At 34.6% G+C, this 288,358-nt stretch overlaps 2 protein-coding genes across 2 annotated transcripts; one reads left to right on the plus strand and one right to left on the minus strand.

The window, feature by feature from the left end:
• Nucleotides 1-14,426: 14,426 nt before the first annotated feature.
• On the minus strand, nt 14,427-14,771 carry LOC143396802 (small integral membrane protein 15-like). The gene has a single exon (XM_076852770.1). It carries the CDS (start codon nt 14,649-14,651, stop codon nt 14,427-14,429), a length of 225 nt encoding a protein of 74 aa, XP_076708885.1. The 5' UTR covers nt 14,652-14,771.
• A 1,698-nt stretch (nt 14,772-16,469) lies between these two features.
• Nucleotides 16,470-144,913, plus strand: Lrrk2 (leucine rich repeat kinase 2). The gene is made up of 51 exons (XM_076854312.1): nt 16,470-16,742; nt 17,011-17,096; nt 21,668-21,777; nt 24,211-24,299; nt 27,484-27,618; nt 29,810-29,944; nt 32,418-32,549; nt 39,121-39,240; nt 39,796-39,932; nt 40,032-40,111; nt 41,423-41,529; nt 45,634-45,763; nt 47,969-48,093; nt 51,135-51,241; nt 59,969-60,113; nt 60,247-60,386; nt 61,945-62,073; nt 62,147-62,317; nt 65,909-66,167; nt 69,603-69,791; nt 72,714-72,835; nt 75,099-75,168; nt 75,635-75,852; nt 78,156-78,406; nt 78,690-78,838; nt 82,740-82,833; nt 85,107-85,293; nt 86,420-86,601; nt 88,720-88,949; nt 89,333-89,460; nt 90,835-91,053; nt 94,525-94,726; nt 95,754-95,842; nt 100,636-100,823; nt 101,622-101,776; nt 102,794-102,940; nt 103,373-103,564; nt 104,162-104,308; nt 110,170-110,270; nt 116,692-116,882; nt 121,780-121,940; nt 128,636-128,806; nt 130,278-130,378; nt 131,995-132,189; nt 133,123-133,316; nt 134,541-134,613; nt 135,520-135,704; nt 139,470-139,622; nt 140,551-140,763; nt 142,407-142,474; nt 143,021-144,913. Exons 1-51 carry the CDS (start codon nt 16,592-16,594, stop codon nt 143,140-143,142), a joined length of 7,575 nt encoding a protein of 2,524 aa, XP_076710427.1. The 5' UTR covers nt 16,470-16,591; the 3' UTR covers nt 143,143-144,913.
• Nucleotides 144,914-288,358: the final 143,445 nt, after the last annotated feature.

The following is a 288,358-nucleotide window of genomic DNA, read 5'->3' on the forward strand; positions in this document are numbered from 1 at the left end:
TAATATTACAGATGCCACAGTAGACTCTGGATATTTATCTTGAAACATCAATTACTGGCATGATGCTACTTAGTGCTATTTTAACTTCCTCTTCCCTCTAAGAGGGGCTGGAAAGTGACTGGGACACTTCAAGATTATAGAGTAGAGACCTTGCTGCTAAGAAATTCTTAAAACCTCGCCAAACAAAAAAGAATCTCACCCCACACAAGATCTATTCCCACCTGAGCCTAAACGTAGCTTAGATCTCTTAAGAGAGCAAATGCAGCAGATAAAAGACCACATCAATAAAGAAATAGAATTAGTAAAAAGAAACCAATCAGAACTGGAAATGGAAGACACAATGAACCAAATTGAAAATTCACTTGAAGCCTCATGAACAAATTAGAGTGCAGAGGAAAGAAAACTTCTGCTCTTGAAGACAGAACCTCAGTCCTTGAAGACAGGATACATGAACTTAGGTATATGGAATACATTAAAAGGCAAAAATAATAGAATATGATCATAATACACAAGAAATCTGGGACAACATCAAGAGACCAAGCCTAAGAATCACTGGGATAGAAGAGAACATGGAGATACAAACTAAAGGCATTAAGAAAAATTTTAATGATATTGTCACAGAAAAAAATGTCCATCACAGAAATGAGATAAACATACACATACACGGAGGCATATAGAACTGCAAATAAACCTGACCAAAAGAGAAGTTCTCCAAGACACACCACAATCCAAATGCCTAACATGGAAAATAAGGAAAAAATATTAAAATCTACAAGAGAGAAATATTAGGTCACATTTACAGGCAAACAATAAGGCTCACTTCTGGCTTCTCAACACAGACACTAAAAATCAAAGAGGCCCTGGAATAAGATATTCCAAGTTCTAAAAATAAAACAAAACAAAAACAAACAAACAAAACCCTCCCAACCATACCTAGCAAAAACCTTTTACATATTTGATGGGGAAATAAAAACTTTCCATGACAAAGATAAACTAGAAGAATAGAGGACAACCAAGCCAGGACTACAAAGACTCCTCAAAGATAAATTGCACACAGAGAAACTCAGAAAGAAAATGCAAAACTCTCAAATAAGTGAAGATAAATAGAAGACTAATCAGCTAAATGAGAACCAAGACAGAATTAAACATAACAAAAACTCCAAATGGCAGCAAAACACAAATACATATCTATAATAATACTGAATAAAAACGGACTCAATTCTCCAATTAAAAGACATAGACTAGAATAATGGATCAAAAAACAAGATCCAACTATGTGCTAAGCTCACAGGCAAAGACACTCACAGGCAGAAGGTAAAAGAATAAAAAAAATTATTTTATACAAACGAAGTTCAAAAGCAAGTTGAAGTAGCTGTCCTCTTATCTGAAAAAGCTGATTTCAATAAGAAATTAATTATAAGAAACAAATAAGGCCATTATACCCAGGTAAAGGGAACAATCTATCAAGAAGATATAATAATAGTGAATATATATACCCCAAATGTAAATTCACCAGTTACATTAAAAAAATACCCTTGACAATAAATCCCAGATAGATACCAATACATTAATACTGGGTGATTTCAAGATACCCTTACTACTAAGACATATCATCAAAGCATACAATTAAAAAATATATATCCAAACTAAATAATACTATAAATAAAATTGACCCAATAGACATTCACAGAATATTTCATCCCCAAACTGCTGAATTTACTTTCTTCTCAGCAGCTCATAGAACATTTTCCAAAATAGACCACATATTAGGTTACAATACCAATCTTAGCAAATAGATAAAAATGATATAATACCATACATTCTACTGGGCTATAATGGAATGAAACTAGAACAGCAGGAAAAATAATAGAAACCCCATTAACACATGAAAATTAAACAATGCACTTTTAAATTAAGAACAGATTAAAGAAGAACTGAGAGAAGAAATCAAGAAATTCACAGAAGCAAATGAAAGCAAAGATGTAACATATCAAAATCTTTGAGAGAGTATGAAAACTCATTGCTTTGAGTGAGTACATTAAAAAAATGGTGAGATTCCAAATAAATAAGCTTTTGATCCACCTCAAATTTTTAGAAAAAAAAGAACAAAATGACTCCAACATCAGTAGAAGACAAACAATAATAAAAATCAGAGTTAAATTAATAAAATTGAGAATAAGTAAAGAATGATATACAGGATTAATACAACAAAGAGTTGGTTCTTCAAAAAGGCAAAAAAGCTGGATAAATCTTTAGCCAAACTAACCAAAAGAAAGAATAGAAAGCACAAATCAACAAGATTAGAGATGAAAAAGGAGATATTAACACTGATACTTCTGAAATCTAGAGAATCATCAGAAACTATTAGGAAAATTAATACTCAAATAAACTGCAAAATCTAGAAGACACTGATGGATTTCTTGACACATATGATTTGCCCAAACTGGAACAGGAAAACAGAAAGACTCAACAGACCAATACCAAGTGGTGTAATTGAAACAGCAATTAAAATCTACTAACAAAGAAAAGCCCAGGACCAGGTACTGGCAAGGATGTAGAGAAAAAGTACACCCTTACGCTACTGATGGGACTGTAGGCTAGTACAGCCACTCTGGAAAACAGTGGGGAGATTCCTCAAAAAACTAGTAATGGAACCACCATATGACTCAGCTCTCCCACCCCCTTCATGTTTATCCAAAAGATCTAAATTTAGCATACTACAGCAATACAGCTACTACAATGCTTATAGCAACACAAATCACAATAGTCAAATTATGGAATCAACCCAGATACCTGTCATAAATGAATGGGCTTAAAAAATGTACACAATGGTATTTTACTCTGTCATAAAAAAGAATAAAATTATGGCATTTTCCAGTAAATGGATGAAAATGGAGAAAACCATGCCAAACAAAATAAGCCAGACTCAAAAAAATCTAGGATCAAATGTTTTCTCTCATATGTGGAAGCCAAAGCAAAAGAAGCGAAAGTTAGCAGTGGGGGAGGGGATTGGCTGTCATAAAGACATAAGGAAGATCAGTGGAGTAGAAGAGTGAGAAGGAGGGAGGAAGAAAGGGAAAGGGAAAGAAATATGGAATAAATCTTACAGAATAATCACATATATGTATAAATAATATATATATGCATATATATATATATAAATTACCTTTGGTATATATACAATATTTTAAAATATTTATTTATATAAATATATATAACATTATTTATTTATATATGTATATATATGAAAGGGAATTTCACTCTTACATATATGTAGAAGAAAGGAAATTCAATAGAATAGAGGAGGGAGACTAGTAGAAAGGAGGAGGGAAGAAAAAGTGGGGATGTGGTTTGAAATGAAATTCCTTGTATGTATGATTTTGTCAAAATGAACCCAATTACTATGCATAATTATGATGCTCAAAAAAGAAAGAAACAAAAGCTAAAATACAAAACCTACACACTATCTCAGGCCTACTCATGATCAGGATTGTCAGTGTAACCATCTTCCACCTGTACATCCTGTTCCACTGGAAGGTCTTCCAGGGCCATAACACACTTGAAGCTGAAGTCTCCTATAACAGTGACGTTTGGGGAATATCTCCTGAAGGCCCTGCTTGAGACTGTTTTGCAGTAAACCCTAAAAATAAAGTAAATAGAAGGGTACACTCTAACATAATAATAAGAAGTATTATAAATACATAAAAGAGTATCATAATTAGTTATTACTATCAAGTATTATGTAGTGCACATAATTGTATGTGTTATGCTTTTATACAACTGGCAGCACAGTAGGCTCATTTACCAATATCACTAAAATATATGAAAAATGTGTTAGTTTGTTATTGTTATTTTCTCTGGAATGGGGATTGAACTAAGGGCTCTCAACCACTAAGCTACACCATCAGCCCTTGTTATTTTTTATTTTGAGACAGAGTCTCACTAAATTCCTCAAGCCAGCCTTGAATTTGTGACCCTCCTGCCTCTGCCTCCAGAATCACTGGGATTATAGGTGTTCATTGACATGCCCAGTTGAAAACGTATTAGGAATTTTCATGCTCCATTATAATCTTATGGGACCACCTATTGTATATGTGTTCTGACACTGACCAAAATATTATTATGCAGTGCAAGCCTATATTTCTTTAAATTGTCTTGCATAAATTAGGGTTCATATGTGCTCAATAAATTTTGTTTCCCTTCAATTCCAATTGCTTATCCCCCTTGTATCTCCCACATAAACATCTAATCCTTGCTGTGTGATCTCAGGCTTTTAACAAATTTTTTACCTCCCTTTGGGATTGTTTCTGGATAGAATTTGTGTGTGTGTGTGTGTGTGTGTGTGTGTGTAGAATGCATAACAATAATGAAAAAAAATGGTTAGCTTTCATACTCAGCAAAATTTCTGTTGCTTCTCTCATCTTTATTTCTCTTATTTTTGCCAGAGCTTTACTACAGATATATAGTGAAGTATTTTTGTATTGTAATGATCCTCTCTGACTTGCTTTTTTTAGTATTTTTTTTAGCCTTGCATCTAGAGACCTTACTACACTATTTTAAAAGGTGCTTTACTATTTCAATGTACTCTAGATGTTTCTATTAATTCATTATTTATTTTTTAACCGAGATTTGTATTTCCCTTACAACATTTGTACTGACCTATTGAGTAAATATATATCCTTTGTTATTCTTTTATGTTTATCTTCTTCTCAGAAAAATAAAGACCATAATTCTGTGATGCATTATCCAGCTGTAAGATATTTTTACTTCTTTTTTTTTTAAAGCAACATGATTTCACTTAAAAAAAAGTTTCTTTACCATTATAATATTATTTCATATGGAAAAAGTGCAATTTTTTTAACCAATTTTTTTAACCTGTCAGTTGTTCAACAGTTGGATTGAGTCACAGAAAAAATTGTCAGCGAGAAACTGGCATAGCGGAGTATCTTTTCTAGTCTGTTCCATTCTGTCGCCTCTTTAATCTCTGCATGTTGGCAGTTGTCATCAGTATCTGCAAGGACAGAGGCTGGTCCTATTTGTTTTTCACTGTCTTCCTTCTAGGTGATGGGCAGTCAGTAAATATTTACTCAGTGAGAAATGAAGAAAAGAATTGGTACATTGAGAAGGTGATTCTTGACTTGCCAATACATCAGGAGTTTTATCCTATTTTATTTTTCCAAAATTCACCTTCTCTTGTCCATTTCTTTTGGAATTGACCAAACAGGTTGCCTTTATATTGTTGTGATGTTTCCAATTCTTTTTTTACTCTAGTTTGGCTCTGATTTTGAGTGTCCCATAACTAATGATGTACTGATTTACAATAAGAAACACAACTGCTACTTAGATTAGAATATACATACCATTCTGTATGGTTCACTTCTCTCCTGTAATAATAACAAATACAATTATCTCCTGGTCTATGTAGAGAATTGGTTATAGGACCCCCTGTGGATACCAAAATCTGTGGATGCCTAAGATTCTTCAACACAATGGAGAGGTATTTGCATATAACCTCTGCACATCCTCCTGTACACTTGAAATCATCTTTACATTACGGATAATACCTAATACAATATAAATACAACAAAATAGTTATCATACTATATTGTTTAGGGAACGACAAGAAAACTAAGTCTGTATGGCATATTCAACACAAATACATTTTTTTCTGAATATTTCTGATCCACGGTTGTTATAGTCCATGGATGCACATGAGTATGAAGAGCTGGCTATGTAATAATAAGAATTAAAATTTATTATAAAAATTACAATAAAGTCAACCTGTAGGTGCTAGCTGCTTGGTGAGCATGCAATCAGGAAAATAATTAGTCAAATGATTAGAAATCACAAGCTACCTATCATTTTCTTGCATTCATAACAAATTCAAAGTTTTCTTTTCCCTAATTGTCAACTCCAAAAACACTTCCTTTCCTTCGCTCTCACTTGGATGTGCTGCAGACACATAGCATCCACAATTACAAAACTGGAATTCTTCCTTGTCTCCCTTTGCTTCCCCCAGCCTTTCTCCACCTCTGGTGGTCCTTGGCTTGGTGAATGGTGCCACCATCACTTGGTTATAAGTTTTCAGCCCTCTTTTGTACCCTCTCCTCAAGTCAGTATCTAAGTTCAATCTGTTTGGGACCCTTCAACTATTTTCCAACCATATCACCATGGTGGCATTCAGACTCTAGCATCTCTCTCCTGGATTCCTTTAATAGCCATCAGACACACCTTAATTTCATCTAATTTTGTCCTTTCAGTCTCTTCCCGTACCTTACATGAATTACCCTTGTCACAGGGACAGGGATCAAATCTTCTCACATCACTACTTTAGGCAACTTTGCAGTTATCAATCTGTTGTTCTTCAAGAAAACCCCACATGACGCCTAATGTGACTTAGAATGTCCTTCCTAATGTGCCACAGCTCACCTTCCTGACTTTATCTCCTGTCCCTTTTCCAATTATGCTGGACTTCAGCTAACAGATCTACATTTCTGATCAGAGAATGTTATGCCAGCGCAAAATAGCTGTTGGCAGTCACCCTTCAGCTGTCATCCCTTTTCAGAATTGCCTGTATTCGATGACATTCATGTGGAGTTATAAAGAACTGGTCCAAGGCTCACTCAACTTAGGACAGCTCCAAAACGCCATCTCAGCTTCCTGGCAGGGGTTGACAGAGGCTCCCTTGAGACTGTATTACAGGCAGCTTTTCTCTCTGCTCAACCTTGTTTCATTTTCTTTTCTTCCATACTACCTGATAAAGAACACATAACTAAACAACCCAAAATATATGTGCCTAAAAAACCTCCTGCATGCTAATCTCTGTCTTAAAATCTGTTTCCTGGAGAATCCAACTTGAAATAACTTTCTGGTTTGCACTTCTGGTTCTAGCCATACTAAATATTGAGTTTCCATCCTTCTCTCTTTCATCTTCAGACCTGTGCTAGGAATATAGGAACATTTTATTTTCCTATTTAAAAAGATCCCCCTCTCATGAATTCTTTTTTTTTTTTTTAAAGAGAGAGAGAGAATTTTTTAATATTTATTTTTTAGTTTTCAGCGGACACAACATCTTTGTTTGTATGTGGTGCTGAGGATCAAACCCTGGCCGCATGCACGCCAGGCGAGCGCGCTACCACTTGAGCCACATCCCCAGCCCTTTCATGCATTCTTACAGTAACCTGTACTTATTCCATTGCAACACTCATTACTCTGCCCTTTAACATTCGTAGATTGTAAACTCTGTTAACTTTTGTATCTCCAAGGCCTTACACATAACAGAGTTTTAATAAATAATTGCAACATTTATTCATTCATTCATTCATTTTGGTAATAGGATAGTTTTGCTGGATTATTCAAAATCCAGTGGCCAAGACATGCTCTGATTTTTTTTCCTACCAAAATTCACATTAATGAATGAATTACTAGATGAGCATTTCTTAAGTTTGCCTATTGCTGTCTTTTCCATTTCATGGTTCAAAACCCTTCAGATAAATACATTTGTTCTTTCAGATTTATCAATGCATTTAATCATTAAGCATAGTGTTGTCAGGCTTGGTACAGTTGTCTCTCTTCTAAGTGATTTCAATGTATTTTTTTTTTTTTGGTCTTATCTGCTTTTTAAATTTATTTTGTTCTTCAAATTTCTCAAGTTCCTATGGAGATCTGGAGCTGCCCTCTGTAATTCCCATAGTCTCACTGCCAATAATAACATGCCTAGGATGGCGGGGACCATATCAACAATTTCTTTCTGTTTTTTTTTCCTGTGGGTTTAATGTTTCTTTTTCTGTTATGAAGTAAAGTAAATACATTTTCCCCACTGTCCGTAGCAACTTATGTTGCTTTTTAGTAGAATCATTGCTCATTCTCAGGGGGGAAAACAATAAACACTGGGGGAAAAGGTGATGATACATTTGGAAGTAATAATAAGAAGATTCAGAAAGATTCTTCTCAAAGTTACTCAACATGTGAGAAACAACACCTCTTCAATATACAAAAACTACCTGAATCCTCTTGTAAAACATCATCCACCCCATTCACAGCTCACTGAGTGTGCTACAGTTGGACTTCAGAATTCACCACTGTGCAGAATTGTTCTCAGGGAGGTCATCTCTGTTACCCAATCTCAAAAGCACTTTACAGTCCTTCCTGCTCTTGAAGTTTCCAGTAAACACTTCCCTTTCAAGTACTTGCCTTCATTCTCTCCTTTTTCTCTTCCCACCCCTTTTCTAGACCTCCAAAGCCTCCTTTCCCTCTTTTGCCACTTCATTCTTGGGTCCCCTTTGTTCCTTCCTTCACATATTTTCTAATATTAAAGTTTATATAATCTTCTTTACATTATTATTATTATTTTTTCTGGGGATGGGGGTCCAACTCAGGGACATGTTAGACAAGTACTCTACCACTGAAATATATACTCAGGCCTTCCCTTTTTCTTTTTTTTTTACTATACAATGTTTCTTATAATGTTACTTTTTTTCCTATAAAGGAATATAATAAAAATTTCATCATTTTATTAATCTTATGTTTTACTGGTAAAGATTAAAAATCATGACTAATAATTTTATTTTATTTAATTCAAGAAATATCACTTGATCACCTATAATATGTCCAGCAACACCAAAGCAAAAGCTTATTTTGGGCAAAATGGGGATGTACTTCAGCACCGTCTGATACTTTATGTCAGCATTGTTCCTGATATTCTTAATCTTTATATCCACTTTAGAATTTTTAAACTAGAACATAATATTGACACATAATTATGGGAGCCTTCTTTTCCAAGGAAACCAAGCATGAAGACTGCAGATACTCTGCTGTTCTAATCTCAGAGTGACTCATATTTGACTTTAATGAGAGATTATTTCAGTTGATATGGGGAGAATATCATACCTCAAGTACAGTTATCATTTTCATCTCTGGTTCAGAAACTAGAAAAAAGTTGCTTTCACCATATATCAGGTGCAGGGTTTGTGATTAGATAGCTTCACTCTGGTTTAATGAAACTCACCTAACAAAGACAAAATAATGGAGAAATACTGGAAGTCTGAGAATCTGCTTTCATCTAGTCCTTTTCTTCCTCTTGATGATGACTTTGGGGAGATCATTTTATTCCTCTAATCTTCCATTTTCATTTATTCAATCATCCATCCATGTTAAGTGTTTTTGAAATGGCTACTCTGTGCCAAGGTCTGTTTTGGACAGTGAGTTTAGGATGAAACCCAAGATGTCTGCATGGAATTTTCAATCATCAGTGAATTTTTGAGATTCGGGCCCTAATACCTGGGTCATTGTTAGGGGAAGATGTAGACTTCGAACTATAGCCTATGTCCAGTGAGTCCATTGGTATTCAGTTGGAATTTTTTTGTTTTTTTTATGCTATAATAACACTTTTTTGATGTTTTTAGTGTATATTAATGTTAATACCATATTTTCAAAATACATTTTCTAATATTAAAGTTTATATAATTTTCTTTACATTGTTTTTTTTCTGGTGATGGGAATCCAACTCAGGGACATGTTAGACAGGTGCTCTACCACTGAACTATATGCTCAGCCCTAGCCTTTTTCTTTTTTTACTCTAATATTATACTATGCTCTATGAAAAACTTAACACAGGAAAGTATAAATACCATGAAAATTACTTCTAATTCTATCACTGAACAAGTACTTCTTACATTGGATGTCTTATATAATTTTAGTAGTTTTTTGTGTGTACATTTTTTATTGTTTTGGATCAAAATTCTGGAAACTTATGACCTGCTTTTTTATAAATTATGAATAATTTATCATTTCCTCATAACAAAATTCCACATCAGTTGAAAAGACTTCTTTGCTAATTTGGTAAGCACTTTTCAAGAGCTAATTATTGTTTTATTTGTTATTTTAAGCACTAATGAAGTTGAACACACATTTGATAATTTATAATATGAACTAAGTTAGAAAAATAATATGGATAATAATATAATGAATAACCAAAAACAAACTTTAGGGGAAATGTTACAAAAACAATTGAAGCTTCCAATATGTTCTTCCTAGATCCATTTCTACTTTCCTGTCACCAGAGATAACTACTAGCTAGGATTTGGTAGATATTATTCCCATGTATAATTTTTATATTTTACTGCATACATATGTTTTCCTAAAGTGTATACCTTGACTATCTTATAGTATTAGAGTATTAATGTTATGCTATATGTATCTTACTATAAATTTTTAAAAGCCCATTTTTTTGTTGTTGTTATTTAGTTATGTTGGCACATAGAGCTCCAGTTCAATAACTTTCACAGATAATATAAGTCCTTTTTATGACTATATGCAACTTCAGTATTGGAGGACAATTAAATGGTTTGCATTTTCATTGTGAGAAAAAAATGCTGCACTGAATGTTCTTTTCTTACAAATATTTTATGCAGATTTTGAGAGTTTCTCTAAGAATATCCTTAGAGTGAAAGTATCAAATCATGGAATAGCTATATCTCCAACCTTACTAGATATTGCCAAAATGATTTTTCTGACTCACACTCCCATTGGTGCTGTAAAAGTAGGAGTATAGTTACTTTACATCCCAGCCAATAATTGATATCATCAAACTTTAACTGTGAGGTTGATTTGAAGGGTGTAGAATAATATCTCATTTTGCTTTAATTTATATTTCCTGGATTACAAGAGAAGTAGAGCATCCTTTGACAGGTTTCTTAGACAATTGATATTTCCTCTTCTGTAAATTACCTTTTATTTCTTTTGCTCATATGAAAACTTATGCTCTTTTCCTTTATGATTTGTGATAGTTCTTTTTATATATTCTCATATTAATTTTTCATTTCTTATGTGTATTGCAAAAATGTCTTCCAGTATGTGTTCATCTTTTAACCTTGTTGATGGACTCTTTGGTTTACTTAGTTGCAACTTTTAATGTCTCTGAATTTAAGCTTCTTTTTTATGAACTATAATTTTTGTCTTGTGTTTCCCTACATTGAGGTCAGAAAGAAAGAGAGTTTCATTTTTCATAAAGAAATGTTCAATCTATGTGGAACTTATTTTTGAATATGACATAACATAGAATATGAGTTGATGCTTTTTCCACAATCAGTGGTCTCAGATTCATTTATTCAGTTGTTCTTTTTCTTCTCATTGATGCAAAGTGCAACACTTCTGTATGTTTAAGGGTGTGTTTACAGATCTCAATATTCTTTCATTAGTCATTTTGAGTAGCTGTGTCAATGATGTACTGATTAATTTCTATAGTTTCACAATAAGACAATGCTTCATATTTTGTGCAAGTTGTGTCCTGTATAAGGGCACCAGGATGAATGGATGGGTGGAGTCTGAAAGTCAAAGCCTAATTGGTGTACCCTGGCATGGGGCTGTGTATGCCTGGAAGGAAGGTCACTTTTTTGTTTGTTTGTTTGTTTGTTTGTTTTATTCCAAGTCCCCCCGCTTTTTGTTGTAATTGCAAACACAAACACACTCAATTATACTTTGTAACTGTCTCACTGTTGCTTATGAGCATAATTTCTAGGTAAAGATGAACATATTTATCTTTTATTTACTGTTTACTCAGTGAATTTCCTGTTCAAAACCCTAGTTTATTTTTTCTTAGCATTTCTGAGGAGTGATTTGTAAGAACTGTTAAATAAAGGCAATTGGCTGGCAGGGCAAAGTGGTGCATGCCTGTAATACCAGCTGCTTGGGAGGCTGGGACAGTAGGATCAGGGGTTCAAAGGGGTTCAAAGCCAGCCTCAGCAAGATGAAGTGCTAAGCAACTCAGTAAGACCAAAATACAAAATGAGGCTGGACATGTGGCTCAGTGGTTGAGTGCCCCTGAGTTCAATATCTGGTACCCTAAATAAATAAATAAATAAATACTAATTGTTATATGTACTCTGATTACCCTTGTCCCCTTTTTGTCATTTTATCTATCTATCTATTTATTTATTATTTTTTGACTGCAAAAAAACTGAGGGAGCCACTGTGGTTTCTTTCCTTATTCTTGTTTTCTCATACCAAGATTAAATAACTAGTAATCTATATTTTCTCCTTAAGTTTATTTTAATCTAATTTTTTAATCTTCTGCAGTTTGATTTGGTGTTTTATGTAATTAGTAATATCAGTTTTATTTTTTTCTTTCCAGGAACTTAGCCAAATGTTTCATTACTATTTTATTCTCCACTGAACACTGCCTTAATCTTGAATTCCTACCTGTAGCTTTCATTGTCATTCTTAACCACCTGAAGAGTTGATAAGCCTTGGGATTTTAATCAATTAATTAAACATTTTTAAAGCTCAGAGGATTACTTTGCCCTACCACTGCAGGAGTTCATGGAAGGATGTTCCCAGCAGTGAAATCATATCCCTGCATTGCCTACTCACAGTCTGGCCAAGGTAGAATAGACAATACATAGGCAATAGAGGGATGAACGGATTGAAGAAAATAGGAGGCACCTTTTTACTTAGGGTTATTTTATTTTGGAAGAGTTAGGTTTCAATTTCTCACAAAGTAGTAACCCAGTATACTGGGAAGGGAGAAACTAAAGTATAATAGGAAGGAAGGCATAAAAGGTAGAAATTCTAGGAATGTTTGAAATATAGATTTAGTAGTCAGTAGTTGAAACAAGTTCAGAAACCACTTAGAAAATGATATATAAGTCTGATAAAGGTAATAAAGTTGAGTTTTTTTCTTTTCATTATGGAAAATTATATATAAACAGTATAATAGACTACATGAACTCATTGCTTGCTTAACTTAAACAACTATCAACTCAAAAATTATTACTTTGTTATGCTTCTACCCATTTTGTCACTTTTCCCACCACTAGATTACTTAAAAGCAAAAATTGTTTTTTCTTGTAAAAGTATCAAATTTATTTCATTATGTGGCTTCATTTTAAAATGAGAGCTGTTGGACAATTACTTAATATTCATTCTCAGAAGTGCAGAAACATTAGTAAGCTATTAAATACAATGAATAAAATTACTGGACCATGCATTTAGAAAAGCCATGTTTAATAGTCAAAGTTCCAGTTATACTACTTAACTGAAAGATCCTTTAGCTCTGTACTTTCAATTATACCATTCTCATTTTGAATACAATTTTATTCTATTTGTACAATTATTACTATACCTGACAAAATCTTCCCAAATTTTAAGACTTTCTTACCATTGAGGAAGTTATGGCTTAGCTGTTAACTCTATTAAAAAAATATGAAATTTCAATTTTTACCTCAAACTTTTTGGATCAAAAAGTACAGGACATCACTACCTATGAGTTAAAGAATAGAATAAAACCAAAAGTGCCATCTATATAACCAACAAATTACCTGATAAAACTTTTTAACTGTTTCACTGTTTTATATAACACAAAAATAAAATGATTCCAAGATACTACAGTATTTGGCCTTTTTACTACAAGCTTTAAATCATAGTGTCATTCTTCTCAACAACACATCTCTTAAGAAAATGGCAATGTTCATAAGTACAAAGACTGTTATAACCAGAAGACAGTATTCTACATAATCAAGATAATTCTTTATAAAATTCAGTTTTAAAAATGAGAATGTCTTGATAATTGCCAACTGGCAATTATCTTAAAGGCTAAAATCAGAAAAAAAAATGAAGAAAACAGACTTGTATACTCATTAATACTATTTTACTTTGAGAAATCCAAAAATGAGTACATTCCAAGGAATAAGCAATAATGATAAAAGATGTGATTAATATACTGTATCTCCTTTAAGAACAAACTTTTCACCTCAGAAAGGATAAATGTCTTATATTCTTAACATGCTTTGTTCAGAACAGGATCCCATTTTAAGCCATTATTTGAATAAAGTTCACAATCTAAACTCATTTCTCCATAATCATTTCAGTACAAAAGCTGCAAAATGACAAATGACTTAATCACCTATGAAGAATTTATATTGCAAGTTGGGTATCCTGTATCTGAAATGTCTGGGACCAGAAGTGTTTGATTTTTTTTTTCAGATTTTGCATATACACAATGAGATGTGTTGAGGACAGAACCTTAGTCTAAACACAAATTTATTTGTTTCGTATAGCCTGAAAGTAATTTTATGTGGTATTTTTATATATTTTTAGTATACTTGTGTTTTGACTGCAATTTTCCACTTGTGGCATCATGTTTGTGCACAAAAAATTTTGGATTTTGGAGCATTCTTAGTTTGAGATTTTCTGATTAGGGATGCTCAACCTGTATGTATGCTTATTTATAACTGCCAGTAGATACCTACAAACTTCAGTACCCAAGCCTAAAACTACAGTATGGAGGTCAAAACATGATTCTTCTACATGATCAGATTTCATTTACTAAATAATACTATCATGAAATCCAAAGAAACCTTAGTGAGTCCTTCCAAAGCTGCATAATTTTCCAAATGATTTTTCTCTGGTTGCAGAGCCTATTCATTCCTTCAGTTCTTTTTGAGTCGTTTAGCTTTTGCAATATTCTCTTGACGTTTTTGTTTCTTCTTTTGTTCCTTCTCCCTGGCTTCAATCATCTTGGCCAATTTCCAGGACAGTACAGCACTTACTAGGAACAGTGGAGTAAGGGCCAAAATAACTGTTGTAAGGAACCCATATGGGTCTTTTGCAGCCCATTCCACAATATACTCAGCCCAAGCCTTTATGTCAAACATCTTTGTAGCAGTCTTAGGAAAACTGGGGGGTCAGCTTATGCTTGAGTAGTGATCTCTAATTTTGTCCAGGGATTATCAGTGAGCCAAGCACAATTTCAGATGACCCTTGGTGGTTTTGCCTTCTTTGGTTTCACAGTATACTTCTGAGAGCGTTAAATTCTTACGCTGCGGCCACCTCTGCCGGACACCGGGACACCATTGCAGAAGCCACCATCAGCCGCTCTGCATCGCCCCAAAAGCACGGACTCCCTTAAAAGCAAATTTTAACTATTCTGTCATTTCAAATGTAGGTATATAAATGTTACTGTAAAAGGTAAAAACTCTTTGCAACAAGCATTTTTCATATCTAGGTTGAGTTTGATTTTGCTACCTGAGTTTGAATTTGATACCTGAATTTGTAATATATAGCTCATTCTGGTTAAACTGGTGGAGTGTGAAGAAACTTCAGCCTGGGGTAAAGTGATCTCTCTGGTTAGACCCTGGCTCTCAAAATCCCACCTGTGTGACTCTAGAAAAGTTATTTACATATCAACTGCAGCTCTGTTTCCTCCTTAATAAAAGAAAGATATTTAGGAAAGATTTATTAATTTCAGCATTGTCATGAGCATGAGGTGAGATTAACAGATATGGGAGGGGAATCAAAAATTTGGAAGTGCTTACTTCCAGTCTAATCCTCTTCTTTTTAAATGACCTTGAGGATAGATAAACTGAAGGAAATAGATATCTTTGCTTAAGCTTTGTTTGCAGTGTTCTTTCTGATTGTTTCCTGAAAAATACATCACTGTGAGCCTGTGAGTGTGTGTGTGTGTGTGTGTGTGTGTGTGTGTGTGTCCCCTCTGGCACACCAGACAAACCATCCACCATTGAGCTATGTACCCCAGGCCCCGCTTTGACTTTAGAGATCTTGACATTCTTACTCATAAGCAGTTCTCATTACCAGATCAGTATTGCTTTTTCCACCCTCTCTTTCTCTTGATTCTAATGGCGCTGAGAACAGACCACTTTTTGGTGTGCTCCAACTCTAAGCATCCTGCCTAGTGCAAACGCAAACTTTCAAAGGTCAATCGAGTGACATTTTGGCAACCACAGCTTTCGAAAACAAAAACGAATTTTACTTCTTCCCTACAAAAGCCACAACAATCACAGAGAAGAATGTAACTGGGCAAATTTCGATTGCTAAACTCTCCATCCTTTGGGGGAAATTACTCATCTCCCTATAGCGGCAGAGAATGTTTTCCTAAAAGGGGCCCACTGGGTGGTGTCCTCTTTTCCCAACGCCCTGATTTCTATTCTTAGATCTGGAGATAGGCGACTTTTTTTTTTTTTCCTTTTCCTAGTTCCTAGCCCTTAGGAAGGGCTGCAGAGGCCGGGCTGGCGGGTCGCTGCGGGTGGGCTCAGGGCAGGCTGTGCGCCTCCTTCCCGCGGTGCCGGGCTCTAGGCCTGGGACTTGGCGGAGTCCGCTTAGTCAGTTTCTTCCAGCGCTACTCCGGGCGGCGCCGCCGCAGCGAGTGGGATCCGGTCTGAAGAGGCGGCGCGCGCCCGGGTCGGTCTCGGCGGGCGTGGGGCGAGGGCGGAGGGTGGGACACGGTCACGGTCACCGTCCGTCCGCCCCCCTGGCCCGCACTCTGTCCGCGCCTAAGGTCGCCGCCACGGTTCTGCGCTGCGCGTCGCCGCGGCCAAGCCTCGGGCAGGCCACTCAGCCCGTTTTGGGGCCTGGGTGGGGGAGGAGGAAGCCCGGGAGGAGGGCTTAGGGAGAGGGAGGGCAGCGCAGGGCGGGGAGCCGCCGCCTTCCTCATAAACAGGCAGGTCGGGTGCCGATGGGGCCCGCGGGTAGCGCTGGCCGCCGGCCGTGAGCGGCTCTCGCCCGAGAGCAGTGGCCCCTACCCGCAGCAGTGGGCATTCGCGCTGGGAGGGGTGGCGGGTGTGCAGCAGGAGCCACCATGGCTAGTTGCAGCTGTCAGAGCTGCGAGGAGGACGAGGAAACTCTGAAGAAGTTGATAGTCAGGCTGAATAATGTTCAAGAAGGCAAACAGATAGAAACGCTGGTCCAAATCCTGGAAGACATGCTGGTGTTCACCTACTCGGACCATGGTAATCATTTGCAAGGCAACTGCTCTTTTATTCTCCCCTCCTCCTCACTTTTGCAAACTTTCTCCCCTGCCCTTTGGAGCTTGCCCAAACCTGAACTCTTCAGAATCCCCCAAACTCCCTGCCTCTTTCCTTAAGGCAGAAAGGACCTGGGAAATCCAGGAAGATCTTGAGCTCATCTGTTTTGCTTTTTTTTTCCCCTTGTAAAAATTTAAAGGGATGGTGTGGATCCTGACTTTGCCTCCTCCCCCACAACCCCTTTCTTTTCCAGCCTCCAAGTTGTTTGAAGGCAAAAATTTCCACGTGCCTCTGTTGATCGTCCTGGACTCCTATATGAGAGTTGCCAGCGTGCAGCAGGTAAAAGGAATTTTCACTTTGCTCATCCCGCTTCTGTTGGGAAGACACGTTTTTCTGTCAATGTTATACATCCGGAGCTCTTTGGCGTGATAAACCGCTGATGGTGATTTTAGGATGGAAACATGGTCAAATCATTAGCCGATTTAACAACAGGTTCCCTGTCTTTCAGAGGTGACTTTGTAAAAACCAACTGACAGAATATGGATGGTAGTGGGAGGAGAATAAAACTAGGTTGAGTATTAGTTCTTTTATTGGCAAGATGAGTTCCTTAGTGTTTGGATCAAAGTATTCTAAGAATCTTCCCAATGTGCAGCACGTCCTAGATATGGCACCACTGTGCATAGTTTGGGAAAGAGAAATAATTAACAGTAATACCGTACAATTAAGTAACTGGCAAACACTCATAAATTTCAGCTCGTTTTGTTTTTTAACTTAAAGACAGATTTCTAGCCTTTGTTGTCGTATACCTTATAGTGTATAAAAAATGATGTTTTATGGTTCTATTTGTTTAAATACATGCTTTGCAAATGCTGTTATGTAAAATGAATGCAAAAGCACAACCTTTAGAATCTGTAGTATAGGACATCCAGAAATATGCTAAATACCTTGAATACATTTAAAAACCAGCCCTAAAATGATAATTAAGAATGATTTAGAGTTAAGACAAAAATACCCAAGGTGATAACTTCCTCTAGAGCATTTTGAGATTTGGGGAACTGAAATCAGTTTTGTCATCTGCATACTAAGTCATGCAGGACAAGAGAAGTGGCCTTTAAACTTTATGGAGGTGCAGTTAGAAAAACCAATTTTTTTTTTTTAACTATTCATTTGATAGGCTAAACCAATGTAAGAATTCTATCAATCTCTATATTGATGTTTGTCTCTATATTTTTATGTTCTTTACCTAGCCATATTTAGTCTGGGTGAATGACGTATCTAGCTTCTTTTTATATAAAGACATTTATATATGAAATAAATATTTTCATTTTTCTTCAATAAAATATTACCCATCTATTGATTTTTTCAAACAAAACCCATAAAAGTTGGAGACATGATGTGATATTGTTCTTTTTAGCACTTTAAGTCTGAATTTTATTCATGGAATGTGAGTCACTTCTTAGGCACTGGCCTATTGTGCTTGCTGGTCTCCACCCACATCATCCTTCTTACTAGTCTCTGCTTTGTGTTCAAAATGTCTGATTCGGGCTGACTCCATTCCCAGGCTCTGTGCTTGGTAGACTCACCCTTGCTTGGTACCACACCAACGCCTGGGTAGGCTTTGTTCTGTAGTGTCCAGAGGAGACAGTGACAGATTTGAGAACCCAAGGGAACCTGAAACATACTCACTACCTAATTCTATTTTCTTTTTTTGTCAGGGGGATGCTGGCTATTAACCCCAGGGCCTCCCAAATGCTAAGTGTACCTTCTACCATCAGCAACATCCCCAGCCTCCCCTAATTCCTAATTTTAGAAAGTGTCCATGTCTAGGCACACTTGTCTGGAGTAGTTATGAACATTACTTAAAATCCTTGCCTAGAAAGGAACAGAGGCCATGTAGATTGGAAAATAAGCAACAGTTTTTTGATTTGATAATTTAATGGGATAGAATAATGAATGAATTTCAGTGTCATACATATATACATCTGCAAAGAGCATTGTGTATATGATGACATCATTTGATTTTCACTGCCCTCTCAGACATCTTACTGGGTATTTTACACTTGTGGAGGCTCAGTAAGAGCAGGTAACCTTCGAAGATCAGGGAGCTTGTGACAGAATCAGGATTCAAATCTTTTCACTCCTTCAAAATCCACATCAAACAGTCCACTAGCCACTGAATTCATAATCCTTTTGTGTAAACATGTAAAAAAGACAATGTTTAGTACAATGTGGTCTCACTATCTACAATGTCATCAATTATCATTTAATTATTGCTGGTCTTCTTAAAGGTATACACTGGGGTCTCTGCTGATATTGTAATACTCTCCTTGAAAGTAGTTTGTTTCTTCTAAATTTCCTCACCATATTGGGGTAATTAGTGTAGGGATCCTTTACTGCTTTATATTTCAAAATAGCTGGAAAGGCCAAATTAAAAACTCTTAATAAAATAGAAGGAGTTAAATAAATTACTCTTTGGAAAAGTTTGTTTCCAGAAGTCATTAACTATGATATTCCAGACTCTGAATTTTTATTCCCAAGGTCTTATTATATTTTATTAATGATTCTTAGTAAATGACAATCTTTAGAAAATTGGTGGTTAGACCAGCTGCCATGTACTTTTTACTACCTGCTATTCATTTTCTCTCTGCTTCTCAGTTTTACTTCCCTTTATCTACAAAGTTTCACCCTTTGAAGAAGGAGAGCAAAATAAATGAAAGTGACTAAAATTTTCTTTAACCCCTCAACTCTTTCCCGCTATGCAGAATTAGATGCTTGAGTTTATAGAATGATTATAATAAAGCAAAGCTACTAATTTAATTATATTGTAAATGGTGCAGGATGGAAATCTTCTCTCTTTGAAAGAAAAGCTCTTAATTGACTAGATTAATGAATCAGTTGTTATCTCTGCTTTGCTGCTGGAGGTTCTGTTTAATCAAAGAAGCTCTACTTAGTGATTGCAAGTTCAGTTGCCTGACTCTTCCTGCAGTTGATGCTGCAGCTTTACCAATCCAAACAAAACAGGTTTTCTCCTTGAGTCAGCCATGCAGGTACAGACATGAGTTTAGCATCCCTATGTGATTTTTTTCCCCCATTAGAAGCTCTTCAGAATGTTATTTAATTTTTTTTTTTTTTTTTTTTGAGGAGAGGAGTCTCGATGTATTTTACGAAAGCTCAAAATAACCAGTTTCTATGACAGCTAGATTATCAATGTCTGTTTAGCTTAGGTGGAGGAGGATGTCCTATTTAAACATAGGTAAAAATAGCTGTTAGAAATCATTACCTTTTAAAGCAATTTGAAATTATATAAAAGGATGTAGTGGCAAAGTAAAGCAGTTTGTGGCTTAATCTGAAAAAATATTGTGAAGAGATTTTATAAATAAGATTATAGAGATAATCTTGTAAAGAGATAGACAGAATTTTTTATCTCTGTGTTTACTCCTATAAGCAAGTAAGAAACTTGTGCTGCTATTCCTACACATTTCTCACTTTGTCATTCAATTCTTTGGATCATTCAACTCCAGTTGTACATCCAGTCTTATCCAGTGACACTGTCCTCCCCCTGAGCAGTCTTCTTACCACTTAGCTACCTGCCCTCATGTCTCATCAGTTTTAGAAGTGTCTTTTAAAATCTGGATTAAGTTCTGCATCCTCCATGTTATGTCTTTCTTTGAACAATCCTAGCTCATAGAAGGTACTTTTAGTACTCATTTTATTGGTCTTTATAATCCATCATACTTAGGTACTTTTTTGTTAGTCTTAGATGCAACATTTAGATACATTTTGTTTCTTTTTTGACCACATGAAGTACAGTTTTCTAATACAATGGAAAGAATTGAAGATAGTTTAATTTACATAGTAATATACAGAAGGAAGTATGGGTTAAATTTTTTTTGAGGGGGTACTGGGGATCAAACCAAAGGGTGATTAACCATTCAGCCATATCCCAGCCATTTTAAATATTTTATTTAGAGATAGAACCTTACTGAGTTGCTTAGGGCCTTGCTAAATTGCTGAGACTGGCTTTGAACTTGTGATCCAACTTCCTCAGCTTCCTGAGCCCCTGGGATTACAGGTGAGCACCACTTGCCCGGCTAAATTTAATCTCTTGTTTGGAATCAATATTTCATTTTTTCCTCCCAGAGATAAAGAGCACTTTATTCAAATTGTCATGTGTAAGTGAACTGGGTGTAAACATATTTACAATGTATCAATGAGTTCCAGCATCACTGGAAAGGTGAAAGAGCTTTGGACATTTGTGATGTCCAGACCACATCAATTCATAGTTAGACTTTGTAGAGAATTTTAAAGTGGACCTTGAGCAATTCTGCCTCCTTCTTGTATTACAGTCACTTATTTTTTTTTTTTCTCCTGTACCAAATGTAGATTCAGTCATAAGCTAAGCCATTTCTCTTGCCTCTGTTAATCTAGCCCCATTAGTTGAGGAACTGTCATTTCTGATAACTTATACTTTGCTACTAAACTCTCAAACTACCCCTAATTCTCCATTCCAACTCACATTGTTTTTCCATATAATTAAAATCCTAAATACCTGGAAGAGATTCTGTCAGGGAGCTATATGTTAGGAACATACTAGAAGGTGAGTATAGCCATTCTTGCACTTAATTTTGTTATGCCCTCTTAAGTTCTTCTTTGCAGGTTATTTTAGTTTATTTTGTTATAATATACTGATTTTTATACCCTTCTTGTATGACTTTTTGAATAATATGTATTCTAATATGTATTCTAAATATATAACTTGCATTTATTTCTAGAAAGTGTTTCAAGGTATTGCTTTAAAATAATTATTTAAAAATGATAGAATCACCTATCCCACTGAGAATGAAGTTCATGTTTGAAAATGTTATATTAGCATCTTTTAAAAATGTGAATATTTGTTTTCTTGCTTTCAGGTGGGTTGGTCACTTCTATGCAAATTAATAGAGGTCTGTCCAGGAACAATGCAGAGCTTAATGGGACCCCACGATATTGGAAATGACTGGGAAGTCCTTGGTGTTCACCAGTGAGTATGACAGATGCATCTATACCTATGACAGTCTTTCTCTTAAAATACTGTTTGGGATCCAAGGCCATTCTTGTGAAATTCTTCAAAATATAGGCACTTTTCCTTGAATCAATGATTTGCCTTTATAGACAGCTTTAATCTGAAATCATATTGGTGGTATAATAATAATAATAGTCACCTTAATAAGGTGACTATTATTTTAACAATATAATCTACAATTATATAATGTTATATATATTAAGTTGTAGATTTTTGATGGGTAATTAATAATTCAAACCAAAAAAGAGTCTTTTACTTTTTAATAGTGGAACTAACAGGACTACCAGTTCTTAAAAAAAAAAAAAAAAATAGGGGAACTGAAAAGTTAGTTCTATAAGTAGTAATTTGAGTTTATGCTTTACTTTCTTTAAATAGTATAGGTTTATTCATATGTACATGAGTTTTAGTGAGTTTAAATATGGTTTTCAAAAGAAAAAAAAATTACCTTTAGTACATGTACAGTCAGGTCTTGATAACTATTTTACCAACTACCTTTCTGCAGTTTTCAGCATAATCACTTATTAGATGAGACTGCTTTCTTAAGCCACGATTAGTTAAGAAAGAATTTTCTGAGGAAAAATTCATTTCCAGGAAAATTCTTTTTTAAAAACTTAGTTTCTCAACATTTAAAAAGTATCTTCTGCCATTTACTTTAAGTTTTCTTTATACTTAATTTCACTTATCTTTACTGCAGAGAAGGCAATTGTGGCTATATTTTGCTTCCAAAGGTGTATTGCTTGAGAAAAATATAACTTAGGAAAAACTAAATTTTATACTTTGTATTGTTTATTAGCATCAACAATAGATCAACAATATATTTAGACCAATTAGAGCTATGTGTTTGTTCATAGGTGAGCATATCTTATATCCAAGTACTAAGATATGAGTATAGCCAGTCTTGCATTTAATAATTTTGTTATGCTCACTAAAACCACATGTAAGTACTTAGTGCTTATATATTTTTTCTATTTTTGATAATTATTTGTTGCTGATATTTAGTTTCTGCCATATCAAGGGTATGTTTTGGATAAAGCATGTTTACAATTAATCCATGCTCTCATCTTCAAACTCATCTCTGAAATTCTGAATCAGTTATATGGCATTTAATAAGGAGTAATCCAAAATTACTATAATTAGTAATTGTAACTTTAAGGAAAGATTCCCAAAGGTTGAGAGTGTTGGAAACTGATCTATTTATATTTTAGTATAGAACAACTGTTAAGTTATACTACTTATTTACTCACTAACTTACTTGTTCATTTGTTCATTTACCTTTATTAAGTTCCCACTCTAAGCCAGAAGTAAGCCAGAACAAGATAGATACAGTGTTCTTTACAGTGGAGCCTATTAGATGATTCCCATCAAAAACTTACTGTAAAACATATTTCTTTATATTCAGAGATCTTTTCTCACAAAAGATCTACAAATACTAAAGAAAAATGTTTTCTCTAGTGTTGAATTCAATAATAATAGGAGTGGAACAGGGAAAGGTTGGGTGGGAGGAGATAGGAGGAGAGTTGACTGAAAATTGAAGAATCTCTAAGCTCTTCGCCTTGCTGATTGGAAATCATGTGACAAGTCCTCTTGAATGTTGTTAGAGCTCTGAATATCACAAGCTGGGTTTCCTCCTGACAAAAGCCAAATAACACCAGGCAGGAATAGACTAAAGATTTTATTTTGGAATTAATAATGCAGGGATTAAAATCTCATGAATTAGAACTAATTAAATGCTGTTGAGAGACTGAGTTCACTTTCCAATGTAACATATTATTTCTCTTTCAAACACAGTAGCAATAATTTAAGTATTTAAATGAATTCTTTATATACATACTAGCATCTCTTAGATCTTTCTGTGTTAATGTATCAGTATGCAAAATGTAATTGATAGGTTTTCATCACATATAAAAATGGTCTTGACTGATGTATGCAGCTCTTCATGATAGTTTGGATATGGAGTTGGCTGAAAATAGTTTACTGAATTTGAAGTTTTAAAGGAAGGAAAATGAGCAGTAGTTATAACTTTTCTGAGGAGTGAGGAGACTCATAATAGTTCCTTGTTATGTTCTTTGTTTTTGTTTTTCTCCCAACTTTGTTGAGATATAGTGGAGAGTTAAAAATTGTATGTATTTAAGGTATACAACTTGATGAATTAATATACGAATGTACTGTGAAATATACACCACAATGAAGTAAATAACATTCCTGTTAATTTGTATAAGCTTGGTTCAGGTTTATAGGAGGAAAAAACAAAACAAAACAAAATACATGAGCTTCACTATAGGAATTAAATACAATGAAACTAGCAAAAATATGCAAATAAAAAATAATACTTACATAAGCAAACCTCAGAGTTTAACTTTTAATTATTATCTGATTTGTTTTTAACTCCAGACTGATTCTTAAAATGCTAACCGTTCATAATGCCAGTGTAAACCTGTCAACAATTGGACTGAAAGTCTTAGATCTCCTCCTAACTTCAGGTAACAGGCTTACATGTTTTATGTATAAAAATATTTGAAGCCATTTATTAAATGTATTTAAGTCATTTTAAGATCATAATATTATATAACCTAAATATCAGTATTTCTATATTTCTTTTGTTTCTATCATCTCATCTCTTTTCTTTATGTTTTTCTTAAAAATTTCATGCAGTACCTTGATTTTAAGCAATTCTTGATATATCACTCCCAAATCTCTATTCCAAGCGCCAATTTACTGTGCAAATCTGGTCTCACATTTCACGTTCTCACTGGCTTGGTGACCATTCATTCCCTGTTCATTTTTATATCTTTCTTCATACATATCTTTTGTTATTTTTCTTGTGGTACTAGGGATTGAACCCAGAACCTCAAGCAAGCACTATAATCTGAGCTATATCCTCAGTTTTTTTATTGTGTGATTTTGGGACACAATCTCCCCAGGTTGCCCAGGCTGGCCTCAAACTTGAGATCCTTCTGCTCAGTCTCCCTAGTAGCTAGGATTAAGGTGTGCATTACCACACTCAGCTCCATATTTATCTTTCATATGTTTTCTGTAATATATGTTCTATAGTATACTATAATAGCAATATTTTAAAAGTATATAGCATTTCTTCTTAAGTGCATGCTAGATGCCAGGCTCCACATGTAAAGTGCTTCACACACTTTTAAAAACAGCTTTGGAGGTTGGTATTTTATCTCCGTTTTCTAGGTGAGAAACTCTGAAGCTTTGAGATAAGAGATTGCTTCAGCCACTAAATGGTAGAGCTAGGGATTGAAGTTATACATGATCAGTTTTTTTTTTTTTTTTGGCCTGGGAAAACTTCTGTATGGAAGATAATGAACTTGAACAAAGACTTTTGATATGGTGCAATTCTTGTGGTCACTGCTGTGAGAGACACTGGAGGTTATGTAAAGTTCTGAGAAGAAAGGCCACTCGCAGGGACCTAATCTTTAAGCATTGCTTAAGGTAGCACAGGGTGTTTTAGGTCAGGAGAACCATTCTTGCAGAGTTGCAGAGGCCTGGGAGGGCAGCATGAGATCCTGGACATGTAGGTGGGGACCTATAATGTTCACATCAGCCCTTCTCTCAAGAAAGAGAGTGAAGACAAAGGTTCTGAAGGAGAAGAGATAGGAAAAGTTTGAAGATCCTGATCATTTCACCATAGCCTTTTATTAGAATATTTAATGGCATGAGCTGGGTGTGGTGACACATGCCTGTAATCCTGGCAGCTCAGAGGCCGAGACTGGAGGATCCCAAGTTCAAAGCCAGCCTCAGCAACAGTGAAGTGCCAAGCAACTCAGTGAGATCCTGTCTGTAAATAAAAAATACAAAATAGGACTGGGGATGTGGCTAAGTGGTTGAGTCCCTGAGTTCAATCTCCTGTACCAAAAACAACAACAACAACAACAAAAAAGTTAATGGCATGGTATAAACTAACTAGTTTTAACCATGAATTTTTTTAAACCCTTGTCCTTGAGAACTTCACTTATTTATTTGGTTCATTCTGCATTTGGTAATGGACAGGAAAATGAGGGTTGATGAATCAAAAAAAAAAAAAATTCCAACTCTGGAATATATAGAAGTTGGCAACATGCAGGCAGCTAGAAAATATGAAATATGTTTGGAAAAGATTAATTTAATTTCTCCCACATAGCAGTCAGAATTTTGAGCTACTAGGAAATTTTATATGGGTTTTAAAGTTCATTTCAGGTACTTACTTGAGGCTGATTTGTAAGTCATTTTTACTTTCTAGCCATTAATTAATCGATTTAATAGTTATTGGGTACTTACTATTCTTCTGGGTGCTAGATAATTCTAAGACAGATGAGGCAAAATTCCTACAATTTAGATGTTCATAATTCATCACTGCTGTCTAATATAATGTTCTCCATTGACGGAATGTCTGAATGCTCCAATACCGTAGCTGGTGGTTATATCTGGCTGGTGAACATTTGAAATAGCAGAAACTGAATCCTAATCATATTTAACAAAATTCATTTAAATTTGAATTTAAATAGACGTTTGTGATAGTGGCTATATAATTGGACATCGCAGGCATATAGATTAAAGAATTTATGTAATTCTTTAATTTATATAATTACAAATTTTTAAATTTATATAAGCATAGTAATAATTAAAATTTAGTTGAGGAAAGTACTACAAAAAGAAATATGAAGAAAACCACTGAGTAGCTAAATTTGCTTGTAGGACAGAAGGGCATGGACATGACCTGCCTAAATTTTTATCCATCTCTCTGCCTCTTATTAGTTGTTGGACCTTGAGTAGAGTTCTTGGGTTGCATGTGCCTCAGTTTTCTGATCTTTAAAATGGGCATTGGACCTACCTGATGGGATTGTAGTGGTGATTGAGCATGTATAAGGAAGTGCTTCAACCAGTGACTGACACATTTATGCTGTAAAAATGTTTACTACTGCCACTCCTATTCCAGTACCATTATTTTTACTGCCCTATAGGTGTTATTTGTGTTATTTCTTAAATTATGGCAATAATAGTTTTGGTATAGAAAAGAAGAAGAGTATTTCATGCAACTGAGCAAGTTCAAAGGAATATTAAAAAGAAGCTTAGTATTAAGCAAGCTATTCAACATATTTGGAGTTGAGACAAGGTATGGAAGGACATGGGGCTTATGAGATCCATGTAGTAGTTTTGGGAAGGATCTTTTTTGTCATAATAGGGAGTAAGAGAAAGCCTTAGCAAATGTCAACAAAGGATTTACAGAATCACATTGGATTTAGAAATATAATGCAGGGAATAAACTAATTGGGTAGAGGTTTGGGCCATGCAGAGCAATTAAGCAAATGTTTTTGCATTTTAGGTGAGATACGATGAGGTACATGATAGAAATGATGGGGTCTTGTTCAAAAAGAGTTTATTTAGGAGATCATACTTGAAGGGCTTAATAATGATTTAATTAGTTGGTTAGAGAGAGAATAAAGGAAGATGTAGAATGGAACATGACTGGATGTTTTCTTTTGTGAAAACTACTCTATGATAATATCACTTATGAAGAAAGGGTACAGAAGTAGTCTAGGTTTGGGGTGCCCATGACAGTTCAGAGAGTTAAATGGTCTATGAAAAATATACCATTCATATTCCTTATGTAAAAATTAGCACAACTGCTGAAGCAGCTCTTCACTTGGAATAATTTCCTTCTCTTCATAGGTAAAATCACTTTGATGATATTGGAAGAAGAGAGTGATATTTTCTTGTTAATTTTTGATGCCATGCGTACATTTTCAGCCAATGATGAAGTCCAGAAACTTGGATGCAAAGCTTTACATGTGCTGTTTGAAAGAGGTATTTACAAATTTCAAAAATCTTTATTTTGAAATATATATAAGAAAAAAAGTCTCATTATGGGAAAAGTATGATATAATTATGATAAGAAAAAGTTATCTAAATCATACTATTTATTAATAAATGAGTTGTCTGTCAAGGGTGAATAATAGGGTTAATCAGAAATACTGCTTGTTTCTGTGATGTGAATGTCATTCCTGGACCATAAACTATACAGTATTAGTACACTTTCATTCCATTGTATAGCAAGGCAGAATGTTCACTTTAAAAACCAGATTGTATGGGTGCTAATAAAGAAAAATATAAAACCATGAATCAAGCATAGGTTAACTTGGGTTTATGATGAGTCATCACCCAAGTTCTTAAAAATTGATAAAGACTCTGGATAATAAACCAGGGTTCATAAATTGTCCCTTAGGACATAGAGTGATGTGTATTTTATAGCATGGAACTGAGCTGATAACAGATTATCATGCAATTTCAGAGTTGGTTGGAACCTTTGTTTAGTCCTTCCTCTGTGTTGATGAAGAAATGGGTCAGAGAAATGAGCAACTTGCCGGAGGACACATAGCTAGTTGCAGCACGGTTCAGTTATTACTGTCTTGTGAGAGTCCCTTTTACATCATTATTGGAACCAGCTCCAGAAATGGGATAAAGTTTCTGATATCATTTAATTTCCTGTCTTATTCCAGATGTTACTTAAACAGCTTGTACATAATTATAATTCATTAGAGACAAAAAAGGGATAAGAAAATTGATAAAGGGAAAGTTATAGAAAAATAAGTTTGTTATTTTTCTCGTAGAAGACCTGGGAGTAACCCCCATCCCCACGGGTGTCCCTGGATGAGATGATAAAGTATACACATTTTGCAAGGAACACAAAGTGTATTTCATTGACTTTGTCAAGAGTCAGAACAGTCTGAACGTGGGACCCAGCTTTTCAGTGAGCATGCTTGGTAGAGAAGATAGTTTATTGTGAACACAGAATGAAAGAACTCTGTCTTCCAAGCAATCTGCTATACATGTTATATCTCGCAACTATGCTTCTGATAGGAACTGGGAGGATAAAGTTTCAGGTTCTGTCATCCTACAGGGCCTATAATCTTCAGTGTTGCAGTATAGGAACACATTCTTATTCTCAGAAGAAGGGCTGTCATCACTCTCACAAGTGTTAGGGGCCCTACCATGACACTTGGAGATGGACCAGGGAATGTTGAAAAGAAAAAAATCTCAATAGAAAGATCAGCAGTGTCCCGAGTATTATGATTGTAAATGTAATGAAGAAAAAGTTCAGAATTTTCCAGGAGTATCAAGTTTCCTAAGACTCAATTAATTTAGCTAATAAAGTTAATTTTTTTGAAAAGTTAGTTAATAAGTTTAATTTCCAAAGTTTGGGGAAAAAATGCTATGGAAATTCCTCAATGAAATGAAAAAAATTCCATGCTACCTTTCATTTATTAAATGAATCTAACCAATTTCACATTACATTATAGGGTCACACAGAATAAAACTGAAAAAGAATGAATGTTCATCACAAAGAGCAGTACATTTTATAACACTTTTGTTGGTGTACATCTCAAGCTCAATAAACCAGATTTTTATACATGGTTTTGAGGTTCTGAGCTAATAGCATGACTCCAAATGGAACTCAGTGACTTGATCTAAAGACTTAAATTATGAGAATTAATGATGATAATTTTTGATTTCTGAAGGAAAACCATTAAGGGAGAATATTTTGAGGTTTAATTTCTTGTCATTTGCTAAAGTTCATGCCTTTTGAACTGATACATTTAGACGAGCTGCCCTTCTATAGACTACTATTAACCCCTCAATTTTAAGTGGCATAAAATGTTCATTTCTAGTTGGCATCTTTATTGATACTGGCTGGTTTTCTCTATAGACTCTTCCAGATGAATTGTAAATGATTTTGATTTTTTGAAAACTGTTTGATGAATATCACCTTTGCAATTAAAAATTTGATATAACTAATACAGGTCAAAATAAAATTATTTTTATGAAAATAATTCTCTTGTTATAAAATTCTTAGGGAGGCATCTTGCAGAAACACATTTTTACTTAAGTATATTGTATTTGCCATGCCTCATTCAACTATTATGAATATATTGTTGAATAACTAAACTTTTATATCATTTTAAATTTTATTTAATATTTTTTGTCCTTCATGTTTTAGTGTCTGAGGAACAACTCATTGAATTTGTTGAGAATAAGGATTATATAATATTGTTGAGTGCATTAAAGAATTTTAAAGGTGAAGAGGAAATTGTGCTTCATGTACTACATTGTTTACATTCCTTAGCAATTCCTTGTAAGTAGCCTATATACGTGATTTCTTTTTTGCCTGTGAAAATTACATTATCTCTCCATTCTGAATGTGTTTTGAAAATATTTTTGTTATTTAGTGTTTTGGGTCCTAAACTCATTTATTTATTTATTTGGTTAAGTTTTATTTATTGAGACGATTGCAGCTGGCTCTGGGCTTGGTCTTGGGGAAACAGTAGTGGAAAATATGAACATATTCTTTGCTTTTTCAGAGTTCAGGGTACAGTGAGGGATGCAGGTAAGTACCTAGGTGATTGCAGCATTACGAGGGAAGTAGTGGCAGAATTACCTAGGGTTATGAGAGTAAATACAGAATGAGTCAAGATCTCTTCGAAGAGTCTTGAATGAAAAGAGTTTTGTTTATAGGGAGGAGTGAGGTGAAGTGAGAATGCAGGCCAAGCGTCCAGGCAGTGGGCATTGTGAGTGTAAAGATTCTGGAGCAAGAGTAAGCACAGAGCTTTCAAAAAAATAAAAGTGGCTCACTAAACCATGGATTTTTGAGTGCTTGCACACATGCATGCGTGTTTCCAGTGATGTGTCCGAGTTTTGCTAATGGTGGCAGGAGAAGGGCGTGGTAAATGGATGAGGCTGCAGACCTTGAGAAGGGTTATGTAGGACTGAAAAGCTACATGAAGGAGTTTGAACTTTATTATAGTTCTTGGTTAGCATTTTAGTGTGCTTTGAAATTTAGCCATTTCTTTCACGCACAAAAAATCACAAATCCAAAGAAATTCATTTGTTGTGTATGTAACCAATGAATACTAATGAGCTAAAATATGCTTCAGATTCTGCTTTGTTTTGCAAGTGCACAATAACATGATAACATATAATTATATTTCATGTACTATCTGTGTGGGTTTACAAGGATGTACATATGCATTTATCTAGTAATATTTTTATTCTCCCACATGTAAAGTTTTGAGAATTAAATGAGGTAAATAAGATAAAGAATGCAGAATAGTTCGTGGTTTGTAATATTTGTCGTAAAAACATCGACAGCATTATTACACAATATTTATATTATATGAATGATGTCACATATTATAGATAACATTCCTATATGGTTTTAGATATGGAAATCAGTTTGGTCATCTGAAGATGTGAAATGTCAGTGTAGCAGGGTCAACACCCAGTGTCCTTGTGAATGCATGCCATTTCTTTGTGGTGTTTATAAAATCACACTGATTTTCTCATTCACAGGATATTAAACACTTGAAAGAGAATAACGCTGAATAATAATAACAGAGAATGGCCATACTTTCACATTTGTCCCAGTCATCACTGCCAACAAACTGAATATATTCATCATTGCACTTTTCCTGAGCTATATTTATTCACTTATTTATTTATTTTGTGCTGGTTGCTTTTGGAATTCATTGTTCTCCACCCACATATGACATAACTCTAGTTAAAATATGTTGATTCATGATGTAAAGGTCAAAGAAAGATCAGATAAAAATGAAGATATCAAGAGTTTTAAATACTTGTTCTGAACTAAAAACTTCTGCCTTTTGATCATAGAGAAAATCACATCTGCTTGTTCTACATCAAAGTAATTAATTGTTTTAAGAGGCTGTTTTCTTTCCTTTTTAAATGTATTTTAAAAATATTTGTTGTTTTTAAATGTCATTTAAACATTGAAATATATTATTTTAGAAACCAGTTTTAGCTATGTTGACAAAAAAAAGAAAGTTTTGTTTACAGATTCTTTTTTTTCCTCAGTGAACAGTCAACATTTCTAAGATAGAAATGTTTTCTCTGCATAAGTTTCATAATTCACTCTCTTTACTGATTAATAGTCTTTCCAGGTGGCTTTTTTCTTTACTTTCTGTTTCTCTTAGGTTTGTCCCTTTATCATGGTTTGTCCCTTTATCATACAGTTAAAAGTCTTACTGCTCTTCTCCCCTTCCCCCACTGCCACCTCCACTGCCTCCCCAGTCTATCTAGGACTTTCAGGAAAGTGAGTTGTTCTGCCTTCTGCACTGGCCATTCTGGAATGGGGGAAATAGATCACCTTTGCTTTTAGCTGTTCTACTATGGGACTTAATCTTGATTTTCCTTGTATGACGTTGAGGAAAAGAAACAAAGCAAAAACCATATGACAATGTCCTCATTAGGAAATAAGCCTTCAAATTAATTTGTTTAAAAATGTGGCCATTTTTAGGCTTACAGAAAAACATGACCATCCCCTTCCCCCTCCCCTCCCCTGGCCTTAAAATTTTAAGCCAAGAAATAAGACTAAAGCAATTTTCCCTTAATGCCAAAGATGAGTCCGTCTTCCCATGAATATTAACAGTCAACTGCATAGTATTTTTTATAGCTGTTGGATAGGACATGATATTTAAATTTGGAAATGTAGTAATTCTGCTGCCATATATTTATAGTCTAAAATGTGTTTTATGCATATCTGAAAGGAGAAAATGTTCCTCTATTTGTAATTATGGTTTATTTAAATTTAGGCAACAATGTAGAAGTCCTCATGAGTGGCAATGTCAGGTGCTACAATATTGTGGTGGAAGCCATGAAAGCATTCCCTGTCCATGAAAAAATTCAAGAAGTGAGTTGCTGTTTGCTGTATAGGCTTACATTAGGTGAGTTATGACTCTTAATTTATTCTCACAATCCTTATGTTGTAAGTACATATAGCATGTGTGTATCCTATGTTGATGAATGAGAAGTATATTAATAGCATTGGATGGACATGTTGTAAAGTAGCAAATTGTTATTTTATGAATTGCTAATGCCATGCTTAGAAGGAATTTTAAAAGAAGTGGCAAAATGTGTGAAATTTAAGAGTATTATTGTTTTTTGAAGAAGTGATACTATAGGAGTGTTTTTTGTTAGTACTATATTTAAAATACATTAATGCGACAATTGATATCTACTTATGTAGAAAATATGAAGCATAAAGCAAAGAACTCACCAGCTGCCTTGAGTATTAGCACATTTACCAGGACTGGAAAAATTTCCCTCCTATCTTTGCTTTCTCTGTAAAGGTTAACACTCTCCAGGATTTTGTATTTATCAATTTTTTTTTTTTTGCTTTCTAAATATAGTTTTATTGCATTTGCATGTTTTCCTAAGCCAAATTGTTAATGTATTTGGTTTTTTTTTTCACCCATCATCCAAATGGAATCATACTGTATGCTGCCTTTTACAATTTTTAAAAATTTATACTATGTAAGAATCATAAATATTTTCATGTAGTTGTATGTAGTATTATTCTATTATGTATTCATACCATAATTTATTTTTCCATTTTTTTCATCTATGGATGTCTGGATTTTTTTGTTTTATGAAAATACAGGGCAAATATTTTTTCAAATATTTCTTTGCTGTAGATGCTTCTTCCTACTTTGTGAAATATGAAATCTATTTTTTATTCTTTGTGTGTGTGTGTGTGTGTGTGTGTGTGCGCGCGTGCGCGCATGCACGCTAGAGATTGAACCCAGGGGTGCTTAACCACTGAACCACATTCCTAGCCCTTTTTGATTTTGAGACAGGGTCTTCTTAAGTTGCTGAAGCTAGCTTTGAACTTGCAATCCTGCCTTAGCCTCCTGAGCTGCTGGTATAACAGGTGTGCACCATCACACCTGACTTTTTTATTGATTTTTCATAAGACATTTTAAAAAAATTAATTCACAGATTCTGGATTATGTTTTGATTGTTGATTATATGTATTGGAAGTATTTTCTCTTAATTTGTGGTTTATCTTTTCACCATCTCTATGGTGGTTTTATAGGATAGTTAAATTTAATAATTAGTTGCTTTGTGACTTATCCTCTTTTGTGTATCTTCTTGAAAAAAGAGGATAAGTCACAAAGCAACTTTTCCTCAAGCTAATCAATATATTCAATATTTTCCCTAAACTTTTCTCATTAAAATGTTGAAGGATATAATTGTTTTCTTGCAAAAATTCAATTCCCCTTTTTTCTTGTTTTAATATGGAGAGCTGGTCACCATCTCAGCACAGTGTAGCATAGGGCTCACCTATTTCCCAGTGGTGTGGCACACAGATGGTATATATGTGTTTCTGTTCCTGCTGTAATGTTGCTCTGGCTAAGTAGATCTGTCTGGATCGATATTACATGGCTTAAATTACTGTAGCTCTATAAGACCTGAACTCTGAAAGGGTCACATCACCACACATTCTTTTGGATGCACATATTGACATTTTCTCTCTGTACAAATTTTAGAATTAATTTATCCAGTTCAAAATTCTAAGGGGATTTTGACTGGAATTGCACCAAAAGCATGGATCAATTTAAGAATAACTGACATCCTTACATTGTAATTTCTTCCAGGCTTGTCTTTGTTAGTTATATTTAGGTACCTTACTTTTTGCTATTTTTATAAGTGGTTTCTCTTTTAAAATTATCTTTTTGAATTGTATTTGCTTGAAGAAAGGGAAGTGATTCTTTGTATATTGATCCTACCTACCTTTCTAACTCTTTTATTGATTCTGATAACTTGTTTGCAAATGTTCTTAGGTTGTCTATATAGCAGTTTTATAATTTGTGAATAATAATGGTCTGAGTTCTTTCTTCCCACTCATTATGTATGTCTTTATTTTCATTTCCTGTCTTCTTTCAATACTCAAACCACTTGTATGGTATTAACTGGAGGCAGTGATGGTAGGTATCCTCATCTTGCTTTTGATTTTAAGGAGAAAGTTTCTAATATTCTGTCATCCAGAATAATGTGTTACAAAGTTTACTTTTTTTACTTTTTGGGGGAGGTACTGGGGAGTGAACTCAGGGGCACTTGACCACTGAGCCACATCCCCAGTCCAACTTTGTATTTTTCTTTAGAGACAGGGTCTCACTAAGTTGCTTAGCACTTTATTTTTGCTGAAGCTGGTTTAGAACTTGTGATCCTCCTGCCTCAGCTTCCAGAGCCACTGGGATCACAGGCATGTGCCACTGTGCTAGGCTACTTTTAAAAAAAATTTAAAACCTTAATTTGTTTTATGACAGATAGATTTAATCAAGTTAAGAAATTTTCTTCTAGGGCTTGGGTGTAGCTCAGTATGAAGCACCTGTTTAGCATGCAAGAGGCCCTGATGTCAATCTCCACCACCAAAAAGAAGAAGAAAACAAAACAAAACAAAACAAGACAAAACTAACAAAAACAAATTAAAAAAAAAAAAAAAAAAAAAGAAAAGAAAGCATGCTATGATCTGGTTAAGAGCCAGGCTTAATACAGGAGGTTCTGGCTGTGCTGTCTTACCTTGGACCAAGTTTGAGGCTTGTCCATCCATTGCAGTGCCAGAATCCATATTTCCCATAGGGCTTCTAGCTCTTGCATTTGCTTGCTGCTCATGGTTCTTGTTTCAACTCCTTTTTGAACTCCTCCCCTCTACCTGTCCACCGTCCTCCACCCCAACACACACATACCTTGGAGATTTCCTTGGTATTTTTGTGAGTAGAATTTTGCATTAAAAAGTGGGTGGTTGGTAAATAATAAGGTAGAATTATCAACTGCTGGAAATTGGTTCTGATGACCTTTTCTCAAAATGATTTTTGTGCAAAATCAGGATTATTATTATAGGCATTTAGCTTTTAATCACTAAAACTTTGGGAAAGAGTCATAATTTATTTGAAAAAACTAATCTTCATTATTTCATTATAGCAACTTAAATTTTCACTTCTGGACCTATGATTATATCCTTTGTATAATTTAGAAATTGATTTTGACATTGGGTATACATCTAGATAGACTGAGAGAAAGGGAATGTTTAAAGATTGAATTCTGTTTCATATGCAACCCTTTAGTTTGGTATTTCAATGATAAATAAGCATTTATTTAATGCTATTTTATAAAAAACTATAAGATACAATGAAGATGTCTTAATATTTATCCATTTCTTTCAGAGCTTCCAAAGTAGTTTCATACATATAATGTTGTTTTTTTTTTTTTTTTTTTAATTCAAGAAACAATCCTAGGAAATGGGATGCTAGGATGCTCCACATTTATACATGAGCACCTGTGGTTCAGCATGTCTTTGAGTCTAATCTGAGATCATGTAGCCAGTAAAGAGTGAAATCAGGCTGAAATTTTTGCATGCCTTCTGCGGTTACTAATGACTGGGAGAGTAGGAGAATGGAAGAAATGAGGAATTGTGGTTCCAGCAACCATCTTTTCTGCAGGGCTATTCTAGCTTATGCCTTTGCTTGCCGCAGATGGCACTAAGTTAGATGACAAAGAGAAGTTCTGGTGTGCTACTGTACAGTGGGTTGATTGCAGATAATGATAATGTCCTGTGTACTTCAAAAAGTTAGAGGAAATGGGTTCAGATATTTTCACCATAAGGAAATGATACATGTTTGAGGAGATATATAGGTTGACTCTGATTTATTAAATATTATCCAATGCATACATATTTTAAAATATCACATGGTACCCCATAGGTATTATAATCTCCATTGTCTTAGTTAAGCATAGATAGAGTTTAAATTAAAAAATTCAAAACAACAACAAAACATTTCTTTTAAAATGTAGCAGCCATTCACTAGCTTATCTCTCTATCAGGGGAGACATATTATATTTTTATATATTTTCATGAAGGAACACAGTTGTACAAACTGGCTGATATCTGTGAGCATTTTCACCTAACTCAAAAGTTTATTTCTTAAAACTAGCTGTTACAGCAGTACACTAAAGTTCAATTCTATTTTATGTTTTATAACTTTCCACAGTCAAGTTTCAACCTGCAAATGTTACATTAAAAGTGTGAGTTCATTTTTATCTCTTGAAATGAGCAAGAGGAAGAAGCAGTTTTGTTTTCAAGCTTAGGGAAATGGTACTTGACTCCTAAAAAGGTGTATGATGGCCAGAGAATGGTTTGGGGGTGGATAGGTGGGAGGGAATTCTTATATACTGTTGGCAGGATAGTACAATTGCTATAAAAACCAATATGAAGGGTCCTCAAGAAACTAAAAATACAGCTACTATATGACTCAGCTATAGTACTCTCTGATATTTATCCATAAGAATTAATGTCAGCATACTGTAGAGATAGATTCATACCCATGTTTATCACAGCTTAATTCACAATAAACAATTTATGGAATCATCCTAAGTGTCAGTTGCCTAGATGAATGGATAAATAAAATGTAGACCATGTAATCATGGAGTTTTACTTGATTATGAAGAACAAAGTTACATCATTTGCAGGAAAGTAGGTGAAACTAGGGACCATAATTTTGAGTGAAATAAGCCAGACTTAGAAAAGCATTATGTTTCCCCTTATATGTGGAAGCTAGAGGGAAAAAAAGGAACACCATGAAAATAGAAGGGTAGAGAGAAGGGGTGGGGCAGAGGGGATCGAGGGGGAAGGGCAGGGGTAGTATTAGTAGGGAGTGAAATTGATCAAATTGTGTTTTTATATATATGTTAATATGCCAGGATGAATCCCACCATTTTGTATAACTGAAATGCATCAACAAAAATATTAAAATTCTTGGTTATTTATTATATTATTGGAATTATTGGTAATAATTCCAATAATATAATAAATAACATAATATAATAATTGGTAATTATTATATTATTGGAATTAAATAAGCTGAAGAGTGTTTCATGTCATATTTAATTTTTATATTATTCTATAGTTTGTTTTGAAAAAATAAAAAGCCATCAAATTGATCTTGAGGGTGATTTTGGGGGGTGGGTGGGTGGGTGGTTACTGGAGATTGAATTCAGGGGCACTTGACAAGTAAGCCACATCCCCAGCTTTATTTCTTTGTATTTTATTCAGAGACAGGATCTTATTGAGTTGCTTAGTGCCTCGATTTTTGCTGAGGCTGGCTTTGAACTCATAATCTTCCTGCCTCAGTCTCCCGAGCTGCTGGATTATAGGCATGTGCCATTGCGCCTGTCAGATAAGGGTGTTTTTTGACTTTCATTAAGAGATTATTTGTTTCATTTAGTAACTAGAGGCCTTATTATTCCTGATATTGTTTCAAAAGAAGCTGAATAAAACTTTTTCTTCATGATTAAAATAAAAATCCAAAGTCTACATATATTTAGCATTTTTTTTTTCCAAATTATTTCATCTAATTATGGGTTTGATGTATTTAAGGGCCTTATGCAGTTTTCCATGCTTTTCCATTTACGTTGTCTGAACATCAGTAAGGCCCATCTTACTGGTATTTGCCCAGAGCTACACAGTTGGCCCATGGTCAAGTATCTGCTGGCAGTGACATGGCCATAATAACAGGGCAAAACAGCTGATGGAAACAACCCAAGTTTAGACAAGCTGGTAAAAGTAGAAGAGAATCTTTCTGAAATGACTCCCCAAGGCTCAGGATCACTGAGGACTGGGGTATGTGTGCTTAGTGAATGAATGTGGACAAGGGACTTACACAGGAAGGTCTTGATGGAGGAGCTATTCCCGGGTTGAACTACCTTCTGATTCTGTGGCCATTGATTGACATTTAGTTTAGATTTTGGGCTTTTTCCTCATACAGAATCTTTTCCATTTTGCATTGTGTCTCAGGGATCATTGAATTGTACTTACAGATAAATAGGACTCCTGGTTGTTAGTGACAAGAGAAACAAAAAGAGTCACATGTTTTTGGAATACAACATAAATTCTATCATCATAAGAATTTATATTTTTGGATGTTTTGTTAAATTTCTTAGAATGGGTGAGTAAGAGGTGATGAAATAATTTATGTTTTGTTTTCAAAGATGATCATAGATGAGATCAAGTAGTGGTAAGTGTGCCAATGTTTTTTCTGAGCAGTATCCCTTCAGGTGAGGGTATTTTATAAGATAATTTAATGAAGAGGGAGAGTTTCTTTTATTTTTTTTTTTCTTCTTCTCTCTTTTAGAAGACAGGAAAATTGTACAATGAATATTGTAGTGCAGTATATAATGGACATCTTGTTTTTATGTGCTGATGATAGGATGAGTCCAAGAACGCAAATATATCATTAACCAAACTTTTGTATCATTATTTTTTGCTCAGTTACTTCCATTATCCAAGATAATTAAATGACCACATACAACAGCCCTTTTCTCAATCATATTAAGCTTCTTAATGGCATTAATACATTCATCACTACTTAAACTTATTGATTGGAATTCTGTTATATTGTGTAAGGCAATTTAAGTTCCATGGATGAGAATTTAGCTAATGTGTCATTTAACTTGTAGGTAATTTTTTTAATATCCTGGTATTAAACGAGGTGCATGAGTTTGTGGTGAAAGCTGTGCAGCAGTATCCAAAGAACGCAGCGTTACAGATCTCAGCACTCAGCTGCTTAGCACTTCTCAGTAAGTAATTTTATCAAAAGGAAATTTTATTTTTTCCCTTTTCCTCTTCAGTGCTGGGGATCAAATCCAGGGCCTTGTGCACACTAGGCAAGTGCTCTACCACTGAGCTGCCACCCCAGCCCCCAAAAGGAAATTCTCATGGGTGCATCTGAGGTTGACTGTTGACATTATAATGTTGATCACAATGGTCAGAGGACCACACGCAGAGGAGAAAGCATTAAATGCTTTTCTGTGCTAATCAACTAGGTGTCTTAATTTATACGGGGTTTTGTTTGATTATGTGGCTAATCTTAAATAATCCTCCTCTACTTTATTTCTACTCTATTGGATTTTATGGTAACCACTTCCTCATGTTTTCTTCTATGTATGTGGGATGGTAGTGTTCTGAGGTGTGCAATACCTTAAAAAGTGCTTTATTTTTAACAAAGGCTGCCACTGAAGAACACCTCTCTCTGTTGTCAGCATTTCAAAATATGGACTTCAACTTGGTTATTTATACTGTCATTGAATTTTATTCACATGAAATACATATATTATTTTTTAAATTTTTTCAAGCTGAGACCATTTTCTTAAATCAAGACTTAGAAGAAAGGAATCCGGTCAATGATGAAGAGGAGGGAGAAGATAAATGGTTCTGGCTGGAAGCCTGTTACCGAGCCTTAACGTGGCATAGGAAGAACAAACATGTGCAGGTTGGGTTCTCACAAATATCACACTTATACAAAATTGTGTTTTTTGATAATTTATATTTTGATGAGTTTCTTTCTTTTTTTTTCCTTCCCCTAATCCAGGAGGCCGCATGCTGGGCACTAAATAATCTCCTTATGTACCAAAACAGTTTACATGAGAAGATTGGAGATGAAGATGGCCAGTCAGTAGTTCTGCATATACCAAAGAAAATTTCAGTTATATTTTTTTAATCAATCCTTATAAGATACCTTAACCATAACTCTCAATAGTAGGAATATTTTTAATGTGGGCATGTGTGTCTTAAGTATCGCTGCATATTAGGGGTGGGTATCTAGTATTTTGATCTCATGGCCTTCCATAGTCAGAAAAGATGGTGCATGTAAGAGTTATTACTGAGGGATTTGGAATCCAGAGTTGTTCCGTCATTTGTGAATCATGGACTAAGGATCCTTCAGTTTTCTGGTTAATCACGTAAAAATGCCACATTAATTCATCTCAGAAGACAAAAGTCGCAGAGCCATCTGTGGCTCTGTGGCGACTAGTCAGCCGGTTGTCAGCATCAGGATTAGATTTGGTCAGAGATCTTCTCATGCTCATTTCCCATGGCCCCGCTGATCGGCTTCTCTTTCCATGGCAACATGAAGCTGGCCCTTCTTGAGGGCTCAAGGGAAGGCTGTGCTAACCTCACCAGCCTTTGCGCACTATGGCTGCTGCTTATGCTCTGCTCTTTGCTCTGGGTTTCCTTTGGGTTTAAAAGAGCAAAAACTTTGGAAACTGCAATAGTAATATCTTGCATCTCAAATCCTGACAACCTCTTTGTATAAAAATCCACTGCCAATAAGAAGGGAACTCATGATAATGACACAGATGCTATTTAATCAAACATTTCCTTTCTGAAAAGAAATGGGAATTCTCAAACTAGCATGCAAATAATCCCATGTTGAACAGTCATGGTTAAGGCAGAATTCAAATTGCAGTTTGTAAATTTTAGTTCCTAACACACTTATTTTTCAATATTCATAGGAGGACTTTAAAATAAGTATGTTATTAAGAGAAATATATTTATGTTCCACACCTCTAAAATCTGCTCTGCTTCTTTACAATTTTTAAGTTTTCCTTTCTCGTTGGCAAATCTGTCTTTTCCCCACTTTAACTTTTTCCTCCTATCACCTCTGTATGTATCTGCTGAGACTTTTTCTCCCTATTGCTTATCAGCTTTTGTTTTTATTTTATTTTTTATTTGTTCTCTGCTATCAGCTTTTGAAGAAACACAAATTTAATTTATTAGTATTCAATGGGCTATTTATAATTCATTTTTGTAAGTGGAGGAGGCATAAGAAAGCTATTTAACTATAATTCCCTCTTGTAAGTGGAGGTAATGTAAAATATTATTTTATGCCCTTATTTGTAGATAGCGTTATTGGATGATATTGAAAATTTGAGCTCATTATTGAAAAGGTTACCAATGATGTTGTGGTTGAATTTTTGAAAGGTTCCCAGCTCATAGGGAAGTGATGCTGTCCATGCTCATGCATTCTTCATCAAAAGAAGTTTTCCAGGCATCTGCAAATGCATTGTCGACTCTCTTAGAACAAAATGGTAAGGTGTACCATGTTGTATAATAGATGAAAATACATTTTGTGGTATATTTTATTATAAAAGCTGTATATTGTAAAAATTCAAATTTGTTAATACATATATAGCTAATATTTGGACATACTGATATGTGGGTAAAAGATAAAGAATAAAATAAACATTTTAATGAAATTTTTCTGGACCTCTATGTACTGACACATGATATACACAATATATTTCAAACTTTTTGCAGCAATTGAATCATGTTATACTCTTTTATATCCACATTTTGTACTTTTCTTTTTCATGTGGATAAATGTATATTCTCATTATCATTTTTAATAGCTGTATAGTTTTCCAACTTATGCCTATAGTCTATTTAAGAACCTATCTCTTATTAATGGACTTTATAGTTTTGAATGAGAATGTTTGGAATCTACTAAAAACACCAAAATATTGCTTTTTCCTCCCATTTTTCTTTGTATAATGGTCCATTTATTTTCTTTTTAAAATAACTTTATTTTGTTTGTTTATTTTTGTGTGGTGCTGAGGATCGAACCCAGGGCCCCGCATGTGCGAGGCAAGTGCTCTACCACTGAGCCACAACCTCAGCCTGGTCCATTTTTTTTCTAAGAATTAAGTGTATAGAAATGCGACTGGGTGGAGAGATATTTACCATTTTAAAATCTGGTAAAGTTGTCCAGTATGAAATGCTTATGCTGCAGTTTGTCTTGAAAATTGTCCTTTACGTGTAATTCTTGTAAGTGTTATAGCTTTCCATGATTAAGGAGAGAAAAATGGCTCCAGTACCCCAGGAAAGACTCTTTAGGTTTAAGATAATGGCTTAGGCTGTTCAGATTCCTGCCCTCATAAACAGGAAATACTGCCAGAAAACCTCAGGAGAAAACTCATCATAAAGGCATTGGGACTTGGCAGCAATTGCAAGATATTTTTAGAGGAAGGAAAAAAAAAAAAAGAAACAAAACACTGAAAGATTAATCTGAGTCACAGAGCAGCGTAAGCAGCAGCTTTTAGTAGAGGGCCTGGGTAGAATGAAGGAAATCAAGAAACCACCTCGTGCGTGTTTCTTTATACTGTTAGTTAGGTCAAACCAAGAAGAAAATCATCTCTTCTTCCTTTTCCTCCTTTCTCACCCCATCTCTCTGATGGTGCTTTAATGAAAGGCTTGCAGTGGCAAGGGCTCTGAGAGAGGGACAGGCTTGCTGGTGGCGTGATGAATCAGTAGGAGTGTCCGAGAGGAAATTGCACCTTCTTTTGTGCAGTTAGAGAGGCCTGGGTAGGGATTTCACTCTGGAAAATGAGGAGTGGACTGGGCTGTTTCTGTGTGCTTCTCCTTAGAGAGGGGACAGGTTTTATAGATGTCAACACTGCCCTATGAGTGCTGTAATTCTTAACCACTTGGAAATCTCTTTTATGATGTAAACAAAGCAGCCATGATTTTGTGAGATTTGGACTCTTTCTGAATAGGAGGTCTGAGGATTAGTGAGTTTCAGCCAACCTTGGTGTATTGGTTCTGAATCAGTTCTCTGCTCTTTCTGGTGCCTTCCTTCTTTGTATTTGACCATGCGCCAGGTAAAAGCTGTCCTCATCTACTTTTGCACTGTCGTTGGTGTTCTGCTTTTATGAAAGAACTCAGCAGCTCGTTCACCAACTTCCTCAGGCAACTTCTCATGGAAAGACTCGTGGGAATATTGGAAGTGTAGGACTGGATACAGTTTCTTAGAAAAATGCCTGAATTGGCAATCAGAAGAACTGGCCATTTCAAGGCGAAGGCTCCAACATCTTGTGTGATATTTTCCATATCTGATTCATTGTTACTCTTTATTGTACTCCTTCCATGTGCTAGACAGTCCTCCAGGGAGTTGAAACGTGCCATTCCATAGAAATCCTAGTGGAGTAGAAGCTCTATAGGGAAGATATATAATAAGACTAGGTAAAATACATGATATGAGGCAGCTAAGAAAAATATGTAGCAAGAAAGATTTGATATGTTAGGAGTCAGAAGAGATGGAATTGTGCTTGGGTAGCCAGTGAAGTAGGGGATTGTTGAATCCAGCCTTGCAGGAAGCTGCTTATTGTTTTATTTTGTTTTTCCTTTTGAAGCAGATAATTTCCTGCTTAAATAGAACGGATGAGTTCAAATAGTATTCTGTAGGTGCCTGGTAAATGCCCTATAAACTCTCAAGTGACTTTTTGATGAAGTTTCTTCTCTTGGGTCTTGTGTCTGCAACTTCTGGGGCACGCATTGGGTACTGTCTAGGACAGTTGGTGTGGTCCATGGAGTGAGTGGCAGCATTGCAGGAACTTGTTTAACAATGTGAGTTCGAAGGCCCCCTACAGATCTACTGAGGCATAAACAGCCTCTACTGAGTCGGTAAACAGCCACTTGTGTTTCAAGCAGCCCTCCAGGGGATTCTGATGCATACTAAGGTTTATAAACCACTGGTCCAGAATAGCTTTTATCTTTTACAATATCTCCTTGGTTAGAAACTAGCCACTTTGGGAGGGTTTACAGCAATTTTTGATGTGATCAAGCAAAGTAATCCAGTCCTTACCATATTTTAATGTGTGATTTTTCTGAATGTTTTCGGAAGGTCTGAGTTTTAAGGTTTTGTCAGTATTTCCTAATGTGTGTATCATTTCAATTTCTATTCTGTTTTGTCCTATCTTTGTTTTGGTGTGTGTGGGTGGGTATCAGGGATTAAACTCAGGGGCACTTGACTACTGAGCCACACCCCCAGCCCTATTTTTATTTCCTTTAGAGACAGGGTCTCACTGAGTTGCTTAGCACCTTGCTTTTGCTGAGGATGGCTTTGAACTTGCAATCCTCCTGCCTTCGTTTCCTAGGTCACTGGAATTACAAGCATGCGCAATTGCCTTGGATGAGATTGATAACACTTTTATAAACAAAACTCAAAGCTTTCTAAGTTTCCCTTTTTTTTTTTTTGCCACTTCTAAAGTGTTAAATTACAGTGTATGATGTTGGAATTTATATTTATACGGAGGCTTCAAGATAATTCATACTTACATGAAAACTTCAAGGCAATGGATTTGTATTTAGTGAATGAAGTTTATTTCAAAGAAGAAAATTATTGGATAATATATTATGTAATATTAGGTATTACTACTGGAATATATTCATTTTCTACTGATTGTACATGTACAATCAATTGTTACGCAGATCTATATATTTCTGAAGTTTTGGTACTGCTTTCTGAAAATAAATGTAATTATTTATGCTTCATGTTGGTGTTTTCTATCCCTTTGCATGTGATGCATGCATAGAAATGACATAGAAATGGACAAAGTAGGTCAAGGAAAGTACATAGACATGACATAGAAATGACATAGAAATGGACAAAGTAGCTCAAGGAAACCTAGGCTGATTCTAGGCCCTGGCTCCCCGTCCCTCCTCCCACCAAGAGCTGAGGGGATGGTTATATCTCCCCACACCAGTGACCTATTCCCGGCTTACTATGTCTAGCATACCTGGTGAGTCTTAGTTCTGTGGAAGTATGATTATTTTCTAAAGTTGTTTTAAGTATTAGAATGAAATTTGATTCTCTTATTTTGGAGAGTGTTATTTAAGCATTTTTCTGCAAGATGTTACTTTCACATGGACTGGGAAGTGGTGATTACATTGGAATAGGTATACTCTGTGAGTAACAATTTTTAAATCAAAACTTTAACAAAACTGGGCATGGTTGCATGTGTCTATAATCTCAGTGACTCAGTAAGCTTAGGTAGGAGAATCTCAAGTTCAAGTCTAGCCTTAGCAACTTACCTGTCTCAGATTAAAAGTGCTGGGAATATAGCTCGTGGTTGAGCACCCTGGGTTCAATCTCTAGTACAAAACAAAATAACAAACACAAAAGAAAAAAACCCACCTTAACAAATAATTAATAAATGTGTTATAAAGTAGAATGAATGGTATATATTTTAAAGAAATAGACATCAATTATCTTTACATTTTGAATGAAATATCAGTTATATATGCTCTTGTATTTGCTTTTCTAGGAATCTGGACAATTTTAATATTACACACCTTATTATAAATTTATGAATATGTGCTTTCATTTCTATGAGTAACCTTCAAATATCTTGCAGTTAATTTTAGAAAAATCCTGTTGTCAAAAGGAATATACCTGAATGTTTTGGAGTTAATGCAGAAGCATACACATTCTCCAGAAGTGGCTGAAAGTGGCTGTAAAATGCTAAATCATCTTTTTGAAGGAAGGTAATATAGATTTGTGAACTTGTGAAGTACATATAGTATTGAACTAGGCAGAATATTATTATTTCAAGCATCTCCCTAAGAATGAAAAGAATAACATAAGACACTGAGGATAAACCTTTTTCTATATCACATAGCTAATATTAGATACTTCTTTGAATATTGAAAGAAATGGCAGAGATTGTTGAGATGTGCTTTGTTTTTGTGCTTCATACTTGGTATTGACTATGCTTTGAAAAATGGTAACTTTTCAGCACAATTTAAAACAGTTGTTCAAATTATTGCATAATTGTAAAAGATGCAAAAGGAAAAAATCAGTATGCAGCTTCTAATTTATTGCATTTTCATCCTTCATTTGAATGAAATTTTATCTGCCTGCTTTCATTCTGTAGCTGTGAAGCTTGTAATCACATCTAGATCAAGTCCAGTAATGTTAAAACTATGTCTGGTTAGTGGTACAGCAGAGAGATTTTTTTTTTTTTTTTTTAATCTGGGATGACTGATGTGGGGGAAGAACTTCTGTCTTTAAAGGAAAATAAAAATGTTTTAAAGCACTAAATCTGAATTACATGCAGAGATTCCCACTGCAGAAGATGCTCAGTGTTTTTTTTTTTTAATATATTTTATTAAGCTAAAAAGTATAAGATAATTTTGCCATTTTCTGAGTAAATTTCAAATGAAAAAAAGTTCTGTATAGGAAACTGTTATATGTAAAAGAAATAAATGACACAGATATTTCAGTAAAAACTGATTTGCTTGTCTTTGCCTCTAATTTGAGCCAACTATTTGATTGCTAAACTCAGGTACCTTATCTATAAAAAGGGATCATAATAACAACCTTGTAAGTTGCTTACAATGTAAGGATTAGATAAATTGATTTTTATAAAAAGATTAAAATAATACTTTATGCATTTCAGACACTCAGTAAATCATAACTATTATGAATGCTATAATTAGTGTGAATAAATGAAGTGCATATAGCATGATAAACTATCTGTAAGAGCATACATATAAGACTTACAAGAATTGGAATTATCTTTTTTTAACACAAGTCCAGCTTCTATACTCAATTGTGCATATTTCCATTACTATAATGTTGTTTTTAAACACTTAAATTAAAATCTTTTTGCAAATGTTGATTTTTATGGCATTAGAAGTGAGTTAATGTTCCTAAATGGGGCAAAAACCTTTATAAAATAGGCACCCCCGTGGTTTAGGATTATATGGATCCTGAGCAAGCCAAATCATGTTTCTGTTTTTTTTTTTTTTTCATATGGAAAATGCATAGAGTTCCAGTCAGTCCTGGAGATTTGAAGTTAACTATGATAATATGCTGCCTCCCCAAACACTGTTTAATTGGGGAGATTGATATGCAAGGAGAGGATTACATTTTAGTGTGACACTACTGCAAAGACAGAGGAATAGAAGACAGGTGTGTAAGAGCGAAGGAACTCAGCTAGCATTACCAAAGAAGGGAAGGCTCCAAGGAAGGGATGCTTTCTAAGTGAGACTTTAAGATGAAAGAGAGGAAATATATGTCAGTGACAGTGGAATCATGCCAAGTAAGGACATGGTTTGATACTCATGAGTTTCAGTTAACCTGGAACATGCAAAGCAGAGTGCCTTATGAAAGTTCAAAGTACCTACTGAGATCTAGTCAAGTGACATTTGCTCATTGGTAAAGAAGAAATAGTGTAAATACTTTAAAGAAACCAAGACATTAATATAAACTAAAATTAATTATGAACACCAGCTAAAAATTCCAATGTTGTTAAATATGGAAGAAGCAACTTGTTATGATGGAAAAGTCTCTTAGGAACAGACAAGACTGGGTACTGGCTAGACTCTGTTACTTTCTAGTTTAATCTCTAGCCACCTAAATTCTTTATCTGGAAGAGAGGGGTAATAACACTTCCATTTTAGGGTTATTGATAGTGACCCAGATGTAGATCAGAAGAAAGGTGTGAATTTTATGAAACTAAATAAAAAATTCATGGATTACTGTGAATCCTACTTCTTAAGGACAGTATTTAATTGAACACTGTTCAGTTGAATTATGTATGCTCACATCACTGAATTCAAGTAATCTTTAGATAGTCTTTCCTGGTAAAATATATTGATTCTGTTTTCCTGCCTTTGTTTCAATTTGGTGTTTGTATATTGAATCAGATTGTATTTCTAGTAAACATGTCAATTTTATTTCTCCAGTAACACTTCGCTGGATACAATGGCAGCAGTGGTCCCCAAAATAATAGCAGTTATGAAAAGTCATGAGACATCATTATCAGTGCAGCTGGAGGCACTTCGAGCTATTTTACATTTTATAGTGCCAGGTAAGTTACAGAAGTGATTGTGCGAAGAGACAGCAGTTTCAATAGAGTCTTAACTTTTCACGAAACCTCAACCTTCTAGGCAAAAGTTAAAGGATGATTTTCTGCCAGCCAAAGATAAAAATAGAGATAATAATAATGTAGAAGAAGAGCCAAGTAGGATAATTTATAAGAAAACCTTTTTTTTAAAAAAATTTATTGTTATTGGTGTTTCTTTCTTCCTTTTTTTGGTAATGTTGTGGATTGATCCCAGGGCCTCTCACATGCTTGACAGTTGCTCTACTACTGAGCTGTGGTCTCAGAAAAACGTGGAGCTTTCTGTCTCTAAGAGGGGTAGTTATCTCTGATATTTCTTTTCTATTTCTCTTGCCATCATCCTAGTTCAAGTTTGAGCCTCGTTTTTAAACTTGCCTTAACTAATAGTAACTAACTTTCATAGTCTTCTCTTACTTTATTTCAGTCCTTCTTTTCCTCTGTGTTGAATTAATTTTTCTGCAATATACCCATGTCACTTTTACTCATTAACTCTAGTGGCTTCTACCCTCTGTCCCCTTTACCTCCTACTTATATCTATTGTTATTTGTCCTGCAAAGCCCAGTTGAAGACACCTGCTCCTGCATTCTTTCAGCACATGTTTATTAAGTGCCTTTTATATTCTGAACACTCTGATGATGTTGTTGTGGTTCAAAAGATGAATGAAAGAAAAGCGTGCTGTGGTATTATAGGAGATCAGAAATAGATAGAGCTTGTAAATAATCACAAGACAGTGTGAGATCTATCATAGATAAATAGGTGAAAGATTAAAAGACTATTGATGGAGGTATATATAATGTATTCAAAAAAGTAGGTTAGAGATTTTGATACTTGAAATTGAAGGGTGATTTTGATAGTTGAAATTGAGCGCTGGCCTGTTAGAAAGGATTAGATGACTTTTCAAGCAGAAGAAAGTTCACATGGTTTGGGATGAGTGAGGAGAATGAATAGAGGAGTGCTTAGGTATCCGTGTGGACAAACAGAAGGAGGCCTGAAATGAGGGATGTTGAATGCATTGCTGAGAAATTTATGCACCTTTATGAAAGTTCAAATTTATGAAAGGTGCTTAAAAATTGCAGTGTACATTATTATTACTGTGTGTATATACGTGACTGCATGACCAATGTGATTCTTCAACCCGTACGCTCAGAAAAATGAGAAATTATATCCCATCTGATTCAAATGTATGATATGTCAAGGTCATTGTACTGTCATGTGTAACTAATTAAAACAAATAAAAAATTTTAAAAAAATTGCAGTGTAGTGTCCACATTCGCTCTTTTCAGCAATAGCACTATGATGTAAAGGATGATTGGCAGGGAGAGAGACTAAGTGGGGGATTTGGGCTGGAGGTTGTTGCTAGTTAAGGGGGCAGTGGAAAGACAGGATGGGTTTAAGAGATGATTAGGTGTTTTATTTGACGTTGTGACATATTATTTTGACAAACATAATTTTACTTATATACTATTATGAGGTTTTTTTTTTGAAATTTGTTTATGGATTAGAATAAAACAACCACTACCCGCTTTTTGTTATCATTAAATGTGTCAACTTCATTCCTTTGAGGCTGTGGGTTGGAATTGTGAAGATAAACAAAAGACATGCAGAATCAAGTCTGTTAGTTAATGAAATAATGGTCTTTTAATTAGTCAAATAACAAGTTTTGAATACAATATTTTTTCTTCCATTGATTGCAAATTCATTGAAGCAGCATTGTTAGTCAATAATCATTGGGATGATTCAGGGTAGTCTTGAAAATAATTACTTTAGGGATCTAATTTATGTATGAAATGTATATTAATAGATACATTTTATAAATGTACCAGTATGTAAGTATTTGCCCTTTAGGTAGAGGCTGAAGCATCTGCTCTGCTCTGTGTTGCTGTATTACACCACCATACCATGCTGTAGCATAGCACAACTTAACATGCACTGTATCAGTCTACATACACAGGAGTGACTATGGTATCTGTACTCTGGTAGTGCTGAGATTGAATATAACATTGATTTCAATAGGTTAAGTTGATGTCCTTATAAGGTATCTAGGATATTTATTGATGAAATAGACCATATCCAGATTTCTTTAAAAACAAAGTTGTGTATTACGTTTACATGGTCTCAGTCACTGAAAATGACACATAGGGAATTCAATGTCAGACCCTGTTGTAAAAAATTTTAAAGAAAGAATCAAAGTTCCAGGAGGGTGGGAACCCAGCCTGCCTTCTTTATTGTGGTATTCTCAGCATATAGCAAAATCCCAGGCATATCCTTGGCATTCAAATATCTAGTAGGCAAAAGAAAAGCTATATGCAGTCATTTATAAAATTATAAATTAATTTATAATTAATTTACTCAACAAATTATAGAATTGAACACTTATGATTTAATTCTTTATTAATAATTATATTCAGATTTGGGAAAATATTCTTTTGTCACAATTTTACTATTATAGTATGCAATTGATTTATTTTTTGGCTATTTTCAACCGTTTTGGAATAGTTCAGCTACAAAGTAGCTTAATAAAAAGTACGTTTTCTTTAAATAACTTTCTTTATGCAGTCTTTAGAAGAATTCAAATTAATCCTAAAACTTAAATTATTTTTTCATAATTATTCAGCTGTTTTTATTGTATGCTGCATTTCATATCTGACTTTTTAATATTATGTTCCAATAACATTAAGATGTTCTCAAGTTCTCCACTATTGCATAAAAACCTTCCAAAATCTTAAACCACAGCCTACTCCTGCAAAAAAGAGATTGTTTACTACAGAATATTTTTCCACCATGAGTAACTACTTGTTATTTTAATTTCAATAAATGTCCATACTCATTGTATTTGTTTTGCATACAATGATGAACTATTTTTAGAGATTCCTTAAGGTGTTAGTGCTTTGATAAGGAAATACTTAGTAGAAAAATGTATAGCATACATAATGTTGAGTAAACTATGAAAATTTTTAGTAAGTGGTGATTTGTTCAGTGTGTGTGTATTTATTTGTTCTTGCATTTAGGCATGCCAGAAGAATCCAGTGATGAATCTCAGCATAAGCTAAATATGGTTAAAAAACAGTGTTTCAAGAATGATATTCACAAACTGGTCCTAGCAGCTTTGAACAGGGTATGTTGAATATAAGTTTTTCTGTCTTTATACTGTTAACTAGAATGCTAAATTTTGGGATCTAGAGGACTGTGTTAGTTTAAGTTTTCCACCCTCTGTTTATTATGATAGTAGCAAGTCATGTGGTTAGTACATAAGGTGACAATATAGATATTTGGGGTGGGCTGGACTATAGTTTAGTGATAGAGTGTTTGCCCCTCACATGTGAGGCACTGGGTTTGATCCTCAGTACTACTTAAAAATAAATAAATAAAGATGTTGTGTTCATCTACAACAACAACAACAAAAAAAATTAAAAAAAAGATGTGAAGAGCAATGAGATGAATACTAAGCTCAGTCCAGCTAAGGTAAGTGTATTGTCAACTATGGACTTGAAAAACTTCTTTTGATTGCTAGTAACAATTTGCTCTATCAGAAAGACAAACAAAGACTTAGATGTGCAGATAAATTTCGTCTGTGATGCTGAGAATCATGGCTGCTGTTTTTGTTATTTTCTCTCTGGCTGTTCACTTTTCTTTTCTGGTCTTATGGTAAATGGTTCAGCCTACAAAGGTATTCGGGCAAAACATTAAAATATTCTTTGATACCAGACTTCATTGTTCTCTTCAGAGGAGATAACCTCTGAAGTGGTTTGGTGTGCTTTATTTCTTCCTATTTTTAGGTATTTTCATATCTATGTTCATTTATGCTATACATAATAGTTCAAAGATCAACAAATAATACTAAGTATAAAAAGGAGAGGAATTACATTCAGATTGTGCAATGGAAAAAAGTACTGATGGAATTGAGGTAATTTGGAAGTTTACTATACAATAAATTGGTTCTTCATAAAGATATGAGAAACAATTTAAACAATGATTAGGGTTAATGTTCTTATGAAAGGAAGATAGTACTCAGAATAATTCATAGAAATGATTCCTTGTAGTTTGCTATACTTAGATAAATGTTGTGAATTAATTGAGTAACTTCCAGAGATATTGCCTTTAAAAATTCAATTTAAACTGAACTTTATATTGTAATTGTCTGTGATATGTGAGTTGTTTGTACTCAAAACCTTAATGAAATTCTTAAATATAGAAAGAATATATGGTATAATGGGTTAAGTTTAATTCATAAATTTTTATTGAAAAATAAGTATTTTCCATATTTAGAGGAAGGAACTGGTTTAGGCATTGGGAAGACAAAAGTGATTTTGCATTGGGTCATTCTGTGGTGGATCTCATAATCCGGCTGAGGGAATAACAATCATACTTAAAACCACTTGTTCTATATTAGCATTTACAAACAGTACTAGTTTTGTGAACCTATTCTATGAACATGGAGGCGGAAGTGGTTTTATTCATGGTTAGTGTTGGTAGAAGCAGAGACATTAGAAAAGCTTTACAGATAGCTCTGGTTCCAGATAGCCAGCCTTTTCTAATAGAGGGAGTCAGGAGTCAAGAAAGCCTGCAAGTACTATGATGTGGAGAAAGTCGCTCAGCTTCGAGCCTTACGTTCTTTTACTAAATCACAGGAGAAGTGATTGAGAACTGCTTTTCCCCCCAATGCCAACCCCTGAGTAATAGTACTCAGCATCTCATTCAGTTATGACTTTTACTTTAGGGTGGACAGTTATGGTCATGGGGAAATAAAAGTGATGATACTTTATTTCAAAAATCTTTCCAATGTTATTCCCCTGATCCTTCACCAGGATTGAGAAAAGAGAATATAAAAGATGATAGCAAGTCACTTCTGTAGCTCTGAAATTCTGTGATTGTATGTCTCATTCTGAGTAAAAGTTACAAAGCATCTGAAGTTTTAGGTACAATTATTGCAGACATAATGAAATGAACTATCAGTGCTAAATCTAAATCCAGAGAGCAGAATTCTAAATAAGGTAAAAATTGAGATTCAACTGTCATTTACAAAGCAGAAACTAAGAAAAGTATTTATTCAAGTGAATCAGTGATTAGATATATAAATATATCAATAAAACTCTAGTTGAAGTTAAATCTTTTTTTGGAACATTGACCTTGCATTTATGCCTAAGCCTTTTTGGCTTTTTACACATGAAAACTTTCAGCACCTACTCCATAGAGATCTATTTGTCCTGTGTTATTTCTGGAGGACAAAAAGACTCAACATTTTGGCCACATCTTTGTTTTGTATGCAGTGACACTCCAGTTCTCTTTGTCATGGAACCAGTAAAGTAAAACGAATCTGTTGACGAAATGTCACCATTTGAAAGAGCTTGTATGCTTTACAAAAATCTTGAAGCAAAATATTCCCAGATTAAATATCAAAGACATTTGTTTCAGTTGTAAATAATAGTTAGTCAAAGAAAGAGTACATCTGCAAAATCAATCACACAACAATAAGAGGAAATTACATATAAGCAAAGTTGCAAAAAGGTTTCCAGCTCTACTCTACAGAGACTATGAAATTCAACTCAGAGGTGCAGAGGAAGAGCTGGACACACAGAAAGATGTACCTTCTTTTTGGTAAGACTTTCAAAAATGAAAATTTATATTTATGAACCCTTAATAAAACAATATTAGCATTTTTGGAACTAAGCAAACAGTATACAATTTTTATGAAACAATCAATTCGCAAGAATAATCAGGAGAATTTTGAAAATCTGGTATATTTCACATGGCTAAACTCAACAAATTATCAAATTTTTATAAAACTTTAGTGAATGAAGTGTGACATTGGCACTGGAAGGAGCAGGGCAGTGGCCCATAATGATGTTTCAAGAAATAGATAAAATGAAAGTGTGCACTTGGTATGTGATAGTCCCCAAGTACTGGAGAAAAAATAGTTCACTCAGTAATTTTTGTTAACATCTAACTCTACAGTGACTTGAGGAAAACAAAAGAAGCTGAATATTTACCTTATCCTTTTCCCAAAACACATTATAGGTGAATGGAATGAACAAGTAAAGAATGAATTGGCATATGAAAAGTTCTCGACTATAATCTTTATTAATGTAAATTTTAATTAAAAAGTCCTCCTTGAGAAAAATCTGGTCATCTCCGTCAAAATTAAGATGACTCTGTTTTCTGATCAGCAATTTCACTCTAAGAATTTGTGATGTAGATATACTTGAACATGTACACAAAAGATTTTTTTAGAGCAGGTCATTGTAGTATTATAAGAATAATGTGGCAACAAAGCTAAATGTTTACTTGATAACCATTAGTGCTGCTTGGAGGAAGGTTAGTACTATCTTCTGGTGATTCTAGAATAATATTTTGTAGGATAGTATTTTGGAGCATGTGACTCGTTTTGGAGCAGAAGCTATAATTAGAGGTTATGTAATGTAATTAAATGTTTGTCATTTCTGGACCAAACATTTAATAAGTGGTGAGACATCTTCCAGAACATTCTCAGGCACTGTGACCTGCAGTATTTTGGGACAGTGTTTGCTCTGTCAGCAGAGGCTCCTGAGTGACTGTAACAGGCAGAGACAAAAGTTGAACTGATTATTTTTTCAGCCCCTGAAATTTTGTGATTTTTACTACAGTTTAATTTAATCTGTCCTGATTACACAGTGGCCAGCAACAGACTAAACAAATCAGTTATACTCCTACCAAACTATATGATTCTATGTAGAGATCAAAAAGCAGTGAAGTGAGATTTCTAATGTGCTTCTATGGAAAGAAATCTCAAATTTTCCATGAATCTGATTATATCCCAGGCTATTGTTTTTTTTCTTCATGTATTTTAACACACTATATGCAATTTTTAATGAAATTACAAATGTGTTTCTACTTCTTTATGTCTTTTCCCTCCAATCCATCACCTTGTTATTACAGATTATAGTGTTTGCATTTATGGCTTCAGCTTTACAAAATTTTATATAGTTAAGGTGTGGACTCTGGAGACAGGATATCTGGACTTGGATCTGTCTGGGTCTGTCACCTATATACTGGACGGTTACTTATGTCTCAGATTCATTATATATGAAACAGAGATAATAAATATTTTCACTTAGGGTTATTTTGATGATTTTATGAGGTGTTTCATGTAAAACTATCAGTACAATTCCTAGCACATAGCATGAATTAAATAAATGTAACTTAATGCTATTACTATTAGATTGAAAGGTATTTTTTTTGACATCTAACCAAAAAACTTTCTTTCCTACTGACTTTTGTGAAGTAAATTAATTCTTCACTGTAAGCTCTACAATATTTACAGTCAGCTTTATATCTGTTCTTCCTAAAATTGCTGTCTTCTTAATCCTTCAAAATGGGGATTAAATCTTTACAAGTTGTTTCATTACAAGTTTTTTTTCCATTCATAGCTTTGTTGTCAGAATTTGTTTAAAAGTTGCATTCCTTGAATACTTTAATGTGTAGAATATTTGGTTTTATGTTTGAACTCTTGAGAAAACATTTTGATTGGTTATAAAATATTGGGGCTTTATTTTCTTTTGCTGTGTACTAGTATTGATTATTTAAGTGGAGAAGGTGAAACAGGCTTCATATTTTCCTTACTTTTAAGTGACTTGATAGTTTTGCCTGACTATTGGAAAGATTCTTTATCTCAAATTCCAGTCACTTTATTAAGGTATATCTCAATTTTAATCTTGGAATATGATGCCCTCATTCTAACGATAGCCATACATCAAATCTGGAAAGTTTTCTTGAACTGCATGTTTATACTACATATTTTATAATATAAATGTAGATAGATGGACCTCTTTATTATATATATAATAGATATAAATACCTATTTTATATATATATATATATATATATATATATATATATATATATATATACACATTTTTATGGCTTTCTGTGGACATCAGTCATATGAGGTTAGCCTCTTTTACCTTAATCTTGTAATATTTTAGAGACTAACATAGGGATCACAAATCAGCAGCATTTCGTCTATTCAATGTATACATTTTTGTTTTGTTTATTTCTATTAAGAGTAAAAGTGGAATCTATAAAGGAAAAAGGAGAACAGAGAAACAATATCAACACAAATGATCAAGGAATAGTCATTTTTCCTTTCGTTAGTTATCTGCTTAGCTGGTGGTGAGGACAGAGGCCAGTCTGGACATTTTTTCCCTTTGAACTACTTACCTGGCTGTTTCAAGTAGCTATTTCTATTGTTTATGGATTTCTTGAAAAGTTTTTGAAATGTGAATCATGAGTGATAGGCTGTTTCCAAGCAGTGTCTGTAGACATTCTTCCATCATTCATTCCTCCAAAAGTTTCACTTGAAAAACACTTGCTAAATAGAAACTGATAAGTTAACTTTAATTCTTACATAAATAGCAATGCAGTAAACTGCTTTTTTAAAGATAGAACATTAGATAGGTGAAGGAAAGTCCATTTTAGGCTTGCAAATTGCATATATGTGTGTATACACACGCACACATACATACATACACACACATACATAATATGTATATATACACAGAGATTTTTAAGAAGTTCATTAGGTTATTAGAAATCAAATATGTCTATTTTTAGTTATCAGCTAGTTTGAACATGGTCACATGTGATCATGTGACACTCTGAATTCTTTTTTTGCATAGACAAGTTACAGATTCCCTGTTACAAATCATTGATCAGCTCTTGAACTGAATCTGAAAAGGCTAGAGCCTAAGGGAGCTCACCATTGCAAAGAGCAATACTTAAGCAGAAGTGGGTTAGAAGTGAAGATATTAAAGACACAGATGGATGCTTTATAAACATCAGTTTGACATAATTTTAGCACAAAAAAATAAGCCTGTAATGTCTTTTGAGTTTAAAAGAAGAACGATGGGATTCAGTACAAAATGAGAATACAGGACCTCTTATTTGAAAATTGTTGAAGATTTCAAGGCAGTGACAGAAGAGTATTAAACCAAGGGTGGAAACCTTCCAAGCATGGAAACCTTCCAAGCGTGGAGCCATTGATGACCACACAGGTGCACACCCATGAAGCTGGCCTCGCCTGTCAAGCAAGAATGATGGTACCATTAATCAAACAGAAAGTTCAGAATGACAACCTGCCTCTTTTTTTCTAGAAGATGCTAAACTTTGACTTTGAACCTGTGAATTTTAAGATGCCAGTGTCAAGCCAAGAGAAGTGTGGGCTTAGGGCTTAAGAGAGTTTAGATTTGTGCCTTGAGTTATCTGCTCAAAAGTCTGTGCAATTGAATTCTTTTTATTAATATGTATAGATAATTATAGTGTATCTACATTATGAGATTTTTGTGAGAGTTAAATGATTTATTGTATGTGAAGTGCTTTGCAAAGGGTCTGGCTCCTGGCAAGTGCTCCCTGGGTTTTGGCAGTATGAGTGTGCTTGCTGCTGTGATGGGGATGGCTGCTGCTGTGGATTTCATGTATAAAATTCCACTCCTGAATAGAAGAGCTTTTAAGAAAAGAACTTAGCATAAAGATTGGAGTTTAAAGAAGACACTGTAAAGGAGATAGACAAATGAATGGTTTTAAAGTTTGAGGATAACCAGGGAAGAGTACTGTGTCATGGAAATCAAGGGATGAGAAAGCTGTAATTAAGTTGTTAGTGGACTTTTTTTCCTTGAATGGTTTTAATTCAGGGTGGTTAGGACAAGGTTGATTATATGGAATTAAGGAGCAGGAGAAATGTGAAGGTAATCGGTATAGACTTTTCTATTAATAAGTTCAAAAATGAAGAAAAAGTGGTAGCCTGATGAAAGGGAAGATTAACTAAGGGAGACTGCCCCTCCCATAATTTTTAAATCTGTCATTTAGAGGAGAGTGCTTTGTCCAAGGCTTGACCTGTGGTCATTACTCAATGTCTATTGCATGGACAGAGTTTTCTCATTTTATCCTCGTAATAGCACTGTGTTATTGGGATTGTTTTAGAGACCAGCACACTGAGACATACACCAAACCATGTTTCCAACTTCACATTTATGACTTTGAATTTCCTTATATTTCTTAAGTAACCCCTTACCACTTCTGAATAAAGGTTATTTCATTTTTTAAAAATTTATATTTTTATTTTTTGAGATACTAGGATTGAACCCAGGGGTGTCTTATCACTAACCTATATCCCCAAGTCCTTTTCTTTATTTTTTTTGTTTGGAAGGGGGTCCCACTAAGTTGTTCAATGTGTTCTGGAACTTGCAATTCTTTTGCCTCAGCCTCCTGAGTAGCTGGGATGATAGGCATGTGTCACTGTATCTAGTTTGCTCTCTCTTTTTCTCTTTCTGTCTCTCTCTCTCTCTTTCCTGATGGTCCACAGATTCACAGAATTTAAACCCAAATCTATCTCCAAAGCTGATGTACTTTTACTACTCAGCAAAAGATAGTAGGATGGTAATAGTGGCAGGAACAAATTGCTAAGAGGCAGGGGTAAGAGTGTCCTATTAAAATGGTACAGGAGATGAGATCTAATCTGGGCAGTTAGGGGTGGAGAACAAGGACTCAGGATGAGATATTGATGCTTCTTCCCATCCCCCCCCCCTTTTTTTTTTTTAAAAAAAAAGGATGCTGAATAAAAATACTTGAGGGACATTGAAGGACCAGACCGGGTAGAAAACTGGGTAGAAATCTGCTCCTTGAGAGTACTAAGAGAGAAAAGTGAGAGGACAGAAGATTTTGGTTAGAGAGGCTACACAGAGCTGGAGGTCTGACTTGAAGCTATTTCAACTCTCCCCTGGACCTGTGGTAGAGGCAATCTGATCTTAGAGATAGAGATGTCATAACACTGGTATGCACACAACATTATCTACTTGAAAGCTAAAATCTGAGAAGGATAACCTTGTAAGTTTTGAAAGAAGAACTATAAGGTGGGCATTGACATTATGGTAGAAGCTTGGAGAGCAGTGTTTCTGTGGGGGAAAAGTAGAGATGACTAGTGCAAGGCTTAGATATATGTCACAGACATCAAAAGAAGGGAGACATGACTGGTTGTCAACCAATGTGTTCGCTGTTTCTTCTCAATGATGATAGCCCAGAAAAAAAATGGCGCTATTAGACCAGGCATAAATGATGTCAGATCACCTGGAGCAAATCCAGATTACAGAGGCTGGAAGATGTTATGATTGAGATCCATGAGCTGTTAAGGGAGACACATTTGTGTCCGACACTAGCTATGTGACTTGAGTGCCTGTTCCCAAAGTTTTAAAGTTTGATGAGCCTATTGCATGAGGCACTTGAAGAGAATAAATGGAAATAAAGTGTGTAAAGCTCTTGGAGTGGAGTAAATGTTCAGTTAGTGTTTTCTATGGTGAGATAGCAGCAGGGCATTTTACAGTGTAAGTGCATGAGCTTTGGGATCAAACATCCTTGGTTTGCTTTCGTTTTTTGCAATTTGCAGTCTGTGTGACTAAACCTCTAGCCCTCAGTTTTCTGTCTCATAGTAGGAATAATCATGCAACATTGATTTTTGTATAGGATGAAAGATTGGAGTCAAGTTTCAATCTTCTGGATATAGACCAAATTTTCCCAGCACCATTTATTGGTGAGACCATCCTTTCTCCAAAATATGTTTAGTAATGATATCATATGAATTTCATGAGATTACTATGAAAAGAAAGCACAAACCATGTCACTGACTAAGCACTTGATCGATGATGTTACAATGCCAGCTCTTAATGCAAAAAATAATGAATAATATAGAGGGCAGAATTAAAGATACTAATTTGTATTTGGATGACTTAACTTACATTTTATTAATCTTTAATTGTTTTTAACGGAGATAAGTACTGAGATCTCATTTTTAACATTCTTAAACACCTTTTGATTTCAGTTCATTGGAAATCCTGGAATTCAGAAATGTGGCTTAAAAGTAATTTCTTCTTTAGTACATTTCCCTGATGCATTGGGGATATTATCCTTGGAAGGTGCTATTGATTCAGTACTCCACACGCTGCAGATGTATCCAGATGACCAAGGTTGGTACATTTGAACACAGGATTTTGAATTGATTTTTATAGGCCATTAGCTCTTGGGTTGAATATCTGTAGTTTTTTCTTCAGTTTTGAGTTTTAAAACAACTAATTTCGTTGTGTTTTTCTCTTATTCTAGAAATTCAGTGTCTGGGTTTAAGTCTTATAGGATGCTTGATTACAAAGAAGAGTTTAAGTGTAGGAACTGGGCATCTGCTGGCAAAAATTCTGGTTTCCAGTTTACAACGATTTAAAGATGTTGCTGAAGTACAGATTAAAGTATGTGCATTATCTGGAAGGAAATTTGGGAACTTGTGAAAATTTTACTTTCAGGGCATTTAATGCAATTCCCACTTGCATTAATGGGGTATTCTAGTTAATTAAAAACCATTTATCATTTTGTAGTATTTTAATTATGGAAGGCGAAGAGAATTGGATTGACTCTCTAAAGATCTAGTGTTTCATTATTAAATCTCTGAAATTACTGTTTGTGTGCCATTTGTCTTTCCCATGAAAATGTGCTAAAGAAATTACAGTTAGCTGATTTTTTTTTCTGTTTAGATTTTAGATAAGCACAAGTTATCATTGTTATAGTTTGTCACTCTCTGTGTTGTGTGGTGGACTCCTCATTTCTAGTAATTTTACTTGCTGATTTTTTCCCTGAAGCAAAATAATATTTTAAAATATTTCTAATTAAGCAAAATTTAAAGCATGATATATAATAACTGTCTTCGTAAAGAATTCAAGATGCTCTATGATTAGTTCAGGAGAGGTTAAGAAATAAATCACTAGCTGGATATGATGGTGTGTATCTGTAGTCCCTTTTATTCAAGAGGCTAAGACAGGAGGATCCAGGAGTTCAGAGCCAGCCTGGACAGCATAGCAAGACCTCTCCTATTGGGAGTTTTAAAAAGTAAAGAAAGAAATTCTTTAAGTTATTTTGTAATCTTAGTAAAACAAATGGTTTCTTTAAGAGTTTCTGCCTTGGTTATAGTATTGTAATAAGTGTGTGTGTGTGTGTGTGTGTGTGTGTGTGTGTGTGTATTTTTTTGGGGCAGGGGGAGTTGGGAGTGTAGTTCCATGATAGAATGCTTGCCTAGCATGTGCAAGACCTGAGTTTAAGCTCTAGCACCAATAAATAAATAAATAAATAGATAGATAGATAAATAAGCAAGCAAGCAAGCAAGCAAAGGGAAGGCCAATGGTATAGGTCAGTGGTAGAGCACTTGCCTAGCATGTCCAAAGTCCTGGGTTCACTCCCGTTAACAAAATAAACAGTAAAATAAAATATATACTTCAGAATGCCTTCTCAAATACACTCAACATTAATGTAATCTAGCAGTGAACATTTATCTCTAAGATAAAAAAAAATTAAGGAACAGCACAAATTGGGAAAATTCTCGGGTCCTTAGAGAAGCTAATCTCCAATCCTCTAATAAAAACAAAAATTATTGTATTTTCCTATTTGGAGCTGTAACCCTGCTGAATCATCTGTTCAGATGAATCACCAAGGTTCATGTCTGGATTTTGATCTGGAAGGTATCATTTCAGACAGGGATCTTAACAGCCAAAGTGTATGGAGAATAAGCCTTTTTTCCTGCTTTGCTTGAGGATGGTTGGTTGGCTACCATTTATTCTCTGTGTTCCTGCTGTATTTCTCAGCAGCAAGAGAGCAAGGAGTACAGGATTGTTTTTTAACAAGGAATAGGACCCAGCAAATGTATCCACTTAGTTAAGCAAACATATTAGTTATTAAGTATCATATACAAGCTCTCTGTTTTATTTATTTATTTTGGCCCATAATTGCTTATGTTATTATTTTTGGTCATACCTTCAGGGATTTCAGACGATCTTGGCGATATTTGAATTGTCAGTATCCTTTCCCAAGCTGCTGGTGCATCATTCATTTGATTCAGTAATATTCCATCAGATGTCTTCCAATATCATGGAACAAAAGGATCCACAGGTACCACGTTTTTCACCTGTAACCTAGTGTTACATACGGAGCTGGCTCTAATCCTCATTTTCATTCTTTTTAGTTTCTAAACCTCTGTTGTAAATGCTTTGCAAAATTAGCTATGGATGATGAGTTAAAAAGTGTGATGCTGGAGAGAGCATGTGATCAGAATAATAGCATCATGGTTGAATGCCTGCTGCTGCTGGAAGCTGATGCTAATCAAGCAAAGGAAGCAACTTCCTTAATTTGTCAGGTAAATATTCAAGGCCTCACTTTTGTCTTTTCTGTATTATTTGGCCCTGTCATTGGATAGCTCTCTCTGTGTCTCTTTTTTAACCTGCTATTCTTTTTTCCTTTGTTTTACAATAAACTGATTTATTGAGATATAGTTCATGTATCATACGGTTGTATTTAAAGTATACAGTCTGAGTTGGAGAGGTGGAACTTATCTGTAGTTCCACTACATGGGAGACCAAGGCAGAAGGATATCTGACCCAGTAGTTTGAGGCTATGCTGGTCAACATAGCAAGACTCTCTCTCATTCTCTTTTTCTCTGTCTCTCTGTCTCTGTCTCTCTCTCTCTCTCTCTCTCTCTCTCTCTCTTTCTCTCTCTCTCTCTCTCTCTCACACACACACACACACACACACACACACAGTGCACAATCCAGTGGTTTTTAATCTGATCACAGAGTTGTGTAACCATTACAACAATCAATTTTAGAGCAGTTTTATTACCCAAAAATGAACTTCACCACCATTAGTAGTAATTTCTCATTTCTCTGCCTCTACACCTACCCGCTACTTCCTATCCCTAGTCCAAGGCAATCACTTAACTAACTTCTGTATGTATTTGCCTATTATGGACTTTTAAGATAATATTTGTTCTACATAATTGTAATTATATATACTTGACCAACAACTCCTCCATCTCTATTAACCACCCAGAGCTCTGGTAACTACCATTGTGCACTCAACTACTAAGAGATCAACCTTTTAAGGTTCTGCATATGAATGAGAACATGTTTTGTCTTTCTGTGCCTGGCTTATTTCACTTAACTTTCTTTTTAAATTTTATTTAACTTAACATAATATTCTTCAGGCTCATTCATGTTGTCTCAAATGACAGGGTTTCAGTGTTTTTTTATGGTTGAATACTATTCTATTGTATTTATATTATATACATATGCTACATTTTTTTTTTATCCTTTCATAAGTACCTAGACTCATTGACATCTTGGCTGTGCTGAATAGTGATACAATAAATGTGGTAATGGAAATGTCTTTTCCATTGTGCCCATATACTGTATTTTCTTCATCCATTCGTCTGTTGATAGGCACCCAGATTGTTTCCATATCTGTAAATACTGGTGCAATAAACAGAAATGCAAATGTCTTTTCAACATACTGATTTCAACATACTGATTTGATGTATATCCAATACTGGGATGACTGGATCACATAGGAGTTCCATTTTCAGTTTTCTGAGGAGCCTATACACTGTTTTCTATAATGGCTGTCCTAATTTGTATTTGTACCACCAGTTTTCATAGGTTATTTTTCTTCACATCTTTAACAAGCCAGTGCTTGTTATCTTGTCTTTTTGGTAGTAGGCATTTTTACTGGAGTAAAATGATATCTCACTGTGGTTTGATTTGCATTTCCCTGATTCTTAGTAATGCTGAGAACTTTTTCATCCATTCATTGGCCACTTGTTCATCTTCAATAGTGTTCAGTACATTCTATTATTGTTCACTGTAGAATTTACTAGTGTATTGTACAGCTGCTTGTGATTTGCTGTAGAGGTTTAGAGTCCCAGAACTTCAGAGATAATAATGTCCTATTAGTGTTGTCTAGTCAGTTCTTCATTTTACCTGTCTATCGACCTTAGCCTATGGATGAACAACTTCAAATGTGTCCCTTACTATGCGTTTCCATACAACTTGTTCTCTAGACATTTTTCACACAACATACAATTCTCTTGTTACAATCAATTTTCAACCATTACCTCTTTGTTTTCCCTTTCTCCGCCTAGAGTGTTTTCCTCTGAGAACTTCACCATGTGTCCATGCAGCCTGTGCACTGCATACCCCTGGAAGTGTCATTCACATACCTCCCTTGCTGTCGGCCACCCTTGAAGTGTGTAATGCTGTGTTTTTTCATTCCTTCTCCCTGTCCCTTACTAAACCATGCAAACACATATCTGATTGTTCTCTTCCTTCAAGTTCTAATCCAAATTTTCTTTATAAAATAAACCCTTCCCCTCATCACCAAATCCTCAAGCACAATTAATATTTACTTCTTTTGTAAGTCTGTCATAATCTACGTACACCTCCTGTACATTTTGTGGGTTATATGGAAATAGAAGCATATTGTTCATCTTTGTTTCATTCTTTACGTATGTATGTACTCAACAAAGGTTTATAAACATGCATTACTAGTATTTCAGATTTTTCTTAGCTGTATAAATTTTAGAGTTCATAATAACATTCCAAAAAATAGCATTTAGATAGTACTAGATCTATTTCTAGAAATTTAATAATATTTCTAACAAAGCAATTATGTTGTGATTTAATACACATTATTAAATAATCAGCAGGATACTATGTTTTCTGGTAACTTATTTTATAAGACTTACTTTATTTAATTTTACACTTGCCTATGGATTCAAATCAATTTGTCAACTGTAAGATTAAGTTCGTGCTAATTAGTAATCATCACAAAAAGAAACAGAACTTGTAACTCATTTTCATGCGCCATTATGTTTATGCATTAAAACTAAATAAATAATCAGATTATTTAAACAGTCCAATTTCTTTTAAGCAAGCAACATTGAAAATAGTTGTTCTCTGTTATTAAATTAATTAAATTATTCCCTTCAATATTTCAATATGCTTTTATTGAGCATCTTTTGTACACAGATCATTGCACTGATGTTACTTAGAGATACCAAAGAACTGAAAAAAACCCAGAAGTTGCCTTTCTAATTTCTCATTAGGGAAACAACATAATGAAAAATTACCCAAGTGAGATTTTACTACATTCCCTACAAGAAATTCTCTCTACTCTTCTCTCAATGTATCCAAAATTTTCTATACAAAAATAACCCTTTATTTTATTCCTCTGCTCATATTCTTTTAGACTTTGTGCACTTGTTTATATTTTCCCTTTTGAAAGCAAAATCAGGTCTGTAAGACTGGGTTATAGCTCAGCAGTAGAGTGCTTGCCTGGCGTTTGTGAGGCTCTGAGTGTGATGATTCTCAGAACCAGTGGGGAGATCTTTACCTCCATGGATTACAATGTGTTGCATTTAAAATGTATTAAAGAATTTATCTTAGTTGTCAGTTTATTTGTATCTAGCAAATATCAATTATTGATTATGTATAATAGACAGATTTATTGAGTTTACCTTATTTTGTGCTGGTGCAGAATAAGGAACCAAGAGTAGTTTTCATTTACCAAGAGTTTGCATGATTAAAGACTATTCAGAGCAAAGATAGAATTAATCATATTAGGCTTTCTGAGGATTTGGTAATTTCATGTACTGGTACAGAAGAACATGGGGGATTAATAATGGGCATGAAAATACATGGATGGAGACCTGGAACCGTGCTAACCAAGTCGTGGTGGGGAGAGCAAGTAGAATGATGTCTCCTTCACTGTCCCTAACCCCAATGTGGCATTTTATTTGACTGATGTTACTCTGATACTTGGAGCATTAATCTTATTTCCCCATCTATTTCAGGAATAAGTTTTTCCTATTTTATTTTGTTTTGATTTAAGACTAATCTCCCCAAATGGAAGAAGTACAGGTTTTTCCTACCTTACTATTTTTTTCCTTTAATAGGTATGTGAGAAAGAGAGCAGTCCCAAATTGGTGGAACTGTTACTGAACAGTGGAGCCCGAGAACAAGATGTGCGGAAAGCGCTGACAATAAGTATTGGGAAAGGTGACAGCCAGATCATCAGCTTGCTCCTCAGGAGGCTCGCTCTGGATCTGGCCAACAACAGCATTTGCCTTGGAGGTTTCTGCATAGGGAAAATTGAGCCTTCTTGGCTTGGTCCTTTATTTCCAGATAAGACATCTAATTTAAGGAAACAAACAAGTAAGTATTTATATTATTTTGTGTAATTCTTATTTTTAGTAGTTTGTTTTTTCCCACTCAGTACTGAGGATTCAACTTCGGGCCTCACACATGCTAGGCAAAGTGCTCTACCACTGAACTATATGTCCCTTGCCCCTATATTTAAGTTATTAATGAGACACTAAATTTGTATTTTATTTTATTTTTTGTTGGTTCTTTTTAGTTATACATGACAGTAGAATCCATTTTGATATAATTATACAATAGGATTGTACAAAGTTCTAATCCAAATTCTTTCCTAAATAGATTTGATGCAGTTCTACAATAGGATTATAATGTATCCTATTCTAATTTGGACCCCATTCTTGCAGGTATACATGATGGTGAGATCACTGTGGTGTATTCATACATGTATATAGAAAAATTATGTCAGATTCATTCCACTGTCTTTCCTGTTTCATTCCACCCTCCTTTCCCTTCATTCCCCTTCATCTAATCTAGGGAATTGTATTAAAATAAGGAAAAACAGTGAGAGTTTTCTAAGGGGTTGCTTTTTAAAAAAAATATTTTCTCTCTCTCTTTTTTTGAATAAAAGTAATAAATGCACAGTTAAAAATACAAAAATACAGAAAAATTGTAAGGAAGAAAATAAAATGGGGACATTTCCCTGTACTTTTTATATACTTATGTATACGTATGCATTTAAATGTATATGCAAAAAAACATGCATGTATACTTTGTATTTTTCAAGTTAATATATGCTTTATATTTCAGGTAAATATATTTTTTTATTTACCTTTTCAAGTTGCTATCTATTTTATATATATTTTAATTGTTCTCTTTTGAGGACATTTGGCAATATACGTTGCTATTTTTAGTGTACACACACATTGTAAATTTTTAAAAAATTTATATATATATATATATATATATATATATATATATATATATAAAATGTGTATTTTTGACCGCTTTTCTCCCACTGATCACACTTCCACCCTTCCACCTGTTCAGCTCTCTCATTTATTCACATTAAGCATTTTTTTTACCTCTTTTGCTCCTAGGGTCCCCTGTGTTAACTTCCTCCCATGCCCACCTCCTCCCCATGGCTGTCATACTCCATGTCTCCACCTTAGGGACTAACTTGCTAATAACACACATGTACTTTATGTTTTTATTTGCATATTTAATGCAAATGCACTTATTTGACTGCCAATACCACAGTCCTGCCTAGTCTGATTCTTGACTTTTTCCCTCACTTTCATGGCATGGCTAAGGGTTGAGAGGAAAGTAGCCATCCGTGCATACTAGTACCTGTACATACCAAGGTCTCTAATCCTTCCAGTGAGCCCAGAAGTTCCAGTTGGGCTGAAACACCCTTGTTTTCTTACATGTTTCATATACTCCTTCCAGGTTTTTTCCAATGTTATTCTTTCTGCTTCCCTCTCTTAACCTCTTTCTTCATTTTTCCTGCTTCAATAACTTTGTCACTTTTTACCAAGATACTTCAACCCTCTGAAGTCTTGGGGAAGCTCTTCCTGCATGTTCCCATGGCACCCTAATTCTCACCTATACCAGTACTTATCACATTGTATAATCATAGTTTTTCTTTTTTACAATGTATATTATAAACATCACAAAATGAATGTCAAATTTGTCTGCTATTGTAACCTCAGCATGTACTTTGCACATAATAAATATTCATTTAATATTTATAATATTGGCAAAAGTAAAGAGTTGTTAATACATGGTGTTGTAAACCATCAGTGGAAACAAGCATTTACACACTCTTGGCCAAGAATTTTAATTGTTCTCTTTTGAGGACATTTGGCAATATACATTGCTATTTTTAGTGTACACACACATTGTAAATTTTTTAAAAATTATATATAAAATTACATATATATGTAGTGACATGTTTTCTTGACCCAGGAATATACCATTAGGAATCCATAGCGCAGAGATTCTCAGTGTGTACAAGTGAGCCCCTAAAAGGATGCACATTAGAACATTGTTTATAATAGCAGACCAAAATCTATTAGGTGAAAAAATCCTAAGCAGAACCAGAAGGAACCATTCAAATAAATAAAGTAAATCATGGTAGATTCATGAAGTAGAATGTTTTGCAATCACTGGAAAAAATATATGGCACATCTAAATATCTGACAGGAAATGCATTATTAGGTGAGAAAAAAGGGGTACAGAACAGCATTTTTAACATACTAGTATTGCTGAAAACTCAATTGAGGTATGAGAGTCACCAATAGGCAAACATGGGGACACTGTGTCAAGAAGAAAATTTTATGAATGCATCCCTAGCTGCTTCTGGGGACTTTTTAAATTAATGAAATATAATGAGGTTCCATATTTCGTCACTTGGGTCTCATGAACAACTTGCTTATATTCTGATGGAGGGGAATTGCAGTCCTGGATAGAGAGTTACCCTTCACTGTATTCTGTTTGTTCTCATGAAATTCTTACCATTGACAGTTATTATGTAATTAGAAAAATATAAACATGTCATTTGATTGATTGGAGGGCATAGCCACAATTTCACTGGCAGCTGGTCTAAATAAGGAACATTTGGATTCATAGTTTTAAAGCATTTTCAGATACTACTTGATTGAGTCACATGTCATACATATAATGTGAGCTATGAGAGAGTAATATTTGAAGAAATCTTCTAAGCTATGTGTAGAGCAATAAGGGCTTTGCAAACTTAATTTTTCATAATAGAGCATAATTGAAAATGTAATGAAATTTCAAGAAGAAATTCCATCAAATTTTCTGATAGAATGAATCACTCAACAAAATTTATATGAACAGCTCTATTATTGATCCAGTATCTTCTATATTCTAGACTTTGTGCTAAGCATTCATATGCATCATTTCAATTAATCTTTTCTATAACCCTGTCCTGAATATGTTGTCATCTTCGCTTTTCAGGTGAGGAGATGTATGCTCAGAGAGCTTACATAACTTGCAAATGGCATTCCTAAAATTTGAACACAGGTTTATGTGGCTTCAAAGTCAAGGCCCTTTCCTGGATCAAGTTAGTTTAATACAGATTCAGTTTTGTTATATATACCAAAGCTTTGGGTAAATGATTTTTTTAAAAAATTAATTTGCCATCTGGTAATCATTCAATTTTACTATGTATTTTAAAGTGACTTTGGAAGGAAGAATAGGAGATTCTCCAGATTCAAGGCCAGCCTCAGCCTGAGCAACTTAGCAGGATCCTAAGCAACTTAGTAATACCTTGTCTCAAAATAAAAAATTTAAAAGCACTGGGGATGTATCTCAGCCGTAAAGTGCCTCTAGGTTTGATCCCAATCCCACCATCCCCCCAAAAGGATGAAAATATAACCAACTTTGGTAAGATATGTTTGTTTGGTAAGATGTATGTACATGTTTATTATTGATTTCTAAGGTACTGGTATATTTCTTTATTTTTAGATATAGGATCTATACTAGCAAGAATGGTGCTCAGATATCAGATGAAAAGTGCTGTGGAAGAAGGAGCAGCCTCAGGCAGTGTTGGAAATTTTTCTGAAGATGTACTTGATAAATTTGATGAATGGACCTTTATTCCGGATTCTTCTATGGACAGTGTATTTGGTCAAAGTGATGATCTGGATAGTGAAGGTATTTCTTAAATATCACAGTTCCCTTTATGGTTTACCCATACACAGTACATTGAACAATGAGTACTGAGAGAGAGACTTAAACCTGATTAAATTTATCTGGAAAAACTGGAGTAAAAATGTGTTCATTAGCAGGAACAGTTTCACCTCCTAATTTAAGTAAAAGCAATGGCTCAGGAAGTTGTGTCTCTTTTTGCACTTCCATCAGCCAGTGGCAACTCACATTGACTTAGGCTGGAACTACATTCTATGTTCTCTCTTTAAATGAGTGCTTTTTAATTTTTTAAAATGAGATCTTTTTGTAGTTTCTTAACTTTGTTAAAGGTAGTGATACCAACCTTCCATGGATATACATAGGAATTCAAAAGTTATGTTAAGTATCTAGATCATGCTTGGAAAATAGGAAGCACTGAGTTTAAAAAATACTTTTAACTTTTACAATAATTAAAAACAATATTAATATTTTAATAATTTATTTGTCATAACTTTTAAAAAGATGACATAGCAAATATGTAGTGATAGTAATTATGGCTGACATTTAATAAAATACAATTTAGCAAAAATGGGGCAAGTTTTTTTTAAGTTAACATTGTATGACTGAAAACTTTGGGTGATAAAAAAGTTATTTGGGGGAAACAGAAAACAAATTTTTTTCCAAAATACCATGTTTCAAGTCCAAGTATTTTTTTGGTTAATCAGTTTTCCTGGAATATTATTTATATAAATTAAAATGCATTCTTATAAGTGTATATTTCATGGGCTTTGGAAACTTATACATCCATGTAATCATTACTATTATCAAGTTATGCAGCATTTCTGCCTTCCAAAGGAAATCCTTCCTATGTCTTCATGGAAAATACCCTTCTACCTTGACTCTTGGCAAGCACTTATCTCCTTTCTGTTATTATAGGTTACATTAATGTTTTTTCCAGTTTCATATAAAAGAATCATACAGCATGTACTCTTCTGTGTCTGACTCTTTTCCAGAGTTCATATCATGTTATACCCTCACCGACAATACATGAAAATTCTAGTTGTTCCACTGTCTGGTTAATGCTTAATATTGTCAGCTAATTTAATTTTAGCCATTCTAGAGGAGGTAAATCATTTGGTTTCATTTTCATTGCCTCAAAGATCAATGATATTCAGGATATTTTCATGTTCTTATTGGCTACTTATATATTTTTTTTGGTAAAAAATCCCTAAAATTTTTTCTCTTTCTTGGGTTGTTGTCTTACTATATTTTTAGAGTTATTTTGTGTTCTGGGTAGAAGTCACAGCAGGTGTATGTATTGCAAATATTTTCTCCATGTCATATCTTTTCTCTTATTTTATTAATGGTATTTTTCAAAGAGAAGAGATTTTAATTTTGCAAGGTATATGTTTCAAGTTTTTTTAATGGTTTGAATTTTTTCTCTCTCTTTTAAGACATATTTTTCTAGCCTGAATTTTTGAGAAATTTTTTCTCTATTTCTTTTTAGAAGTGATAGCATCCTAGTTCTTTAAATGTGTAGGTCTACAAACCATTATAAATTGATTTTTATTTGTGATTAACACATAACAATGACATTAGTTATCAAGAGAATGTCAATTGAATGGTTTACATTTTTTTTTTCTGTGTAGATATCTATGTGTTCCAACATCACTTTTTGAAAGTACTGTAATTCCTCATTGAATTAATGGTAACCTTGTTCAACTTAATTGATCATATAAGTAAGGTTCTATTTAAGAATAATTTATTCCATGTGATTGGCCTATATTTTTTATCTTTTTGCCAATACCTCATTGTCTTGATTATTTTTTTTAATAGAAGTTCTTAAAATCAGGTAGTATAAGTTTGCTTATTCTTTTTTCAAAATTGTTCATGCTGTTTTATCTTTTTTGCTTTTCAACATATAACTTGAATCAATTAATTTTATGCTGAGGTTTTTATTGGGATTAATGTATATAAAATTTTAATACAGAATTAATTCATAAATGATGTGTACTTATAAAATGTCATAAAATATAGAATTAAAATACAATAATTATTTATGTAGATGAAATCTATAAATACATTTAGAAGAATTGATATCTTAATATGAATCTTTTCATTTATACATGTAGTATGTATTTCTATTAATTATCTTAAAATTTCTCTTAGCAATGTTTTGTATTGCACACTTTCTGAGACGATGATTTCTATATCTCTATTGTTTTGAAAATTCATAATTTAAAAAGTATTTCTTATCTCTTATTTTATAAAATAATTATTGTAAATAGGTTGGGGATGTAGTTCAGTGGTAGAGTCCTTACCTGGCATACGTAAAGTCCTAAGCCCAACAACCAATTCTGAAACAAAAAAATTAATTAAAAGGTAAATGCCAGCTAAACTCATTGTTTATTTTAATATCATTCCACAAGAGAAACAATGAAATATGAGATTCAGGTAGCGTTATAAACAGGACTAATGAATGTTAAATAATTGAAAGTGTGATTTCAGTATTTAAAGCCAGTTTTTTAAAATTCATAAGAAAAATTCAGAGAATTGGAAAAGAATAACATTGGTAAGATTTGTGTAGAAACTTTCTCTGCTTTCTATCCACACATGTATTTGGCATAGTATGGGTACCCATAGATTTCCATGTCTTATTCCTTCTGGGCTTTGAGCTTCTCTGAGGCAGGAATTAATTTTTTCCCACTTATCATTATCCAGCACTTGCTCAATGTCTAGTCTGTGACAGTCATTCAATAGATATTCATTGATGAAGAAAAATGTGGTTGAATTTTTAAAATGAAAAGCCAACATAGTTTATCATTTTCAGTTTAAAGATATTGCAAAGGGAATTGATTCTGAGATTTCCATTAATGAAAATACATTTACTCTTATGATTGAGTTAGCTTTTCTTACTCACTTTCGTATTATTTTATCATTTCGCATTAGGAAGTGAAGGTTCATTTCTTGTGAAAAAGAAATCAAATTCGATTAGTGTAGGAGAATTCTACCGTGATCCTGTCCCGTTGCAGCGTTGCTCACCAAATTTGCAAAGACATTCTAATTCATTGGTAAGTTAAATTGAGATTATGTTGTGTTTGGCTAGTGACAGTCTCTTGATAACTAAAGTTTGTGACAAAGTTAGAAGTGATTAGTGTAGAATTCCCTGATGTGTGAAAAATATATATATATGATAAAATATATTAGACATAAATTATTTTCAATTTACATTTGTAGATTTTTCTCAAATACTTATTTTTTAGTTGTAGGTGGACACAATGTCTTTATTTCATTTATATATGGTGCTTAGGTTTGAATCCAGTGCCTCCTATGTGCTAGGCGAGCACTCTACCACTGAGCCACAACCCCAACCTCACATTTGTAGATTTTTTAAGTGTATAAACTTTGAATATATTTAGTTGTATATGTAATTTTGTAGTATAGTTAAATATGGTTTTACCCTTCCTTTTTTTTTTTTTTTTTGCCATGCTGGGAATTGAACCTAAGGGCCTCACTTCTGGCGGGTGTTCTGCCACTGAGGTATATTTTTTTTATAGAGCTCAGGTTCTTTTTCTAAAGACTACCAGGTCTTTGCCTAATGGTGTGGTTTGGTCCCATGACAACTTTAACTAGAAATCTTATAGTGATTTCTAAGGTATCAGAGAGGAGCCTGAAGAACAATGAGCAAAATAGAGTAGCATGATTATGATGTTCATCAACATATGATTTGTGTGTGTGTGTGTGTGTGTGTGTGTGTATTGAGAATCATTTAAGTTTTTAGAAACCATTATTCCTTATCTATTTAGCAACTATGGAAGGTCTATGGCGTATTTACCTGGGAAGTTTCACAATTCTAGTTGGGAAAGTTGGGAGTCACTGTATTTTCAGTTTCACTTTGAAAGATTTATGCTAACCTAAGCTCTAATCTTGATTGTAATTAGTATTAAAATATGGGAGTCTTTTTAATGTTCATTCTGGATCTTAAGATAAGCAAAATGAATGCTTTTAACTGTACAGGTTCAATTAGGCCACAGTGTTTATACACCCCAGTTCTAATTTGTATAAATAGCTTAGTTAGAACAAGCAGTTTGGTTGGTGAAAGAAATTCTATGTATATAGTTTTCTGACTCAATCTTTCTGCCTTTAAGTTTCCTTATAGTTAAAGCACAGGAGAAAGAGTAGATGCTTTCTAAGGTAATTTTGACACTAAAATGCTTTCTTTTATCTTCATGATGGGGCTCTTAGTTTTTAGTTATACCTATATTTTCCCCATGATTATAAATGCCATTTATTCCATTAAAATTTCACAGTTGTTTCCATATAAAAAGATTCTCTTCTAAAAAAAATCTGTTATCCAAATTTCTTTTTAAAAGTGTCACAACACTCACCCAGGCATGATGGTACATGTCTGTAATATCAGCTACTTGGGATGCTGAAGCAGGAGGATCACAAGTTTGAGGATATCCACAACACCTAAGTGAGACCCTGTCTCAAAATAAGATTTTAAAAAAGAACTGGGAGTAGAGCTCAGTGGCAGAGCACCCCTGGATTCAATCCCCAGTACTAAAAATCAGTCTGCCAATCAATCAGTCAATATGGCAATACTCAATATTAGCAAAGATACAGAGATGGAGATTTCCCCACACTGCTTATAGACATATAAATTTGTGATATGCCTAGAAAGTTTTTTGACAATATGTGAAAATGTCTTTAAGCCTTTTTTAAAAAACTGTATTAATAATATTAATTTATTTTTCAGAGTGGCACTTCTTTGCACATCCTTTTGAGGATTTGCAAGGCTTTACTTCTGTTTTTTTTTTTTTTGTCTTACTATAGGTTATATATAAAAGATTATTGCAGACAGATGTGTGCTTGTACACATCTGTAATCCCAGAAACTCAAGAGGCTAAGGCAGGAGGATCACAATTTGAAGGCCAGCCTAGACAACATACCTAGACCCTCAGCAACTTAGCCAAGCTCTGTCTTAAAATAACATTTAAAAATTAAATGCTGGCAGTGTAGCTCAATGGTAAAGCACCTCAATCTCCAATACCAAGAGATTGGGGTGGGCATTATTGAATCCACTTTCTTCTGTTTTTGTCATTTGCTTTTTTATTTTATTGTATTTTTAAATAGACACATAGATTTTTATGTTAAGTTTCTTACTTTGTAATTTACCCCATTGTTTTTGTTCTCAGAAAGCTATTTCTTATCTGGATACAAGATAATATATTTACCTCTTCTTCAGATAAATATATTATTAAATATTAAATATGTGGCTATTAAAAAAATCTGATTGCAATTTTATTATAAACATCATTATTTGTTTATTAGGGGCCTATTTTTGATCATGAAGACTTACTGAGGCGAAAAAGAAAAATATTTTCTTCAGATGATTCACTCAGTAAGTATTTGGAAGTAATCAAAAGTAAGTAGATATTTTGAGCAAAATACAGTGCTTTGTTAAATTTTCTCTGATTACTTAAAATTTATTGGTGCCAAGTTCATCTCACATAAATTTTATATATGTGAGTCACTTAATGATTCCACAGGCTATAGAAAAATGAAATAGTTATAAAATTTAAAAATTACCTTTTATGAATATTATTGAATATTTACCTTTTTATGAGTTTTCTGAAATCTAAATAATACCACTGCAAAGGCCACTCTTCATTTCCTTCTCCAGTTTTTGTTTGTTTTTTAATTTACTGTCTGTCTTTGTCACTGGGATACAATCTCTGTAGGTTGATTTTCTATTGAATCTCCAGTGCCTTGAAGACAGCCTTACACTAATAGGTTCTCAGTAAACTTTTACCACGTGAATTAAAATCGTTTGCTTACAATCCATTGTTTGTTTGTTTTTGACAAAGGGTCATCAAAACTTCAGTCCCATATGAGGCATTCAGACAGCATTTCTTCCCTGGCTTCTGAGAGAGAATATATTACATCATTAGACCTTTCAGCAAATGAACTCAGAGATATTGATGCCCTGAGCCAGAAATGCTGTATAAGTGGCCATTTGGAGCATCTTGAAAAGCTGGAGCTTCACCAGAATGCACTCACGAGCTTCCCACAGCAGCTATGTGAAGTAAATTTAATTCATTCTTATAACTCACAGGACACAGCAAGTGATATTGCATTGATTTTTAACTCTCGTGGTTAAATCTTTCTCAAGCAGGCTCTCTGTTTTGTTATTGGACAATAATTCCCCAATTCTTCTAGTTTCCATGGAGTTGTCTTAGTCTGTGTGGTGTTAAGGGACATCTTGGAGGGCAGGCAGTGGAAATACAGACCTGGCTGAAAAGAAGCTCCAGGTTCTGTTCTGATAATGCAGTGTCCACATTATAGTATCAAGCTTGTATGTGGATTATGCCTTCAGTTATTTAATTCTAAGAAGACAACTTATTCTTTTTAAAATGCATTGGGTAGACTAGAATTAAACCAGGTTTTGTAGCATTGATTTGGACTTAGCTACCAGCTGTGTGATAATAAGTTGTCACTCATCCTGCACTAAACCATCATCTCCTCGTCAGTAAAATATAGGGATTCAACTAAATGATTATGATGGCAATTTTTTTAGTTTTAATATTATATGTAACTTAAAATTGATCTTTTTACATAAAGTTCCTATTTTGTATGAGTTATAGTATGACATAGTTGATTGATAAGGTAGTCTTCTGCATATTGACTTTGCTTAATACTTTTATATACTCTGGATCGGAATAGTTTTTAAAGCCAAAGGACATTCCATGGTTAATTAAAATGATCTTAAAATAGACTGAATTCTTGAAATGAATTGCAAAATGTGATAAAGAATTATACCTATTTTCTTAAAACCAGTTTTGATGAAAATTCATTTCCTATTTTTCTATTCAATTGAACTTCATAATTTTGAGAGATTTTAAAAGCAAACTTACGTGTGTATTTAAGTGTATTTAAATGGTCTTTCTCTTACAGTCTGGAGATCTATAGGAAGAGATAAAAGAATGAAAGGGGACCTTTCTGCCCCCATCCCTGTATTGAAATGTATTTTCTTTTTCTTCTCTCTTTGGCTGGGGCTGAACTCTTCAAGTCACCCTGGTTTCACTTTAAATGTCACCTCTTCGTCCTGTGCTTCTCTTTTCTGTGCCCTTTCTCAAGACTCTGTGGGTTGCTCACCTGGTTTACACTGACGCCTACTCCATGCATTCCTTCAATTCTCATTCACTCATACATTTTGATTTAATGTATTTTGCCCTCACTGAACTATGAACTGCTGGAGACAGGGATTGTTTCAGCTTTGTGGCTGTCTATCCCCAAAGCCTCCCAAAGTCTGATACGCGAGAGGCTCAATAGATATGCACTGAATTAGTTTATGGAGGAATTAATGGCTGTCATCGGGTAAGCCTTCAATAATATTTGTTACATGAGCAAGTAAAAGAAGAGGAGAATTGGGCCTAGGTAAAGAGAATTTGAAGAGAGCATGAGAAAATAGACATATTAAGGCATTCAATGCCTAGACCAGTTCAGAACCTCTCTCAAATAACACCAGTGGGAGGCACTTTTTGTGACTGCCTGCAAGGTCTCAGTTGTATCTTTTTACAAGAAAATTTTCCAATTTAAACTTGGGAGTAAGTAATTAAAAATTCTTTTCTTCTGAATAAATAAAGGCAGGAATCTTAAAGGAGCTGGGGTGAAGCCATTAATAAGTCGCTGTAATCACATCAAACTCTAGAATTTCTTGTGAGGAAAAACAAATTGATATACAAAGAGGAACACAGAGATGTGATTTGTTCTAGGTATTTCAGCCCTTTGATGGAAAACTAAACCTAAAATTTTTTTTAAATTGACATAGTATGTAAATACAGGCTTACTATTATCGTTGAAAAACTAGAAATTGCTTAGAAATAGAAACTGGAGATCTGAAACAAAGTTCAGTAAATAAGAGGAAGTTCTAAAATGAAATGTGTATTCATATGTAACTATTATTATTTGTTTTAAAATGTGTAACATTTTCTAAAAGGTAGTATTTTAAAAAATGTTTTCGTAGGATCATGTTGTTTATTCATTAAATCATGAATTCAAATATTTGTGGAGGCCTACTTTGCTTCCCTCTTGCTCTTTGCAGAAATAATTTACAAAAAAAAGTTGAATTATAGTCTCAATTCTGTTATTATGAACCTGCTTTTGACAGATTAGCTATAGTATTTTTCCTGATCTTACTCTTACTATAATGGAGATGGTTGGACCAGTAGTATTTTTACTGAAATTCTGCTGTAACTTGTGTTTTTAATTAAAAAAAAAAAATTCTCTGATGGTTCTAGTTACCAGAGATATGAAAGCAGAAATAGTAGCCAAACTTAAGTTTCTCAGATGATTCATTTTAGAATTTTAAAAATATTGTCTTTTCAGACTCTGAAGTGTTTGACACATTTGGATTTGCACAGTAATAAATTTACAACATTTCCCTCTTACTTGTTGAAAATGAATTGTATGGTCAACCTTGATGTCTCTCGTAATGACATCGGACCCCTGGTAGTTTTGGATCCTGCAGTGAAGTGCCCGTCGCTAAAGCAGTTTAACCTGTCATATAACCAGCTTTCTGCTGTTCCTGAGAACCTCTCAAATGTGGTGGAGAAACTTGAACAGCTCGTTTTAGAAGGGTAAGAAGACGATTCATTAAAGATAGCAGGGCTGCATTACCTGGAACTTTCTAGGATTTGTAAAATATGCTTACATTTCCATTGCAATGAGTTTTAAACAAAAATATAGTAAAAGACTGAGGCAATCATTGTTACAGTTTTTATTGGTTGACTTGTTTTCACAACCTATTTTAAAATGAATATATATGCTTTAATGCTATTGTTTGAAGGAAAATTGTTTTTTTTCCCATGCTAGCTTATGAGTTTATGAAATTTAATCCTCATTTTTGTCTTTTATAACTAGAAATAAAATATCAGGGATATGTTCCCCTATGAGCCTGAAGGAACTAAAGACTTTAAACCTTAGTAAAAACCAAATTTCGTCTCTACCAGAGAACTTTCTTGAGGCTTCTCCGAAAGTGGAGAGTTTCAGTGCCAGAATGAACTCTCTTGGTAAGTGTTCAGTGTGGGCCTCCTCCTTACCAGAACTTTGAAGGATGTGTCATGTATGGATATTTTAGGTGGGAATTTAAGGGTGCTGTTTCATAAATAAAGTTAGCAAATTGATAATAAAAAATAAAGAGATATCCAGCCATGAAAAGACATAGAGGGAATTTAAATATATATTTAAGTGAAAGAAGCCAATCTGAAAAGGCCACATACTGTTTGATGCCATTTATCAGATGATCTGGAAAAGGCAAAACTATGGGGACAGGAAAAAGGAACAGTGGTTACCAGTGATTTGGAAGGAGGGAGGAATCACTAGGTGCCACACAGATGATTTTCAGGGCAGCGAAGCTACCCTATGTGATGATATAATGGTGGGCACAAGTTATGTACTTTGTCAAAATCCATAAAATCCACAATATGAGGGGTGAATCCTAAAGTAGACCACAAACATTGGGTGGTCATGATGTCATAAAAATGCCAAACTAATGCAAGTTGTTAATGCCAGGGGGAAAGCATGTGGGGAGGTGGAGGTGGTGTTGAGGGGAGAAGGTGTATATGAAAACTGTGTTTTCCATTAAATTTTCTGTAAACCTAAAGCTTCTCTAAAAAAGTTCTGTAAAAATATCTCTAATTAAACGATAATTAGCATGTCACTGTTGTCATAAGCAAAAAAGATAGTTACTTGGCTTAAAATAGTAATTACACTGTGGTTCCTTTTGGTCTAAACAAAAATGCACCTGTCCGTCTGAATTGGATGAAGCATCCTCATGGGGTATTGAGTTTTCTACTGAAATTTCTTCAGCAAGTTTGGGGGATTATAAGTGCAATTCTATTACTGCTGCTGTTTTAAGAAATAAAACTTAATGGTTTTCAAATTAGTAAAGTTAATGCATGTCCAGTTCAGTTCTTGCTTTTTGTAGGACACTACTCCAATATTCAATATGATCATTATCTCGATTGAAAGTTGGGGAAGATCCTAACTTAGAGTGTCAGTTAATACAGGGTGTTATGTTCATTTGGATTCTAGCTGAATGTTCTAATATTATGGGACAAAATACATTTATGGCAATACATAAGTATTCCCCATTTTTTATTTTAATGAGGATGACATGATTTTGTCACTCTTGTGATTATTAAACAGCCAACTCAGTAAGAGAAATTCTTAACACTGTTTAATAGCAGAATAGAGTTTGAGTACCTGTTTCAAAATGTTCTCATTTGTCAGAACTTTCAGAAGTTAGTGATTATAAAAGTCATTTTAATTTGCATAATATTTTCCTCCTTTTTCAAAATGTCCCTCTTATTCTCACACTATTCTGAGTATTGACCATATTCTTATCATGAATCTGAAACTGGGTCACAGTTTCAGAGATTCCAGTTCATAATCAATTGGCTCTTTTTCTTTGGGCCTATAGTAGTGCAGCATAGAAAGGTGGGTGCATGTAGAGGTGGTAGAGGTGGCTGCCTGTCTCATGGTGGTGGAAAGTGAATAGAGAGCAAAAGGGCCTAGGTAGGGTTCCTATATGCCCTTCAGAGGCAAGCCCCACTTACTAGAGGTTCCACCAACTCCCAATAGTGCCACGGGCTGAGGACCAAGCCTTCAACAAATGTCTTTGGGGGACATTGGAAATCCAGGATATAACAGAACTATACAACCTTAATGGTTTGCAAAGTGGTCTTATGTTTAGAAAATGACCAAAGGAGGGCATCTGAGTGAGGCCACTAACCTTTAAAAATAATCCCATGTGAAACGAATTTTCAGTTCTTTGATGTGGAGTATTTTCCACATACATAGCATCTGAACCACACGACTTTTAATTCTTAGTAGAGAGTCATTTCTATTTATTCATTTTGTCACAACTACATTTTGTAAACAGGTGAGGTACAATTTGTATTGCTTTGCTCCTCAGGAAAACAGCTTCTGAAAATGTCTTAGAACATTTTGACCTTTAAAGATTTTTTAGATAAAATATAACCCATAGTTTACCCTTGAAAATGCTAAGAAATAATTTCTCAAGCCATTTTCATAGAACCATAAATTTGTAGAACTAAAACATCTGGAATTAAGATTCTAGATGTTATGAGTTCCTCTGGTCTGACTGCACTGTTTCACAGATGAGAGAACAGGCTGTCTGATTTGCTCAGTTTTCCAAATTGTGTTCCACATGCCTTTATTCCTGGAGGTAACTTATGTTGTATTTCCCTCTTGAAAAATTATCAAATATGCTGTAATAGTGAGAATTCTGAGATACTCTATTTTACATAATGTTTCCCAAATCTCATAAGATCATGTGATGAAATAATACTTTTATTAAGTAACCTTCTTAATTTTTCCATAAAGCACTTTTTTACTAGGTTATTATAGATATGCATAATATCATAGTTCATAATATCATAGTCCCTTTCCTCTACTGATCTTTCTCATATTTATTTATAGTTTTTTTAAAATTATGGATATACATAACTGTGAAATTACTGTGGTATATTTATATATGTACATAGGATAATTGGTCATTTTTTTTCAGCAATTCCTCCCCTTTCCCATTTCTCCTCCCTCCCCCTCAAGCCCCTTCCCCTACGTCACTGATCTCTTGACTATTTTCAAGGTACCCCCCCTTTTTTTTCCTCCTATTTTTGTCTAGCTTCTGAATATGACAGAAAACATTCAAAAACATTCACAGTGACTTATTTTACTTAGCATGATGTTCTCAATTTCCATCTATTTACCAGCAAATGACATGATTTCATTCTTCTCTCCGGCTGAGTAAAACTCCATTTTACATATATATATATATATATATATATATATATATATATATATATACACACACATATATATGTATATATATAAATAATATATAATATATAATATTTATATATTCTGGATATTAATGTCCTACCTGAGGAGCAGTGGCAAAGATCACATTTTCTTGTTCCATTCATCTGTTGATGAGCACCTAGGTTGATTCCATAGGTCTGCTATGGTGAATTGTGCTGCTATAAACATTGATGTGGCTGCATCCCTATAGATGTTGGTTTTAGATCTTTTGTGGGATAGCTGGGTTGGTCATATGGAGGTTCCATTTCTAGTTTTTGAAGCATATCTATACTACTTTCCAGAATGGGTCTAATTTACAGTCCCACCCCACAAAGTATGAATATACCTATCCCCCCACATCCTTGCCACCATTTATTATTATTTGTATTTTTGATAATTATCATTCTGAGTGAGATGAGATCTCAACGGAAAGATGTTGAATATTTTTTCATATATGGGCCATTTGTATTTCTTATTTTGATAAGTGTCTCTTTAGTTCTTTTGGCCATTTATTGTGTTATTTTTTTGTTTTAAGTTTTTTGAAATCTCTATATTCTGGATATTAATGTCCTACCTGAGGAGCAGTGGAAAAGATCTCCCATTCTGCAGACCCTCTCTTCACACTCTTGTTTCCTTTACTGTGCATAAGCCTTTAAATTTGATGCTGTCCCAGTTATTAATTCTTGGTTTCATGTGCTTTAGGACGCATAGGAACTCTTTTTCAGATGGTACCATGAATAATTTCTATTTTTATACTATACTGTGTATTAGCAAAGTGTTCAAATGTGTTTTGTTTTGGTTACTTAAGAGTAATTTAATTTTTGCCTTACAATTGTGGGATCCATGAGTTTATATTTATACAGTCATTTAAAAGCTTATAGACTAAAAATTCTGATCAGTATGTATTGTTTTATTGTTTGGCATAAATGTTAAAGATATTACCTTACTTTTAAAGTAAATGTTTTAGTACTGATGGTGTAAAATGGAAATTAAATCATGATGTCATTGGTAGATGTTCTTATTGAATTTAATAGAAATATGGTTAATGATTAAAATGTTCATTATCTCATTTTTATTTTATTTTAGCTGCTATGCCTTTCTTGCCTTCTTCTATAACAAGCCTAAAATTATCTCAAAACAAATTTACATGTATTCCAGATGCAATTTTAAATCTACCACAGTAAGTTTATTATTTTAATTTTAAAACCACACGAGATAGAACAGAACCTTTAGAAACATGGTTTTGATTTTGGCATATGAATTTAATTCATTTCTAAACTACTTGGTTTAAGGTTTTTGTATGTGTAAATGTTTTACTTTCACTAGACAAAATATCCAAGTCTTTAAACTTTTATATTAATTTATTGGGTTATTTTCTTGAAACAATTTAAGATTGTTTAATTAGTTGCTACATTATTGTATTCAAATGAAATTTCAAAATTTCAGTTGCTTTCAGAGGTTGATATGTTGCCAAAATACTACTAACTTTGAAGTCGTACCTAAACTATGTTTGAATGACATTTTTGACGTTTGGATAATTTTTTTATATTTATGTGGGGGGGATTTGGTTAATTTCATTGGAAATGAAAACTTTCTGTTAACTATAGATTCAGGCACTGATTACATCTCAAATGTGTTGTCATTTTAAATATTATTGTGTCACACATTATAAACCAAATATGTAAATATGTACATATATACATATGTGGACAAATCATGCTTCTTATAATCTAGTCATAGAAGGTGTCAGGTGAACATAAAATACTTAAATTTAGCTTAGAATATGCCAGGCACTATCCTAACTGTTCTACAGTGGGCCATGTGTTTAATCTTCCTAATAATCCCGTAAGATCACTATTGTTATTATCTCCACTTTTTAAACTCAGTAGACAGATAAGGTACTTCCCCAGAGTCATAGTTCTTAAACAGTGATTGTATCAGCGTTAGCCTATCGACTACCATGGGAGCACCTATTGAATAGAGGTGGTCCTGTGTAATTAAACACAGTATACTCCTAAAAATATGTGTAAAAGCCACATATTTATGATATTTGGCTAAGAGATAACATGCCATAAAGAAAGTTTCCTCCCAGGGAACCAAAGATGTTATCCAGTCCCTATTACAATTATTCCTTAGGTACCATCCTCAGACTTAGGTTTTCATCAAATGGATGTATTTCTTGGGTTTTGCAAATGCACATGCATTTGGCCAGTTCAAGTCCTAGCTGAGGCTACTGAGGCAGTGCTTCAGGAAAACCTAGTGATTCTCAGCTTTGTCTCAATTGCATTGCTTGTCTCACAGGAAAGTTTCATCTCTAATATAGTCAAATTCCTTTTCTTGTTTTCCATGCATTTTAAAAAGATGACGAGGACAAAATATAGTAACATTTTGACATAAGAGCACTATGCAGACCTGAACTTTAGTCTATCAGGATGATTTACTATGTGAGCTTAGAATTAATTCTTTAATTTTCAAATACGCTGAGGAAAAGTGGTCAGTATGTAGTTGTAAAAGTCCAGGTCATCTTTAGTATAGTCAAATATACCACAGCCCTTGACTTTCTATTTTTCCTACATTCACACGCTCATGTGTGATGTGTTTTTTGCTATTTCCTGGTGTAACACTCCAGCATGAAAACAATCAGTTTGCATGGGGGGGCCTATTACATGCCACGTCCCCGCTCAGCGCTGTGATAATTACCACACTGACATAAGCAGGTAAGAAGCTACACCCATATTCAATGATAATTGACTCTAGTACTCAACCTAGGAAGAATCTCCTCGATAATGAGTGAAAATCATCCCATATAAATGAAAAATAGGGGCTACACATTTGCAAACCTTGAATAAAAGGCAGAAAATTTAATGGCCATTTTTAAGTGTTAAACATGGTATCTCATGTACCCCATTTGTAAAACATGGGGACTTTTCCTCATTCCGAGATTACTGACATTTTTATGTACCTGAAGTTGGAAAATTTGACTTCATTTTTTTTTCTTTCTTTAAAAAAAATCTTTAACTATCCCCAAGCCTCCACACCTTATGGTGTGCCATGTGATGTTTCAATAGGTATAGACATCATTTAATGTTCAATCAGGGTAAATATATCTATCTCCTCAAATGATTATTTATTTATGGTGAAAGCATACAAACTCCTTTCTTGCAGATTTTTTATTTTTCAAAAAATACACTATTGTTATCTATAGTCATCCTGCTGTGCAAGAGAATCAATTTTTAATGGTCCTTACATCAGTTTCCTTCCCAGTGAATCATACCTTTTTTTCCAACCCATGTATGCCTATATGAGTACACAAATTTATATGCATATTTATGTGTAAATAATGTTATTTTTAAACTTACTCCTTATATTCAGTTTGATGAAAATTACTTGTAATGTTATTCCATGTATTTTGGAAACCTCATTTGATTTTCATCTGAAATTGTATTGTTTTAGCTTGCGGTCCTTAGATATGAGCAGCAATGATATTGAATGTCTGCCAGGTCCTGCACACTGGAAATCTTTGAACTTAAGGGAACTTTTATTTAGCTATAATCAGATCAGCATCTTGGACTTGAGTGAGAAAGCATACACCTGGTCTAGAGTAGAGAAACTACATCTTTCTCATAATAAATTGAAAGAGGTAAGAAACTTTATTTAATATTATTGACAATTTTAAAGTATGTTTTGTAATTTGCATTATTGCAAATTATTGTTTTAAAATCTGTTATTTGATATATTTTTTATTACTTTAGATGTAAGATGTAATCATACCCTGTGGTAAATAAATGTAATAATATGCCTTAATTTTTTTAAAAATAATTTTTGTGCTATATTTTAAAGAGTTACACAAATATGCTCTATTATTTATGAATGCATGTAATGATACAAGTGTCTTTGTGTCACTACATTTTTACTATGAACCGACTCTCAGTTACTGTACATTTTTCCAGGTGCAACTTAGCTATATATAGCCTGTGTTTTTACAGATTTTCTTTCCGCTCTTCGGAAATTTCTGCTTTCCTCCACTGTGCTACCTTTCAACAAAATAGATTAGCCTCCTTTGCTTTGATCTGTTTCCTTTGTTGTAAATCTGAAGATGATTATACACATGTCTCAGAAAATATTTTTTCTTGTCAAGTTCAAATCTACTGCCTATAAAAACAAACAGCAACAAAAAAGAGTCTTATACTAAAGGTTCAGAATAACTGAATACTTTTATTTTTAATACCTGATTTTTTTGCCAACCAGTGAATGTTTTCTGCCATAAATGTAATATAGACTGCTTAAAAATTTGGAATAGGAAAACAAAAAACCCTACTCCAATTAGGTTGCTATCTAAAGTATAAACATTTGGTTGTATCTTAACAATAATACATTCCATGTACGTTTGTAATGAATTTTTCTTCAACGTTTCCTAAAGAACGTAGGCAGCCTGGAAGCCACAGATAGTGGATTTGGATAACTATAAAAAAATTCTTTACTTCCACTGTTGTGAGGAGATGATCTCCCAAGGGAGATTGGGTTTTGAAAGTTAGAAGTAAGTTGCATAGATTGGGGCTGAGTTCTTTACACGGATGTTTTGTTTTTATAACCTGGATACGGGACACTTAAGACAAGCCTTTGGAGCGTTTTCAAGCTCTGTTGAAAGGTTGTGCAAGTCGCTGATGGAATCTTGGGATTTTTCTTGTTTCCTGTCATCTTGTTTCCTGCCAGTGTACTTCTCTTCCTTCCCACCAACAGGTTTTGCCCTTTTTTATTTCATTAAGATTCCTCCTGAGATTGGCTGTCTTGAAAATCTGACATCTCTTGATGTTAGTTACAACTTGGAACTGAGATCTTTTCCCAATGAGATGGGGAAATTAAGCAAAATATGGGATCTTCCTTTGGATGAATTGCGTCTTAATTTTGATTTTAAACACATAGGATGTAAAGCCAAAGACATCATAAGGTCAGATAATTCTATATTTTTTAAAAAATCAATTCTGTCTCAGATGTCCTCAGTCTGTGATTTTGATGGATATATGTTACAATTTAGGAAAAATGAATAGTACTATTTGACATTAATATTCTATGTGCCATTTGCCTTTAATTTAATGGGTAGGTTGTTATGGTGCTACTGCCAAGATTTTCATTCCTTGTAGCCAAGCTAATGTTGAAGGAGTGGCTTCTCCTTACCATTCTGATCAGTAGAAATAGATTCTAGCAGAAAATATATACTACTATGTATTTGGTTTCTTGTTACCAATTATATAATCTAAAGAAATACAGCAGAGAATAATAACTGCTCACACTGCATTTCATATAAAAAATAGTTAACATGTCTATTATAATCGATGGCATTTTAGTTACTGACATGATAGATTATTAATTTTTATTTTCCTATGAGAATGAATAACCTACTCATCTTGATTGTTTTTGAAGCTTCCTGAACTTCGCAAATATTACTGTCTTTAAACTTAAAATATCTTCAATAATAGATTTGATTCTACCTGTTGTTCTCTTTTAGCCTGTTAGTCTTATTACTGTATCCTCATAAAATATTTTATTCCCTTTCCTACAAAATGACTCCAGTTATCTTGCAAGCCTCAGCTCAATGAACATCTCTCAGTATATCCTTACCTTGACTGTAGTACCCATCAAGGCAGGGATCAAGGACATGTACACTCTCTATTTGATTCCTGGCACCCAACACAGCGCCTGGTTTACAGGAAGATTTAAGTGTTTTACACTTAAGCAATACTCTACTGCTTCAATTCTATTAAATGTATATTTAATTTTTTTGCCTGTTTCTATGAGGAAGGGTTCAATTTTCTGTACTTCTGAGCTTGATTTAATTGTAAAGAAAAGTATTTGTCACCTTCTGTGCCTAACACAACCACCCTTCATCCTGCATAATTACCTGTTTCTCTTCCTGAAATTGGAAATGGCACTTACATAATAGTTGGTTTCATTCTTACTAAACATTTAGAAGAATTAGTTTCCAATGTATTATGCCATATTTTATCAAGCTACCATATAATGAAATATTTAAAAATGCATTTAACGATTTTAGAAAAGACAAAATACCCGGAATAGCTTATAAATTGTAAGCATCATTTGCTTTTTTGACTTTTTTTTTCAAAGAGTGGCAAATTCTTAATTAATAAATCAATTAAAATAATGTTGCCTTTTGATCATATCATCAGGAATCCTGGTCACATTAGTTATTGGTATGTATCAGTCAGTATTCTCTAAAATTTGCTTATTATTTAATTTTAAACTGTAGCAACATTTCAGCATAGTTTCAAATATGTCTTTCTCTATCCATTATATTTTTGATAACATTTTAAATCTATTATTTTAAAGGTGGTTTTGTTTGGCTTACATGTAGCACTTCTAATTTGTTTCAGTTATGTTTACATTGATTATTAGTAATAGCAATATATTAATATATGCTGTTAGTGTCAAAGTTTATATATACATTTATATTGTAACCAATAGGAGCTCCTTATTTGTATACATTATACATATGCATCATTGTATATAAAAATATATATAGATCATATATACTATATATAATATATGTATACTCCCAAACCAATATAACCTCATTATCAAACTTTAGTATGCAATACAGTATGCAATACACTCTACCTTTGTTCTGAATCATATGGGCATTACAAAATTTTTACATTTTACATATTTAGGATTGTAGTTGCACTATTTAAATTCAGATTGTACACATATACACAGATATCCCCACAATGACACATATATATGTATGTGTGTGTATATGGATATACACTGCATTTTAATTAGTATTACAAATGTGTTGGCGTTTTATTATTTCTGGTGATAGTGTAACATGCTGTTATATTTGGTAATGCTACAAACTTTATCAACTACTCTGAAATAACTAACAAAAATATGTATTAATAATGCACAGCAAGGTATTTACATTGTTAGTAATATGAACTATGCAGGGTTTTGCATACTGATATTCCAAAATATTCAATGTCTGAGAATCCTCCTAAATCCCAAATATATTATTAAGCAGTTTATTATTTTATTTTTCTTCAAATACCAGGTTTCTTCAACAGCGGTTAAAAAAGGCTGTGCCCTATAACAGAATGAAACTTATGATTGTGGGAAATACTGGGAGTGGTAAAACCACCTTATTGCAACAACTGATGAAAATCAAGAAATCAGATCTTGGAATGCAGGGGCCCACAGTTGGCATAGATGTCAAAGACTGGCCTATCCTAATAAGAGGCAAAAAGAAGAAAGACCTCATTCTAAACGTTTGGGATTTTGCAGGTATTTCTTTCTCTAGGTATTCATTTGTTTGCTTTTATCATTTATTCACAGCAGAAATTTAAAAACTTGACTTTTCTGTTCAAGTACAGCAAAGAGCTAGTAGTTATGGAATTATTTCAAAGTCATTTCAATCAATAGGGGCTGCTCAAGCTAACTACTTGATTGGCAGTGGATACGTACACTAAATGTTGTTTATCTCTGGTAAAATCCACTGTAGCCCTCCAAACATAACCTGTTGTTTTTCTCTTTTAAGATCAATAGTATTATCCTCCCACCATTTTTATAAAAAAAAAAAAATCTTGCCTATTACCTGGAAGACTGAAAAAAAACCCCAAAAAACCCAAACCTAACCAAAACCAAACCCCTCTCTAATCTTCATTTAGGTCGTGAGGAATTCTACAGTACTCATCCCCATTTCATGACCCAACGGGCATTGTATCTCGCTGTCTATGACCTTAGCAAAGGGCAGGCCGAAGTGGATGCCATGAAGCCCTGGCTCTTCAACATAAAGGTAATATGTTTAATCCCAGTTTTCGGGTCTTTGTATAATATAATTTATTTTAGGCAAACAATCTCTTCAAATAGGCAGGGTTTTTTTTTTTTTTTTTTTTTTTTGGGGGGGGGTGTTGTTTTTTGTTTTTGTTTTTTAGGTCAGAAGCATTAAATTTAGAGTTGGGAAATTTTTAGAGTGTGAAGTCATGAGGAGACAACAAAGAGCTCCATTTGATGAATGTTATCAGCTCCTGAGTCCTTTTATGCTGTTAAACTTGAAAATAAATATATTCACTGTTTTCCATCATAGTATTTTTAAATGGAAAGAGTACATGCTCATTGAGGGATGCTCCGTGGGCTCCCCTGTGAGCCTGAAGTCCTTTGGAACCCTCTGTCCGAAAATTTGGGAATGGACCTGGACTGCATTTGCAGTTGTTTTATAATCTGGATGATTTTTTGAAACTTCTCTTTTCTTGACTTTGTTCTCATCTACACATACAGTGATATGGGAGATATTATAGTGACAGTTATACCTGCTTAGTGACTTTTTTCTTTCATGGTAGACTACAGATTGAATGACTTTCAAGTGGATCCAGGAGATAAAATTGGCAAATATGGAAAAGAAAATATAAACCATGTTATATTACTTTGATGTAGTATGAGGATTTATTGAATGCTTTTATTTAGAAGCACATTTAGCAAATAACTCATTTTAAGCATGAAATAAAAAGGAAAGAAAAATAACACTACTACTTTAACGTAGGCCACTTGAAAAATGGTAAGAATTGTATTAAAAATGGACATAAAATGATTTATAAGCTTTTCTTAAAGATACATTTTTTTTTCTTTGAAGTTTAAGGAAATAGCTAGGTCCATTTTTTGTTGCTTTAACAGATGAACTGAGTCTGGGAAATTTATAAAGAACAGTGATTTATTTCTTACAGTTGTGGATGCTGACAAGTCCAAGATGGAGGGGTTGTTATCTTACGAGGGCTTCTTGCTGTGTCATTCCATAGCAGAAGGCAGACAGACAACAGGGTATACATGCAGGGAAGAAGGCAAGAGGAGAGAACCATATTCATCCTTCATTAGGAGCCCACTTCTGCAATGACAACTGATAAGAAAGAGCCCTCAGGTCCTAATCCCTACATAAGGGTCATCTCTCAACATTTTTGCCTTGGGAATTAAATTTCCAATATATGTACTTTGGGGGATACATTCAAACCATAACAAGAAGAAAAACAGTTATTATTTTCTTCTTCTAATGTTTTTTAGGTTTTCATTTTCATTCAACTGGATTTCATACAAAACAAATTTCAGCAGAAATATAAGGATATATCATTTGAAAGCAAACATTAGATTGTTTTTTTTCTTTCTTTTTTTTTCCCTATAGGCTCGGGCTTCTTCATCCCCTGTGATTCTTGTTGGCACGCATTTGGATGTTTCTGATGAGAAGCAGCGCAAAGCCTGCATAAGCAAAATCACCAAGGAGCTCTTGAATAAGCGAGGGTTCCCTGCAATACGAGATTACCACTTTGTGAATGCCACGGAAGAGTCTGACGCTTTGGCAAAACTTCGAAAAACCATCATAAATGAGAGTCTCAATTTCAAGGTAATATAGCTTATGCATACTGCAGGCTGGTAGATAAATATAATTTATTAATTCTCATGTTATGCAACTCTCTAGAAATGTTAGAAGTCTTGAGAAAAGAGCAATTATCTTAAAATTGTGGGTTTATTCATAGCCCTTAGAATTATTACCTTCAATTTGATAATTACTTATTTATACCAGACCTCATTTGTCATTCATAGAAATAGGAATAAAAAGTAATTACAGGATCCTGAGAGAATCTAAGAGGATGTTTCTGGGACATTGAGAAAATATTACTGAGAGACTGAGTGCTTCTGATGCCCTTTCTCTCCCAACTTCCCATCAAATTAACATCGGGGTCTTGAGATCATCAACTTCTATTGGCTCTTGTTTCGCCATCTCCTTTCTTTTGGAGTTTCTACTTTATGCACAGCTTGATCTTCCTAGTGGCTCCTTCATGTTTCTGGTTCTTGTGATTCCCATTCCAGTTTTTTCCCCCTTAGTCTTTTGAGACTTTTGAGACAACTCTTTCATTTATTGGTCAAGATCATTAATTTGGTTTTCAGCAGCATCTAAATTATTACTTAGTTCATACAAACTAGGTTTTTTATTTTAGGACTTTAAAAAATTCCCAAAGTTCTCTTCTGGTAAGTCAGATATTCATATAATATAAACATATTTGTCATCAGGGAGAATACTTTTTAAAAAATACTTGCAGGAGAAAGAAATCTTCCTGGGGTTCTAACGGGAACATGGTATAGACTGTACTGGAAAACACTGGATAGTTCAGCATGACCAAATGATGAGGAATTTCATTTGGACTCAGTTGGGTTAGCTCATTAGCACTAATGATTGAGATCATGGTTTTTAGCCAGAGTCCTGTTTGGCCTGGGAAGTCCCAGCATAGTGATTAATAGTGTTCCAGTACATTCTAGAAGCATTCCAATTTGGATGATAAATTAAGTGATCACCCTGGTTATTACTCCATGTTAGCTAGTTAGCTTGGTTCTATTCCATTTCCACAGGTTGTGCTCCAACTCAAAACCCAATGAGCCATTTATAAATGTGTTGGTCTTTGTGCTTGTATGCTTGTATCTTTTGATACACGCTTATTACAGTTATTAAAATATTTTACTGAAGGTGGATTAGTAGTGGCATTTTATGTAAGAAGAATGCATTATATCTTTGAAGATGTTTCTACTCTCTGTGGGAGATAGAATTTGAGAGTAGTTCACTTTTAAAAAAACAAATAAAATACTGGTCATTTGGAGAAATTTGCTGTTACTTAAAATATTTTAATAATTTTCCTTTTTTCATTGCTGCCAAAATATATATCAAATTGTAGAAGACCTTTTTGTGGAGAATGAATTTGTTTTTGAAAAACCTGAATTTAGTTGAAGCAAAATTCTATAGAAGAAGTGTTGATTCATTAAGCTGAATTAATACTGCTTTTTGGCTAGTAGCAAGATATCACAATCAACAAGGCCAATTTTCTTCTTGCACTTATAAATGAACTTTAAAGGTAACTCTACATAAGGAAGAAAACAAATACTTTGAACAATGGCAGTATTACTTAAAGAAAGATATACTGCTAATGGATGTATCAATTTTTTTTTAAAGAGAGAGTGAGATACAGAGAGAGAGAATTAGAGAGAAATTTTTTTTTAAATATTTATTTTTTAGTTTTCGGCGGGCACAACATCTTTGTTTGTATGTGGTGCTGAGGATCGAACCCGGGCCTCATGCATGCCAGGCGAGCGTGCTACCACTTGAGCCACATCCCCAGCCCTGGATGTATCATTTTGACATACTGGTTTGAAAACCCTCTGGATTTCTTTGTAGACCAGTGACTCTTTCAGATGATCCCAGGTTGGTGAGGCTGCTGGAGCCTGCATATTCTTTCTCCCTGAAATGCTTCAACCTGTCTTCAAACAGCAGCTTTTAATTGATTAGAATCTTATTTCCCCCTCCCATTTATTTTCATCTTTCCTTTTATCTTGTCTATTCTCTAATATTTCCCTAGCCTTATAAACAGAGTCTTTAGAATACATATTTTTCTTTTCTTTTTTTTTGGCTCAGCCTGGTGATGGCCTGATAATGAAGGTAAAAGGAGATGCAGGAAAAAAACAAAGTCAGCGCTGACAATAATGCTTAATATCAGAACAGGCTTCTCTTTCTGGCCCTGTGACCCAGCCCTATTCTGCCTATTCTGCTTTCTGTGAAACCTTTTTTTCTTCCTTAGATTAAAACATAAACTTCGAAAGTTCTGTTTCATCTTAACCTCTAAATAATAATAAAAAAATTATTAAAAGTGGGGGCTAGTAGAATTCTGTTTCATTTTCTTGGACAAAGGATGTAAGAAAACAGTTTTTTGAAAAACCATTTTTTGATGAACTTGGAAGTCAGTGACTATGGGTGCTGTATATCAGGTTCTTTAACCCTCTAGTTATAAGTAGGAAAAGAACAGTTAAATTTTTGTGTTTATGTGTGTCAAATAATACTGAATTTCTATTCATAATAAGTTTGCTTAAGTTATGGTAGTTATTGTCAGGTTAAAAATATATATATAAATTATCAGGGATCCAGAAATGGGCAGAGTTTGCCATCTGGTGGTTATTTAAGACATTTCAGTTACTATTGTTAAAGAAAATTGTATTTGTACTTAAAATTAGCTTTTTAAGGAAAAAAAAAAAAAAGATCAGTGTATGTATTTTCCAAAAACATTTGGAAAATACATTTACTATAGAAACTTTATAAGATACTATCATCTTAAGACAACTCTTTGAAAAGCTTACTTTATATGTTTTCAACTATTAAGCAGTGATTAGATTCCCAGTGGTTGCCTTCTTGAGACAGAATCATTGTGTTTAGATGATTTCTTATTTTCCCAAGTTCAAGGTTCCATGAGAAAAAATAGCTTGAGTGAGAAGACTTTATATCTCCAGGCTTAATTATTGATATTTACAGTTTGCCAATATAACATTTTTTAAACAACAAGCACAGAATTTAGCGTTTTACCTCTAGGTGTGAGTATTTTATCTAATAAAAAAGTGTCCAAAGTTCTTTAATAGTTACTGATGTCATATGCTAGCATGTTGATTGCATATAAGCCTAAGGCTTTAGAAAATAGAAAATCCTTTTGTTATGGCTAGCAATTTATCTTTTTTTTTTTTTGGCCAGGAAATTTCCAGATGATTAGATAAATATTTTTGTGCAAATAGCAAATAAAAATAAAAATTAAAAAAGTGTATATAAAATAGACTTGATAGTTCTTTCCAAATTGACCTGTGTCCATACTTTTCTTATTTCAATTTCATGTTCTATTCATTACAATTTAAATAGATTTACATTGTATCTCAATTTTGTTCACACATATATTTCTGAATGATATATCTATCATTTCTATAAAAATTATTAGCCCTGCATTTACCAAACACCTGTCAAATACAAAATAAAATAGGTTTTTATAGCTTATCATTTGCAATTTTATAGATTCGAGATCAGCCTGTCGTTGGGCAGCTAATTCCAGACTGCTATGTAGAACTTGAGAAAATCATTTTATCAGAGCGTAAAAATGTGCCAATTGAATTTCCTGTAATTGATCGGAAACGATTATTACAACTAGTGAAAGAAAATCAGCTGCAGTTAGATGAAAATGAGCTTCCTCATGCAGTTCACTTCCTAAATGAATCAGGTTTGTGTGTTTGTTTCACATTTCTTTTTTCAAAATGTGGTCATAGTTCTTTGTAAAAATGTGTCTTGATCTTGTATAGACTATATTTACAACTTAAGAGAATGTCTACAAAATTCTTACAACAGGCCACTGATTTTTAGAAGATCATTATGTGGATGGATGTTGAATAATAATCATGTCATGAAAAAATAATTTAGAAATCATCTAAGGACTTCTGAGCAGGAATTAAAACACGTGGGTTCCTGAACCCACATGAGTGTGGTTTTGCTGTTCAGGTGCTATTGAACACTGAACATACCCATATCCTTTCATAGAGTCAAATGAATTTAGTGGATGTCATAGTTATTTTTATGCTGTAAAGGATACTTTTTACTGCAATGGTTTACCTGGGTCATTTAGAGTCGAAGGCTGTCTGAGATGACGCAGCTCCTGATTGACAAATCTTGCTGTTTCATCACTCATGGATCTCATAGTATACCAACTGCAGCACTAATTGTGTCTTTGCCCAGAATTATCTTGCTAAAAATGTGGGAGTTAATTTGTGCATCTTGAGAAAGTGTCTGGGAAATTGTTTTTGATCCCTGAATTCTTTTATATGAAAAATATCTTATGTTGATGATAATCTATTCCCTTTTCTTATTATTCTTTAATTAGATAGACTGTGATAAGTTGTGTGTGTTTTTTAAAATCTGTATTGAAAATAAGATAAGTCTTTGGAGTGTACATTTAGAAAGTGAAAAGTAAATTATGGATTTTTATTTTTTATAAATATATGTTCTTCAATGCATGTATCTGAAATTTGCTTACATATGGTCAATTTATATAGTTCAAAAATAATTAATTTATAGTATTGAACTTTAGAGCTTGGGAACAGTATGCTCAGCCTCTAGTACTAGTGCTGCCACTAATTGTGCTAAAAGTTCCTTATCTGTAAGATAAGGTAGTTGGACCAGACTTTCTCCAAAGTTCCTCAGTATTCGTATGTTCTAGATTCCATGTTTCACTGTTTGATGAATTTTTGGCACAGGAGTCCTTCTTCATTTTCAAGACCCAGCACTGCAGTTAAGCGACTTATATTTTGTGGAACCCAAGTGGCTTTGTAAAGTCATGGCCCAGGTTGGTGTCTTACATTTTAGGGGTATTTGATTTGCAGAGATTGAAAATTTGAACAGATAGCACCCAGAGCACTGAGCATCTTAGCAGTTGTGTTCAGTTAAAATATTGTAAATATAGAAAACTACAGAATACTTCATGGAGAAGGCTTTTCGAAGAGCTTCATGGAAGAGGATATCTTAGAGTTCACTTTCGTGTCTCTCTTTCCAAGTCACATATAAACACTGTACCTTGTATTCTTTGCCACTTTTCTAGATCCTGATAATATGTTCAGTTTGGCTATTCATCTGGTCAATGAATAAAGGCCTTATGAAAATCCTTGGGGCAAACACATATGAGGAAATTGGGTAGATGGGCCTGTTGAAACCTCTACCTTGATAATATGGAGGGGAGTTTCCACTCTTAAGTGCATAGTCCAAACTGTATAAGCTTTTGAAAACTTTGGATGGTGGTGGTTATAATTCTCTTTTCTTCATTTGTACTCCATATGGAAAATAAGTTCTCCTACTTATAACCCAATGTCAATGAGTTTTATTAATTAGTTATAATAATTCTTCTTTATACATTTACCATAGAAAATCCCTAAAGTAGAATACATGAGCTCAGAGTTTCTCAGCCTCAACACCATTGATATACTTCTTTATTGCATATCATAGGATGATAGCAGCATTTTTGTCTATGTTTTCTGGATGCTATCTGCACCCTCACAGTTATGACAAGTAAAAATGAATCTAGACGTTGATAAAAAGTTTTCTGGGGGGTGCGAAATTCCTCCAGCTGAGAATGATTGTGTGTAGCTTAATCATAAACTGCAGTGAGTTCAGGGGGGGATATGTACTCATTGGTAATTATCTTGTTTATGATCAAAATTTATAGTTTTGCCTGTGGCTTGCTGAGGTCCTAAAATTATTATATATTTTTATATCAGAAATATCTGTTCCAATTAAATCATAATTAAGTTTCCTCAAATAATCTTGAATACTAACTCGTCAATTCCATCTAAGGATATAAAGGAAGGTATTTTGAAGAGAGAATTCAGTGGAGGCCAATTCTTATGCTATGGAATTTGAGAGCATATTGAAACATTATTGTAATTGGCATCTAATTGTAATGGGCCAGTTTTTTCTATTTTGTCATGTATTTTTAAGTTAGATTTTCATTCTTCTGCATGTGTGCCATGAAAAGTGTGATTTTACTCATCATCTATTAAATGATAACAGAACCAGTAATGGGACCAAAGGCACATGCTCTAGACTCAGCTTGACCTGTGTTGACATATCTTCTAAATACTAGTTTCTAACATTTCTTAACATTTTAAGCCCTTATCCATTCATAAAATGAGGATGATAACAATAGCTTCTTCAGTATTAATTACCTCTGTAGTTCCGTGTGAGCAGTAAATATTAGCTAATTTTATATTTGATGTAATTGTATAACATTATGCTAGGAAATGAAAAAAACATCTTTAAAACTGTAAAAATGTACTCATGTAGTTTTGGAAAGTGTGTCAGCTATGGAGAAAAATAAAACATATATGTAGGTAGATATATCTGGTAGTAAAGAGAGTTTTAAATATAACCTCCAGATTTTGTTGTTGGCAGCTATCAGAATCTCCACACAGGCAGGAAAAGGCTAACTTTACCCTCAAGAGTGATGTTTCCATGTGAAATGGCACATGTATAGATAATATTAGGGTGAGCATATTCTCTATAGTGTAATAAGGAAGAGATTTGTATTAGAATCATCCTTTCAAAAACAAAAACAGATTTCTATCATGAGCACAATAAAATTCCTGGAGATTCTATAGGGTAATTAAGCCAAAATTCCATAAAAGTTCTCCTTCTCTTTAACATATTATAGTATTAATATGCTAATCTAAGTGAAAATTAAATCAAGAATTCAAACAGCTCAAAGTTATTTCAAAAGACATACTTAAAACGTTGGTAAAATGATAATTTAAATTTGTTATTAACTTACTAAATAAATACCATAATTTTTATTTATGCTGATAAATTGAAATATAATGTCATTTTCACTTAGATTTAAAGGTAATGAAAGCTATAAATAACCACGTGAAAGCAAGAGCAACTTGTCTGATACTCATCTGCAGAAATAAATAGGGGTGTTCATCTCCATGAATCATCAAGACAAGGGCAGGAATAATTTCATGGAGCAGAAGCTCTAATGAGCCCACCTACCCTCTATGTGCCCTGAGCTGTTAGGTCACTAACTTATTAAGGAAGGTTCTGTCAAGGCAGGGAGAAGTTTGCAAAACTCATTTAACTATATGATAAAAAATATGAAAGAGAGCTATTAAAGAATCAGATGGAGCATTAATTGGCTTGCATGGAAATTTAATCTTGATAATATGTGGGGAAAATACAGAAAAAAAAATTGAAATGTTTCTTTCCTTGAGTAAGGGCATAAATTAGCAGGTATATACAGTAGTTAGTAGGTTGAAGGAATAGTGAGGGGGGGCTTTTAAAGGTGAAAAGATAATGTTTTAGATTTTATTAGCATGTAATAAGCTACCCCAAAATTTAGAGGCTTGAAACACCAAGAACATATTATTTCTCAGTCTTCTGTGGGTCAGCTGGTTTCAGCTGAGTAGTTCTACTCCACGTGATGTTGGTATGGCCATTCAATTGGTTTCATTTGTTGAACGAGGCTGGAAAGTCCCAGAAGGCTACACTTAGGCTTGGGTGGTACTGGTGCTCTTCCATGAGACCTCTCCATGACTGGGTTGGGCTTCCTGAATGAAGAGCACAGGGGGTAATTAGACAAGGTACATGGTGGCAGGCTATCAAAAGAAATGAAGCAAAAGTTGCTAGTCCTGTTAAAGGCTAGGCTCAAAACTGGCAAAACATCAATTCTGCTTCATTCTAGTGGCCAGAGCAATCACAAGCCCAGATTGAAGGGGAGGGGAAATGGGATGCATTTCTTGATGGACTGAGTAGTAGATGTATAGGGAGAGAAAAATTATTGTTTTCCACCTTTGAAAAATCAAGTACAAATATTGGTAAGACAGTATAGATCTACTAGGAAAATCAAGTACAGGCTCTTTTAAAAAATATTTTGTTAATAAAAACTTGCTGTTAGATAAAAATGAATTTGTCTAAGTAAAATAAGTAGATAAAAATGGCTAACATATGAGGGGGGGTTACTTTGCATTTCGCAATGATGACCTCATTTAATTCTCACCACAGCTATTTAAGTGGTGCTATTACTACCCCTGTTGAAGATAAAGAAATTGATGGACAGAGTTATGATTTCTAACCAACTAGTTTGACTTCAGTGATGTTAAAACTATCTGTAGGATAAAGTGCTCCAATCACATTTACTCAAAATTCACTCATTCAACAATATTTATTCAGTATTTACTATGTTCCAGATATTATTCTGGTGCTGGGCTTATAGCACTAAAAAACATTGTGCATGCATAAGACTAGCATTCAAATGAGAGAAAAAAAAAACGAATAAGTCCACATATAATATACTGGCGATGCTGAGTGCCACAAAGAAAATGTGAAGTATGGTTGGAGATAGAAGATTTCCAGAGAGGTTTTTAACACTTAAAAAACACTAAAATGGTTAAACCATTTGCCTCACTTCCTAAATTTTAAGGGCAGTCTGATCTTGTATAAAGTAACAGCATGAGGAAAGTCTAAACTACAATTTCTACTATGCAGTGGCCCATGGATCATTGTCATTAGATGCCAGTGTGCCCAATCACTCATGCATTCATTGATTCAATAAAAATTACACACCCAGAATAGAAATGTAGAGATGGGGGAAACAGTCCCTGAGCCTAAGGATTTTACAATTTAGTATTTTACTTAGCTGCATGAAAATGAAAAATAATGCTTTCACCTATTTAAGAATCCCTTAAACATTATAAATCTACTAAAATATGAAGCATACACCTCTTTTTCAAATAAATTTGCTAAAAAATTAATTGAAATACGTACATAGCTGGCACATAAGGGCTTATTATATACTAAAAACTGTGATATACACTTTGCAAACTTTACATGTGTCATTTCATTCTCACGGCAATCTAAAAGACATTTTCATTTTCTCATTTTACAGAGAAGGAAACTGTCCCTTAAAGACATCAAATCCTTTCCCAAGTTTATATAGCTTGTCGTTCAGCCTAGATTTGAATTTGGATTCTTCTGAACCAGATTCAGATTCATAAATGCTATGACAATGATCAAAGCTCATTGAAAGGTCTCTGTGCTGAAATCATCTGGGTTGCTTGTTAAATAGCATATTCTCAAGCCTTACCCCAGACTTACCCCAGATTTTGCACATAGAATCCAGCAAAATATAGTAGTTACCTAGAGACTAACTAACCTGTACTCCTCAGCCTCTCTTCCAATTGATGGAAGCCCTCCCCTATTATATGAATGTCAAGTAGGATTTTACAGTAAGCCTGCAGTGATAAAAGTTTGGAAGATAATTTCCCTAGGAATGTATTAGTGATAAGATTGCAGTACAAATCTAGGGTATCAGATGGATCTGTTAATTGAATCAAGCAAAATCTCAAGGTTCATTTCAGAGAATCCCAATAAATTCTGATCTAAATTTACTCTCTTAAGCTAATAAATGTTTTTCAAGGAGGAAGGCTCCATTGGGCTTCCAGACTGAGTAGCTGCTAGAGAAATTAGGTCTTCTGTTGTATTGGACAAACTGTTCTAATCATTTTCACTGAGCAAAGAGACATGAAAAACTTTAAATTTGAAACATTTCAGAAAGTAAATCCTGGTGATGACTTATGAGTTTAAATCTTTCAGATTTTGACAGTAAAAGTGGAAGGCTATTCAAAACATCCTAAGGGAATTATTTCACGTAGAGATGTGGAAAAATTTCTTTCAAAGAAAAGGAGATTTCCGAAGAACTACATGACACAGTATTTTAAACTCCTAGAAAAGTTCCAGATTGCTTTGCCAACAGGAGAAGAATATTTGCTGGTTCCAAGCAGGTAAAAACAACCCTTAAAAATTTAATTTCTTGGAAATTTACCATTTATTATATTGTTTTAATTGTAATGGTGATTTTGTTGCATAATAGATGTACTAAATTTCTTTTTACTCCTTTTGTAAACTTCCTACATAAATACAGCACATATTTTTAATGGAAACATTGTATCTGACACTAAATATATAGTGACTTATTTTACATATATAATAGTTATTTGACTCACCACTGCTTAAATTATTTAAAAAAGGAAAACAGTGGACATTGTGTGTGTGTATGTGTCTTTACATGACAAAAAGAGTTATTATATTAGAGAAGTTCTGGGGAGATTGTGAGTCTTCAACAGATTTTATAGCATCTCAATGGAGACCTAAATTCTAGCACTGTATTGTGGAAATTTTTCTTATTGTCCTATAAGCAACTGGGAAATATTATCCAGAAATATGATGTTAAAGTGAACATTATTCTGATTGATGGATGACAGTTCTAAGTATAGATATATACTTTTTTCCTAGGACTTATGCTTTTTCAAGTTATATATAATCTTAATATTTGTCTATGTATAATTAATTATAATAATTTATTACTGTACATAGTATTATTGAAAAAATCATACATTTATTTCATCTGAGCAATGTTCATTGAATTTTTGATGTAGGAAGAGCATATTGCAAAAGAATATTATAAGTAAGGTGCAGTTTCTTGGAACAGTTATCTTCACTGACTTTGAGTAGTAAAGTACTTCACCCAATATGGTTGGGTATTTTCTAAAGGTATAATGATGTTGTACTTTTCTCTTTAGTTTGTCGGACCACAGACCTGTGATAGAACTTCCCCATTGTGAGAACTCAGAAATTATCATTCGACTGTATGAAATGCCTTATTTTCCAATGGGATTTTGGTCAAGATTAATCAATCGATTACTTGAAATTTCACCTTACATGCTTTCAGGAAGAGGTATGTACTTAAAGAAGACTTAATATTTCGACAAATTAAGGAGAAAAATACTGTCCTTTCCCCAGAATTTACTCGTTTGGAAGGCAATTGAATTCAGAAATAAGCTCAGAAAACTCCAAAGAGTTCATTATATATAAACACATATAAACTCATGGAATTTTTCTGGAAGAAAAGTCCTCAGGTCCTTACTGAAGCCTATTCTCGTGTTAGACACATTTCCAACAACTGAATTAATTTCTTTCTTTCCATGCCACAGCAAACGAGAAGCTATAATTTTAAAAAGTGGGATTAATAGGAGTCCTAGGTTTAAATACACACGTGCGTGTGCGTGCGTGCACACACACACAAAACACACAGATGAAGAAACAGTATCAAAAAGAAGAGAGCACTGCATAGGAGGGGAGTTTTACTTGACAACTGTATCAGGTACTGGCCATTCAGGATACAGACTGTCACATCTCCATTCTGCTGCATAATCTCTGAGGAATTTATAAAAATGAACAACAATGGGTGTTTATAATGATTATTTAAAAAAATTATAATAAAATGTCTTAATATTCCAAGGGGAGAAATATAATTTTTTCTGGTCCAAAGACAGACTTATAAAATAAATCTTATATTGCTTGGAATTAACATATAGCTAGTTAGGATGCATAGAAAAGTTCCTAAATGACCTTAATAGAGTATGAAAATAAACTTTTCAAAAGTTATCACAACTTATTTCTGACTCTCTTTCTTCATATATGTTAATCATATCAAATTTATTACCAACATGTACCTGAAATGTGTCTTAAGAACTCTAAAGGACATTTGATTTATTTTATTGCAAAATTAAGAATAAAATATTTAATACAAAATTTAATGAATATGATGAGGACTCATTAAGAACCAAACACTTTCTTTAAATAAATATATCTGTATTCCTGTTACCTGAGGTGTGGGCAGTAGCTTTTCTTTTTAACTTACCCGTAGTTAGTAATTAATAAATATATTTGGATCCTATTCACTTTCCTGCAGAGCGAGCACTTCGCCCAAACAGAATGTACTGGCGACAAGGCATCTATTTGAATTGGTCTCCTGAAGCTTACTGTCTGGTAGGATCTGAAGTCTTAGACAATCACCCAGAGAGCTTCTTAAAAATTACAGTTCCTTCTTGTAGAAAAGGTAAGTGAATTAATTTGAAACTTTGAGTTGTACCCTCTTAGAAATCTAAACTTTCAAGGGGAGGAGGAGAAGGGGAAGTATGGGGGACTGAATTAGAATAAATATGTCCATGCTTTTATAATCATGTCAAAATGAATCCTGTTGTTACTTATAACTAAAAAGAACCAATAAAAATGAAAAAGTTGTATCATAAGCAAAATCAAACACAAACAGCCCTTTCCAGAACTAGAGCATGATGACTTGCACCTGAAACCCAAGCTACTTGGGTGAACGAGGCTGGAGAAATTCAAGACCCAACTGGCAGTGTAGTGAAACCTGATTTTAAAACACTCAAACCAAATCAAAACAACAACTTTCCAACAACTTTCCAAACAACAACTTGCCTAGCTTCACAGCAGTATGGGTTGATGAGCTCTTACATGAATTCTGCAGGCTGTATTCTTCTGGGCCAAGTTGTGGACCACATCGATTCTCTCATGGAGGAATGGTTTCCTGGGTTGCTGGAGATTGATATTTGTGGTGAAGGAGAAACTCTGTTGAAGAAATGGGCATTATACAGTTTTAATGATGGTGAAGAACATCAGAAAATCTTACTTGATGACTTGATGAAGAAAGCAGAAGAAGGTATGGTGGTGTACCCTCATATAACTTACAGGTGTTTAAAAGTGAAGTGACTTTTTATGTAAAAGTTATCTTTATCTATAGGGATCAGTTGAAAGATACTATATTCAATTATAGTGGCAATTCAGAAAAATTTATTTATTAGCAATAAAATTTTGTGTTCTATATTTTGAAAATGTTGTTTTGAGAGTTTGAATGCTTGCTTTTGGAATAATGTAACCTCATCTGTGAAACAAAAGTACTAACAAATCTATCTCATAGAATTGTTAAAAAGAGTACAATACATGGACATAACTTATTGCTTCATAGATGTGGCAAAAATAGAGAATAAATAACTTCTAGATCAGAAGTCATGGAGGCTAAGGCAGTTCTGAATTCTGTTACCTAATGAGTGCATTTTTGAAATTCTAAGTAGGTTTACATTAAATAAACTTTCAGATTTTATTTTTCAACTTCTCAATTTTTCTAAAAAAATCTAGGATGATAAGAAAAACTGAGGGAGAGATTAAAAGGATAGAAAATACGTAAATTTTTTTTGTAAAAACAAATTTCGGTTTCTTTAAATGTTCTTTTTAAAAAAATCTTTTACATAATTCTCAGGAGACCTCCTAGTAAATCCAGATCAACCAAGGCTCACTATTCCAATATCTCAGATTGCTCCTGACTTGATTCTTGCTGACCTGCCTAGAAATATTATGTTGAATAATGATGAGTTGGAATTTGAGCAAGCTCCGGAGTTTCTCTTAGGTAACTACTTTTATTATTTTGAGAATAAAAATTAGGATGCAGTTTCTTCCTTACAATTTAGAAAATGTCCACATGTCATAATTTTACTGTTATAGATTTTTAGTAACGTTATACATTTCATGTAATGTTTTTCATTTAGAATGATATATTTTAATGTAATATTATGTTACAGTTCTAGAATTTTCTTTGTATATACTAATGTAGACTAGGATCCAAAAAAAGATGGGAGTATCGTGGAAGCACAAATGGAAGTAGATGAGGAGGTTTTCAGTTAAGTGAAGTAGCCCTTTCTTATTTTCCTTTAGTTCAATTTCCAGTTCCAAAGGTCAGGGGGAGCATTAGTGAAGTAAAAATACCTCTGTGTAGTTATAGCAACAGTTTTATTACTCATACATACCGATGGTTATTGGTGATGAGCCTTGCTTCCCCACATGTTGAAGTTTGAACATTAGAGAAGCACGCCAAGGCAAGCATATAAAACAGGGTTTATTTAAAAAGGGGTAACATAGACTTCTCCCACGAGGGAAAACGGGGCCATAGCTGGTATCCTGGTATCCCAAGAAAGAGATGTTCCTTCCTTTTTATATGTCCTAGGCTTCCTTTGTTCTCCTGCCTTTCCCCTCTTATCTTTCTTCTTCCTACTAGTCCCAGGAATGCTCAATGGGATGGTCAAAAGGTGGGAAGCTGGTGGGCTGAAGGGGGAAGGGCAGGATGGAGCAGACAAGGATACTTTAACAACCTATAGCTCCTTGTAGGGAGGGGAAATTCCTGGGACAGGTTACCTTGGTAACAGGTTGAAGCAGAGGCAGGTTCTGGATAAGATCCCTCAGGGGACAGTCTCCAACTTCCCAGACTCACTCAAAATTGGCCTCCTAGATCAACCTGACTCGATTTACCTATCTACACTGACTGCCTGTCTAATTCTGGCTTCCATATTCAAGTTTTTTTTTTTTCTCTTTCCTTCTTTTTTTTTTTTTTTTTTTTGGTATGCTGAAAATCACATGTACTGGTCGGTACCACGAATTCAATCAGTGATTTTCGACAGGGTCTGATGAAAATCACTGGATTTGTGTAGCTCATTGAAAGAATGAAAGAAGGTGAAATCACAGTAATTGTATTCTTACTTTCATTTCTAACCTATTAGTGTACATAGGTTTTGAGACCTAAAAGATGTTTTTAAACATACTCCATAAAAGAGGTCGAATGCATTCATGTAATATAACTACTTTTTGAAAGATATGGTCAGCTTATGATATTTCATATCACATCATTTTGTAGAATAATTCTATGGTCTCATGTCTCCTTTAGAATAAAAATTAGCATTCTTATAATACTGCTAGTGCCCTCACTGTCTCAGCTGTCTGCTAATCTCCTTTTCAGATATTTTAAAATTTACTTTTAAATTAATAAGTACAAATTATGTATGTATATATATATATATACACACACATATATGTGTTTGTGTATATAAACATACATATATGGTTGATGAGTAAAAATTATATACATAAATATTTACACACACATATAGAATGTGTTCATGGTGTTTTGTTATATATATTGGAGTAGTCAAATCAAGTCATTTAAAATATGCATCACCTTAGATATTTATAATTTTTAAAAGAACACTTAAAAATTATTCTTTTAGTAGTTTTCAAGCATAGAATATATTACTATTAACTGTAGGGTAATATACTCAAATTCTAAATGTTTCTCAATATCATTGGAAAGGCACAATCATTGGGTTGACTTAATGCAAAGCATGTGAAAATAGTAACTATGTTGTATTTGTTGTAAATGCATACATTTAATTAAATTACCATGGAAAGATTGTCTGAAATCTGTTAGGACACAATATTATTAGCAAAAATTTTACAAAATGTAGGACACGATTTATAAAGCAAAATAAACTCCTTTAAACCTTTGTTGTTCATATTGATTGGGAAGTTCAGAATGAATTTAAATGCTTTGGAACTCTGGAAGTGAATGTATCAGTGACTGTGGGTTAATACAAAATGCCTAGTGGTCAAGGCCAAATGCTGCATCTTAACCAACATCAGACCGTAGAGTCCAGGGAAACAGGCAGATACCAGACACAGTGTACCCTTTCTCTGAAGGAGTCCCAAGTCATTGAGCAGGGCTCCCCTATGTATTTGTTTGCCCTGCATTGGTATATGTATCAAATTAATGGACAAATTTTGAGCATTTCACATAGAAACATTATTCACATAGGTACTTTGAAGCACCTATTTTATGTTATTTTAATTACACAGATAGAAACTTGTCTATGTGATTATTCTCCCTTCTCTAACCCCATTCCCTAAAAACCTATCCAGTTCGTGTTTCTTTATAAAAAACAGGCCAGATAAAGATTTCTCAGTCTTTGCCCCGTTGTTATTTTGGACTGGATAATTCTTTTCCCTTGAGGTCTGCCTCATGTCTTGAAGGATTGGGACTGTCACGAGGGGGCAAAATTGTGACGTATGCAGTGGAGGGGAGAAATAAAGAATGTCCACGAGCTTCTGCCCCTTTCAATGTTTTATTCACTCAAATTACTCAATACAATTTCACTCTTTAGGTTCTTAATCAAGAAAATGACAATTCTTAATGCTGGGCACTGCAATAGACATAACCAATTCATAGCAAACAATTCTAGATTAATTATTTCACAGCAAACAATTCTAGATTAATTCTAAGCATTGCAAAACACACTCAATCATGACAGGCTAATGACAAACATTCCCTCTGCATGCTAAGTTCAAGAGTTAGATCAAAAGTCTCAAGCCTTAGGCTTTATGTCCAGCAGATGCACACTCACTTAGACTGCAGTGATGAGGGCCGGAACCAAGGCAGGCTTTTTCTGGCATGGAGTGGACAATTGGTTGAGGAGAGAGTCGAAGGGAGAACCTGGGGCTCTCACCAGGGTCCAGACGAGGTGGTAGAGTTTGAGAGTGGTGAGGATCACGCAGAGGATCAGGAACAATGACAAGTGAAGGGATGTCAGTCCTCATCAGGCTCTCCAGCTCAAGTGAATCCTTGTTTCGGTTGGCTGAATCCCTGTTCATTTGCTCTATTATTTATACTAAATTTGGGTTTTTTTTGACCCCCCCCCCCCTGCTTTCGATCCTTATCAGCTACCACCGGATTTCTCAGTGACATCATTGACCCTGGGGTCAGAAATATCTGGTCTGGTGATCTCCACCCTGATCCTCTGCCTTTCTCTCTTATAAGGCTAGGACAGCCTGCCAGGGGCTTCACTCTGTTTATCAGGGTGAGAGGAAGTAACTTGTTTGAGGCCTTGCTGGAGGGCTCTGTGGGTGTGCCTGGTGAGAATGCAGGTTTCAAACTGAGGTTTTAAAATGGAGTTGCCTAGGCTCAGGCCTAATGGCCATCCTCATAAGGATGTTTAACAGGATCCCTGTGCTCTGCCATTAGGTTAGATGTCTGTGTTACCTACCCCAACCTCTCCAGGTGTGACAATCACAGTGTCTCTAGCCCTTGCCAGAGGTAGGGGGTAGGATTGTGTACCTTTGATCTAAAAATTTTTTTCTTCTAAAAACGTTGACATTCAGAGACTTTCAGTGGATTTGCTCTAGAATGATTAATCCCCACACAGTTGTTGGTTGTAATGGACAGGAATGAATTCCAGATTCTGTTAATGTTATGCTTCTCAGATAGTACTATTATGCAGCGACTAATAGGATACACCTTTGTAGACATGAATGGACATTTTCAAAATATATTTAAAAATACAGTTGTGTAAGGTTTTGTATGTGTCTGAAGATTTGCAGGGTACATTTCCTCTTTGAGGAACTATTTTTGTAGAGAACCACAATACATTGGTACTTTGATGGTGTGATTTGATGAGGTGAGAAAAATTTTCTTGCTTTCAATTTTCCTTCCTACCTAGATGTCACAAATACACAACAATAATCCTTAACCCTAGTTTTGTTTTTAGCCACCTAAAGGACATGACAGTCCACATTCCTTACTGATATTTCAATGACCCTCAAATAGAGAAGAGCTTTTACAAAATTAGAAATCTCTACTCCCAACTGAAATTTCGATATATCTCCTTATCATGCATTTCTTCTGTCTGCCCCATTAAATATTTTCTGTATTGTTAACAGCTGTCCAGATTGAAGAAAACCAAATCTGCATGCATTATTATTTAAGTTTCTATCTCTTCTACCCATCCCCTCCCCTTCCCTTCATTAGCCCCTTTTCTCTTTTTGCTTTTCTGTTTACCCAATCCTATTTCTGATTCCCACTCTTAACTGTTCCTATAGGCTTCATTTCCCTCACAGCTCTTTCAGTATTAACAATGTCAACTGATGCTTTAAAAGTCCATTATTATTGAGTCCTGGAGGAATGGGGTAGGAGGATACCAAGAATGATAAGATGCAGGTAGTGCCTTTCACATGTTTGTGATTTATTAGAAATACATGATATATCCACACAAGTCATTTATTATTAACTAACATTACTTCTAAGCATAAAATAATGTATGATTACATATGCTTATTATAGAGATCGAGGAAATATACAAATAGGTAGAAGGGTTCCATGGATGACTTATTTTACCATTTGAAATGCAAGTTTTACATTATTAGATTTCCTTATAGATGTTTCTGTTAATTCACTTATATTCATTGAATGACTATATTTCAAGGCAGTATATGAGAACCATAAATATTGTGTGAATAGGATCTACTATATGTCAGTGGAGAGTAATGGTCCACCAGGCTGATCATGTCAGTTCCTCAGGCCTTGGTTTCACAATATTTTAGGGTATTGTAGGCTTGCTAAATTCCTCAAATGTGGAGATGATGAGGCAGCAGAACTTGTCAAGGAATGACATAGCAAGGACACTGATTGAAGGTACAAATTATGTTTAGGACATTTCAGCTTTTTCAGTTTGTGTAGAGCAGTTGCTCAATACTATAATTACCAGGGAAATTTAGAGAAAAGGCATCCCAATGACCAGAACCTCCTGAGACTCATTTGATTAGCATCCTTTAGTCTAGACATTAGTACTTTTAAAAAGCTCCTCATATGTACTGTTTGGCCAGAACTAGAAAGAAGAGTACTGAACTTGAGCCTAGAGAATGAGACAATGAGAAGAGATAGCAAGGGAATCGAGGGTTGTCCTATGGATATAGAGCAGAACTTAGCTATAATCTAATAGGTGATATGGAATAATTTGGTTCTGAGTAGGAAAGTGATAGAGTTAAAGTGGAATTACAGGGGAATTAATTTTGCTGGAGAGATGGAATGAGTTAGAGATAGTGAACTCAGGATCCCCTCTCAGTCGAGGCAGAAGGCAGTAAGGCACCAAAATGGTGTGATGGGGAAATGCAAAGGAGAGGCCTGTGAATGAGGCTGAAAATTGAACTCAGTGTTAGCTGTGAGGCTAAACATGGGGCAAAGGCTTCATGAAGAACCTTGGAAGAACTTATTTTTTTAATATGAGATATATGGAATAAAGATGTTTGGATAAAGATGATGAATGTGATTGAGATTTGGAAAAGCATTACAGTGAACATCACCACAAGGTGGGATGTGGAGGATAGGATTTAGGAGGTGGCTCATGGCTGCCAGTAAAACATATAGGAATTCCTCACATTTATGGATAAAGACATATCATTCTGAGGAACAAGTACAGAGAGAAGACTGGGGCAGAATCTTTAGGTATATCTTATTTGTGGAGTTAGGAGGAAGAGGAAGCATTAAAGGAGATTCAGTATGACCAGTAGGTTGAATTTTTCTTCAACTATGGAACAGGTATAATTACAATAGATATAGTTTCATTTTTCTGCTTGGAAAGATTAAATGCTTTATTTATATTTTCCTTCCAAAAGGTGATGGCAGTTTTGGATCAGTTTATCGAGCAGCTTATGAAGGAGAGGAAGTGGCTGTGAAGATTTTTAATAAACATACATCACTTAGGCTATTAAGACAAGTAAGAAATCCAATAATATTATTATATTAAATCATGCATGATTAGTAAGCTGGAACTCTTATTTTTGTGTGAAAATGCAAAATAATGACCACATTGCCCTCAAAAAAAAAAAAAAGTTTGAGCTTAATTATGAAATACTACTGTGTCCCTTCTCTCTGGAGTAAAAATTTTGTCTCTTGTTAAAAGACAAAGAATTTTGAAAATTCCTGTTATTTTGATACTTAAGTTGGATGTACAATGTTTTGGGGAAAACTCACTCTTCCTATTTTGTTTTGGAAACTTGATACTCAAAATATGCACCACATACCAGCAAACAGGCATTCCCCAGAGACTGTTAGAAATACAGAATCTTGGGATCTATAAGGGGCATATTTTAGTCCTTGGTATTCAGCAGTAGTCAGACTTCCAGCTGCTTCTGTCTGCTTTTGGACCTAAAGCCTGGCAAACTCCTGTCATCAGGTTCTGTTTTCTGCAGAGTATTTATCTTTCATTTTTCTGGTCCACAGAGATAATTTATTTTTCTTTTTAGTAAGCATGGCATCTGGGTGTCCAGGGGGAAAGGAGTAGTTTAAAGCAAGAGTTCACATTGATAATTTGACTAGAGGTCAGAAATTTTAAACTGAAACTCTAATTGATAAACTTTCACTTTTCTTGATTTATCAACTTTAGAAAGAACCTATTCACTGTCTATTATAAAAAATGGGGAAAACAGCACACTAATCCTGTCTCCCAATTATTCTTCCTGTTCCCATCCCAGATTTTTAAAATAAAATTTGAAATTGGTCATATTATTTTTCATTAAAGTAACAATTATAACTTGAAATAATTTACCGAACTTTTATTTTTTAGTATACCAGCTCCAGAGCATGTACTGGTTCTATTATGTAAGATGAGAAAAATTATTGTTCATCTTTTTTTCTAGTGTTTGATTGTAAAAGCAAAATAATTAAGTACTTTTTATAGTTTGTTTGTTTGTTTGTTTGTTTGGTACAGGGGATTTAACCCAGAGGGGCTTTACCACTGAGCTACATCCCAGTCCTTTATTTAAATTTAAACTTTTAAAATTTTGAGACAAGGTCTCACTAAGTTTCTGAGGGCCTTGCTAATTTGCTGAGGGTGGCCTGAAGTTGGGAGTCCTGTCTCTATCCTGTCTCAGCCTCTTGACCCCCCGATATTTCAGGCCTGGCCACACCCACCCACAGTTGATTTTTTTTTTTTTTAATTTGCATAGAACCAAAGCATTTCTATTCTTAGACAAGGAAATGTAATCTCTAACATTTTTTTTTTTTTTTGATACAGGTAAGGAATATTCCAAATGTTAAAGTAAAATAGATTCTTTATTGTTATGTGTTCATCATCAACTGATACAAATAGGACCTTGTTTTAACTTGGGTCACATTTATATCCTAATTTCTCTAAGATGTAGCTTTTTGAGTTTTCTGGAATTTCTAGGTATCTTTTTATTTTTAAACATATTGAGAAATCTTTTCCATCATTCTTTTGAGTTTCTGCATTCCTAATTGTATACTTTCTATAATGGACTCTATTTTGTTCTTGAGGAAATTCCTAAGTCAGCCTGTGACTTCTAATTCAATAGGAGGGAAGGATTTTCAGGTGCTTGCACAGTGATTAATCTGTGATTTATACTTCTCATCTTCCTTGGTTGTTCCAGTATTTCTTGGACTCCAGGGTCCTCTCTTGATCAAATTGTCTTTACTTCTTGTGAGAGATTATCTTCAAGTAATTTTTTTTCAAAAAGAGTGTTTTGGAGATATGACAACCATCTTGATTTTGATTTCATATTTGATGGATATGCTATCACACTTAAAATTTGTAAATCTTGGTTTGAAATGATTTTTCTTTTTTGTACTCCCTGTTCTAATAAGTAGTCTGATATCAATCAATAACTTGTTTCCCATATAGGTTACCTTTAATTTGAAAACTAAAATTTTGATCTTTTGGATTTCTCTTGTCCTTGATATTCTGAAACATCAGAAATATATGTTTGTGCCTGGGTCATTTTAAAAAAAATATTTATTTTTTAGTTGTAGTTGGACACAATACTTTTGTTTTATTTGTTTATTTTTATGTGGTGCTGAGGATCGAACCCAGGGCCTCGCGCATGCTAGGTGAGTGCTCTACCACTGAGCCACAACCCCAGCCCTCCTGGGTCATTTTTTTTTTTTTATCTACCTCATTCATGAAAATTCACTTCTATGAATTCTTTGGTATTATTTATTATTTTCCCCCTCATTTATTAATAACTAAATAAGTTTTATTGAGTAACTACTACATACCAGGCTAGACAGCATGACAGTGGACACACAGTGGTAAGTTAAACCAGTCAAATGTCTGCTTTCCAGAGTTTGACCTAGTTATTTGTCATCCATTATTTCTAATCTTTTATCTTGAACTATATATTAGATGATGAGCCCCTGGGTCTCTTAAATTTCTTTTTAAAATTTTATTTATAAGTTGAGTAAATTACTTGACTATTTCTTACAGATTTTTACTTTATTAGAATTGCCTCACCTGTAATTTAGCTTTCTACTAAATTATCTTTTGATAATCATATTTTTAACTTCCAGCAATTCCACCCCCCTCCCCACTTTGGTGACTCCTTTGGAGACTTTTTTTTTTTTCTTTTTAATGAGATAGCCTGAAGAATTTCTCTTAATATCAATTAGATTTTAAATTTTTCTATAACTTGTACTGTTTGCTATTTTCTTCTTTGAGGTCACTTGTTCTACGGGTTCTTCTTGATCTTGTGCTTTCCTATTGTTGGCTTTATAAATTATGTATTTGTGGGTGATTTTTCATAATATCTAAAAATAAAAGATTGCATTGGTAACTAAAGGTCTATGTTGATTGTTAACTGGAAATGATAGTCTTTGCATTTCTGTAGGCCTGTCTGCTCAAGTTACTGCTCCCTGTACAGGAAGACAGACCATGAGCTCTTGTTAGCTGGCGGGCTTTGGTCATGGTACGCTCCTTAGGCTGCAGGGCAAGGATCCTGCAGGCCTGCTGAGGTCACAATAACTGCCAAAGGAAAGATGGTTTTTCTCTGGGGCTGGATTTGAGCCTCTTTCTTTCTAGCTGAGTGCTAGAGTATTTTCTCTTCTTAATCTGTTGGGAGAGTTCTAGATACTTCCTGCTTTGTCCTGTATCTCTTCCAATACTCAAAAGCATGTTATAACAAGTTTCATCAGGTAATCAGATAAATTACCTTTACTTTCCATCTTAAAAAAAACGAGAATCACAGGGGTGCTCACTATCAGGTTGATTGAACCCAGTTAAATCGGGCCCATTTCCTTCATAATCCCTTCAACCTCTGTGGCATGGTTTTATTCTCACAGGATGATTCTCTCATTGTGGTAAACTGGTTCTAGGATTCACTGTTGCATATCACAAGCACAGAAGAAAAGAGCTTTCCTCTTTTGAAGTCTTATATTTCAAAGAACCAAAAGTGCTACATAGTAGCCCATTAAGTAAAATTTGGCCAAATTGCTGACCTTTCTTAAGGAGCACTTAGGTTCAGGGCAGCGCTGTGAGCTGATTAGGTGAGGTCTGTGTTCCTGAGCCCCATCACTATGGAAGTGAAGATTGTATTATGTAGAATAGTCCCAAGTTTATTTTCCTCCTAAGGCTACAGAATTGGAGTCAGTTTCCTCTCTAGTCTGTGGATGGCATGAATGAAGGTGGAATTCATCAGCAAACATCAAAGTACTCTAAGGAGGAAAGAAAGGGGAATGCACAGCCCACAGTGTTCACTCTAGAACTTTTAATTTGGATGCTGGGAGGATTCATTCCCTTTTTGTCTTATCTTTTAAAAATATTATTGGTACCAGTTATTGAACCCAGGGCATCTTTATCAGTGAGCCACATCCCCAGACCCTTTTAAGTTCTGAGACAGGGTCTCGCTAAGTTATTTAGAGCCTCACTAAGTTGCTGAGGCTGGCATCAACTGTGATACTCTTGCCTTAGCCTCCCAATCTGCTGGGATTATAGGAGTATGCCACCACACCAATTTATTCCCCTTTCTTTCTGAATCTTTCTGACAGAAGGGTTGAGGGAGAGAGACCTGGTGAGAGAGGGATAGAAGTCAATGCTAGTTCTGCCACTTTTATCAGAAGTCAACTGTATTTGGAATTCATTCATCTTCCTTTTTTTTCCTTGAGTTATTAAAACATTATTTGTAACTCTTGCAAAATTTAAAAATATATAGTTATAATACTTTAGTTATTCTAAATAATGGAAAAAAATCTCATGTCTGTGCAAAATATCCTGGAAAATTTTTGATTTTTAGTAACAAAAGTCACAGTCTAGTTCTACAAATATTGTGAAATTTCTTTTGTATATTAACACTGGTCTGTGAAACAAATCTGGCACAATCCAATTCATAGGTAATTAGTTATATAAATTGATTTTTCAGTGTTGGTCATTAGTCTTCAATTTATGTTTCAAATTTTATGGAACATGTTTGGGGAGTCATGAATCAAATACTAAAAATGTGCATATCATATATAGGCAGTTAGGTGAACCAGGAAGTGGTAGAAGAAATAGAAAAATCAGAGCATGCATAATGTGCTTCTTTGAAAAGGAAAGAAAGAGAAAACCACTTTGGTGTTCGATGCTGCAATTTGAGGGTCCTTCTACCAGTAGTTATGAGTTGGGGAAGAACTATTATACTCTCACTTCTTTCTCTTCATAATCAGTGAGTTGCTTTCTTAGCACAGAAAATTTGGATCAGGCTTCTCTCTGTGCCTATGAAAGTAGACAGATCTAACTAGACTTGTTCTCATCAGTTTTAACCAGCTGAGCTAAAGGGACGTGGGGAAAATGATTTTTATTTACTAAGCAGATATGATTGCAGTTTGAAGTTCTGTGCTTAGAAAATCCCCTCCCAGTGTATTCAGCCTTTCTTCTTTAGCTTGCAAAATTCTCCCCACTTCAGTTTCCTGATGAATGCAGTTGGCACTCTGCGTTTTTGAAGCTGGTGGTTAAGAAGCAGAGCTTCTGCAGCAATCACAGTTTCAAACATGAATCAACGTAACATCACATAAGTTGTAAATTTCAACTAAATTACAGTTTCAGAATAAAATAGAATATATACAACGTCAAGCGCATGTAGAATTCAAAAATGATGCCACCATAAAAGTAACTGTAGCCTCACATAATGTGGTCTATAAGAAGGATAAATTTCTAGAAAAGGATACATTTCAACTAAATTATAGTTTCAGAGTAAAAAGGATATAAATAATATGGTGAATATGGAATTCGAACACCATGATCTCATTAAGGAGACCTGAAAGTCTCACACGATGTGGTCTAAAGAAACAATTGCATCTGAAGGGAGACCTCTAGGCAAATTGCAATGATATCTCTGCTTCTCATGGCAGCTGGGGATTGCTTTCCTAAACATGGACCAAGGCAGGGCACTTGAGGAAGTGCTACTAATTGAGCTAAAATCTGAGCAGCAAGAATTCTAAGCCATGTGAAAAGTGCAGGGCTTTCTAGGCAGAGGTGTTGGCAAAGGCAAAGGTCCTGTGGCTGGAAGGACATATATTGGGGATTGTTGCTAATGTGTCTGAAGGGTGGCGAATGAAGAGGAGGGAGAAAGGGGCTGGGGGCTGGGAGGGGGGTTAGGGCCAGTTCAAGCCAGGTCATGAGGCAATGGAAGGAAATAGGATTTTAATCTAAGATTAGTGGGAAGTCGTTAGGAGGGGAGATACCATGCATATCATATATTTCTGTGAACTTAGGTATTATCCTTGTAAAATATTTGTTTGCTCCTTGTGACTTCCTTCCTTTCTTTGTTTTTTTTTAAAAAATTGTTCTAATTAGTTATACATGACAGTAGAATGCACTTTAACACATCATACATAAATTGAGTCTAACTTCTCATTCTTCTGGTTGTACATGATGCAGAATCCCACCAGTCGTGTCGTCATATATGCACATAGGGTAAAAATGTCCATAAACTTTTATAGTCGTTAAATAAGAGATTATAGACAGTTTTTTTTTTCCTATATGCTAGTTGTAATTGATGAGCAGTGACTGATCAGAATCCTGAGTTGAGAGTTTCTGTGACTGACAAGGATTGAGTAGTTAAGATTGATGGGACCTGTTGGTATGACCTCATGTATATAATACTTTCCATTAAGTGTTCTGGTAAGAGCAGAGCAAAAGGTAAAATAAAACTTAAGAATTTAATTCAAACAATAGTTTTAAAACAAGCTGTTTCTTATTAAGAATGGTGAAAAAATATATAAAAGTTCAAATAAGAGATGAGAAAATTTTGCTATAATCTAAGCACCTAGAAAAAAGCATGGTCCCAGAGCTGATGCACTTCAGGAAGGAAGGAGATATTTGGGTAAGAGCTGAGGCCGTGTTACTCATCTCTGATTCCGGGCTTTTGCAGGAGCTGGTAGTGCTTTGCCACCTCCACCACCCCAGCTTGATATCTTTGCTGGCAGCTGGGATTCGTCCTCGGATGTTGGTGATGGAGCTAGCCTCCAAGGGTTCCTTGGATCGCCTGCTTCAACAGGACACAGCCAGCCTCACCAGGACCCTCCAGCACAGAATCGCACTGCATGTGGCTGATGGCTTGAGGTAACTAGATCATGCATGCAGGCATGACCCTGAACTCACTCAAGCTCTGAGAATAGCACTTCTGGGTAACATCATGTTCCACATAACATTTTGCAAGCAATTTTGATTTGTGTTGTGTTCTGCATGACCATCTCAGAGGCACACCTGGCCTTGTGGCTGGATGCTAGACAGAGGCAGCACAGAAGAATGGAAAAAATCATTGTCTCTGGAGAAAAAGAACTGAGATAAATCACTGTTCCACACACTTAGTAACTGTGATTTTATCTTTCTGATTCCCACATATTATTAATAGTCTGTAAACCTTGACTAATACTTAATGCTTAAGCTTATGAGGACTTTTGCAATAACTGAAGACTTTTTAAATTAAACTCTTGGTGTCTTCTCCCTTGGTTACCCATCTCAGACACCCAGTAGTTTTACTTTAATTCCTTCCTTCTGTGCAATCTCACACCAGATCCTGTAAATCTTTTCACCTCTGCTACTAAAATATCTCTTCATGCATTTCCTTCTCGCACATTCTCGCACTCTCACCTGAGCCTCAGCTGTCTTCATCTCTCATTGCCTACCTGGCTCTCTGCTTTCACCTTGTCCCATTAAACAGCCTGCTCTTTGCACAGCTGCCAGAGTGGTTTTTCCCGACAGAGAATCAGATTATGTCTTTTCCTGCTGTTAACCCTCTCCTACCTCACTTCTTGGTTCCTATGCTCAGCCTCCCTGAGGCTTCCTGAATATTCCAGATGCTTTGTTCCTGCTGTTTTTTTGCAGCTAGGAATGTCTGATTCCCAGGTGTGTACTTGGCTAGATGCTCATTTCATTCAGAATTTTCCCCAGAGAGGATGTCTCTAATGTTCCTATGTCTCTGGAATATATACCACTTATCGCTACTGGATTTATTTATTTATTTATTTATTTATTTATTTATTTATTTATTTATTTATTTATTTATTTGGTACTAGGGATTGAACCCAGGGGTACTTACCCACTGAACCACATCCCCGGTTTTTTGAATTTTTATTTTGAGACAGGGTCTCGTTAAAGTACTTAGGGCCTCACTAAATTGCTAAGGCTGGCTTTGAATTCAAGATCCTCCAGTCTCAGCCTCCTGAGTTGCTGGGATTACAGGCATGTGACACTGTGCCTAATTTTCACTTTTAAAATCTTTGTCATGAGAATCTAAGTGCCATGACAGTGGGTACTTTTAGTCTTGATCACCACTCTTATATCCTGCACCCAGATCAGTGGGACCTCAGTGGTAGGCAGAGAGGAGAAAAGAGAAAGAAAGGAAAACAGCACCTGGCATGTAGTATCCATTCAGCAGATGCAAATTTCCTTCTCTTCTAAAAGGCTGTGAGTGTGCATTTGGACAGTATCTAGAAATGAAAATGCAATGGATAGTAAGAAAACAAATACTCACCCTCAAACAAAATTTAATCAGGAGGATATAACTATTAATGGTTTACAAGAAAAGTAATAAATGTACTAAGTGAGTAGATTTCTCTTCGTGAAAGGGTTCAGAAACTACTGAAATCCATGCTGATTTTAAATTGTATCAGGATGTAGGGATTTGGAATTAGGTTGACATACCTACTTTTGAACACCAGGGGGAACCTTGTGTTAAATTGATCTGAGCATAATCAGTTTATGCAACAGTATTTCAAAGCTGCTCAGTCACTTTGCTTAATTTAACTAACTCCAGGCCCTTGTTTTCCACAAATTCTTCCACCTAATCCCCAAAGTGTCCATTTGTAAAATGAAGACTTGCTATTTTTTATTCAACACTGCTGAAAATCTTCATCTCTAAGACAACTTATTCTAGTTCTCTACAGTAGTACTTTAAATAGCCAATCCAGCAGTTTCTGATGAAGCAAATGAAATCTCAGCATATTTTCAATACTTTCCTCATTTATTCTTAGCATGATGCCAGGAAAGCTTTTTAGATTTTGTGCTATAGGAAGCTGGTAGATTTGAGTAGCGATCAATCTTCTACTAGTACTAAGCATATTTTAAAAACTCAGTATTATGTTACATTATCACAAATGTATTTAAGCAAAAAGCAATAGTCACATTCCTTTGTATTCTTCTAGACAAGCAGCTGTTTAGAGTGACATACAGGAACTTCCTTCACATTCCGTACCTTCTCTCCTGCAATCTTGCCTTCAACTGTTTGCTTACATCTGTAATTTGGTCCTCTCCTGTGGTCTCCTTCTTGTAATTCTCAGCTACGTATGAAGATTTAGTCACCTGCATTTTCCACAATTTCCTCTGTTTTAATATTTTTGAAATTGAATTACTCCCCTGCCTGATTCTCCCCACCATAAATCTGTGCTTTCTCTTCTACTTCCCACTTGCCAGGATGGGATCCCTGCAGTTGCATCCAAACAAATGTCCTTTCCTCCAAAAGCAAACATCCATTTGTCCACTGGGTTCTTGAAGTTATTTTACATGATCCTTTTCATCAATCTGTTCATTTTTAGCCTCTACTACTATCTTGAGTCAATATCTCCAGGGAAATTACCACAACAGTTTTTTCATAATAAAAATCTAATTGTGCTTAAAATTCCCTGGTGTCCCAGTCACCTGAAAGTGCCTCCAAACTCTGTGGGATATACATTAAAACTCTTTCTTTGTGCCTCTTGCCTACTTTGGCAGCCCCCCACCTTGCCACTCTCCATATTCTGCAGTATAACCAAGCTGAAGGGGTGAATTTCCACATTTCTTTTCATATTTGTCATCCCTCTCTTTCCACAGATTTGTCTGTCCAGAGAACTCATTAGCCCTTAAGAATTTACTCACAGAACATCTCTTCTATGCAGTTCAACTAACTGCTCCAAGAAGAGTGAGCCTCTCTCACATGTGTTTCTTGTTCTTGCTCTGCTTAGGACATTGTGTTAGGTGCTGAAGAAAGATCGAGATTAGCTTTAGCTTGAGGTAGCAAACAATCCAGAGGAAGAGTCAACGTTGCTCTATTTACCTCTGTGGTTTTCTCCCTTTCTACTTCCTTAGCATTTGGTGCTCACATGTTTCTGTAACCTTGTTGAGCACCTGTTTCCTCTAGATTGTGGCCGCCTTAAGAGACTGGCACTCAGGGATCCCTACTATGTATTTGTTAAATGAATGAATGCATTCTATTTTTAGAATAATTCTATTCAGGATGAGATAAAGTTGACCTTAAATTAGGAAGATATGGGCTTCTTAGCAATTCTTATAAAACTCATGATTAAAGAATGACTATTTGAATATAGAACAGTTTAGTTTAATAAAATACTTGACAATACTCATTGTCACACAATGCGTCAAGTATGGCTGAATTTTTGTCAGTAAGGTAAGATCTGTACTTATTATGATTTCAAAAGCTATTTTTCTATGCTATTCTATTAAAAGTTATTAAAATTGTGCTTTAAAGATTAAATTCTATAATTGAGCATTCTAACTAACCCAGATAATCTCTTTCTCCACCTGATGTTATTTCAAATTAAACTTAATTATTTTTTTAACCTTTAGGAAGTATTCTGAAAGAGACTGTGTTCTATAAATATACTGAAAGAGGCATGCATTATGAAGGATTTGGATGCTATTCAATGATGTATGACTTGGCTTTAACTTTTTTATTCTTAATCTCCCAGCTTTTCTCTTCAGAAGGGCAAGAATAGCTAATGGCCTTTCAATAAGCCCTTAGCAAATTTTTCTTTCAAACCCATTACTTACTGTGAAGGTCAACTTCATTAGTACATGTATCTTATTTATCAGCCAAAAATATGTATACTGAAATGAATAGGCCTAATGTCAAGTGCCATAACTACATCCTGGAAAGGAGAGAATCTGCTGCATTAATTGATGCAATTAAATGATACATACTTTCTGGGCTATCATGCAATGGAAAGTTCAAGATATCACTGCCTCTCTGCTCCTAATCCTTATAATCACCAATGGGACTAAGTAATGGAGTAAATATTTATTAATATAATTTGAACCCAAACCAAAACCCACAGACAGACAAAGGATTTAAATTTACTTCCATTAAGTTCTTTGAAAAAATGTCTGTCAAGGCAGGTCTTGGTATATCTGTGATATCAATGGTACAGAGAAGGCAGAGTTGGGGAAAACCAGAATTTTTTAGATATCTAAGGAAAGGTGGTAATAGTTCCATTAGTAGTTGGGGCACTAGAATCTCTTTGACCTGATTGAGATTGAAACTTCATTGTGTTTTATATTAATTATTTTTTTCTTTACCTGAAAAGTATGACTCTAATGGCTATCATCACAAGGGTCAGTCTCTCAGAAAAGATTTAACATCCTTCAACATCATCTTCTCCAAGACAATTTCTACCCATTCTAACCCAGTCCAAAAGTCCTTTGTTAACCTCGACTCATAACAGAATCAGTTCACAGTGAATTATGTCTTTAAACAGAGTAAGACATGAATAGGTAGGAAAAATCGTTGATTTATTATTATCAAAAAGTAAAACAAAATGCTCTCCAAAAGATTAGGAAATATTTTAGTCAGAAAAAACAAGAATAACAATGACAAGTGTTATAAAAGCTAGAATAAACTTCTGTATAGTTTTAAGAAAATTAAATAGGAGTTACAACAAAGTCCTATTGATTTTAACATATTTACATTTTAAAAATAGTTAAAATATTTATTTGATCATTGAGAGGATCCAGAATTAATCACTCACTCACCAGAACTGATTTACTTTTGTCTTTTAAAATATAACCTTGCTTTGCAATATTAGATCTTTATGTTTAGATTTCCTTTTGCAATACCTCTTTCAGGGTCCAAGCACAAAATTGTTGATGTTTTGCCTGGTGGTCAAGACATATTCAAGGAAATCATGACGAAAGCTATTATAATGTAAATACACTTTGATAAGATTTCTTGTTCATTTCCTGGCAGATATCTACACTCAGCCATGATCATATACCGTGACTTGAAGCCTCACAATGTTCTGCTTTTTACCCTGTATCCCAATGCTGCCATCATTGCGAAGATTGCCGACTATGGGATTGCACAGTACTGCTGTAGAATGGGGATAAAAACGTCAGAGGGCACACCAGGTAAGAGAAAGTGGGCTGGGTAATCCTCTCTTCAAGATGGAAAACCAGCATCCTCAGATGTGAGTGCAGGACAGTCAAAAGAAAACTGTAGCCTATCACACTGTGAAGAGCGAGGTTTAGTGTCTAAATAATGGTGACAATTCCATTGACATTTTTATCATTGTATTTTGAAGAATTAAAAATAAAGAGTCAACTGATACAATTTTCAGGGCAAAAACTGAGTAAAAAGGGGAGACCCCATGATGCCAAGCTATATTTTTAAAAGTTAGATTTTTACAATCTTGAAATACTCTAGAGGTGGTAAGAAATAACACACAAGTTTTTATCTAGGTAGAGTTGACACTAAGCTAAAACCAAACTCAGGCCCAATCATTGCTTTTATATCTTTGAAACCCAAGGTTCTTTATACCTTAACTAATTTGATGCATATAATCTCCTTTGTCACACTCAGTGGGAATATGTATACATTTTGCTGCACAAATATAAAAACATGTTGAATACAGATGGAACTGACAGTTCTGAGACTTCTCATGTAGGTTATGTGCCTTGTTGATGATACTCTTAAGTATCAAAAGGTATATGTTCCTAAACACTTATGGCTACAAGAGTTTTGCATAAAGGCTTTGACCTGGGTTGTCCTTGGTTGCAACATTCTGGTTTTTTTTTTAATTCATTTTTTTTTTTTAGTTAAACATGGACACAATATCTTTATTTTGTTTACTTTTATGTGGTGCTGAGGATGGAATCCAGTGCCCTACACGTGCAAGGCAAGCGCTCTGCCACTGAGCCACAACCCTAGCCCAGTAGCACCATTCTTGATAGAAGCAAACTTTATTCTTATTATAGGTCTGTACAGGGGTTTAAGGTTTAGATACTACTCTTCAGTTTTGTTTCTTTGTAATGTATGATTTGCTAATATTTCAATTCCTAAAAACAAAACAAAATAAAAAAAAGAAAAACAGATTTGCTCTATTTGGCCCTGCACAGTGGGAAGAGTCCTGGTTATAATAGAAAGTGAAACACGCCCCCTCTTCATACCATTGTGTCTCTGACCCCTAGGGCATGCTGGCTTTTTTTTTCTTGTCTTGGATTTAATGTTGCTTTCTGGGGTCACCTCCATCCTTTTTTGTGTTGACTATTTCTATTATCCTATTAATATTACCGTTTACTGACTCTACTAGCAGAGGAGATCTGTTTCCTATGCTTTATACTTTCATGTTTTGTGGTCTTAATATGCAGCATGTGCTTCCTACCTGTGCTATGTACCCCATGGAGTCCCTCTCCCTTTTTCAGTTCACCTCATCTTCGACTCACATGTTCATCAGAACTTTAGCCTTGGATTATCAAGAATCATTCACAGAGCCAGTGACCTGTATAGCCTTCTTGTCTTTCAGATTTCCATCTGAGCAGGAAGGACAAAGCTGAGGGATTGACATCCACAGCTCCACCTTTGTATCTGGTTGGTTAGTTGTAAAAAGGTACAGGGGACTTGATGTCAACTAGATGATTGCAGGTCAGTTAAAATACCATGCCAAAGACAGAAGAAAATATACTACAGGTGATGCCACTAGGCAAAGGATTCTAGTTTGTTTCCCTCACCCCCAACTTGTGTACTTGGATAAGGTGATGGCCCCAATTGCCCAGATTACAGAGCCTGGTTTTATTTTGGCTCCAACAGCATATTCTCTCTTATTTTGCATAGCTCCAGTTTACAAATAGAATGTGCACTCTCATAAACACTTCATAGTATATATTCTGGCTGAGAGTATCTCTGGGATGTTCAATAATAATAAAAAATAATTATCATTTCTTGAGCACTTGCTGTGTGCCAGGCACCATGCCAGATACATTAGAGACATGATCTCATGCCAGATCTGAAACTTTGCTATTATTTTCTCATTTGTAAAATGAGAACATGGAGGCTCAGTAAGATTATGTCACACAGTAAGTAGCTAAAATGATAACTCAGTATAAATGAAACCTGAATCTAGAGGGATTTTTTGCTCCTCACCATATGCAACTCTAATATTTACTTGAGGAGACTTAAATATTCAATCTTAGTTATTAAAGAAGTAAAACAAAACAACAGAGGTATGGATAGCAAATATTGTCAACTATAGGTTTGGAAAAACCATCTTTGAGGGTAAAATTCCATAGGCCTTGTATACTCTCACCTAGGAAAAGTGTACATAGCATGGAAGAATTGCTTATTCTTCTCATGTGACACTGAGGTGGGCTGGACTCTTCATGTGGGGCTTGCTATTTTTCCTCCTGCACCCCCAACCTTGTCTTTGTGTTCACAGGGTGCTACGCCTACTATTGAAGTCTTACCCACTGAAGGGGCTAGTGGATCTCTCTGGTCACTACCGATGTGCCTCTGAACTTGAGCTCTGCCTCTTCCCTCAGTGGTCTAGGTCACAGCTAGCAGCCAGCTCAGTTCAACTGGGTTCACACTCAGAGCCTTTCGTTTACCATATAACTTTCTGGTTTTGGTCAAAACCTTTCTAAGATTCTATGTCCATATAATTCTTTTTTTTTTTTTTTTTTTTTTAAGAGAGTGAGGGAGAGAGAGAGAGAGAGAGAGAATTTTAATATTTATCTTTTAGTTATCGGCGGGCACAACATCTTTGTTTGTATGTGGTGCTGAGGATCGAACCTGGGCGGCACGCATGACAGGCGAGTGCGCTACCGCTTGAGCCATATCCCCAGCCCCCCATATAATTCTTAATACCAAGCCAGATACATGTTCCTGATCTCTTAGAGTTTCTATTGACTTTTGGTGATATAAACATGGAGAAAGATCATGGCAGAAAAAACCCAGACCTAATCTGTTTTCTTCTGCCCAGTTTTCCCTCAGATCACTCAATACACTTTTTTTTTCTTATCAGTTCCCCAAACTCCTATTTATAATTACAACACTATAGTTATCTCAGCCCTAAACTCTGCCTCAAATTTTAAATAACAGCATCTATCATGACTGTTCCTACTATCACCGAACTTTCCTTCTCCCAAGCAATTCTTTCTGAGAAGACAACAGTTCTCTCTCATGTGACTTGTCTGTGTCTTTTCCTTTTAATAGATCTTCTTGTTATTTTTATGTCTTTTAACATGGAAACTTCTAGAGAAATGAATGATCACATATTCATTAAACTTCTTTGTGTGTTTTATGACCCTTACTGTGGTGTCTTTCCTCTGGGTGTGCATGAGAGTGGGGGTGAACTAAGTTGCTTAGCGAGGACTGTAAGAATCACAAGCCTTTCTAGTTATGTGAACTACATGCCTGGCTTGCGCTAAGCCCTTTGTGTGGGCTGATTATCTCATTTAATCCTGATGGTCCTCTGATATAGGTTCCATTCCTAGTCCTAAACTTAAAGCATAGGGAATGTTAAAAAAAAAAAAAAAAAAAAGTCAGTAGGGCAGTTCAAGATGCAAACCCACACGGTCTAACAGCAGAGCCCCAGCACCACGCAGTCGGGGGTCCAAAGGCAGAAAAAATTCAGTGATTATACTATAGTGTGATGCCTGTCTACATGTTGAAAGGTAAATGGGATGGATGATTTCAACATTAAATAACTTGGAAAGTTTCAACTTTAACTCAAATGGATTTCCGGCTGAGAGTGACAGTTAATTCTGGGTCCTGTGACAATTGCAGTGTTGACTGAGATGAATGCTGAATGCCGACTGATGGCTTCCGCTCTGTCAACATCCATGTAAATATGACAGTCTTGGGTAAATAAGATGTTCTCTGGTTACTCACTTTCATCTGAGATTATGAACATGCCGTGCTCATACTTATCTGGAAGTAAAAAAGAAATAAAATATATGTTTTTGAATACCTTGTGATGTATACTCAGACTTAATTCATAAGTTTCTCATTTTCTTTATTTATGGATCTTTATTTACTCGTTACATGTGTTGAAATGCAAACTTCTCTGAAAAATTATTTCTAAAAATAGTTTTTAGACAATGAGTTATATTTTCCTAATTATTTCAACACTGTAATTGTCATACTTCTTCAAGGGAAAATGAAACTGATTTTATTCATTTATGCATGCATTTGACAATAATTTATTGAACATTTATGAAGTATCAAAGTGGATCCACCACTTAATAGCTGGGTGGTGTTCATCAGTAAATTGTTAATGCAGTCAAGGACACTAGAAATTAATTGGATGAATTTAAAGAGGGATTATAAGGGTATTATAATTTAAGTACTTACTGAATGTATAAATAATCTTATGTTCCCATAGTAGGGATCATGTCAATGGAGACATGAATTTTGAAAGGGGGAAGATAAGGTTAAAAGCATTTCCATTTTGAAGTAAATATTCCTTTTCATATATTTATGATTACCTTTCTTAATGTCCTCTGAATCATTGTGAAAAAAATTCCAAACTTTTGGGCAACTCTACTCTGTGACTTGATGCCTACAGAAATAAAAGCTATAATAAAATATATATGGTAGTGTTAGATGTACTGGAGGAGAATTTAGAAATTAGACCAAATAAACCCTCAAGTCTCATCCCGTTCTATGATCCTGATTTCAAATTCTAATAGTAAAATTATCAAGGAAAGAAATATGCTGAACATTTTAATAGTCTTTGAATAGTACATTGATCTAATAGATATTCAACTAACATGTTAAGTGAATAATAAATAATTAGACAAGATTTAAATCAGACTCCAAAATCCATTTTAAATTCTAAGAGATAAGCATAAAGATAGTTAAGGAGCTAGTTAATGTGTGGGTAGCTCATTATTTTTAAGGACTCTTTACTTTACCATTGATTATATTTGTGGCCTTAGGAAAACCACATAACTTTTCAGAGAAGCATGTGCCATTTGTAAAATGAGAAGTCTCTTCTGTCTACCACAGGTAGTGGTGTGCATATCATATTAAACATTCAAGGTGTCTGTAAAATGGTATAGTAATATGATTCAAGAGCTGTTAGGTTTGTTTATATTATGTGACAAGTAGGCTTTATCAGGGATATGTTTTAGAAGTTGTAATTACTTACACAATTCATAAACTCAGAGTGTGAGGGTGGTGTTAGATGGTTACATAGGAAAATGTTCTTATTCTCAGAAATGCGAAATGTATTTAAGACTGAAATATTAGGTCTGTTACTTACTATAACATGTAAATATTATCTATATTATTATTCAACTGATATGTAAGATAGCATATTGGCATATCAATATATTTACATATCTAGAGAATGGGAATGCCAATAATTAGTGCAGTGGGGAATATCATGCTCAAATTTTATATCTCCATCCTTTTGATTCCTCTGCCTGGTGGAGGACTGCTGAACTTTCCCTCTTGATGGCTATTAAATGGAACAATTTCCACATGTAGTCATTTATTCCTGGAAGGCTGTGAGCTAATACACTGTTCTACTTTCCTGACTGCATATTTAAATTGCTATAATCAATGTTCATTGTAAAAAATATGGAATGTTAAAAAAGAAAATAAAATGAACACAAATTTTAGCACATAAAATCTTCAGTATTACATCTGAATACATTTTTTTCTAGTTTTTAATCTATGTACATTCCCATCAACTTTTTGTTTTGAAAATATTCAAGCCTACAGAAAAGTTGAAAGAATAGTACAATATATACCCATTTCCATTATGCATAGATTCATTGATTATAAACAGTTTGCCCACCTGTTCTCTCTCTTGCTCTCTTTGTGGATGAATCTTTGAAATTAAATTGTAGATGTTGCACTAGGTTTTTGGTAAACATATAAGAGAGTATTTCCTTAGACTAAAGACATCCATTTATAATAATTCACAGTACCATTATCACATTTAAGAAAATCAGATATTTTTTCCATACATTTGATAGCTTTATGTCCATCCAGAATTACATTGTACAATTTCTTTGCATTTGTGTTATAGCATGTTGTCTTATGAAATTTTTTTTATAGATTGCATAGTATACATTGATTAGCTGTTTTCCTTTTGTGGATGAATTTCTTTGGATTGCTGATATTTTTACTATTACTAATAATATTGAAGTCACTCCATTTTTCCCTGAAGTGTTTAAAAGATTTGGAATAAAAGTTTTATTTTCCTTTAAAAGAATTTCAGGTATGAGCCTGAGAGAGAGGACTTTCATTTGTTCTAATAACTAGGGTTTTTATTTTTATTTTTTCATTTGGTAGGACATGTCCTCAGTCCTGGAAATAGTGGGAGCATTGGAATTTTAGTCCAGGTTATAGGGACTTTCAAGGAAGTCTGGAAAGTTCTTTCCTTCTCACCATCTCTTTTTAAGTCACTGCTCTGGTAATAGGTTTTATTAAGAATGAGAAAAATGATGCAGGTTTGTTTCCTATGAGGCTTCATTTCTTTAATTATGAATCTCTACTTAATAATTTATTTTTGAATGTTTATCCTTATCCCTCAAATTAATCTAATTGAAGATTGAAAATCTTATAATGGGGTTATGAGATCTTATAATAAAGATTGAAAGATCTTATTATCCTTCAGGCTCAACCTTATGGTGAAGTGTCCTGAGACAAGGCTATTCACTGATCTATCAAGCTGTCTGTTTATAGAGGTAGCATGGCATGATTTAGAACTTATCTCCCCAACTCTCTTATATGACACATAGCTTATGAATATACCCTCTTGGATGAGTGGGCCCTGGGCTTGGGCATATTTATTGCTGTATTTGCTTGCTTTCAGGGTTTCGTGCACCTGAAGTTGCCAGAGGAAATGTCATTTATAACCAACAGGCTGACGTTTATTCATTTGGTTTGCTACTCTATGACATTTTGACAACTGGAAGTAGAATAGTAGAGGGATTGAAGTTTCCAAATGAGTTTGATGAATTAGCAATACAAGGAAAATTGCCTGGTAAGTTCTATTTTTATGTACAATAAAGATTTTTTTCCCTTGATACCAGCCACTTCATTTCTAAGTAGTTGTATGCTGAGTTCATTTAATAGCTGATGATTTCTGTTTAGTGTATGGACATTTTAAAATCCTGTGGATACATTAATAAAAACCATATGAAAATGTAAGAGCTCTAGGTCTAAAGAATCTCAAGTGAATATTGGTGTATCTGGCATTATATTTAGAATACTCAGGGAGGGAAAACCACCTTTAGGACCTGATTTGGTGGCTTCTAATTCTCATAAAGAATTACCATGTGCTCACTGGCCCATAATATTTTCATTTTCTGGAGTGAAATAGTTTATATGCAGGAAGGAAAGCTTGAATTATTTATAACAATAATTTTATTAATAAATTATTAATAAGAATGAGTAAATGAGTATTTAATAAGCTCAAACCTTAATTTGAATGGTTTTCCCATACTTTCAAGAAATCCTAGGACCTTGTCATTCATTCTGTGATCATCACTTTAGTTTTCACTATGAAGTATCCATTTAAATTTATTTAGCTGTTTCTCATGTATTCTGCTTTCTTTCTCATTTAAGAAATAACTTCTCAGTGTACACTATGGGCCAGGTATAAAGAATATAGCATTTGCTGTTCCTTTTAGGGGACCTTTAAAGATAATGGCAAAAGAAATTTATTGTTACTTTGATAAGCTTTGGATATGAGCTAGGTCAATTCCCTTATTTTAGCAGTTAGGTTTCCAGGGAAAGTATCCCATACTCTCTTCTGCACCAACCTGAAGTATGGCATTCCTCTTATAAAAAAACAAATGTGCACAAACCAGTTGTGGTGATATGAAAATTAAATGCTTGCTTACTTTGAGTATTAAAAAGTGTTTCCATAGAGGCCTGATTAGTATATAAGCAAAAGTGTTTTCAAAATCTATTTTAAGTCGGGTAAGGTGGCACATACTGTAATCCCATGGCTCAGGAGGCTGAGGCAGGAGGATCAAGTGCTCAAAGCCAGCCACAGCAATGGCAAGACACTAATTAACTCAATGTGACCCTGTCTCTAAATAAAATACAAAAAAGGGCAGGAGATGTGGCTCAGTGTTTGAGTGTCCCTGAGTTCAGTCCCCAGTATCCCCCAAACAACAACAACAACAACAACAACAACAACAACAATAAAAATCTACTTTAAACACAGGTATGAAATGGAAATCTCTTATTTTTTTTTTCATTTGGTATTTGTGTCTCTTTTTTTATACCATAAGGAATAAAAACATCTGTTTTGATGTGTTTAGTGGAGACCAAGTTGTAAAATTTGTTTTAGTTTTGTAATAAGTGAGTTCACAATAATTATAGGATCAGGAAGTTCAGTGTTTTATGTTTTCCTTTGCAATGTTTGAACTTCTAAATATGTTGAGAGAAAATAAATAACTTTTATTTTGTTTAGTGTACTTGCATTGTATTTTTTCATATTTCAGATCCAGTTAAAGAATATGGTTGTGCCCCATGGCCTATGGTTGAGGAGTTAATTAAAAAGTGTTTGAAAGAAAATCCTCAAGAAAGACCTACTTCTGCCCAGGTAGTCTTATGGTCAAATATTGTTGCTTTGTGTAGAACATCATATATATATATATATATATATATATATGTATATACACATATATATTTACATATATAAACATAATATGTAAAAATCTTCAAATATATGTACTCAAACACATAAATACACACAGACACTAACATAGAGTTGAAAATAATTATAAGGTGGGACTCCTATAATCTCCACTATCTTGGCACACACAGAAAATATATACAGCACCCCAGATGTGTGTGTGTGTGTGTGTGTGTGTGTGTGTGTGTGTGTATTTCTTCTGTGGAATGACTCTTTGTTATTTTGTCCATTTGCCTACAAATCACAGTAAGAAAAGGACATTCTTCAAGTACAGTATACTCATCCTTTTTAAATTATATATGTTAAATTTTTTTTTCCTGAGTTCGTGTGGCTTGCCTTTTTCAATGTCCCTTAGAGTATCCCATAATGAGCAGAAGACATTCTTAATTTTAATATGTATAAATTTGGCAATCTTTTTTATGGTTATTACTTTTCAAGTCCTGTTTTGAGAAGTCCTTTCACCCAGAGTCACAACAATATTTACCTATGATTTTTAAAAATATTTTTAAAGTTATGCTTTTGGCATTTTTCTTAATCCATGTAGAATTGGTATATTTATCTGGGTCCAATTTCCTATTTCTTAATAGAAAGCCAGTTTTTCCAGCTTCATTTATTAGTTTCTTTTCCTTTCTTTCTCACTGATCTGACATGAACATTTTGGAATTTGTCAAAAATACATAGACATCTCCATACACATATTTTCTTCCATTGGTCAACTTATCTATTTTTCCTGTAGCTTTATTTAATTTCTTCTCTTCACTTATTTTTCTTCTCTAGGTATTTTTGGCTATTCTTAGCTTAATTATACATAAAATTTCAAATCATTTGTGATTTGTTAAACCGTGATTCATCCAGATCATCAGGATTAATAATCCAAACTACATTGAAAAAATGACACATATGGGGCTGAGGTTATGGCTCAGTGGTAGAATGCTTTCCTGACATGTGTGAGGCACATGGTTCAATCCTCAGCACCACATAATAAATAAATAAATACATAAATAAATAAATAAGTAAATAAAGGTATTGTGTCTATCAACAACAACAACAACAACAAAATTAAAAGACGACTATACATAGTTTTATACTGGGCACGATATATCCTCTTTTGTGTGTGTGTGTGTGTGTGTGTATGTGTGTGTGTGTGTATTTTTTTTTTTTAATTTTAAAAGAAAAGAACAGATCAAAAGTGCCAACTGACCAGAATTTTTGAAAGAATTATTCTTCATTCAATTCTATATTGCTAAACTTCTGGTCAGTTGACACTTTTAAACTGTTCTTTTCAAATTAAAAAGAAATACCAAATATACAAATATATAAAATATGCATAGTTTGAAAGTGTTTATTTGTTTCAGTGTAATTTTATCTGTAGTATGGATTATTAATCTTGATGATCTGAGTAGATCACAGTTTAACAAATTCAGGTTTTGCTTGATAGAGCTACGACATTTAGTTCTATATTCGATCTTTAAAGAGGAATAACTTCATATGTGTGTTGTTTTGTTATTTTAAAACTTTCTCAGGTCTTTGACATTTTGAATTCAGCTGACTTAATCTGTCTGATGAGACACATTTTAATACCCAAAAACCTTATTGTTGAATGCATGGTTGCTACAAATCCTAACAGCAAGAATGCACGAGTTTGGTTCGGGTGTGGGCACACTGACAAAGGTCAGCTCTTGTTTCTTGACTTAAACACTGAAGGACTCACTTCTGAGGTAAATCTCAATACTCTTTAAATCATAAGTCTTTTAGAACACTTACTTTAATATATTTTAAAGCATATACCAATTAAAATTACTTGAAAGAAATTAGATAAGAGCCAATGTAGGAGTATTATTAAATTAACTTTCTCTTAGAACATAGGAATTTGCATGAAATTAGTCTGGTGTGTTTTAAAACCAAAGTATATATGTGTTTTGGGTCTGAGACAGGTAATCTATTGCATGTGATTTAGGGAGTTGGAAGTTTGGAAAGAAGTAGAGGAAGCCAAAAGGGATTGAGGCAGAAGCTGAGCACAACTGTGGTTTCTGAGGAAACTGAACCTCAGCCTCTACTCCATAAGAAACTCTGGAATGTGAATAGCACAACAGAATTCCTGCCACCCAGCAAGAGGACCAGCGTTTAATTCTCACATGTCAGTTAGTTGTCTGCTGCCATCTGCCCAGAGGTGAGGGTGGTAGAACCCGTACCCTGTGCCCATCAGCTGCTGTCATTCTGTGGTGAAGAGAGCAGGTCTGTGCAGATGACAGCCACCATTCACAGAAGCTAAAAAGTTGTTGATAAAACTTATTAATAGGTAAAATTTTAGGCTTAAAAAATAACCTAATATTTTGATTTTTGCCTCAAAATAAATGTTGTCCCTAAAATTGTGCTTAAGATTCAACAATTCTCTCATATGGTCTTGTTAGAATGATAATTGAGACTGAAAAATAATTTGGAATTTTGGTTTCAGATGCATTCTAGGTAGGCATAAATTGTTTGCCAGTTAACTCAAATATTGTTCAAAATTGAATAAAATTGGCATTGGTTTTAAAAGTAAATGTACAAAGATAAAGAAGTTAAGTATGTTGGTGAAGCATTTTTTTTGTCCTATACAAGTTCTTGTTATTGAGCCAAGTCCTGTAGAGAGTATTATTTTCTGTTAACAGGAAGTAGCTGATAGTACTATACTGTGCTTGGCCTTGGTGCATCTTCCTGCCGAAAAGCAAAGCTGGATTGTGTGTGGGACACAGTCTGGTACTCTCCTGGTCATCAATACCGAAGACGGAAGTAAGAGACACACCCTTGAAAAGATGACTGATGCCGTTACCTGTTTGTATTGCAATTCCTTTTCTAAGCAAAGGTATGTAGGGTTGTGGATTTAGTTGAATGAAAATCATATACCATGTAGATGATTTAATTTTATACAAACGTTTTATCATATTGCCAAAGATTCCTCATTTTTAGCCTATTTTCATTGGTTTGCATCTACTCAAGAGAATTGGGCCACAATGGAAGTTATTATTTTTCTATGTGTAGGGTCATAAAATGAGCCAACTGTTTCTTTAGGCTATTACCTCAGCTGTGATCCTATCTCTACTTCTCCTCATGTCAGCGTTCCTTGATAGGGCCCCTTGGAAGATGAATTTTATTAATTCTTTCTTTGAATACATGTATATACATATGTATATTGCCAGTCTATTATGTACCAGGCTTAAACATATTGGTAATATAACCACCAAATTGGAAAAGAATATAAGAAATTAATAAGTTATTAATAGGCAAAAGTGACTAAACCCTTATCATTTATAGGGATCTTATCCCAAAGAAAGTTATCTAAATGGCAAAATTTCAGATATGAGTCATACGTTGACTACTAGACAAGACAATTTCCAGGGGCCATTAAGATTATGAACCATATACTTCTCTGGTTTAAGTCATTACTTGAAGTATCAGAAAAATGTGAAACAAAAGTTTTTGGTACCTGAAATAAAAACTTCACTGGCAATTTTGAAGCTGAAACTCTTTGGACATTTTTAAAGAAAAATGTCACTGATGATTAAATAAGCAAGGTAGACTTGATCCCAGGCAATCATAATAGGAAGAGAGAGATTGAACTCAACACCACTGAAACAAAAGTGGGAGAGTTTTAAGGTGAGCTACAGTTGTAGAAAAGTGTTGGAGGATCCTGTGGGTGCTTGTTAACACATTAACAATAGCCATCTGCTTTGGCTAATGTGCTCTCATTGAAGGTAGTTCCCTGCTCTCCCACAGTGACTGGGAAATAGGGAGGCCATTTCTTTTGATGATTAAATTTTGAAGGGATGGCTCCTAGGTCCTTGGGAAAGACTTTCCTGTATTATAAAACTGGCAAGAGGCTGGGGAAAGATTTACATCTCAAAGGGGCAGAGAAAGAATTTATAATTGCAAGTTTTCTAAATAAAAGCTCCAAGAAAATGGAGGGCAGGAGACTATAGTCAGCAAGCAACCTGCCTAAAGTTCAGTCAAGCTGGGGAGAACTTTAAGGACGTCTTAGTCAATATAAATGCTCTTTTTGGAACAACTTTGGCATTTTTTTTCCTTTTAGCAAGCAAAAGAATTTTCTTTTGGTGGGAACTGCTGATGGCAATTTAGTGATTTTTGAAGATAAGGCTGTTAAGGTAATGTGCAATGCATTCTACATCAAATTCATTTTAAACCCTTTGTTTTATGTAACTCATCCCTCTACTATGTGATTATAAACTCCTTGAGAACAAGGATCATTAAGTTCTGCTTTTTAACTTTTTTATTGCTTCATAAAGTCTTGAACACAGTAGATCCTCTGAAACACTTGCTGATTGTATTTTTTTTAAATGAATGAATAGGATAACATGATAGATGAGACTAGATTTGAAATGTTAGGAATGGTATGAATGAAGCAGCTAATTCCTTATAAATATATTGTGAAATAAAACAACAAATATTCAAATTTTAAATCTGGTTTGTGCCCCGAGGGCACAGTTTAGTAGAGAGTGTTCTTAGCATAAAGCCCCAGTTCAGTTCCAAGCACCCCGCCCCCCCGCCCACACACACAAACAAACATACACATGAGGGGAGGAAAGGAGGAAGGGAGCAAATTTGTCTTGCCATTAACTTTTTCTTCATACTGAAAAAATCATTTAACTTTATGATCTTCATTTTTTAAAATTTAGTCATTAAAGCATTTATTTCTTTATCTATCAGCTCATCTATGGATTCACTTATTCACTCAACTTCCTACCCACTCATACTCCTCGATACCCAAACTTTACTATCTAAAGAGAGACTCAGAGGTGGAGTATAAGCCCCAGGTTATTCCTCATTACAATTTTTTTTATGAAGTGAAGAAGTTGGCTATAAGGATAATATTTTAATTGAGTTCTGTTTTAGATACTGAATATTATTATACTTTGAAAAGCATGTCTGAATTTTTATTTTGATGTCTCTAGTCCTTTAAAATGGGAAGTAGTTTCAGAAAGCAAGAATTTTATTGTGTTCCATTCCATAGATACTCAATATGCTGAATGTGTTTTCTCTTTTTGTCAAAGTGTAAAGGGGCTGCTCCTTTGAAGACACTAAATATAGGAAATGTCAGCACTCCATTGATGTGTTTGAGTGAATCCGTGAATTCAGCTGAAAAGAACATCATGTGGGGAGGATGTGGCACAAAGGTTTTCTCTTTTTCTAATGATTTCACTGTACAGAAACTCATTGAGACAAGGACAAATCAACTGTAAGTTGTTTCCTTTCTCTGCAGCTAATCTACCATCTATTTTTGTGGTTTACAATCATATCAATATTATTGATAATCTAAAATGAACACATTTTAAAAATGCATAATTTAGTTGTCTACTATAAAAATAAATACACATAATAGAAAATTCCAGAAAGCAGAAATGCATTTTAAAAATTCAACTTGTTTAATCACTTTTGGAATAATATATAAACCCATCATTATCCTATTGTATCTTCCAATTACATTTTTAACAATTTTATTATCTCTATTTCAAATTAGACATGGATTACAAGGCAGTCAACTCGGTATTGTACTAAATCCATGAGTTTCATATGATATATGAATATATGTAATATATTCATATTATATGTAATAGATATGAATATGATATATATACAGTTTGGGGTAATTCCATTAAGAATAAATTGTAGAAAACAGATTTGTAGGATTGAAGCCATTTCTAGGTTTGATAATTAATTATCAAATTATAGCCAAGCTAGTGATATCAGTTTCAAACAAGAAATAAATAAAATATGAACTTCATTCCAATTCATTGTTTCAAAAATTTTTAAATTGTAATTTAACCTGATCTGTTTGCTTCTTTTTATTATTTTCCTTGGTGATAAGCGATGTAGGATGGTGGTAGGCAAGAGCATAAATTAAAGTTTAAATATTGACTTTGGTCTTTATTGGTTTTATGAGCTGGTGAAAAACCTTTCAAATTTTCAGCCATCTCTTACTTGAAGATCATAATACACTCTGTTTCAAGGGGGTGTTTGAGAGATTAAATATGAAAATTAATGTAAGGAGCTTAATATAATGTTAGCACTTGGTAAGCTGTAAACAAATGTCAACTATTATTATGATTGTTAGTAGCTTTGGGTCACAAATTCCTATTTCAGGGACCATCCTAGTTTCCAGTATCCCTCTAGTTGCCCCAGATTGAAATTTGGGAGTTAACTTTGATCACTTTCCCCCATTATTCACTTGACTCTCTTAATTATAAATGTCCCTCAGGTCCTTTTACTTCTCATTGCTACCATGAGCCAGACTAACATCCATCATCTATGCATCAACAACAGCACCTTCCTATCCAGTTCGCATTAAAATTCTTCAGTTGCATGCCATTGTCCTTTGATGAAGCCCAAGTAGCCTACCAGGCTCACCATGATTTAGTCCTTGCTTACCTCTCTAGATTATGTATTGAAACTTTTTAGCCCTCTGTGCTTTAGCCAAACTGAAATTGTCCCATTTCTCAAAGACAGCCTTCTCCTTTTGTCCCCCAGTCTTTGGGTAGGGTTTTCTCTTTTGTCTGGATGATTGTTATGACCTCTGCTTATTTCAGTCCAAATGTTACTTCCTCTAAGTGGCTGTTCCTGATCCTACATGTCTTCGATTTGTGCTTCCATTGCATCTGCTGTTACCTTCCAAAACAGCTATCACGTTTTTCTGATTGCATTAAAAAATGGTTTCTTAATACCACCAGACCGGCTGGTTCTGAACATTGACTGTGCCTTAGAAACCACAAGGTAGGTCAAAATCATCTTGTGCCTGGGCGCTACTGCAGACAATGACATCACACCAATTAAGCTGGAAATAGGGCCCACTCTTCAGTGTTGTTTTGCTTTTCTAGTTTTCGGGTGATTCTGGGTTGGACACGGTCAGGGTTAAGATATACTGTGATATAAAACCTGGTGGGTGAGGATTTTAGTTGTCTGTTCTCAAATTTGATAACTCCTATGTGGTAACTGTTTGGATGCTTGCATTCCTATTATTTCATTTACATTTTTAACCCAACTCTACAAGTCTGATAACCCTTAAAGGAAAGGCCTGCAATTGCTTCTTTTCATGGAACTTTTTATGGCATCATTGGTATCAATCAGCCCCTTAAAATTTCATATGATTTGGAGGATAGATGCTTCACTAGAGGACATCCACAAATATCAGTTTTTCAAAGATAATAATCTCTCAAAAGAAATTATGAACCAGTATAATAAACACCTGTAAACACTTGAAACTATTGCTTTTTTTCTAAAAATGCATCTTCTGTTTCCTGGACTCTTCCCCATTAAAGAGATGTCATTTCATGAACCTGTGTTGCCTCATCATCTTTATCTCCTAATCACCATCAGCAAACCCTGAATGAAAGGCATGGTAGTTTGTTAAAGAAGCTATCTTTGGAGCCAGGAGACTCCAGAGGATTTGCTTTGTGTCCCTGGTCTACAACATGATAGTCATGTGACCATGAGAAAATTCTTTAGCATTTGTAAGCTTTTCTTTCTATAATTATATACATTGAAATTATCATATTATACAAGTTTATTTTTAAGAATTAAACAAGATAACACACACAAATATTTTGTGTTTTCTAAAATTCTGTGTAAAACTTTGTGCTAATTGGAACTATCTTATATTAAGATAGCTAGCACCTCAAAAGAAATTACTTAATATGTAGTGACTTTCTAGTAAAATATTTTTATCTCCCTTGGCAGAATAAAAAAACAGTGGGGAAAATAATATTTACACACTAGGATGTATTAATTATTGTCATATCCCTATGATATTTTCATATTATCTTTGTGATTCAATTGCAATTTTAACTATTTTTACTTTTTTCTGGTAATTCATTCTCTTCTATTAGTTTGTTCTTCATCAGTCCATCCTCTGTCTGCTATACAGTCAGAACAATTAATAAATTGCCTGGTGTATCAGAGGTACTTACTCATAATAACTCCTTATTAGATTGTGAGTATGTAGAAAACACATGCTTGTCCTTAAGAAATTACCATCTAGTGTGAGGGAGACATTAATAAATAAATACTTTATTTACTTATTTGTTTATTTATTATTTTTATTTGGAGATAGGGTATTGCTAAGGTGTCTAGGCTGGGCTCCAATTCATGATCCTCTGGCTTCAGCCTCCTGAGTAGCTGGAATTACAGGTGTGCTCCACCATGCTCAGCTAAAACGTTATTATGTTTAATAAGGACTATAAAAATACAGCTATCACAGTGGGGAGAAGGAATGGTTGCTCTATTTTGATAGGTCAGGGAGGAATTCCAGAGGAGCTGACATTTAGGTTAAGCCTCAAAGGCTGACTGGGAGCTTGCCATGCAGATAGGGCTTAGGATCGCCAATCTGTTTGTGAAATATACACAATGCCATATGTCTTAGGTGGCAGAGAGTTATTTTAAAATGCTGGTATTTTCCCTTCATTTTAAAAGGGGATAAATGGTAAACAATTTACTTTCCATTTATGCTTGTATGATGGTAATCTTTTTCTTGTAACTTGATTAACTTATGTTTCTGCAAGAATACCTTTCCTTTTAGCCCTTGAAGATAGGCCACTAAACTTATTTCAACATCTTACGCTTTATAATTCTAGGTGTAGATGGCTAGCTTTTAATTTTCCAAACATTCATTACCACAGTGACTCAATTGCAACATCTAAAAGTTACAAATAGCATATTTCTTTTAAAACTTAGTTTGCAATATATAATTCTATAAATAACCAGCTAGAACTGAAATTAAAGCTAAAACCAGGAATAAACATTAACTTTATTTTTATCAAGAGAAACCAATATAAAGTAACCAAAAGTAAGTAAAGTAGCAAAGTAAGTGTTATATTCAATTTAGGATGGTTACAGGAGAACATGGGCAATAGTCTAGCTTATTTCCAAAATAGTGTTAAATTTACTTGCCTTAGGAACTACCATAAGGTGGTAGCATGACTTTTTTTGACATTCTTTTTTCCTTCCCTAGGTTTTCTTATGCAGCTTTCAGTGATTCCAATATCATAGCCGTGGCAGTAGAGACAGCTCTCTATATTGCTAAGAAAAATAGCCCTGTTGTGGAAGTGTGGGATAAGAAAACTGAAAAGCTCTGTGAACTCATAGACTGTGTACACTTTTTAAAGTAAGTTCTGTGGTTATTTTCTGCTTGCCAGAACTGTCTCTATGCTTCAGACTGCACAAAGGAGGGAGCTCTGCTTATTTTTCTTTCTTTTTCCCTGTAAATAGAAAATTTTTGAAAATGCAGAAACAAAATTGTTAATGGTTGTCAGCACCATCTTTTGATATCCCATACATTTCATTTTGGGAAAATAAAAGAATAGGAACATACTATATGATATTACTAAGAATATTCTCTAGTGAAACAGTCATTTTTAAAAGTGTCCATACTGGATTCTAGACTACTGGGTATATGTCTAGAATTGTTACAGAGTCAGATGTTACTATGTATAATTAAAACTACTTTCCCAAAGATTCTGTAATATAAAGAAAAAGGTCACAAAATGACCTGATCAGTGCACTAAGTAAGGAGGGAGGATCAAGACTCTGACAGACAGACATGGCAATCTAATTCAATATGTGAGAGACAAAGCCCTCATAATGTATATAGCCATTCCTCCATATCCTTGGGTTTTGTGTGCACAGATTGAACCCACCTAGGACCAGAAAGTTAGACCTATTATGGTTGCATCTGTACTGAATATTTTATTGCCATGATCCCTTAAACAATACAGCATAACAACTATTATACAGCATTTACATTTTGTTAGGTATTATAAGTGATTTAGAGATGATTTAATTATATAGGAGAGAAAGTAATATGCAAATACTATATCATTTTACATAAGGAACTTGAGCACCTATGATTTTGGTAGCTGCAGTGAGCGGGAAAGGTTCCTAGAACCAATCCCCCTTGATACCAAGGGATGACTGAATTGTTATATATTCATAATTTGAAAAGTTTTTATATGTACATATATAGAGAGACAAATCTCTTTTATCCCCTAATTGCTGATGAAATTATTAATGCATACTTTCTTTATGATTCCTAGGGAGATAATGGTAAAAATAAACAAGGAATCAAAGCACAAAATGTCGTATTCCGGGAGAGTGAAAACTCTTTGCCTTCAGAAGAACACTGCTCTCTGGATAGGAACTGGAGGAGGCCATATTTTACTCCTTGATCTTTCAACTCGTCGAGTTATACGCATAATTAACAACTTCTGTGATTCTGTTAGAGTCATGATGGCGGCACAGTTAGGCAAGTTTCTTTTTCATGTCCTTGAAGATTATAAAAATATGCCTTTATTTTAAAATTTAAATTTTCACTTTCCAGCTTTGTTTGGAGTTCCTTCAAATTTCACATAATGAAACAGGACTGGGATACATTTTAAATAAGGCCCTTTAAAATATGGAGGAAAAAGCTGCTCTTAGTCCCCCAAGAGAGGCAGATGACCGAGGTTGAACATTCAGCTTGGGCCTTTTTTTTTTTTTTTTTTTAAGTTTTCTTTTTCCTTTTAGTTGTTGATGGACCTTTATTTTATTTTTATGTAGTGCTGAGAATTGAACCCAGTGCCCCACACATGCTAGACAAGTGCCACCACTGAACCACCATCCTAGCCCCTTGATTTGGGTGTTACTTGCTTTTTTCCTTATTACCTAAAGGCAAAAATGGGAAATACATAGTATTAAGTATGTTTTGCTATTTCATTCAAGAAGTTAAAGCAAATGTTTATTTTGGTCATAGTCCAAGCTGCCCACCCTTGGTAAAGAATACCATTTGGTTGTTCATTCTATAAAAAAATTCTTGTAGCAATATATGCTGAACTCCACAATCTACAAATATTGACAAATCATGATAAGTTTTGTTCAACCTTTTATGTCTATTCTGGCTCTTATGTGGAATGTATTTTTCACATAAAATGTATTTCAATGTCTTCCTTTGATTAATTATTTTATTCAGAAAGCTATAATATCTTATATACAAAGTTGATCACAAAATAACAGTGTAGGGTTTAGTTCTGCAAAAGTAGAGTTTATGTAAGTTTAATATGTCAGCAATACAGTGTTTGACCATGGTGAAGAAAATAGATTCCTTTTGCAAGAATATCTTAAGAAAGGTGTTTCTCCTGTACCCTCACCTGTTTGTCATTTATAGATATCAGGGTTGCACAGAAGTAGATTAGATGCTCTTGGTGATTATTAACTACCAGGATGGGTCCACACAAGCAGATTAGTAGGTCTCAGTGGGTTATCTCCCTGTCTTATTTGATCAATATTGTTTTATTTAATTTAGTTTGTATTACTCTGGAACCCACATGGTTGTTCATAATTGAAATTATATTGACATTTCAGTAGATTGTTATTTATTTTAAAATAAAAATAAATTTAAACATAGACTACAAGGTGCACAATGATGTGGCTTCACTGTACCTCTCTTATATAGTATTCATCAGTCATGATCTTTTTCCCCAACTAATGTCAATATCTTCACCAGAATATAACCTGCATGTGAGTTGGGTCTGTGTTTTTTTCTGGACATCTCTACTCCCAGGACCTAGCCTATAGCCGAGTACATACAAGACTTCTGATGAACATTTTTCAGATTAATTAATGAATGACTTGATTATATGATATTGTGATAGAGGGTCAGTTATGCATCTATCCAACTCTCTATTCCCATGCTTCATATTTGTTCCTTGTAGTATCAAAAACACTTTTACACACATTATCCATTTAATAGTATAATTTTGGAAGAACTAATGTATAAAATTAAACCTATTTTGTAGAAAGCTTTAGCTGCTTTCTCAGAGTCACATAATTAAGAGTTGCAACTTTACTGTTTTTTGATATAGTTTAATTTATTGTATTGATAGAAAACTTCTGTATTTTGTTTTTTTAAAGGAAGCCTTAAAAATGTCATGCTGGTTTTGGGGTACAAACGGAAAACTACCGAAGGTATACAACAACAAAAAGGTAATATTTAATAGGCTGCTGTAGTCCAAAGAGTGCAATGATGTGAATGAGGAAAAGATATTGTGTTTTATAAATTTAAAGTAGCTATTACATATACTTTTAGCAATTTTAATTGATAGTTTCTTTACAGTGTAAATAATTTAGGCAAATTTCAATATTAAGTTTCAATGATTTAGGAATCTTAAATATTTATTTTTGCAGATGAGGGAAAAAGAACAGTCACTATAAAATGAGAACTACTTCAAATTTAAACTAAATATGAATATTTTTTGCTCATAACTTACCTATATCCAGATGAGGCCTAATGTTGAATAATGTTGGAAAAAGCTCTCTTTGTCTCAGTAAATGAATGATTGGTTATAAAGTGTCTATATGCCTCTTGAAATTTGGTAGTTAGTTTCCATAAGGTATTATTAACATATTATAAGAATATTTTTTTATAAATGGCAATAGTTTATTACTTATATAATGAAATATAAATTAACAAAATAAAAATATTTTATAATGGATGTTTGAAGCATGATTTTCTTTTTTTTTTTTTTATAGAGATACAATCTTGCTTGTCTGTTTGGGACATCAATCTTCCACATGAAGTGCAAAATTTAGAAAAACACATTGAAGTGAGAAAAGAATTAGCAGAAAAAATGAAAAGAACATCTGTTGAATAAGACATCAGAAGTCTTTGTCTTTAGATAAGAAAATTATCTCTTGTAAATATCTCTTTAAAATATTCATGTTAAAAGGAATACTTCTATCCTTTGAAACAACTCGTGTATATGAACAAATGTTTATATGTTTTATTTTTAATTTAAATATATGTAAAAATAGTTACCAGTGAAAATATGTTCTAAGGAACTATTTAAAATACAGTGTTATATTTCCTATATGCCCTAATTAATTTTGGGGATTAATTAATAAGTATAAAATACTTGCAGTACTCATACTAAAATTTACAATGTGATCATTTTTGTTTCATTATCCACGCTGAAGGTAAATTTTATTTTAAATTCCGTGCTTAAGACAGGATTGTCCTTAGCCGGGCATGGTGGTGCACACCTCTAATCTCTAATCTCTAATCTTGGTGACTCAGGAGACTGAGGCAGAAAGATCACAAGTTCCTCTGTAACCTCAGCTATGTGGCAATACAATGTTTCAAAAAAAAAGAAATACAAAGGACTGGGGAAGTAGCTCAGTGGAAAACCACTGCTGGGTTCAGTCCTCACTACCAAAACAAACAAACAAACAACCAAAAAAAAACCACAAAAGACACAATAGTTGCTTGCTTTCTAGAAATTACCCAAGGTGAAATGGAGATATTTTGGGTAGTTTCCCATATAATATGTTATTTATTGAACTGTTTTTAAATGCACTAACATACACTTATAAACAGTCCATTGAATTTTCACCAATAAGGCTCTCTGTTGCTGATGCAAACCATGCATCTCACAGTTTCTTCTAAAATAAACATATCCTCTAAAACATGACACATCAAATCCTCAGATACAGGAAGGACATAGTTATCCTTTTTCTATTTTTCAACTATATCTTTGAATGTGGACATCCTGAAACTTGTATTATTGGTGTAAATACACTGTTTAATTCTTCTAGAGATATTTTTGTAATTTTGTTTTGATTTTCAGTGGTAAGCCAACCCATTGGTATTTATTTCCTAATTTGCTTTTTTCTAATGCTTCTACTCATACTCTCCTAAATGTATGACCCTGCACACCCTACATCATTTAGACAGAAACTCTATTTTGAAAATTATAGAATTCTACAACATCCACAAAGACCATGGGGACAAATGTGTCGCTCACTATTGAGTATGCTAAAGAAGAACTTCAGCTACAATGGGTAAAAACAGCTGCTAATCTAGTCTTCTGTATTAGACCTAACTCGTTATAAATGTCTTCTCAGAGTAGGAGTATCACTGCCAAGAACACATGTAAATATGTGGTTATCTTTCTACTCCAGGAAAATCACTTTTGGTAAATCCATTGGCCCTGCCCAGTATTCTTCATTTTAAACAATTCTCCATGATAGCATAACAAGCCTATTTGATATTCCCAGAATTGACTTGCATTTTTATTATGTACAGACTTAAAATTTCTTTCAATGAAGGATAATAAAACTCTTAACCCTGAAACATTTTTCACTTTTCAAAGTGACCCATGTTTTAATTTATTATGTAATTAAGCACAAAAAAATGCATACATGAGGAGCTGGGGTTGTGGCTCATCGGTAGAGTGCTCTCCTCAAATGTGCGAGACCCTGGGTTTGATCCTCAGCATCACATAAAAATAAATAAGTGAAAGAAAGGTATTGTGTCCAACTACAACTAAAAAATAAATATTAAAAATGCATAATGATTGGGCCTTTTTATTCCCGTGACATTCTCTCATTGTAATTTTGTATGTAAATGTAGTTTTTTTTTTACCCAAGACAGTTATAGAAAAATGTGTAAATGAACATTGTATTTAAATGAAACAATAAACATTTTTAAAACATGTTTATGAGTTTTAAGACCTTGTGATGGTGTTTTATTTTCATATATTGATCTGTTACCCATCTCATATAAAACTTTGTATTAGTCTGTGTTTGGATTAATGGCACTCTAGGAAGGTGTCAAAATTTTTTCTTGAGAATTTATGAGATATTTAAATTCAATTTTATATAAGAAAATAGTTGACATGATCCCTGGATAAAGTTCTATTTTCAAGTTCTTAAAAAAAATTTCTGTTAGTAAAATTGTTCACACTTAAATATTAAAAGAAAAATAAAACTTTAAAACAACTGATGTAGATTAAAAAATAGTCATTTTTAGTCTTTCCTGATTAAACCGTAATATAAGCTGTTAATTATTATCAAAACATAAGTATTTTAACAGATTTTTTTTTTCTGTATAAGTTTGAAATGAAAAAGAAAGCTACTCTGAATCTAAATCTGTCCAGCACTCTACTGATTGTGTGTAAACTGTTTTACCTTAAAATGTAACATTTTTCATGAGGACAGAAAAATATATTGGTATGACAGCAGAAATAACAATAAATATTATGAACTTGACTAAATTAAAAGTGAACATATAAATATTCAGATATTAAAGGGAGATGAAGTTCCAAACTTTCGGCACTAAGTTTCTTTATGTCATTCATCACCTTAGATAACTTAATGCCCAACTTAAAAATAGGATTTTTTTTTTTTTTTTTGGAGACTTAGAAGCAGGCAGTACAGTAAAATTTTAAGCCGTGCTAATTCAGCAAATTTGAAGCCCTCATTCTCCATTCTTACCAGTTCCCACCCAGGGTACCATTTTTTCCCAATAATTCAGAATCTGGCTGCTTACAATTATATAGGATCATACTCAATTCCTTCTAATTTTTCTAGGCATTTGGAGTATTCCTAGCACCTTGTCTTTAAAGAGGCAGGGAGGCACCTGAACAAAAAGCCTGCTGTCTGTATCCTCTGAATGGGTGGGCAGAGACAGGGACAAGGTGGTTTTCCCTGAGTGCCTCCCCTGATTCCCAGTTTTACATGAAAAGTTTCTGTTTAAAGGAGTCTTAGCCTAAGACAAAGGGTAGGGAGAAGGAAGGTGTACCAGGGTCTGGATCTTGGGGCTGCTACTTGGCCTCCATGAGAATCCACTATCCTACAGCATCTGGCATCTGGAAAACTAGTGTACGGTGTACCTTATATGTGTTATTCTGGCTTGGCCTCACTGCATTTTATCCACTTGAACACCCAAAGGGTGTTGTTACCATTTTTTTTTTAATGAAAATACCACACAATGTGATAAATGCTCTATTAGAAATACTATGGAAAAATAGAGACTGGCCAGAAAGTGGGGGATCTGGGAAGAAGATCAATAAATACATACATAAAAAATACACAAAAAAGGCAACAAAATGATTGATATTTAATCATAGACTTAGGATAAAGAGGAAGCAACAACAATCTCCATAGTGAGATAAGCTTTCTAGCAGAAGGATTGCATGTACACTATCTGAGGAGCACAATCTTTTTCTAAAAAGCCTTTTACTCGGGGTGGGAAGAAGAGTTAGTAAGAGAGGATGGTGGGGGGATACAGAAATGATCAAATATGTTATATTCATATATGAATATTCCAGGAAGAAACCCATTATTCTAAATAATTAATTGTCACTAATTTTAAAAAATCCTGTCAAATACTGAAATTTGTAACAACTTCCCATTACTTGAGAACTTAATTATAGTATCTATTTAGGAGATACTTAAGCAACTACAGATATATAGATATAGTATTTTTTTGAAATGAGAAATTGTAAGGGTGTCCTGCAGGGGCTCAGACCCTGGAGACAGATTCAGGATCCAGGCAGGTAAATGAAGATGCAGAGCACAGTTAGAATAGTAGACATATTTTATGCAGAGGTGATAGCAGCCTCTAGCCTCTTCCCTACCCAAATCTTTCCATGGGCCTTTTATATATGCAAGCCAAATAAAGAAGTCACAGTGCCAATAGTTTACATAAATATGTACATGATCACAAAAAAGATGCTTATGACCTGGAGTCATAAACAATTAACCTGAATCAGGGTGATTATGACCTTGACTACATACTAAAACATAATGGTAGAAGTCTTAGTAAGGGAGCCTAAGTATCGCCAATTTTGCCCTGACCTACAAAGGCTAATGAATTTTGGGGGGATATTAGGGTGAAAGAAAGAAAAATAATTGAATACCAAATTGATCTTATAGGTTAAGAAACATGAAAGCAATGTATGAGCCTGTGCCTACAATAAGGGGTTTTCCTCATCTCATTAAAAAATAAATCCCAAATAAAGTATTTTCTATCATGATAAAATAAAGAATTTATAAAGTAGAAATGTAATTTACTTTCATCACCTTTAAAGTTACTTACAAAAACAAAGGGGAAAAAGGGAAAAGATGTGATGGGGTTGTAACTTGTAGGTAGAGTACTTAGCTAGCACACCCGAGGCCCTGGGTTCAATTCTTACCACCTCAAAACAAACAAAAAAGGAAAAGTTTGTGAATTGGAAGACTTGGATCAATATCTCTGATTCAGCATTTACTAGCCCCGTGAACTGGAGCATATTGCCCAAATAGCTAGAGAAGAGCTGCTTTCCTCATGTATAGAATGTCAAGCTGGTACTCATGTTCTAGACAGATGAGAATAAAGTGAGGTAATGCATATGAAGTTTCTCAGTTTTATTCCCAGCTGAGTCACATGTAAGTACCATCCCATAAGGAATTTCAATCTGGCCATCAACTTCACTAAAAAGGAATCCTCTAATAACTTGTGCATTACTATATATCATGGATCTTTGGTAGTAGCTCCTGCATACCATCACAATAAATCCACAAGTGCCAAGGGTTTTTATCTAATTTGTCAAACAATTAATTTGAAGCTTAAAAAGAAAACATTCATAAAGTATTAATTCTAAGTCTAATTTGTTCTTTCAGTGAAATTCATGATCAGGTATGGATAAAGGATCATCATTTCCATTCCATTGCCTTCTTGTCCAATTCAATTGCCAATTGCTGATCTATTTTTGTACAGTACACAAATCTAAATTTCATGTCAGCCTATAAAACGGGCATTTCCTTGCATGGAAGCGAAGGTGATAGTTTGCAATGATTCATCCATTTTATTTTGTCTGAAATTACTGAACCAACACAGAAAGTGCAACTCAATCAGTGGAATTAACTACAGACATGCTTAATTGGCTAGTATGAACATTAGTGCAATTGATAACATTTGTGTTTTTTCCTCCTCCAAGGAATTGCCTTTAGCAGCCGATTTCCTGCTAGGATGTTCTGAGCAGGATAATCTTTTTTAATACAGCAGAAAGGGAGTTAGTCTACTCTGTAGTTGGTGGGTGAGGAGCAGCAGAAGAGAGCAACACTGAGGTTTAAGATCACTGGGCGAAAACCCTTCTGTCTTAGCATAGAATTATTTTTTTCTTTGTAACCTACATCATAATGAACTTGGCTTTATCTTTGCTCCCCTTTCTCCCTTTCTACAATAAGGGGTTTTGCAATCTGTTTCACATCCACTGTGTCAGGGCTACATTTCTAACTGGAACAATATCTGTGATACATAATTAAATACGGGAATTTCACATTGAAAACCTTTTGCTAATTTCTGGACAATCTTTTCTTGTTGTAATAGGAACTTATAAAATAAAGAGGTCGTTTAAGTTTTATGTATCTTTGTGATTGAGCAAAGCTGGGAGTATCTTTGGCATTCAATAAACTGTGTGTTTAGCAAAAAAAAAAAAAGATTTTATTTCAAAAGACAAATGTAAGCCTTAGCCACACACAATAGAATATCTTCATGAATATATATTTATTTCAAGAGTAAACACAAGTGGTGGCAATATGTGGTAATCCCATAAGTGAATTATTGCATTAAGCTTTTAAGTCAATGTAATCACATTTTCACTAACTGCTCTTTAATTATTTTATACATTTTGGTGTTTCATAAAGATAACAAGCATGTGTCAATTACAGATGAATAAGCTGTCCTTTACCCACTGAATGCTGACAGCTTACTTTTTTCCTCTTCCTTTGGGGTTATCGACTTTACATGAGAGAAAAATGGCTTTCCAGGTGCTACTTATTTTCTAAATGTCATCATACAAATTGGTCTACAAATTATTTAATTGTTCTTTCAGGTAATTTTTATTCTTTTGAGATATTGTAAATAGGAGGAAAGGAAAGTGATATGATTTGAAACATTGAAGAATTATAGAAAGTGAAAAATAATATTCAATCCAAATCTTTAGTTACTAGCTGGAATCCTATATGTCAAAAACCTGTGGGAAAAATCTACCTTGTTTATCTGCATGGACAGAATAAATATTTTTTTTTCCTTTATGTGTGTTTCAGAATCAAGGAATCTGGGAGTGTGAATCTGGGCTCCTGTCTCCTCATTGTTCCATACAGTGAGCTTTCTTTCCATCCATGTCCTCACAGATAGAAAGGGATAACAATACTACCATGAAGCTGTTGTGAGGAACACATTCTCCTCAGATGCTCCTTATTTCCAACTATAAAATAGCTTTCGGGTAATTTACATTGCTTAGTAGGAGGAAGGAGAGTTTTGAAGTTTGAAGCTCATATTTTGCTGATTATTACTGTGCTGAATTACAGACTTGGGTCTCTAGGTTGTAGATCATGGTTATCTGTGAGCAGAAAGCCAGTAGCTTAGCAGCCCACCAAATCAGTACTTTAAATTCTCGTTTACATTGACTTAGAGGTGGAGTAAACTGACTGTGTGTTAATAAAAACAATATGAAATGAGACTGGTGTAGATTTCACTTATAGTAACATGATAATGATTTAGAGAAGTCTACCTGCTAAAAACTAGGAAGTTAGACAAAAGGAAGGGAAACAACTAGGACAGACACCTGAAACTGTTCAAGATCTGATGTTACAGAATTATGAGGCCAAAATCAAAGCAAGGGTGGTTTTATGGTTTGGATCTTAAATGTGTCCCCAAAGCTCATGTATTGAAGACTCCGTTCCCAGCTGATGGTACTAATTGGGAGGTGGGGTATAAGTATCCTGGGATCCTGGCTTGCTCCTGTGTGCCCTGAGTTTTGTTCCTCTGGCTCGCTCTCCACCAGCCTTCCCTCCTTGAGGTGAGTGATCTGCATCATGCCAAAATAAAATTTTCCTCCTTTGAAATTGTTTATCTCAAGTATTTTGTCACAGAGACAGAAAGCTGAGTAACAGGTGGGAAAAAGATGTAAGCAAAAACACCAAATCTGTTGCTCCCCAGCAAACATTTGCTGAACTTTGGGAATTTGAGCTTCAGTTTTCACAACCTTGAAAAAATTGAAGACAGAGGACAAATCCCAGCACCTTGCAAGCTCATGGGTCAAAGATATAGGTCTTCCCAGTAGCATGGGGAACTAAACCAATACTTTTCAGTGTAAGTAAGATCTTAAACAAAACCTGCGCAGTTTCTACCTACAACAGCAAAACCCCAAGAAAGCCATCTCTCTGGAATTGTAGACAAAATTCGTATCTATGTTATATATTTTTAAAAATCAGTAAAACTATTTAATTTTTAACATTGTGCATATTTAATAGAGTTCAAGGTGGTATTTCCAAACATACATATAATATGCCGTGATTAAATTTGACCTCCCTTTTCCTACCATACTGGGTTTTGCCAGATTAGTACCAACTCTTTGCTTCAATGATCTTTTGTATATATTTTTTAAGGCTTTGCTTTATTATTTCTGCTCTTACGTTTGTTATTGTTCCTACTAGTTTTGGATTTGGTTTGTTGTAGCTTTTTTAAATTCTTGAGAAGCACCATTAGATTTTTTTTTTAAATCTTTCCATTTTTTAAATATAGGCATTTATTGCAAGAAACTTCCCTTAGATAGTGCTTTGACTATATCCCATAAGTTTGGTAAGTTGTGCTTAATTTTCACTTTTTTTTAGAGATGGTTTAATTTCCATTTTGAAACCTTTGACTCATTGTTCATTCAAAAGTATGTTCATTCTGGGACAGGAGTTATGGCTCAGTGGTAGAGCACTTGCCTAGCAAGTGTGAGACACTGGGTTTGATCCTCACTACCACATAAAAGTAAATAAATAAAATAAAGTTATGATGTCCATCTACAATTAAAAATATTTGGAAAAAAACGTGTGTTCATTCTCCAAGCATTTGCTTAATTTTCATTGTTGTTGAACTCAAATTTTATTCCATTGTGATTATAAAGGATACAGGATATAATTTTACTTTCTAAAAATTTGTTAAGGCTTGTTTTGTGCCCTAATGCATGGTCTATTCTGGAGAAAGTTTCATGTGTTGATGAAAAGAATATATATTCTATGGTTTGGGGGTGGAATAGTCTGTAAGTGTCTATGAAGTTCATTGGCTCCATAGTATAATTTAACTCTTATGTTTCTTGATTTTTTTTTTGTTGGGGGGGTGTCTGGATGATTTGTCCTTTGATAAAAGTAGGGTGTTGAAATTCTCCACTATTATTGTATTAAATTCTATATTTTCCTTTATAGAGTCTAATAATATTAAATCTAATAATGCTTGTTTTATGAAATTGGGTGCTCTGATATTAGATATGCATAGATTTAAAATTGTTATATGCTATGGTTGAATTTATTCTGTGATTGCTCTGTAGTGACTTTCTTTGTCTCAGAGTTTTTGTTTTAAAGTCTATTTTTTCAGATGTAAGTATTTGGTGTGGGTGATTATGTAATGTTTGATGTATTTAATTAAGCATCACATAAAATTTAAAAATGGAAATGTTCCAAAGGCAGTTTTGAATGTTGATCCCAAAACTCTTGCTCACTTCAGGATTCCATTTGCTTAATTATTCTTCATCCTTTCACTCTCAATCTGTGTGTATCTTTACTAATGAGGTGATTTTCTTGCAGACATCATATGGTTGGGTTTTGGTTTTATGCCCATTCAGCCAGTCTGTATTTTTTAATTGGAGAATTTAATCCATTTTCTTTCAAGATTATTATTGCTGGTTGCAATATTTGTTTTCTTTTAGTTTTGAATACTCTTTATTCTTTCGCTTTTATTCATCTTTGGGGTTTTGTGTGGTTTGCTGTAATGATAGTTTCATTCTTTTCATTTCTCACCTGTGTATCTCCTCTTCTAGTGGAATCAATACCCTCACATACTTTCAAGATGGTAGTTATCTTTCATTTCTGAATGTAGGACTGCATTAAGATAATTTTGTAAGGCTGGTATGGTGGTCATGAATTCTGTCAGGTTTGCTTGCTTTGGAAACAAGCATTTTAGATACAGGTGAAAGAAAATCTAATGAACTAAAAGAAAAGTCAAAATAAAATTTTATAGAATGCAATATGGATAGAAAAAATGAAAAATATAAACCAAGTAGTCAAGAGTCATTTTTTAAATTTTTTTGGTGTTACTATTGCACTGATAGGTTCATGGACACACACATATATACATGTGTTTCTTTTTTCTTTAATTTTTAAAATAATTGTTATTTTTCCTTGTCTTCAGAGGGTTAGGGTTTTATTTCTTTTTTTTTTGGTTTAGTTATTTCTCTTGTTTCTTTCTCTTCTCCCTTTAACAGCCAAATTTTCTTGTTCTCTCTCTCTCATCACTTACTTTATTGAAATTTATTTTCTCCTCTTTCATTATAGCCATCACTTGCTAAATATCTTCTGCTTTCTCTCTGTTCACATCTTCAACATTCTAAACTTTTTGCATAATAAATTGTATTTTTAATGATCTTTTAGAACTATTTGGTTGATATAACTCATGCCTCCACCACTCATGTTGTTGCAGATATTAGTATGGTAAATGGCATAGTTGACACCTGTTTTTTTTTGTTGTTGTTGTTTTTAACTTTGATGCCAGATCTAGTTTACAGCTATATATACTTTTTTTAGCTTTTGGCAATTACTGACCATAACATTCCTAATTTTATGGTAATTAATCTTACAAATGTCATAGAAGGCAGTGGGTATTAATTTTAATGCTGTTTATTATTTGCTTTTATTGTTGCTATTGTTTGGTTCCCCCTTTTCTGTTGAGTGACTAGCTCACAGGGTAGAGGTGCTCCTACTGACTCTAAACCTACTTGAGGGAGCAAGCCTTACTCCACACACAAATTAGCCACACTCAAACTTCAACAATATTTTAATACAAAGAATAGAAGAGACAAAACCCCCAAACCAGACACCAAGTAGGAATGGATGGGGTGCCCTCAGCTTTCACTAATAAACATACACATCTCCAGCTGAAACAAAGACAATTAACACAAAGGCTGTGGACACCATACCTATGAGGCATCTCCATCTAGCTCACTAGAATACTTTGACAAGAAAAGGTCAAGCCTAAAAAGGCCCACACATAAAAGTGGAAGATAAATCCATCCCAATAGATGCATAAAATCCAACACAGGAATATAAGAACTATGAAAAATAAGGTAGCATGCAGCCTCCTAAATTGAAGTAATGAAATATTAGACAATAAATTCAAAATGATGATTATAAAGATAATCAGTAAGTTTCAAGAAAACACAGAAAAACAATGAAATGAATTAAGGAAATCAATACAGCATATGAATCAGAAACTCAACAAGGAGACAGATATTGGAAAAGAACCAAACAAAACATATTGAAATGAAAGATACAATAAATCAAAATGTTCAGTTGAAAATCTCTCTAAAAGTATTCACCATGCTGAAGACAGAATCTTAGCTGGAAGACAAAGTGGCTAGTCTTGAATATTGTATCTTATCAAATCATAATGGAATGAAATTAGAAATAAACACCAAAAAACTCTACAGAAACTATAAACACAAGGAGACTGAACAATACACTTTGGAATGGTAAATGGGAAATGGAAGAAATCAGGTGAAAATTTTTAAAAATGTTAGAATCAAATAAGGACAATGATACAACATAGAAGAACCTTTGGACACTATGAAGGTAGTACTAAGAGAAAGTTTATAGTTATGAATATTTACATTAAAAAATCAGAAATAACTCAATTAAATAAACTAATGATGCTTCCTTTGCAAGATGCTTGAAAAACAAGAGCAAACCAATCCCAAGAAAAATAGGAGGAAGGAAATAATTAAGATCAGAGCATACATCAATAAAATAGAATAAAAAATATAAAGAATCAATGAAAAGTTTGTTCTTTGAAAAGACAAAGATGAATAAACCATTAGTAAAACTAACCACAAGAAAGAAAACCTAAGTCAGTAAAATTAGAAATGGAAAAGGAGAAATCACCACAGATATTATAGAAATCTAGAGAATCTTTAGGTACTATTTCAAAAACATATAGTGCAATAAATTGGAAAACCTAAAAGAAATGGATACATTTCTAGAGATACATGATCTGCCAAAATTGAAATCAGAGGACATAGAAAACCTAAGCAGACCAATAGCTAGCAATGAGATAGAAGAAGAAATAAAAAAACTTCCAAACAAAGAAAATCCCACGACCAATTGGATTCTCAGCTGAATTCTACCAGGCTTTTAAAGAACTAATTTCAATACTTCTCAAATTATTCCATGAAATAGAGTTGGAACATTTCCAAATTCTATGAAACCAGTATTACCCTCATATCACAGCCAGATAAGAACATATTAAGGAAAGAAAATTATAGACTATATCTAAGTTTGTCAGAGATATTAAAAATCCTTAATAAAATGGTCAGCAAATTGTATTCAACATCATATTAAGAAGACTGTACATTTTTTTACAGAGTTGGTTTTGTCTAAGGATTGAAAAGATGTTTTAATGTGTATGAATCAAATGTAACTCACCATATAAATAAAGTTAGACCCAAAATAAGTCACCTCAATAGAAAGCTTTCTACAAAATTTGGCACCCATTCATGATAAAAGTACTGAAGAAACTAGGGATGGAAAGAATCTACCTCAACATCATAAAGGCTCTGTGTGACAAACCCAAAGGTATCATCGTATTAAACAGGGAAAATCTACAAATATTTCCTTTAATGCATGGAAGAGACAAGGATGTCTACTCTTGCCACTCCTAGTCAACATAATCCTTGAAACTGTAGCCAGAGCAACCACACAAGAGAATAAATTAAAGGGCTTCAAATAGGAAAAGAAGTCAATGAGCTGTTTGCTAATGACATGATCCTATATCTGGGAGACCCTAAATCTCCCAGAAGACTTCTAGAGTTGATAAATTCAGCAAAGTAGCTGGTTATAAAATTCAGCATACGAGAATAATAGCTTTCCTATATATCGACAATGACTCTATGAAGAAACCAGGAAAAAAATTCCATTTATAATAGCCTCAAAACAAAATGAAACAAAACAAAACCCTAGGAATGCATCTAACCAAGGAGGTGAAAAAACTTTACATGAACACTATTGAAGACTAAAGAAAGAAATTGAAGATACATGAAGATGGAACGCCTTGCCATGCTCATGGATAGGCAGAATCAATATTGTTAAAATTGTCAACAATCATAAGCAATATGCAGATTTAATGCAATCCACATCAAAGACTAATTCTTCACAGAAAGAGGCAAACGGTTCTAAAATCAATTTGGAAGAATGAAAAACCCAGAATAGCCAAAGCAATTCTAAGCAAAAAAAAAAAAAAAGCAAAGCTGGAGGCATCACATCTGACTTCAAATTATACTACAGGGCTATAGTAACAAAAACTGTCTGGTTCTGGCATTAAGAGACACTTAGATAAATGGTTCTAGGGAATAGAAAACAGTCAAACCCACACAGATAAAGCCATCTGATCTTTGACAATGATGCCAAAAACATAGAGCCTTGGAGAAAAGACAGCCTTTTAAACAAATGGTGCTAGGAAAACTGGTTATCTCCATGTAGAATAATAAAACTAGATTCATATCTCTCACCTTACACAAAAGTAAACTAAAAATGAATCAAAAAACCTAGAAATTAGATCAGAAACTATGCAACTTCTTGAATTAAATATAGTGTTAACACTTCTAGCTTATAGGTGCAGATAACAACATTTCTCATAAGATTCCTAAAGCTCAGGAAATAATGCCAAGAATTAATAAATGCAATGACATCAAATTATAAAGCTTATTCACAACTTTATAAGAATGTGAAGAGACAATCTCCAAAGTGGGAGAAAAATCTTTGCTATCTATTCTTCTGACAGGGTTAGTATGCAGACTATTACACAGAACTCAAATAACAATAAATAGGAAAAATAACTAAACACATTTCTCAAAAGAAGTACAAATTACCAACAAGCATATGAAAAAAAATGTTGAACCACTTTAGCAATCAGGGCAATAAAAATCAAAACTACACTGAGATTTCCTCTCACTCCAGTCAGAATGACAGTCATCAAGAACACATTAATAAATACTGGAGAGAATGTGGAGGAAAAGGAACATTTATATGGCATGATGGGATTGTAAATAAGTTCAACCACTATGGAAATTATGGAAGTTCCTCAAAAGACTAGGAATGACACCACCAAATGACCTAGCTATATCACTTTTCAGTATTCATCCTAAAGAATTAAGGTCAATATGCTATAGGGATACATTCATATACATATTTTTAGCAGCATAATTCACAAAAGCCAAACTACAGAACCAGCCTAGGTGTCCATAAATGGATGAATGGATAAAGAAAATGTATGTGAATGTGTATAGATATGCATACATACACAGTATGGAGTCTTATTCAGCTATAATGAAGAATAAAATTATGTCATTTTCAGAAAAATAGATAACTTAATATTCTTAATTTCCATAAATTTTAAGTAAAATAAGAGACTCAGAAATTTGAGAGTCATATGTTATCTCTCATATGTGGATGCTAGAGAAGAAGAAAAAAGAAAAAAGAAGAAAGATGGGGTATTTCATGGAAATTGAAGGGAGATCAGTAGAGTACTGGAAAGGGCCAGGGAAGGGAGGAGGGGAGGAAAAGAGGAAATGCTGTGGGAATGATAATGACCAATATTGCTACATTGGGTGCAGGTACAAGTATGTAACAATGAATCCCACCATTATGTACAATTATAATGCACTAGTAAAAAATATGAAGAAAAAAGCACAAGAAACTTTCATAACACATTTTTTTAATTTTCAGACAATCAAAATTCAAATTTTAGATATATATAAAAATTAGAACTTCTCTTCCATAATTCAAAAAGATACTGTTTAACATTTTCTGCATTTCTAGTATAAACTTCATTACAAAACAAACTCTTTTGCCCATACTGATGCTATTGTTCCTTCACTATTGACCTTTCCTCTGACAGTGTGTCATAAAGTGTACAGACACTTAAGCCACATCCTTTTAAAGCAAGAAAGAGACATTTGACTATTGTTCTTTTTGATGGATATGCTTTTAACCTATGTACAGTAGCTGTGCAGTATGTTTTAATTATCCAACAGTTTTATCCCATTGACGCACTATTACAAAAGAGCTAAAGTAAAATACTTGTAAAATAAAGCTACTTAGTGAGAAATTCCAGAACAAAGTGAATCTACTTCCTAGAAAAAAATGTTATTTTCAAGAATTCTATTTAATATTTGATAATTGGTAGTATTAATTTATATTCCCACACCCACACACATATATACTCTTTCTCTTATAATGATACTAATTGTAGATACTTTGAAATCTAAAAAGGTAAAAAACCTTTCATGCATAATCACTGGTTCTTTATGAAAATGAGAAAAAATCATAGAAAGGCAACAAATATAAGTATAATGCATCAGCATTTTGTTAGACTCTTGACTTTTAGCTCCAATGTAAGCCAGATCTTATATGTGGTAATTAATATTACCATGAAAAAGTTCTAGCAAGCATTATTAAAGCTTTGTTATTATTTTTCAGTACTAGTCAAATTTGACCTAATAAAATAAGACTATTAACATGGCTAGCACATTTTCCCTTTGCAATAATTCATTGAGGATTAGTCTGGGTTAGCAGTTTTAAATGATGGGAAGGATTCTTTATCCAAGTGTTTCCCAGTTTTAGAAGTGTGTCTAAGTCAATGCATGTTTTGTTATATTGAATTACATCTCAACATAAACAGTTACAACAGTAAAACCTATTTATGGCTACTATTATTTACATTTTTATTTAGTGTAAAATATATTTGAGCTCAACAAAATTATTTACTAAATCATTCATTCAATATTCATTGAGCATATAGTAAATGCCAAGTCTTTTTCTAGGTACTGAGATTCAGTGTTGTGAATTAAATACACAAAGGTCTTTGCCTAATTGAACTTACATTCTAGTACCAAAGACAGAATAATTAAATAAATTAAGTGTATTAAATTAAAATATATACTAATGAGGTGACAAATGCAACAGAGAAAAATAAAGCCTATAAAATGGATATAGAGAAGGTGGTGTTGGCTGATGTTTATAATTTAAGGTATGTTATTTAGTAAAAGTCTCACTGAGAAGGCAGTATCTAAACAAATGAAAAGAAGGACTGATACCTGGGAGAATTAGCAATTACATTAAAGCATATGATTTATTTGAAAGAAATGTAAAAGGACTTCCAATTTATTTTTAAATTTGGTATAAAATATTAATATTGCCAAAGTTTTACGCTATTGATCTATCGTTGTGGACGTATATTAAAAACATACACAAATTATCCAGAGTTTTCCCTTTCATATAGGGAGGATTTGAGTCATTAAAGCAAAAGTGTAACAATAACTCTAAAGAAGTTATTTTGAAGGATCAATAAATTATCCCATGTAGGAATGGATACCACCTATTCACAAAATATGTCATCAAATCCTGTGTTTCAATGACATTAGGGAGCACATGCTGTGGATATCTCAGCAGAGAGTATTCCAGGGAGCAGAAACAGCATGGCAATGGTGAATTGTGAGTGGAATTCTGAGTGGAAATTTTGCCTGCAAAGTTCCTACAACTGTAGTGAGGCCCTTGAGTTTGGAGAGGATAAAATTCATGGAAACAGGTGAGCTTGGAGTTTGGGGCTGGTGGAGCTGGGCTTTTAGGCCATATTTAAAGGTGTTGGTTTTATTGGAAGTGAAATGGAGACTTTTGCAATTTTCTGAGTAGAAGAATGCAGTATATGCATGAGTTCTCACAGAAACACTTGGCCAAGGGTTCTGAGTTAGCCCAGCGTTTAAGTAGAGAGACTAACTGGAAGTCTACAGTGGTAATTTAGGTGAGAAGTGATACTGGCATAACTGAGGGGAGTCAAGGTTGAGGGGAGTCAGGTTGAAGTGATGCAGGCATCACTGAGGGAAGTCAGTTTGTGGAGACAATGAGAGAAGATAGAACTATATTGACTTATTTGAAAAGAAACAATAGAATTCTCTGGTCAAATGAGAAGGAGTGGATGAGAGAATGAGTAGTGAAACACAGCTTCAAATTTTGGAGTGAGCTAACTGGAAGGCCAGGATTGTTATTAATTGACAGGGAAATGACACTATGTGACCTCCCTATATGAGAAGCACATGTGAAAAGAGTTGGACACACTGACTTTGATCTTTTCAGTGGACATGTAAGTGAAGATATTTAGTATAAGTCTGGAGGTTGTGGAAAATCCAGGCTGTATATACACTCTTGCAAGTCTGGAGTGCATAAAATGCTATTTAAATTAATAGAATTTAGATACAATCCTCAAGGACTGAATTTGTATAGAAAAAAAAAGATCTAAATTTGAACCTTGGGCCTCTCATATTAAGTTATAGGGATGAGAAAGAATCAGAAGAATTAAAAGAAGTCAATGTTTTACCTACTTTTCTTTGTCTTTAATCTGGGAGTGAGTGAGCTCTCTGCTCTAGCACTGTCTGTGTTTGCCCACCCTCCAAATCCCTGCTCAGTAGGAAAATATGGTACTTATTCTGGTGTCAGATATAAATTTTCATGGCCTGAAGTAAGTATATTACCTTAAACAGACAAATGTATTTAACATACTTAAATCTGTTAGAATCTGTCCTCTTTGAACATAATTAAAGGACTCAGTGAATAGACTAAGCATATTTGATGGGGCAAGAGCAAGTGTATAAAAATTACCATACATATTGGTAAAGCCTCTGTTAAGAAAGATATTATTTTTATTTCATTCCGAGTCATTGAGAAATTTGAGTACATAAAGAAGAAGAAAAGAGGGGTTGGTCTGTATATTTCCCCCCTCTCCTGGGTTTTTTCTGCTTCTCTGGAGAAAATATACTAAAGCCTTATTTTCCCTTGAGCTACTGAAGTGTTTTCTTGGTATCAGGAGCAGATGAGAAGCAGGATGGCCTTATCAAAGCTATGGATTGGGCTTCCCTTTATTATGTCTGACTAGCACCAGAGACACCTTTAATTAGCTTTCTTGACCCTACTTTGCACCTATCAGGTCTTCTTACACCCTAACTTGAACTCTCATTCTTCTTACACCAAAACTATCTATGACTTATGAATGGACATTGTTTTTTTTTGTTGTTGTTCTAAGACATATTTTTCAATATTCTCAATTTAATGTCCTTCCTGCTTATTTGTATGTTTGGGAAGTTCATGGTAAAAATGTATATCATTAAAGTATTATGAATCCTTGTGAATAATAAAACTATTACCGTAACTGTGTTACATTTACCTAACTATGACAGTTAAATATTTCTCTAAGAAGATGACTGTCAACATAAGAAAAGGGTTCTTTGTTTCAAAATATGTTAATGTTCAAAGTACATTTTGTTGCTAAAGGAAAGACAATTACAATATTTAATCATAGTATTTGAGTTTCTTGAGGTATTAAGTCTTCTGCAATGATTAAAAGAGCACATTGGCACATATTTGGTTTTCAATCCTTAGCTGTTTTAGTTCCTGGCTTTCCTGTTTGCACAGGGTGGCAAGATGGCATGGTCTGGGTTTTGTATAAGCTGAACTTGGTCCAAAATAGAAAATGTTAGAGAAATAAGACACTAAAGTGACTTGATGGAGAATTCATCTCTGTTGCACTGTGATATTTACCTTTGTTCTTTCATCACCAAGATTGACACACCTAGCAATGGAATGAGGGGATATAAAAGCTACAGTGAGAGATGCTCCGGTGGGCCTATCTCCCCACAATGACTAGCTTCTCTTTCTAGGTCCCAAATCAGCATCATGAAATTGATCTTTTTGTACTCGGTTGTGGCGCTTTGCGTCTTCTGCAAGGGTAAGGAACCAGTTTAAAGAATATTTTCTGTTTGATGGACCCATATTTATTTGCTTTAATGTTAAGTGTTCTCTACTTCACTTTTTTTTCTCCTAAGGAAATTGTTTTTTATACTTCAGAGTAAGATAATATATAAGAAAACCATATTTTCATGTTTCTGAGTATTACTTCAGCCTTAACAGGTTTGTCTTAAAGGTGTGTGTGTGTGTGTGTGTGTGTGTGTGTGTGTGTGTTACAATGTTACTGTTAATCATTACTCATTTTCCTCCCAGTTTGTTTTCATGGTTCTAACACATATTTCAGGTTAAGACTAGAAGCCCGTACTGATAATGGCGGTTTTCACAAATCAGCAAAGCATGACTAATTAAAAGATTGACCCATTACCAAGACAAAACTTCATAGGAGAAAACATTTTGTAAGCTTACACATTTATTGGATATTTCAGATAATTTTAATTTGTGAAACTAACTGAAAGGCAAGACATCATTAATTTTGGTAAAATTAAAAATTGAGCAAAATGAAAAAGCCTTTAGAAAAAAAATGGATTTCTTACCTTTTAGTCCTGTTTCTGAAAAGAGTAGCAAGAGCCTTTTTCAAACCTATGGGAAAAGTTAGTAAAGGAAATATATTTTCAATCTTAACGTCATTGGTTTCTCAATTTTGGGATCAGACACAGCGCCCATTTTACTTTTCTCTGTGAAACCAGAATATAGAGGATTATAATTATTTGTTGTGAATAAGAGAAAACATTTCTATCTTTAATGTAACTGATTGGGAAATTGTCTGATGGACCATTACAAAATGATTACCACTAGTAATGGTGACTTTCATAATCTTAGTTTTGCTATATTCTTTGCTTCTACTTTGCATAAAATATAAATATTATTTGTATTTTACATAAATGTGTCATTACTTTGTTCTGTGTTTTGTTACTTAAATATTTGCAAAGCATTTATTAAATGATATTATAACAAAATGTACTTTAAAAGCATTTGTTAAAGTATATTCACACTATAATTGACTAATATTTTAAAAGAAATTCCCAGTTCTCCATGATAGTTCTGGGAAATGATTATGAGTGTTTTGATAGGCTTTCCATAGATTTATTTAAAAATCCCAAAACTATTAATTATAAGGATTTGGTAAGAATTAAGGAACATACCTAGATAAAAGCTCTTTGAAGAAATTCTAGGTACTCAAATTGAAATAAATATTTGTTGACCTTAGTCAATGAATGAATGTTTCAAACACAGTCTCTTCCATTTTTGATGAGTTACAGATTAATAAAATCTGGGGACCTGGAATTTAGTGAGGCAGATATTTAGGCGGCATCTTTATAATCAATCAAAGAAAAATTTGTACTATTTAATTAACCATACTGTATAGAAAGAAAGAAAAACAATTAAAAACCAGTTTTTCCTGGCTAAGTGGGAAAACTTTAGTTACAAGAAATATAGATATGACAACAGACATACACACACACACACACACACACACAGCAAATGTTTATCTTTTTCTCAGGCCATTCTCTATTTCACTTGTATAAAATCCATATACTTCAGATCAATAGTTGTAGTTGTGCAAAAAAAAAAATGAAGTATTAATTAGTAGAAACTGGTGAGTTTGATTTATTTGGCCATGTGTATTTCCAAGACTGAGTTGAAATTTTATAATTTGATTTGATTTTTTTTTGCTTTATTTATTTATTTAAAAAAATTTTTTATTAGTTGCTCAAAACAATACAATGATCTTGACATATCATACATTTGATTCAAGTGGGGTATAAATTCTTATTTTTCCACATTGGTTTTACAGCCATGTTTATACATACAGCCATATTAGTGTCTATTGTATTCTGCTACCCTTTATAATTTGATTTTAAATGTGTGATAGATAAATGCATTACCTGGATCATATAGGTAAGTTTTGTTAAATAAGATATTTCGGTATAAATTTATTATATTGAACTATCACAGTAATCAGATATAAAAAGGAGATTACTTGTGTTGAATTTTAAGGGGTTAATAGAAACAAGAATAGTATCATTCTCATAGTCTTAAAATATGATATGGAGAACTACAAAATAATATTGCTCTTTTAAATTTTTTTTATAGATGGGGAAACACTATTTAGTAAGTCAAAATCAGGTCAGTATCTTTTGGAAATTTATACTTGGAGATATCATGGTATATTCTGAACCTACTTCTGGACCCAGAAAATGAATGTGTTTTACACCCACTCATTTTGTGACTGAGCTACTTTGTTTCTTCATTTATCCCACGTTTGCAAACTCTTCAAGGATGAGGTTTTAATGTATGTTGTTCACTCTGTATTCGTAAAGCTGGAATATTGGCTGCCACAAAGCAGGTACTCAGCATATAGTTTTAAGTGTGTGTGTGTGTATGTGTATGTGTGTATATGTGTGTGTGTGTGTGTGTGTGTGTGTGTGTGTGTGTGTGTATATATATATATATATATATATATATATATATATATATATAAAATAAAATAACTTGAGATTATTGACACATGATTAATTTTGCAAACAAACATTTTCTGCCTGAAAGTAACCAAATACTTTTCAAGGTAAGCTTTCTGAAATAATCCACAGAATCTTTTTACCCAAGAAGATAACAGGTTTCTGAATATAGCTTAATTTTTTTTAGGACATCAAAATGAGTGCCATTTTTCATATCACATATCACAATGATGCTCTTTGGATCACTGAATTTAAGAAAGTTTGCTCCTTCTCTACACATGATTTCTTTATTTGCTTTTGAGTGGACTTTTTGTTTACTCACTATGTTAAACATCTGGCTCTGCATCCTGCTAGGATTCTTGTGTCTGCTTTTTGTTCCCAGTTCTAATTCTTACTGCCTTTAGTCTACTCTGATGAGAACACTATTGATTCACAGTCATTAGCCTTATATCTGGGGTAAGAATGTGCATTCTGAGGGAGGCCCTGAGGAATTTTCTTGACTGGCAAAGTTAATAAGACAGTTCCCATTTCTGAAATCATATCTTAGCAAAAGACCATATGCCTGGACTTTTTATTTGAATAATGTGGTTAGTTAGGATTTAGGGTATTTGTGAAATTAGAGTATTAAAACTGTATTAAAAAGAGACTCAAACTAAATATATTGTCTAAGATTTTTTTGAGGTTTCTTGAGTACATCATCAACACAAAACATGCTAAATTTTATTATTGTTAAATATTTTATTTCACATAGTCACTTTGTTCTTCTGGAGATCGATGTTTGGATGCATTGGATAAAAATATTTTTATCTCTTTAAATATAAGTTAATTGTGTTTATCTGTAAATTATACCTTTTTTGTAGTTCTGTAAAATTTTTAACTTAAATTTACAAGCTTATGAAGCTATTTTAAGTGTAAGTGCCACTTATTTAAATATGGAGAAAATTCACTTTGATTCATAATAATGTTTAAAATGCTAGTCTGTTGTATATTTGTGAACCTGTTATCCAGTAATAATATAGAAATTGAAGACCTTTGAATCAGATTAAGTAAATTCAGTTTACCCAGTATTTTTGTCATAAGAAAATGTCTGAATTAATATTTCTTCATTTCACCAGTATAATAATAATCAATGTTCTGAAGCATATTTTAAGTAATTCAAGTATTTTGTACTGTATTTTGCTGCATTCTAATTTGTGCATCTAGACTGTGTGTTGGATAGTCCGGAGAATTGGAGGAACTTCTTTATTTTATTTTATTTTTTTACTTCCTGGAGAGGTACAAATGCACCAAGGTTGAGGGCTAATTAGTATATTCATGTCTGAGTATTGACTTCAAATCAACATTTCTCTGTGGGATCACAAGGACAAGAAATGACTCTAATCAAAGTTCACTTCCTATTGGCAAATCTGATTTTTAGGGACACTGCTAATGGCCGTAATTCTCTTTTTTTCCCCCTCCAGATGATAAAGTAAAAAGATCAAGTAAGTGCTTTGTTTTATTTTCTTAAACTGTTTACATTGAAAACCAGTAGGGTGGCCATGCTTTTCTTTGGAGAGAAGGTATATCTCTTCAGGAAAAATTCTTAAGATATTTAAAACTTAATACTCCTTATTAAGTTCCAAGCAAACATACTTTAGTGTGTTTCTGTATAATCTGGGCTAGATCTTTTATCATTTAATTAGTATTTCAAAAGGGGTGAAATTAAAAATGGAAAATTGCTGTGGGTGTTTGCTTTTCCAAAATATCTTAAATTTATGAGAGGCATGAGCATGTAGATATGAGGTTTTACTTGCCTCTATTTTTGTTGGCAGAACAGGCTCTTGTTTTTTTTTTCCCCAAGATTAATTTATAAATGATCGTTTCCATTAACACTGATGGCATCCCAGTAGTGTTTCTGGAGGCTTTACAGTGATTGAACATTAATTAGCATCAACCATTTTCTGTTGTTGTTGTTGTTATTATTTCCTTACCAATCATCTTGAAAAGTAAGCTTCAAGAAATCAACAGCAGTGCTTTTACAGAATTTTTCTTAAACTCATTAGTAAGATTTTTGCTAATATGTCAATATCGATTTGATTTCATTCTGGGCTAATGTTTACAGCAATCAAAATAGCCCAACATTACTTTGGTGTGAATTTCTTATATGTCATTTTAGTTCCCTGCCTCTTTTTTCAACTTAGATGCAAAAATTTAATTGGAAAATGTTTCCTTTGAGGTTAAATGTAAGTTGAAATTGAGCAGCAGAAAAGTTGGCTCACAAAGATAGTTAGCCATCATACCTATGGAGATGACTCATGAAGTTCTATCATGACGAAGTGTCAGGGTTTCTCTACCTCCAAGTATACAAAGTTAAGTTTTTACTTTAATAGATGGGAACATATGGATATTTAATATTCTTCTAGAGACCCCATTCGGGAAATTATAATTAGACAAAGGAACACTTGGAATTCTATTGCTCTCTGAAAATCCACCGAAATTCTGAGCAAGTGAATTTATTCCTAAGTAAGAAGTAGATGGGAGAGTTTCCATCAGGTCATGAGAAGACAGTTTTGTGGTACATACAGATCATTCAGTTTTCACAGCTATTCTCTTCTTTCTTGAGGTCTTAGAACCATGACAAGAATAGATGGATAAAGTGATTCAGTCAGGTATTGGTATATATGGTTCCATGTGTGACCAGAATAACAGGACTTACACAAAATAAAATGTGGCTTTTCGTAGTGTCATAGAGTTCCTTCATATTTTGAGCAAGCAGTACTGTTTTCACCCAAAATCTGTTGTTCCTGTTAGGTGGTGATTTCCTGGGTAGCTTATTTTCTGGTGTCTCAAGCAGCCCAAAGATACCTCTTGTTGACTCAATCTTTAACTTTGGACATGAAGTTCCTGAAGGAGCTGAATCCAGGCCTAGAGGACTTAGGGACACTGAGAATTCCAAGTCAGAAGACAACCCAAGAGGTACTGTTAGGGAAATAAAAGCTTTCCTAGAAAACAAGTGCCTTTTCCTTTTCTTTTCCATTTGTGATAAACTTTATTTGTAGCAAGTGGTCTTATTAGTAATAGTAGCAACTAGTAGCAATAATTCCAATGTCAATGAGAGTCATGAATTCAGACATTAGACTTTTGGCAATAATATTGACATAATTTATTTTTATTTAAACATTTTCTTAAGCTGTCTTTATTTATGGCGTTTTTATCATAAAGATCCATCATTCTGTGACATTTTTTCACTGTATAAATTATTGATTTAAAATACTTCCCCTACCCAAATTTGACATAGGGTCTCTTCACCTGGGATTCTATATCCAGGCCCAACTAATTTTCTATATCTAGTTCTCCTTTTAAATTACATTCTCAATTTTCTGAATAATATTCTAAAGCAGGGTTTCTAAACAGTTCATGGCTTGTGTGGTTTTTTTGGTTGAGAATAGTTAAACTCTTTTAGGTGAGACATACTCTATCTGGTTCAACGTGTTTCTCTCTATTCAACCTATCCTCTCTCACTTGCCTAAGGTTTCTCTTTTGTAGTTTGTTCCCCCTGAAAAATGGGAAAGAAAGGAGTTTTGTGAGGAAACCCACTTTTGATATTTTACATTAACACTTAATATTTGAGTTCAAGTGGTCATAATCGAAAAGGGAAAAACAGCGTTGATTATAGAGTTATGGTTGAAATATCTTTAGGAAGGAAACAAATGTTGCTTCTCTCTCCTGTTACCTATTTTGGATTGATAAAGTCAGTATGACCAATTGCATAGAGAACCTTTATTTGCTCTCATTTTGTAATACAGAGATATTTGTCATATTGAAATAATTGTTTCCTCACGTTCTATAGAGCACAGTGAAATTTTATCTTAAATGATTCCTTTGTTTCTTCATTTTTTCTTATGGAAGCCTCTCAATACACATGGTAAATGGATTGCCATGCCTCTGATTATATTATGTAGAATTATATATTGAAAGATATATGAAGGGAGGTAAAGAAATACACCAAAAAGTGTTAAGGTAGTTTATTTAATTGACTAACATTAATAGATGATTTTCTTGGGTGAATGAATTCAATCTGATAATGCTTATATTTTTGTGTAGTAGATGAACCCAGTTCAGCAAGTGGTATTGTCAACAGTGTCCCTGGTGGTAAAGAATTTCTTGGTACTACTTCAGATAAAAATGAAATTGGTAGGGGTCCATCTGGTCAAATTGGATTTGAAGTGAATGCTGGCTATGGTTCTGCTGCCAGGGAAACAGGTATTTGAAGTTGTCTTTTAGTTTCTGTTTTCTACTGGAGGAAAAAAAAAATAAAAGCAGGGATTTGTGTTTTTGTTGTTGTTTTTTATTGTTTTGTTTGTTTTTTGACTATTTCAGATTTAGTGTTAGAGAAATTCATGGAAAAGAATTGTAAACTGTGTTTTGTTCTTAAAGGATTTGTGTTATATTTGGCAGAAATCAACAATATCAATAATTTAATGAAGAAACAAGAGAATTTAAGACTCTTATTGAAGGAACTTGGGTCAAGGAAAAAAGACCTAATTTCTGTCCCCAGTCTTTCTCACTAATCTACTTAAACTATCTTGTTTCCAAGTTTTGTCATCTGGAAAAATTTTCAGCTCATGTTTCTGTATAACATTTATACAGTGCTAATTTTCTGAGCTTTATTACTCATATTGGGCAGTCTTCTTGAAAACACAATGCCAGAAGAAAGTAAATTTGTAAAAGTATGCACAAGTAGCTTTCCATATTCAGAAATTAAAGCCAGTGAAGGAAATGAAAGTTAATAAAGTACTGTCACTCTAGGCATTTTTGGGTCAGAGCAATTTACCTTGAAAGGTTTAGACATTGGTAGAAACGGGAGGAACAGAAAGGAGTTCATTGGTTGTAAATCCATGAGCCTTGCGACTCATAGCAACAGCGCAAGAATTCTGATACATATTCTTAATAAAAAAAAATAAAAACTTTTTTGATTATTGCTCCTGAGAGTATTTTATTTTCCATTATGTAGAAAACATTTTGCATTTTTATTTTTTCCCTTGGTGGTGAAAAGAAGGGTAAATTGAGATTTGGTTTGATAATTCTGGCTCACGTGGAATTGATGTTGGTGGTCCTGAACTAAAAGACAAGATGTTGGTGAAAATGAAATAGGAAATACTGTAAAATCAAATTCCAGTTATCTAAATAATACTACTTGGGTTTTTTTTTCATTACAAGTAAAGAATTACATGATATTTAAATATTCCCTAGTGACAATATTGTTTTATTTCAGCAGATAGCACCGGCACAATAAGTGGGGTTAGACTTAGTAGTAGTGGCTGCAGAGATTCGGCATTTGGTTTGGGCACATCTGTATAAAAGGGATTGGAAATTAGCAGCAGTAGATTTATCAAAGTAAAACTAATCTTTGAATCTGATGGCTGTAGCTCAGGTAGTCCAATTAATACTCATTTTTGAAAATTGTAAATGAATTAGTTGGTTAAAATATTCTTCTTCTAATACCATTTAATAACCAACAACTAATTAATATTAAATTTAATATCATTTTGATTTTTCTGTTATTTGGAACCAAGTTATTTTGGTTTGGAGCTTGGAGTAGGGAAGGGTGATGCTGCACTTGGTTTTGGAGTTTCTGGTTTGAATTTATTTGGTGATAGTGGTATTACTAGCAAAACAGTTGAAGGAGACCAAATGGGTAGTTCTGGAGAATGTATTTCCAATAATCTAGGTATTGATATCTAATATTTATGAATAAAAATTTCAGAATCATAAAATATTTTCAATATGCTCTGTGACAGACCTTTTATGTTCTGTAGGTGATACTACTTTGAGAAGTAAGAATCAGTATGGTGGTGGTAGATATGGAAATATGATATCCAATTTATTGGCTTCTATTGAGAAGGGACTTGGAATCAATAAAATTGGTTGGAATGAATTGAGTGACAGTGCATCTGTTGGGGTCCAAGTCAAAGGCCCTGGACTTGAGGCCAGTAGCTCAGGTATTTTTCCCAGCCTCTGTTACTAAGTTACTCGACTGAGTTTCAAATATTTATTGTTGTATGTAATAACATTTTGATTTTTCTATTAGTAGGAAAGCAAAGTTCTCTTGATTTAAAACTTGGAGGAAATAAGATTGGAGCTCAAATTGGTCTTGGATTATCTATTTCAAATCAGTTTGGTGACAATACCCTTAGTGATCATGGAATCAAAGGTACTGGAGAACATAGCTAGTGGTTTAATTGTTGATAGATAATTTCTGTACATAAAAGAAGGTTTAATCATAGACTTATTGAACTATGTTTTGATGACAGTAATTTTACATTCTGCAGGTGTTACCACTGCAAAAAAGAGGGATAATATTGGCATATTAGGAATATTAGGCCTTGGTTCTAAGAAATCTGGTCCAAAGGAACCTGAAAGCAGTGGATCTGATGCCAGTGGCTCAGGTAGCTGAATTTTGGACTGTGCTTCATAAAAATCTAAGTTGATTTCAACCTTTAATCCATTCTTTTAGTAACATTTTATTTCTCTGCCAGTGAAAAAGCCCTGGTTACTTGATTTTGGATCTGGAGAAAGGAAGGGTAGAGATGTTGGTCTTGGAGATTCTAGTTCAAACACAGTTGCTGACAATGGACTTAGTGAAAATGGAACAAAAGGTACTAGAGAATCTACTCCAAGTGGTGTGGTTGCTGATAGTTAATTTCTCTATATAAAAATTTCCAAATCATAAAATTTATTAAATGTCTTCTGATAACAAGTTTAATATTCTGATAGGAATATCAGTTCAAAATTGGGGTGAACATATTGGAAAATTTGAATTTGGTGTTGGAACATTTGGTGAAAAGGAATTTGGAGGTGCAGGGGATTGGTGAAATGGGTAGCCGAATGTCTATTGAGTTTGAATCTGCAAGTCTCAGGAAATGCCCATTAGCACAGGTGTTGTACTAATCTGGACTCTTTCAGAGAAATTGAAATAGATTTTAACGCTTCATAAACTTTTAAAAGAACATTCTATTTTTTTTTCCATTAGAGGGAGAGACCTTGTTTTGGGGCATTGCAAATGGAGATGAGAAGGGTAGAGTTGGAGTGATTCTAGTTCAAATCAACTCCATGAAAATGGACATAGTGGTGTAGACCTTGATGGAACTAAAGTAGGTGGCTCTGAAGGTTCTAGATACTCCAGTACTCTAGGTACTTACAATTAATTTCTGTGCACAGAACAATTCTGAGTTGCATGATTGAAAGTAATTCTTGTGACCGTCATTTTGTGTTCAGCAGGTGGCTCAAGTGAAAAAAGTGGGGTTGAATATTCTGGTGTTCTCTCTGAAGATTCAGGCGCCAATCTGGGGTCATCTGATCAACAGGGATTTGGCATCAGTGCAACTGATGGGAATGGAAAGAGTAGCAGTGGATCTAATGGGGCTGGATACTTGAGTCCTGGATCTGATATCAGTGGCTCAGGTATCTTAACCTAGGCTCTATTCCCAAGAAATAACAACTCATTTCTTCCTTCCTTATCTTTTTTAATTACATTTTGATTTTCCATTAGGAAGCAACACTTTGTATTCTGGTTCTGAAAGTGATAGAGGAAGGAAGGGTGCAGCTGAATTTGGTGCTTCTGGAGTGAACGAACTTGGTGAAACTGGCCTTAGTGGTACAGGTACTTGTGATACTGGAAAGGATGTTACTGGATGTGGTTCCTTGGCTTAGACATTAAGATTTATTTCTGATGATTACAAAGTTGAGATTATAAGATGCATTTGAAAAATGAATATTGTAAACATTATTAAAAGCAAATTAAAAAGCATGCCAGAATCCTGAAATGTTGAAATGTATTTAGATATGATCAGGCAAAAGCCATTTGTCAGCACAGAATTTAAACTGACTTTATGATTGTGAGCATGTCAATTTGGAATTCCTTTTGTTGCCTTTAGGCAGAAATGATTTGGAATCAGTTGAAGTGATGGGTAGAATAGCAGCCGTTGTTCTGAGCTCAAAGTTAATATCCTGGAGCTGGACTTGAGAGTTTTAAGGTTTCTTTTCAGATTCATTTCTGAGATGAATAAACAAGTTTTATCCCTTTTGAAAATCTCATAAAGTTTAATTTCAGCTTAAGGGAGACATTAAGTTGAATTGTCTTGTTAAAATAATGTTTCTTAGTGATAGGCTGGTTCTGATACTGTTAGCAGTGTGGGAATGTCTTGGGGGGCCACTAGAGGTGATGATCATAATTGTGTATCATAGACACTTCCAAATGAAATGGATATTTGGAAAAACATTCAGGATCAATCTTTAGAAGTAAACTTCAGGATTAATGTCTGTTTTATGAAGTGAAATCTAATTAACAAGAGATATGGTGGAGTTTAGTAATGATTACTAAGTAATCTTTAGTAATAAGTAATAACTCAGGATTGACTCTCAATGAGTCTCTTCAAAAAAGGCTTGCTTAGCTGCGCGAAGTGGCTCATGTCTATAATCCCCAGTGGCTAGAGAGACTGAGGCAGGTGGATTGTGAGTTTGAGGTCAGATTTAGCAATTAAGGGAGGCCCTAAGCAATTGGATCCTATCTTAAAAAATGGGCTGGGGATGTATCTCATGGTAATTCACCTCTGGTTTCAATCCCCAGGCCCCCTCTCTCTCCAAATAATAAGTTTGCTTATATAGAAATAATATTTTATTCTTTAATTGTTCTTAATCTTTGAAGTTAACTCTTCAGTGGAACTAATAAAACTGAAATCATTCACTATTTATGAATGAATTCTTTTGTTTAATTACAGTCAGTACAGGTGGTTTGAATAACACATTTTGAATCCCAGATTTACTGGCATTAACTCAAGTATTTAAAATTAGGATTTGTTCCTGAGAAATGTATTTAAAATTAATTATCTATTATCTTTCTATTGTGAAGTGCTTACCAATTTGAGATTTTTCTACTACTTGGATGTCAAAATATGATTGCTTTGATTTTCCACATGAGGTCTATTTTTAGTAAGTGGTGCTCTTTCTGGTAGTGTTACCAATGACAGTAAATCCAGTGGCTTAGCAATTGGAAGTTCTATATCTCTTGACATTCATGAAGGCATCAGTTCATGTAGATTAGTGATTTCATATTTCCAGTTTCTATGAATGAGAATCCTCTTGAAATGGTACCTAGATATCCAAATGCAAAACAATTTAAGATAGGAGCAAGTTAACTTGAAACTTGGGTAGATGCCTCGAGCCCCATCTACTCAACCCTTTTCTCTTCCTGGGCAAGTTTTAAGACAATTGATCTGGAATAAATTAATTTGGTGTCACTTAATTTAGTGGTAAGTCATTTAATTTTGTTACTCCAGCAGGTGTTTGAAAACACTTTTTTTGGGGTCTTATACAGCTTTATGTGGTATAAGTCAGCTAGTATTAGCATTTGTTAATGTGGATCCATGATTTATCCATAGTTTGTTTAAAAACTTTTACCACGTAAAATTATATGCAGACTGTAGCCTAATCATTTTGTATTAAAATAGGTGTCAAAAGCTCATCTAAAGATGGCAAATCTGGATCACTCAATACTCCAGGTAATTTGACTTCTGACTTTGGACATTTAAAAACACACACACACACACACACGTAAGTTTGAAAATTCTGTTGATTATTGTTTTACTAGGATTTGGTATTATTGCATATCTAATATTCAGTGTCTGAGTACTGCTTCTCTTTGACTATAAATTTAGGTAATTATAAAATGAGAGGGAATAAATTATATTTTGAGGGAATTTTAACAAAACAGTAGAACTTTTTCTTATTTAAGATATCTTAACAATGCTTTTATAAATAAAAGGAAGTCTTTCTACATTATCTCAGTGAAGATAACCTGTGGTAAAGAGAAGTGTCTTAAAAATAGAAAAAAATAGCATTTGAAAAACATTTTAAAATGCTATTGAAATATCTGCTTTTGTTATTGCCATCCTTCTTTATTAAGGTTTCAGATAAATTTACTTAGTTACATAAAAGGGTCATGAGAAACAAATGATTATGGGAAGCATAAAGTTTCAAGGTATGGATTTTACCTTTTGATATGGAAAATGTAAAGTTTCCACATGTTTATACAATTGAATTATTATTAGAAAATAAATTGAATAAAAATGTGTCTTGAGCTTGAGTTATTGCTTCTCATGAAAATGGACTTGCAACGTTTTATTTTTGAAGTAAAAAAAAAAAAGTTCTGTAAGGGATGTAACATAATGTTAGTAACTGACATGATCCCAAATGAATAAATTCTCAATAATTTTAAACATACACTGGCTGATTATTCCCAGAGAAAATAGGAATTGCAGAGGCAACCTTGTATGTGAATTCAGCAAATCCTAGCTCTTAACATCAAATTACATATTCAGGATAAAGAAATTCATTGATGGCCTTCTATTCCAACTTTTAAATTCCCATGCAGAAGTTCTAGTATCTTATGTATTTTGAATCAATGTGTCTTAAAATGTAAATAATATGTGCATTGTGTTGAATAGAAAAAGGATCCCATATTCCAGAAGCAACTCCAAAATACTCAGAAACAAATGCAGCTATTGGTAAGTAATCATGGCTCTGATATCCATCTATATTTTTATGACCAAGACAGTAACTAAATGAGGTCACAATGTAACCAAAATTTGAAGCTGATTTTAACATTTCCCCATCACCTGTCTGATCATTGCATCTTTGAATGATATTATATTTGTACTGTTTTTCTTAATACACAATCATAAATACTTAGATAAATAATGTACATATATGCATACATTAATACATATAATAGAAATAGTATAATTATTTACACTATTTCAATATAAATGGTACCTCACCCATAAAAAGCCAAACAAGCAAGCAAATAAATGACAACTTCCTTGCAAATATCCCTCCTCATATCAGAAACAATTTCCCTTTGCCCATGAAAAGCAAGGTGTTTTTATTCTTATTTTGTTTTAGCTTGAATAGCCAATTTTGAGTAGTCTAAGATATATTCAGTTCCTACTTGTTTTGTATTTTTGCAGTAGTGAGAGAAGAGAATAGAACCTTTCAGAAATTCTTTAAAATTAGTACATGAATGTGATAAGAAACAACTAGAAGTTTGCCCTAAATAGTTATGAATATTCCCCTCTGAATATTTCTAGGTGAAGCTTTTACCTGGGGCTCAGGTGCATTTAAAGCTTTCAATGGCCGCATCTTTTCCTTGGTGTCTTCATGTCCATTCACTTTCTGCCGTCACTGTGTTGAGTCTGGAGGAGACTTCAATATTGAGATGAAGAGAAATAATGAGAATGAGATTGAGAAGATAAAAATTTTGATTGACAATAATGACATCTCTATTTCCGGTGACACTGTATCAGTTAATGAAGAAAGGTAAATAACAGAATTGTTGGATAAGTGTAGTAGAATCATTCAGAAAAATATGAGACAAAAAGAAAGAAAAGCCAAAAGTTGAATAGAGAAGTGATGGTACTGTTTCTATTTTGAAACTTTCACACACACACAAGATTATATATTTGGGATTATGAGATAATATATTCATTTCTATAATGAGGTAGAAAAAAATAATGCCTCTGCTGCTTGGCTATTCTGAGTATTCAGATTTGGGGCAGCATGTACATTCAACAAAACTTTTTACAGAACATTTCAATTTTCATTAACGTGGTTTAACATTAAGTACAAAATTGAAGCTTCACAAAGCGTCAACTAGAGATTGAAGAGATTGAAACTCTTAGACTATTATTTTGAAAAGTCAAATTTAGAAGGAATAGTATCTTTGAATACTTCTAGGATGAGAAAATAAGACATGCTACCCTACTTGTGAATATTTCAAATGATGTGATATTTTCTAACACTGAACCAAAATTTTACCCTTGTTTATCTCTCAAAGACCAAGGAACTTGTGCCTTGAAAGTTCTATCAGAAGATGGTATTGTGTGTCTTTTTATAAAATGTAGAAGAAGTAAAATTAATATTTACCACCCTATTATATTTATGTCACTAAATATAAAAATGTGAATTATCAGAAAAACATCGTACTGTTTTTCACTTTTTATATACACCTAGATTTTATACTTTTCAGGGTAAATATACCATATAACAATAAGTTGATTCACATTAAAAAACATGGAGAATATAATGTCCTGAAGAGCCGCAGAGGAATCCTGTCTTTAATATGGAAAAATAACACATTCTCAGTAAGTCTATTCAGAATTTTCTTAAAACCTTGTGCTTTTTGTTCTCTGGGTTTAGTCATAAAAAATAACACATTGAAATAAAAGTAAGAACTAAGGATTATTGAGAAATCTGTTGCAGTCACTATTCTAAGCATTATCTTAGTATTTGAAGTGGTTCGAGGTATACATACTGTTAATAATCTTATTTAGCAGATGATAGAACTCAGAAAGTGCAGGCTAAGAAAAGTTAAAGGATCTGCCTACAGATACATAGCAAGTGGTGGAGTCAAAACTCAATCCAAATTTCAGAGGCAGTTTCTTAAAAGGAGGTCCTGTAGTGCATCCCTAAGCAACCAGCTTACATAGAATTGAGGAGACCCTCTTCTTTGAGTAAACTTTGTCTTGAGATATTTTCAGTATTTTAAAAAAATATAAATGTAATTTTTTTTAAGCTCAATCTTCATAAGCGATATCCAACTTGTGGTCTTTGTGGCAACTTCAACAGTACTCCAGGTAAGACTTCGTTTGACTATGTCTAAAATAATTGCTTTCCAAAAGAAAATTATAAGGCAATTTTTTCACACTTGGGTATATCCAGTAACCATTTGCACTTGCCTCAAGAATGATACATTGTTCAAATTAAATTTTATTTTTCTGTTGCTAAGTCCATATATATCTTAAAATAAAATGCAAATATAGTAGATATCTTAAACTAAACAATGTTTTCATTTGAAGGTCAAGATATTAGTGAGCACATTGCCAATAGTAAAATTCCTGGTGATTGTTCCAGTGCTGTTAGTAAAAGCTATGAAATTTGTGAAGATGGAGTACAGGTAAGAAATTGTTTCATATTGTAATGAATTTAGCATTATTCCCTCTTGATTTCTTTTTTAAAAATTGAATTGTAATGTGTTTTTTAAGGCATACAAAATTATGTTATACAATACACAGAGAGAGTAAAAAGGTTACTGTACTGAGATAAATTAACATATCCAGTGCATCACATAGTTTTTTATTATTTCACTTAACATAATGTCCTCTAGGTTCATCCATGTTGCAGCAAATGGCAAGATTTTTTTTTTTTTTAGGACTGAATGGGGCTCCATTTGTATATATGCATCATTTTTTTTAATCCATTTTCTGTCATAAATGCTTATTTAGGTTGTTTCCTTATCTTGATTCTTGTGGACACTGCTGCAATGAACATGGGAGTGCAGAGATCTTTGGCGATTTCATTTTCTTTGGATCATTGGGTCATGATATATACATATTTGTATTTCTTCAGAAAATTCCTTACTGTTTTTTATATGGTTGTATCAGTTTACATTCCAGCCAGTGATGTACAAATTTATTTTCTCCACACCATTGCCCACACTTGTAATTTTTTTCTTTTTAACAAGAATCAACCTAATGTCTGTTAGATGATATCTCATAGTGACTTTTATTTGCATTCCCTTGATGATTAATTATATTAAGTGCTCTTTCACATAACTATTGGCTATTTTTATGCCTTCTTTTGGAGAAATGTCTGTTTAAGTCTTTGACAACTATTTAATGGGGTTGTTTTACTGTTATTGTCATATGAATTATTTATAAATGTTGGCTACTAACTCATTATCAAATTATGATAATGATAAGCTGCCATTTCGATTTTTTGATTCTTTCCTTTGTTGTGCAGAAGCTTTTTAATTTGACTTAGTCCCATTTATTTTTACTTTTGGGGCCTGAGCTTTTGGTGTGGTGCCCAAAATATTGCTGCCAAGGCCAATGTTCAAGAATTTTTCCTTTATGTTCTGCTCTAGGAGTTTTAATTTTTCTGGTCTTATATATAGATCTTTTATACACTTTGATTTGATTTTTGTGTATGATGCAAGTAAATGCTAAGTTTTATTCTTTTGCATTGGAAATCCTATTTTTCAAACACTTTTTATTGAAATGACCATATTTTCCTTGTTGTGTTCTCCTGGCACTCTTCTCAAAAATTAGTTACCATATATGTTTGGGTTTAATTCTGGGATACCTATGTTGTTCTACTGGTATATATACATCAGTTTTGATTATTACCCTTAATTTCAATTTATATGACTACCATCCTTTTATAAGCACTCATATCTAAGTCTTATAATTTTGCAACTGGTTCCTTTTCAATGTCCCTGCAGTATGTTTACAAGTTTTAGGCTAGTTGTAATATGCTAAGTTAAGTTTTTTTCAAAACACTATGATATTTTTATTTTCATAAGCTTCTCCATTATTATCTCTTGATGAACATTGGCTTGACTCTCATCTTACAGATTGGAAATCCATGAACTCTGTCCTATTCCTGTACTTTTCTGATCTTGATGTCTAGTCTGAATCTTCCTCCTCCATATCATTCACATTTTTTGAAAAAAATATATATAATATTTTGTCTACAACATGTAAAATGCCTATAATTTATTCTGTGAATTTTTCATACTTACATAATTCTGTTATGCATAACTTGATAGACTGCAGACATTTCATGATTAAATGAATATTTATATGTTCCTATTTAAATCCAGAACAAAATTCTCAATAAGAGATGTGTGGATGATGTGGTAAGAAGAGATTTTTGTTTTGCTGTATTGGTAGTCATCTTGTCATCTTCTAGCAAAGATTAAACCATGAAACTATATGAGACCACCAGCCATCTCCCTTCTGAAGCCCTGCTTGATATTTGCGAGAATAATTACTTTCTCTTTCCTCTGTTACCCTCTGCCACACATTGGTATTTAAAATCAAATAATAATCTATAAAAACTGCCTATAATTTTCTCATGTTGTTTTATGTTGTTGGGGTGGTTGTGTTAAACAAGTAAGAAATTAACTCCTGGTAGCTTAATAATGTTAGTTGAGTGAGTATATAAGTTATTATCCAAAACGGGATTTTACTAAAGAACATATAAACAGAAATTTTGGTAATCCCAGGGCATATAAAGTTACTATTTGTCTCCCTAACAAACCCTATGCTCCAGTGAGAAAGATGCGCAAAGGATAATAGATTTAAAAAGTAAACTTTACTGATTTTGTTTTTCATATTTTATACCTTACTTGGAGAATGTTATCAGCCTTCCTTGGGCCTAATAGTGCAAATTATATATTTATTTGACAGGAAATTTTGTGTGTCTCTGAAAACATTGTTAAAATATAAAAAAGCTACGTGGTCTTTGAAATATATTGAAATCTGAACTTTTTTTTAGTTCAATAATATATATCTTTACTCCATTTATTGACATAGAAACAAATATTATTTTCAGAGAACTCCCATGGCTCCCACCAAGAAAGTCAGTACATTTTATGGTCTTCTGTTTGCTCATAAAATATAAGCAGATTAACAGGTAAAGGGACAATATCCTTTCTGAATATGGTAGTGTTCCATCAGTTAACATTCTACTCTCTTTGGCATTGACCAATCTCTCTTCTACCATTCTATTTTCTCAAGTTCTAAGATTCATCTCACTGTCAGACATTTGAATACATTTAAGTACAATGAATTTAAAGCCATTACATAGTAATCTGAAATGCCAGAGGTGAAGCCTTCTTGCAGGAATCATCTTACCTACTAAAATATGTAAAAATTTTAATCAGTATTCAACAACCCCTTCTGTCAAAACCATGACATATTATCCAAAATAAGAAGATCAAACTTCTGTATGTATCTTTTTCTACAAATTCATTTTATCTCCCGTTTTTCTTATGTTTTAATAAAACACTGTACTTTGTCTTGTAGTACTGTAACAAAGTTATCGGAACCTACTTTGAGAAATGTGAAAAAGTTGCCCCTGTATCCAATGGCTATAAGAAAGTCTGCATTGATGAGTACTGCCAAAATGGAGACAAAAATTCTACGTGTGACACTTATTCAGAATTGTCCCGTCTCTGTGCCTCGGATGGTCCTGGCATCTTTGAAAACTGGAGAGAGGATTCTGATGTAGTTTGTGGTAGGCTTTTTAAACTCTATTGTAGACCATGAATATATAAAGTTCCCATAGCACTCTAAAGTTAAGCTGTATTTCCAAGTCTTTTCTCAAGTGATTCTAAGCCCTAAGAGGGATCAGAGATGCAGAAGTCCTGCCTCCCATGTGTGTTTCTGAGGAAACTCAGCTTTGTGATATGACCTGTCAAGTCACAGTGCTTTGTGTTGAGAGCTTAATTAGGAATTTCATAGGCTTTGGTGAAAAGTCCTGGGAAAATGTGCAAATACACAGATTAGTGCTATGATTTTTTATTTCAAAAGACTAATAAAACAAATACCAATTTCATGTAAGTAAATTTAGTTTACACTTTTGTTTACACTTTTGTTCCTTATAATACAAGTAGATTAGAAATTTCAACTTGAGATGAAATAAAATTATGTACAACATATATTACTTCTAAATCAAATACCATACCATAAAATATTGTGTAAGGAATTGGCATATTTTAGGTGTGTTATCTTAAAAGATTGATTTTTATCTTGAAAATTAGACTCAGTTTCATTTAATAATCTGCTCATTAATATACTATTGATATCCTTTAATTTACATGTATCCATTTTCCTACATATCTGCAGAAAAGCATGCATGCCCAGAAAGTTATATCTACAAAGAATGTGGACCCTCAAATCCTGCAACTTGTTCTAATGTGGCTCCTTTTCAAGACGGTGAATGTGTGAGTGGCTGCACCTGCCCAGAAGGTAATATACCTGTGTGAGAGAGTGTTCACTAAAACATCTGAAAACAAAGTGGCTCAGGATAGTGTTTTTTTGTTTGCAACAAGATATCCCCCAACTCAGCTACTCCTAATCTATCCTCCTTGCAAAGTACAAAGGAGGATTAGAGAGACTTCTAAAGCTAATGTATGTCCATTTTTACCATCCTGGAGGGCTCCCATATTTCACACAATATTCTCTAGTCCTAAATTGGACTCAACAGAACTGTGGTCTCTAGAGCAGTAATGCAAACTCAGAAATTTGTTATCTATCTGTCTTGCCAGTTCAGAAAAGGAGGAATTGCTTACACAAGAAATTACCATTTTCATTGCATGTTTACATTTGGGAGAACTAGTTCAGGATGGCTTTACAACACACTACTGAACAATTTGCTGATGTTTATATAATTTTTAATTAACTTATATAATGTATTCTAGGTTATCTATTGGATGATATTGGAGAGAAAGGAAAATGTGTACTAAAGGATAGTTGTCCCTGTGAATCTAATGGAAAAGTGTATCAGCCAGGAGAAGTCCGAGACGGTCCTTGTGGTTCTCAGTGGTATGTATGCGCTTTCTGTCTACATTTTATTGATGGTAAAGTAATACCAATATTTTATCTAATTTGAGAAAAAAGTCCCCAAATGACTCTTAAAATAAACTTCAGAAAGAAACAGAATTCTCATGGCATTTTTTTTGTGTGTATGTGTGTGTGAGCATATGTATATGTTAGTGTGTTTAGAAAGGCTTATTATGTTTTTTTTATTATTATTATAAAATATAAGACTGGCATGGTGGGACTTGCTTGTATTCCTGAGGCTCAGGAGACTGAGGCAGGATGATCACCAGTTGGTGGCCAGCCTCAGTAAGATAGTGAGGCCCTGTCTCAAAATAAAAAAATGAAAGATGACTGAGGATGTGGTTCAGTGGTCAATGGTAAAGTGCCCTTGAGTTCAAAGTGCCCTTGGAATAGTTGTCCTTGTAAATCTAATGGAAAAGTGTATCTCCCCTGTAAACCCTATGTAGTAGGGGTTACAGGGGAGAATTGAACTCAAGGGCACTTTACTATATATATAATCTACATATACGTACACATATAGATACACACATACATATACTGTATACTTTCTGTACATCTTTGAATGTTATTCACTAACTGAAATAATGTTTTGAATGGTAAATCACTTGATAATTGCAAATATAAAGCAAAGCATAAGAGTTCAATTACATTAAAGAAATAATACTCATTTTGATAAGAATTTTTATGTAGGTATTCTACATAAAAATACTGTGGAAATATGCAGGGAAGTGTTCCCCCAGTGAGCAAACTCCTGGGGGTAACTGGCGCCCTGATTTCACAATAGGAATGCACAGCAGTTTCCCCTTGAAGGTATTAGGATAACTATGCAGGTGCACTTTCTGGTTTCTATGGTAATGTCCTTGGAGAAAAGGGGCTGTGTGTTTGTATTAACCTGGACCTTATCTCAGTTAGCTAGCACACTGGGTTAAAGGAATACTAGTTAGAATGCAGTCATGGTAACGGGAGCTATGTAACTTTTTTGGGTTAATAAACATGGCCGTGGAGAGGAGCGGCCACTTGGTCTTCTTTCCTCTGCACTCTGTGTGTGTGTGTGTCTTTTTTTGTTTGCTGCTTTACGTTTCTTTACAAGAATATTCTTCACATTTTTAGTAAATTATAAAACCATAAACAACTGAATGCTTTTCAAATAATTTCTATATAGACTACCTTGGTGAAGATAAATAGTATAATTAGTCCAATATGAATTTTAATTTGTCAAAAGTTAATATAGATTATTCATCTGTTAAATACTTAGTTTGAATCTTCTTTTTTTGAGCTCAGCAATAATATGATGACTGGTGAGGTTTCCCCATACCTCTTTATGATTTTTCTCTGCAAGACTGCAAAGGGCTTTTCTAGAAATATATTGTGTCCTTGCATGAAAATAATCTGAATCAATGAAAAAAATCAATTCTTTATACTATTATATTTTCTCTATAAGTAGGACATACTTTGTTATTATAGTATATTAATAATAGTTATGAATAACAAAAGCTTTGACTTATTGAGACTAAAACAGTACTGTCTGAGAAGTATAATGTGAGCCACAGATGTAGTGCACATATATAATTTAATAGACTTTAATTGATAACAGTTTGAGAGTAAAAACAGTTAGAATTAATTTTAATAATGTGTTTATATAACCAAAATATCCAAAATATTATCATTTAAATATGAAATTGAAATAAAATAATTTATAATTGTTTTGCACATTGTGTTCAAAATCTGTGTGCAATTTATATTTACAGTGGATCTCAATTTGGATTTGCTACGTTTTAAAAGTTCATTATTTCTGTGTCTCTATTGGACAGTGCATATTGAACAGTGCTTGTAGCTGGTGTTTTGATATTAACAATGAAATGTATTCCATGTGGACATACCCCTGAAATCTAATATGCAAGTTTTTATGTTTAATCCATGCAGAAGTTATCATTTTAGACAAAGAAATGGAAGTACATAAACTTCTATTTAGTTTTTATTTATTTTACAAATAAAATTTCCAGAAAGTTCTATAGATGTGGCATTTTATGACAGCTGAGATTTTGGGTAGGGAATACTGATTTAATAAAGATTAATCGAATGTTTTAGCTTAAGAGGTGATATTTAATGTTGTGATACTTCTCCATTGAGACAAGTATTGATGACCTTTAACATAACCATTGCATTTTAACAGCACGTGCCAAGATGCAAAGTGGTCTTGCACTGAGGCCTCGTGTCCTGGAAGATGTAAGGTGGAAGGAAGTTTAGTTACCACTTTTGATGGAAATAAATACAACCATCCTGGAAACTGTCACTTCTTGGCCATCTATGTACGTAACAGCATAGAATACTTGAGAAAACCGATGTAGACACTGAGCTATTTCTCAGTTAAAATACAGTCTTCACATTGAAAAAAGAAATAAACATCTTCTAGTTACTGGTTATATATTTCAATATCTATTTCTGTCACATATTGATATTGGTAGTATTACTTGTCAATATTGAATCAGTATTCTCTGAAAATTCATTGCTGAAAAAAAAATAAAACCCTCTCATTCAGTTAAAATATTCTAAGCACACTGGAGAATTACTTCATTCTTTTACTCTCTGTGATATATATTCTCCAGTGTTTCAAATGAAATGATCTTTACATGCCATAAAGCATTCTTCCTCTGTCATTGTTATCCCTTTATACTTATTTTTATTTTTGATGATGCAGTAGAAACAGCATGATAAGCAGGCTTTCCTTATCAAAAGATTACATTATCTCAATTTTAACAAATGGGTGATTTCATTTTTGCAGTTTACACCTTTAGTTGACATGAGACTCTGTAGTGGTATTTAATATTTCTGGTAAGAAATGAAATAATATCCAGTAATTTGAAAAATGTAGTCACTGCTTACATGTAGTCTGTTTTCTAAAATAAAGCTTCTTGATTGCCTATCAGCATAATTTATTTTTCCTTCTTTTTATATCTGTCTTCTTTTAATCCATGAGGAGTGAGGATGAAGAAAGTATAAGAGAAATATGTCAAAGTATGTGTTTCTTGTATATTAGAGGTGCCTAGACATGACTTATACTTTGGTTTTACTAGTTAAATACCTGTCACATTGAATTCAGACAATGTGCACTGTCCAGAGAATAAAAAGTTACGTTAGTTCTAATTCTAATAATCCCTTTAGAGCATCACAATTCCCTTTGAGGAGAAGACAAAGAGTAAAGGTAAAAGAAAAAAAAGGTTGACTATGAAAACTCATTATTTATAGACTACACAGACAAAGCTTACCCAAGATAGTTGGACCATCTACAAAATTCTTGGCTATTCCTGAGATTGTACTGTGAACTGAACTAAGTTTCTATTTCCAGGGCAGATTAATTGTATATAGAAAATGGGTATATTTAAAACTCAAATATTCATTGTGAATCAATTGTACAATAATAGCATATAATAAATAACATTTTAATAACCATTTTAATATTTTTTAACAGGATAAAGATTGGTCTGTTAGTGTTGAGCTTCGTCCATGTAAAACTGGTCAGACGGGAACGTGCTTAAATAGTGTCACACTTGCCTTGAATTCTGTAAGTAACTAGTTTCCTAAGACTTAGAGTAAAATCAGACAAATAATTTCACAAATTAAAATTTTTGAGTTTGAAGAAAGGCTTTAATATATAAACTAAAATCATAAATAAGTTTTCATAGAAAGCTGATAAAGTCTGTGAAATAGCTGGATAGTTCCAAGGTCCTGAACTATATTATAATTACTATAAATACATAATGACACATGAATTAGTATATAATTATGTGTTCATTGGATCATTAGACTCTGTGGACCATTTAAGAAAAAAGACAATGGCATCTGTTTAGAATTTTGTGTATCTAGAACCAACATTGTAAGTAGAAAAAGACCTGAATTGGATGGGAGGAGAACTAGCCCTTATTTGGCACTTGCAAAACTGTTGGAACTTTGGATATCCAAGTGACCTTCTTGGGGTTTAGTTTCCTTATTTACTCTTGGGGAATGAAGATTCCTTTATAATCTCTATGTATAGAGTTGGTATGACAAGAAATGAAGCCAAGTATGAGACACTTTGAAAATATTCTGTATTTTAGGTATTTGTAAATTAATCCTATAAATTTAAACATGTTTTATAACACAAAATTCAAATTCATATATTGCATTAAAATTAATATTGTAAATTAATGTAAACTAACAAATTGTTTTAAACATTAGTCTGTTTCAGTTGACAAATTCACAATCAATAGTGATGGAACAGTGACAAATGACATGGTTAGAAATCGAGGTTACTACTATTCAGGTAAATTTCATAATAGCAGTTTAAAATAAGTGCAAGTTTCATTTATTTAGTTTTTAAGATATTAAATAGTTCTGTTTTTAAGAGGTCTTAAACAATTCTAAGATATTTAAAACTGCTTAATATGGTAACTATTCTTTCAATAATTCTTTTAACAGATAAAATACAGATCTTCAAAGAATCTACTTCATACATTCAAGTACAAACAGACTCTCATATAAAAATGCAAGTACAAATTGTTCCTGTAATGCAACTATATATTTCCATGCCACCCAACCAGTTCACAGATACTGTAGGTAAGTCCTCTGGATATATTTTTTATTTACGGGTCTCTAAAATGACTGTTGTTTATTTAATTTGAGGTTCCCTCTCAATTAAGGATTCTAAATTTAAAGCATTCCACCTGGCTTTCCATAGTAAAGACAACTTTATTTATCACAAAATCTATTCCTGAGAGGTTTTTCAATAATTTAAACATTTTAAAGATTTCAAACTAAGGCTTCTATGTAGGTAAGATTTGATGATGTTACATTCTACTTTACTAAGTACTATACATTACTAAGATTTTGAATAAATGTATTCAAAATCTTAGTAATGTATTTGAATAAATGAAAATATTGTTGATATAAAATTTCTGAAAATTTAAATACAGGTGGCACGGTTATTTGTCTTTCTGATAGATCACATGGTTATTGTGTTAGTCATCTTTTCATCTCTGGGACAAACTACCTCAGGAAAAAAGCTTAGAGAAGGAAAGATTTACTTTGGCTCATGGTTTCAGTTCATGGTCCACTGGCTCTATTGTTTGGGGCCTGAGATGAGAGAGAACATCATGGTGGAAGGGTGTGGTGGAAGAAAGCTGCTTACCTTATGGTAGCTAGAAAGCACAGAGAGGGAGCAAAAGACAGATCATGAGGAAGGGGCTGGAGACTAGAAATTCCCTTTGAGGCCATGCCCCTGCAGTGATCTACTTCCTCCAATGAGGCCTTACCTCCTACAATTTCCATCACCTCCCACTGATGCCATCCAGCTGTGAATCTAACTGGATTAAACAGTTGGTCAGGTTGGTCAGAGTCCCACTTCCCAAAATCCTCACCTCTGAACATTTCTGCATTGGGGACCAAGTCTTCAACATATGAGCCTTTGGAAGACTTTATAAATCCAATCAGAGTCCCACTTCCCAAAATCCTCACCTCTGAACATTTCTGCATTGGGGACCAAGTCTTCAACATATGAGCCTTTGGAAGACTTTATAAATCCAAAACATAATAGTCATTTATTTCGCTGAGGTTTTTTATAATCAGGTGTTACATATAGTCGTGGATATTTAACAGAGCAAGCACAACAATGATGAAATGCCCCACAAAGAGCTATTAATTTATAAATGATACAAACTTTTGAGAGATACCATTATATGAGACACTAACTTATTTGCAAGGAGAAAAATATGTAACAAATGGGACAGAAGGATCTAGGTAAGACAGGCACATAGCCCTTGATGTAGTTTCTCTCTCTGCACTAATACCATAAAAATGGTGCAATCATAAACTTTCTACTTGTAAGCATACTTCCTACTAAGCTTTGTCAAAGGTGATAAAGCTTCAGTGACAAACAGAAAAAACACAGTATAACAAGGCAAATGGTGTTTCAGTGCTCTAGGATTTAAAAGAAAATTTGAATGAAATCTGTCATAATATTTTACTTATATTTATAAAGTCTAAACAAATGTGTTTTCAGGTAGCTTGCTCAGATTTTGATATAAGCAAAGAAATAAAATGAGGATGTGCATCCAAAACCTTGAGTAGGTGAGATGTTAAACTTTGTTTCTGCTATGATTATAATACAGGACTCTGTGGTTCCTACAACAACAAAGCTGAGGATGATTACATGTCAAGTCAGAATATATTGGAGAAGACCTCTCAGGCATTTGCTAGTTCTTGGGAAATGATGCCCTGTCCTAAAGGAAACCCTTCTTCATGCATCAGTATAGAAAAAGGTACTATTAACTTAACATCTAATCTGCAATTAAATATTTGGTTGTAGCATTATGTGTTTATCCTGATGATAATGAATTTATCAGATAATCCTGGCTTTAGCTAATGTTTGTGATGTTGATCTGGTTCTGGAGGAAACAGTAGAGAAGCCATCTGACTGAAATGCTCCTAGAAAACTCAATTTCATGGGGGCTTAATCTATTATGTTTTTCTTTCTTGCATAGTTTTTAAAAATAATTATAGAATAATAGGGTTAGAGATAATTTTGAGATAATTTAGTTTTAATTTTCCTTTCTTTAATTGAGTGGTGGAAATAGTCATTGATTAAAATTAATTAAACACAAAAAATGATTTAGTCGCTTTAGAGTTGTGTCCTATCCCTTCTCTCATTGGTATAAGTAATACCAAACCTCAATTATAGATTGTAATAAAATTTTAACTTGGATGACTCAGCCTGCGTTTCAGTTTACCAGAATATTTTCATTTATATTAACTCAATTTATTTCTGTAAAAATACTCATAAGTACACAGAGTGGGGGTGGGTTATCCTTGCTAATGTAGATATTGATAATGGAGCTCAGAGAGTGTATAATGAATAAGGATTACAGATGAAGTTATGATCCAGGTATTTTAAATCCAAGTCATGCTTTCATTGCTCCCTAGAATTGTTGATTTCCACTAATGCTTTATGTTGCTTCTTTCATGAATAAGGAATACAATGGGAGCTGTTAAAATATATTGACATGTTAATTAGTGGTTTCTAAATAAATCCATGTATTTGAAACAAAGTTTAATCAGCTTATAATAATATTTTAAAATTATTATAAAACAATCACTTTTGAAAATTTTATCTACTAATTTTAGGAGCATTAGTGTAAACATGGTAATGCATATTTCAGGGTTTTGTCATGTTATATTGTTTTGGAGGCTATTGCAATGAAAATAATTATAATGAGAATACACAAAAGTACATATAAAAAACCAAGCAGATTTATATTAAGTAGACTACATGCCACCACTTTGAATAGATGTATAAATTGATTTAAATTTCAGTGTTTTATATTTGAATTAACAACATAAACACAAAATTAAATTGAATGTTAATGAGCTGTTAGTAATATTTAAATAAAATACAGTTACCAATTTGTTAGAATTTGAGAAATTACCTTCAATGTCTTTAATAGATTCAGCTTTCTTTGTTGCTGAAAATTCATTAAGCAAAGCATTTGTCATTCAGATGATATTTTTATGACTTTTTGTTAATTTAGTATTAGCCTTATTATTTATAAATCAACAAATATCAATTAAGCATATTTCAAAAAAATTCAGTTAGTGAATTTGAATTATTGATACTGGTCATCCTAATGTGTGATCTTCAGAAAAATGGATAAGGCATTCTGGGGTGATGGGTTGGGGGAAAGGGGTGTTGTGGTGTTGTGGTTCTTTGCCACAAGTTAGTCACTAATCTACATTTTAAAATTTAAAGTCACCTAAACATATAATCTAGTCCTATTATTACAGTTTTTATGTAGAAACTGCATTTCAGAGAAAGGTTAAATAAATTAATAAAAATATACAAAGCTAATAAAGATTCTGCCTTTTCATGTAAGATGCTTTAATCGTATCATGGTATTTTTGAATATTAGATTTCACATAGCAAAACACTTGAAAAACACAATTAGGGCTTGAGGTTGTGGCTCAGTGGTAGAGCGCTCACCTAGCATGCATGAGGCCCTGGGTTTGATCTTCAGCACCACATAAAAATAAAGATATCGTATCCACCTAAATCTAAAAAATAAATATTAAAAAACCCCAATTGTTTTAATAAAGATAAAACTCCTAAAATTTATCTTTTCTTTCAATTAAGGAAATTATGATGTTATTGGTGACAATTTTGTGTGCATTTCTTTCTTTCCAGAAAAGTTTGCTGAAAGTAACTGTGAAATTCTTCTTGATTCAAGTGGGCCTTTTGCTTCCTGCCATTCAATTGTGAACCCTAAATTCTATCATGAGGTATGAGGGTTAACATTAAGAGCCCTTTTTGAGAAATATTTTGTTGATACCAAGAAAAACATGTAGATCTTAAACTTTCTGTAGTAATAGCTATTGTCAATAGATTAAGTATATAGTTAAATTTAAGTTTAGATTCCTTTAATTTATTCAAATTTTAGATATATCAATTTAGAAAAAATGTAGTACTGGAAAATAACCCCAAATAATAAAATGATAAAAATCTTGGATAAGATTTTCTTTCTTTTCTAAGTTCTTTGATAAGTGGATTACTAATTAATTTGCTTTTAGAATATTTTAAAATTTTTCCAAAATATTTCAAAGTCATAATTTTTTCAGGGCAAAGGAATGGTTATGAGCTGAATTTTTACATCCAGTTTGCCTGTTCTTTCGAATAATTTTAAAATAACTTTTTTTTTTAATTTTAAAGGAATGCAAAAAATACACTTGCTCTTGTGAAGAGAGTCAGGACTGCCTGTGTACGATTTTAGGCAACTATGTGAAAGCTTGTGCTGAGAAGGAAACATACTTAGATGGATGGAGAACAGGACGCTGTGGTAAGTGGGATGGTGGCTTCAGATAATGACTTCCTTCTCAGTTTCACTTCATTCTGTGTATCTGTGTGTGTGTGTGTGTGTGTGTGTGTGTGTGTGAGAGAGAGAGAGAGAGAGAGAGAGAGAGAGAAATAGAAGGTATGGTTTAGGAACATATACTTTCAAACTGTCTTTGGTTCTTTTAAAAATGTTTCTTTGTTTTTAATATCGTTGAGCAATCCTTGAATTTTGACATCATTATTCATCTTTAATATATTTACATATAAATCAAAGAGACTATGTAGTAATCTTTTTTCAACAGTATGCTAAAATTTAAATAATGTATTAACTATTATTTTGAAATCATAAAAATAATAACAATTTATTTTGGAAAATATTTGTAAGCCAGGAGCTCAACTATCATATTTATAAACATGTATTTTGTTTTAAGATATTTGTTGTTACTCTATGATTATGACTTCACTATAATACTTGATTTACCAAAAGGAAAAAAAACAAAAACAAACTACATTGAAACCTGTCTTATAGGTTATGCTTAACACCTCATAGTCCACAACCAGTTAATCAATAGGGTTAGTCACCTACAAAATCTTATCATATCTTTCACCTCTATTGCCACCATGCAACTCAAGAAACCACCATTTATTCTTTTGGATTATTGCAAAGGCCTCCTTCAGTATCTAGCCTTGGCTGCTTCTAACTCATTTTCTACTTAGAAACCAGGATAATCTTGAAAATGAAACTAAGTAAAAGTACATTATCATAGAACACTCCAGTGAAAATCAAGTCAATGGATTATCATAGTTCTAAGACTAAAAACTAACCATGTAGTCTCTGTGAGTTCGAAACATTGATTCTGTCCCTGGACTTATACAGCTTCTGTCCTTCTATGGGTTCTTTGAAAGAATGATCCCCTTTTCTCACATAGGCTGTTCCCCATACATATATGTACCTCTCTCTGGGCTGCCTTCCTGCTCTTCAGCTATCCACTCCCTCCCCTGAGTGGAAATCTCCAGCTATAAACACTTAGTGCTGCTCATCTGTATTCATCATTGCATGAACACATTTTCTTTTTAACAGGAATGTAAGCCATAGGAGGGCAGTATGTTTACTATCCTGGTGGAGAATATTCCCAGCAGAATCTTTAAATATACAGTAGGAACTCAATATTGACTAAAAACAAAGTGAGAAAGACCAATGAATAAGCACTCCTTTTGATTCATAGACACAATTATGCTTCATTCACTATAATATTAACATATATATGTGTACCCTTTTCCCCCTGGACAGATGCATATTTGTTACTTTTTTTCCCCTCTACCTACAGAACAATCTTGTCCAAGTGGCCTAGTTTTCAAATACAATGTAAAAGCCTGCAATAGTTCTTGCCGATCATTGTCAGAGAGAGATAGGAGCTGTGATGTAGAAGATATTCCAGTTGATGGATGTACTTGCCCAGATGGAACATACCAGAATAATGAAGGAAACTGTGTTCAGAAATCTCAATGTGACTGCTACATAAATGATGAGGTTGTACAACCAGACAAAACCATCCAAATTGATGACAATAAATGGTATGGAGATTGCATGTATTCTTATTATGTCATTGAAATCAAGAGATTGCATTTTCTTCAGAGAGTCGGTTGCTAGTATGAAGTCTTTAGGCTAGGTTCATTTTTCATTTCTTATCAAAGTTAACTTTTGCCTGTTTTGTTCTGGAGACCATACATAGTTTACCCTACTCTGGTTTGGTTTTAAACACCAATAGAAACATATCCTGGCACTTCCTATAAATAGACAATGCAAAATGAGAACACTGTCTTGGACTCAAAGTTAGCAGAATGTTAAAATGATGTTCGTGTATTGTAAGATAGAGTAGAAGATGCCAGCCATTAGCTGAGGCATTGAAGGACATCCTCCCACAAAAACAAAACAAAACAAAAACTGTCATTTGAGGTCTTCCCAAGGCTAAATCTTTTTCCAGAAAAAAACCTGAGATGTGGAAAATTATTTTCTGTAGATTAAACAGAACAAGAAGTTTTGCCCATGTGGGTTGTTGCATAGGTTAGGGTTAGAAACATGACTAGACCATACTCAGGAATTTAGACAGTTCCTGAAGAGTTAATAATTTTTACTATGTTGTAATGGCTGAGGAGACTGATCTCTGCTGTTTGAAATTAAGTAATTTATCCATATTTCCTATTCCATAGATGAACTAGGAATTCTTGTCAACATAACTTGCAAGAATGAAGTAGTCATTTCAAACAACTTTGGACATGGCTTCTCTCTTTTCTCTAGTTTCATGAAGCTATCATTTAACAACAAAAGATTTTTCTTGACCATTCCAAAGGGAAGAATGGGTATCTCTTCCATCAGAGTTCATAAACATTTGTTGGAGTTTTGTAATAATACTTTCTTTCCTTCTATAGTTGTTGGGGGAATCAAGAGATTGACTATTTAGAGAAATTTAGGCTAGTGCCCCTAAACTATGGTTCTCTTCACCTCTGCCCTATTCAGGTTTTCCATTGTGCATTCTATTTTTAACCCAAACATGCCTCATGAAACTTGTTCTTTCCGTGTCACAGTTTTGCTTTTTGTCAGAAGTATTTGTTGACTTTTATCCATTAAGATCCAGCCAACCTTTTCTGTGATGTCCATAAAAGTTTGTAGATTCCTCTAGTACTTATAAGAGACTGTTTCATTCATATAATTACCTTGGAATTTAATGTTTTAATGTATAATTTTCTTTTCTTTCCAGTGTCTGTCAGGAGGGAATTCTTCTTTGCCAAACTCCCCTCAATTTAACCCTACGTAAGTGTTGACGCTATGGTACAAGCCTAAAATATCTACTGTGGCTAAAATAAACTGATTAATAAACAACTTCCTTTATCTTGCAGAAAATTGTTCTGGAGGGGCTGAGTATGTAGACTGTAGTGATCCCAAGGCACAGAGAAGAACTGATAAAACATGTACCACTTGGAACATACCTGCTTTTGATGTAAGTAACTTGGCATTGCACATTTGTCTTTTAGACTTCTTATTGTTTTAGGGCAGAAGGAAACTAAAATTTTTAAGAAAAAATAATTAGAAGGGCAAGTTTTGTGTATGTGTATGCTATTTTGAATGGTAAGATGTTGACCTCAAAAATATACTTGGTATATTTATATATTTAAACTGATACTGATAATTTGACCTGATCATAACATTGTCTCATGGTATATTTTTTAAAATTTATTTCTGTAGGAGAACTTGCCTTGCAAACGTGGGTGCTACTGTCCAGTTGGGATGGTTAGAAATTCTAAAGGGAAGTGTGTCTTTCCTGATGATTGCCCATGCTCTTTTGGGGAACGAGAATATGACCAAGGAAGTGTCACTTCGGTTGGCTGCAATGAATGGTGAGTAATAAAGGATTACTATTTTTATTTTGGATGTTAGAAAATATACAACGTGTTCTTAGTTTTCATGAGAGAGAAGTAGTCAGACCTTCTGCTATTTAAAAAATCAATGTCCAAATGCAGTTAGAAAAAGATGATACTTTTTTTAAAATAGAAACTTTATATAGCACTATGTGTAATGATATTCAGACAATATAATGAAGACAACTCTAAAAATTAAGTAAAAATGAAACATTAGTTGGTGCCTCTTTACAAAAACAATATAAGTAAATGAACCCTGGCATATTATAATTATCACATTAATTTTTCTCCTTTTAGTACTTGTATAAAAGGGTCTTGGAACTGCACACAAAATGAATGTCAGACCACCTGCCATATCTATGGGGAAGGTCATATTAGAACTTTTGATGGGAAGAGCTATAGCTTTGATGGTCTCTGCCAGTATTCATTCCTTGAGGTAATTATTGATGTGTTTTGTGACAACTTTTCTATACTTTGTTATTCATTTGTAGATGAGTTCAGGAAAATTTTATTTTCAAAATGGGAAAAAATTGAAAAATTCTGCTGAAATGCTTCTAGAAGCCAGTAAAATATGACACAATATAATGCTGATTCTGGAGACCAGCCTAAGATTTCAGCCTACTCTGCTATTAATCAGATTTTTAATTTGGGCAATTTCTTAGCCTCTTAATGTGTGTAGTTGAATATATATAAAATATGCACAGAAATAGCCCTTTTTGAAACCAAATGAGAGCACAAATGTGAAGTGCTTCAAAAGTTAGATATTTTTCTAATGACAGCAGTAGAAGCAATAACAGCTACTATTTTATAAGTGCTTCTTTGCCAGGCACATTTACATATTTTATTGCAGTTAATAATTATAATACTCAAGAGTATTCATATCCCTGTGATGCAGATGAAGAAATCGAGTTTAAAGTGATTAAGTAACTACTGAGATCTCATTCCAGAGTTCATGCTTTTTACAATTAAGCTGCTTCCTAAGTAACATCTAATGGTTGAAATTTTGATTGTTTTGTATTTATATACTAGTTTTGATTGAATATCAAGTTTTATGTAAGTCACTGAGGAAGAAAAGCTAATTTTAGCTATTTACACAGCCTAGAAATAAATCAATTATTACAAACACATGGTTTAAATACTTATATATTTATGGTATAATTCTAAACCATTGTGGAAGTAATGGAAAGAGGGCTGAGTCAGAGAAGTTTATCCATAAATGCAGTTACATCATTGTATTTTGGAAATTCCATATCACAAATGTGTAACTTTGGGCACTTTTCTTAACCTCTTAATGTGTATAGTTTTATATCTGTGATTCATATAGTGATTTATTGAGTTTAAGGAATTGTTCTTTAAGAAACAATTGTGTGATACCAATATTGCAGTTGAGTTCTTTGTCTCATAAACTATTACGATAATATCACTTTTCAAGGATTATTGTGGTCAAGAAAACGGCACATTCCGTATATTAACTGAGAGTGTCCCTTGCTGTGAAGATGGGCTTACCTGCTCAAGGAAAATCATAGTTGCCTTTAAGGTACAGAACTAATTCTCTTCATTTGCTTTTTCTCTTAGACTATGAACATCCAAATGAAACTGTTACTCTAAGTCTATTTTTTTTTTTACATTTTTAGGATCAGAATATTGTCTTACAAGATGGGAAAGTAACAACAGTCAAAACTACGGAAAGTAAAGAATGTGAACTCAGTGAAAACGCCTACTCTGTACATACTGTGGGCTTGTATTTGATTCTGAAACTTCAAAATGGAATGAGCCTGATTTGGGACAAAAACACAAGAATGTCTGTTTTACTGGATCCACAGTGGCAAGTATGTGTGTTACCAAGAAGTGATCAAGGGGGAAGCAAATTCATTTCTGTTATGAAATTCAGAGGCAGGTATTCACAAGTGGGGAGTGGGACATTGGTGGGGTCTCTGTTAAGTAGTAAGCCCTCCACACCTCTTCAATCTTACACAAAATAAGAAACACAATAAAAAATGATGAAATCTGGTAACATGGTAAATGCAATAAATCTGAAGAAATCTAGTTTAACCATATTTGGTTGCTTGAGAGAATCACATAATGATTTTGAGGTAGGTGTGTATTTTGAATGAAATGTGTTCTTTGAAGCAAATATTCTAAGAACCTGAGAGTAGATGGATGAATAACTTGAAACTCACAAATACAATTGCTTTAATTCCTAATGCATTTATTCTTCTTGATCATTTTGTAGTATGATATACCTCAGATTCAATGGTAGCAAAATCTTTTCCATAAATTCTGATTGTCTTCCAAAAGTTGGAATTTAACAGGTCTATGATATAGTGTATATCTCTCTCCTTCTCTATGTACCTAAAACAAATCATCTCTAAATTTCCCTTTCTTCTCAACACAGGGCAAAGTATGTGGTCTTTGTGGAAATAACAATGGGGACCTCAAAGATGATTTCACAACAAGGTACTCATCAGTGGCTACTGGAGCACTGGAATTTGGAAATAGTTGGAAAACAAGTCAGGAATGTTCCGACACAGTAACTCAGAGTTTCCCATGTGACTCAAACCCATACTGCAAAGCCTGGGCTGTTCGGAAATGTGAGATCATCAGAGACAGCACCTTCACTGACTGCCACAGCAAGGTAGCCCTGCTCTGAAAGCAACAGTTTATATGGGGTTTTCTCCCAGATGCTCATGTTCTGTGCTCTGCCTAGGTTGACCCCAATGCTTACTATGAAGCATGCATTGAAGAAGCCTGTGCATGTGACATGGAGGGGAAGTACCAGGGCTTTTGTACTGCAGTGGCAATGTATGCAGAGGCATGCAGTGCAGCTGGAGTCTGCATCTCCTGGAGAAAGCCGAACCTCTGTCGTAAGTCAGGTCCATGTGGTGGTTCTTTGGTTTTATCTAATTATGTTTTCATTCTGTTGAACAGTCTATCTACTTCTCATATTTTCTATGTTGAACCAAGAAATGCTTAAAAACATGTTAATACATTTATTTATTGTGGAAAAAATACCTAACTTTAAAAATATACCAACTGGCATAGCATTTCAATTCAATACTAGTTTCAAAAATTCTTGTGTTTACAGAGGAAAAGTTGAACACTGATTAAAAAAAAATCCCTCATATTCATATTTAGATGAGAATTATACACTGTTTTTTTTATCTTGGTATATGTATGTAATCCTAAACATTTACCTCATATGCTAATTTTTGTTGAAATCTTTATACGTTTTGTTTCCTTGAAGACTTTCATAGAGCTAAGATGAACTATAAATTGAATATAGAATGAGTCTTGATATCTATGGAACTTGACAGTAGTCAGTCAATTCTTTTCACTCTAAGCAAGACATTATGAGAGAGAATATAAGCAAAGAGAAGCATCAAAAAAAGAATCCTCATCTTATTCAGTTGACAATGTACAGCATTATAATATATTGGCATCTTTAGTTACCTCAATTAGGAACTTTTACTCACATAATTTAAAACCTTAATTTTCCTACAGATTTATTTTTCCAAACTTAAGTTGAATATTAAAACCATAAATTTAAACCTACTATCTAAAATATCTCCAAATGGGAAAAAAATGAATGCTTATGTTTGCATCTCAAACCAATCTTGGTGTGATGCTGAAGGAAAGAAGTCATTTGAGTCTATAAGCTCCTTCCATTTTTAAATGAGCTGTTTAGGTTTATATGGCAATTTGGGTAAAGCCAAAGGAACTTGGTAAGACAGAGTGATACATTTGAGGTCTGTTTATTGTTAATATAATAATAAAGGGATCCAAGACTTTAAAAAGTGCTTTAGAAACTGAAATTGTCAGATGATGAAGAAAGGTAATTTGATATAATTAAATTGTAGCTGTCTACTGTGATTACTACAACGCACCTGGGGAATGCAGCTGGCATTATGAACCTTGTGGTACTGTGACAGCAAAGACATGCAAGGATCGGGTCATTGGCAAGAAGTTTTCTGCAGTTCTAGAAGGTATGACAAAATTCTAATAATATCCACAAAGTAGTAAAAGTTATACTGCTTTTTACAACTGAAAAATCTTACTAGTTTTCCTCAATTCAGTGTCTTACATTTTTGTAATTTAATGCATAATGATTTTTCTTTATTATGACAATGTTTCTCTATTAGAAACATTTTCTCTAGACACAAATTATCTTTTAGTGGTGCAGCAGAGAAACACAGGAAGAGAGAACAGGGGTATGATCCTGTAGTCAATCTTCATACTTTTCCCTAGAGGATATAATTTGATGAGAAGGAAGTTTCAGAATGTGATACATCATACAATTTTGCTTCAATAAAAGCCAGTTACCAGTATCTGATACTTAAGCAACATTTTATTCTTAACATTGTATACCTTAAAAAGAAACCAGGATGTGGCTCAAGTGGTAGCGTGCTTGCCTGGCATGCGTGAGGCACTGGGTTCAATCCTCAGCATAAAAAATAAATAAATAAAGATATTAAAAAAGAAAAAAAAAAAAAAAGAAACTGGCAAGAAAACCAGATGTTACAAAAACTTTCCAAAAGCCACATCTGTGTTAAATTATAGGCTTTGAGATATTTGCAACTGATTTTATTGTAACTTTTGTATCTTCATCTTCTCTTGTAAAAGTAGATATTTGGGGACATTACCATTTCAAGATACATATTTACCAAAGCCGGTTGCATGTTCAACATCATGTCTATCATTAAAGCAGCAAATCATTTAAAAACATTTTGGAAAGCATTTTAGGAAAAAAAAAATTACCTGAATGTATAAGTTCTTCGGTTGCAATTTCACTGCAAAAGGATCTAAATCCTGTTCATTTATATTTTTATTATGTGTGTGATGTTTTTCTGTCATCCACTGTTTATGCAGTCATTCAAGTAATATTGCAAGTATGTAATGCAGTCTGATGCCTATCAGTAAATAAAGAGGAACTGTGGATCATTTTTACATACAGGTTGTTATGCCAAATGCCCAGAAAGTGCTCCCTATCTGGATGAGAACACCATGAAATGTGTCAGTTTATCTGAGTGCAGCTGCTTCTATAATGACATCATTCCAGCAGGGGGAGTCATTGAAGATAATTGTGGAAGAACATGGTAAACTACTCTGCTCATTTCAGTAAACTCTTTTATTTTATTATTATTTGCATTTTCATTTAGGAAAGCAAGCAAACTAACAGGTGTGTGTGTGTGTGTGTGTGTGTGTGTGTGTACATGTACACATGTAAATTTTAATTTTGGCATTTATAAACAAGATTTTAGGTGCAGTTTTATGCCGGTAATGTTAGTTATTTTGTATTTTTAAAGAAAATTTACAAATCAACAAGTGGTTTGTTAAATCTTATGCTTAACAATACAAAAAGACAGGACAGAAAATTTCACCTTATAGTTTTAGGGAAAAATGTTGTAATTCTATAAATGTAAGATCATTCTTATAGCTTTCAGACATGGAAATGTAAGAATGAGATCATACTAGGGTAGCATGACAATTAAATAATTTGTGTTGGAAACATCACAGCTTGACTGTAAACCATTCCTTCAAGTCCCAAGAACTCCTTGAAATCATTAGTACATGAAAAACAAGCCATTTGAATTAATAATATGCCGTTAGGGGAAAAGAATTACTCTTCTCTTACTTGATTGTTTGATTTTCACTGTTAGAAAATTTGTTTTAAATCTGTGATCTGTCATTAAGAATCAAAATTTCAAACTCATTCTTTTTTTTTTTTTAATTTACATTTCAGCAACTGTATTGCTGGGGAGTTGGAGTGCAATGGTGAGTTATTACATTTTACTCAAATTGATTTAGGACAGATGAGATGAGGGATTTTTTAAATACCATCTATATCAGAGAAGCAGGTACTTAATGCTTTTGACTGCTCCTCAGGGGATTGGCACTGTTCCATTTCCATGTGATTGTTCCTGGTGAGTCGGTCACTTTTCAAAACCAATGCAGCAAAGACATTTTGAATAGCTGTCAGATGGGGCCTGACTGACACACACGAGTGGTTTTTACTGATGGGTGCCTCTGTCTCTCTGTCTCTGTAGGTCCTAGGAATAAAGGGAGTGAGGCATCAGTTAAAAGAGTCTAATGGAGGTACAGAGTGGAAAGAATTCTGTATTGGAGAAAAGGTTCTATATTGGAGAACCAATATAGAAAAGATCAGATATAGAAATAATTGAAGGATTTTTCATGAGCAAAGGATATCTTAAAAATCTCAATAAGCTTCAAAAGAGTACCTGAGCTACGACTTTTTTGGATTAAGAACTATAAAAATGTAAATGAAAAAAAGAAAGTCAGATACATGGCTTATAAGTAACTTGAGAGGCATTTTTTCCCCAAATTTTTCTATTTCTGTCAATAACACTAAGTTATGATTATTTCAGAACCTGCTCCTACAAATTCAACATTCACAGGTAAAGTCATCATTATATGTAAAATGTGTATTTCTGATTTTGGGGATAATCATGTAGAGTTTCATATGAATCTGTGACAATAAAAATATGTGAGGTAAATCAACTGATATGAAAATTTTAAACTAAAATTAAAATGTCACTATTATTTTATTCTCTTCCTATAAATTAAATGAGAAAAATGATTAGAACATACAACAAGTATTTTATTCTAAATAGTTGAATGAATATCATCATCCAAAGCTTGACATTTTTAGATAATAGTTAAATAATAAAATAGGAGTAATGTGATTTTCTGTGAAGTTAATATTTTTAAATCATCATTACATTGGGGGGTTGATTTGACAATACAAAAATAAAAATTTAATTCCTTTTTCTTTATTCATGCATTAGCATTAAACCACAGAGGCAATTCATTATGTCCATTCAAGAGGATTGTGGGCAAGATAGTCCAGCTTTACTTTTGGGACATTGAACTTACTGGCAGTATAAATACTCTTAGAGTTGCTATGATATGCTTACAGATTCCTGCCTTGTATGATTTAAGAAGGGATTTTATTTTCTGTTAATATTTGGAGGGGGAATCAATCCAGAGCTTGGAAGCTTTAGGTTTTGATAATATATTTAAAGATAGGTTACCTTCTGTAAAGTGCTTTATAAATTTTAGTTATTATGGTTTATCTACCAGAGGCTAAGTTATCACAGTCAGGATTCTGAACTATATTTCTAGAACCACAAATAGACCTTATATAATTCCTGGGAGGATTTCAGTTAACTGGTAATACCAGGGAATAATTATTGGTGGACTTATATAGTGTTACTTGTATTTATTTAAATGAAAAATTGTTTTGTAATTAAATTTCTAAAATTGTGTGTAGAGATTAAATTTTTGTTTATGACAACTGTGTTCTTTAATTAAATTTCCTACCAAAATTTTGTTCAACTTATCTATTTTCATAAATCTTGTCTTCCCTACATAGTTTCCACGACAACAGCTACCTCCATTTTAAGCACTAAAGCAGGTAAATTAAAAACAAAAAAATGCTTATTAGTTTTTTTAAATTTTTGATTTTCTAAAAAGTGAGTTTGCAATTTAGGCATTTGGCCCTTTTTTCAAATTGTTCATTCTCCATTTCTTCATTTCCTAAATGCTCAAGTCTAGGAGCAGGGTCCACAACCAAATGTAATATAGTGAAGAACATCTTCCTTGAAAGATTACTTATCCTGAAAAGAGTAGTCTGCAGACTATTAGGAGAAAGTGGCTCTGCCAGACAGACAACTTTTTGAGACTAATTTACAAATTCACTTAGTAACACCAAGGAATTGTGACTTTGATTGGATGCTTTATAATTAAAGTAGTGGCCATCAGTACAAAGGTATATGAAATATGTAAACATCTGATACATGAGCTTAACTTTTATTTTTTACATTTAATCTAGAGATCTCTAAATGTGTCTAGATAAATACTTCTTAACCTTGTCTCTCTGTACTGTTTTAACATACATTTACAAATATTTCTCTCTTCTTTTGTGTAGCAATTACATTGGTTACCAGTAGCTCAAGCGCAGGTAAGCTACAACCTCCAACCCCAACTTAATCATTAGGAAATTTTTTTATAAGTCTCAAATTTCCTTTTGTGGTACTGTGTCTTTGCAATGACATTTTAAAAAGGAAGTATACAATCTTTATTTTATTATAAGAGTATTTTAGAGAGAGATTTTTGGGTAAAATTATACAAAATGATGTTTTTTGACTTTTTACCTGAGATATGTTTATTTTAATACCTTAATTTCACATGTTGGCTTTCCTTCACCTGTGTGATCATATTTCTCTAAAACATTAATTCCAAGTAGGTGCATTTTGTATATAACCACAGATTTCTTAGAAGCATAATTTTGCTTCCAAAAATATTTATTTTTTTTCCCATTGTTTTCTCAAATTCAGCATCATCCACTCCAGTGATTACAACATCAAGCAGTGAAACAAAAGGTAGGTAAAACAGAAACTTTATAAATGGCCAATATAGTTTTTTTTACATATATCAAAGTTATTTTTTTCATATAAAAATCTAATAATCTTATGTATTAGAATCAACATCAGTTTTATTACACTTTTGAAATATTGATTTTGGAATTTTTCCTCTGAGAATCCAACAGTTCTCCCCTAATTTAGCTTGATATTATGTCTTCTAATTTAAACTTGAAGTTTCAGTTTTTAAAGTCCTTAATGTAAATGAACAAATGAAAATTTAAAAAAAGAACTTCAGAAAAATGGCTAACCAACATTTACCACTGTGACTCTACATCTTATTTTTGTTTGTGATGTAGCTACCTATTCTTAATTAATTTTACAATGAAAAACGTCACTGATCTTTCTACATATATAGTTATATCTATATCTATATATATCTGAAATATATAAACAACTTGAAGAAAATCATTAATGGACATTACCCTCCTAAATACTAAATCTACTTCCAATATAGCCACTTACCTAAATTAGCCTCCACCATGGTGCTATTTCTCTTTCTCCTTTTATTTTTTAATTTATCTTGTTTTAAATTAATAAATTCCTTGAAGTCACAGACCATAGCTTACCATTCTTGTATTCCCATTTGCATCTGGTGTCGGGTTATACAATAGTATTCAATAAATATTTTTTACAATGTTGAAAATTTATAACTCAGGTTTTATATATTGGTTCAGAATTTCTGGTGAAGGTTGGATTATTGGTTAGATATTAGTTATACTGATAAATCTTTCAGCCCACACATTTTATTAGTTGACAATTTTTCTTGTAGAACACAAAGATATATTGTAAAACCAGAATTATTTTTGGATTATAAATTGATATCAGAATCATGACTACTTTGTCATTCATAGTAATGACTTATTAGTGTATTTTTAATTTCAAAGGGAAGATATGTATCTTGACATATCATTATCGTAGTGTGTGAGATTGTTTTATTAAAAATACCCCAAACAAAATGTTTATTTCTGTCAAACTTTCTCTTATATTGGATATCACTAAATCAAGCATTGTTGGCTTTAAGTGTAGATCTTAGAAAGGCTGACACATTTCAAAATGTTTTCTGCATTCTGTAACTGTAAATTAGTTTCCCAAGGCCAACAAAAATTTTATCCCAATAGTTCATTTGAATTGTTTTGTATACATTGCAGAAAATCTTTCTCTACTACCTATTACATCAGCCACAGGCAATAGACTGAATTTCTAATTTTAAGCTTGGTGTTGTTCCTAAGATGATTAAGTTGGTTCAATTTAGTTCACCTTCATTTAGTTAAACCGTTCATTCAGCTCTTAAAGGTATTAAATTTTGCAAGGAATTAAAGTAATAAAATTTTCCTTGTTACTTGGTGAATTCCAGAGGCACATATGAATCATGAGTAATATGGACAACTATTGCATATATTGTTAAAATATGATGATGATATCTGTATCCTATATGGCAGTAGGCTATCAGAGATAAAAAAAAAAAATGGTTTAATTTTCTTTCAGGTTTTACATGCAGTTCCTTTTATTTACTTTGTTTTTACAACACTTGGTTTGGAAAATAATGCTTAATTTAATTTTGTTAACACTCTCCATTGTAAAAACAAACTTCTTATTTGTAAATAAGAAATTGTAAAACTTCCTTTTATTTTGTTTTTATAACACTTGGTTTGGAAAATAATAATTTAATTTTGTTAACACTCTCCATTGTAAAACAAACTTCATGAAGCGATTACTGAACAGGGTCTTTGTGAGCCACTGATGAACTTTCATATCTCAAATGTCATCACTAACTGTAAAACAATAGAATCATATTGACTATTTTTATGATAGCATTTTACAAATTATAGATCTAATGTACAATTGACTTATAGGGGAGATTCCCAAAGAAAATTTCTTCCCTGAATTCATTAGGTATTATTTATGGCTTTTTGTGTATTGTTTTGCTAAATCCTAATGTTTTATGTAATTTCACTGGAATTTGAGTGACCATTTCATTTTCTAATTATAATATCAATAATTAAATGCTCTATTAGTAATCAGTAAAAGATATAGCTAATAATAACTTCTGTTTACTTCATTTTAGTCATTGTATTAAGTACTTTTCATATAGTACATCACAAATATGAATAATCCTCTGATTAAGGATTGTTACTCTCCACAGTCCATCTCGAATCATCATTTCATAGGTGAGGTGATGCAAAGAGCTTAAATAATGTTTCCATGTCTAAAAGGAGCAGAATGAATAGTTTTTGGCATATTAGAGAAATGCAGGGATATTTTTCTTTTCTTTACTGTATATGAAAGCTAGAAATTGTAGTCAATATTATCCTAAAACTAGGAGATTAAAAGTAATATAAAAATGTTCATTTTTAATTGTATGTTTTAAACAAATTTAGTCAAATAATTTGTGTATAGAAAAAATGATTTTCAATTAATCAAACTTTTCCAGCAATAATTTATAATGGGCATGTAGCATATCTTATTGCTGGAATAAATTATTTTCTTAATAAACTGTAGATTACAATTTTGGTTATTTATTAGATTTCAGTTTTAAAATAATGACTAATGGGAAGACTTGATTTAATTCTTAGCTCCTCATCTGCTGCTCTACCTCTTTTCTGAGGCTTTTTTCATTTGTTAGTCAGTAGATGGGAATTTGAAAATCATTCAAATAATAATTAGTTCCATCCCAAGTCTGTGACTTGAGGCTTGAATCACACCATTTGGTCATCTTTGTTGATTCAATTAATGAGTAATCATAAATTGTCTACTTCAACTTGTGCTGAGGACTCTTGGTCTTAGTACAAAATATTTAGAATAATATGTATCATTTCTGAAATTTAAAATCTGTGAGAAATGACATGCCAATTTACATCTGACTGAGAAATCCTAATAAGATAAAGTGAGGATGGTAGTTAGAAGGTATGGGATGTGTGTTACTGATACTTTTGAAACACTAAAAGAAAAAAGGCCAAACCTACTGTTTTATTATCCTTAATTTTTCAAGTAAGAATAAAACTTTTCCTTCTCAGGCACACCAACATATTGTTAAAACTTTTCTATAAATTCCCCTAATAAGAATCTTGCCAAAGTGAAAATAAAATAGTTCAGATTTCTTGCTTTTAGGACCCCTTTAAAGAAATGAAGATCCTTTTGTGGAGCAATTGTCTTAGACAAATTGTAGGCTTGAAAGTCACATCCTGTTTCTTTTATTGACATCAAAGTTTTCAAAGCTGAATAGCTTTGGATGGATTGTGAAGAATCTGTAACTATGTAATGATTTTTTGTTTTTAAAAGTCTTCTTGTAAGTCTCACTTGATCAGTGATGAGAAAGATGGATCACATTTTCTAAAAGAATAAATATAATTATAATTGATAGCAATTTTTTGTAGATATAGCCATGTATGAACTAAAAATATTTAGATTGAAAAATAAAAGACTGTTTTCAGATATAAATAATATAGCTAGGAAGACAATCATTTTGAATTCATATTGCATGTCTGTGAACTATGACAGATTTGTAGACACAGGAAGACATTTACATTACTTATACACACACACACACACGTCATATATATATTTCTCCTAGGAAAACAATTCAAATATATATTATTTATATCTGGGATTATGTATATCTAATATACATATATATATATCTGAGAATATACACACCTATCCACACACCTGGAAATATCTGTGTGTGTGTGTGTGTGTGTGTGTGTGTGTGTGTGTGTATACACACACACACAGTCTTTTTCTATATAGACAGACACACACTATATATATATATTTCATATATATATGAAAAAAATGAATTTTTCCCCAGAAATAAGATATTTTGCAAAAGCTGTATGTTTTGCAGTACTAATTTTATTGTTTGTAAGGGAAAATATTATGGCTCCTCCCAAACCTTGTTTTACAAACATTTGTTTTAAGTAAAATGTAATGTACTGAATAAAAATGGCAAAATAATTTATCTTTATCAAGATTAAAATAATGCATAAAAAGTAATCAAAAAATCTTAGGTGAATGAAAAAAATGGGTACAGCCATTTTGAAAAATTCTCAAGGTGGAATATAATACTATCTTTTAAAAACATTTATTTTTTTAAATTTTTATGTTTTACTAAGGATTGTACTCAGTGCCTCACATGTGCTAGGCAAATGCTCTACCACTGAGCCACATAGTTTGTGAAACTATTGATATTTTGTCAAAGGCTGCTTTTCCTATTATCATTTATTTCTTGGTGACAAAGAAGTTGAAGTGAAGTAATTCCAATATTAAGTACTTCCAAACATGTTCATTTGTGAGTAATGGAAAAATCAGTTGAAATTTTAACAGTAATGGATGTTATAAAATGCTAATGCTCAATCAGTTTTGGTAATTAAACCATAAAGAAAAGTGGATTCTCATATATTCCTGTTAGTAAAGGCTTATCCCTACTTTTATTGCTGTATCAACAATTTCAGACTTACATCTTCTGAAGTTCATTCGTGGGAAAAGGGAATATCATAGTAGCCCAACTGGTATGTACTCCAATCTGTGACTAGTTTAGATAACTCTTGTGACCCTGATAAAAGATGGGTCTTTGAGATCGGCTTTGGCGCATGTTGCCATATTATCCATATCAATTACAAGGAAAGGCTTTTATATATGTTCTCTCTCATGCAAATAGCAAGAACGTTTGTGATCACCATGCTGCCATCTATGGTGTGCTACCATGATCCTCTTAAAATTTGTGTTGATTAGAGCATATTCAGATGTGGAAATGTAGCAGATGTGATTTTATTCCATATGCTAATCCTGCTTTTGATGAAATGTAATTGACTTCAATTTGAAAGTGCTTGAATTGGAATCATTGGAATTCCTTACAGGTTAAATCAACACTGGGAAGTGGAATCTGCATTAAAATCTTTGGAGTATTGTCTATCCTGCTTAATTATCATAATCTTGATAGTCTCTGTGAACTGTGGCATAAGAATTTTTCTATGCTATCCTACAAATCAGCAAGAGATTCTAATTCAGATATCTAAATATTGTGTACATTATTGAGAAATTATACCAAGATCTCAATTGGTCTGTTGGTGGAGTTTGCCTGATACTGATTTTGATAATTCTTCTTAACTAAGCCTTGACATTGATTTTTGAGAAATCTTACATAAACATCTCAAGCTACTTAACATACTTATTATGCATTCATTTTGTAAACTAATCAGGGGAAATAGCACATTTTGTTATTTGATATTATATTCTCCAATTTGTAGTTGATATCTAATAATTCCATAAATACTGTGAATGCAAATTAAGAAAACAAAAATTATGAGAGATCATGTATGCTACATAGAAGCACAATTATGCAGAAAGCTGTACAGGTCTTAGGAGGGGGACAGGTTTTAGTTCCAACTTTGTGACTGATCAACAGTGATCTTGCACAAATCACTTAAGTTTTCCGAGTCCAATTCCTCAAATGAAAAATGTTTTTCACACTTTGAATCCATTCACTGATTTCTTCCGTGGACAAATATTTGTCAAGTAGTTATTATGTGCTGGGTACTCTGATAGGCATTGGAGATAGAAAAATGAATTAAAATAGACATGGTCCCTGATTTCACAGAGTCTATAGTGAGGAAAATTGGTATCAATCAAGTAATTACAAAAACAAGTGAAAATTTTATTCATAACAAGACCAATGGAGGGTTAATTAGGCATGGAATGGATCAAGTCAGGGAAGTCAAGACAGGCTGGAGAAAAGATGATTGAGTTGATAATTGGATCAATGAAGGTTTTACTAGAAGAAGAGGAAAAGGAACCATGATCCTGATCCAAGAAGCTTCAAGTGGCAGGTATGAAAGATTGAAAGGCTAGTGTGCTTGGACAGGAATAAGGATCAGATAGATGGTGTGAGCAGCTGCTTCTCTTTTTAAAGCTATAAAACACTGTAAAATTGCAGAGTGACATTATTACATTAGGTAAACAATAGATTCCCAGGGATTTTCAATGGGAATTAAGGCTAAAATAAAGAAAATACTTGATTCTTCATTATTTATAATGACTTGTTTTTAAGCACACAGACTGCTTAACAAACTTATAGTGAATTCCCATCACAGTCCTGGCACTGGGCAGGCAATCAGTACAAAGATCAAACATGACCTCTTCCTTCAGGAATTTACTGATGCTTTGCAAGTAGGGTTTATTGGTAACTTCAAATTTATTTCCATGAAACAGTTACAGAATAAAAACAAATCTTAAAAAAATTATTTCTCCATTTCCCCCAAACTCTTATAAACTAAATGCTAAATAAAAACAAAATCCAAGCTGCAGACATCAGAAATAGAGGGATTTTGAAGAATCATATGGTAAAAATAGTCTCTACTTAACAGATAATCGATTTTGTCATCATTATTAAGCATTTACTACATTTACTCTGCATTTTAGTAGATTCAGTGTATGTGTGTGCCACTGTACAAACCACACAATATGCATTGGGAAGTACATCATAATGTATATCACTGTATTTAAAATGAAATAAAAGTTAACCCAGAAGTCTAAATATATCACAAACTGTATTGAGAACTATTTTTTTAATTAATTTTTATTGTTGGTTGTTCAAAACATTACATAGTTCTTGATATATCATATTTCACACTTTTAACAGGTACATAATCATTCTAGTATTTTTCCCTTGAAGCTAGAAAAATTTATATCGTCTCTGTTTTTTTTTTTTTTTTTTTTTTTTTTTTTATCAGGAACAACTCTAGTTCATCTTACTGAACCTTTTCTTACAGGTCAGTATATTAATTCCCATTTTTAACAGGGGATTTAAAAAAACCTAGAAATGTTAATTATTAGTAACTTTGGGTTAGTAAGACATAATGTATGTGAGTTTGGCTTCTGAAAAAGTATTTCAAACAAGTAGTTTATAAGGCTTTTCCCACTAATATTAAATAATGTTTAAAAACTGAGTTTAGGCACTGGGGGTATAGCTTAGTTGGTAGAGTGCTTGTCTTGCAAGCCCAAGGCCCTAGGTTCAATCCCCAGCACCAAAACAACAACAAACAAACAAACAAAATAAGATTAAGATTACGTACCCCATTTGAATCAAATGTATGATATGTCAAGATCATTGTAATGTTTTGAGCAATTAATAAAAAATTAAACTCAGTTTTTTTAACTTGTTTCTGATCAGTTTATGTAGACTGCATATAATTTGGTCTCCAGGTTTTATTCTTCATTGTCACTCATGTTTTGTTTTTTAGTTGTAGATAGACACAATATCTTTTTTTATTAATTTATTTTTATGTGGTGCTGAAGGCAAAACCCCGTGCTTTATGTGTGCTAGGCAAGTGTTCTACCACTGAGCCACAACCCCAGCCCCTTATCATTAGTTTTTAATATAGCAATTAAAAGAGTACTAAATCAGTCACATTTTTAAAAAAGAGAATATAGATTGAAAGAAAACATTTATATATATATATATATATATATATATATGCGCGCGTATATATAATATAAATTTTAACATTAACTCATTTAAATATTTTAGGTGTAAAAGTAGCAATCAGCTATTTCATTATAGCATTTCATCATGGCAATTATCAGCCTTGAGTAGCAGTGGTTAGGCAGTAAGTTTTTGCTTATTTTAAAGCAAAGTTATTGAGATGAATGTATTAAGAATTGGCATGACCCGATGTAGGTTGCAGAAAGATGAAATTAATACAATTAGTAAAAGGTATTAATAAAACCAAAATCTCCAAGAAAATAACATTAAAATATTAAAACAAAATCATAGGGAATTCAGGGCAGAAAGTCATTGAATTCATTGTTATATTTACTGATATATGAGCTTATCGGTAGATGACCATTGGTAATAATGTCCAAAGTAGACTTTAGGTGAGAAGTTACTTTGATGTTCTTCTCAGGCTCTACTTCAGGTCCTATCACCTCCACAGCTGCAAGTACAAGCACCACAGCTCGACCCAGCCCCAGCTTCACCAGTTCTGGAGTCACCACAGGTAAGAGCAAAAGATACTGGTCCCAGAGGAAGGAATGGTTTGAGGCAATCCTATTCAGTATCTTTCTAAATCAAATATCAGACTTAAATGATGACTCCTTATAGGTAATATTTTAGTGTTTCTGTATTGCTTTTTATGTTATTTATGATTACTTATTTTAAAATCTGTATGTATCTTTTCATAATTGTGTTCCCATGACCTGGGTTTATTTATTCAACAATTATCAGGGACAACTGGAGAGTCTCCAGCTGTAACCACAGCAGCTGGCAATGGAAGTACAAGTGAGACAGCCTCCACAACAGGTGAGATCAAGAAATGGATCAAATGTTCTATTACACAGTGTATTTCCACAACTTGTCCTTTGTTGCTACTCAGCAACAGCTCTGCCCTGAACAGAATCTTAGATAATGGGTGGATAGTATCTGATAAGTCTACTGGAATACTTTGGGAAAATTCAATGATAATATTGACATATTAATAAGACAGTGATTTTTATTAGTCAACTCTTGGTTGAAATACTGAGACAGGAGAATTTATGAAGTAAAAAGCTATATTTACATAACAGCTTTGGGGGTTCAAATATTCCATGCCTGCACAGTCTCAGTTCTGGTGAGCTTCCTCTCGGCTGTGTCACTTGTGGTAGACGGCAATGATGGAGCCCACCCAGGAGCAACATAACATAAAGACAAAGATCATGGTGGGTCAGGGTTCAGGTTTCTATAACCAGCTTTCAGGAGAACTACTTTAATCCTTTCCTAACAGCATCTTCCTTTGTTGACCTAAGGACCTACCCCCAGGCTCCACCTCTAACAGGGTACATACCACCTCCCAGAACTGCCACCCTGAGGACCAGCATCTAACATGTACACCATGGGGAATATTCAAACCATACCAATGATATAGTTCTCTAGCACACTAAAGTTTCTGAATTAAGCTTAGGTAAATTAGCCAACATCAACACCCAGGTATTTCTGAGCTATTGACCTCATGGGCTGAGAAACTAACAACAGTACCCAAGTGGCAAAGGCTCAGCATTGTGTTAATAAGTCCTTTGGGCAGTTGTTGCTCATGGAAATAGAGGACCATTGCTGTGTCATTTCCATTCTTTCCCAAATTCATTTCCAGCTTGCACTCTGCTGTAAATGAACAATAGAATGAAATTTACAAAACTCAGCTATCATCACATTAATTAAAATTCTTTAATTGTGTTGTTGCTTTGAAGATAAATCTTTTAAAACTCCTTTACACACCACTAAATGCCATTTATTTGGTGTGTGCATGAGGCTTCTTTTTATGTATTTATTGAACAATCTCTGGCCTTATTTAATTTTTCTACATTATTTTCTAATAGGAATTATCTTCAATTTATGACAAATATGTTTAAAATAAGATATAATTCACATTAAGAATAAAGAGTTGAAATATATAATCTACATAGAGAAGTATAAAATAAGAAACACATCATTAAACTATTGAAATTTTAGAGTGATGATCATTTAGTTTACAGCCCCTAAAATCAGAATCAGAAACCCTTGAGTAATAATGACAAATCTGTAAGCTATGTATTTTTGTTTTCAGTCACCATGTATAATTGTTTGGAATAGTATTTAGTGCTCACTGGGTGGCATCCCCAGGAATGAGGTACTGGTGCTTGATGTGATGGGAACTAAAATAGAGAGCAAGCATTTAGAGAAATAGAAAGTCAACAAAATGTTCTTATTACTACAAGGTAAATCTGTATTTTGCATCACTTACTTTCAATAATTTCATTTCTCTATTCTAATACCATTTTCAAAATATCAAGACATGACAGACTGGGAATTTTGTTTTGAGTTACAGATTGAGAAGTACAGAGATGTAGTCTGGAGGTACACTGCATGAGTTTGCTCTCTGGATCTGATATGAGCCAACTGGGTGCCCTGGACCAAGTTACTTATACTCATTTCAGAAATGAGTATAATGCTACTTGCCTCAGAGGATTTTTTTACAAGGCTAAATGAATGGATTGGTGTCTAAAGCATTTTGTTAAATGGTTTTTTTTTTTTTTTTTTTTTAAATATAGGAGGAGCAGGAAGCCCAACTGCATCAACACCTAGTGGGAAGGAAGGTAGCACACCTGGGGAACATAGCACTGGATCTACAAGCCCAGGAAACTCAGGTAAGAAAAGATGTGCAACTAGTGCCTATTAAAAATGTCCAAATACCAAAATGTGTAGACTGTTGGATGAATGATAAAAATGTGAAAATAGATTAAAATTTATATTTCAATCTCCCAATCTCCTCCTTCAGAGGAATTAGCATGTGTTGAAGCACTGCTACTGCTTCTGCTATAAGAGGGTCCCTGGGAGCAATCTCAGTAGCAGGCAGGGACAGCACTTACGAACCCTCAGGCCCTGGGGCCACCAGCACTGAAAGCCCAGCAAGCAAGACAGAGCCTCTTAGGGGATGTGGTGGGGTCCAATTCAAACTTTAACAAGATCGTATAATGTGATAAGCAGATTAAAGAAAGGTCACCATGAAGGACATTAAAGGAAATAGTGACAAGAATAAAACTAAAAAATGTCCAAAAAAAAAAGAACATTTTCCTCATACCTATTCATATACTAAGGCATCATTCTACTTCCCATTAGCAACAAGTGGAAGAACAGATATGTCCACCACTGTCTCTGCTGGTGACAGCACATCTGGAAGAACAGGTACTGAAGAAGTATAAACAGTATGAAAAACCGACAGTAGACATGAGCTTTGTGCTCAAACTTAACCAGAGATAGGATTTCTTGGGAATCTGACTTTTGTTACTTAATAGGATGCCAAGTATCCAGAAGATCAAAAATGGACATTAGATATTTGTTGTGTACCTACCATTGTGTTAGAATCTTTGTGAAAAGTACAAAAACATTGGGAAACATACATTTTCCCACTCCAGTTCACATCTAAAGGGCGGGATTAATACATGCAGACATAGAAGACAAAGGGTAAAAAAGTGGGGATAAGATATGAACTGGAGGACAAGGAATTCAAGTAAGAATAGACAAAAATCATTCAATGTTAAACATGGAAGCAACTCCTTGATTTCTACATTTTCTTTTCTTTCTTTGTTTTTGTATTGTACCTGGGATTGAAGCCATGGGCACTTAACCATTAGGCACACCACCAAACCTTTTTAATATTTTATTTAGAGACAGGGTCTTACTGAATTGCTTAGGGCCTTGCTAAGTGGCTGGGGCTGCTGGCTTTGAACTCGAATCCTTCTGCCTTAGCCTCCCAAGCTGCTGAGACTACAGATGTGTGCCACCATGCCTGGCTTGATTTCTATAATTTCTTTATAAAGAATGCTTTATTAAAATCACTGCATTATCAGCATTACATGATTCACCTGATTTAGCTCTAACAGGAACTTAAGATGAAAATGAAGTTTATGGGATAGACACATCCACTTTGGTAAAGGAAAAAGCAATCATAAATAGGTCACATTCATAACAGAATCAAGCTTTAGATTTAAGATGACCTTTTTCCCCTGATAAATATCAGGTACACCTGGGGCATCATCTGGAGCAACCCTTGAAGCTCAAGTTGGCAGCACTCCTGGAGAAACAGGCACTGGAGCCACAGGTTCTGGTAAGATCCACCAGGTTGGACATGAAGCCTTAGTACCTCCCATGCATTGCATCCTGCACTTGGTGTGCTCTGTGATACCCCCTATGTGGGTTTAGGATAGGGCTGAGGAGAGGTGGAGGAATAGTGTTTTTCACTTTTTTTTTTCTGCCAATCTCAAGGGCTCATGGTAGTCACATGCACACTTCTCTGCCTCCAAATCTGTTCTTGGTTCCAGGGACCTCAGGAGTGACCACAGGCTCTACCAGTGCCAGTCCTTCAGCCTCAGCTACGGGAGCTTCAACCTCTGCAAGCTTAACCTCAGGTAAGTTAGTGGAAGAAGTTCATGAGTTTGCAGGGGTGAAATGGGGAGTGTAAGTACCTCCCCGTTTCTTTTCTCTGGACTCTGGCAAAGAATAGAGTAACTAGTAAGAGACTTGAAATAGGGAACCCAGTCCCTTACCATCAGTATTGGTAATGATGCAATGTACTATAGGTAGTGATAGTAGGGCTTCGATCATGGAAATACTAATACTTTGATTCTTTAGTGGGGTCTAGAAATCCTGGCTACAAATTAGAATCAAATAGAGAAAAGTTTGAAATAGGTATCAGGTTCTTCAGGTTCATTGACTCTCATTTTTTTTTTTTTTTTTTCTGGCAGAAGGGCCCAAGTGTAAGTATTCATGAAAGCTTCATAGTTGGTTCCAATAAGCATCCTGAGTTATAAAGCACTGGGCTCCAGTATTTTACTATTGTATAAGTAAACAAGTTTTTCTGCAGTCAACAGATAAATAGGCACACATAGGAATTCTAATGATCACACAATATTGTATGATCAATTTTTAGAAAGAGTGAATCAGAAACAGAAGTATAAATGAATATATAAAAGACATTTTGAAAGCAGAGAGCAAGAACCATGTTCTGCTGTTCTATTTTAGTAAAGGTCCTAATGTATGTGTACCATTTACTTTGAAAGGCACTAATGGACCACTAGTTGCTGAAACATCTAGAGCCCAAAACAGTGAACTGACATCACCTGGAGATAAGTCAGGTGGGCAGAGAATGATGTTCAGAGATCTAGGCTTTTGTCAAATGGGAGAGTCATTTATGGGAACTCTACTTATTTTTTTAAAGCAAAGTAGTTGAGTAAATGAATGAGGATGCAGAATGAATCTATCAAAATGGAGAAGGGTGTCTTTATAAGCAGTAAGTAAACCAAAATAGTGGAGAAAATAATATGTCACAATCTTAGGTGAACTCAGGCTGGTTTAACCAGATTAATCTAGTCTGTTGGAATAAAATATTGCAATAATACACACTGTGGCTGTGAGTGGGATACTCAAACCTTGGTTCTCAAAATAAGTTATTTTAATGGAGTCAGACTATAAAGAAGGTGAGATAGAAAATAATTCAAATACTTTATTCCAAGTGTGCTACCACAGTCATCTGTTTCTACTCATCAACAAATTAACCTGAGTGCAGTTTTAGGTAAGAGGGACCAGGTACCAGAGCTACTTACAGATGACTTTGTGAAAAATTAATAATTAAATTTAGATATGAATAAAGTGATAAGCATTATGGCTTAGTAAAACTTCAAATTATACTCACATAATATGAAAATATTCAACCTTCATCATGGTGGTTACATATCATTATTTCTTTGGGGTATGAAAATAATAAAAGCCTCTAAGCTGTCAATGCAGTGTTAGACTGCTAAATCTCATGGCATTTGCTGACTCCCCAGTTCTGTGACTTGCATATAAGAGTTCATGTCTGAAAAAGCTAAGAAAAGCATGCTTGTTCTCATACATTATTGACTAAATTTTAACTATTTTTAGTTTCATCAGTAAAAGATTGACATTCTTTAACCACAGGTAATTTGATTAAAAACAAATAGGTGGGGATTGTGGCTCAGTGGTAGAGCGCTCACCTAGCACATGCAAGGTCCTGGGTTCAATCCTCAGCACCACATAAAAAATAAATAAAGATATTGTGTCCAACTACAACTAAAAAAATAAAAATTAAAAAAGCTATTTTATCCCTGAACATAAGCAATTAGTCTATAATTTTAAGGACTTCAAAAGTGTCTTCTCATTTGCTTCACATTGGCCTTCTCCCTGATTCAGGGTAAAATATTTCCACCTGGTCTCTGCAGTCCTTTATCTAGTGAATCTTCCCTTGCTGAGTATGGTTCCTGTTCCAGCATCTGCCTCGCAGGGGAACTTGTAACTAGAACCCATTTCAGGGCCCACATCAGAATCAGAAGCTGTTGGAATGGAACCCTCAAAACAGTATACTAACAAGTGCTTTAGACAATTTATTCTGATCTCAGCAGGGAACCACTTCTCTACCATTTCTATTCTTTTCCAACTTTCCTCCCACTCTACACTCCAATGGATACCATTTGAGAATGATGTTCCCCATGTTCAACTATCATCATGTCTTTCCACTACATAAAATCCAATTATCCTGATTGCTATTAAGATAAATGAAATCTTCTTTAAATACCATTAAAAGCCATTTTATTAGTGTATAAATGGGACTTTTCTTTACATATATATTATTTATTTCATGGCCTTATTTTATTTTTCCTATACTTATTTCCCCATAGCAATTTTCTTGACTTGGGGTGAAAGATAATCGATTTCAGCAAGCATTAAGAGACTTGTCGATTCCAATGAGATTTAAACTGATAGAAATTTTAGTGTGATAACCACTGAGTTTGTTTTCTAAATTCTGCACCGTAGAACTTTGGGTAATGTCAATCAGCCGTCTGTCTGTTATCTATCAGGTGGTACACACTGTGGTTGTGAGTGGGATACTCAAACCTTGGTTCTCAGATGGGTGCCATCAGAGGTGTTTGTTACTGTTCCATGATGTAATAAGAGCAGAAAGCAAACATTTAGAAACAATGACCTTATATCTTTTTGACATAATGCCTTATATCTGTTGAATAAACACTTGTGTCTTGTGAATTTTTAAAATTATAATTCTAGATTCACTTTTGTGACCTTTTCTTCCAAAGAATTCATCTAGCACATTTTAGAAATCTGTTTTGCACAGAACATTGAGAAGCAAGGAATACAGTATAGATTTTGGGGTTAGATTGCTTGTGTTTGGCTTCTGGGTATTTCGTCCATATAGTGTGATCAGACAATTATTTAAGAATGTTTCCTGTGTCATAGAATTTTTAATCCTCAATTATTTCTAAGATATTTCGTAAATGACACTGTTCTTATTAGGAGGAACTTCAAGTCCAATAACGCAAAAATCTGGTGGAGTGGAAGGCAGCACACCAAGGGAACTGAGCAGTACAGCTGTAAATCCAGGAGATTCAGGTAGTCAGGGCATACACTTTACTATGAATGCCAAAGCAAGTAGTTGGTTTGATAAATGATGAAAATGTACAAGATGATTGAAATTTTGTATTGAATCTCCCAGTCTTCTCCTTCAGAGGAAATAGCATGTGTTGCAAGCAGCTACTGTGTTTATCAGGTATGATAGGAGAGTCCCTGGGAGCGACCTTAGAAGCAGGCAAGGGCAGCACACATGGACCATCAGGCACTGGGCCACAGAAGAGACAGAACCTGGGGGATGTGATGAGGTCCAATTCAAACTTCAGCAAGATCCTAGATTGGGATAATGAGTTAAGGAAAGGTCACCATGGAAAACATTGAAGGAACTAATGCCAAGAATAAAAATAAAAAAAAGCATAAAATAGTATTTTCTTTATACCTGTCTATATACTGAGTAACTGTTCTTCTCATTAGCAACAAGTAGAGAAGCAGATACGTCTACTACCATCTCTGTTGGTGAAAACACTTCTGGAAGAACAGGTACTGAAGGAACATTAGCAGTGTAAAATCTAGACAGTAGACATGTGAGCTTTGTGCTCAATTTGGTCAGAGGCAAGGTTTCTTGGGGAATCTATTATTATTTAAGCGGTGCCAAATCTCCAGAAGATCAGAAATATATCAACAAGTATATGTGTAGCACTTAGTATATTTTTAGAGGCAATGTGAATTATGGTGAAAGAACAAACTGGTCTCACCCAATGCCAATTGGGAAAGGGTAAAATTAACAACCACCCAGACAAGACAAAAGTTAGATGGAGATCAAGAGGGGAAAATATGCAAACTGGATCCCAGGACAATTTCAGTGAACAGAGTCAAGGACATTGATGTTTAACCTTGAATTATCTATATGATCATTATATTTTATTAATAAATAATACCTAAATGGAATCAGTACATTATCACAGTTGCCTCATTTACTTGGAGAAACGAACTTCAGATTTCTAAGAAGTCCATAGGGTAGAAAATACATCATTTTAAATGAACAAGAAAACATAGTTGAGGTCATATTCATAAGAAGATTTTCCTTTAGGTTTTCTTAAGCTGATGTTTTTTTCCCCATAAATATCAGGAACATCTGGGACATCATCTGGAGTAACCCCTGAAGCCCAAGGTGGCAGCACTCCTAGAGAAGCAGGCACTGGAGCCACAAGTTCAGGTGAGATCCACCAGGTTGGATATGATGTGTCAGGAGTCATTGTCTATACCCAAACCCTCCTGCATCAGATGCAGGTCTGTAAAATCAGGTCCTTACTGGGGTTAGATTTCTGGCCTAGGAAAATTAAAGAATCATATTCTTCATTTTATTTTATTCTGGAGAAACACAGATACTCATAGGGATGGCAGTAAAAACATGCACCTCCAACATGCACCTTTTTTGTTTCCAGGGACCACAGGAATGCCTGTAGCCTCTACCACTGCCAGCCCTGGAGACTCAGGTATTTGGCTTCTGGGTATTTTGTCCATACAGTGTGACCAGACAATGATTTAAGAATGTTTCCTGAATCATAGAATTTTTAATCCTAAATTATTTCTAAGATATTTTGTAAATGACACTGTTCTGACACTCGACCTCTGCTGTCAGCAAATTAGGTAAGTATGAGGGAGAATTCCAATCATTTTCAGGTATGAAATGGAGAGTAGAAGTAAATCCCAATATCTTTTCTCTGAAGTATGCTAAAGAATAGAAAGAACTATTAGGGAGAGAGGGAGCCCAATTCCTAACCAATACTTTAACAGGTGGCAGTTGTCCCACTGGATCAGATGGTCTTTCAACAATCTTATGCAATGTTGTGGGCTTTTGAGTATGTTTATAGGACGTCCAAGACCTCTGATCTGGACCTTCTGAGACTATAAGTCTGTAGTGGGGCCATTATTTGCTACAATTCTAACTACAAATTAGAATTGACTGCAGAAAAATTTGAAAATTTTCCTTCATATACTCATTGAATGTGGAACCTTGGGTAAAGGATTCATTCATGCATGTGTTTTTAAGACTCAGTTGGTTCTAAAATGCAGCCGAAGTGAGAACTACTAGGTTCTAATATGTGAACATTAAAGAAGTAGATAATAAGGGATCTTATTGATAAGCAAAATAATAAACTTAATAAAGGATGCTAAGTTGTATAAGATTATATGATCAATGTTTGGAACCATTGAAATAGAAATGGAGAAGCATATACAAATAAATGGAAGATATTTTGAAAATGGGGAGTAACATTATCTGTATCACTTTATTAAGATCATGATATTGTTGTTGGTTTTAAAAGGAACTAGTGGACCATCAGTTGATGAAACAACTAGAGCCCCAAGCACTGAAGTGACATCACCTAAAGAGCACTCAGGTGAGCAGAGGATGGTGTTTAGAGGTCCTGGTTTTACTCAAAATGAAGAGTTATTCATGGGAACCCTGCTTATTTTAAAGCAAAGTAGTTGAGATGAAAGTATGAAGACCTAGTTGACCCAATTGAAGATGTAGAAAGATACCTTTTTAAAAAGTGTATTAAGTCAATCAAAATCTTCAAGAAATTAATATTAGAAAAATGTCATAGGCAACTCTGTGTAGTAAGTTACTGGATGCATCTATTCAATTTGTTCCTTTTAGAAGAGAATGGACTGTTAGATTACCCATTGGTAATACAGTTCAAGTAGTCTGTAGGTGAGAAGTTCCTTTGTTGTTTTTTGCAGACACTGCTGGAACTTCAGTTCCAATCTCTTCCACAGAAGGAAGTGCAGGCACCACAACAAAACTGAGCCCTGGCTTCACTAGTACTGGGGTCACAGCAGGTAAACTTGGTTCAGAGTAAATTATATATTTATACCAATCAACCAGTGTCGATCAATTTTGTGCAGCAAATATATTTTTTAAATTAAATATCAGAGTTATTACTTCTTAAGTGTAATTATGCTTTTCATCATGTTGCTTTTGTAAAATTTTCATGTTGTAATTATATAATCCCACTGATAGTTGGTAGCCTCTGTGCACTATTTACAACCAATTATTTACATTTTTTTTGTCCTTCATCAGGAAGAACTAGAATGTTACTAGATATAACAGCTGAAGCCAACAATGGAATAACAAATGATAGTTTTCAAGCAGGTGTAACAAAGATATGAAGAAGATATATACTCCATATAGGTAGTTCTGGGATTCACATCAATAATAACTGTACTCTGAGTAAAACCTTTGCTAAAGGGGCCAGGTATAAGAGTGGTAGAGTCCTCTCTAGCTTACCTCTCTCCTCTAACAACATGGTACTCAAAGTGTGGTTTTTGGGCCAGTAGTATTGAAATCCTGTGGGATCCTGTTAGATGGTCATATGACTAGGTCCACATGGCTAGAATCAGAAGTCCTGGGGTAGAGACCAGCAGACTGTTAAGCTGTTTAGGCAATTGATGCTCAACTTGGAGAAGTGCCTCTCTGCAATGCCCATTCTTTTTAACCTTCTTTTGAGGCTACACTCCATCAATGTCATATCAGAATGACTTTCCCAAAGCTCAATTCACCTTTGACTATACATATAAAGTACTTAAATATTTCTTATTTTTAATATTTATTTTTTAGGTGTAGTTGGACATAATACCTTCATTTAATTTATCTTTATGTGGTGCTGAGGATCGAACCCAGCACTTTGCACATGCTAGGCTATCGCTCTACTGCAGAGCTACAACTCCAGCCCCATACTTAAATATTTCTAATTGCTTTTAAGATTAATTAAATCTTTATATAGCATTAATAGGTATTTTTTCATGTATGCACAGGACTTCTTTTCATGCTATGAACAAGTCCATGGCCTCATTGTGTTTTCCCTTCAATTATTTTACTTAGTTACTATTGTATTTTAAAACTTATTAAATAATGTTTTGAATAAGCTATTACTTACATTCAAATTACTGCATTAAATGATATGATTTATACCTAGTAGGAAAATTAAGAAAGTGGGAGATTCCAATTAGACCAGTGAACTTACTGAAATTTTAGAGAGATGACCATTTGGTTTCCAATCACAAAAATCTGTATCTGAATTACTTGGGTAATAATGACATGTTAAACTGTGATCACTTTGGGTTACCAGGCATTGAGTATGGTAATTTTAGTAGGGTTACCTAAAGTTAGGTCCAGAAATGTGTGACTCCCAGACTATTTAAAGTCTATGATATGGTAAAAAATAAAACACACAACAAGTACTTGGAAATGTAGTAGTTTAGCACAACAAGGTTTAATTGTTGGGTGATTATATATGGTCTTTTCATATCTGAATTTATGTAATAGCATTGTTCTAAATTTTTCTAAGTATTCATCTACCATACACTGAACACTACAATAGGTCTGTTACCTCAGATGGTTTGGGAGTACTTGTGGGAGTGAATAGTTAGGGACAGAGTGCTTGAGTTCGACTCCTTCACCTGTGAGTACCCAGTGGGATTATTTAACCATATCTGATAAATAGGAGGAACATGTTGACTGCCTCAAAGGATGTTTATGAGGAAAATGAATTCAGTTAATTCCTAAAGCAATTTGAAATTCTTTTTTTTTAATTTAAGGAGGAAAAGAAGGCCAAATACCAAATAGGTAGGAGGAGGGGAGAGGGAGGCTCACCTGAGGAACCCAGGACTGGACCTATAAGCCCAGGAGACTTGGGTAGTCAGGATGTGCACTTAGTGCCTATGAAATGAGTACAAATATAAAAACCTATGCCGTTGAATAAATCATGAAAATGTACAAGAAGATTGAAATTTTGCCTTTAATCTCCCAATCTCCTCCTTTAGAGGAACTAGTATAAATTGCAACTACTGCTACTGTGTTTATTAGGTACAACAGGAAAGTCCCTGGGAGTCACCTCAGGAGCAGTCAGGGCCAGCACATCTGGACCATCAGGCACTGGGGCCACCAGTGCTGGAAGCCCAGCAGGTAGGACAGAACCTCTTAGGGGTGATGACGGGGTTCAATGATAGTTTTTGTCAGGATCCCTGAGTGTGAGAATGAGAAGAAGGAAAGGTAACCATGGAGAACATTGAAGAACTAATGACTAGAATAAAACTTAAAAAAAAAAAAAGGTCCCTGAAATAGTTCTTCAGAGCTCTCTGTACATTAGGTACCATGTTTGCTCTAATTAGGAACAAGTGGAAGAGTTGACACAGCCACCACTGTCTCTGCTGGTGAAAACACTTCTGGAAGGGCAGAAGGAGAATAAGGAGCATAAAATCCAGGAAGCAGATGTGAGAGCTGTTAGCTCAAAGCATAGTCAGAGACAAAGTTTCCTGGGACATCCTACCATTATCATTTATTTGATGTCAACACTTTTGAAGATGAGAAATATATCAACAAGAATACCTGCGGTACTTAGTATTTTTAGAGTGACTGGCAATGTAGTGAAAGAATGGGGGCATATAACATCTCACCCAATGATACTGGGATAGGGGAAAATTAACATTGTAGGTAAAGAAGTAAAGAATAAATGAGATGGCAAGTAAAAGTAAAGTAAAGAATAAATGAGAAGAAAACTTGAAAATTGGAATGTAAGACACATCTAGGAAACAGAGACAAGTACCTAAATGTTTAACCATAAATTTTCTATGTGATTTTTAATTTTAGTAAATACAGTTGTCTTAAGGAATCAGTGCATTATCAGTTACCCGATTTATCCCACTTTACCTTCAGGTAGAAATTAAGATATCATCAAAGCTTACAGAAAACATACATTCATTCTTTTTAAGAAAAAGAAATAATATTTTGGGACATTCATAAGAAGATTTTCCTTTAGGTTTTCTAACGTGATGATTTTTTTCATGATAAATATCAGGTACATCTGGGACATCAGCTGGAACAACCCCTGAAGCTCGAGGTAGCAGTACCCCTGGAGGAGGAGGCACTGGAGCCACAGGTACAAGAGAGGTCCACCAGGTTGGATGTGATGCATTAGGAGCTTCCATCCATGCCCTTATGCAACAGACGTAGGTCTGTAAAATTAGGCCATCACTTAGATCAGACTACTAGTCTATGAAAATTAAAAAGATAATATCCTTAATTTTCTCTTCTTCTGGAGACACTCAAATACTCATAGGGGTGGCAATAAGTAATAACACCTCCCACATGCTAAATATAGCTTTCTTATTTTCAGAGACCTCGGGAGTGTCTCCAGGCTCCACCACTGCCAGCCCTAGGGACTCAGCTACACCTTCTTCAACCTCTGGTAGCAGCAAATCAGGTAAATTGGAGGGAGAAGTTTGCAGGTATAAAATGGAGAGGGTAAGCATGTCCCAATTTCTGTTCTCTGAAATGTAGTGAAGAGTAGAAAGAACTAGTTGGAGACTTGCATAGTGAGCCTAATTATGGACCAACATTTCGGCAGGTAGCTGTGGGGCAATTGGAATCGATTCAGTCGTCTTTCTATAATCTTATGCAATTGTGAGAGTCCACAAATGTGCTGCCTATGTGCCTTAATGGTTTTAAGCACCCTGCTCTGGAACTTTTGAGATTGTGAATGTGAAGTGGACCGTAGTTTGCTATCCTGGCTATAAATTACGATTAACTCCAAGAAAAGTTTGGAATTTTTCCATCACAGACCCATTGAACTTATGACCCTTGAAAAAGGCCTATGTTGGTATATATTTTAAAGCCTCAGTTGGTTGCAATATGCAGCCTAAGTCAGAACCACTAGGTTCAAATATGAGAACACTATTGAAGTAGAAGAAAAGCAATCTTACTTGCAAGCAAAATTAATTTACTTCACTTGAAGGATGCTAATTTGTACAAGATTTTATGATCGATTTTTGGAATGATTAAAACAGAAATAAATGTATAAATAAAAGTATAAAGAAATAAATGAGAGAGATTTTAAAAGCAGAGATCAGCATTGCATCATCAGTTCAACTTCTTCAAGGGTCAGGATATCATTTGCTATTTGTTTTAAAAGGCACCACTGGACCATCTGTTGGCACAACAACCAGAGTCCAAAGCAATGCAGTGACATCACCTGAAGGGAAATCAGGTGAGTAGAGGATGGCATTCAAGGGACCTGGCTTTTGTCAGTATGAAGAGTTATTCATGGGAACCCTGCTTATTTAAAGCAAAATAATTGAGATGAATATATCAATACCCAGTTGAACCAATTCAAAGAAAGATGTCTTTGTAAAGAAAAATGCAATAAGTAAATCAGAATTTTCAAGAAATTCATATTAGCACTAATACCATAGGTACTTATGGGTAATAAGTAATTTGATTCATGTACTCTATTTCCTGTAGTAGGAGTGATTGGACAGTTACATCGTCCATTGGTAATAATGTCCAAAGTAGACTTTAGGTGAGAAGTTCCTTTGTTCTTCTCAGGCTCTATTGGAACTTCAGGCCCTATCACCTCCTCAGCTGGAAGTGCAGGCACCACAGGAGGACTGAGCCCCAGCTTCACCAGCCCTGGGGACACATCAGGTAAGTCCAGTTCAGCAATTCATACTACTTACAGCCAATTAATTGGTTCACATAATTGTTTTCAATCTCTGCTAGAGGCATTCTTTTAAAAATGCCAAAATTACAGCTTTAAAATAGTACTCTTAATGGTAACAAAGTTTTCACGTATCTTCAAAGCAATCCATAGTGTTAAAGTATTTTAAAAGGAGCATAGACAGGATCATAGCTGAGCTTTGGAAATGATCATTAAGAGTACTTTTGCTCATGAATGCACTAGATTCTGTTTATGGATGAATTAATGAATCCATGGTCTGTTTTTGGTTTTCCTACACTTGGTTTGGCTTAGCAATTGTTATGATTAAGTTTATAACATAGTGTTATATACATGCTATTCTTTATATGAATATTACTGAGTTAGGAGATAAGATTTACATATTGCAGAAAAATAAAAAATATTAATTCCAATTACAGACTAACTTATTGAAACCTTAAAATAATAACTAGTTTATCATTACAAAAATCTGAAGTAGAAATACTTGAGTAATAATGAGATCTCAAGGAGTAATCTCTTTTTGAGACGTAAATACAATGATTTGTGACAAACTACTCAAAACTTGGCACACAAATATGAGTTCCCAGACTGTTAAAGATTGGTGATATGATAAAAAGTGAAATAGAGAACAAGCATTTGGAAATATAGCATTTTAACATCATAATCCATAAACTGATAAACTTGTATATTATATGATCTTATTTAAATTTTAAAGCTGTACTTTTGGCATTTTTAAAAGAATGCCTCTAGCAGAGATTGAAAACATTACAAATTGATCCTTTTATCACAAATCACTTGAGAAGCGGTAGTTACAGTATAAAATCGGGGCTAGATGACTAGATTTTGGTGTCTTCATTTTCTGTTTACAAATTGAGTGACTTCTGAGTACATCATTTAACCATATTAGATAATTGTAAAGAATAGTGTTACCTGGTAAAGAGGATGTTTATGAGGTTAAAAAACTTGGTTATTTTTAAAGGAATTTTTTAAATGATAATTTTTTCACCAGGAACACGAAGCCCTAGTGCAACAACATCTGGGAGGGAAGAGGGTAGCCCATCTGGGGAACCCAGCACTGGAGCTACAAGCACAGGAAGTTCAGGTAAGACAGGATGCGCACTGAGTGCTTGTTAAGTTGGCACAAATATGAAAGCATCTAGGCTGCTGGATAAATCATGAAAATATGCAAAAGACTGAAATTTTGTCTTGATCTCCCAATCTCCTCCTTCAGAGGAACTAGCATATGTTTCAAACACTGCTGCTGTGTTTATCAGGTACAGTAGGAGAGTCCCTGGGTATGACCTCAGGAGGAGTCAGGCCCTAGAACTACCAGTGCTGGAAGCCCAGCAGTAAAACAGAGCCTCCTTAGTGATTGTAGCAGAATCTAATCCATGTTTTGTCAAGAACGTTGAGTGTAAAATAAGGTCAAGAAAAGGAACAATGGAGAATATTGAAGGAACCTATTACTAGAATAAAATCACATAATGTCCTGGCTAGATGGTTTTCTTCCTAGCTCTCTGTACACTCAGAACCATTTTCCTTACCATTAGCAACAAGAAGAGGAACTGACACAGCTACTACTCTCTCTTCTGCGGAAAACACTTCTGGAAGAACAGGTACAGAAGGATCATTTAAAGGATGAAATCCAGACAGTAAAATGACAGCTGATTGCTTAAAAATAGTCAGAGACACAGTTTCCTGGGAAATCTGACCATTATGATTTAGGTGTTGTCAAATCTACAGAAGGTCAGAAATACATCAACAAGTATATGTGAAGTATTTAATATATTTTTGGAAAAAATATTAGTGACATATTTCACTATACTCAATTATAGTGAAAGAATGGAGCATATAACTGATGTCAACAGGGGAAACATTATAATTTGGAATATAAGACAATTCTAGTGAACAGGCAAAAGTACTTTGATGTTGAACCTTGAATGTCTTAATGGAATGAGCACATTATAAGAATTACCTGATTTATATCAATTTACCTTCGGCGATATCTTAAGATATCAGTGAAAATTACAGGATAGATACATCCATTCTTTTTAAAGGCTAAAGAAAATATATTTCAGTTCATATTCACAAAGACACTCTCTTTTTGATTTTCATAAGCTGCCATTTTCCCCCTATAAGTAACAGGCACACTTGGGTCATCGTCTGGAGCAACCCCTGAAGCTCGAGGTAGCAGCACCCCTGGAGGAGAAAGCCCTGGATCCACAGTTTCAGGTGAGTTCCACCTGAAAGGAGCTCCCATCCATGCCCTTCTGCAGCAGCTGGAGGTCTGTAAAATCAGGCACCAACTGGGATTACATTATTGAACTAAGAAAAGGTGAAAGGATCATAACCTTCAATTTCCTTATTCTGGAGACACCCAGATACTAATATAGAAGGTGAGAAAACATGCATCCCCCACCCACACCCCATGCTCTGGTTCTTGTTTGCAGGAACCACAGGAGTGTCCACCACTGCCAGCCCTGGGGACTCGGCTAGACCTTTCTCAACCTCTGCTAGCAGCACATCGGGTAAGTGTGAGGGAGAAGTCCATGGGTAAATTGTAAAATGGAGAGTGTATGTATATCCCAAATTCTATTTTCTGGAATATGGTAAAGAACAGGAAAATCTAGTAAGTGACTTGAGGAAGTGAGCCCAATTCCTGATCAATGGTTTATCAGGTAGCAGTATCCCCTCTGGATTAGATGGTCTTTCTATAATATAATGCAATTTTGAGGATGCCTGCATGTGTTTATGGGCCTTAATAGTTGCAAAACCACTGGTTTGGAGTTTCTGAGGCTGTGAGTCTAGAGTGAGACCATAGTTTGTAATTCTGGCTAGAAATTAGAATCAACTACAGAAACCTTTGGCATTTTTCCTTCTCAGTCCCATTGAATATGTAACCCTGGAAAAAAGCCTTTGCATGTGTATATTTTAAAGCCACAGTTGGTTCTGATATGCAGCTTAGTTTAGAACTACTGTGTTCAACATTGTGAACATTAAAGAAGTAAATAATAAACAGTGTTATTTGCAAGAATCAGTATGGATTCTAAGTTGAACAAAAATGATGATCAATTTTTCCAATGATTCAAACAGAAATAAAGTAGTATGTATGAAAACTTTTGAAAGGAGAGATTAGCATGATCTGTACCACTTAATCAAAGATCATATTATTTATTGTTTTGATTTGATATGCACTAATGGACCATGAGTTGGCACAACAGCCAGATCCCAAAGCAATAAAGTGACATCACCTAAAGGGAACTCAGGTGAATAGAGGATGGCATTCAGAAGTCCTGGCTTTGGTCAAAATGAACCATCATTTTTGGGAACCCTGCTTATTTTAAAGTAAAGTACTTTAGATGAAATTTTGAAGACCCACTTGACCCTTCTCAAGCTTCAGAAAGATGTCTTTGTTAAATAAAATAAAACAACTAAACAAAATATTCAAATAATTAACATTAAAAAAAATATCATGGGCAACTCTGGGTACTAAGTGGCTGAATTCTTTTACTCAATTTTTACACATTAGAAGAGATTGGATAATTAAATCACACATTGGTAGCAAGGTTCAAGTAGACTTTAGGTGAGAGGTTCCTTTGATGTTTTTCTCAGGCTCTACTGGAACATCAGTTCTCATCACCTCCACAGCTGGAAGTGCAGGCACCACAACCCCACTGAGCCCCAGCGTCACCAGTCCTGGGGACACATCAGGTAAGCCCAGTTCAGAGCTAATTTCACTGGCCAGAGTCAAGGAATATTTTCAGCAATGTTGCTCAGGATTTTTCCAAATCAAATATCAGACTTAGGAGAGAGTTCTTCATATGCAATTAGCATTTAATATCTTTAGACTTTTAGCAAGTTGCTTTCTTAAATTATGTTATAATTACACATTCCCACTGTCTGATAATTGTAAGGCTCCATCCAATTATTTATTATAGTTCTAAAATAGTTTTGAACTTCATCAGGACAGCTAGAATGTTACCTGGTATAACAGTAGGAAGCAACAATGAAACTACGAGAGCAACGTCTTCCAAACAGGTTAAATAAAGACAAGCGGTAGATCCTATGTTTCACCTCAGCAGTTACTCCACTCTGAATAGAGCCTTAGACAAAGGGGCAGTTGAAGAGTTATACAGATCAATTCCATGACTTTGGGAAACAGTCAATAATTAACCTTTGCAGTTTTGTAAAGCATTGATATTATATTTGTAAGGCACATTTAAATTTCTTATTTACTCTCAAATATTTTCTTGTATTGAACAAACTTAACACCATCATGTTTATGAGTCATTTTTTCCATAATATGAGAATATAATTAAAATGTCTATGGTGGCAAGTTTGGTTTAAAAGAAAGACTACTGAGGCCTGAGGGCATTAGCTGGTAGGTCAGTAGTCTGACCAGTGTGCAAGAGTTCACACCCAACAAAAATCAAGAAAATATGCTGCTGCTTGCACATCAGTTGCTAAATTAGGTCCAGCAATAAAATATTATTGAAAAATATTAAAGCATATATGATTAGATTGAATACAAACACAACTAAATTTACAACTGTCCCTCTTGCTGTCAGTTATACATTTTAAAGAGTTTAAAGTGTCTGCTCCTTGCATTCCATTTTCCTGTGTTTTATTTAGGTGTTAAACTCTTTCCCCCAGTCTTTGCAGTTCTCTGCCTTGCTCACCTACTTCCTCTAAGACCATGGTGCTCAACAGTGTAGTATCTGGACTAGCAGCCTCAGAATGCTGTGGGATCTGGTTAGAAGGACACATTTCTGGGTCCAGTTGCCTAGAATCAGAAAGTGTTGGGGGCAGAATCCAGAAGACTGTTTTAACAAGTATTATAGGGAATCAATAATCCAGTTGGAGAAGTAGCTTTCCATAATTCCCACTCTTCCACCTTCCCTCCCAGGTTTCACTGCACCTATGTCACCTACCCATTTCCCATTATTCAATTGTCACCCAATTTCTGCAGTATTTAAAATGCTTAAGTATTTCTAATTTTTTAAAGATAAATCAAAACTTCATATTATTTAGAGGCATTCTTCACATGTATTCACAGGATGTTTGCCATGATTTTATCATCACATCCATGGGCTTACTTTGTTTTTTTCCTACAGTATTTGGTTAGCTTTGATTTAAAATTTATGACAAATAGTGATTTGAAAAAAATGTTTTTGTTACATTATAAATACAGGGCTAAATGATTTAGTTTACACATAGCAGGAAAATAAACTGGGTAATTCACATTTGATCACTAAACTTATCAAATTTTTGGAGTATAATAGTTTATATTCAGAAAATTTTGAATCAAAATTAAATGGCATCAATGACATCTCAATAAGTGATCTCTTTGCCATCACACAATAAGCCCCATGATCAGAAAGAGGTTACTGAAAGTTTGGTGCCCTAATACATGTTCTCAGACCAAGTGAAACAGAATAAAATTTGATAAAAGTAGCGTTTTAGCATTATCATCTTCTAACTGCTGAACAGAGATGTACATATTACATGATCTTTGTTTAAGAAGATCTATATTTACAGTTATTTTATTGTAATTGTCCTTTATAAGTGATTGTTTTTAAAAGAAAGCTTCTAGCATAGAAGAAACAGTAAAATTAGTCTTTTGCATCATCATTTGAGAAGCATCTGACTAAAGGAAGTTTATGCGGTTAAATAATGTGATTGATGCATAAAGCAATTTGAAATGCTATTGTTCATCAGTAGGAACGGGAAGCCAAAGTGCAACAACCCCCAGTGGGAAGGAGGGCAGCACACCCAGGGAACCCAGCACTGGAGCTACCAGCCAAGAGAACTCAGGTGAGTTAGGATGTGCACTTAGTGAATATTATTGGGTAGAAATATGGAAGCATCTAGGCATGAAAATATACATGAAGATTGAAATTTTTCTTAATCTCCCAATCTCCTCCTCCTGAGGAACTAGCATAAGCTGCAAGCACTGCTACTGTATTTATCAGGTACAACAGGAGAGTCCTTGAGATCAACCTCAGGAGCAGGCAGTGCAAGTACACCTGCACCATCAGGCACTGGGTCTACCAGCACTGGAAGCCCAGCAGGTAAGACAGAGCCTCCTTGGTGACTGTGGTGGTGTCTAATCCAAGTTTTGTCAAGATCTCTGAGTGTGAAAATGAGCACAGGGACTGAAACAATGGAGAATATGGAAGGAACTGATGTCTAGAATAAAACCATGGAATGTGCTGGCATGAGCTTTTCTTCCTTCCTCTCTGTACACTAAGCACTATTTTTTTCTCTCATTAGCTACAAGAGTAGTATCTGACACAGCCACCACCGTCTCTGCTGGTGAAAATACATCTGGAAGGACAGGTACTGATGGAACTTAAGGAGCATGAAATCCAGGCAGTAGACAATTGAGCCCTGGGCTCAAATTTAGTCAGAGATGGGGTTTCCTAGGAGTCTCACCATTGTTATTTATATGATGCCAAAAAAACAGAGATAGAATGTGTGTGTGTGTGTGTGTGTGTGTGTGTGTGTGTGTGTGTGTGTATGAGAGGTAGACCTGCATCAGCTACAGGAGAACCCAGATGGGGAGACTATTAGATATTTGTTCTGTATCTACTATAGTGTTGGAATATTTGGGGAAAGTAGGAAAAGTTTGGGAAACATTCATTTTTCAAAGGATAAGTAGCACAGCAATGAAAAAGGAGAAATCTGTAAACAGAATTATAATTCTAATAGCAAGAGGCAAGGACTTAGATGGTAAATCATAAATGGTCTACATGATTATTACATTTTATTCATAATATTTTTTAAAAGTTCCTATGTTATCTCAGATGGGTTCACTTACTTACCTGGAGAGAGAAACTGCTGTCTATGAAATTCATAATGTAGATACATCCATTCTAGTTCATATAAAGAAGGACACTTTTTTTTTGATTTTCCTAAGCTGACATTTTCCCCCAATAAATAATCAGGCACACCTGCGACATCATCGGGAGCTACCCCTGAAGTTAAAGATGGCAGCACCCCTGGAGGAGCAGCCACTGGAACCACTGTTTCAGGTGAGGTTTACCAGGTTGGATACCATGCATCAGGAGCTCCCCATCTGTGTTTTCCTGTAGCAGAGGCAGGTCTACAATACTGAGCACTGAATGGGATTATATAGCTAGACTAAGGAAAGGTGAAGGGATCACTTGTTTCATTATTTTGGGAAACACCCAAATACTCATATGGAGAGCAGGAATGACATGCACCCCCCACCTAAGCACTGGTTCTTGTTTCCAGGGACCACAGGAGTGTCTTCAGGCTCCACCACTGCCAGCTCTGGAGGCTCTGCTAGACCTTCCTCCACCTCTGCTAGCAGTAAAACAGGTATGTACAAGGGAGAATTCCATGAGTTTGCAGGTATAAAATGGTGAGTGAATGCATGTCTCAATTTCTATACTCTAGAGTGTGTGAAGATCAGAAAGAAGCAGTCAGAGATCTGAGAGAATGAGCTCAACTTTTGACCAACAGTTCAGCAAGTATGAGTGTGCTGACTGAATTAGATGTTCTTGCTGTAATCTTATGAAGTTGTCAGGTTTTCTGTGGGCCACAGTAGTGTCAGAACTCTGTTCCTGGAACTTCTAAAGCAGTGAATGTGGAATGGGCCTATAGTTTGCTAAGCTGGCTATAAATTTTAACCAACTTCCAAAAAAATTGGATTGTTTCTTGAGAGTGTCATTGAATGCGTGCATGTATTTTAAAGCCTCAGTTTATTGCCATAAGCAGCCTGGGGCAGATACACTAGGTTCAAATAAGTGAACCATAAAGAAGTTGGTAATAAGCAGTCTTATTTGCAAGCAAAATGAATGCACTTCACTAAATGATTCCAAGTCTTACATGATATTATGATTGCTTTTTGGAAATATTAAAACAAAACTGGTTTGATGTCCCAGCTTGACCAGTTTAGGGGACGTATTGGGTACTCAATTCAGAGCAGATTATACTGGCTACAAACAAGGATCGTATTTCAATCAATGCTGCACAACACAATATTTTTCCAAATCAATAATCGGACTCAAAGGGGTAGTTTTTCTTACATAATTAAGTGTAATAGCCTTTTATAAAGTTACTTCTATAAAACATACCATGTTATAACTATATGTCCCCACTACCTAGTAATAGGTAGCTCATATACAGTTATTTTTAGCCAGATTTAATTTTTTTAATCCTTCATCACTGAAAACAAGAAGGTCAGCAGATAAAACAGCAGGAACCAATATGGAATTATAAGAGACACAGCTTACAAACAGGCATATCAAAGATATGAGGCAGATCCTATAGTCTTCCCAGGCAGTCCTGGGTTCCCCTTCACAATACCTTCACTCTGAATAGAGCCTTATCTATGGGGGCCAAGTACAGGAGTATCACAGGCCAGTGGGATGATTTGGGAAATATTCAATATTTAATATTTGTAGTTCAGTAAAAAGTTAATGATATATTTTTTATGAAATATTAAATTTGTTTATATATTGTTTGTGATTAAGTCAAACTGAAACCCCTTGAAGTTACATGCCATTATTCCTGTCAGATTCTCAAGCTGGCAAGGCAAGGGTAGAGTACAGACTACTGAGCCTCATGGGGACTAGCTGGCTCCAGTTCTGAGACCTGCATTGGGAGCTCCCATCCAACAAAACCCAAGGAGAACATGCCTCTGTTTGTTCATTGTTGGCTCAGTATTATCATAGTTAAATCCAGGAATGAAAAGTTTTGATGATATTAAACATAGAAAATTTTGATTAAAAACAAGCAAGACTAAATTTGCAATTATCATCATGTCATCAGTTAAAAATTATACGGAATTCTGCAGTGTCTTCTCCTTGCATTCCCTTAGCCTGTGTTTTATTCAGGTGTTGCACCCTTTGCCCCAGTCCCTGCAGTCCTCTGCCTAGGTCACCTCTTTCCTCTATAACCAAGGTGCTCTGCTCACAGTGAAGTTTCTAGGAATGCTGTGGGATCTTGTTAGGTGGCCACATTTCTGGGTCCACCAGCCTAGCATCAAAAGTATTGGAGTGGAGCCCAACACATTCTTAACAAGATTTTAGGGAATCAGTGATTCAGTTGGAGAAATTCCTTTCCACGAGTGACACTTTTTCCCAACTTCCCTCCGAGGTTGCACTCCATCAATGTCAAATGTGAATGACTTTCTCATAGATTGGTTTTCAACCTTTTTTGCAGTATTTAAAGTACTTACATATTTCTGATGTTTTTAAGATAAATCACACATTTTTGCTATTAAGAAGCCTTTTTCTCATCTAAAGCTAGGATGTCTTTCCATGTGTTTATTAACAAATCCATGGACCTATTTGGGTTTATTCTAGAGTTTTTTGATTAGCTGATGATTTGATTTATAATTTGTGACAAAGAGTCATTTGAATAAACTTTATTTAACATTAAAACTACAGAGCTCAATAATGCAGTTTATATATAGGAGGAAAATAATCTGGGTGATTCTCTTTGGATCAGTAAACTTATTAAAATTTTAGAGTGATGAGCATTTAGTTTATATTCATAAAAATCTAATTCATTCAGAATTAGATGCTAACAATGAAATCTAAATAGGTTATCTCTTGTTGTTATCAGAAAGTAAGTTCCATAGATCTAGAACAGGTTATTAAAAGTTTGATGCCCAAGTATGTGCTCCCAGTCTGAATGAAAAAAAAAAAAACACGATTGTAAATATAGCACTTTCACACTATCATCTTTTAACTGCTAAATAAAGATGTACAGATTATATGACTGTCAGTATTTAAGTTTTACCTCTGGCTTTATTTCATGTTTTTTAATGACTCCATTGTAGTTATACTTAATATTGGGTAATATTAAAAGAAAGCCTTTACCATAGATGGGAAACCATACACTTGATTTGACCAAATAAGTTAGAGGTAGGTCTTTTTCTGTATCAGACTATAAGGAAGTTTCTGACATTAAAAGATTTGATTGATGCATAGGAAATTTGAAATGGTGTTTTCCATCAGTAGGAACAGGAGGGCCAAGTTCAACAACCCCCAGTGTAGATAAGGGCAGCACACCCAGGGAACCCAGCACTGGAGCTACCAGCCAAGAGAACTCAGGTAAGTTAGGAGGTACACTGAGTGAATATTATTGGGTAAAAATATGAAAGCATCTAGGCATGAAAATGTCTAAGAAGTCTGGAATTTGTCTTAATCTCCCAATCTCCTCCTCCTGAGGAACTAGCATAAGCTGCAAGCACTGCTACTGTATTTATCAGGTACAACAGGAGAGTCCTTGAGATCAACCTCAGGAGCAGGCAGTGCAAGTACACCTACTTCTTCAGGCACTGGGGCCACCAGCCCTGGAAGCCCAGCAGGTAAGACAGAGCCTTCTTAGGGACTGTGGTGAGGTCTAATGCAAGTTTTGTTCAGCACAAGGACTGAAACAATGGAGAATATGGAAGGAACTGATGACTAGAATAAAACCATGGAATGTGCTGGCATGAGCTTTTCTTCCTTCCTCTCTGTACACTAAGCACTATTTTTTTCTCCCATTAGCAACAAGAGGAGCAACTGACACAGCCACCACTGTCTCTGCTGGTGACAACACATCTGGAAGGACAGGTACTGATGGAGCTTAAGTAGCCTGAAATCCAGGCAGTAGACATGTGAGCCCTGTGCTCAAATTGAGTCAGAGATGGGGTTTCCTGGGAGTCTGATAATTGTTATTTATATGAGGCCAAGTATAAAGATGATCAGAAGTAGACTGTTTGATACTTGTTCCTACTGTAGTGTTAGAAACTTTGTGGAAAGTAGGCCAAGTTTGGGAAGCATCCATTTTCAAAGGGTAAGCAGCGGAGCAATTAAGAAGGAAAAATTTGCAAACCGGATCAAAATATAATTGTAATAACAAGAGACAAGGACTTAAATGGTAAATCATAAATGTTCATAAATGTTCTGACTGTTACATTTTATTCATAATGAATGTTTTAATAAAGTTCCTATGTTATCAGAGTTAGATGAGTTCCCTTATTTACCTGGAGAGAGAAATTAAGATGTCTATGAAATTCACAATGTAGATATATCCGTTCTAGTTCATATTAAGAAGGACAATTTTTTTTGATTTTCCTAAGCTGACATTGTCCCCCAATAAATAATCAGGCACACCTGTGACATCATCGGGAGCTACCCCTGAAGCTAGAGATGGCAGCACCCCTGGAGGAGCAGCCACTGGAACCACTGTTTCAGGTGAGGTTTTCAAGGTTGGATGTGATGCATCAGGAGCTCCCCATCTGTGTTCTCCTGTAGCAGATGCAGGTCTACAATATCAGGAACTGCCTGGGATTATATAGCTAGACTAAGGAAAGGTGAAGGGATCCCTTATTTCATTTTGGGGGGAAACACCCAAATACTCATATGGAGAGCAGGAATGATGTGCACCCCCCGCCTAAGCACTGGTTCTTGTTTCCAGGGACCACAGGAGTGTCTTCAGGCTCCACCACTGCCAGCTCTGGAGACTCTGCTAGACCTTCCTCCACCTCTGCTAGCAGTAAAACAGGTATGTACAAGAGAGAATTCCATGAGTCTGCAGGTATAAAATGGTGAGTGAGTGCATGTCTCAACTTGTATATTCTAGAGTGTAGTGAAGAACAGAAAGAACTAGTCAGAGACTTCAGATAGTGAGCCCAACTTTTGACCAACAGTTCAGCAAGTAGGAGTGTGCTGACTGGATTATATCTTCTTTCTGTAATCTTAAGAAGTTGTCAGATTTTCTGTGAGCCACAATAGTGTCAGAACCCTTTTCCTGGAACTTCTGAGGCTGTGAGTATGTTATGGAGCCATGGTTTGCTAAGCTGGCTATAAATTTTAACCAACTACCAAAAATTTTGGATTGTTTATTGAGATAATCATTGAATGTGTGCATGTATTTTGAAGCCTCGGTTTATTGCAATAGACAGCCTGGGGCAGATGCACTAGGTTCAAATATGGGAACCATAAAGAAGTTGATAATAAGCAATCTTATTGTGCAAGCAAAATGAATTTACTTCACTAAAGGATTCTAAATCATACATGATATTACAATCACCCCTTAAAAATATTACAATCAACTGGTTGGAAGTCCCAGCTTCAGCATTTTGGGGACACATTGGGTACTCAATACAGAGCAGATTATACTGTCTACAAACAAGGATCTGATTTCAAGCAATGCTGCACAACACAATATTTTTCCAAATCAATAATAAGACTCAAGTGGTAGTTCTTCTTACGTAATTAAAATGTAAATGCCTTTTATAAAGTTACTTTTGTAAAACATACCATGTTATAACTAAATGCCCCCACTACCTGGTAGTTGGTAGCTCCCATGCAGTTATTTTTAGCCAGGATTTAATTTTTTTTTTATCCTTCATCACTGAGAACTAGAAGGTCAGCAGATACAACAGCAGGAATCAACAATGAAATTACAAGAGACACAGCTTACAAACAAGCGGATCAAAGATAAGAGGCACATCTTATACTGAACACAGGCAGTCCTTGGTTCCCCTCCACAATACCTCTACTCTGAGTAGAGCCTTAGCTACAGGAACCAAGGCTAGGAGTAACACAGGTCAGTGGGATGATTTTGGGAAATATTCAGTATTTAATATTTGTAGTTAAGTAAAAAGTTAATGATATATTTTAATGGCATATTAACTATTTTTAATATGTCATTTGTGATTAAATCACACTTAAATCCCTTGAAGTTACATGTCATTATTTCTATCAGATGAGAAAATAAATATGAATGGCCTCAAGCTGGCAAGGAAGGGGTAAAGTACAGACTGCTGAGTCTTATGGGCACTAACTGACCCCAGTTCTGGGACCTGTATTGGGAGCTCCTATCCAACAAAAGCCAAGAACATGCCTGTGTTTGTTCATTGTTGGCTCAGTATCATCACAGTTACATACAAGAATGAAATGTTTTTACAATATTAAACGTAGATAATTTTCATTAAAAATAAGCAAAACTAAATTTGCAATGGTCCTCATGTCATCAGTTAAAAACTACAGGGACCTCTGAAGTGTCTTCTCCTGCATTCCCTCAGCCTGTGTTTTATTCAGGTGTTGTACCCTTTGCCCCAGTCCCTTCAGTCCTCTGCCTCGGTTACCTCCTTCCTCTAACACCATGGTGCTCTGCTCAAAGTGGGGTTTCTGGTTTCAACAGCACAGGAATCCTGTTGGATTCTGTTAGATAGCCACATTTCTGGGTCCACCAGCCTAGCATCAAAAGTAGAGTCCAGCAGCCTTCTTAACAAGGTTTATGGGGAATCAGTGATCCAGTTGGAAAAGTACCTTTCCACGATTCACACTTTTTCCCAGCGTCCCTCAGAGGTTGCGCTCTATCAACATCATATGTGAATGACTTTCTCATAGATGAGTTTTCAGCCTTTTGTGCAGTATTTAAAGTACTTTAAATATTTCTGATTTTTTTTAAGTTAAATCACACATTTTTGCTATGAAGAGGGTTTTACTCATGTACAGATAAGTGTATTTCCATGTTTTTATTAACAAATCCTTGGGTATATTTAGGTTTTATTCTACAGTTTTTTGATTAGATGATGCTTTGATTTAAAATTTATGACAGTCTTTTGAATAAACTTTATTTAACATTAATAATGTAGGTTTAATAATGTAGTTTGTAGATAGGGGGAAAATAAACTGGGTAATTCTCATTGGATCAGTAAATTCATTAAAATCTTAGAGTGACTAGCATTATTTTACATTCACAATAATCTGATTTAGAGTTACATACTAACAATGATATCTCAATAGGTAATAACTTGTTATTATCATATAGTAATTCCATAGATCTGGAACAGGTAATTGAAAGTTTGGTTCCCAGTGTGTGCTCAAAGACTGAATGAAAGAAAGCAAACACTTGTAAATATAGCATTTTAACACTATCATCTTTTAATTGCTAAATAAAAATGTGAAGATTATCTAATCCTCACTAATTAAGTTTTCCTCTGGCTTTATTTCAATTTTTTTATTTTAAATGATTGCATTGTAGTTATACTTAATATTGAGTAGTAGTAAAAGAAAAAGCCTCTACCATAGATGGGAAACTGAATACTCAGTTGATTTGTGAAATCAGTTAGTCATTGGTCATTACCTGAATCAGTTACAGTGTAAAGTAGTTTATGATGTTAAAAGATTTGATTGATGCGCAAGGCAATTTGAAATGCTATTTTCCATCAGTAGGAACAGGAGGCGCAAGTACAACAATCCCCAGTGAGGAGGAGGGCAGCACACCCAGGGAACCCATCACTGGAGCTACCAGCCGAGAGAACTCGGGTAAGTTAGGACGTGATGTTAGTGAATATTACTGGGTACAAATATATCTAGGCATGAAACTATACGAGAAGATTGAAATTTTTGTCTTAATTCCCAATCTCCTCCTTCTGAGGAACAAGCATATCCTGCAAACACTGCTACTGTGTTTATCAGGTACAACAGGAGAGTCCTTGAGATCAACCTCAGGAGCAAGTACACCTGCACCTTCAGGCACTGGGGCCACCAGCACTGGAAGCCCAGCAGGTAAGACAGAGCCTCCTTAGGGACTGTGGTGAGGTCTAATGCAATTTTGTCAAGATCCCTGAGTATGAAAATGAGAATGAGGAATGAAATAATGGAGAATATGGAAGGAACTGATGACTAGAATAATACCACGGGATACACTGACATGTGCTTTTCTTTCTTCTCTGTACACTAAGCACTATTTTTCCTCCCATTAGCAACAAGAGGAGCGACTGACACAGCCACCACTGTCTCTGCTGGTGAAAACACATCTGGAAGGACAGGTACTGATGGAGCATAAGCAGCATGAAATCCATGCAGTAGACATGTGAGCCCTGTGCTCAAATTTAGTCATAGTACGTGCGGAATATGACCATTGTTATTTATATGATGCCAAGTATGCCGGGGATCAGAAGTAGAGTGCCAGATACTTGTTATTTAACTACTCTGGTGTTAAAAACTTTGTGGAAACTAGGAAAAGTTTGGGAAGAATCCATTTTCAAAGGTTAAGCAGCACAGGAATGAAGAAGGGGGAAATTTGCAAACCAGATAATAATATAATTGTAATTACAAGACACAAGGACTTAGACATGAATCAAAAATTGTCTATATGGTTGTTACATTTTATTAATAATGAATACTTTAATGAAGTTCCTATGTTATCAGAGTTAGATTAGTTCCCTTATTTACCTGGAGAGAGAAATTAAGATATTTGTGAAATTCACAATGTAGATACATCCATTCCAGTTCATAAAAAGAAGGACATTTTTTGATTTTTCTCAAGCTGATATTTTCCCCCAATAAATAATCAGGCACACCTGCGGCATCAACGGGAGCTACCCCTGGAGGAGCAGCCACTGGAACCAGTGTTTCAGGTGAGGTGTACCAGGTTGGATGTGATATAGTAGAATCTCCCCATTTGTGTTCTTCTGTAGCAGCTGCAGGTCTACAATATTGGGCACTCACTGGGATTATATGGCAGGTCTAAGAAAAGATGAAGGGATCACTTGTTTTATTTTTTTGGGGGAAACACCCAAATACTCATATGGAGAGCAGGAATGACACACATCCCCCACCTAAGCACTGATACTTGTTTCTAGGGACCACAGGAGTGTCTGCAGGCTCCACTACTGAGGGCTCTGGAGGCTATGCTAGTCCTTCCTCCACCTCTGCTAGCAGTAAATCAGGTACGTACACAGAGAATTCCATGAGTGTGCAGGTATAAAATGGTGAGTGAATGCATGTCTCAATTTGTGTACTCAATTTGTGGTGAAGAACAGAAAGCACTACTCAGAGACTTGAGAGAGTGAGCCCAACTTTTGACCAACAGTTTAGCAAGTAGGAGTGTGCTGAGTGAAGTAGATGTTCTTTCTATAATCTTATGATGTTGTCAGGTTTTCTGTGGGCCACAATAGTGTCAGAACTCTTTTCCTGGAACTTCTGAAGCAGTGAGTCTGGAATGGGCCCATGGTTTGCTAAGCTGGCTATAAATTTTAGCCAACTACTGAAAAATTCGGATTACTTATGTGAGAATCATTGAATGTGTGCATGTATTTTCAAGCTTCAGTTGATGCAAGAGGCAGCCTGGGTCAGATACACTAGGTTCAAATATGTGAAACCATAAAGAAGTTGGTGATAAGCAGTCTTATTTTGCAAGCAAAATGTATGTACTTCACTAAAGGAGTGTAAGTCTTACATGATATTATGATCAATTTTTGGAAATATTGAAAACAACAGGTTGAAAGTTCCAGCTTGACCAATTTTGGGGACACACTGGGAACTAGTTCAGAGCAAATCCTACTGGCAACAAACAAGGATCTGATTTCAAGTAATGCTGCTCAACACAATATTTTTCCAAATCAATCTTACGTAATTAAAATGTAATAGCCTTTTATCAAGCTACTTTTATAAAACATACCATGTTATAATTATATGCCCCCTCTACTTGGTAGTTGGTAGCTCCCATGCAGTTATTTTTAGTCAAGCTTTAATTTTTTTTTCTTTATCACTGAGAACTAGAAGGTCAGCAGATACAACAGCAGGAACCAACAATGGAATTACAAGAGACACAGTTTGCAAACAGGTGGATCAAAGATATGAGGTAGATCCTAAAATGTACACAGGCAATCTTGTGTTTCCTCCACAATACCTCCACTCTGAGTAGAGCCTTAGCTACAGAGGCCAAGTCTAGGAGTAACACAAACCAGTGGGATGACTTTGGAAAATATTCAGTATTTAATATTTATAATTAACTAAAAAGTTAATGATATATTTTTATGGCATATTAATTTTTTTAATATGTCATTTGTGATTAAGTCACACTTAAACCACTTGAAATTACATGTCATTATTTCTATCAGATGAGAAAATAAAAATGGCCTCAAGCTGGCAAGACAGGGGTAGAGTACAGACTGCTGAGCCTCATGGGCACTACCTGGCCCCAGTTCTGGGACCTGGGTTGGGAGCTCCTATCCAACAAAGACAAAGAGAATGTTTTTGTTTATTGTTGGCTCAGTATTATCACAGTAAGATACAGAAATGAAATGATTTGACAATATGAAACATAGATAATTTTGATTAAAACCAAGCAAGACTAAATTTGCAATGGTCCTCATGTCATCAGTTAAAAATCATAGAAACCTCTGAATGTCTTCTCCGTGCATTACGTTAGCCTGTGCTTTATTCAGGTGCTCTACCCTTTGCCTCAGTCTCTGCAGTCCTCTGCCTAGATCCCCTCTTTCCTCTAACACCATGGTGCTCTGCTCAAAGTTTGTTTTCTTGATAAGAAGTGCTGATATCCTGTAGGAACCTATTAGATGGCTGCATATCTGGGTCCACCAGTGTAGAATCCACAGTGTTGGTGTGGAGCCCAGCAGACTTCTTAACAAGGTTTTTAGGGAATCAGTGATCCAGTTGGAGAAGTACCTTTCCACAATTCACAATTTTTCCCAACTTTCCTCCCAGGTTGCACTCCATCAATGTCATATGTGAATGCCTTTCTCATTGATCAGTTTTCAGCCAGTTTCTGCAGTATTTAAAATACTTAAATATTTCTGATTTTTTTAAAGATAAATCACACATTTTTGCTATTAAGAGGTTTTTCTCATGTACAATGGGTGTCTTTTTGTGGCTTTTATTAACAAATGCATGGGCTTATTTTAGTTTTATTCTACAGTTTTTTGATTAGGTGATGCTTTGATTAGTAATACATGACAGTCATTTGAATAAACTTTATTTAACATTAAAACTACAGGGTGCAATGATGTAGTTTATACTTAGGGGAAAATAAAATGGGTAATATGTATTGGATCAGTAAACTTATTAAAATTTTAGAGTGATCATTTAGTTTATATTCACAAAAATCTGATTCAGAATGACATGCTAACAATGATATCTCAATAGGTGATCTCTTGTTGTAAGCCCCATAGATCTAGAACAGATTATTGAAATTTTGGCTGCCAATTGTGTGCTCGCAGATGAAAAGAAACAAACAAACATTTGTAAATATAGCATTTTAATATTATCATTTTAACCTTATAAATAAAGATGTATAGATTATATGATCTTTACTATTTATATTTTACCTGTGGCTTTTTCATGTGTTTTTTTTTTTTTGGTTTATGACTGTATTATAGTTATACTTAATATTGGGTAATTGTAAAATAAAGCCTCTACCATAGATGGGAAAGCATACAAATAGTTGGTTTGCCAAATAAGTTACATTTTGTATTTTTCCTGCATCAGAGTGTAAGGAAATCTAAGATGTTAAAAGATTTGATTGATGCACAAGGCAATTTGAAATGCTATTTTCCATCAGTAGCGACAGGAGGCCCAAGTGCAACTACACCCAGTGGGAAGGAGGGCAACACACCCAGGGAACCCAGCACTGAAAATACCAGTCCAGGCAACTCAGGTAAGTTAGGATGTGCACTTAGTGAATATTATTGGGTAGAAATTGGAAGCATGGAGGCATGGAAATGTACACAGAGATTGAAATTTGTCTTAATCTCCCAATCTCCTGCTTCCGAGGAACTAGCATAAATTGCAAGCATTGCTATTCTGTTTATCAGGTACAACAGGAGAGTCCTTGAGATCAACCTCAGGAGCAAGTACACCTGCACCTTCAGGCACTGGGGCCACCAGCACCGGAAGCCCAGCAGGTAAGACAGAGCTTCCTTAGGGACTGTGGTAAGGTCTAATGCAATTTTGTCAAGATCCCCGAGTATGAAAATGAGAATGAGGAATGAAATAATGGAGAATATGGAAGGAACTGATGACGAGAATAAAATCACGGGATACACTGGAAAAGGTTATTGAAAGTTTGGTTTCCAATTGTGTGCTCGCAGACTGAATGAAACAAACATTTGTAAATATGGCATTTTAACACTATCATATTTTAACTGCTAAATAAAGATATACAGATTATATGATCTTCACTATTATTATTTTACCTGTGGCTTTTTTCATGTTTTTTGTTTATGACTGTATTGTAGTTATACTTAATATCGGGTAGTTGTCAAAGAAAGCCTCTACCATAGATGGGAAACCATACAGTGGATTTGCCAAATAAGTTAGAGGTTGGTCTTTTCCTGAATCAGTTAGAGTGAAAGGAAGTTTATAATATTAAAAGATTTGATTCATGCATAATGCAACATGAAATGGTGTTTTCCATCAGTAGGAACAGGAGGCCCAAGTGGAACAACCCCCAGTGTGGAGAAGGGCAGCACACCCAGGGAACCCAGCACTGGAGCTTCCAGCCAAGAGAACTCAGGTAAGTTAGGAGGTACACTAAGAGAATATTATTGGGTTCAAATATGAAAGAATCTAGGCAAGAAAATGTATATGAAGATTGAAGTTTGTCTTAATCTCCCAATCTCCTGCTTCCGAGGAACTAGCATAAGTTGCAAACACTGCTACTGTGTTTATCAGGTACAACAGGAGAGTTCTTGAGATCAACCTCAGGAGCAGGCAGTGGAAGTACACCTGCAACTTCAGGCACTGGGGCCACCAGCACTGGAAGCCCAGCAGGTAAGACAGAGCCTCCTTAGTGACTGTGGTGGGGTCTACTGCAAGTTTTGTCAAGGTCTTTGAGTGTGAAAATGAGCACAGGGACTGAAACAATGGAGAATATGGAAGGAACTGATGTCTAGAATAAAACCATGGAATGTGCTGGCATGAGCTTTTCTTCCTTCCTCTCTGTACACTAAGCACTGTTTTTTCTCCCATTAGCAACAAGAGGAGCAACTGACACAGCCACCACTGTCTCTGCTGGTGACAACACATCTGGAAGGACAGGTACTGATGGAGCTTAAGGAGCATGAAATCCAGGCAGTAGACCTGTGAGCCCTGTGCTCAAATTTAGTCAGAGTGGGGGTTTCCTAGGAGTCTGACCATTGTTATTTATATGATGCCAAGTATACAGAGGTTCAGAAGTAGACTGCTAGGTGTTTGTTATGTACTTACTGTGGTTTTATAAACTTTGTCGAATCTAGGCAAAGTTTGGGAAGCATCCATTTTCAAAGGATAAGCAGCACAGCAATGAAGAAGGGGAAATTTGCAAACTGGATCGTAATATAATTGTAATAACAAGAGACAAAGATGGTAGACCATTTATGATTTATGTGATTGTTACATTTTATTCATAATGAATATTTTAATAAAGTTCCTATGTTATCTCATTTAGAGAAATTATGATGTCTACAAAATTCACAATATAGATACATCCATTTCAGTTCCTAATAAGAAGGACACTTTTTTTGATTTTCCTAAGCTGATATTTTCCCCCAATAAATAATCAGGCACACCTGCGGCATCATCAGGAGCTACCCCTGAAGCTAAAGATGGCAGCACCCCTGGAGGAACAGCCACTGGAACCAGTGCTTTAGGTGAGGTTTACCAGGTTGGATGTGATGCATCAGGACCTCCCCATCTGTGTTCTCCTGTAGCAGATGCAGGTCTACAATATTGGGCACTGACTGGAATTATATAACGGGACTAAGGAAAGATGAAGGGATCATATGTTTCATTTTTGGGGAAACACCCAAATATTCATATGGAGAGCAGGAATGACATGCACCCCGCATTGAGGCACTGGCTCTTGTTTCCAGGGACCACAGGAGTGTCTTCAGGCTCTACCACTGCCAGCTCTGGAGACTCTGCTAGACCTTCCTCCACCTCTGCTAGCAGTAAATCAGGTATGTACACGGAGAATTTCCTGAGTTTACAGGTATAAAATGGTAAGTGAGAAGAACAGAAAGCACTACTCAAAGACGTAAGAGTGTGAGCCCAACTTTTGACCAACAGTTTAGCAAGTAGGAGTGTGCTGAGCGAAGTAGATGTTCTTTCTATAATCTTATGATGTTGTCAGGTTTTCTGTGAGCCACAATAGTGTCAGAACTCTTTTCCTGGAAATTCTGAAGCAGTGAGTCTGGAATGGGCCCATGGTTTGCTAAGCTGGCTATAAAGTTTAACCAACTATCCAAAATTTTAGATTGTTTCTTGAGAGAATCATTGAATGTGTGCAAGTATTTTTAATGCCTCAGTTGATTGCAATAGGCAGCCTGGGTCAGATACACTAGGTTCAAATATGTCAGCAAGATAGAGGTTGGTAATAGCAGTCTTATTTGCAAGCACAATGAATGTACTTCACTAAAGGATTCTAAGTGTTACATGGTATTATGATTGATTTTTGGATATATTGAAACCAACCTGTTGGATATCCCAGCTTGACCAGTTTTGGGGACACATTTGGTATACAGTTCAGAGCAATTTACTGACTACAAACAAGGATCTGATTTCAAGCAGTGCTGCTCACCACAATATTTTTCCAAATCAAACTTATGTAATTAAAATGTAATAGCCTTTTATGAAGTTACTTTTGTGAAACATACTATGTTGTGAAACTCTATGTCCCCAATACCTGGTAGTTTGTAGCTCCAAAGAAGTTATTTCTAGCCAGGGTTTAAAATATTTTTTTTTATCCTTCATCACTGAAAACTAGAAAGTCAGCAGATACAACAGCTGGAACCAACAATGGAATTACTAGAGACACAGTTTTTAAACAGGTGGATCAAAGATATGAGGCACATTCTATATTGTACACAGGCAGTCCTGGGTTCCCCTCCACAATACCTCCACTCTGAGTAGAGCCTTAGCTACAGGGGCCAAGTCTAAGAGTAACACAGGCCAGTGGGATAACTTTGGGAAATATTTAGTATTTAATATTTGTAGTTAAGTAAAAAGTTAATTGGGGCTGAGGTTATGGCTCAGCAGTAGAGCACTTGCCTCGCATGTGCAAGGCCCTGGGTTTGATCCTCTGCACCACATATAAATAAATAAATAAATAGTTATTTTAAAAAGTTAATGATGTATTTTTATGGCATATTATATTTTTTAATATATTGTTTGTGATTAAGTCACACTTAAACCCCTTGAAGTTACATATCATTATTTCTATCAGATGATAAAAAAATGAATGGACTCAAGCTGGCAAGACAGGGGTTAGAGTACAGACTTCTGAGCCTCATGGGCACTAGCTGTCCCCAGTTCTGGGACCTTCATTGGGAGCTCCGATTCCACAATAGCCAAGGAGAACATGCCTGTGTTTGTTCATTTTTTGCTTAATATCATCACAGATACAGGAATGAAATGTTTTTGACAATATGAAACATAGATAATTTTGATTAAAAACGAACAAGACTAAATTTCAAATGGTCCTCATGTCATCAGGTAAAAACTACAGGGACCTCTGAAATGTCTTCTCTTTGCATTCCCTTAGCCTGTGCTTTACTCAGGTGTTATACCCTTTTCCCCTGTCCCTGCAGTCCTCTGCCTAGATCACCTCCTTCCTATAACACCATGGTGCTCTGCTTGAAGTAGGGTTTTTGGATCTGATGGGTGCATAAGTAGCATGTAGTGTACTGGAATCCTGTGGGGTCCTGTTAGATGGCCACGTTTCTGGGTTCAGCAGCCTAGTATCAAAAGTGTTGGAATGGAGCCCAGCAGACTTCTTAACTAGGTTTTTTAGGGAATCAGTGATCCAGTTGGAGAAGTACCTTTTTACAATTCACACTTTTTCCCAACTTTCCTTCCAGGTTGCACTCCATCAATGTCATATTTGAATGACTATCTCATAGATCACTTTTAAGACAGTTGTGCAGTATTTATAATACTTACATATTTGTGATTGTTTTTTTAAATAATTCACACATTTTTGCTAGTAAGAGGTTTTTCTCATATACAGATAGGTGTCTTTCCATATTTTTATTAATAAATACTTGGGCCTATTTTTGTTTTATTCTACAGTTTTTTTATTAGGTGAACCTTTGGTTTGTAATTTATGACAATGAGCAATTTGAATAAATTTTATTTAACATTAAATCTACAGAGTTCAATGATGTCGTTTTTATATAGCAGGAAAATTAACTGGGTAATTCTCATTGGATCAGTAAACTTATTAAAATTTTAGAGTGAGCATTTAGTTTATATTCACAAAAATCAGATTTAGAATTACATGCTAACAGTGATATATCAATAGGTGATCTCTTGTTTCTATCAGACAGTAAGTCCCATAGATTTGGAATAGGTTACTGAAAGTTTGGTGCTCAAGTATGTGTTCCCAGACTGAATGAAACAAAACAAACATTTGTAAATATATCACTTTAGTACTATCATCTTTTAATGACTAAATAAAGATGCACAGATTATATTATCTTCACTATTTAAATTTTTCCTCTGGGTTATTTCATGTTTCTTTTTTATGACTGCATTGTTTTAAAATTAATATTGGGTAATTGTAAAAGAAAGCCTTTACCATAGATGGGAAACCGTACAAATAGTTGATTTGCCAAATAAGACATTGGACTTTTCTTGCATCAGTTAGAATGTAAGGAAATTTATGAAATTAAAAGATTGGAACGATGCATAAGGCAATTTGAAATGCTGATTCTCCCCAGTAGGAACAGGAGGCCCAAGTACAACCACACCCAGTGGGAAGGAGGGCAGCACACCCAGGAAACCCAGCACTGGAGCTACTAGCCCAGAGAACTTGGGTAAGTTAGGATGTGCACTCGGTGAATATTATTGAGTAGAAATATGGAAGCATCTCGGCAAGGAAATGTATATGAAGATTGAAGTTTGTCTTAATCTCCTGATTAGGAGGAACTAGCATAAGTTGCAAACACTGCTATTGTGTTTATCAGGTACAACAGGAGAGTCCTTGAGATCAACCTCAACAGCAGGCAGTGCAAGTACACCTGCACCATCAGGCACTGGGTCTACCAGCACTGGAAGCCCAGCAGGTAAGACAGAGCCTCCTTAGTGACTGTGGTGAGGTCTAATGCAAGTTTTGTCCAGATCCCTGAGTGTGAAAATAAGCACAGGGACTGAAACAATGGAGAATATGGAAGGAACTGATGACTAGAATAAAACCATGGAATGTGCTGGCATGAGCTTTTCTTCCTTCCTCTCTGTACACTAAGCACTGTTTTTTCTCCCATTAGCAACAAGAGGAGCAACTGACACAGCCACCACTGTCTCTGCTGGTGAAAATACATCTGGAAGGACAGGTACTGATGGAGCTTAAGCAGCCTGAAATCCAGGCAGTAGACATGTGAGCCCTGTGCTCAAATTGAGTCATAGACTGTGTTTTCTGAGAATCTTAAATTTGTGATTAATATGATGCTGAGTATAAAGAGGATCAGAAATAGATTATTAGATATTTATTTTGTACCTACCATTGGGTTATAAATTTGTGGAAAGTAGGAAAAGTTTGGGAAGTATACATTTTCCAAGAATATATAGCAGAGCAATGAACAAGGGATAGGTTGCAAACAGCACCAGAAGACAATTCTAATTACAAGAGACAAGTACTGGGAAGTTAAATCACAAATTATTACAATTTATTCATAATGAATACTTTAATAAAGTGAATACATTCTTAGGGTTATCTAATTTGCCTTATTTACCTGGAGTGAGAAATTAAGATCTCTTTATTTCACAATGTAGATCCATCCATTCTTTAAAAGAAATAGTTTTTAAAAAGTTTATTCTATTAAATATTTTGAAGGACACTTTTTTGATTTTCTTAAACTGACATTTTCTCCCAATAAATATCAGGTTCACATGCAACATCATCTGGAGCTACCCCTGAAGCTAGAGGAGACAGCACCCCTGGGGAAGCAGGCACTGGAGCCACAGGTTCAGGTGAGGTCCACCAGTTTGGATGTAATGGTCATCTGTGTCCTCCTGCAGCAGGTCTGTAAAATCAGGTCTTCACTGGGATTATATTGCCAGACTAAGGAAAGATCAAAGAATCATGTCCTTTTTTTCCTTTATTCTGGAGACACCCATTTACTCATGTTGAGGTACAGGAGTAACACATACCTCCAATGCTCTTGTTCTTGTTTCCAGGGACCACATTGGTTATGTGCAGACTATACCACTGCCAGCTCTGGTGTTGATAATATGAAATGTAGATACTGAAATAGTTTTGACAATAAGGGAATTACAGTAAAGGAATTTCAATGGCACAGCTTCCAGTCAGGTGAAACAACAACAACAACAAAATCCTATTTTCAATCAGTCTTGTGTTTCACCTTGGTAATAACCCTCCAGAAGAGAGCCTTAGGAAAAAAGGTCAATTTAAGGATTACATAGATCTGTTGAATGACTTTGGGATACACTTCACAATTAATATTGTGGTATAGAAAATATTAGTGATGTATTTTATGACAATTTAAAATGTCTGATTTACTCTCAAATATTTTCATTTTAAGGCAACGAATCTTACTACTATTGTGTTAATGTGGCATTGTTCCCATGAGATAAGACAGTTTCCAAGCTGGTAAGGCAGGGATAGAGCACAGAGTACTGAGCCTCATGGGCAATAGCTAATGCCCAAGGGTCTGTGACCTGTGTCGAGAGCTCACAACCAACAAAAGCCAAGGAGAATATGCTTGACCTGTTCATCATTTACTCAGGTCAGTGTTAGATTCAGGAATAAAATATTATTGACACACTTAAGCACAGATAAATTAGACTGAAAAGAAGCAAGATAAAATTTTACAACTGTCCTTCAAACCATCAGTTACAATCATAAGGATCTCTGAAGGGTCTTCTCCTTGTGTTCCATTTTCCTGTGTTTTATTCAAGTGTTAAGCCCTTTCCCCAATCGCTGCAGTCCTTTGCTTAGCTTGCCTCCTTCCTCCAACACCATGGTGCTCACGGTATGGTTCCTGGCCAGTAGCATCTGAACCCTGTGGGAACTTGTTACAGTTGGTGACTTGGGGGTCCAGCAGCCTAGAATCAGAAAGTGTTGAAGGGGAAGCCAGCAGACTGTTAGCTTGTTAACATAACAAGTCTTTTAGCAAATCAATGCTCAAGTTAGAGAACAACTTCTTCACAACTTCCAGTCTTTTCCAGCTTCACTCCCTCTTTACACAGGAGTCAGTGCCATGTCTACCATGTCAGTAGGTCATTTCCAAAGCTCAGCTATGATCCTGTCTATGCTCCTTTTAAAATACTTTTAACACTATGGATTGCTTTGAAGATACGTGAAAACTTTGTTACCATTAAGAGTACTTTTGCTCATGAATGCACTAGATTCTGTTTATGGATGAATTAATGAATCCATGGTCTGTTTTTGGTTTTCCTACACTTGGTTTGGCTTAGCAATTGTTATGATTAAGCTTATAACATAGTGTTATATACATGCTATTCTTTATATGAATATTACTATGTTAGGAGATAAGATTTACATATTGCAGAAAAATAAAAATATTAATTCCAATTACAGACTAACTTATTGAAATCTTAAAATAATAACTAGTTTATCATTACAAAAATCTGAAGTAGAAATACTTGAGTAATAATGAGATCTCAGGGAGTAATCTCTTTTGAGACAGTAAGTGCAATGATTTGTGACAAGACTACTAAAAACTTGGTGCATGAATATGAATCCCCAGACTATTTGTTAAAGGCCAGTGATGTGATAACAAGTGAAACATTTGGAAATATAGAATTTTAACATCATAATCCATAAACTTTTAAATAAAGTCTTTTACATTATATGATCTTATTTATTTGAACCTTACATCTGTACTTATGTTATGGCATTTTTAAAAGAATGTCTCTAACAGAGATTGGAAACATTACAAATTGATTCTTTTACCACAAATCACTTGAGAAGCAGCAGTTACAGTATAAAATCAGGGCTAGATGGCTAGATTTTGGTGTCTTCATTTTCTGTCTACAAATTGGGTGACTCAGAGCACATCATTTAAACATATTAGATAATTGTAAAGAATAGTGTTACCTGTTAAAAGAGGATGTTTATGAGGTTAAAAGACTTGGTTAATTTTAAAGGAATTTTTAAAATGATTATTTTTTCACCAGGAACACGAAGCCCTAGTGCAACAACACCTGGGAGGAAAGAGAGTAGCCCATCTGGGGAACCCAGCACTGGAGCTACAAGCACAGGAAGTTCAGGTAAGTCAGGATGTGCACTGAGTGTTTGTTAAGTGGGCAGAAAGATGAAACCATGTAGGCTGCTGGATAAATCATGAAAATGTGCAAAAGATTGAAATTTTGTCTTGATCTCTCAATCTATTTCTTCAAAGAAACTAGCATATATTGCAAGCACTGCTACTGTGTTTATCAGGTACAACAGGAGAGTCCCTGGGTGTGACCTCAGGAAGAGTCACCGGTACAACAAGTCAACCATCAGGCACTGGGGTCACAGGCACTGGAAGCCCAGCAGGTAGGACAGAGCCTCCATAGAAGATGGTGAATAGGGTCCAATGCATTTTTTTTTCAAGAACCCCAAGTGTGAAAATGAGATCAAGGAAAGGAACAATGGAGAACAATAAAGGAACTGATGACTAGAATAAAACTATGGAATGTCTTGGGAAGAGGGTTTTTTTTTCTTTTTTTTTTTAATAAGCTCTATGTGCACTAAGCACAATTTTTTCCCCTTCAACAACAAGAGGAGCAACTAATGCAGCTACCACTGTCTCTTCTGGTGAAAATACATCTGGGAGAACAGGTATTGAAGGAACATAAGCAGCATGAAATTCAGGCAGTAATGTGGGAGCTTTTTGCTCAAAACCTAGTCAAAGAAAGGTTTTCCTGGGAGAATCTGATCAAATGATTTAGGTAATGCCAAATCTCCAGAAGAGCATGAATATATCAAAAAGTATATGTGATGTTTTTAGTGTATTTTTGGAACACAAAATATAGTGAAGTATATTTTACTATAGTGAAAGAATGGGGGCTTATAACTGATATCACCCAATGTCAATTAAGAAAGTGTAAAATTAACAACCATCTAGAAAGAGAAGTAAAGAATGACAACAATTAAGAGCAGAAACTTTGTGAATTTGGATCATAAAACAATTCTAGTAAACAGAGACAAGAACACCAATGTTGAACCTTGTAATATCTACAGGTTTATTATATTTTATGAGTAATAAATATCCTAATCGAATCAGCACATTATAAGAGTTATCTAATTTACATAATTTTACCTTTAGCATGATCTTTTGATATGAGTGAAGTTTACAGGATAGATACATCCATTCTTTTAAAGGCTAAAGGAAATATATTTCAGTTCATATTCACAAAGACACTCCTTTTGAATTTCATAAGCTGTCATTTCTCCCCAATAAGTATCAGGCACGTTTGGGTCATCATCTGGAGCAATCCCTGAATCTCGAGGTGGCAGCACCCCTGAAGGAGCAAACCCTGGAGCCACAGTTTCAGGTGAGGTCCACCAGGTTGGATGTGATGCATCAGGAGCTCCCATCCATGCAGATGCAAGTCTATAAAATCAGGCACTGACTGGGATTACATTATTGAACTAAGAAAAGATGAAAGGATCATATCCTTCATTTTCTTTATTCTGAGAAACCCCAATAACCATATGAAGGGAAGGGATAATGTGTACCATCCCTCACAATGCACTCATTTTTGTTTCCCGGGACAACAGGAGTGTCTGCAGCTGCATCCACCACTGCCAGCCCTGGGGACTCGGCTAGACCTTTCTCAACCTCTGCTAGCAGCACATCAGGTAAGTGTGAGGGAGAAGTCCATGGGTAAGATATCAAATGGAGAGTGTAAGCACATCCCAATTTCTATTTTCTGGAGTGTTGTAAAGAACAGGAAAATCTAGTAAGTGACTTGAGGAATGGAGCCCAATTCCTGACCAATAAACAGTTTATCAGGTAGCTGTGTACCCACTGGATTAGATGGTCTTTCTGTAATCTAATACAATTTTGAGGATGCCTGCATGTGTTTATGGGCCTTAATAGTTGCAAGACCACTGTTTTGGAGTTTCTGAGGCTGTGGTCTGGAGTGAGACCATAGTTTGCAATTCTGGCTAGACATTAAAATCAACTACAGAAACCTTTGGGATTTTTTCCTTCCCAGTCCCATTGAGGGTGTAACTATGGAAAAAAGGCCTGTGCATTCAGATATTTTAAAGCCACAATTCATTTCAATATGCAGCTTCATTTATAACTAGGAGGTTCAACATCGTGTATTAAAGAAGTAGATAATAAGCAGTGTTAGTTTTAAGAATCAATATGGAATCTAAGTCATGCAAGATTTATGTTAAATTTTTCTAGTGATTGAAACAGATTGAGAAGGATGTATGAAAGGTTGAGATAATTTTAAAGCAGAGTTCAGTATGATCTATATCATTTAATCAAAGATTATATTATTTGTTGTTTGTTTGACAGGCATTACTGGATCATCAGTTGTCACAACAACCAGAGCCCGAAGTAATGCAGTGACATCACCTGAAAGCAACTCAGGTGAGTCAAGGATGAGTTCAGAGGTACTGGCTTTGGTCAATATGAAGAGTCATTTGTAGGAATCCTGCTTATTTTAAAGCAAAGTAGTTGTGATGAATGTATGGAGACCCAGTTCAACCAACAGAAAGATGTCTTTTAAAAAAAGCAACCTTTAAGAAATTAACATTAAAACAAGTATCATGAGCAACTGTGTATACTAAGTGGCTGAATTATTTTAATCAATTTTTACCAATGGGTGATCTAACTATCCAAACACTAATTAGAAGGGATTGGATAGTTAGATCACCCATTAGTAGCAAAGTTCAAGTAGACTTTAGGTGAGAGATTCCTTTGATCTTTTTCTCAAGGTGCTACTGAAACATCAATTCTCGTAACCTCCACAGCTGGAAGTGCAGGCACCACAGCTGGAAGTGCAGGCACCACAGCCCGACTGAACCCCAGCTTCACCAGTCCTGGGGACACATCAGGTAAGCCCAGTTCAGAGCTAATTTTATAGGTCAGATCAAGGAACTATTTTCAGCAATGTTGCTCAGTATTTTTCCAAATCAACTATCAGACTTGGGAGATAGTTCTTCATATGCAATTACCATTTAATATTTTTAGCCTTTTAGCAAGTTGCCTGTGTTTTATTCATTACTGGATCATCATGGTCTTTCTATAATCTTTATATAATTTATATAAAGGTGTGAAATCCTTTCCCCAGTCTCTGCAGTCCTCTCTATCTTACCTTCCTCCTCTAACACCATGGTCTTCACAGTGTGATTTCAATGACCAATATCATTCAAATCCTGTGTGATCCTGTTAGAAGGGCACATTTTGGGTCCATCTGCCTATAATCAGAAAATGTTGGGGTGGAGCTCAGCAAATTGAGTTAACAGTGTTTTAGGGAATTGATACTCATGTTGGAGAAGCACTTCTTCACAATTCCCACTATTTTCCAACCTTCCCATTTTACACTTCATCAGTGTCATGTCAGAATGACTTTCCCAAAACTCAAGTTTTCAAATATTTTCTGCACTATGAACTAGTAAAGTATTTCTGATTGTTTTTAAGATAAATCAAAACTTTATATGAACAGGACTTTTCTTCTTCATGCTATTATTAACAAATTCATCACCTCATTGTATTTTTCCTATACTTATTTGCTTAGCTATTGTTTTAATTTAAAATGCATGACTCAAATAATTGTTGAATAAGCTTTTTAAATTAAAAATACTGAATTAAAGGATATAGTTTAGCCATAGCAGGACAATAAACTGGGTAATTCTCATTGGATCAAAAAACTTATTTTAATTTTAGAATGTTTACCATTTAGTTTATATTCACAAAAATCTGAATCAGAATTACAAGCTAACAATGACATCTCAATAGATGATCTATTTTGTTATTAGACAGTAAGTCTGGTGATTTGGAACAGCTTATTCAATGTCTGAAATTCCCAGACCAAGTGAAATAGAGATCAGTTATATAGAAATGTAGCATTTAAACATCATAGTCTTTTAACAGCTGAACAAGGCTTTTATATTTTATGATCTTTTCTAAAAATTTTATACCTGGATTTATTTCATAGTACTTCTAGGTATTTATTAATACATTGTAATTATACATAATATCGGGCATTTTTAAAAGAAAGCCTCTAGCATAGATGGAAAACAATACAGATGGGTGTCTTGCCACATCTATTGAGAAGCATCAGTTAGAGTATAAGAAAATTTATGATTTAAAAGATTTGATTGATGCATAAGGCAGTTTGAAATGCTATTTTTTTATCAGTAGGAACAGGAGGTCCAAGAACAACAACACCCAGTAGGGAGGAGGTCAGCACACCCAGGGAACCCAGCACTGGAGCTACAAGCACAGGAAGTTCAGGTAAGCCAGGATGTGCTCTTAATGCCTATGAAATGGGTACAAATTTGAAAGCATCTAGACTGTTGGATAAATCATGAAAATGTATAAAAAAGATCAAAATTTTGCCTTGATCTCCCAATCTCCTTCTTTAGAGGAACTAGCATATGTTACAAGCAATGCTACTGTGTTTATCAGGTACGACAGGAGAGGCCCTGGAAGTAACCTCAGGAGTAGTCAGGGACAGAACATCTGGACCACCAGGCACTGGGGCCACCAGTGCTGGAAGCCCAGCAGGTAAGACAGAAACTACTTAGGGGTTTATGGTGGGTCTGTTGCATGCTTTGTCAGGATCCCTGAGTGTGAGAATGAGATGAAGGAAAGTTTAAAAATAGAGAACGGTGAAGGAACTAATAAAACTAATGAAGTGTCCTTCAAAGTGTGTTTCCTTCTTAGACTTTCTGTATACTAAGCACCATTCTTCCCATTAGCAACAAGTAGAAGAACAGAAACATCTACCACCGTCTCTGCTGGTGAGAACACATCTGCAGGAACAGGTAATGAAAGAGCATGAGCATCATGAAAGCCAGGCAGTAGACATAAGAGCTGTTTGCTCAAAACCTAGTCAGAGACAGGGTTTCTTAGGGATCTGATCTTCGTTATTTATATGATGCCAAGTGTCCAGAAGATCAGAAATAGACTATTAGATATTTGTTTTGTACTTACCATTGTATTAGAAACTTTGTGGAAAATAGGACATGATTGGGAAGCATATGTGTTCAAAGAATAAGTAGCACAGCAAGGAAGAGGGGAAATTTGCAAATATGATCTTATTATTGGACAGTTCTAATAATGAGAGATAAGGACTTGGATGTTTAACCTTGAATTTTCTACATAAATGTTACATTTTATTAATAATGAGTATCTTAACCAAATTAGTGCATTATCAAAGTTAGCTGATCTACCTTATTTACCTGGAGAAAGACTTAAGATGTCTGTGAAATTAATAGGGTACACATACCCATTCTTTTAAAAGCAATAAGTATACTTCAGTCCCTATTCATAAAGACCCTCCTTTTTGTTTTCTTAAGCTGACTTTTTTCCCCCTGATAAATATCAGGCACACCTGGAGCATCATCTGGAACAACCCCAGAAGCCCAAGGAGGTAGCACCCCTGAAGAATCGAGCACTAGAGCCACAGGTTCAGGTGAGGCCCACCAGTTTGGATGTAATGCCTCAGAAGCTCCTATCCATGCCCTCCTGCAGTACATACAGATCTCTAGTGTCAGGTCCCAACTGGGATTATACAGCTGAAAGATGAAAACATCATATCATTCATTTTCTTTTTGCTGGGAATACCCAAATATCCATGCAAAGGGCAGAAATAATGTGGACCCCTGCTCCCAATGCACTGGTTCTTGTTTTCAGGAACAACAGAGGTGTCTTCAGCTTCATCCACTACTGCCAGCCCTGGAGACTCAGCTACACCTTTCTCAACCTCTGCTAGCACCAAATCAGGTAAGATATGAAAGCAAAGTCTATAAGTAAAATGTAAAACGGAGAGTGTAAGTATGTCCCAATTTCTATTCTCTGGATTGGGTTAACAAACAGAAAGTACAAATGTTAGGGCATAAAACTGCTGGATAAATGATGGAAATGTTCAGAAAGATTGAAATTTTATCTAGGATATCCCAAATTTTCCCTTCAGAGGAACTAGCATATCTTGCAAGCATTGCTGCTGTGTTTATCAGGTACAACAGGAGAATCCTTGGGAGTGACCTCAGGAGCAGGCAGTGTGAGCACACCTGGACCATCAGGCACTGCAGCCACCAGGGCTGGAAGTCCAGCAGGTAAGAAAGAGCCTACTTAAGGTGTTATGGTAGGATCTAATGCAAGTTTTGTCAAGATCCCTTAATGTGAGATTGAGATGAAGGAAAGGTAACCATGGAGAACATTGAAGGAACTAATGACTAGAATAACACTACAAAGTGTCCTTCAAAGAGTGTTTTCTTCCTAGACTATTCATACATTAATAAGCACCATTCTCCTTCCCATTAGCAACAACCACTGCCTCTGCTGTTGAGAACACTTCTGGAAGAACAGGTACTGAAGGAGCATAACTGGTGTGAAATACAGACAGTAGACATGTGAGCTTTGTGCTCAAATTTAGTCAGAGACAAGGCTTCTAGGGGAATCAATTATCATTTAGATGATGCCAAATCTCAGAAATATATTGATAAGCAGGTCTGTAGTGTTCAATATATTTTTAGAGCCACTGTGAAATTAATGAAATGTAGACTATAACTGATCCCACACAAGTCAATCTGTGAAGGGTGAAATTAACAACCGTGCAGATATAGAAGACAAGAAATAAGTAGGACAACAATCAATAAGAAAAGATGCACACTGAATCATAAGAAAATGGTAGGAAATAAAGACAGGAACACCAATGTTTACTCATAATTTTTCTATATGATTATTGTATTGGTTAATGACAAATATGTTAATGGGACAGTGCATTAGTGGAGTTACCTGATTTATCTTGATAAAGAATTTCAGAGATTAGTGAGGATTATAGGATAGATGAATGCATTTAACAAGAAAGCATATTTCAAGACATATTTGTAAGACCCTCTTAATTTTTCACCTTTTTTCCTCTCATTAAATATCAGGCACCCCTGGAGCATCATCTGGAGCAACCCCAGGAGCTCAAGGTGGCAGTACCCCTAATCAAGCAGGCACTGGAGCCACAGATTCAGGTGAGGTCCACCAGATTGGATATGATATATCAGCAGCTATGATCCATGCCCTCCTGTAGCAGATGCAGGTCTGTAAATCAGGCTTGAATTGGAATTATGTTGCTGGCCTAGAAAGATTATGAGGATATTTTCTTCATTTTTTAAAAATTCTGGAGACTCAATCATTCAAGTTACAGGAATCATTCAAGTTTACTTCCCCCTCATGTACCTAGTCTTGTTTCCAGGGACCACGGGAATGTCTGCAGGCTCCACCACTGCCAGTCATGAGGATTCGGCTAGACCTTTCTCAACCTCTGCTAGCAGCAAATCAGGTAAGTTAGAGGGAGAAGTCCATGAGTGTGCAGGTATAAAATGGAATGTGTTTATGTGTCCCAGTTCTTTTCTATGGAATGTGGTTGAGTAGAAAGAGGTAGGAAGGGAATGAAGAATGGGAGGGCAATTCTTGACCAACAGTTTCAGGTTGCAGTGTACTGAGTGGATTAGATGATCTTTCTATACTGAATTATAATTGTAAGAATCCCTGCTTGTGCTTACGTTTCATAATAATTGTAGGACCTCTGATCTGGAGCTTCTGAGGCTGTGATTTTTGGGTGGGGCCAAGGTTTACTCTACTGGCTACAAATTAGAATTGAATACAGAAATTTTTAAAACACTTTTCCTTCTCAGACTCATTGAATGTAGAATCACAGAGAAAGGGCCCAGGCATACATATATTGGAAAGCCTCAGTTGGTGCTAATATACAGACTAGATCAGAATAACTGGGCTCAAATATGTGAACATTGAAGAAGTAGATAATAAGCAATATCATTTGCAACTAAAGTGATTTACCTCACCTAATGATTCTAGTCATGAAAGGTTTATGATAACTTTTAAAAAGATTGAAACATAAATGGAGAAACATATACAAATAAGTGAAAGATATTTTAAAAGTGGGAAGCAGCATGTTCTGTACCACTTCATCAAAGATAATGATATTATTTATTGTTTATTTTGAAAGGCACTACTGGACCATCAGTTGGTACAACAACCAGAGCCCGAAGCAATGAAGAGACATCACCTGAAGTACACTCAGGTGAGCAGAGGATGGTGTTCAGAGGTCCTGGCTTTGGTCAAAACGAAGAGTCATTTGTGGGAATCCTGCTTACTTTAATGCAAAGTAGTTGAGATAAAAATATGAAAACCTATTTGACCTAATTCTAGATGTAGGAAGATATTTTTGTTCAAAAAATGCAATAAGTAAACCAAATGTTCAAGAAAATAATCATAGAACAAAATCATATGCAACTATGGGCAATAAGTTACAGGATCCATTTATTCAGTTTTTACATATTAGAAGTAAAAGAACTGTTGGATTACCCAATTATAATAAAGTTCAAGTAGACTTTAGGTGAGAAGTTCCTTTGGTTTTTCTCAGGTGCTACTGGAACTTCAGTTCCCATCACCTCCACAGCTGGAAGTACAAAAACCACACCCCAGCTGAGCACCAGCTTTACCAGTCCTGGGGATACATCAGGTAAGCTCAGCCCAGCTAAAAAACTGTTTTCAGACAATGCTGTTCAGATAATGTTTTGCCAAATCTATTACCAGACTTAGGTGATCTTTTTATTTAAAATTTAATACCATTAGCCTTTCAACAAGTTGTCTTCTTAAATGATATCATGTTACAGTCACATATTCCCACTATCTGATAGCTGGAAGCCCCAGTAAAGCTTCTTTAGATAGGTATTTCAATTTTTTTGAACTTCATCAGGGATAACTAGAATGTCACTAGGTATAACTTCGGGAACCAACAAGAGACTTAGAAGTGACACAGCTTCCAAGCAGGTGAAAAAAGATGTGAGACAGAGCCTATATTTCATGTAGGCACTTACATTTCACCTCAGCAATAACTCTTCTCTGAGTCCAGCCTTAGATATATTGGTTAATTTCATGATTTTGGAAATATTCAGTAGTTAGTATTTGCAGTTACATGAAACATCAATGATCTAGTTTTGTGACCCATTAAATTGTTTGACTCTTAAATATTTTCTTTGTAATTTAGTCAAATTTAACACCATTGATTTTATTTGTTGTTATTTCCATGAGATGAAAAAATAGCAAAAGTTCTAAAGCTTGCAAAGCCTAGTTCAAATGTGGATTGGGCATTAGCTGGCTCCCTAGTTCTGTGACCTATATGTAAGAGCTCACTCCCAACAAAAAACAAGGAATATGCCTGTGCATCCTTGATTAAATTCAATTACTGTTGGGTCCAGGAATACAATATTATTAACAGTATTTAAGGTAGAAAATTCAGATTGAAAACTGAAACAACTAAATTTTACAAATGTCTTTCATGCCATTGGTTAAACTCATTTAGACTTCAATGTGCATTTTCCTTGCATTCCATTTTCCTGTGTTTTCAGCTGTTAAGCCCTTTTCACCAGTCCTTGCAGTCCTCTGCCTAGCTTTCCTTCTTCCTCTAATACGATGGTGTTCACAGTATGGTTTCTGGTCCAGCAGCATCAGAATCCTGTGGAAACTTGTTAAAAGTGCACATTTCTGGGTTCACCAACCTAGAATCAGAAAGTATCGGGTGGAGCCCAGCAGACTTTGTTAACAGTATTTTGGGGATCTGGGGATCGATGCTCAGTTGCAGAAGCACTTCTCCATATTTTCCATTCTTTTCCAACTTCCTTTCCAGTTTCTATGCCCATCAATGTCATCTCAGAATGACATTCCAAAAACTCAAGAATCGGCTTCTCTCTGATCTATTTAAACTGCGTCAATAGTTCTGTTTGCATTCAATGTAAATAAAAATGTTGTTATTGTCAAGAGGCATTTTTTTATGATTGCACTGGTGTTCTGTTTATACATTTATTAATTTGAGCACACCATTGTTCTATAGTTCCTCTATTTTTGCCAAGCTATTGTTTTGATTTAAATTTTTTGAATTACGTTTTAAATACACTGCATTTTCAATTACAGTTACTGGATTAAAATACATAATTTATATATTACAGGGGTATTTAAAAAATAGGTTAATCCCAATTAGGTCTGTAAAATTATTGAAATTCAGACTGGACCAGTTAGTTTATTTTTTAAATTTTTTTTATTGACTAAAATACAGAGTTTCTTCAGATTTCCTTAGATTTTTACACAAGATCCTTTTTAATTTTAGAATCCCACCAATAACACCCCATTACAATTAGTTTTTTTTTTAATTTAAAAAGGTTTTTTGTTTTATTGATTTTATTTTTTTAAATACATGAGAGTGGAATGCATTACAACTTATTATACATATAGAGTACAATTTTTCATATCTTTATATATAGAGTATGTTCATACCAATTCATGCCTTTATACATGTACTTTGTTTTTTATTTTTTGAATTATAATTCTTATTACACATATAAACCACAATTTTTTATATCTCTCTTTATATATAAAGTATGTTGACACCCAATTCGAGTCTTCATACATCTATTTTGGATAATGATGTCCATTACATTCCACCACCCTTGCTAATTCTCTGCTCCCTCCCTTTCTCTACCTCCCCTCTTCCCTATCTAGAATTCATCTATTCCTGCCATGGTCCCCCTCCTTACCCCAATATGAGTTAGCCTCCTTATATCAGAGAAAACATTCAACCAATTAGATTATATTCACAAAAATCTGAATCAAATATACTTGGGTAATAATGAGGTCTCAATGAGTAATCTCCTGGTCATCATACAGTAAGTACAATGATTTGCAAAAGGGCTACTCAAAGTTTGGTGCACAAATGTGTGGCTCCAGAGTGTGTGCTCAAATTTCGTGATGTGATGAGAAGTGAAACTGAGAGCAAACATTTGAAAATATAGCATCTTGTCACAAAAATCATTTAACTGTTGAATAAAAGCTTGGATAATATATGACCTTGTTTATTTAAATTTTAATTCTATACTAATACTATTAAAACAATGGGATTCTTTTACAAGAATATCTCTATGGGCTGGGGATGTGGCTCAAGTGGTAGTGTGCTCCCCTGGCATGCATGGGGCACTGGGTTTGATCCTCAGCATCACATAAAAATAAAAGATGTTGTGTCCACCGGAAAAAAAAAATTAAAAAAATTTCTCTTTCTCTCTCTCTTAAAAAAGAATGTCTCTAGCATATATTGAAATATTACAAGTTGGTTGATTGCCATAGATTGGATGAAAGCACTGATTTGACTATAAATCAGAGGTTGAGGGCTGTAGGTTGATTCTTTGATTTTTCTGTCTGCAACCTGGAATACTAGAATATATCACTTAAACATTTTACAGGAATGAGAAGAATAATGTTGTCTCTTTCAGAGTATGTTTATGAGGTTAAAAGATTTGATTTATGCATAAGGCAATTTGAAATGCTGTCTTTCTTCAGTAGGAACAGAAGGTCCTAGTGCACCAACAACTAGTGGGAAGGAGATTGGCACACCCAGCAAACCCAGCACTAGAGCTACAAGCACAGGAACTTCAGGTAAATCAGGATGTGTGCTTAGTGTCTATGAAATGCATAAAAATATCAAAGCATGTAGGTTGTTGGGTAAATCATGAACACATACAAAAAGATCACATTTTTGCATTGACCTTCCAATTTCTACCTTCAGAGAAACTAGCATTTATTGCAAGCACTCTTAATGTGTTTGTCAGGTACAACAGGAGAGTTGCCGGGAACCACTTCAGGAGCAGTCAGAGACAACACAGCTGGACAATCCAGCACTGGAAGCCCAACAGGTATGAGAGACACTTCCAAGGGGCTTGTGCTGGGATCTAATACAAGTTGTGTAAGATCTCCAACTGTGAGAATGAGATATAGGAAAGGTAACAATGGAGAATATTGAAGGCAATGATAACAAAATTGAAAGTATGCGGTGTTCTTCAAAGAGTGTTTTCTTCCTAGCTCTCTGTATAGACCTAAGCACCATTCTTCTTCCCATTAGCAACAAGAGGAGGAGCTGATGGAACCACCACTGTCTCTGCTGGTGAGAACACATCTGGAACCACAGGTACTGAAGGAGCATAAGCAGGTGAAATCCAGGCAGTAGACATGAGAGCTTTTTGCCCCAAACCTATTCGGAGACAGTGTTGCCTGGAGAATCTGACCATTAAGGTAGAGGTGTTGCCAATTTCCAGAAAAGCATGAATATATCAAGTCTGAATTTGGTTCTTAATACATTTTAGAATCACTGTGGATTATCGTGAAAGATTAGGAAAATCTAACTGATGTTACCCAGTGCCAAGTGGGAAACAGAGAAATTAACAACCATGTAGGTGCAATAAGTAATAAGTTTAAGAGGATAGTAAGATAGTAATTAAGACAATAAGAAGGAAAGCAATCAAGAGGGGAAAAGATGCAAATTGGTTTAAGATAGTTCTAGTGTACAAGGAAAAGGATATCAACCTTTAATCATGGTTTTTTGACACGATTACCCTATTTTTAACAATAACTTAATTGAAAGAGTACATTCTCAGAATTAACTGATTTGTCTTATTTACTCTGAGAAACAGTGTCAAATGCCAGTGAATTTTATAGGGTAAATCCATCTGTTATTTTAAAGCATATTCCAGATCATGTTGACCAGAAGTCCCTCCTTGAGGTTTCTTAAGCTGACTTCTTTTTTTTCCTGATAAATCTCAGGCACACCTGGAGCATCATCTGGAGCAACCCCTGAAGCTCAAGGTGGTAGCACACCTAGAGAGGCAGGGACTGCAACCACTGGTTCAGGTGAGGTCCACTGTTCTGGTTGTGATGCATATGCATTCATGACCCATGCCCTTCTGCAGCAGATGCAGATTTGTAAAATCAGGCCCTAACTTGGATTAGATTGTTGTACCAAGAAAAGTTATGAGGATTTTTTCCTTCATTTTCTAAATCTGGAGACTCTCAATGATTTTTAGGTTTTGCAGAAATAATATGTATTCTGCAAACCCCATATTCTGCTCTTGGCCCTAAAAACCATAGGAGTTTCTGAAGTTCTCCCCAATACTGTCCATGGAGAATTAGCTATAGTAGCCACAAATTCTGCTAGCAGCATATCAGGTAACCTAGAGGGTGTAGCCCATGCTTTCATCAGAGTCAAATGGAGTGTGTAAGTGTATCCCAGTTCTTTGTGGCGAAGAATAAGGCATGCAAGGCCAAAAACCTCCCCAAGAATTTCTGAGGTAGCAGTGTGTCAGCTGGATTAGATGATCTTTCTAAAGTATCACACAATTGTCCCTCTATGTGCCTATGGTCCATAATGTTCCTGGAATCCTTGATTTGAAGCTTCTGATGCTGTGTAGCAAAGACATAGTGTGATGTGGTGGTTCAAAATCGTATTTGAGTAGAGAAAATTTTTCATCACAGACTCATTGAACATGAAACCTAGGATAAAAGAGCATATATTTTTACATATATTTTAAAGTCACAGTTGCTTCCATGTTCAAAATTAGGTCAGAACCACTACTCAAATGTAGATAGATGGTGCTGTTGTACACGCCTGTAATCCCGTCAGCTCTGGAAGCTGAGGCAGGAGAATTGGGAGTTCAAAGTCAGCCTCAGGAAAAGTGAGGCACTAAGCAAATCAATGAGACCCTGTCTCTAAATAAAATACACAATAGGGCTGGGGATGTGGCTGAGTGCCCCTGAGTTCAATCCCTGGTATCAAAAAAAAAAAAAAAGGAGATAAAAATGTATCCTAATTGTAAGCTAATATAATTAATCTCACTAAAGAAGTCTGTCATATAGGTTTTATGTTCAAGTTTAGAATTATTGGAACAGAAAAAGAGAAATATATATAGACAAGAGTGAAAGGTCTTTTAGAAACTGATCAGCATCATCTACTTAATTAAAAATCTTCATATTTTTCATTGTTTGCTTTGAAAGGTACCACTGAACCAAGAGTTGACACAACAACCAGAGCCTCAAACGATGAAGTGACATCACCTGAAGGGAACTCAGGTTAGTAGAGAATGGTTTCAGTGGTCCTGATTTTGGTCCTGTTTTGAATCAAAGCAGTTGAGATGAATCTAAGGAGACCTAGTTGACTCAACTCAAGACAAAGAAGTCTTTGTTAAAAAAAAAAAAAAGCAGTAACTAATTCAAAAGGTTTAAGAAAACATTAAAGTAATAAGCAACTGTTGGTACTATGTCACTGGATGCATTAATTAAAAATTTTAACTTTTAGGTGTGAATGGACAGTTAGATTAGCCATTGGTAATAAAGTCCAAGTAGACTGTAGGTGAGAAGTTCCTTTGGTATTCTTCCCAGGCTCTACTGGAACTTCAGTTCCCATCACCTCCACAGCTGGAAGTGCAGGCACCACAGGAGGACTGAGCCCCAGCATTACCAGTCCTGGGAGTACATCAGGTAAGCCCAGTTCAGAGCAAGTATATTGGCCTTGGCCAAGCAAATGGTTTCAGGCAGTGCTGCTCGGACAATATGTTTCCTAAACAAATACCTTACTTAAGTGATTTTTCTCATATATAATTAAAATTTAATATCATTAGCGTTTTGATATTAGAATTAATATATAATTAGAATATAATATCATTAAACTTTCAATATGTTGCTTCCTTATACTATATTACCTTACAAATACATGTCCCCACTGATTGTTACAGGCCTCATGCAATTTGGTTTGATTTTTGCCATTTGTACAATTGTATCAATTACTTTCAAGCTTCATCAGGGACAATTAGACTGTCACCAGGTGTGACTATAAGAACCCATAGGAATGTCTAAGTGACACAGCTTTCAATCAGGTGGAACAAAGATATAAGTCAAACACAATATTCCAATCAACACGTTTAACTATAGCAATCACCACTCTGAGTACAGTCTAAAACAAAGGGGCCAATTTACCAGTTACACAAGTCAATTCCATGACTTTGTGCAATTTATGTAAGCATTTGCATTTGCATATGAAACATTAATGATATACATTTTGGTACTTTAAAATATCTGATTTACTTTCAAGTATATTCTTTATTAACATAGTCAGGCTTAACACATTATATATGTTTATTGTCATGAAATGAGAAAATAAAAGTTCCTCAGCTTACAAAGTCTGGTTAGAACATGAACTCTGAACCTGATGGGCAATAGCTGCCTTCTCACTGGTGTGACCAGTGTAATAGAGCTCATTTCCAACAAAAACCAAGCAGAATATGCTTGTGGATGTGCATTGATTAAATTCAGCCAGTGTAGGATCAGGAATAAAATACTATTGGCAATATTGGACACAGATAATTTAGATTGAAAACAAACATGACTCAATTTCAAACTCTCTGATGCCATCAGTTCCAAATTTTAAGGACCTCTGAACTATCTTCCTTGTAGCCCATTTTCCTGTGTTTTATTCACCTGGTAAGCCTTTTTACCCAATCTCTGCATTCCTCTGCTTTGCTTACCTTCCTCCTCTAACACCATGGTGCTCACAGTAGGGTTCCTGGAATCCTGTGGGATCTTATTAAAAGTCCACCAGCAGAGAATTGGAAATTCTATTGGGTGGGTGGAGCCCTCCAAATTTTTAAGGGAATTGATCCTCAAGGTAGAGAAACACATCTCCATAGTACCTACTCTTTTCCAACTCCACTCCCAGTTTACACTCCATAAATGTCATGTCAGAATGGCTTTTTTAAAGCTCAACTCTCATCCTGTGTCTGTATTACTTAGAGTGCTTAAATAGTTCTTATTTCTTTTAAGATAATTCAGAAATTTATATAGTATTAGGGGGCCTTTGTCTTATGTATGCATATTAGGTCTTATAAATTTATTAAAGATTTTATGGGCCGGTTGTGTTTCTCATACACTCATTTTTGTTTAGCTATTGTTTTGATTTAAAATTCATGAAAAATAGTCTTTTGAGTAAGCTGTAGTTTTTGAAATTACTGACTTAAATGATATAGTTTATGCATAAAAGTATAAAAATGAAACTTGGCAATTCCCATTGGATCAATAAGTTTATTGAAATATAAAGTGTTGACCATTTTTTTTTATATTCCAAAGTCTGACTCAGAATTACTTGGTTAATAAGGTTGTCTCATTCAGAGACCTTCTGCAATTATCAGAAAGTAAGTTATTTGGAGAAGGGCAACTCAACAATGGTCCTTGAATGTGTGGCTCATTGTGTTTGTTAACAGCCCATGATGTAATAAGAAGTGAAACAGAGAGCAAGCATTTGGAAACAGAGAATTTTAACATAATAGTTTTTTATTGTTGAATAAAAATCTTATATGGATTATGGCCTTATTTACTTAAATTTTATATTAGTATTTATTTTATAACATTTTGAAAACCATACCTCTAGCAGAGATGAGAATAGTAACTTGGCCTGTTGTAAGAGATATTTGGAGCAGCACTGGTTACAGAATAAAATTAGGGATAGGTGATTCAAGTTTGGATTCTCTGGTTTTCTAGCTTCCAACTGGATGACGAGAACACATTGCTTAACCATTTTTGATAAATGAGAAGAATAATGTAGCTGCTTTGAGAGGATGTTTATGAGATTTAAAGGTTTGATTTATGCATAAGGCAATATGAAATGCTTTTTTTAAAATAAATTAACTCAGGAGGAACCACAAGCCCTAGTACACCAACACCTATTGGGGAGGAGGCCAGCACAGCTAGCAAACCCAGCACTGGAGCTACAAACACAGGAACTTCAGGTAAGTCGGGATGTGTGCTTAGTGTCTATGAAGTGCATACAATATCAAAGCATGTTGGTTGTTGTGTAAATCATGAAAATGTACAAAAAGATCAAAATTTTGCCTTGATCTCTCCATCTCCTCCTTCAGAGGAGAAAGTATATTGCAAGCACTGTTATTGTGTTTGTCAGGTACAACAGGAGAGTCTCTGGCAACAACCTCAAGAGCAGGCAGGGGCAACACAACTGGACAATCCAGCACTGGGACCACCAGCACTGGAAGCCCAACAGGTATGAGAGACACTTCCAAGGGGCTTGTGGTGGAGTCAAGTACAAGTTGTATGAGATCCCCAAATGTGAGAATGAGATATAGTAAAGGTAACCATGGAGATTACTGAAGGAAATTATGACAAAATTGAAAGTATGCAGTGTTCTTCAAAGAGTGTTTTATTCCTAGCTCTCTGTATAGAATAAGCACCATTCTTCTTCCCATTAGCAACAAGAGGAGGAGCTGATTCAACCACCACTGTCTCTGCTGGTGAGAACACATCTGGAAACACAGGTACTGAAGGAGCATAAGCAGTTGAAATCCAGGCAGTAGATATGAGAGCTTTTTGCCCCAAACCTATTCAGAGACAGTGTTACCTGGGGAATCTGACCATTATGGTCAAGGTTTTGCCAGTTCTCTAGAAAAGCATGAATATATCAAGTCTGAGTTTTGTTCTTAATACATTTTAGAGTCACTGTGGATTATCGTGAAACACTAGAAAAATCTGTCACCCAGTGCCAAGTGAGAATCAGAAATTAACAACCATCTAGGTGCGATAAGTAATAAGTTTAAGAGCATAGTAAGATAGCAATGAAGACAACAAGTAAGATAGCAATCAAGAGGGGAAAAGAGGCAAACTGGATCATAAGATAGTTCTAGTGTACAAGGAAAAGGATATCAACCTTTAATCATGATTTTTTGACATGATTACCCTATTTTTAACAACAATAACTTAATTGAAAGAGTTCATTCTCAGAATTAAATGATTTACCTTATTTACCCCGAGAAAGAATATCTGATGCCAGTGAATTTTATAGAGTAAATCCATCTGTTATTTTAAAGCATATTCCAGATCATGTTGACCAGAAGTCCCTCCTTGAGGTTTCTTAAGCTGACTTATTTTTTTTCCCTGATAAATCTCAGGCACACCTGGAGCATCATCTGGAGCAACCCCTGAAGCTCAAGGTGGTAGCACCCCTGGAAAGGCAGAGACTGGAGCCACTGGTTCAGGTAAGGTCCACTGTTCTGGTTGTGATGCATATGCATTTGTCATCCATGCCCTCCTACAGCAGATGCAGACTTGTAAAATCAGGCCCTAACTTGGATTAGATTGTTCTACCAAGAACATTTTCTAAATCTGGAGACTCTACCATTTTCTAAATCTGGAGACTGTCAATGATGTGCAAGTTTTGCAGGAATAATATGTATTCTGCAAACCCCATATACTGGTCTTGACTCTAAAAACCATAAGAGTTTCTAAAGTCCTCACCAATAGTAGCCATGGAAAATCAGCTAGAGTAGCCACATGTTCTGCTACAGCAAATCAGTTAACCTAGTGGGTTAGTCCATACTTTCATCAGAGTTAGATGGAGTGTGTAAGTATGTCCAGTTCTTTGTGGGGAAGAGTAAAGCATGCAAGGCCAAAACAGCTCACCAAGAATTTCTGAGGTAGCAGTGTGTCATCTGGATTAGATGATCTTTCTAAAGTATCACACAGTTGTCCCTGTATGTGCCTATGGTCCATAATGTTTGTGGGATCTCTGACTTGAAGCTTCTGATGCTGTAAGTCTGTAGCAAAGACATAGTGTGTGGCAGTGTTTCAAAATCATATTTGAGTAGAGAAAATTTTTCATCACAGACTCATTGAACATGAAACCTTGGACAAAAGAACATATATGTACATATATATATATATATATACATATATACATATATAATATACATATATAGACATATATATACATATGTATATATATGCTCTTTTGTCATATATATATAATATATAATATATATATATATATATATAATATATATATATATATATATTTTAAAGCCACAGTTTCTTCTATGTTCAGCATTAGTTCAGAACCACTACTCAAATAAGTGAATAGTAGAAATGCAGATAGATGGTGCTATAGTCCATGCCTGTAATCCCATCAGCTCTGGAAGCTGAGGCAGGAGAATTGGGAGTTCAAAGTCAGCCTCAGCAAAAGTGAGGCACTAAGCAACTCAATGAGATCCTGTCTCTAAATAAAATACACAATAGGGCTGGGGATGTGGCTGAGTGCCCCTGAGTTGAATCCCCAGTATTAAAAAAAAAAAGGTAGATAAAAATGTATCCTATTGTAAGCTTATATAATTAATCTCATCAAAGGAGTCTGTCATATAGGTTTTATGTTCAAATTTAGAATTATTGGAACAAAAAAGAGAATTATGTAGAAAAGAGTGAAATGTATTTTAAAAACAGATCAGCATGATCTACTAATTAAAAATCTTCATGTTATTGTTTTGAAAGGTACCACTGAACCATCAGTTGACACAACAACCAGAGCCTCAAATAATGAAGTGACATCACCTGAAGGGAACTCAGGTTAGTAGAGAATGGTTTCCGTGGTCCTGATTTTGGTCCTGTTTTGAATCAAAGTAGTTGAGATGAATCTAAGGAGACCTAGTTGACTCAACTCAAGACAAAGAAGTCTTTGTTAAAAAAAAAAAGCAGTAACTAATTCAAAAGGTTTAAGAAAACATTAAAGTAATAAGCAACTGTGGGTACTATGTCACTGGATGCATTAATTAAAAATTTTAACTTTTAGGTGTGAATGGACAGTTAGATTAGCCATTGGTAATAAAGTCCAAGTAGACTGTAGGTGAGAAGTTCCTTTGGTATTCTTCCCAGGCTCTACTGGAACTTCAGTTCCCATCACCTCCACAGCTGGAAGTGCAGGCACCACAGGAGGACTGAGCCCCAGCATTACCAGTCCTGGGAGTACATCAGGTAAGCCCAGTTCAGAGCAAGTATATTGGCCTTGGCCAAGAAAATGTTTTCAGGCATGCTTCTCGGACAATATTTTTCTTAATCAAATACCTGACTTAGGTGATTTTTCTCATGTAAAATTAAAATTTAATATCATTAGCCTTTTGATATCATTATATTTAAAATATATTAAAATCTAATATCATTAAACTTTCAACATGTAGCTTCCGTATGCAATGTTACTTTATAAGTACATGCACCCACCGATTGTTGCAGGCTTCATGCAGGTTTGTTTGTTTGCTTTTTTGCCATCTGTACAGTTGTATCAATTTTTTTCAAGCTTCCTAAGGAACAACTACAATGTCACCAGGTGTAACTTTAAGAACCCATAGGAATGACGCAGTTTTTAATCAGGTGAAACAAAGATACTAATCAAACACAACATTCAAACCATCACATTTAACTATAGCAATCACCACTCTGAGTATAGCCTAAAACAAAGAGGCCAATTTAATAGTTACACAAGTGAATGCCATGACTTTGTGCAATTTCATGTAAGTATTTGCATTTGCATATGAAACATTAATGATGCACATTTTTGTCCTTTAAAATATCTGATTTACTTTCAAGTATATTCTTTGGTAACATAGTCAGGCTTAACATGTTATATGTGTTTATTGTCATGAGATGATAAAATAAAAGTTCCTAAGCTTACAAAGTCTGGTTAGAACATGAATTCTGAACCTGATGGGCAATAGATGCCTTCTCAATGGTGTGACCAGTGTAATAGAGCTCCTTTCCAACAAAAGCCAAGCAGAATATGCTTGTGGATGTGCATTGATTAAATTTAGCTAGTGTAGGACCAGGAATACAATACTATTGACAATATTGGACATAGATAATTAAGATTGAAAACAAACATTACTCAATTTCAAACTCTCTGATGCCATCAGTTACAAATATTAAGGACCTCTGAACTGTCTTCCCTTGTAGCCCATTTTCTGTGTTTTATTCACATGGTAAGCCTTTTTACTCAGTCCCTGCATTCCTCTGCCTTGCTTACCTTCCTCCTCTAACTCCATGGTGCTCACAGTGTGGTTCCTGGACAAGCAGCATTGGAATTCCTTGGGATTTTATTAATAGTGCACATTTTCTAGTCCACCTGCAGAGAATTGGAAATTCTACTGGGTGGGTGGAATCCACCAATTTTTTTAGGGAATTGATGGCCAAGGTACATAAACACATCTTCACAGTTCCCATACTTGCCCAACTTCATCCCAGTTTATACTCCATAAATGTCATGTCAGAATGGATTTTTTAAAGCTCACCTCTCATCCTGTGTTTGTATTACTTAGAATACTTAAAGAGTTCTGCTATCTTTTACGATAATTCAAAAATATATATAGCATTCGGAGGCCTTTGTGTCATGTATGCATAGGAGGTTTTAAGAATTTAAGAATCTATAGGCTAGTTGTGTTTCTCATACACTCATTTTTGGTAAGCTATTGTTTTGATTTAATATTTATGATGAATAGTCTTTTGAATAAGCTGTAGTTTTTGAAATTACTGATTTAAAAATATAGTTTATGCATTAAAGGATAAAAATGAAACAAGGCAATTCCCATTGGATCAGTAAATTTATTGAAATTTCAAGTGTCGACCATTCTGTTTATAATCCAAAAGTATGATACAGAATTACTTGGTTAATAAGGTTGACTTGTTCAGATATCTTCCGCAATTATCAGACAGTAAGGTATATGAACAGAGCTACTCATCATTGGTCCAGGAATGTGTGGCTCATTGTGTTTGTTAACAGCCCATGATGTGATAAGAAGTGAAACAGAGAGCAAGCATTTGGATACAGAGAATTTTGACATAATAGTATTTTACTTTTGAAGAAAAATTAGTATGTTAGATAGTCTTATTTACTTAGATTTTTTATTAGTATTTATTTTATAACATTTTGAAAACCATGCCTCTAGCAGAGATGAGAATCATAAAACTTGTCCTGTTGTCCTGTAACACTGGTTACAGCATAAAATTAGAAATAGGTGATTGAAGTTTGGCTGTCTGGTTTTCTAGCTTCCAACAGGATGATGAGAGCACATCATTTAACCATTTTTGAAAAGTGAGATGAATAATGTAGCTGCTTTGAGAGGATGTTTATGAAATTTAAAGGTTTGTTTTATGCATAAGGCAATATGAAATGCTTTTTTAAAAAAAATCAGGAGGCACAAGAAGCCCAAGTACACCAACACCTATTGGGGAGGAGGCCAGCACAGCTAGCAAACCCAGCACTGGAGCTACAAGCACAGGAACTTCAGGTAAGTCAGGATGTGTGCTTAGTGTCTACGAAATTCAAACAAATATCAAAACATGTAGGTTGTTGGGTAAATCATGAAAATGCACAAAAAGATCAAAATTTTGCCTTGATCTCTCCATCTCCTCCTTCAGAGGAGCTAGCATACATTGCATGCACTATTACTGTGTTTGTCAGGTACAACAGGAGAGTTGCTGAGAACAACCTCAAGAGCAGGCAGGGGCAACACAACTGGACAATCGGGCACTGGGGCCACCAGCACTGGAAGCCCAACAGGTATGAGAGATACTTCCAAGGGGCTTGTGGTGGAGTCAAATACAAGTTGTATGAGATCCCCAAATGTGAGAATGAGATATAGGAAAGGTAACCATGGAGATTACTGAAGGAAATTATGACAAAATTGAAAGTATGCATTGTCCTTCAAAGAGTGTTTTCTTCCTAGTTCTCTGTATAGACTAAGCACCATTCTTTTTCCAATTAGCAACAAGAGGAGGAGCTGATGCAACCACCACTGTCTCTGCTGGTGAGAACACATCTGGAAACACAGGTACTGAAGGAGCATAAGCAGGTGAAATCCAGGCAGTCAGTAGACATGAGAGCTTCTTGCCCCAAACCTATTCAGAGACAGTGTTACCTGGGGAACCTGAACATTATAGTTGAGGTATAGCCAATTCTCCAGAAAAGCGTGAATATATCAAGTCTAAGATTTGTTCTTAATACATTTTAGAATCTCTGTGGAATATGGTGAAAGATTAGGGAAATCTAACTGCTCTCACCCAGTGCCAAGTGGGAAACAGAGAAATTAACAACAATCTAGGTGCAATAAGTAATAACTTTAAGAGAATAGTAAGATTGCAATCAAGAGGGGAATGATTCAAACTGGATCATAAGACGGTTCTAGTGTATAAGAAAAAACATATCAAAGTTTAATCATGTTTTTTTTTATATGATTACTCTATTTTTTTAACAGCAATAAACTTACTTGAAACAGTACATTATTAGAATTACCTGATTTACCATATTTACCCTGAGAAAGAATGTCAAATGCCAGTGAATTTTATAGGGTAAATCCATGTTATTTTAATGCATATTCCAGATCATGTTGATAGGACGTCTCTCTTTTAGATTTCTTAGGCTGAATTCTTTTTTTTTAATATGTTTAAGTTGTAGTTGGACACAATCTTTATTTTCCTTATTTATTTTATGTGGTGCTGAGGATCGAACCCAGGGCCCCGCATGTGCTAGGTGAGCGCTCTACCACTGAGCCACAATCCCAGCTCCTGATTTCTTTTTTTCTTTTTTGTTCTTGATAAATCTCAGGCACCCCTGGAGTATCATCTAGAGCAACCCCTGAAGCTCAAAGAAGCAGCACACATGGAGAGGCAGGTACTGGAGCCACTAGTTCAGGTGAGGTTCACCGTTCATGTTTCTTGCATAAGCATTTATGATCCATGCCCTCCTGTAGCAGATGTAGACTTGTAAAATTAGGTCCTTAAGTTGGGTTATATTGTTGGACCAAGAAAAGTTATGTGGATATTTTTCTTCATTTTCTAAATCTAGAGACTCTCAGTTATTTGTAGGGCTTGCAGGAATAATATGCATTCTCCAAAACCCATATACTGGTCTTGGTGCTAAGAACCATAGGAGTTTGTCAAGGCCCCACCAGTACTAGCCATGGACACTAAGCTAGAATAGCTACAGTTTCATCCAGCAGCAAATCAGGTAGGTAGAGACTGTAGTCCATTCTTTCATCAGAGTAAGATGGAGTGGATAAGTGTGTCCCAGTTTGTTGTGGAAAAGAGTAGAAAGAGGTAGTAGGAATTGAAGCATGACAGGCCAAAACAATTCACCAAGAATTTCTCAGGTAACAGTGTGTCAGCTGAATTAGATGGTCTTTCTATAGTATCATACAATTGTACCTGTAAGTGCCTATGCTCCATAATGTTTCTGGAATCCTTGATCTTGATCCTTTGATGCTATGAGTATGTAGGAACGACATAGATTGCTATGGTGGTTAAAAAATCATATTTGAGTTGAGAAAATAGTGCATCACAGATTCACTGAACATGAAACCTTGGGAAAAAATTCATATATAAATATATTTTAAAACCTCAGTTGCTTCTAATATTCAGCATTCAATCAGAATCACTACTCAAATAAGAGAATAGTAAAAATGTAGATAGCTGGTGCAGTGGTCCATGCCTGTAATCCTAGCAGCTTGGGAGGATGAGGCAAGAAAATTTCGAATTCAAAGCCAGCCTTAACAAAAGTGAGGCACCAAGCAACTCAGTGAGACCCTGGCCCTAAATAAGATACACAAGCAGGTAGGGATGTGGCTCAGAGGTCTAGTGGCCCTGAGTTCAATCCTGGGTATGAGGGGAAAAAAAGTCAGATAATAAGGTATCCTAATTGTAAGCCAGTATAGTTAATCCCACTAAAGGATTCTCTCATACAGGTTTTATGATCTAATTTGGAATCATTGGAACAGAAAAAGATAATTTTTATAGAAAAAGTGAAGTGTATTTTAAAAACAGATCAGCATTATCTACTTAATCAAAAACCTTGATATCATTCTTTTTTTTGCTTTGAAAGGTACCACTGAACCATCAGTTGGCACAACAACCAGAGCCTCAAACAATGAAGTGACATCACCTGAAGGGAACTCAGGTTAGTAGAGAATGATTTCAGTGGTTCTGATTTTGGTCCTGTTTTGAATCAAAGTAGTTGAGATGAGTCTAAGGAGACCTAGTTGACTCAACTCAAGACAAAGAAAGATGTCTTTGTTTAAAAAAAAATGCAGTAACTAATTTGAAACACTTAAGTAAACATTAAATTCCCAAGTCAAAAGGAACTCTGGGTACTATGTCACTGGATGCATTTATTAAAATTTTAACTCTTAGGTTGAATGGAGAGTTAGATTACCCATAGGTAATAAAGTCCAAGTAGAATGTATGTGAGAAGTTCCTTTGATGTACTTCTCAGGCTCTACTGGAACTTCAATTCCCAGCACCTCCACAGCTGGAAGTGCAGGCACCACAGGAGGACTGAGCACCAGTATTACCAGTCCTGGGGGTACATCGGGTAAGCCCAGTTCAGAGCAAGTATATTGGCCTCAGCCAAGAAAATGGTTTCAGGAATGCTTCTCAGGCAATATTTTTCCAAATCAAATACGTGACTTAGGTGATATTTCTCATATATAATTAAAATTTAGTATTATTAGCCTTTTGATATCATTAGCTTTAATATATAATTAAAATCTAAATAATTAAACTTTCAACATGTTGCTTCCTTTTACCATATTATCTTACAAGTACATGCTACCACTGATTGTTGCAGGTCTCATGCAGGTTTGTTTGTTTTTTGCCATTTGTTCAGTTGTATCAATTTTTTTCAAGCTTCCTAAGGAACAACTAGCAAGTCACCAGTTGTAACTTTAAGAACCCACAGTAATGCAAAGTGACACAGCTTCCAATCAGGTGGAAAAAGATATGAGTCAAGCACAATATTCCAATCAACACGTTTAACTATAGCAATCACCAATCTGAGTACAGTCTAAAACAAAGGGGCCAATTTACCAGTTACACAAGTCAATTCCATGACTTTGTGCAATTTATGCAAGCATTTGCACTTGCACATTAATGATACACATTTTGTCCTATAAAATATCTGATTTACTTTCAAGTATATTCTTTGGTAACATAGTCAGGCTTAACATGTTATATGTGTTTATTGTCATGAGATGATAAAATAAAAGTTCCTAAGCTTACAAAGTCTGGTTAGAACATGAATTCTGAACCTGATGGGCAATAGATGCCTTCTCAATGGTGTGACCAGTGTAATAGAGCTCCTTTCCAACAAAAGCCAAGCAGAATATGCTTGTGGATGTGCATTGATTAAATTTAGATAGTGTAGGACCAGGAATACAATACTATTGACAATATTGGACATAGATAATTATGATTGAAATCAAACATGACTCAATTTCAAACTCTCTCTGATGCCATCAGTTACAAATTTTCCGGACCTCTGAGGTGTCTTCCCTTGTAGCCCATTTTCTGTGTTTTATTCACATGGTAAGCCCCTTCCCCAAGTCCCTACAGTCCTCTGCTTTGCTTACCTTCCTTTCTAACACCATGGTGCTCACAGTGTGGTTCCTGTACCAGCAGCATTGGAATCCTGTGGGATCTTATTAAAAGTGCACATTTCCTAGTCCACCAGCAGAGAATTGGAAAGTCTACTGGGTGGGTGGAGCCACTCAAATTTTTTAGGGAATAGATGCTCAAGGTAGAGAAACACATCTCCACAGTTCCCACTCTTTCCCAATTTCATTCCCAGTTTACACTCCATAAATGTCATGTCAGAATGGCTTTTCCAAAGCTCACCTCTCACCCTGTGTCTGTATTCCTTAGAGTACTTAAATAGTTCTGATTTCTTTTAAGACAATTCAGAAATTTATGTAGCATTAGGAGGTCTTTGTGTCATGTATGCATATTAGGTCTTATGAATTTATTCAAGAATCTATGGGCCTGTTGTGTTTCTCACACACTCATTTTTGGTTAGCTATTGTTTTGATTTAAAATTCATGATGAATTGCCTTTTGCATAAGCTGTAGTTTTTGAAATTACTGATTTAAATGATACAGTTTATGAATAATAGGAAAAAAGGAAACTTGGCAATTCCCATTGGATCAGTAAATTTATTGAAATTTAAAGTGTTGATCATTTTGTTTATATTCCAAAAGTCTGACTCAGAATTACTTGGTTAATAAGGTTTTCTCATTCAGAGATATTTCCCAATTATCAGACAGTAAGGTATTTGAACAAGGCTACTGAACATTGGTCCATGAATGTGTGGTTTATTGTGTTTGTTAACAGCCCATGATGTGATCAGAAGTGAAACACAGAGCAAGCATTTGCAAACAGAGAATTTTAACATAATAGTATTTTATTGTTGAATAAAAATTTGTATGTTATATGATCTTATTTACTTAGATTTTATATTAGCATTCATTTTATAACAGTTTGAAAACCATGCCTCTAGCAGAGATGAGAATAATAAAACTTGTCCTGTTGTCAGAGATCTTTTGAGCAGCACTGGTTACAGCATGAAATTAGGGATAGGTGATTGAAGTTTGGCTGTCTGAAATTCTGGCTTCCAACTGGATGACGAGAGTACATCACTTAACCATTTTTAATAAGTGAGAAGAATAATGTAGCTGCTTTGAGAGGATGTTTATGAGATTTAAAAGTTTGATTTATGCGTAAGGCGTTATGAAATGCTTTTTTAAAAAATCAGGAGGAACCACAAGCCCTAGTACAACACCACCTACTGGGGAGGAGGGCACCACAGCCAGCAAACCCAGCACTGGAGCTACAAGCACAGGAACTTCAGGTAAGTCGGGATGTGTGCTTAGTGTCTATGAAGTGCACACAGTAACAAAGCATGTAGGCTATTGGGTAAACCACGAAAATTACAAAAATATCAAATTTTGCCTGGATCTTCCTATCTCCTCCTTCAGAGGAAGTAGCATACATTGCAAGCACTGTTACTGTGTTTGTCAGGTACAACAGGAGAGTCTCTGGGAACAACCTCAGGAGCAGGCAGGAGCAACCCAACTGGAAAATCCAGCACTGGGGCCACCAGCACTGGAAGCCCAACAGGTATGAGAGACACTTCCAAGGGGAATGGGCTGGGATCTTATACAAGTTGTGTAAGATCTCCAAATGTGAGAATAGATATAGTTAAGGTAACAATGGAGAATAGGAAATGATGACAAAATTGAAAGTATGCAGTGTCCTTCAAAGAGTGTTTTCTTCCTAGCTCTCTGTATAGACTAAGCACCATTCTTCTTCCCATTAGCAACAAGAGGAGGAGCTGATGCAACCACCACTGTCTCTGCTGGTGAGATCACATCTGGAACCACAGGTACTGAAGGAGCATAAGCAGGTGAAATCCAGGCAGTAGATGTGAGAGCTTTTTGCCCAAACCTATTCAGAGACAGTGTTACCTGTGGAATCCGGCCATTATGGTCGAGGTGTAGCCAATTCTCCAGAAAATCATGAATATATCAAGTCTGAGTTTTGTTCTTAATACATTTTAGAGTCACTGTGGAATATAGTGAAAGACTAGGAAACTAACTGATTTTTCCAGTGCCAAGTGGGAAACAGAAAAATTAACAAACATCGAGGTGCACAAATTAATAAGATTAATATGATAATAAGATAGCAATGAAGACAATAAGTAAGATAGCAATCAAGAGGGAAAAGATGCAAAGTAGATCATAAGATGGTTCTAGTGTAGCAGGAAAAACATCAAAGTTTAGTCATTTATTTATACGATTATGCTATTTTTAACAATAATAACTTAATTGAAACGATACATTATCAGAATTACTTGACTTACCTTATTTACCCTGAGAAACAATGTCAGATGCCAGTGAATTTTATAGGGTAAATCCATCTGTTATCTTAAAGCATATTCCAGATCATATTGACCAGAAGTCCCTCCTTTAGGTTTCTTAAGCTGACTTCTTTTTTATTTTTCCCTGATAAATCTCAGGCACCCCTGGAGAGGCAGAGACTGTATCCACTGGTTCAGGTGAGGTCCACTGTTCTGGTTTGATGCATAAGCATTTATCATCCATGCCCTCCAGCAGCAGATGCTGATTTGTAAGATCAGGCCCTAACTTGGATTTCATTATTGGACCCAGAAAAGTTATGAGGATCCTTTTCTTCATTTTCTAAATCTGGAGACTCTCAATTATTTATGAGGTTTGCAGGAATAATATGATTTTCCAAACCATATACACTGGTCTTGGCTCTAAAAACCATAGAAGTTTCTCAAGGCCCCACCAGTACTACCCATGGAGACTCAGCTAGAATAGCCACAGCTTCTGCTAACAGCAAATCAGGTAACATAGAGGGTGTAGTCCATGCTTTTTTCAGAGTAAGATGGAGTGTGTAAGTGTGTCCCAGTTGTTTTCTATGGAGTGTAGTGAAGAGTAGAAAGAGGTAATAGGGAATGAAGCATGAGGGGCCAAAACACTTTACCAAGAATTTCTCAGATAGCAGTGTGTCAGCTGAATTAGATGGTCTGTCTATAGTATCACACAATTGTCCCTGTGTGTGCCTATGGTCCATAATGTTCATGGGATCCTTGACCTGGAGCTTTGGATGCTGTGAGCATGTAGCAACAACATAGTTTGCTGTGGTGGTTAAAATAATATTTGAGTAGAGAAAATATTCAATCATAGACCCATTGAACATGAAACTTTGGCAAAAAGTTCATATAATCATATATTTTAAAGCTTCAGTTGTTTCTAATGTTCAGCATTTGGTGAGAACCACTAATCAAATAAGTGAATAGTAAAAATATAGATAGCTGGTGCTGTGGTCCATTCCTATAATCCTAGAAGCTTGGGAGGCTGAGGTAAAAAGATTGAGAGTTCAAAGCCAGCCCCAGCAAAATTTATGCACTAAGCAACTCAGTGAGACCCTGTCTCTAAATAAAATTCACAGTAGGACTGGGGATGTGACTGAGTGCCCCTGAGTTCAATCCCCAGTATCAAGGAAAAAAAAAAAAAAAAGAAAAACATAGATAATAAGGTATCCTAATTATAGGATAAAATAATTAATCTCACTAAAGGAGTCTGTCATACAGATTATATGTTCAAATTTGGAATTTTTGGAACAGAAAGAGAATTATATAGAAGAGTGAAATGTATTTTAAAAACAGATCAGCATGATCTACTTAATCAAAAACCTTAATATTATTCATTTTTTGATTTCAAAGGTACTACTGGAACATCAGTTGGCACAACATCCAGAGCCTTAAATAATGAAGTGACATCATCTGAAGGGAACCCAGGTTAGTAGGGAATGATTTCAGTGGTCCTAATTTTTGTCCTGTTTTGAATCAAAATAGTTGAGATGAATCTAAGGAGAACTGGTTCATTCAACTCAAGACAAAGAAAGATGTCTTTTAAAAAAAAATGCAGTAAACTGATTTGAAACATTTAAGAAAACATTAAAGCACAAAGTCATAATTATCTCTGGGTACATGTCACTGGATGCATTTATTAATATTTTCACTCTTAGGTGTGAGTGGACAGTTAGATTAGCCATTGGTAATAAAGTCCAAGTAGACTGTAGGTGAGAAGTTCCTTTGGTATTCTTCCCAGGCTCTACTGGAACTTCAGTTCCCATCACCTCCACAGCTGGAAGTGCAGGCACCACAGGAGGACTGAGCCCCAGCATTACCAGTCCTGGTGGTACATCAGGTAAGCCCAGTTCAGAGCAAGTACATTGGCCTCAGCCAAGAAAATGGTTTCAGGCAGTGCTGCTCAGACAATATTTTTCCAAATCAAATACCTGACTTAGGTGATTTTCCTCATATAATTTAAATTTAATATCATTAGCCTTTTGATATCATTAGATTTAATACATAGTTAAAAACTAATATCATTAAACATTCAACATGTTGCTTCCTTTTACCATATTATTTTACAAGTACATGCTCCCACTGATTGTTGTAATCCTTATGCAGGTTTGTTTGCTTTTTTGCCATTTGTAGTTGTATCATTTATTTTCAAGCTTCATCAGGGACAATTAGACTGTCACTGGGTGTGACTTTAAGAACCCATAGGAATGTCTAAGTGACACAGCTTTCAATCAGGTGAAACAAAGATATAAGTCAGACACAATATTCCAAACAACATGTTTAACCAAAGCAATCACCACTCTGAGTACAGTCTAAAACAAAGGGGCCAATTTAACATTTGCACAAGTCAATTCCATGACATTGTGCAATTTCATGTAAGTATTTGCATTTGCATATGAAACATTAATGATACACATTTTTGTCCTTTAAAATATCTGATTTGCTTTCAAATATATTATTTGTTAACATAGTCAGGCTTAACACATTATATGTGTTTATTGTCATGAGATGTGAAAATAAAAGTTCCTAAGCTTACAAAGTCTGGTTAGAACATGAACTCTGAACCTGATGGGCAATAGCTGCCTTCTCAATGGTGTGATCAGTATAATAGAGCTCCTTTCCAACAAAAGCCAAGCAGAATATGCTTGTGGATGTGCATTGATTCAATTAGGTCAGTTTAGGACCAGGAATACAATACTATTAACATTGGACATCGATAATTTAGATTGAAATCAAACATGATTCCATTTCAAACTCTCTCTGATGCCATTAGTTATAAATTTTCAGGACCTCTGTGATGTGTCTTCCCTTGTAGTCCATTTTTTTGTGTTTTATTCATGTGGTAGCCCTTTTACACAGTCCCTGAATTCCTCTGCCTTTTTTACCTTCCTCCTCTACCTCCATGGTGCTCACAGTGTGGTTCCTGGACTAGCAGCATTGGAATCCTGTGGGATTTTATTAAAAGTGCATATTTCCTAGTCTACCAGCAGAGAATTGGAAATTCTATTGGGTGGGAGGAGTCCACCAATTTTTTTTAGGGAATTGATGCTCAACGTAGAGAAACACATCTCCACAGTTCCCACTCTTTCCCAAATTCACTCCCAGTTTACACACCATAAGTGTCATGTCAGAGGACTTTTTTAAAGCTCATCTCTCATCCTGTGTTTGTATTACTTAGAGTTCTTCAAGAGTTCTGATATCTTTTAAGATAATTCAAAAATTTATATAGCATTCAGAGGCCTTTATGTCATGTATGCATAGGAGGTCTTAAGAATTGAAGAATCTATGAGCTGGTTGTGTTTCTCATACACTCATTTTTGGTTAGCTATTGTTTTGATTTAAGATTTATGATGATTAGTCTTTTGAATAAGCTGTAGTTTCTGAAATTACTGACTTAAACGATATAGTTTATGCATTAAGGATAAAAATGAAACTAGGCAATTCCCATTGGATCAGTAAATTTATTGAAATTTAAAGTGTTGACTATTCTGTTTATATTCCTAAAGTCTGATACAGAATTACTTGGTTAATAAGGTTGTCTCACTCAGATATCTTCCACAATTATCAGACAGTAAGGTATATGAACAGGGCTACTCAACATTGGTCCAGGAATGTGTGGCTCATTGTGTTTGTTAACAGCCCATGATGTGATAAGAAGTGAAACAGAGAGCAAGCATTTGGAAACAGAGAATTTTAACATAATAGTATTTTACTTTTGAAGAAAAATTAGTATGTTAGATAGTCTTATTTACTTAGATTTTTTATTAGTATTTATTTTATAACAATTTGAAAACCATGCCTCTAGCAGAGATGAGAATAATGAAATTTGGCCTATTGTCAGAGATCTTTTGAGCAGCACTGGGTATAGCATAAAATTAGAAATAGGTGATTGAAGTTTGGCTGTCTGGTTTTCTAGCTTCCAACTGGGTGACGAGAGCACATCATTGAACCATTTTTGATAAGTGAGATGAATAATGTAGTCGTTTTGAGAGGATGTTTATGATATTTAAAGGTTTGTTTTATGCATAAGGCAATATGAAATGCTTTTTTAAAAAATATAAACTCAGGAGGAACCACAAGCCCTAGTACAACAACACCTATTGGGGAGGAGGCCAGCACAGCTAGCAAACCCAGCACTGGAGCTACAAACACAGGAACTTCAGGTAAGTCAGGATGTGTGCTTAGTCTCTATGAAATGCCTACAACATCAAAGATGTAGGTTGTTGTGTAAATGTACAAAAAGATCAAAATTTTGCTTGGATGTCCTCATCTTCTCCTTCAGAGAAAGTAGCATACATTGCATTCACTGTTACTGTGTTTGTCAGGTACAACAGGAGAGTTGCTGAGAACAACCTCAGGAGCAGGCGGGGGCAACACAACTGGACAATCGAACACTGGGGCCACCAGCACTGGAAGCCCAACAGGTATGAGAGACACTTCCAAGGGGCTTGTGGTGGAGTCAAAGACAAGTTGTATGAGATCCCCAAATGTGAGAATGAGATATAGGAAAGGTAACAATGGGGAATATTGAAGGAAATTATGACAAAATTGAAAGTATGCATTGTCCTTCAAAGAGTGTTTTCTTCCTAGCTCTCTGTATAAACTAAGCACCATTCTTTTTCCCATTAGCAACAAGAGGAGAAGCTGTTGCAACCACCACTGTCTCTGCTGGTGAGAACACATCTGGAAACACAGGTACTGAAGGAGCATAAGCAGGTGAAATCCAGGCAGTCAGTAGACATGAGAGCTTCTTGCCCCAAACCTATTCAGAGACAGTGTTACCTGGGGAACCTGAACATTATAGTTGAGGTATAGCCAATTCTCCAGAAAAGCGTGAATATATCAAGTCTAAGATTTGTTCTTAATACATTTTAGAATCTCTGTGGAATATGGTGAAAGATTAGGGAAATCTAACTGCTCTCACCCAGTGCCAAGTGGGAAACAGAGAAATTAACAACAATCTAGGTGCAATAAGTAATAACTTTAAGAGAATAGTAAGATTGCAATCAAGAGGGGAATGATTCAAACTGGATCATAAGACGGTTCTAGTGTATAAGAAAAAACATTTCAAAGTTTAATCATGTTTTTTTGACATGATTACCCTATTTTTAACAGCAATAAACTAACTTGAAACAGTACATTATTAGAATTACCTGATTTACCATATTTACCCTGAGAAAGAATGTCAAATGCCAGTGAATTTTATAGGGTAAATCCATCTGTTACTTTAATGCATATTCTAGATCATGTTGACAGGACGTCCCTCCTTTAGGTTTCTTAAACTTATTTCTTTTTTTAATATTTATTTTTTAGTTGTAGTTGGACACAATCTTTATTTTCCTTATTTATTTTATGTGGTGCTGAGGATCGAACCCAGGGCCTTGCATGTGCTAGGTGAGCGCTCTACCGCTGAGCCACAATCTCAGCTCCTGATTTCTTTTTTTCTTTTATGTTCTTGATAAATCTCAGGCACCCCTGGAGTATCATCTAGAGCAACCCCGGAAGCTCAAAGCAGCAGCACACCTGGAGAGGCAGGTACTGGAGCCACTAGTTCAGGTGAGGTCCAGTGTTCATGTTTCTTGCATAAGCATTTATGATCCATGCCCTCCTGTAGCAGATGTAGACTTGTAAAATTAGGCCCTTAAGTTGGATTATATTGTTGGACCAAGAAAAGTTATGTGGATATTTTTCTTCATTTTCTAAATCTAGAGACTCTCAGTTATTTGTAGGGCTTGCAGGAATAATATGCATTCTCCAAAACCCATATACTGGTCTTGGCGCTAAGAACCATAGGAGTTAGTCAAGGCCCCACCAGTACTAGCCATGGACACTAAGCTAGAATAGCTACAGTTTCATCTAGCAGCAAATCAGGTAGGTAGATAGTGTAGTCCATTCTTTCATCAGAGTAAGATGGAGTGGGTAATTGTGTCCCAGTTCTTTGTGGAAAAGAGTAGAAAGAGGTAGTAGGAATTGAAGCATGACAGGCCAAAACAATTCACCAAGAATTTCTCAGGTAACAGTGTGTCAGCTGAATTAGATGGTCTTTCTATAGTATCATACAATTATACCTGTAAGTGCCTATGCTCCATAATGTTTGTGGAATCCTTGATCTTGATATTTTGATGCTGTGAGTCTGTAGCAACGACATCGATTGCTATGGTGGTTAAAAAATCATATTTGAGTTGAGAAAATAGTGCATCACAGACTCACTGAACATGAAACCTTGGGAAAAAATTCATATATAAATATATTTTAAAACCTCATTTGCTTCTAATATTCAGCATTCAGTCAGAATCACTACTCAAATAAGAGAATAGTAAAAATGTAGATAGCTGGTTCAGTGGTCCATACCTGTAATCCTAGCAGCTTGGGAGGCTGAGGCAAGAGAATTGCGAAGTCAAAGCCAGCCTTAACAAAAGTGAGGCACCAAGCAACTCAGTGAGACCCTGGCCCTAAATAAGATACACAATCAGGAGGGGATGTGGCTCAGAGGTCTAGTGCCCCTGAGTTCAATCCTGGGTATGAGGGAAAAAAAAGTCAGATAATATGGTATCCTAATTGTAAGCCAGTATAGTTAATTTCACTAAAGGATTCTCTCATACAGGTTTTATGATCTAATTTGGAATCATTGGAACAGAAAAAGATAATTTTTATAGAAAAAGTGGAGTGTATTTTAAAAACAGATCAGCATGATCTACTTAATCAAAAACCTTGATATTATTCTTTTTTCTTTTCTTTTTTGCTTTGAAAGGTACCACTGAACCATCAGTTGACACAACAACCAGAGCCTCAAACAATGAAGTGACATCACCTGAAGGGAACTCAGGTTAGTAGAGAATGATTTCAGTGGTCCTGATTTTGGTCCTGTTTTGAATCAAAGTAGTTGAGATGAATCTAAGGAGACCTAGTTGACTCAACTCAAGACAAAGAAAGATGTCTTTGTTTAAAAAAAAAATGCAGTAACTAATTTGAAACACTTAAGGAAACATTAAATCCCCAAGTCAAAGGGAACTCTGGGTACTATGTCACTGGATGCATTTATTAAAATTTTAACTCTTAGGTGTGAATGGACAGTTTGATTACCCATAGGTAATAAAGTCCAAGTAGACTGTAGGTGAGAAGTTCCTTTGATGTACTTCTCAGGCTCTACTGGAACTTCAGTTCCCATCACCTCCACAGCTGGAAGTGCAGGCACCACAGGAGGACTGAGCCCCAGCATTACCAGTCCTGGGGGTACATCAGGTAAGTCCAGTTCAGAGCAAGTATATTGGCTTCAGCCAAGAAAATGGTTTCAGGAATGCTTCTCGGGCAATATTTTTCCAAATCAAATATATGACTTAGGTGATATTTCTCATATATAATTAAAATTTAGTATTATTAGCCTTTTGATATCATTAGCTTTAATATATAATTAAAATCTAAATAATTAAACTTTCAACATGTTGCTTCTTATTACCATATTATCTTACAAGTACATGCTACCACTGATTGTTCCAGGTCTCATGCAGGTTTGTTTGTTTTTTGCCATTTGTTCAGTTGTATCAATTTTTTTCAAGCTTCCTAAGGAACAACTAGCAAGTCACCAGTTGTAACTTTAAGAACCCACAGTAATGCTAAGTGACACAGCTTCCAATCAGGTGGAACAAAGATATGAGTCAAACACAATATTCCAATCAACAGGTTTAACCATAGCAATCACCACTCTGAGTACAGTCTAAAACAAAGAGGCCAATTTACCAGTTACACAAGTCAATTCCATGACTTTGTACAAATCATGTAAGTATTTGCACTTGCATATGAAACATTAATGATACATGTTTTGTCCTTTAAAATATCTGATTTACTTTCAAGTATATTCTTTGGTAACATAGTCAGGCTTAACATGTTATATGTGTTTATTGTCATGAGATGAGAAAATAAAAGTTCCTAAGCTTACAAAGTCTGGTTAGAACAGGAACTCTGAACCTGATGGGCAACAGCTGCCTTCTCAATGGTGTGACCAGTGTAATAGAGCTCCTTTCCAACAAAAGCCAAGCAGAATATGCTGTGGATGTGCATTGATTCAATTAGATCAGTTTAGGACCAGGAATACAATACTATTGACAATATTGGACATAGATAATTTGATTGAAATCACACATGACTCAATTTCAAACTCTCTCTGATGCCATCAGTTACAAATTTTCAGGACCTCTGAGGTGTCTTCCCTTATAGCCCATTTTCTGTGTTTTATTCACATGTTAATCCCCTTCCCCAAGTTCCTACAGTCCTCTGCTTTGCTTACCTTCCTTCTCTAACACCATGATGCTCACAGTGTGGTTCCTGTACCAGCAGCATTGGAATCCTGTGGGATCTTATTAAAAGTGCACATTTCCTAGTCCACCAGCAGAGAATTGGAAAGTCTACTGGGTGGGTGGAGCCACTCAAATTTTTTAGGGAATAGATGCTCAAGGTAGAGAAACACATCTCCACAGTTCCCACTCTTTCCCAATTTCATTCCCAGTTTACACTCCATAAATGTCATGTCAGAATGGCTTTTCCAAAGCTCACCTCTCACCCTGTGTCTGTATTCCTTAGAGTACTTAAATAGTTCTGATTTCTTTTAAGACAATTCAGAAATTTATGTAGCATTAGGAGGTCTTTGTGTCATGTATGCATATTAGGTCTTATGAATTTATTCAAGAATCTATGGGCCTGTTGTGTTTCTCACACACTCATTTTTGGTTAGCTATTGTTTTGATTTAAAATTCATGATGAATTGCCTTTTGCATAAGCTGTAGTTTTTGAAATTACTGATTTAAATGATACAGTTTATGAATAATAGGAAAAAAGGAAACTTGGCAATTCCCATTGGAT

This window comes from Callospermophilus lateralis, chromosome 4, assembly GCF_048772815.1.
Source record: "Callospermophilus lateralis isolate mCalLat2 chromosome 4, mCalLat2.hap1, whole genome shotgun sequence".
Lineage (NCBI taxonomy): Eukaryota > Metazoa > Chordata > Mammalia > Rodentia > Sciuridae > Callospermophilus > Callospermophilus lateralis.

Excerpts from the sequence above, each read along its gene's own strand:
- LOC143396802 (XM_076852770.1), bottom strand. The coding sequence starts at position 14,651 with ATGTTTGACATAAAGGCTTGGGCTGAGTATATTGTGGAATGGGCTGCA.
- Lrrk2 (XM_076854312.1), top strand. The coding sequence starts at position 16,592 with ATGGCTAGTTGCAGCTGTCAGAGCTGCGAGGAGGACGAGGAAACTCTG. Across the intron at positions 39,241-39,795 it reads CAGCTGCTTAGCACTTCTCA|CTGAGACCATTTTCTTAAAT; the intron begins GTAAGTAATTTT and ends AATTTTTTCAAG. Across the intron at positions 41,530-45,633 it reads GACTCTCTTAGAACAAAATG|TTAATTTTAGAAAAATCCTG; the intron begins GTAAGGTGTACC and ends AATATCTTGCAG.